The sequence below is a fragment of the Miniopterus natalensis genome, chromosome 2 (genome assembly GCF_054644295.1).
Source record: "Miniopterus natalensis isolate mMinNat1 chromosome 2, mMinNat1.hap1, whole genome shotgun sequence".
In the NCBI taxonomy this organism is placed as follows: Eukaryota; Metazoa; Chordata; class Mammalia; order Chiroptera; family Miniopteridae; genus Miniopterus; species Miniopterus natalensis.
Window position 1 is genome coordinate 164,654,937 of NC_142082.1, and position 254,415 is coordinate 164,909,351.

The window sequence follows — 254,415 nt, forward strand, 5'->3', positions numbered from 1 at the left end:
CTTAAAGGAGTTGAGAAAGGAAATGGTTATATATTTATATATATATTATTTAATTCAATCCCGCTTACAAGCCTGAAGGAGACACTATCCCCATTTTACAGAGGAGAAAACTGAGGTGCAGTGCATTTAAACATCATGCCCAAGATCACACATCTAGTAACTGGTAGGGCTGGATCCACACCCATGTCTCATTCCAAACCTCATGCCTTCATCACTGACATCATAGTGTCTCCACAGCCTCAGTAGCTTTACAGTAATATATCCCCTAGGCTATTGCTAAAAAAAATGGTTCTCAGCTAGGTGTTTTGAGCAGGCCAGAATACAAAACTTACAGAGTACTGACATGGTTTTTGGAAAAAATCACTGGTGGCTAGACTTTCATAGGTAAATTTAGGATAAAGTGACTTGGCTGCTTTTGCCTTTCTCTCTTACAGACATGCATTGTTCTGGTTCAGCAGACATTTCTCGGAAGGAGGAGAGTGGCATCAGAAGCCCTGGCTTGGGTTTGGGTGCTGCTATTCAGTATTTGAGTGGCCTTGGATAAGTCATTGACCTCCTCAGGTTCTCTTTCCTCCTTGCAATGAGGATCATAAGTAACAGGATCAAAACTATCCTGCCTCACCCCAGGGTAGTTTAAGTGTCAAATGTGATGTGTGTAAGCTCTTGGAGAAATCCAGTGTCCCTGAGTTACTAGTAACATTGCTGGAGAAGCTCCCCTTCCTCGGCCCTGTGCCCAGGTAAGGGCGTGTGGCAGCTGGGCAGGATGGGCCTGGTGGCCCCATTGCAGTTCCTGTGCCTCTGGGAGTGTCCCCTAGACCGCCGCTGCCACCGCGCTCCTGGGAGTGTCGGGGCGCTGCCCGGTGCAGCCGCGGCAGCAGAGGCTGCGCGAAATCAATCTGAGATTCTGGGGCATCCTTTCCTCCTCAAGCTGAGAACGGATCCTCAAAAAATGACAAACATTCATCATAAACGCAACTTGTAAAAATCCCCAATACAGTCCGGTCCAATTGTCCCTTTGCTCCGTCCTAGGTGCTGACGCATTTACCTTGGAATTTTATCTGCCAGTTTAGAAATCTTTCGTTCTGGTCTGACTTAATTCTGGGGTCAATCTGTAGTTCTGGGAAGCCAGGAGAAAATAAAAATCTCAGTCTGAGTTGCCGTTTGAACATCCTTCACCAGATCCACGTTTAAAGCTGGTGTTCAGTAGCATTGCCTTCTATTTTCCTTAAAAAAATTAAAAAAATGCTTAAACCAATTTCCAACGCAGAAGATTGAACTCATCACCCGGGGTCGAGATCCGCGTGGCTCCCCGAGCGGGGACCTGCAGCTCCGTCGCCCCCGGCCCGCCGCCCCCATCACCCGGGCCCAGGTGGCAGCCGGCGCGGCCCCGGAGCCCCACCTGGCTCGGCCGGTGGCCGCCGCACAAAGAGCGGAGCAGGCGGCGGCCCGGCCGAGCCGCAGAAAGTAGTCCCGACCAAGCCGGCTCCAATGTTGTTCGACGTCGCTTCACGCCCTCCGCGGGGAGGACCGAAGCCGCCGGCCCGGGAAAGAATCCCATTGGAATGCGCCGCCGGGCGGCCTTTTGCCTCCAGGTCCCCTCCGCGCGCCCGGCAGGTCTCCCGGGGTCTAGAGGCGGAGGCCGTGCGCGCGCCCCCGCTACCTTTCCGACTGCGCAGGGGGCGGCGCCAGGGGAGGGGGTTCGGCCGCGCGCAGGAAGACCTTCGCCGGGATTCGTGGCGGCGGCGGCCGGTGCGTATCCCTGCGCCGCTGCGTGAGAGGAAGAGGCTGAATGAGGAACTGCGCGGGGGAAGCGGGGCGCCGGGGGAGGAGGCGGCGGGATGGAAGCAGGCGCAGGCGTCGCGCGAGCGCCGGCCAGAGCGGCGCGGTAGAGAGGGCGGCGGCGGCGCGCGCGGAGCCTTGACGTGCCCCTTTCTTTCTTCTCTCTCTGGAAAGCTGGAAGCATGAGCGTGCAGACCTGCCGCTGCGGCGGCCGCCCCGGCTCCTCGCCTCCGCCTCTTCTGGCCGCCCCTCGCCGGTGAGAGAAGAGGACGCGAGAAGGGAAGATGGGGGCCGTCCTGAGGAGCCTCCTGGCCTGCAGTTTCTGTGCGCTCCTGAGAGGTGGGAAGAGTGAGGGGGGGAACGGGAAAGTTGGTGGGGTTTGGGGGGGAGGTGGCCTTGTTTTGTGTGTGTCTGGGGGGAGGGGAGAGGGGAGGGAGAAGAAGGGGAGCAGGAGCGAGGAGAGGCCTGGTCATGGGGAAGGAGCGAGAAAGGGGCCCGGGAGCAGGGGCTGTGCGCTCTGTCTGGCCACAATGCAGACCCCTGCCTAGGTTTCCCGACCTTATCTGGGCAAGTGGGAGCCTCAGTCCGGGATGCTGCTCTTAGTGAACCCCCACAGCCCCGTGCTGTCGGAATGACTGAGGGTCTGTGTGTGTCTTTCTGCTTGGAGTCATCAGGGAGAAGGGGCTTTGTATATATTCTGGCTTTTAGAAAATTTGAGCCCAAGATGATTTAACGTTGGTCTCCTCTCCTCGAAGCCCCCACTTTTCTGTGACTCTTCCGTGAACTTTTAGAGCCCTCTTACTATTTTTCCAGGCCTTGTTACAGCTAATAATTGGCTTCCGTTGGGTATATAATGATCCTGGGTGAAGCACAGTTGGAAAGTGACTCGGAGGTTATAGGTCGAGCGATTCGGCACTGGGAATCTTCTGAGCTTCAGTTCATAATAAAATGGAAACGTTGCCCTTGTAATCCTTGGTGTTCAGGACTTGCCCCTATTTTCGGAGCATGCAAGTGTACAGTTGGCACCAACTAGGAAAGTCATCCTTGTGTGAAAAGGAGCCTGCCTTTGGGACCTAAGTTATCATTTGCTGCGCTCCCCAGGGGACTGCTTGGCATTTGGGTAAATAACCTAGGCTCGTCTAGATAATTTGCTCTAGAATCCCCTGCATTCGTTGGTCCTGTGATTTTTTAAATTGGCCTGCAAAGCTGTCACATATGCTGTGACTTTTATTTTGTGACAGTTCACTGGGTTTGACTGGCCCGAAAGATTTCAATAGCTCTTCTCAAACTTAGCAGTGTTGAAGGTGGTGATGAGTCTGGTGCTATTGAGCAGAGGAATTACAGTCCTGATTGATGCAATGGCTTGTGGCTTTGGTATTGTTAAAATTCTCACTTGTGTTCTGGTCATTCTTTTCAGGTATGAGACCTCTTGAGTCTGGAGATTTTTAGCTGTTCATTTAACAAGCTAAACTTTTGTTAAGCCTCCAAAACTTACTGAAGTTTAGAGAACACTATAGTAACTATCTTGTGATATGAATGAGCCAGGTGTGCCATTTCTGTGTGTATGTGTCTAAGTTGGATGAGTGTGAGTGACCTTTTTTTTTTTTAAGAAGAATTCTTTGCAGGATTATTATGTTTCCATGTCATATCTACTTACATTTAATAATTAGGACTCACTAAGCATATTCCAAACTGTTTCCACATGTAAACCCCAGAAAGATAATGCTCATTTAATTTTCTTGGCAGAGGATTTAATGTGGTTTTAGGTATCTGAGAAGTTTAATAAATATATGTTTATTTTAGTATCGTATACTCCCTGTTAAAAGGGGTTTTTGCCATAGCTGTGAGAAACAATTATATTTGAAATCACATATGTATATATTTTAAGACAAAGTTAATAATGTTAATAAATATGGGAGTCAGGTTACAGGGGAAATTTAAATCCATAACCCAGGATGCTTCTGGTTGCCCAGTTGTATTTCTTGGAGGGGAAGGGTGTGATGTAAATCCATTTGTTTAACACCAAGTTAGAGCCTATCGTTACTGGAGTTAAGAGAAGTTGCCCTCGAAGTAATATTTTGAAGTATAGTAGTATTATAATACCAAAGAGTTAGTGGTTTAAATTGCCTTATTTCCACTAGCAAAGTTTCCAGAAGTGGAGTTTTCATTTTAAATGTAGCATAATAATGGTAAAAGATGTCCTCTGAATTTAACAGTAATTTGACTGTGAGCGTACATGAACTGAAACTGTCTTTTGATGTGAAAGATTTTTATTGATAATTTAAGTTCTTTTTGTTCTTTGATAATGTCATCCTCTGTTATAATAGTGATATTAGTTAACCTTAGGCTCCAAGGAGAAAAATGTGATTAATTTGTTGCAGCAAGGTAGTTTTTCTTCACAGAAGAGTTGGAGCATTAACATTGGGAAGATGGAATGATGACAGAGTTGGGAGACCGTTTGTCCCATAGCCCTATTACATCAATAGCTAAAAGTCGGAATAATGCAGTCATCATCTAGGCTGCATTTTCACCCCTATGATTGGAGGTGTAATGCAAAGAATTGGAGATTTCATTTCTAAAATCTTGTGTTTAAACTCCACATTTCACTACTTTGTGTTTCTGGTCTAGTCAGTCAGTTTCTCTGTGCCTCAGTTTCTTTACCTGTAAAATGTAATATCAATCTAATTTGCAGGTTAACTGGGCGTATTGAATGAAAATGAATATGAAGTGACCTGCAAATGTTATTTCTTGTTAAGATTTTTGATTGTGGACATATCCTCAAATGCTGAGGATTTGATATTTAATTTGTGTAAGATTCATGAATTCTTAAAGGTAGAAGAGATATTGATCATTTTGGTCTAACCACTTTATTTGCAAGTGGTGAAGCTCAGATTCAGAGAGATTATAATGTAATCAATGTCCTACAGCTAATTAATGGTAGAGCAAGGATACATTGTTCATTCTTTCAGCAAATACATATGTATGGAATACTTATATGTCTGGCTCTAGTATATTGGTGGGCAAAATAGACATGGTTGCTGCTCTAATGTACCTTACAATCTAGGTTGTCATTTTTACCATTCTCTTAGTTGCATCCAGGTACTGATTAGAAAAGATGATATCTCTGATTTTCTAGAGGAAATATTTTTATAAGAATATATGTTTTGGAGTGTCATTAGTATGTATAATCTGTAAATACCATGTCCCAGCTTACTCTGAGGAGCCTTTTGTAGTTTTATAAAAGTTCTTTGCTACTTACCATTTTTTTTTGTCACTTGCTTTGGTGGGTGGTGGTAAATACTTTTAGGACAAGCCACTGTTGTTTGCCATCTTATATTTATATAAAAGTGACCCTTGGAAGTTCTTTTTAAAAAAAGTCATGTATGATGAAGTCTTAGGGAGATATAATGAATTTTGGAGTGGGAATCAGGAGAATTAGGTTCTAATTTTAAGTTCGCCATTAGCTAGCTGTGTGACCTTGGATAAGTCACTTAATCTCTGTAAACCTTAATATCTTCATTAGGATAATGAATCCTTATGGAGATTCATAATTCATATTTACACATTAAGGGCTCAGACATTCCCAGGTAGAAATGGGTTAACTTTGTTTAACCCACTATTTCTCAAACTTGACACTGAATTTTGTCATAAATTCTTTTAACATTCTGTTGAACCTTTGTTCCAAGCAACAGACTTAAGGGTACCTGGCCTTGGTAACTCTTCAAGCATTGGGTTGATTCATGTGAATTGATATTTGATGAGAGTTTCATATACAGTAGTTGAATCTCATACTTTCATCGCTACTTACTTAGGGTTTGCTCATCTGGCTAGGGAATAAATTTAGTTTTGAAATTTAAGGTTTAAGCTCATTTTTATAACCAGGCCTAAAAGTGATTTCCCGTGGTTTAGTTTTTCTTTTTATTTTTTCTTTTTATTTTTTTTTGCTTTAATGGGAGGTTTCTCCATTTGTTGAACTGAAATGCTGTTTTCATGTAGTTATACATGCTTTGGCCATCAGAAATGACTGTTGCCCAGTCGGGCATGGCTCAGTGGTTGAGCGTTGACCTAGGATCCAGGAGATTGGGGTTAGATTCCTGGTCAGGGCACATGCCCGGGTTGTGGGCTGCAACCGATCAGTGACTCTCTCATCATTGATGTTTCTCTCTCTCTCTCTTCCTCTCCCTGAAATCAATAAAGATATATTTAAAAAAGAAAAAAAGAAAAAAAAGAAATGACTGTCATTTTTAGAGTATCAAGAAAGATTCTGTGAGAGTATATAAATGGAAAATATTTTATGTGAACTTATAATTTGAACATATTGGAAAAACACCACCAGTAATGGTTCTGTTTAGGCCATGGGTAACCATGAGAAAATTTATTTTCATCATGGAAATTTTATTGCAAATTTATATTCAGAGAAGATTATAAAGGAGGGTACCATAGTAGAAAGGTATGGGTTTTGTTGACAAACCAAGTTCAAATCTTCTATCACTTTATGTAGCCTTGGACAAGTTACTTAGCTTTAGTTTCTTCTGTTAGATGGGAATACCTTACAACATTACTGTGGGAACTGATGAGATATTGTTTGTGAACAGATAGTACAGTGCATAGTTGATAGTAGATTTTGAATAATTAGTCGCTGTTATTAACATGGCTAAATTAAAAGAAATATTAATGCTCAGGAAAACATTTAAGTTCCAGATGCTGTTTTAGGTAGTCAATAATTTTAGTTTAGTGGTTTTTAACCTTTTTGAGTCCTCTGATATTTTCTCTTTTGTTTTATAGAAACAAGATGGCCACTATCTACAAAATATTTTACCTTAAAGGATTGCAACTTTAACATTGTTTTAGGTGATTATTATAAATAAGCTAGAGGAGAAACAGTTCAGTTGATTGTGGTACTTACTTACTTATTGAGTTAACAGTGGGCAAAATAATTTTATCAAAACATTCCTAATTGCCCAGCCAGTGTGGTTCAGCAGTTGAGCATCAACCTGTGATCCAGGAGATCGTGGTTCAATTCCTGGTCAGGGCACATGCCAGGTTGCAGCTTGATCCCCAACAGAGGGTGTGCAGAAGGCAGCCGATCAATGGCTCTCTCATCATTGATGTTTCTCTCTCCCTCTCCTTTCCTTTCTCTGAAATTCATAAAAAAATATGTATTTTTTAAAAAGATGACCAGATGCTGATATTTAAAAAACAAAAAACATTTCTAATTGAGAAATTTTATTGTATTTTTTGTTTGCAACAATTAAAATTATTCAGTTGATGAACTTCTCCCTGTAGGATGGGAAAATGCTATACTGTGTTTACCTGCATTGCATATTTCACCATTCTTTGTATCAGAGTCTTTATGTATGTTCTGTAAAATGAACCCATCTTAATGACTAGAACACTGCTCCATGTGAATAACTTTGAAATTTAGTCAAACACATGGACTGGGCAACGTAAGAACAGGATATTTGTCCTTGAAATTATTCATTTTAAATATGATTCATCATGAATACAAGGAAAACAGTGTTACTTCATATTATTAGGATATGCTTTTGTTTCTCGAGCTTGTGTTATCCTCACAAAAGGTGCAAGAAATTCAGATGTGGGACTGGAAAATATTAAAATGTGCCTGGGTTCTATTTGGTGAAAATTACTGGTACTTCAGTGCTGTGATCCTGTTGCTGTAATGTGACTTGATAATTCTTGTTTCTGTGATACCTTGCTTGGATGGGCCAGGAGATTGTTGATGTGAAGTTCAGTGATATTTTCAGGCAAAAAAAAAAATTAAGTGAATTTATCAGTTATTAATTGATACTAGGCCTAAAGTTATTGATTCAATTCTTGGTAAAAATATAAATGCAGAGGTGAATGTGGTCAGTAGTAGTCATATTTTTCAAGAAAATAGTCACTCAGATATTGGAAAACTGTGCCTTTATCAAATAATGTATGATTGACCAGGAGAATATTTACTCTAATGGCCTTGGTTAGTCATCACTTTATCACTCCTGGACCAAAGCCACATCAAGTAAAGGATTTAGGGATAGAAGTCTTCCTCATTTTTGGCCAGCTTTATGGGAGGTGTAATTTAAGTATGTCCATATATCAATTTAAAGATACTATATTTTGCAAGTCTGAGAAAGCTAACAGCTGAACTTCATTAGCATGAACTCTTAGCTACATATTATATGGTATTTATTTGTAATAGTTTCTTGATTTATGCCAGTGAAGACAACAGCCCTTTGTTAGACAAAAAGTGTTTCAAGAATAGATTTTTTTCCCTTCATATGCCACAATATACCAGAGCTTTGCACATACTAGGTATTCTAAATTTTATATTTAAAGCAATATAAAATGATGTGAATTTTCATGATATTTATAGTCTTATTTGGAGTTTCATTTTGTGTTGTGTCTCAGATAATTTATTAGACATGGTTAAATTATAAATTTATAATTACCATAAAGGTTTTTTAAAGCACAAATTAGGAAAATCTAATCATACTAATTAAAAATAAATCAGCATTTTTATAACATGTCAAATTTGAAAGGTGGATTATGTAATGTTTTTTGGTTTTAGGATATAACAATTGCATTGATAATATAATTAATGTGCTCAAGTACTTTTTTAACTATTTAAAAAAAGATATGATTCACATACCATAAAAGCTCATTTTAAAGTGTCCAGTTCAGTGGTTTTTAGTGTATATTCATAAGGTTGTACAACCATTGCCACTGTCTAATCCAGAACGTTTTCATCACCTCAAAAAGAAACCCTATGCCCCTTAGCAGTCACTTCCCATTTCCCCTTCCCCCCCAGTCTCTGGTAATCTCTGGTAATCTCTGGCTACCACTAATCTACTTTCTGTCTCTATGCATTTGCTTATTCTGAACATTTCATATAAATGGAATCATGCCATATGTGGCCTTTTGTATCTGGCTTCTTTCACTTAGCATAATGTTTTCAAGGTTCATCCATGTGGTAGCATGTATCAATACTTCATTCACTTTTATGGCTGAATAATATTCCATTGTATGCATATATGAAGTACTTTCGAATATGAGTATGGGTTTGATCATTGCAATTTTTATCTTGAGAAATTATTTCTGAAATCTGTTTTTGAAGGTACAGAAATAGACTTTTTTCTGTTCCTGTTTTTCTGCTGGAGAAGCACTCAGTAGTTCACTAGCATCATTTCTGTGTATTGATTTATGAATAGCCCTGTCCCAGTTAAACCTTTTTACCAAGTTCATATCTAGGACAGAAGGAATATTAGAAATTACCTGGCCCAACTTCTTCATTTTATAAATTAGAAAGATGAATGTCTAACCTAAGGCCAGATTGCTGGTCTGGACAGTAATTTTATATGCCATGTTTTTTTGTATGTACCTAATTTTACCTGGGCCTTGTGGTTTTGAAAATGATACCAATCACTTTTGATAGAGGAAAATAGTGTAATTTTGGAGTTTGCAAAGAGGTGGTTTATCATAGTACGGTTACATAAAAGCAGTTCTGGATTTAGATAAGGAGAGACTTTTATTCAAAAGGATTATTACAAAGGGAAAATGCTCTTACCGCTAGATCTGCAGGAATCTCAAAATCAAACACAAAAAAATTTCTTTTATAGAGAAGGGTAAGCAGGGCTAGCAGGAATTTTGTAGGCTTGTGGGCCAAGTGGGTGGGGGTGAGCAGATTGCAAGATCAGGGTAGTTTAACTGGAATTTTTTATTTTCTGCGGTCAGCTGATACTTGGAATGAACTGTTAAGGGAAAAAGTTCTATGTCTACTAGCTTAAACTTAGGCAAGCCAAAGTTTAGGGGATTTTGGTAGAGGAGAAAAGCCTGACTAAAGTTTGGTCAAGCCAAGTCAGTGGATAAGTAATGGGTAATTGTGAGCACTTGGTCGGTCTCCCTGTCGTTTAAAACAAACTTTGTCATTATTAGGAATATATTTTAGTCAGTGCAAGCTGCTATAACAAAAATAGTATAGATTGGGTGGCTTATAAAAGAACAGAAATTTATTTCTAATACCTGGAGGCAGGAAGTCCAAGGTCAGGGTGCCAGAATGGTCAGGCTCTGTGAGTATCCACTTCTGTGTTGCAGACTGCTGATCTCTGTATCCTCACAGAGTGGAGAGCAGAGAGAGGAAGCAAGCTCTTTCTTGACTCTTATAAGGGCACTAATCCCATTCACAAGGACTCCACCTTCATGACTTTATCTAATCGTAATTACCTCCCAAAGACCCCACCTCCTAGCCCTATCACATGAGGGGGCGGGGTTTCAACATACCAATTTTGTGGAGGTGGGGGGCACACAAACGTTTAGTCCACAAGGGAATAAAAGAGTCATTGCAAAGTTGGTCTCATTAGATTTGTCCTGATTATTTATGTAGGTTAGGCCTTTACGTTTGCTTTGCTGGAAGTTTTTATAAGGAATCTTGGGTAGGACTTTTAAAAGCCTATTGAGGCCAGAAAGCCAAGTTTAAGAATTCACCATTATGTTTCACTTGCAGTATCTATAGATTTGGGTGAATTCCTTAGGTTCTCAAAGTATCTTATGGTTCCTGGTCCTGCCCAGAAGTGACTTGCTTACTTCACCTGTAAGGCTGGGAGCTCTGTAAGCATTACAGGTGAAGTAAGAAAGGTCACTTCTTGCAAGGCATTTGTCCAGTTTCCCCATGAGTACTGTAAGTAAGCATTGGCTTCGTAAAGTCAGTCATAGCTCCTTAAAAGTGATCATATTTAATTAAATGAACACCACTTTTAAATGTGAGATTCCAGTCAAAGCCTTGGTTGCATAACCAGTGTTTCCCAATTAGGAGGACAGACTCTTCACTGAACCTGTACACATAACTATATTGGCATGAAAATATGAATACTCAATAAGAATCTTTGAATTATGGAGGTGCAGGCAGGGAGGAAAAGATAAATGTTTTATTTTCATTTACAAAAGCATAGTTTGCTTCAATTGTTAATAAGTTATAGATAGTTTAGGAGAAGAGACAGGAGTTCCTTATATCCAAAAAACAGGACACTAAAGCATCAGCAATATTTTAAACAAAACCCATAATCATCCTTCATCAGTTTAAGTTTATTCAGTCCTGTGTAATTCTTGTTCTGCTAGATCTTGGGTTAGCAGTCTCATGAATCCATCTGTTTCTCCACTAGCTTTTTGGAAATAATCTACTTAGTCCACTGATATAGTCTCTAAGTTATTTAAGTGATGCCATCAGAAGCTTGTGCCCAAGAATACCTGGTATAGTCATTTTTCAGTAGTCCTTTTTTTGTTGAAGACAAGCACTTTGGCCTATAACTCACGTGCAAGCACTTTCAGGGAATCATCAGAATAAACCAAAGTATCTGTAGTAGTGACAAAAGACTTAAAATGGTGTTGATTAACTTATTACTGATAATTTTAAAAGCGAAAGGTCTGATGAGAGTTTTTAGTAAAAAAATAATACAGTTGACAAGGAAGTTTGGTTTTTGTGACATACAAACCAAAATCAAGTCAATCCAAAGCAGTTTTAGGCAAACTATGATTAGTCTTGTTTTAAAGAAGAGTAAGTCTGAAGTAAGTCCTAAACATTTGTATGATAAAAGTCCATAAAGTAAGTGATGTGAACCCCCAGTTGAGAACCATTAGCTATCTACAATATATTGTGTTCAAATTACAGAAGTCAGATTGTGACCAAGTTGACATAAAAATATCATTAAAAATATAAAAAGTATAACTGAAATTACGACTTGTGATACTATATTGTTGTCTAATATTAGGCAAAGCAGCCCTGGGACTCCTGAGAAATAGAAACATATCATGGAAGTGAGAATATTGGTAAATTTCTAGGAACTACATAAAATTTCTGAAATAATCATATTAACATTTTACCCATACAGATTTAACCTAGGGGAGGGTAATCTCTTCTGATTTGACAATGCTTCCCGTGCAAATAAAAAAAAACAAACTAATTATTTTTAGCACCTCTCTTTTTAGTAGGTGAAAGAATAAATTCTTGTGAACCTCAAGGGACCATTGGATTTTGAAAAGACAGAGTGTCAAAAGTCAGGAGGTTTGAAATTTTTATTAAATAGGATCATGGGTCAGTGAGAAAAAATACATGGCTATCTGCTTAACCAAAGTCTCAAAAATCTTTATTAAAAGTTTACATAGGGAGGAACATTGTGGTGAAGAACCTTAGCTCTTTCAAAAGTGAGAAGACTTTATTTAAGTACAGTCATGCTCTGCTTAATGATGGAGATAAGGTCTGAGAAATGCGTCATTAGGCGATTTTGTTGTTGTGCGAGCATCATAGAGTGTACTTAACACAAACCTAAATGGTATAGCCCAGCAGTTTTCAAACAGTGTACCTCAAGAATTTTTTTTAATGTTTTCATTGGTTTTTTGTTTTTTTTAAGAAAGAGAGGAAGGGGATGGGGAGAGAATCTTCAGTGTGAGAGAGAAACATTGGCTGCTTCCCGATTGCACCCCGACCACTGGGGATTGAGCCCCCAACCTGGGCATGTGCCCTGAACAGAATTGAACCACGACGCTCACCCAACTGAGTCACACTGGCCAGGGCCTGCAAGAATTTTTAAAACTTACAATACCTTGACTATTTTAGTCAGAGGCACTGACCTCTTTTCTCTTAGATTGTCAAATAAATAAATGACAACAGCCAATACAACAATAGTCATCCAATATAAATGAATAAAAGTTATACCTCTTTTTAAAAATCAGATTGGCAAAAAAATAAATTTTTTGTTGTGTTGCAGACTTTGAGTAATTAGTTTATGTGTGCCATGAGATAAAAAAGGTTGAAAATCACTGGTATAGCCTATTGCTCCTAGCCTATAAACCTTATCTATACAGCATGTTACTGTACAAAACATGAGATTAAATGAAGTATAAGAAGAAATGATGCAATCAAGACACGTAAACATGTATGAGGCTGCTGCTGGTGTAACAGCGTACTGTTTTTGTAATAAGTATAGTCTAAAATAATGATAAAAAGTGGTTCGGTCCCGAGTTTTGGCACCAAAAAAAAGATAAATATAGTATAGTAAATACACCAGCCAGTGACAGTTATTTATCATCATCATGCAGTGTTATGTGTTGTACATAATTGTATGTGCTATACTTTTATATGAATAGCAGTGCAGTAGATTTGTTTATACCAGCATCACCACAAACATGTAAGTAATGCATTGTACCATAATGTTATGACGGCTGTGATATCACTAGGTAGTAGAAATTTTTCATCTCATTATAATCATATGGGACCACTTTCATACAGTCTGTTGTTGACCGAAACATTGTTATGTGGTGCATTACTGCAGTCAAGACATGATAAAGTCAACCTGAGGCACAGGAATTTCTGGTAATACAAAGAATCTTTGCCTTCTAGGGGGATTACTCAGAAGGCAGAGAAAAACCTTTTATAACCTTCATTAAGAGCAGAACAATAACCCAAGAAAATTTTGTCATTTTAATAGAAAACCAAATTTTAATTTTGCATCAGTTCAATATTTGATACTCAGTGCTTTTTGAAAATCTTACAAATAAGCTCATCAAATCCTAACTGGCTGTTACCACAACAAACAAAATTCCTTTTTCATGAACTCTGTAACTTTCTATATCCATTCAGGTTTTGCCCCACATTTTCCTCCTCATCCTGGAGGAATTAGTCATTTTTACTTTAGGACTGTTTTCTTTTTCCTTATTAAAAACACATCCTGTATACCTTGCATGCAGTGTTGTTCTTTTCTGTCACTATTTCTTCTAGTAGTCTCATTAACATGTAAGATTATAACTTCTTATTACAGTATCTACTATTTTCAGAGAAAACCATGAGGTGGGTGACTGTGAACTGTCTGTGATACTCCATTAGTAGACTGGTAGAGCTTCTGAATGTACATCTTACAACTTTCTATAGCCATATACTTCCTGATAGTACAACTTCTCGATGTAGCAAAAATGAGTATGTTCATTAATATACTCAATATATATAGCTTTTTGATACTATAAAAATAAGAAGCAAAAAACTTTTATGAAATTGGAATGCTTATGTTTCAGTTTCTATCCTACTTCGAAATGACCTAGGTATTTAATGAAGCATAAGTGTAAGGTTTTAAGTTACTAAAAGATTTTGGAAACTATCTTCAAGTTTACTTATTACAAAACATAATTACTTTTGAAATAAAGTTTGTCAGAATAATGATTCAGCTTGGCTAAATACAAATTGAGATGTAATGCTAGTTTATTCTAGTAAACCTGTAAAAGTTTGGGAAGAGCATATTGAAGTAGAATAAAAATATATGCTTATTATACTTAATGCTGATAACTCAAAAGACATAGCTGTTTTTATTAAACCAACAATATTGAACTAGTCTCATTTGCTGAAGATTTACTTAAATATATGTTAACTTGGATCTTAAAACATTTGGATTAGATTCTATAAAAATACTTTTGAAAGTGTAAGAACTTTAATTTCCTTAATTTCTGAAAATCCTAGGGATTTTTAATTTATATGAGGTCCCAGTTATCTTCAAGTATATCAGAATAGAACTCATTTAAGGGATTTTGTAATCTAAAGTTATAATTGGTATTACTGTCTGGAGGTAGGGAAATATTTTATATATATAACATACGTACACATAGCATATGAAAACATACAAATAGACACAGGTAGAGAGCTTATAGCTTCAATTTGAAATTTATAACTTACTGGTGGTTTATATAAAAGAGTTAGCTCTTGTCCTTTCTTTTACTTTTACTTTTTTTTTTTTTAAACCATAATTGTGTGGTTTTTTTCTTTTGTTTTTTTCATAATTGTGTTTCTTGCTCAGTCAATATGAGGGCTGCTGAATTGTCCTGATTAGTATTTGTGGAGGAGACCTTTAAGATTTCCTTTGCCCTGATGTGTAGTCTTAGGCAGGTTATGGACTGAATTTTGGGTGAGGGAACGAAAAAAAGACCAAGGGCTGTCTGGGTGTCTCTAAAGCTCATCTGAGTGGATAAAAGATTCAGCCTGTTTCCAATTAGTTTTTTTAGCTTCAGGTTCCTGAGCCCCTCGTGAGTTCCTAGTTGGGAGAAGGGATCCTTAAAGCTCGAGTGACTACAGGGAGATGAAGGGTTGGAATGAGAAGGGAAAGGTCTGACGGGTGGGTGGAGGGAGTGTGGCAGCTGGGGTTTAAAGGATAGATTAAGAATTCACGAGAGCTGAAGGGAAGGCTGGGGGTGGTAAAAAGGATGGAAGGGAGAGCAGGGGGTGATGGGAAAGGTGTGGTTTTAGGTGAGCCAGTTTGGGGAACTCCTATGTTTTCCCAAGGAGGATATTGACGTTCTCAATTGTCTTTAGAAAAAATTTGCCATTTTTTGAAGATACTGAACTTGAAGTAGTTCTGTAATGGTGAAGTGTGCAGTCAGTGGAAGAAGAAGAGGGAGGCTGCCCGTGGAGTGAGCGTTACCTGTGGGATTAGGTAATTAAATCAGACATATGAATTTATAGAGACTGGGAAAGAGTATTCCCCTGTGAGGAGTCAAGGGAAAATAAGAGGCCTCATAGAAGAGCTGGGCATATTCTCACTTGAGTCAGGGTGTGATTCTCTTCAAAGACCCAAAGAAAAATTTTCTTTGCTTGAAAATATCAGAGTAATTCCTTACCCTGTTGCAATAGACAAGATGGAGCACTGTTTTAAGAGTTGAACTCAAGGAAAGATCCCTCCTCTGAACAGGAGAGGAGTTTAAATGACTGATTGACATTATTGAGGTGGGGATGGCAAGGGTCCATAGGTGAAGTCCAATCCTCATCCAAGTCACGTCACCATACGGATGCCAAATAAAAATAAATCTTTACTTAGGAAAGAGACTTCATTCAAAAAGACTATTTCAATAGGGAGAATGCTCTGACCATGAGATACGCAGGTATTTCAAAATCAAACACAAAAAAGCTTTTTCTCTTATAGTAGAAGTGAAGAGTGCCAGCAGGATCTTTGTCGCAGAGTGGGACAAGCAGGTGAGGGGTAGCAGATGACATGACAGGCATTTTAACAGGAGATGTCTTTTTCTGTGGTCAGCTGATGCTCACTCAGAATGAGTCCTTACGAGAAGATTAAGATTCTTCATTTGCACCCTGGCTAGTGTAGCTCAGTTGGTTGAGCATTGTCCTGTGCACGCAAAGCTTGCTGGTTTTAATCCCAGTCAGGGCACATGCCCAGGCTGCGGGTTTCATCTCTGGTTGGGGTGCATGCGGGAGGCAGCCGATTGATGTTTCTCTCTGACATAAATGTTTATCTCTCCTTCTCCTTCTCTCCCTTCCTCTCTCTCTAAAATCAATAAAAACATATTGAAATAATTTAAAGTATTAAAGAGTTCTTCATTGCCTTGTTTAAGCTTAGCACTAGATAAAGTTTAGGGGTCAAGCCAATTTAGTGGGTAAGTAATGGGCATTTGTGAGCATTTGGCAAGTACTTAATGTAAAATCCTTTTGGGTTTATGATAAGTATATTTTTAGATCAGGTTATGGAAAACTTCTTTTAAATATTAGTTAATATGTTTACCATATTACTATTGTGCAGTGAACTGTTCTAGGGATTGGGGATAAAATGAGTTATAAGATATGGCTCCTGTTCCCAAGGGGTAAAGATCCTAGTTAAAATAGGAAGTACACTTTTAAAAATGCTAATACTGCCCTGGCTGGTGTGGTTCAGTTGGTTGGAGCATTGTCCCATACACCAAAAGGTGGCAGGTTTGATTCCTGGTCAGGACACATACCCAGGTTGTAGGTCCCATCCCTGGTTGGGGAACGTGTGGGAGGCAATTGATGTTTCTTTCTCTCACTCCCTCTCCCGTTCTCCCCTTCTGCCTGTCTCCCCATCTACCCCTGTCCCATTCTCTCTCCCTTTCCTTCTCCCTCCCTCTCTCTAAAATCAGTTTTAAAAAATGCTAATATCAAAAAAGTGGCAAAGACCCTGAGGGCTTGAAGAAGGAAAGCTGAGGTACTAGGAAAGATTCTTGGAATAGATAAGATTTGAATCTGGCCTTGACGGACTTGCTTGCTGGGATAATGAGAGAAAAGTATGGAGTGGGCAGGAAAATGAATACATTGTGGTGATGGAATATGATGTGCTCACAGTTGATGTGTTCAAAACCAGTTTGTATGATGCAGAGACTATAATAAGTAAGGTAGAGTCATAGGCACATTCACCTGGTGAAAACCTAAGGTATTGAGGCTTTTTATTTTAGGTAAAGGAAATTAGAAAGCTTTTTAAGTTGGATAAAGTTGAAGTATTAAAAGTAGAAAAGGGAAGGAAGAGTGTTGAGATCACTTCCTATTAGGATAGTTTAGGACATAAAGATCTAGAGTAGGATAGTGGTTCTAAAAAATGGAAGAGGCAGATTTGAGGATAGGTTAAGGAAGAATCAACATGATTCTTGGCAGACTGGGGGGAAGGGAGGTGTCAAAGACTACTCCAAGGCAGGCTAGTAAGATTAGGAAAATTGTGGTACCATTGACTTTTGAAGATTTTTTTGTTTTTCGTTTTTGGCAGGGGTGGGTGGAAAAGGTAAAGAATTTTAATGGCAGGAAGAGATGGCGAACAAAAAGTTATAGGTACAGAAATGAAGGTTAGGCTGGAGATGATAATTTGAAAATCACCTGAATAGAGTTGTTTGTTGACCTGGTGAACTTGAATAATTTTCTATATTCTCTTATTTGGATAACAACAGAGAATCTTGGGGATACCTATATTTGGGAAGTGGGAGGAAGATTTGAAGCCAAAAAGGCAGACAAAGCATGACCAGTAAAACAAGAATAATAGTATAATAAGAGCAGAACACTCTACATAGGTAAGGATATGGTCAACATATCTATATTGAATGCTGCAGAAAGGTCAAGAATAAGGACTGAGAAAAGGCCATTGGATTTGGTTACGAAGAGTTGGAGAAAGCAGTTTCATTTGAGTGGTGGATTGGAAGTTAGACGAAGGGAGTTAATAGCTAATAGATGGTGGTATGAAATGTACACCAATATTTAAGATTTTGTGGTTAGGAGAAATAAAGTTATTTTATTGGTGATAGCAAGGTTAGGGTTATTAAAACAGTTTTTTGATAGCAGGCACCTGGCAGGAGCCATCAAAGATACAAGACATGGCGAACAATTGATAGAGCAAAGTTGCAGAGTGGAGGTAGGGAGGCTGAACCAAAAGTATTGCTTTAACCTTAGTAAGGAGGAAGAGCAACTTGTCATTTGAGACTGAGGACAAGGTAATGGAGAATTGGATGGGGTATAGAGGGATTTTTGAGAAGTTGAAATTAAGATATTGAGGATGTAAGACATTTTCCTTGCTCCCTGCTTCACTGAGATCATATTAGAAGGTGATCTGAGAATGAACAATTCAGAGCATGAAAGTTGTCTTCAGGAGTGCAGAACAAGTTTAGAAAGGCTGCTAGCAAATGTTTGGTCGGAAGTTAATAAAGGAAAGTAAGGATTCCTATGTACCCATGTAGGTTCCACTAAAGAAATGATGGTGGCTATTTGATGGTGGCTATTTGGGTTATCTGGGTATTAGGATCAGAAGGTTACTTCTTTGGAATGGAAGATATTGAGTGCATATATGCTATAACTAGGGACAAGTATGTGTGGATCCAGTATATTTAGTCGATTAAAACAGTATTGCAAATCAAATTATATCTTTTAGATATCCCATTAATATATTGCTGAATAGATATTGGTGACAATATGGTAGAAAGTATTCAAGTATCAGAAGGGTAGTTAGGATGAACTCCGTGATTTCCTTTCAATATGTGTAGGTTTACATACAGTTCTTTAGAAATCCTTAATTATAACCAGTACTGCTAATTTACACACACGCACGCACCATTTTTATTTCTTTTCTTGTACTATGAAGGAGGCCTTAAATGACCAGAAAGTTTCTTTGGATTTTGTAGACAAAGAGTTCAGTAGCAATGTTAATGTTTGACTTGAAAGTCATGAGACATTTAGCTGTCACCTCGTTCCGTACACATACTTGGCACACAGTTTTCCGAGAATAGTGCCATAAAGAAAGGTGCCCAGTAAGTATTAGATTATTACCACTCTTGGATTTTAAGTTGTAAGTGCACTGGGACTATTTCTTAGCCCTATGCAGCATTTAGCATTCTACCCTTAACTCATAGGAACCTTTTTTATGATTTTTATAATTGGCCCATATTATGAGGGGCTGTTCTAAGATAATGCAGTGGACACTGTAGGGATTGATAAATCAGTGTGATGTATGAAAGCCTGAAATGAATTAAAAGTGAATCTGTGAGGGAAATTTACTAATTTGCCAATAGCAGCAGTAAATACACGAAATAAGCAGAAAGAACTCTTATTCACTTTAAAAAAAAGCTATCTGCTCATTTGTTTTTGACTAAGAAGGTTGGATTTAAGCTTAGACGAGAAGTTAATGTTTGTAATTAGTAGACTTCATAGCTCCATTTGGCAGACATAGTCCGTAAATTGGCTTAATTAAACAGCACTTTTTTTAGCACCTTAATTTTTGAAATGAATTTCTTAAAAAAAAGGGAGTGGTTGCTTTTAAATGGTACTTGGTCTTGGCTTTGGATGACACATTTTAAACCTTTAGTAAGTAATTGTGAGAGAAGACCATGTGGATTTTTACATCATGACTGGTCTTATTTTTGCTGCCTCATTTGTGTTTTTCCCCTCAGCCTGTGCTATATGACCACTTGTCTATTTAAATTTTAACAAATTAAGATTAAATAAAATTAAAATTTTTTCTTCGTCACACTAGTCACACTTCAAGTGCTCCCTAGTCACATGTGGCCAGTTGCTGCTGCATTGCATAGTAGAGAGAACACTTGTCTTCACAAAAAGTTCTGTTAGGTAGTGGTGCTCTGGATCTTTAGTTACTTTTGATACTAGGAAAGTAAATGTCTGAAGCTTGGAACAAATACGTTAAAAAAAAACCCAAACCATAAAATTTGTACTACTTCAGTCCTAATAGTAGCTTCAGCTTTCTCAGAGTTAAATACTATTTAGTGTTGGTATTAGGTCTTATTCAGAGGCCATTCTAATAATATAAAAGAGAATAAAATAGTTGTATTAACAACTATCTCTGCCAGACGATTTATTTAACAGTTTTATTGAGGTATAATTGCTATACAATAAATTACACATATGTAAAGTATAAAATTTAATACATTTTGACATGTATACATTTCTGGAACCATCATCATAGTCAAAATAATGTAGCCATCACCCACAAAAGTTTCCTCATGCCCCTTTATAATTCCTGCCTCCCATTCTTCATCTTCTACTCTGACCTCCAGATAACTACTGATCTGCTTTCTGTTACAATAATTTGAATTTTCTAAAATTTTATATAAATGGAGTCATGCAATATATACTTTTCTTTTATCTGACTACTTTTAATTTTTTGAGATTCACCCATATTAGATGTATAAATAGTTCATTACTTTTTATTGTATGAATATATCACAATTTATTCATCCATTCGTTTGTTGATATTTGAGCTGATCCAGATTTAGGTTATTATAAATAAACTGCTATGATCATTTATGTACAGGTTTTGGTATTGACATATGCTTTTATTTCTCTTGAATAAATACCGAGGCAGGGTATGGCTGGATCACACTGAAGGTTGTATGTTTCATCTTTTAAAAAATACATATTTTTATTGATTTCTATAGAGAGAGGAAGGGAGAGGGAGAGAGAGAGAGAGAAACATGGATGTGAGAGCAATACATTGATCAGCTGCCTCCTGCACGCCCTGTACTGGGAATTGAGCCCGCAGTCTAGGCATGTGCCCTGACTGGGAATTGAACCAGCTACCTTTTGGTACACAGGATGACGCCCAACCAACTGAGACACACAGACCAGGGCTGTATGTTTAATCTTTTAAGAAACTTCCAAACTGTTTTTCTGAGATGGATGCACCATTTTACATTCCTTCCAGTAGAGTATGAGCGTTCTACTGGCTCCATATCTTTGCCAGTTCTTGGTATGGTCAAACTGTTTAATTTTATGACAGACTATTTTAACGAGAAAAGACTGTCCTGGTAGGATCAATTCCCTCTCTTCCAACTTTTTGATATTTAGAATGCTGAAAAAATATTTTGTTTGTGAAAAGATTTTAAGACTGTCTTCTATTTTCTTTTCTTTTTTTATAGTATTTATTCACTGATGCTGATTTGAAACTCAATTTATAAGAACAAATACATTTACTTCCATTTACTTACATCTTTTTCTTTTTTTTTTGTTCTAGCGGCCCCTTTGTTGCTTTATGCAAACAGACGGGACTTACGATTGGTTGATGCTACAAATGGCAAAGAGAATGCTACAGTTGTAGTTGGAGGCTTGGAGGATGCAGCTGCGGTGGACTTTGTGTTTGGTCATGGCTTGATATACTGGAGTGATGTCAGCGAAGAAGCCATTAAACAAACAGAGTTTAACAAAACTGAGAGTGAACAGAATGTTGTCGTTTCTGGATTATTATCTCCTGATGGGCTGGCATGTGATTGGCTTGGAGAAAAATTATACTGGACAGATTCTGAAACTAATCGGATTGAAGTTTCCAATCTAGATGGATCTTTACGAAAAGTTTTATTTTGGCAAGAGTTGGATCAACCTAGAGCCATTGCCTTAGATCCTTTAAGTGGGTAAGTTTTATGTAATGTTACAAAGGATATTGCATTTCTTCCTGGTTTCTCTCCACTCGCATAGACCCTTCTCACCCCCAAGAGGAAACAGAGCGCAGAAACCAAATTTTAGATTATTTGGGCTTCTTTGTCAAGTAGACTTGAATGTGGGAATTTATGTTGTGTTCTTAAAGTAAGGCGTTTCAGTAGTTTTGTGTTTCTAATATCACTTATGGCATAGCCATATATATAGTTCTTGGTTTTTCTTCTCCATTTATTTTTTGTAATTATGAGAGGATAAATTAGAAGGCAAAGAAGAAGGAATGAAGACTTAAGAAGAGTAGTATTTGATAGCTCAAGATGATAGAAAAAAATCTTCATCTTACAACTTTTTTTATATACAGTCATTTTGTAATACTAGTGTCTTTTATATTAAACTTTAAAGTATTTAATGGCAGTGTTGAATGAAAAATAAAAATTAAGTTGTTAAACAATTCATTTCTAGTTAGCTAAATATATATTTGCTATAAATGTTTATTTTCACATGAGAAGGGAAACTTAAAGCTATGGGTAAATCCCAGTAGAGAATGTGAATTGTGTTCCCACATGCTTCTTTATTACTGTGCTTCAATCCTGCCCATACACCATTCCTTGACATTTCTCTGTGGAATACATTGTCATACTAGAGTCTGTCATGGTCTCAACGTGAACCTGAAGTGAGTTGTTAATAACTGATTAAAATGTAAAGATAACCAGTAAATAACTTACAATATTTTGGTTTTTTTTACTTTCAAATATTTGAAATGCTTTGACTCATTTATAAAAGAGAGTTTATTAATATTATGTAATAAAATAAAACTTGGGGAAATGAAAGAAAGGTTTATAAGTGCTCCTTTGTCTTGATATCAGGCCTTATTTGGTGACAAAGAAGATGCCATATAGGAAAGTGAAAAAATTTGTTTGACTATGAAAGAAAACATGGGCAATAGTGTAGTGAAATTTTAGGATGAGGGACTCTGGAAAACACAAATATATATTATATGTGCTTTATATAATATAAAAATTATATATTTTTCTAGAGGGGCATTAAGATACATGCTACAGTCAGATGGTCATTTAATAAGGCATCAAAAAAGATGATAGTGACTCTTGTGGTAGGGAAAAGAGTTGAGTGTCCCAAGGAGGTGGTCACAGCTGTTGGATGTGCAGTGAGTTGTACTGATTGACAAATTTGGTTGAGAACTTGCAAGATAGTTTTGAGGAATGGTATCTGTTTTTTGCCAGCAAAGTTTGTAAGTCTCAAGTAGTATTGAAATGTTTTTGAGGTTACTGCTTTGTACGACACACAGAGTTTTGGTGGTCATTGGGGAGTAATATTTTGATGAAAAGATAAATAGTTCTTTTTTCTTTTTTGACATATTTAGTCATAACTGTAATGGTGATGATGGAAATTCACCTAAATATCTGTTAAATGGTTAATATGTTCAGAGCTCTGCTTTTTGTATTCCTGTTGGAGAAAGTGGGGTAATAGCTTTAAGGACAGAAAATTTGGGACAGAGAGAACTTTTCCTTCTTTGAAATATGTTTATTTGCATTATGTAGTATGTATATGTAGAGGGGAAGAGTGTTAAAGGAATTAGAGGAGCCACAGAGCTCTTAAGGAAGATGGGTGGATAAAATAGCTCGATTACCACAATTCTGGAGCAGCATTTGATAATTTCTATATGTGATAATGGTTACATGATAGTACATATTCAAGGAAACTGAATTTATAGACAGCTCTTGACTATTCAGGATCTAATAATTTAATTAGGAAATGAATCACTATCATTTTGTTCCCTAAAACTAATAAGCTCTACTTCTGGATGGCAGGTCTGATAAATGTCTTAAGAAGTAAGTTTGCCATATGATTGAAAACACATTAGACTTTCTGTGGCTTTAATTTATCCATGATACTTCCCAGAATTGAAGGCAAGACTTTGCCAGAGACTCAGCTGATGAAGGAACTGGAAGAATCACTAATATGCCGTGAAGGTAGAAAGTAGTAGTATTAAGCTTCTAAGGGATGTCCCTTGAAGAATAACTATGTTTTTGATGCCCGTGGTTAGTGTTGAGTGAGTGAGTGTGTGTGTGTTTGTGTGTGTGTGTGTAAATTCCCCCCACTCCACCAATTCTATTATTATTATTATTATTTTAATTTTTGGGAAGTTATTTTGTGTCATATGGCTATTTTTAAAATTATGCAACTGGAAACAAAATGCAGCCAAATGGTATACATTTGATAATTAGCATGATGAAGTGTATTTAAAATTATATTTTAAACTCATGCATTTAAAAATATATTCTATCAAACAGTCTTTCATGTTGATCTTAGCTTTCTGTTAAGGATTGTGGTTTTAATGGAAAAGTAATTTTAGATTGAGTACATCACTTATCAAACAGAAGAAATGATTTCCAGATTTACTTTTTGGAAAAAATGAAGTTTTCTTTCCCGAGAAAGTACATGAAAACAGTGCTGAGGAAAAATGTAGGCTTTATTAGAGTTCCAGGATCCTGGGTTATGAGGTTCAGAAGAGCTGACTGAGCTTTCTCACAGCAGCTTATGTAAAAGGAAAGCTATTGAATGACTAGTATTGTTTTGAGCCCTGGGAACTAGTGCAGACATCTGTGTGCTTTTGGATGTATGGAGTTCTTTGTATAATCAGTCCACTTAGCCTAGACTGAAGGATGATTTTTATTTCCCTCCCTAAATTTGGCCTCTATTAGTCTGAGATTTTTTTTTTTCTTTTGAGTGACTGGCAGTGTACAATTCAGAATAAGGAACAGGAAAATGTGTATATAAATTGTTCCAGAAATGAGCAACCATAGTTACAGAAAGCAGTATCCTTACTTTATTCCTGACATTATGACTGCTCCTAATGATAGAGTTCCTTAGTCTGTTCCACAGTAGTGATCTTAGTGATGTTGAGGACCTGCTGTTTCAGGTACAAATAAAGCAGTCCCAAGGGTTTTTTGTTTTTTAAGGATCTGTTCATATTCCAGATCATTTTGGATATTTTTTTGAGTTCAGTTGTAGTGATTCAGTCAGAAGTGAATTCCCACTAAACAGCTTTGAATGATGTACAGTTGACCCTTGAACAATGCAGGGATTAGGGGTGCAACCCCTCACCCTCATGCAAACAAATATGCACATGTGACTTTTGACTCCCCCAAAACCTAACTACTAATATCCTGCTGTTGATGGGAAGCCTTACTGATAACATAACCAGTCAGTGAACACATTTTATATATTCTGTATTCTTACAATAAAGTAAGCTAGAGAAAAGAAAATGTTAAGAAAATCATAAGGAAGAGAAAATATATTTACAGTATTTATTGAGAAAAACCCTTGTATAAGTGGACTTGTGCAGTTCAAACCCGTATTATTCAAGGGTCAACTGTATATTTTAAAAATACATTTTTATTGTTGTTAGGAATAATATTAACAACACTAGAAGTTCTACTTTAAAAATCCTTGTAGAACTAAAGTAATGGGAAAAGAATGGTTTATAATTTCCCTATCAATTACGTGTATGTTGTGTATAATTGTCATATCTTCAGTATGCTTAAAAGTATTTTCTTTTTTTTAAAAAAACATGTCTTTATTGATTTCAGAGAGAGGAAAGGAGGGGGAGAGAGAGAGAGATAGAAACATCAATGATGAGAGAGTCATTGATTGGCTGCCTAGCCCACAACCTGGGAATGTGCCCTGAACGGGAATCGAACCCCGATCTCCTGGATCCTAGGTTGATGCTCAACCGCTGAGCCATGCCTGGCTGGGCAAAAGTATTTTCTATACTGGTATTTTAGTCACCTGGGATATACCAGTGTAGAAAATACTTTTAGGTGTTTTAGAAAATACATAATAGGTGTTCAATAAATATTTTTTGAGTGACTGGACTTCATATTTTCTTTTATAATCCTATTAGTTTTTATTATTAGGGAAGAAAGCGCTGTCTAAGCAAATGTAAATTTTAGCATGGGCATTTATGATTATAATTGTTTATTTAGAACATAATTAAGATTTTTACTTTTTTCAACAGAAGTTATTAAGATCATATTTTATAAAAATATACTCACTCACTGGAACTTATTTATGTCACATCTAGTTCTGTTTTGAAAGATGTCCTGGTAATTGAGGAACCCTATTTTCTATGCATAAAATCCAGAACTGGTTCAGAATGTTATAGATCTTCTAGTTAAATGCTTTCACTTTTTGACTGAAGAAACTAAGGCCTTTGTCCAAGACAAGATAAGAGAAAGCCAGATAGATTCTTAGTTGAGATTTTCTGATTCCATGTGTGGTGCTTTGTTCTTCATGAAAAGTATCTTGCTGAAGCTATGTTTTGTTTTGTTGTTTTGTTTTTGCAAATATTTTAAAAATGCAACATTGTAGCTTTATTTTAAGGAAGATTTTATAAGTTCTGTGTTTCTAGATTTACTCACTATACTAATTTCTTATTTTGCTATTGCTTTTTGCACTTAATCCATTTGGGTTCAGTTTCCTTCTGCTTGAAGTATATTCTTTAATATTTCTTTCAGCAGATAATGGTAAACCCATGGTCTTCATCTGAAAATGTATTTATTTGCCCTTATTCTTAAAATGATAATTAATAGATTATAGAATTATAGGTGATAGTCATTTTTACTCAGCCCTTTGACGGTATTATGACTTTAATTGTTTTAATAAGTCGGCTATTTTCTAATTATTGTTGCTTTGTAAGGTTTATTTTTGTTTTTGTTTTTTCTCCCTGGTTGTTTAAAAGCAGCCCTTAAGCATTCCTTAACCTGATATTTTTTAGCTTTGCCTACCCTGTGTCTAGATGTGGCTATATTTTAATTTACCGTGCTTATAACTCATGTTTCTAGAAGTCTAATTATTATTGTTATTTGTTAATTCTAGAAATTATTATCCATTATCTCTTACTTTCTCTCATATTTTTTAGTCTCCTTTGGAATGATTGTTTGATGTATGATGGCTTGTCTGATTTTCTGCTCCGAACCTCTTAATCTTGCTTTTATATCATCTATTTATCTCTCTCAGTTACTTTCTGGTTAATTTTTGTACCTGCCTTCCATATAACTATTCTTTCTTTAGCTGTGCCTAATTTTATAATTGATAATGAATCAGTTGAGTTTTTAATATTATTGAGTGTATTTTGCTTCTCTAGAAGTTATTTATGCTCATTTAAAAGATTTATGAGAAAATGTCAACCTACATAAAAATAGAGAATAGTGTATCAGTAATTTTAGACTTATAAAAAAGTTTTAAAAATAATATAAAGTTCTTGTATAACCTTCACCCAGCTTTCCATAGTATTAATATTTTATATAACCATAGAACAGTTATCTAGACCAGAAAATTAATGTTGATAATAATACTACTAATAAATCTGTAGACCATATTTGAATTTTCCAATTTTTCCACTAGTGTCCTTTTTCTGGTCTAGAATCCCATATTGCATTTTGTTACCTCCTTAGTCTTTTCTAATCTGGAATATTTTAGCAGTCTTTGTCTTTATAACCTTGACCTTTTGAAGATTACTGGCCTGTCATTTTGTAGAATGTCCCCCAATTTGGATTTGTCTGATGTTTTCTTATGATTAGATTAAGGTTATACATTTTTGGCAAGAATAGCACAGAAATGATGTTTTGCTCTTCTTAGGGCATATCAGTAGGTACATGATGTGGATACTGGTGAGGTTACATTTCATCACTTGTTTATGGTGTTGTTTACCAGGATTTTTGTTTTCATTTTTTTAACAGCATTTACCATTTTTTTCCTTGTAATAAGTATTCAAAGCTATGCAATTATCCTGTTTCTCATCATGCTTTTACCCACTAATATTAGCATTCTTTGAAGGTTTTTACCTGCAACAGCTGTTAGTGTGGTGTTTGCCAAATGGTGATTTTTCTAGTTCTATTCTTTCTTCCTATATGCATTATTAGTTAGAATTCTGCCTTAAGGAGGAACTGTCCTCTCTCCCCTAAATAAATATTTATTTATTCCATTAATTATGTTAGTGTGTACTCATGGGCATTTACTTTATTCTATAGGTTATAATCCATTACTGTTTCTTGCTCAATGTCCCAGGTGTTGGCCATTGGGAGTGCCTTCAAATTTGTTCCTATATCCTTTTGACAGTCCCTCATTTTACTGTCTGGCAGCACAAGATGTTCCAGACTTATCTGTCCTTTTATTGCCTCACCCTTGGAATCAAGTGGTATTTAGAAACTAAGATCTGGAAGCTAGGTGTGTTTACTGCTGAGTTTTCTTTCCTTTTAAGCCCTCTCAGTGGGCAGTTAGGAAATACACATATATACACATATAGTTATATGTGTTTTTGTCGATATCTGCATGTTAAAAAAACATGAGTTCATCTCAAATCTCTAATTCCAGTCCACCACCACAAACTTCCATTATAGTCTTCTTTCTTTCCTTTTTTGTTATTCCATTCTATGGTAGTGAGAAACTGATTCTTATTATCTACCATATATTTTCTTTCTTTTTTTTTAAATTCTCACCCGCGGATATGTTTTCTTTGATTTTAGAGAGAGAGGAGGGAGGAGGGGAGAGAGAGAGAGAGAAACATTGATGTGAGAGAGAAACATAGACTGGCTGCCTCCTGTACATGCTGCAACCGGGATCGAACCCACAACCTAGGTGTGTGCTCTGACTGGGAATCGATCCCGCAACCTTTTGGTGTACAGGACAACTCTCCAACTAACTGAGCCACCCAGCCAGGGCCACAGTATATTTTCTTTCTTGCTCAATTTTGGGGATTTCAGAATTGCTAACCTATATTCTTGTGAGAAACAAATTTACTGTTTAGAATTCAATAGTATGAAAGTACTTCCAGTAGAGTCAAAATACTGTCTTCTAAATTTATTTAGGTAACTTCTTTTCTTTCCCACTCATTGCAGTGTGGCTGTTGTTATTCTTTTGTAATGCATTTATTACTTAATGTAGTCCATTTTGAATATCCCCCTATGTCCTGGTTGATTTTAATTATCAGTTTATTTTGTGGTTATGAGAAATAACTGCCATATTTCTAAGAGCTAGAAATAAAAACATTATACTCAAGAGTAGTTTACTTCCTTCCCATCTCTTCTACCCTAGTCCCATTTCTCCTTTCTTTCCAGCCTGTTCCCACTTACCTTCTATAGGTATCTTAATTTCATTAATTTTTGGTTTTATCTTGAATTCCTTTTTGCACAAACGAGCTGATACACATATATATTTTCTTGTATTCCCTTTTCCTTACATGAAAAGGTAACATAGTAAAGATGCTCTTTGGCATTTAAATTTTTAATTAACAGTACATCCTGAATATCATTGCATATCATTTTAGAGATCTTTATTCTTTTTTGTGTTTGTGACTACATAGTATTCCATTGTGTGGATGTACCATGGTTTATTTAACCACTCTTGTTTTAGACATTTGGTCTCTTTCATTAGCTGAGGTATTTTAAAGCAAACTACACAGTGACATTTCATTTGTGAATACTTCATTTTGCATCTCTAAAAAAATAGACATTCCCCCCATAACCACAGTACAGTCATCTTCCATACACCCCCAAATGAATAATTCTTTAATAAAAAAAATTACTCAGCACATATTCATATATCTACAGTAGTCTCAGAATTGGCCTTTTATAGTTGGTATGTTTGAATCATTATTTAAAACAAGGATTAGCCCTTTTTAAAAGGGCTAAAGTTGGTAGCTCAGTTGGTTATAGCTCCAAAGTTGCAGCTTTGATCCCTGGTCAGGGCACAAGAATCAGCCAATGAATACATCAATAAATGGAACAACAAATCATTATTTCTCTCTCTCTCTCTCTCTCCCCGTCCCCCTTCGACCCTCCCTTCTCCCCCCCTCCCCAAATCAATTAAAACACACAAACACAAGGTGTACAAGTTGCCTTTGGTTATACCTTTTAAGTGTCTCTAGAACAGTCCCCCTACCTTTTTTTCTTTCTCATCCTTTTGACTTACTGAAAAGATTCTACTTGCCCTATAGAATGTTCTAGATTTTGAATTTTCTAAGAGATCTGTGTGATGTTTGACTTACTTTTATGCTTTTATGTTTCTTGTAGAAGTCTTCCAATACAAGACTTGGTTAGAGACAAATTCAACATTTGGGCATGAATGCTTCATAGGTAGTACTGAGTACTTTGTATTCATCACATCAGAAAGTATGTAATGTCTACTGGTAGTGATGCTCAGGTTGTTCATTAGGTTCAGATAGTGAAAGCTGGTTATCTTTATTATAAAACTGAGCTTTTCCTCTTATATCCTTCAAATAATTTGTGGGATGATTCTTGTACCATGACAATATTTAGTTCCTTGTTTATTGATTGCAATTTTAGCATCCATTGAGGATCATTTCTTATATTATTTCATTAAGGACGTCTGTTCCTGTCTTATGTCTTATCTCATATACTGTATTTCATGTGTTTTTAAAAAATAGGTTCTTACTGATTTTTTTTTTTTCTAGAGAGAAAGGGAGAGGGAGAGAGAGAAACATTGATCGGTTGGCTCCCATATTCTCCCTGACCAAGGACCGAACCCGAAACCTGGGCATGTGCCCTGACTGGTAATTGAACTGGCGACCTTTTGGTTCACAGGACGATGCTCAGCCAACTGAGCCACACTGTCCAAGGATGTATTTCACCTTTTATGTGTTTTAATCATGTTAAATACCCTCTCTATCAGATTGTTCAGTTGTCTGAAGTTCTTAGAAATCCATTTCTGCTATTTGTTATATTTGCTGATTCTTGCTTAAGGCATACTATTTCCTTAGGTGTTTTCTAGTTTTGGATTATGAGCTGATCTTTCAAGGGATTGTCTGTGAGAATCCTGAGTGGCTTCATGGGGGGGGGGGGAATAGTTCTCCAGAAGGATTTTGGTTTGCTTTTGCCACCCATCCTAGAGGTGTTTCTAGGGACCACATTTTTAATTTATAAATTGAAGTGTAATTTATATACAGTAAAATGTGCAGACCTTAAGTGTGAAGTTTTGACAAATGTGTACACGTGTGTTATCACCCTCTTCAAGCAGAGATCACTTTTTATATTTATTTTGGATTTAGGAGTTCATGTACTATGTAGATAGAATAAATTTAAACTCTAAACTTAAGTGGTTACAAAGTCTTCGGTGATTTTCTCCACCTTTTCAGAACCTAGACCAAGGCAGAAAAGCTGCTTTGCCTCCCTCAGCCAGTGGCAGATTTTTCTACTTCCTTGTTCTGTGAAGGTCTGTGCTTTGTGAAAGAATGTTACTTATAACATAGTGCTTTTTACGTGCCAAGGCCTTAACTTCTTCCCTGCTTTACCGCTGAAATAGAAATCCCTCAACTTCTGAGATGTGAAAATCCTATAGGGTTGCTGTAGCATAGGTGTACTGCTTTTTACTTCCTGAGAATTCCCCTACTTTCATGATACCTTAGCTCCACGTTTAAAGGAGTATTTATATATTTTTATTTTGTATATATGTATGTCTTAGTCCACTTGGGCTGCTATAACAAAATTCCACAGCCTGAGTAGCTTATAACAGAAATTAATTGCCCATAGTTTCGGCGTCTGGAAAGTCTGATATCAAGGTGCCACCACTGTCCCCCTTCTGGTGAGGGCCCTCTTTCTGGTTCATAAGTGGTGTCTTATTGTGTCCTCACCTGGTAAAAGGGCCTATGGGTCTCTCTGGAGCCTCTTTTTAAAAGTACTAATCCCATTCATGAGGGCCCTCCTCTTAACTGAGCACCTCCCCAAAGCCCCACATCCTAATGCTGTCATTTCAACATATGAATTTTGAGGAGAGACACTCAGGCCATAGCAATCAAATAAAAAGACTAACCAGTGGTTCTCTAGGTGTTTTGTAAAAGGAGGGGTTTCTGGGTATCTTGTTACCAAATTACCAGAAATAGAAAGTCTAACTTTTATGTTTTTAAATATTACCTTTTCTTATTGGGGATTTATGTGCATGATAGTTGGGTATTATTCATACTTACAAGTTTGTGTATTAATGACTTCTTTAAATTATAGGATTATATAAATAATTTCAAGGATTATTGAGTGATTTATGATTTGGTATAGATTTGGTTGACTTAGTTTTTATGACTCAATTCTAAATGTTGTCTTAATTGGCCACCTTTGTGTCTAATTACATCTTGTAAAGGGTGAAAAGTTATCCCTTCAATTTAGATTTATTGAAACTGAATTTTTCTGAATATTTTTGTTAGGGGAAATTGGATTCAGATTGAGTATACATATTAGATTAGGGGTTTGTGAATATTTTGGAAACTGTTATTTTATTCGTACCTAATTGTAGAAATTAAATGCTTTGGATTATAATAAATTTGCATAAAATGGCTAATATCTAATCTGACTGTCAGTTGAGATATTTTTACTTTTCTGGCATAAGAAATTTTAACATCTTGAAAACTTATTGGTTTTTTTTTAACTTACTTTTAATTCCTAATTAAAATGAGGCCTATCTTCTATTCACTTTATTTAAAAATTATTTTCCAGAAGGCATTGCAAATGGATATCAGGCCAGATACATCAGTAAAATTATATGTATGAAAATTAGTGAACAGCATATAACAATCTGGTTCTGGTTTTCATGATTTTAGATGAAGAGCAGATGTGCATACTATTGTAAAGTAGAGCTGTAACCACATATATTTAATTTTTCAGCATCAAGTAGATATTTTATCTTCTCTTAATTCAAAGTCAAAATAGAACCCATTGAAGCCAAAGTAAATTAGGCTCCAAATAGACTACATAATTGGAGAGTTAGTAATAATTGTTGCTGAAGAGAGATTTCTTTTCTATGATAATCTGTAGCCTGGCTTTTGAGAAGCCATGAAGTTATTTACCAAACACTTGCATTTCCTAAAGGATACTAGAATTGGCTTTTAAAAAAGTATGATGCTGGTAGAAAAAAGAAACCAACTTTGCGGAATATAGTACACAGATAGTTGAATTTAGTCACTTTATTAAGTACTTTTAAGTAACCAAAGTTTCTAAGTTAGGTTAACTGCTCAAACAAAAACAAAACAACTAAGCCAACCAAACCTACTCCTTAATATGTGTGCCCCAATTATCATTATTATTATTATTATTATTATTTTTGGAAAGAGTCCAAAATAAAATGATGTAGTCAAAGAGTTTACCTTAGTCTAATTTTTAGGTAGCTGGGCTATAGGGTGGGGGCAGGGGGTGGGTTTCAAGCCTGTCATTTTAATAATATAAAATGTTTATGTCATATCCTGGCAGAAAATCTAGAGAATTTTTTTCCTCAGGAATTTATTTATTTTTTTTCCATCCTGAAGTCTCTGTTCTGCTAGTAGCAGTTTAATGTTTTCTGTTCTGCTAGTTGATCTTTTAAAAAAAAGTTTATACTTTCTGTCATTGGCTAGTGCCCACACCCCCTTTAAAGATTAACTCTGTCTTAAAAGTAGCAGCCTCTAAATATTGCACCTTATTAAATCTGACACCTTTATGTTATTCAAGCTTTTTTTTTTAAGCAGGTGCACTTTACTGTAGCAACCTGATTTCTTCAGATTTTCTTACCCAGTTTAACAGTTACAGTGAGAGTCTCTATATCTGATATATATATATATGTATGTGATGGAAATGGCCTTTCCTCATCTCTCCAATGTAGATATAACTCTTGATGATTTATTTGACATTGACATGATGCTTTCTGTTGGCAGCTCTACTCTAGTTGTGTAAAGCTGCTGAAAATTTTCAAGTCACAGAATAATTTTGAAAAATGAAAAACAAAAACTCCTAAAGGATCCAGTTTAAAAAATTATGTGTAATAGATTGATGTTAAAAATTGAGAAGTTCAAAAGGTTTACTGGGAATTTTAAAAGCTCTTTTGTAAACTTGGAATTTTTTTAGTTCACATATTCTTTCTGATACATAGAATAAACCTTTAATTTTTTTTAGTACCTAGAGTCTGTCCCATTTATATAGATATTGTATGTTTGTGCCATGTCTGGATTACACATATTTGAGGACAGAGCATGCTAGTCTTGTCTTGCACTGCACTTATACTAAGGGATATAAATTGGTATTCATATGACAGTGTGAAAAGATTGTAACTTACTTTTGTCCCCTTACCTGGCCCAAATAAATTCTTCAGATAATCATAACTCAAGATACAGAATAAATTCTCTGTAGCTACTGTGGATACAGAGGATACTTTGTCTGATTTTGGAGGGTGAATTCCAGTGGATGTTTTCTTTCCTCTCTCCAGGGTTTGTCTTCTCCCCTCATGTTGAATGATGAGTTTGGGTTTTCCAAAACGAAATTCCCAATGAGATCAGCTGCCATAGTTCTCCAGCATCACTTCGCTCCTTTTGGATCAGCTTCAGTGCTGCATCCCTGAATGCCATGAATGTTTTTCTCCTGGCTCTTCACCCTGGAGAAGGACAGAGTCTTGTAAAGCAGATTCTGTGTCTGAAGCCTAGGGAAAAATATACTGTGGTGGCTGCGGAGAAGACCCAAACCCTTCTGCTGTCAGGTTATGGCACTGACTGAGACACTCACTTGTAACATATCAGGATATCATTTATCTTTTTCAGGCTCTGCTTCTCATTCCTTTCTTTGGATACATGATTTAGCTGCTTTTGGGGAAATGTGCCAAGTGAGGATTTTGGTACCAATTTTACTGATCACTAAAAACGAGTGCCAGGCTTTGTAGAATAGCCAACTGAAGCAAAAAAGCCTTTTTTTTTTTTTTTTAATAGACTTTATTTTTTTAGAGCAGTTTTATATTCACAGCAAAATTGAGTGGGGCAAAATATTCTTTATTTTTCCCTTTTGTCCCTTTTATCACTGCTATCATTTGTTTAATTCATATATAAGCTGTTACGAAATACATTGTTGCTATTGTTATTTTAAACAAACTTATCTGTTATATCAATTAAGAATAAGAAAAATAAAAGGTTTTGTTTTGCATTCACTATTCCTTCTCTAATGCTCTTGCTTGCTTTAATGTCGATCTGAGTTTCTTGTTTCATTTTCCTTCACTCTGAATAACATTTTTTCTTGCAAGGAAGGTTTATAGACAATACATTTCCTTCAATTTTTATTCATCTGAGAAGATTTTTATCTCTTGTTCACTTTCAACGGATAATTTTGTAGGGTACAGAATTGTAGGTTGGTAGATTTTTTCCTTCCTTGGAAAGGAAAAAATTTCACTCCCATCTCTTCTTGTATGGTTTCTGAGGAGGAGTTAGATATAATTCTTATCCTTGTTCCTAAGGTGTTTTTTCCTTCTGTGGATTTTTTTTTCCTTCAAGATTTATTTTCTTTATTTTTATTTTCTGGAGTTTGAATGCGATATGCCTACTTGTAGAGTCCCCTCCTCCTCTTTTTTTTTTTTTTTTTTTTTTGTATTTATGTTGCTTGCTGTTCTCTGAGCTTCTTGGATCTGTGGTTTAGTGTGTAACATTATTTTTGGACAAATTCTAAGACATTATTGCTGCAAATATTGCTTTCTCCTTTCCTTCTGGTGCTCCCATTACATACATATATGTTATACCTTTTGTAGTCCCATAGTTCTTGGATATTCTGTTCCATTTTTTCCCTCCTAGTCTTTTTCTCTTTGCTTTTTAGTTTGGAAGTTTCTATGAACGTATCCAGAAGTTTCAAGATTCTTTCCTCAGCTGTATCCCGTCTACTTATGAGCCCATTGAAGGCATCAAATCTGTTAAGCACTTTTTTTTTTAAATATATCTTTATTGATTTCAGAGAGAGGAAAGCAGAGGGAGATAGAGAGACAGAAACACCAATGATGAGAGAGTCATTGATCGGCCGCCTCCTGCATGCCCCCGACTGGGGATCGAGCCGGCAGCCTCAGCATGTGCCCTGACCAGGAATCGAACCCCGATCACCTGGATCCTAGGTCGACGCTCAACCACTGAGCCACGGCTGGACGGGCCTGTTAAGCATTTTTAATCTCTAGCATTTCTTTTTTGTTTTTTCTTAGAATTTCCATCTCTCTGGTTATATTACTGATCTGTTCTTACATGTTTTTCATTAGAGTCCTTGGCACATTAATCGTGGTTGTTTTAAATTTCTGGTCTGTTAATTCCACCATCCCTGACATAGCTGAGTTGGCTCTGATGCTGCTTTGTCTCTTCGAACTTTTTTTTGGTTGTTGTTGTTAATATATTTTTTAATTGATTTTAGTGGGAGCGAAAGGGAGAGGGAGAGAGAGATAGAAACATCAATCAGCTGCCTCCTGCACGCCCCCTGCTGGGGATCAAGCCTGCAACCTGGGCATGTGCCCTGACCAGGAGTTGAACCAGGACCTCCTGGTGCATAGGTTGATGCTCAACACTGGTTGGGCTCTTCAAACTTCTTTTTCCTTTAGTATGTCTTGTAATTTTTTGTTGAAAGCTGGACATGATATATTGGGTAAGAGGAACAGTGGTAAGTAGGCCTTTAGTAATGTGTTGAGGTGTTGGGAGAGCAGAAGCATTCTATAGTTTTATTATAGGTCTTAGTCTCTTAGCCTGTCTGTGCTCCTGGGCTGTGAGGTTCACAAATGCTTCTCAGTTTTTTGTTTTTTTTAATCCTCATGTGAGGATATGTTTATTGATTTTCAGAGAGAAGAAAGGATAGGGGGTGGGGAGACAGAGACATTGATTGGTTTCCTCCTGTACTCCCCCAACCGGGGATCAAACCCACAATCTAGGTATGTGACCTGACTAGGAACCAAATCTCCAACCTTTTTGGTGTTCGGGACAACGTACCAACTGGTGGCTCCAGCCAACTAAGCCACCTGGCCAGGGTTGCTTCTCAGTTCTTTCCACCCCCTTAGGTAGGACAAGATGGCTAGAGGGGGCTGGACTTGGGTATTTCCCTTCCCTCAAGCCTGTTAGGTTCGGGTAAAATAGTTTTGTCTAGGGGGCAGGCCTTGTTAAGAAGAATAGAATACTCTGATGTATTTCAAAATGGTTACCTTTCCATCCCCCTGCTGGAAGCATGAGAGGATTTTTATTTGATCTTCACTTTGAGGATCTGGTAGCATTCCTCGATGTAAAACTCAGAAAAGTGTGAGTGCCCCCTCATGACTAATTCCTTCTAGAGTTTTTATTTTAGCTTTTAGATTTGTCTACATACTAATCCTCCGGCAGTTTGTCAATTACAGTTTAGATTTTCCTACCCTGGTACCGGTTCCTACAGAAGTTTCTGCTTATGGGTTTCTGCTCTGGTAAGTTGTGATTCTCTGTATCTTCCTGTCTGTCTCTCCAATTTTGGGGGGCAGCAATTTGCTCTGTGACCTTATTTCTCTGATGGATCCAAGAATAATTGTTGATTTTTCAGTTTGTTCAGGTTTTTGCTTGTTGTTAGGGTGGAGTGAAGATTTGTAGCTTCTTACATGCCGAACTGGAAATTTGGAAGTCAGGTCTTTGCTTTTTTGCATTGAAGATCTGAATACATGAGAATGGGTAAAGAATCATATGATATTTATTAACTAGAAAGGTCTCAAATAGTATATATAGTCAAGAATCTTAATTTTGATAGATGAGTTCCATGCATATTCAGAGGTTTTAATTTGGATTGAGGCAGGCATCCAGGGAACAGAATCTGTATATTCCTGTATCTTTCTTATATTCCCCAGACTTAGTCTTGTTTCCTGAACCATTGGTATTGGATCTAATAATACTGTTATTTATTATAATAAACTATTTACAGCAAACAGATACTGTTTAGACAAGACTGATTTTGTTTAAAACCCCGTACAGTGAGAGTGAGCTAAGTGAATTGGTATCGTCTCAGTTTATACAAGGGAAGACCAAAGTATAAGTGAAAGCAGTAAAATAAATTCATAACTGTCTTTTAAAGCTTTTATTAGTGTATTAATGATAGAAGTGTAAGTGAAGCTCTTTGAGCTTGGTTGTGAAATAAGGTCTGAAATCTGTTTTTTTTTTACATAACTAACATTTTTCCTTTGAAGCCTAATCTAATAAGACAACTGTTAGTAATCTGAAAGCAAAGTTTTCTAAAATGAGATTGTAAAAAAGTGAACTCTACATGGAGATAAGCCTACAAACATGTAGACTGAAGGAGACTTTGGAAATGCATAGTATTTACCTGAAGAATGAGTGGTAAAATTGTTTGTAAGATGTTTTATATATAGAAGATGAGAAGCATCATTAAAAAAAAAGTAGTGTACATGTGTCAGAATCATCAATGTAACTTTACAGCAGAAAGTGAACCTTAATGTGTGCAAGTTAAAAAAAAAATTAGGGCCCTCGCTGGTGTGGCTCAATTGGTTGGACCATCATTCCATGCACTGAAGGGTTGTAGGTTTGATTCCCAGTCAGGGCAGATACCCAGGCTGTGGGTTCCATCCCTGGTCTGGGGGTTACGGGAGGCAAAAGATTGAAGTTTCTCTCTCACATCGAAATTTCTTTCTCACATCGAAGTTTCTCTCTCACATCGATGTTTCTCTCTCACATCAAAGTTTCTCTTTCCCTCTCTCCTTTCCTTTCTCTAAAAAAATCAATTAAAAAAATTAAGAGATTGGAGGACCCCAAGATGGAATGCAGACTGAGACAGACAGAAAACATTCTAATTGTATTAGAAATGTATGAAAAATCTCATTGAAGAAAGTCGGGAATGAAAAGTGCTGAGCCAAAGTTAACTTTGGAAATGCATGGAACTTATGAGACTAAAGGAAAAGGATCTTCACATAAGCAGTATGCTCTAGTTGATAGTGTTGTTTCCCATAAGTATAGTTAACCATTCTGATTCTATATTAGAATTAAACAGTTAAATAAACAGTAGGTGGTGTGAACCAACTTTCTCACTGTGGAGTAGGAAGTTACAGATAAGCAACTTGTTGTTTGAGGCTAGAATGACCCATGTAATAGTGGTTTAGAATTAGAGATATCAGTATGAACTCACGTTTAATCTAATATAGATACAGTATACAGTTTAAATGAGTTTAGTTCATTAACCTCAAAACAATAAAAAATAAACATTTTAGCCCTGGAATTAATACACAGTTTTTTGTAATAAAGGTAGGGGTAGTAGAAAAGTATATTATAATTAATATTTTCAGCATTTGCTTTAAAAAGTATTATAGAATCTGTCACATCTCACAGAATGGGGAAGAGTCCTAAGCCCAAACCCCTGTGTACTACCAATCCTATTGTTTAATGACGTTTGATATGAGGGAGATTTGTATTGATATAAACAAATATGAATCCTTTGATCATGGAGTAATGCTTATACTTTGCAGTATACTTTGTAATTTTATTTAAATTATTGTTAAATATATGCTCTGTCCTCTCTCATTCCCAAGCTTCGGAATCATAGCAACAGTTTTTCAGCATAGCTAATACTTGTATCTAATTTTCAGTTAAACACTTAGTTTGTGGCAGGACTTGTAGAATGGCCATTTCCAAGTCATTCTGGGAGGCTGAGATTAATGACTATAACATGCATATAAAGGTTTGGGAAAATTCAGATCCTATTTTTTTCTTTGGATGAAATGAAGGGTTTTGATAAAATAATTAGGGAAATATTCTTAAAAACTTGGGAACACCGTTATAATTTTTATTATGCTTAGTGAATGGCTTAAATGCTTACCACACTCTCTGGAAGAATGGTTTAAAGTATTTTATCTTGGTGTTGGATTGTGTCAGCTGTAATTTTGGGTTCAGCAATAGTCACAGTGTAATTGAGATTTAATTGATGGTTTTTCTGAATTAATCTAGGAGCAATTTGCCAAGTGTGTTATAGATTTATCCTAGAAATACTGTTTAGTGTTTTCTAGAGTGTGTATAGTACTTCTGTTACTACGTATTTACTGTGTGTTTTCTGATGTTACAAAGACACATCTATAAGGAAAGATAGTACTTTGGTTTTATTCTCTTGTTACAATGCAGGTTCTAATTTAGTAGTTCTAGGATGGAGCCTGACATTTTGCTGAGGCTGTTGGTTGTCCATGGACCACATTTTGTAGTAAGACTTTAGAGCAAGGGGTGGGCAAATGTTTTCTATAAAGGCCCATACAGTAAATATTTTAATCTTTATGGGCCATGTACAGTCTCTGTTGCATGTTAACTTTTTTCTTTTTCTTTTTAAAAATCTCTTATCACTTTATTTTTTTAATCTTTCTTGTCGAATGTATTACAGATGTCCCACTTTTTTCCCCACTGAGCCCCCTCCCAGGTCTTCACTGCATTATTTTCTGTGTCTGTGGGTTACGCATATATGCATATAAGTTCTTTGGTTAATCTCTTCCCATCCCCATCCCCATCCCCACCCCCACCTCCAACCCAACCCCCACCCCTGCCTTCCCTTTGAGATTAGTCAGTCCGTTCCATGCTTCTGTGTCTCTGTATCTATTTTATCAGTTTATTTTGTTCATTAGAGTCCACATATGAGTGAGATCTTGTGATACTTGTCTTTGACTGGCTTATTTCGCTTAGCATGATACTCTCCAGGCCCCTCCATTCTTTTTCTTTTTTAACTACGCTTTAAAAGTGTCAAAATTGCCAGGCCAGTGTGACTCAGTGGTTGAATGTCGACCCATGAACCTGGAGGTCAGGGCACATGCTCGGGTTTCAGGCTTGATCTCCAGTAGGAGGCTAGCAGGAGGCAGCTGATCAAAGCTGCTCTCTCCTTCCCTTCCTCTCTCTGAAATCCATAAAAATATTTTTAAAAAAATGTAAAAATTATTCTTAACTCATGGAGCCATACGTAAGTCAGACTTGATCCCCTGGCCATTATTTGCATATTACTATTAGAGAAAAGGTGTATGCATTTAGTTGATAGAAACACAATTCTAGAATTGGTTTTAGTCATAACTTTTCAACATTTCAGATGATCTTTTTTTTTATTTTTACCTACTAACGAGGTGAATTATTGCTGATTGTTCAGAAACTTTTTGTTACTGTTTACAAAAGTTTGTTTTTCTTTCTTTGAGGTGTCATCATCTATACCATAAAATTCGCCCTTTTTAGCGTATGGTGTTAATGAATTTTGACAAATGTTGAACCTTAATTTAAATGGTAAGGAAAGATTTTAATCAGTAATATATTACTGCAACATGGAAAAGAGCCCAGTATGAATGGACCTCACTTTGATTTGAATAGAGATGACTCAGTGTTTTAAAGGAGAATGAGGGAATAGGAGGATGAGTGGAGTCAGGGGAGTGATAAATTACAAAAAGCTGGAAAGGGAGATTGGTCCATGTAAAACCATCCAGGTTGGTTAACTGATACTTATGGAAGGCTCCTACCCTCCTGTGGAAACTGGCAGATAGGTAAGTTTATTGACTGTGCGGCATGATGATTATTTACTATTTGTGTGGAAGTGGGTCATCATAAAGGTCTTCACCCTTATCGTCTTCACACTGAGTAGGCTGAGGAGGAGGGGAAGAAGAGGGGGTGGTATTGCTGTTTCAGGGGTAGAAGAGGTGGGAGAGGTAGAAGGGGCAACAGGAGAGGAACGCACACTCCGTATAACCCTACGAAAAGATGTCATAATTTCTGTCTGACATTTTTGCATTTTCTTAAAAATGTTCCTGTACGGTACCAGTCTTTCCACCATTTGCTTTAGTTTCAGTGCCCATGTTATAGAAGGGTCCATTTCAGAAAAGCAGTCAAAAGAAGCAATCTTGAATAATCAGAATCTTTCTGCCAGATTGTCTAATGTCAGTTTGTTTCCTGGCACTGCTGCTTCTACGTTGTCTCTTAATCTGGCACTGGTTTGGAAGCGCTCATCTTCACCAAGTCATCTTCTGTGAATTCCTCTGGTGTGGTGTCTGTTAGCTCTTGAATTTTTCCAAGGTCCAAATCTTGAAACCCTTCACCACCACCACCCACCCACCCTTTTCCCCCCCTTTTTCTCCTTTTTTTTCTTTGCCAGATCCACAGTCTCTTTCATGATTTCCTTGATTTTCTCTGTTGTGAATACTGTGAAGTCATGCACAACATCTGGACACTGTTTTCTCCAGCAGGAATTTATTGTTTCAGGCTTGATGTCTTTCACAGCTTTTTCTATAATAACGATGGCATCTTCAGTGGTGTAATCCTTCCAGACTTGCATGGTGATCTCTCTATCTGGGTTCTCTTCCATAGCGTTGACAACTCTTTCCATAGAGTACTGTGTGAAATGAGCCCTAAAAGCCCTTATGATGTAGAGGTTGAATTGTGTTGGTGGACAAGTAGAGCACTTTGTTGATGCCTTTGGTGTTGAACTCACAGGGTTCTAGGTGGCCAGGGTATTGTCCAGTATCAAAAGAACTTTAAAGCAGTCTTTTACTGTTAAGGTACTTCCTGACTTCAGGGACAAAGCATACATGAAACCAGTCCGGAGCAAGAGTTTTTATTGTCTAAGCCTTCTTGTATAATCAAAAGACTGGCAGCTGGTGTTTATCTGTTTCCTTCAAGGCTCAGAGGTTAGGAACTTTATAGATAAGGGCAGTTGTGGCTATAAACCTGACTGCATTTGCACAAAACAGTATAGTTAGCCTATCCCTTCCGTCTTAAATCCTGGTGCTCGCTTCTCTTTCTTACTAATAAATGTTTTTTGTAGCATCATATCCCCCCCCCTCCCCCCCCCAGTAATAGGGTACTTTTGTCTGCATTAAAAACCTGTTCAGGCAGATATCCTTTCTCCTCAATAATTTTCTTAATGGCATCTAGGAACTTGTCTGCTGCCTCTTGATTGGCAGAAACTGCTTCTTCTGTTATGTTGACATTTTTTAAGCCAAACTTCTTTCTAAAATTATCAAACAAAAAAAATATTATCAAACCATCCTTTGTTGGCATTAAATTCTCCAGCTTTAGATACTTCATCTTCATTTTGCTTTAAGTTGCCATATAATGACTTCACTTTTTCTGCATATTAGAATTTATAGGTATGCTCTTCTTATAGCAACCCTGCACCCAAATAAAAGCTGCATTTTCATTATGAAGTAAAAAGGTATTTCACAAAATGTGCAAGGTTTTCGCACCTGATGGCATGCCTGCAGCAACAAATGTTCTTTTCTTTTTTACAGCAGTTCTTAAGCTGGACTCATTTATCTTGAAATGGTGGGCAACCGCAGCTATAGACCTCAATCTACAGCACACATCAAGCAATTCAAAATTTTCTTGTAATTTGAAGACTTTTCTTTGCTTCTTGGGAACATTTCCAGCATCACTAGTGGCATTTAGTATGGTTCCCATGGTGTTATTCAAGGTTTATAGTATTGCACTAAACATGATGAAAAAGTACTCAAGAACTGTTACCGGGAAACCCTGGTGGGGCTCGGGCTGCCTGTTGCTGTATCCAGTTCAACGGGTGCAGGGTTGAATCATATAAGGCATTTATTGAGAAGGCTGGCCAACCAAGAAGACTGGGAGCATATGAGCACCCACTCTAAAGGAGTGGCCTGAAGGATAGGGTTATATGGGGGAAACTGAGGTTGGGAATGGAATGCAGCTATGTGCAGTCTTGGAAGTCCGCAGATGTCATTCTTTTGATCTTGGTCATCTGGCAATGTCTTGATAAGGTGATATTTTAACCTATTGTTCACACCTGCACCACCTCAACTGCTTCAGTCCAGGATCAAGGGGTGTAGGGTGCAAAGGCCTAAGAGAAAGAAGCTTAAGGAAAAAAAAACTTAAACCCATGCTCACATAAGTATACATGTTCTACAGTTTTATAAGTAATACAATTATACTTCAGATTAATTCAGGTGCTCAATCTTTGGACATTATAAGTGTCCCTATCAGAATCACAAGAGATCACTTTTTACTGTGATACACAGTTCACTGGAGAGATGAACTGCTCACACAGAGATGATACTTAACAGAACACTTGAGTTTACCACAATAGCAACCTGTAGTACAATACTACAGTTAATTTTAAGCACTTACGATTTAGTACCGCATCTTTACATTTATTTACATGTCTCTTGACTATGAATGGTACTGTGTTAAGTTTTGATAAGTTTTAATTGTTTATAATAGATTTGTGCATATTTTATGGCAGTAAATGATAAAATAGACTAGTGTCTACATATATTTTATGTAGTCATGGCATACTTAACATTTTCTTAAGTTTTTCAGTATTTCTTGGTTACGTGGTTTGTGTGTGAGGTTTTCAAATTGTCACAAATCTCTATAAAATATTTTCCTGTATATTTTTTGGAAAAAATTTTAGGCAAGTGAACCTGCTCAGTTCAAACCCATGTTGTTAAAGAGTCAACTGTATACTATTTGTATAGTATACATTTTGATGAAAATTCCTAGGTGATCTAACATAATCCCTCTTTTACCATTTTGGCAACATTTTCTAAACTGCAGACAAAAGATTTCAAAGGGTATTTATAAATATGCTATTTATTCATGCCTCATAAGTAAAATGAGGCTATTGTGTGTGATATATGAAGTGAATTGACAAATTAAAATCATAATTGAGGGTTGCTTCTATGTAAAGTATTGGGTATCAAAAGCTTGAAAAGTTGCAGAAGAAATTTGAAAATTCACTTATATTCTCACAGATCTTTGTATATTTCTACTTAGTAAAATTTAAGCAATAACTGTGAACTTTTAGAATCACATTTGTCAAACTGTAAAATGTTTGAAGAATGTATGGAAGGCTGTTATGTGGGTGGAATTTATTTGGTGCTTCGCTCCCTTACATATAGTTTTCCACAACTTAGGGACTAAGTGGCACCTGGGGCTAATTATTTGTTAATATTTATGGTCAGCTGGTTAATGAGTTAAACACATTAATACTACTTGTACAAAAATTGAGTGCTATGGAGAAATAGGTTCTTGAGAAAGTGAGATTTCTTTTTACTGGTTCTAAACCCTGTCTGAGTGCATTAGAATTCTTTGGGGAGCTTTTAGATAAGATTGATGCCTGGGTCACACCCCAGACCAATTTAATGAGAATCTCTGATAGAAGAACCCAAGTTATTGATATTTTTAGTGAGTTTCTCAGGTCATTCTCAAATGCTGCCAGGGCTGAAAATTTGTGCTTTAGGTATTTCATGCTGCTGCTGTTGCTGTTGGTGGTGGTGGTATTACTACCACTATTGTTGTTGCTGGTATTATTATTATTATTAGTGTATTTGTACGGGGAAGGGTATGCACAATCTAGAAACATTGTGCTAAAGATAACTTGTACTAGTCTATTTGGATTTCTATAACAAAATATTGTAACTGGTGGCTTATAAACAACAGAAATTTATTTCTCACAGTTATGGAGATGGTGAAGTCCAAGATCAAGGCATTGGCAGATTTGCTGTTTGGTGAGGGCCTGCTTCCTAGATAGCCTTTTTTTCCCACTGTAACCTCACATGGTAGAAAGGGCAAGGAAACTTTCTTGGGCCTTTTTAAAAATAAGGGCACTAATTCCATTCATGAGGGATCCACCCTCATGACCTAATCACCCCAGAGGTCACACCTGCTAATACCATCACCTTGGAAGTTAGGATTTTAACACATGAGCTTTGGAGGGGTAAACATTCAGATCATAGCATAAATGTTAATTACGTGTACAATTCTGGTTTCTGAATATTCAAGAACCAGTTATCTCATGGTCATTATGTACTGATGATTATTGAGTTTTGAAGTTATAAAGGTGTAGATAATAAAGCAAACAGTTTCATTGTTTATGATGATATAAGTATCAAGTCTGTCACAAATTGTTCCTTTTATATGTTTTCATCAAGATGGACAGTTTAGGATGTGATTTGCCTGACAGTTCTGTCAGTCATTCTTATGAATGTTGACATTGTCCCTTAATGAGAGAAGTCATAGTAGATTGAGGGAATAGCTGTGAGACTCTTGAAGCATGCCATTTGTAAGAAGATGGGGGTCGGGGGAAGTTCTAAGATACAAGTTGCTGTTGGCATAAGAGTTGAAGTGACTTTGTTTAAACTTTTAAACTAATGCTTTGGGGTGCTGTTGTCAGTCTGAAATTTGTGTTAGTGTTCATAGTTTTAAGCAATAGAAAATCCCTCTAAACAGAAAAAGTATTTTTAAAGCAGATAACTGGGTTACTCATAGAATTTCTTAAATGGTAGAAGAACTAGGAATCTGTAGTCAGGAACAACAATCCAAATCATACCACAAACCTGGGACAGTGAAGGCATCACTGTTAGATGGTATATTCACCACTTTGTACTCTCTCAGTAACTTGAGGCAACAGATACTCCTAAAACTGCTGCCAGTGCTTTCTTGTAAAACTGGATGGATTAAAGGATGAGCTAATTCAGCCTGTATTTTCTTAGCCATTGCTACTGCCCTCAACCTCACCAGAATGGGTAGATTGCTTGTGGTCCTTGTTGCTGGTGTCACCTTTGCTTCGTTTTCTTCCCTCTCTAACCCCCCTCTTGGTTTGTTAGAGTGGCAAAACCCAGATCTTAAAGCCCTTGTTCCGCCCGGCTGGGCGTGGCTCAGCGGTTGAGCATCGACCTAGGATCCAGGCAATCGGGGTTCGATTCCTGGTCAGGGCACATGCCCGGGTTGTGGGCTCCATCAATGACTCTCTCATCATTGATGTTTCTTTCTCTCTGTCTCTCTCCCTCTCCTTTCCTCTCTCTGAAATCAGTAAAGATATATTAAAAAAAAAAAAAAAAAAAAAAAAAAGCCCTTGTTCCAATTGCAGTGGAGGTTTTGAAGGTAAAATACCAGATGTTTTCAATTTCTTTGATTCTGCCTTAAAAGGAGGATTCTTCAAACATAGGAAGGTAGTTTAGATTCTAGATAGCCACCCTAAAATGCCAAATGTCCATGACATTTTGTGAGTGAAGGGCCATAGGATTTGTGGGTATCTTTGCTACGATTTGAATGTTGTTTGTATTTTTTCCCCTTTCTAATATTGAAAGATTGAGTGAGATGTAATGGTGGATATAAAAGAAGACCGTTAATAAGAAATCTAAATTTTGTTACTGGAATGGGCCCTAGGAATAATCTAAGCCAATCTAAAGCATATCAATTATAAGAGCTAATGTTCCTTAGGTAAGTGCCATTTGCTGAGAAATCATCTTGACTCCTGATAATGAAACCAATTTCTACCCTCGTTAGTCTTCATAAAGAAGCTGCTATGTAATGTAATGAACAACACCGTTATAATATCCAGTAACAAATTTCTTTGGCATTTGTCCCTGCAGCATCAGGGCAAAGTGCAGTTCAGTAAAAGCAGGTAAGGCAAGCTGGAGAAGTGAACTGAGAGAATGCTCAAAGGCAAGATTCTTGTCAGAAACTAATTTTGGGAATTCCTGTAGTATATCAGACAGGTAATTGATGTCCTTATAGCATATATGGAGCTGAGCCCTGGCTTGTTGCTTTGCTATTGTTTTTTGTTTGTTTAATGACTTGCCTCAGCTAAACTCTTTTGAATGTGTTTCCCTCTTAATGTCTGCTTCTGAAGTCACTGCTCAACTCCCCCCTCCCCCCCCCAAGTTTGTTAGACTTGGTAAAGGACAGCAAAACACAAAACAAAAATAGTCTGGAGATTCCTTCCCTAACAAGGCTCTAGAAGAGAGAAGGCTATAATTTGGAATTTCAAAAGAAAATATTTGAAGGAAACTTTCCTCTTCTTGGAAGGCTACTGCTTTTTTCTTAATTTTTTTTTTTTTTTTTTTTTTATGCCTGGCTTTCTAGAGGTTGTCCCTGGGCACTATATTTTAGTGGTCTGCTAATGATTGATTAGAGGTTGTTCCTAAATGCCTTGAGCCAGTAAGGGTTTCATCATTTTTCTTTGAATCTGTTTGTGGTTTGGCGAATGTTTTCAAATTTTAGGAAATTTAAAGTTTATCCCACATACGACCAGAGACTAGTGTTCAGTGGTTCTCTGTAGTGTCTCTGGAGCAGGAGCAGGAGCAGGAGCAGGAGCAGGAGCAGGAGCAGGAGCAGGAGCAGGAGCAGGAGCAGGAGCAGGAGCAGGAGCAGGAGCAGGAGCAGGAGCAGGAGCAGGAGCAGGAGCAGGAGCAGGAGCAGGAGCAGGAGCAGGAGCAGGAGCAGGAGCAGGAGCAGGAGCAGGAGCAGGAGCAGGAGCAGGAGCAGGAGCAGGAGCAGGAGCAGGAGCAGGAGCAGGAGCAGGAGCAGGAGCAGGAGCAGGAGCAGGAGCAGGAGCAGGAGCAGGAGCAGGAGCAGGAGCAGGAGCAGGAGCAGGAGCAGGAGCAGGAGCAGGAGCAGGAGCAGGAGCAGGAGCAGGAGCAGGAGCAGGAGCAGGAGCAGGAGCAGGAGCAGGAGCAGGAGCAGGAGCAGGAGCAGGAGCAGGAGCAGGAGCAGGAGCAGGAGCAGGAGCAGGAGCAGCCTTGTGCATGCACACAGCCTTCCTGACTACCAAGGATCTCTCTATTCAGTTTCTGTCTGGGGTGCCATTTTGTTACCTTTCCTGACCAGTATTGCTGGAATTGTTTGCTACTGAGAAGAGACTACCCTTGTTTTTGACAATATTCCTAGGCATAATTTTTCCAAGTGCTCCAAATAAAGTCAGCCCCTCTTTGGCCAATCTTTATGGCCTGTCGTGTCTTCTTGGGGTAGAACTTCTGTGCCATAAACTCAGCATCACCAGGGATGCTGATGCTATAACCTCTAGCTGAAATACCACATTTCTTACTGTGATTTGGTAGATTTTCTTGAATGAATGCTTCTCTTTTTGTTATGTGTCCTTTGATAAATTCTCAGGGACTTTAGTTCTTTTTGATAATCTTTTCCTGTTTTTTTAAATTGATTTTAGGAGAGACAACTTGCTGAGTGCCTCACAGTCATTTTGGGAGCTCTGGCCTTTCTGTTCTTTTTAGCTTTCCTCCGGTCTCTCTTCATATTGCAGCCCCCCCCCCCCCCATCTAGTCATTTCACCTCCAATTTTAAAAGTCTTTAAGTACATTTATATTGCTCTAAGAATAAAAAACAAATTGTAACATGATCTAAAATTGCCTTCTTACATAGTTTTATCTCACATGAATCTAACCATCCCCCCCTTCCTCATTCTGGACATTATCCAATCATTATTAATTTTGGGAGCAGTTTGCCTTTTATCCTTTACAAATCAAGGCTGTGGTGTGTGGCATAAGTGTTGGAATCTGAGGAATACAGATTTGAATTTCTGTTCTGCATTTATTAGCTGTGTGACTTTGAACAGTGTGCTAACTTATCTGAGTTTTTTAAAATCTAAAATAATGGTGATGGAGATAATATTTTATAATGTTGCTATAAGGCTTAAGTGAGATAATGTGTGGAAAGCTGTTAGCACAATACTTTGCAACTAGAAAGTATGTTTATTCCCCACTTGATATTCTCGTCCTATCATTTGAGTAAGCACTTTATGTGAAATAACAGTATACATAAGTGGAATCATTCTAGTATCACCATTCCACCTATTTTTTGAGTAAAAGTTATACCTAAATTTCAGTTACATTTAAACACATTTATTGAGTACTTCATATCTAGTTCATAGCATCTCATTTAACTTAAAAATGCTTTTAATTGCAATATAACATATTCAGAGTTTTACCTTTAAATCAAGGGAAAAAATTTTCCCCCTCTGGAATAAGACTATTAAGATTTCCATTTTTTTTTTTTTTAAAAACGTCACATCTGTAGAAGCAAAAATAGCACAATGAAATTCTGTATACTCTAACCATACAATAATCATGTTTAGGAAATTAACTTTAGTACATTTCTATTATATAATTTGACAATCCATCAGATTTTGATAGGTCTCCCAATAATGTCTTTATAGCATTTTCCCAGCTGATTAGTCTAGAATTATGTGCTTAATGTAGTTACCATGTTTCTTTATTTTCCTCTAATCTTGAGTGGTTCCTCAGCTTTTCTTTTACTTTCATGACATTGATATTTTCAAAGGCTGTTGCTTTTCAGAATGTTTCTCAATTTGCTTCTCTCCATTTCTTCATAAATTTGTTCAGCTGTGCATTTTAGGGCAGGAATACTGTGTAAGGCTCTGTAGAAAAGATGGCATGTACTTCCCAGTGCATTGCATATATGATGCGAGCTTGTGTCCTTAACGATGTTAACTTATATGAAGTGGTTAGGGTGGTGTTCACCAAGCTTATTTTCTCTAAAGCTATCATTTTTCCCTTTGTTATTAGTAAGTAACCTGGGGGGAGATACATTGAGAAAGTGTAAATATCCTTTTTTCCCAGTAAACTTTAATCAGATGTTTTTTTGCATCCTTTTTGATGCTTGCTTGCCTCAATCAGTTATTACCAGGTAGATCATTAAAATTCTGATAATTTCTAGTGTTTTAATTTTAGTGTTTCTGAGTGTGTTTATTAATCTAATAGTGATAATTATGAAATACTTTGCTGTTAACCTGCTTATGTCATGGGTTTATTGTTTATGTGATTTTTAGATTCATATACTGGACAGACTGGGGAGAAGTACCAAAGATAGAACGTGCTGGAATGGATGGTTCAAGTCGCTTCATTATAATAAACACTGACATTTACTGGCCAAATGGACTGACTTTGGACTATGAGGAACGGAAGCTTTATTGGGCAGATGCAAAACTTAATTTCATCCACAAATCAAATCTGGATGGCACAAATCGGTAAGATTGCCTTATAAATTTACTTTTAAACTTTCAGTAAACACCATGAGTCTTGATATAGTAATCAGATTATAAAGCCTAATTTTATTAAGAAATTAGTGTATTTTTTGCTAAGTGTCAAATGGGAAGAAGAATGCACTTCCAGTTTCCTCTTAGAAGGTACCTGTATTTCTCATCTGTTGGTAGCATTTAGAATTTATGAACTATATATTCTCCTCCTTTACTCTGAGCTAATTTACTTCTTCAGTGCTTCTCAACCAGAGATAGTACTTCTCTCTCCAAGAGTGTTTGGAAATGTATGGGGAATTTTGGTTAATGTGAGGACTGGGAGTGTTACTAGCATTGTAGTTCCTAGGGGACCAGGGATGCTAAACATTCTGCAATGTGCTGGACACCCAGTACAACAAAAGGTCATCCTACTCAGAATTACCCGTAGGGCCCTAGGTACTGCTCATGGAAGCTCATTTGGAAGCTCTCTAGATTGGTAGGCTTTTTCTGTAAAGAGCCAAATAGTAAATATTTTAGGTTTTGTGGGTGTATATGATCTTTGTTGCAACTATTTACCTCTGCTATTGTGGTGTGAAGACAGCTATAGATAATACACAAGGGAATGGGCATGGCCGTGTTCCAGTCAGACTCTATTTTCAACATATGTATTGAGCCAGTGGGCTGTAGTTTGCCAACTCCTGGACTAGGAGAAAACCTACTGTATGTATACTACACCTCATAATCAAGGAAGACAATTATAATACATAAACATGGAATTTCTACTCAGATCATGTTCAGATATTTTTTTAAATTTATTTTATTTTTATTTTTGTTTAAAATATTACAGCTGTCCCTTTTTCTCCCCAGTGACCCATTCCACCCCATCCCATCCCCCTCCCCAGTCCCTCTCCCCACCATTGTCCGTGTCCTTGTGTTGTGCATATATGCATATCATGTTCAGATTTTTAAAGACATTTCCTATTTATGTTCTTGTGTTTGATTATTTGGGTTTCTAGTGGTTTTATTCTAAGACTCCAACAGAAATCTAGAGAGCCTTAGGTAATGTTGAAGGAATTTTTCAAAGGGTAAGCACTTGTAAGTTATCTGAATGATGAATCAGGAAGCATTTGAAAACCAGGAAAGATTTAAAGAATTTATTAAAATAAACTTCTTATAGTCATGGAATTTTTTGTCTTGTTTCAAAAAATGAGTGAAATTGACTTATTAAAAACAATTAGAAATGTCAAAAAATAAGTATATGATGAATACAAAAACATAATCGTTGTTCCCTACCCGGTTTGCTCAGTGGTTAGAGCTTCAGCCTGTGGACTGAAGGGTCCCGGGTGTGATTCTAGCCAAGGGCACGTACCTTGGTTGCAGTCTTGGTCCCCAGCCCAGGTCAGGGCACGTGTGGGAGGCAACCAATCGATGTCTCTCTATCACATCTGTGCCCCCCCCCTTCTCTCTCTAAAAAGCAATAGAAAAAAATATCCTCGAGTGAGGATTTAAAACAAACAAAAAAACATAATTGTTGTGTTTGAACTTCAAATTTGGCTTTGAGAGGGACACTAGGAATTGAATATGGCCATGCCATAGTTTTCTTGATTCCCTTGGGATATCCATACAAAACCCAATGTAACTAGATAGAAAATCTAAAAACATATCATAAACTAACCTCAGGCATCCAGAAATAAAAGCAAGTAAGGGCAGACCACCAACAGCTACGAGGCCTCTGTAGTATTACTATCTGTGCAAGAGTAAGGGGGGAAGGGAAGGGAATGAATATGCGGGGTGTTTCATTGAACTTAAATGCAGGAGACCTCCAAAATAGCCTCAACTATTTATTAGACAATGTGGTAGACTATATTAAGAGCAGCAGCTGAAATGAGAGGGTGGGGGTTGCCCACTCCAGTGTCCGGCAACAGTGTGTCCATGGTAAATACAGAAAATGATAGAGCAGTCTTGCTCCAAAGAATTCTTGAATTGTACCTGCTAGAGCTCTCTACCAGGACAGGGTACCACACTGAGTAGAAACAAATTTGAATAGAATAGTATCATCAAAATAAAGAAGAATAGGGAAAATTAAGAGGAACTAAAGGGAAAGGAAAGAGAAGGTTCAGATAAGGATAGACAGAGGAACAGCTGGAAGATCTCAGAAAGGAAGCTATCATTGTTTTTAATATTAATGAAAACAACAGAAGACTGAATTCTGTCAAGTTAGAAAAACTACCTTGAACATCATTTTCTTGTAAGTTCAGGAGAACTATTTTTATGTAGACATGAGAAACAGAAGTATCAAGGTAAAATCCCACTTACCGCTATTGTAAGGAACATTTTCTTTAATAACTTAATTTTGTATACTTAAGCTCTATTTTTACTCTCCCCCCACATTAATGTTTCTGATGTCACAATTTACATCTTTTTACCTTGTGTATTCATTAACACATTGTAGTTATTTTTACTGTTTTGCCTTTTAACCTTTTAGTTATTTTTACTACTTTTGTCTTTTAACACATTTACCCATCACTATTACAACATTAGAGTATTCTGAATTTAACCAGGTATTTGTCTTTACTGGCGAAATTTAAATTTTCATATGTTATCCTGTTACTAATTAGTGTTCTTTTGTTTCAGCTTGAAAAAGCTCCTTTAATGTCCTCTCCTCTCCTCTCCTCTCCTCTCCTCTCCTCTCCTCTCCTCTCCTCTCCTCTCCTCTCCTCTCCTCTCCTCTCCTCTCCTCTCCTCTCCTCTCCTCTCCTCTCCTCTCCTCTCCTCTCCTCTCCTCTCCTCTCCTCTCCTCTCCTCTCCTCTCCTCTCCTCTCCTCTCCTCTCCTCTCCTCTCCTCTCCTCTCCTCTCCTCTCCTCTCCTCTCCTCTCCTCTCTCTCTCCTCTCCTCTCCTCTCCTCTCCTCTCCTCTCCTCTCCTCTCCTCTCCTCTCCTCTCCTCTCCTCTCCTCTCCTCTCCTCTCCTCTCCTCTCCTCTCCTCTCCTCTCCTCTCCTCTCCTCTCCTCTCCTCTCCTCTCCTCTCCTCTCCTCTCCTCTCCTCTCCTCTCCTCTCCTCTCCTCTCTCCTCTCCTCTCCTCTCCTCTCCTCTCCTCTCCTCTCCTCTCCTCTCCTCTCCTCTCCTCTCCTCTCCCTCCCCTCCCCCTCCCCTCCCCTCCCCTCCCCTCCCCTCCCCCTCCCCTCCCCTCCCCTCCCCTCCCCCTCCCCTCCCCTCCCCTCCCCTCCCCTCCCCCCTCCCCCCTCCCCCCTCCCCCCTCCCCTCTCCCCTCTCCCCCTCCCCTCTCCCCCTCCCCCTCCCCCTCCCTCTCTCCCCTCCCTCTGAAATCAATAAAGATATATTTAAAAAAAAAAAAAAAGATTCTCTTTAACTTTTGACAGTTTAATTATAATGTGTCTTGGTGTGTGTCTTTTTGAATTCATCATTTTTGCAACTTTATGGATGTCTGTTTTCTCTTCCCGTTAGGGAAATTTTTAGCCATTTTCTTCCATTAATCTTTCTGCCACTTTTATTCTCTTTATTCTCTCCTTCTGGGACCCTTATCATGTGAGTTTATAGTCTACTTTATGGTGTCCCATAAGGCCCTTAAGCTGTCTCCACTTTTTTTACACTTCTCTGGATGACTTTCACTGCCATGTCTTTGAGTTTGCTGATCTTTCCTTCCAGTTGATCTAGTGTGCTTTTGTACCTTTGGATTGAAGTTTTCAGTTCAGTTATTGTATTCTTCAGCTCTGTGATCTTTCTTTATGATACTTTCTTATTTTTTTGTCTCTGTTGAAATTTTCACTTTATTCATGCATTGTTCTCCTGGCCTCAGTGAGCATCTTTATGACTGTCATTTTGAACTCTCTGTCTAGTAAATCATGTATCTCTGTTTCATTAAGGTCTGTTTCTGGAGTTTTATTTTATTTTTTATTTTTGTTTGAAACATATTTCCTTGTTTCTTCATTTTCCTTGACTCTCTGTGTTGGTAAACACAGCCACCTCTCCCACTCTTGATGGAGTGATCTAGTGTAGGAGATGAACCTTACCAATCAGCCTGGCCTGAGCTCTTGGTTGTCTCTCAAACTTTTGTGATTGTCCAAACTGCCTTTTTTGTTCTTAGTGGCTGGCTGCCAGTAGCTGAGGTTGTACTAATATTTGTCATGTATTTCAAAGTGGAGGATCACAGTGAGCACCTAGATGAAGGCTCATGGGAAGCTGGGCTCCCAGGCAGCAGCCGTGAAAGTATATAGTTAGGGCCCTTCAGGGAGAAATTCGGAGATGGGCTTTTTTTTACCTGCTCCCTCTGTGTTGGACTTAGGTATATTGCTGCAGAAGTAGTTGCCCTGTACCTATTAAGAACTGCTTCATTATTTGCTTCATTCCTGTGGGACTTGTGGATGTAAGTCTTGTTCATTTTCAGAGGCAAGCTATATAGGCAGGGGCCCATCACTTTGGCAGCATGTACAAAAGCTGGGGCACTAGATGTGTGTACAAGCTGAATCAGTGGAGATACTGGAACTTTGGAGTGAGCTAGAGGTAGAGGATGGAGGTTGTGTCTGCTAGCTTCCTTGGTCTCCTGGAGGGATTACAGTCAGCCTCTAGATATCTGCTAAAATAGAAGCCTGACCATTAGACAGCAGTTTTTAAAGTAGGCAGATAGACTTCTTTCAGGAAAAACCTGAGAGATAAGTGATTATGATTGCTCTGTGTGTGCTAATCCCTGCTGGGATAGATTCCTTTTGTAAGTCTCATGGTAATAAAAAACAGAGACCTATTAAAATTCCAATGGTCTTTTTCACAGAAATAGAACAAACAATCTTAAAATCTGTATGGAACCACAAAGTACTCTGAATAATCAGAATAATCTCAGTAAAGAACAACAAAGCTGGAGGTACCATACTTCCTAATTTCAAACTATATTCCAAAGCTGTTATAATCAAAACAGTATTGTATTGGCATAAAAACATAGATCAATGAAATAGAATAGCGAGTTTAGAAATAAACCCATGCATATATGGTCAATTAATTTACAAAAAATAAACCAAGAGCATACAATGGGGAAAGGATATGTTTGGAAAATTGGACAGCCACATGTAAAAGAATGAAACTGGACCCATATTTAATACCATACACAAAAATCATCTTAAATGGGTTAAATACTTAAATTTAAGACCTGTAACCCTAAAACTCTTAAAAGAAAACATAGGGGAAAAGTCTTCTTGACCTTGGTATTGGCAACAATTTTTTGAATTTTACACCAGAAACAAGGCAATAAAAACAAAAATAACAAGTGGGACAATATCAAACTAAAAAGCTTTAGCACAGCAAAGGAAACCAACAAACTGAAAAGGCAACCTGTGGAATGGGAGAAAATATTTGTAAATTGTATGTTTGATAAGGTGCTAATATCCAAAAGATATGAAGAATTCATACAACTCCATAGTAAAAAATAAAAACTATGTCATTTAAAAAATGGGAGGAGGAACTAAGTAGACTTTTTTTTAAAGGAAGACATACATTTGGCCAACAGATAAATGAAAGGGTGCTTAACATCACTAATCATCAGGGAAGTAGGGAAATACAAATCAAAGCCACAGTGAATTATCTCACACCTGTCAGAATTTCCATCATCAAAAAAGACCAGATAAATATTGGTGAGGATGTGGTGAAAGAGAAACCTTTTGCCCTGTTGGTGGGATTGTATATTGGTACATCCAGTATGTAAAATAGTATGGAGGCTCCTCAAAAAAATTAAAAATTTTGCTAACCCTTGATCCAGTAATCCCTCTTCTGGGTATATATCCAAAGAAAGTGAGAACAGGAATTGGAGGAAATATCTGCTCTCCCATGTTCATAACAGCATTATTCACAATAGCCAGTACTACAGAGAAACAATCTAAGTGTCTGTCAGTGGACGAGTCAATAAAGATGTGGTGTATATATGCATTAATGGAATATTATTCAGCCATCAGAAGGAAGGACATCTTGCTGTCTGTGACAACATGAATGGGCCTTGAGCACATTATGCTCAGTGAAATGAGTCAGATAGAGAAAGACATACTATATGGTATCAAGTACAGTGGTACCTCTGTTTTTGAATATCTCTGTTGATGAACATTTCATTTTATGAACACCAAAAACCTGGAAGTAAATGCTTCGGTTTTCGAACACGCCTCGGAAGTCAAACATGCCACATGGATTACATTCGAAAACTGAGGTACCACTGTATATGTGGTATCCTAACAGAAAAAGAAGGGTCAAACTCAATAGTTTCTGTTTTTTCTAACAGAAAACTGCTTGTCAAGGGCTAGGGTGTGGGGGAATAGAGATTGGTAAAAAGGTTTAAACTTTTAGCCATAAGAGCCCTGTGGGTCAGTGGTTAGAGATCAGCCTGGGTTTGATTCTCAGTCAAGGGCATGTAACTGGGTTGCAGGTTTGATCCCCGGCCCCGGTTGGGGTGTGTGCAGGAGGCAACCAATCGATGTGTCTCTCTCTCATCGATGTTTCCCTCCCTCCTTCCCTCCCTCTCTCTAAAAGCAATGGAAAAAATATCCTTGGGTGGGGATTAACAACAAAAAACCCTTTTAGCTATAAGACAAAAAGGGTCTGAGGATTTAATATACAGGGATGGGCATCCCTGGCTTGAGCATTGTCCTGTGCACTGAAGGGTCACTGGTTTGATTCTCAGTCAGGGCACATACCTGGGTTGTGGTTTGGATTCCAGTGGGGGTGCATACGGGGGCAGCCGATCGATGTTTCTCTCTCTCTCTCCCCCTTTCCACTTCCTCTGTCTCTAAAATTAATAAAAACATTCCAAAAATTTCAAAAAAGTCTATACAGGGGTTATATATAATGTAGGTTTACAGTTTTGAGTACACAAAATAGACTTTATTCTTGTATTATTATTTATTAATCATTGTACTATTTATTATTATTAACCTACTTTTGCCCATCCCATATAACACTGTGACTAATTTGATAACTGCATTATATATTGAAGTTTGTTAAGAGAGCCGAACTTAAGTGTTGTCACCAGATACAAAAAAAGTCATTAGATGTGATGTTTAACTAGATGGGGGACTCCTTTCACTATTTATATGTATATCTTGTCATTATATACACCTCAGTGTCTTTCATTTTTATTTGTGAATTATACCTCAGTAGAGCTGAAGAAAAAAATGTTATAAAGGAAAAAAGAAACAATGTAAACAAAACAGTGCCTTGCATAGGAAACTTCCTAGAAAGATATCATAGAACCGATGAAACCTCCATTTTAAAATGCACTACCAGTAATTGAGACACCAATGTTACTTGTCACAAACCAATATAAATTAAAATTAGAAAGCTCAGAAATAAGGTTATAGAATCCAGGAAAATATAAATAAGAGAAAAATCATTTCTGAAAAGTCACACAAAAGTGAATAAAGAGAGAAGATCTTTAAAATACAAGTTGAAAAGGAGGGAAAAGTTAAAGACTAAAAAGAATGTGAAAAGATAAAAAAGATTTGAGAGTGACAAATATTGAAGGTAAGCAAAGAAGAAACTACACAGATAAAAGGCTTTTAGGAAGATAACCGAAGCAAGGGGACAGAACAAATATGAAAAATTGTAATTCAGGAAAAGTCTCTTAAAAGAAGACTTGAAAACTACAGAGAGAAAGAGAACACTGTGTGCCTGAGAATGTAAGCCAGAGCAAAACCACCAAGATATATTCTAGTAAAATTATTTTTTTAGAAAAAGAAAAACTCTAGGCCTCTAAGAATAACATAAATGACTTGAAAATTAGATTAGTATCAGACTTTTTCACAGCAACACTCCCTGCCAGAATTAAATGCAGTAGTACTTTTATGGTACTCAAAGTAAGAAAATGTGAGCCAATGATTTTTATTCAGCAAAACTGACTTTCTCATAATAAGCCTTAGACAACATTATCAACATGCAACAAGTCAAGAAATACTGTTTCCCTGACTCAGTCCTGAAACTGTACTAGTGACTGAGCTTTAGGCAACCAAAATGATGAGTGAGATATCAAAATAATTCTTGGTGAAGAACATTAAACATATAATTATGTGTAGTATGAAAACTAAAGTATGGTTAAGATTGAGTATAGCCTTGCTGGTTTGGCTCAGTGGTTGACCGTCAACGCATGCACCAGGAGGTCAAGGCTCGATTCCTGGTTAGGGCACATGCCCAAGTTTTGGGCTTGATCCCCAGTAGGGGGTGTGCAGGAGGCAGTTGATCGATGATTCTCTCGCATCGTTATCTTTCCCTTCCTCTCTCTGAAATCAATAAAAACATTTAAAAAAAGGTTCCTGCTGAACTTTAAACAAAAATTGAGAGAGTATAATACATAACGAATAAGAGCTACATGCAAAAGTTTTGTTAAATTTTGTAGTAACTATAATGGTATATAGATATTACCATTTATTTTGAGTTTTTTGAGACTATAATGTTGCATCAAGTAAGTGAATAATTATCAGATATATTAATTCTATTGCCCTTGCATATGTTGGGTTGTTGGTGTGGGAGAAAGGAAATATAGATTTGATACCATAGAGATTAAGTAAAAGAAACTGATAATTCTGAGTTTTTATTGAAAATACTGATATGAGCTTATTGGGTATTGTATGTTATAACAATAAATACACACAAATATGTATGTTTATATACTGAAGAGGAGTGGGGGTGGGGGGAAGTACCCAGATTGTAATCTTGAAAAACCGTTCCACCTTAAATCATACCTTTCAGGTGAAATAGCTGATTCCAACTCTCTGGCAAGAAATGTACAAGACAAGCTGGAGCATTGTCATACCAGACAACAAGGAAGCTATTATAGACTACTAGGGTCATTTCAGAAAGCCTGGAGAAATAACTTAAGAAACCTTTCACTGGTCAGAGATTGATAGAAACTCATCAAGTATGTTTAAGCCCTTGAGTTTATAATGAGTTTAAAAAGGAAGTGGTCACTTTCAGAGGATAGGAAACCAGTTCATTACCTTGAATGTTGATAATAAAGACAGAGTCAAGCAATTTATCTTCCCTTTCCTATATGAATCTGGTAGCTAACAAAATAAAACGTATGGGAAAGCTATTCCAGTTAAATGAAAATAAAATGATACAATTAGAATTCAACATGAGTCTGATCAAACTTGCCATTTGCAGTGAGTTTGTAGGTAAAACAGAGGACAGAGAAACATACTGAAGTGTACCATGAGTATGCATCAGTGGCTCTGGGCATATAGGTCAGTTATCCCAGGTCCTTCAACAGGCCAACTGTAAAAAGTGATGAGGTAACCTGCAGATTAAAAAAAGACTCAGTCCTGGCTGGTGTGGCTCAGTTGGTTGAGCATCATCCCATGCATAGGGAGGCCACTGATTCGATTCATGGCCAGGGCACATGCTCGGGAGTGCAGGAGGCAGCTGATCAAAGCTTTTCTCTCTCTCTCTCCCTCCCTCTCTCTCTCTAAAATCAATAAAAACCAATTTTAGGCCCTAGCCTGGTAGCTCAGATGCTTAGAGCGTCATCCCCACATGCCAGGGTTGTGTGTTTGATCCCCGGTCAGGGCACATATAAAAATCAACCAATGAATGCATAAATGAGCGGAGTAACAAGTCAGTGCTTCTCTCTCTCTCTTCCTTCCTCTCTCTTTAAAATCAGTAAATACAAATAAAAAAATAACAACAAATTTTAAAAATAGAGACTGAAAAGGTGGTGGAGGTAGGGATGAATAGACTGAGCACAGGATTTTTAGGGCAGTGAAAATACTCTCTATGATGCTATAATGATGGCTATGTGTATTAAGCATTTGTCCAAGTCCATAGAATGTACAGCACCAAGAGTGATACCTAAGGTACTTATGGACTTCGGGTAACTATGATGGATCATTGTAGGTTCTCCAATTGTAACAAAAGTACCACTCTGTTGAGAATGTTGATAAGGGCAAAGACTGTGCATGTGTGGGAGCAGGGTATATATGGGAAATTTCTTTACCGTCCCCTCAAATTTGCCGTGAAATTAAAAGTGCTCTTTAAAAAAAAGTCTTAAAAAGAGAGACTTAAAAAGCACAGCAAATGAAAAAACAGGTAGTCAGGACTAAACTTTTTCTGTGAATGCACAATTGGGTAATAAAACTATCAAGAAAGGTAAGGTAGTGATTACTATAAAGTCAAAATAATGGTTATTGTTGTGAAGCGGGAGGGATCTGGACAGGGTCTATAAAGGGCCTTCTGTGGTTCTCGGCAAAATTATTTCTTGACCTGGGTTAAGGTTACAGGTTTGCATATAGTAACTCACTAAGTTGTCTTATTTGATTTTTTTTTTTTTCTGTGTCTGTAAGCTTTTCAGCAGCTAGAGTAAAATGAGTTAACAGTAAACACAATTGGAAAGGTGGAAACTTAAGAGTTCTTTGCAAGAGAAGATTTTCGTCATATCAGATTTGAGAAGAATTTATGTGGAATCAGGAGGGCTGTAATGGGTATTGTTTGAATTTGTTTTTGTGTGTGTTAATTTCATATTACTTTTCCATGATGGTCTTTGTTAAAAGTTGGGGGCATAATTCAGTAAAGGTAATTCTACAAATGATTAAGCTAATGTTATTCAAGATGGTAATCTTGAACTTAAAATAAGGATAGACCTTTGTACCCAGAGAAGGTATAAACTCTATATTCCTTAAATGATCTTCCTTTAAACTTCACTATTTTAACTTTTGTGTTTGATAAGTGCAGTAAGCAGAGCACAGTACATAGCACTTACTAGGTGTTTAGTAGATGTGTGTCAAATGGTATTGTTTATTATAGAATAATTGTGTGCTATTATTTATGAATATGCTGCTTTTGATCAGTCAGCAAGGCATGAGCTTCTAGCCGTGCCTTGAGGATACAGACTGGTCTTGGAAGGGGTAAACTGAATATCGGTTGGCCCTTGGGAACAGTATCCATAATCTTCCCTCTGTTAAATTCTCCAAAGAAATCTCACACAAAGGTGAAAAAGAGTCTTCCTATTCAGGTCTGGGGTAAGCTATATATTTGCTGATTCCAAATCTTTTTTTCTTAATTGAAAAACCCACATGAGCTATATAATTTCTGTGATGAACTTCAAAGATTAATTTCTGCTCCACTTCCTTAGAAAAGAAGCAAATGTATGTAGAAAATGTTATACATAATTTTTGACTGCCCTGGGATCATGCTTCTAATCCTATTGTTCAAGGGTCAACTGTATACATATATTAAGGTGTTCAACCTTTTGTCTTTTGATTGGAGTAGTTAATTCACATTTAATGTTATTAATGATATGGTTAGGTTTACATCTGACATTTTGATGGTTGTTTTTTAAATATCTTTTTTGTTCCTTTGGTTCTTCTTTTCTGCCTTTCTGTGTGTTGAGTAGATATTTTCTAGTGTATCATTTTAATTCCTTTGTTGGTTTTTTTAAACTATTTTTGGGGTTAAAAATTGTAGTGATTATATTCTAGGGGTTGCAGTGTGCATTTTGTCAAAATCTACTTTATGGTAATACTAAGTTAATTACTATAAACTATAGAAATTTTACTCTAGTATATCTCCATTCCCTCTTCCCCCTTTGTGCTATTATTGTCATTTATATTACATTTCTATTATAACCAGCACAATATTATAGTTATTGCTTTATACGATCTTAATTTTTAAAAAATATATCTTTATTGATTTCAGAGAGAGGAAGGGACAGAGAGAGATAGAAACATCAATGATGAGAGAGTCATCGATCGGCTGCCTCCTGTATGCCCCCTACTGGGGATCGAGCCTGCAACCTGGACATGTGCCCTGAACTGGAATCGAACAGTGATCTCCTGGATCATAGGTCAATGCTCAACCACTGAGCCACGCTGGCCAGTGTTTTTAAAAAGGTTTAAAAAGGAGAAAACAGTTTTTTTTGTTAACTAACTTACATACTTGCAGTTTCTCATACTCCGATTCTTCATGAGGGTCTGAGTTACTATTTGGTTTTATTTTCTCCTACAGTATAGTTCTGTCCTCTCCGCTTTCCTTTGTGCTTCAGATATTTTATTTTTTTAAAATATTTTTTCCTATTTGTTTTTTTTCTTTAAAGATGTACAACGTGATGACTAGAGTTAACACTGCTCTATGATATATAGGAAAGTTAAGAGAGTTTATCCTAAGAGTTCTCATGACAAGGAGAAAATTTTTTTTCTTTTAATTGTATCTATATGAGAGGATGGTGGTTATTTGTGGTAGTCATTCACAATATGTTGGTCTCCATAGTAGAGATCCATTTTTTAACTTTTGTTGTTGTTGTGGCATACTACTGAAAACCTGGGCTTTGATCTTGCCCGCCGTTTTTGTTCTCAGTACCCATGAACAACTCCGCCTTGAAGTAACTAGCATTTCTAGGGAGAACCAAGAGGTAGGCCTACTTGGTAACCCCAGCCAGAGAGAAGACAGGTGAAGACTATGTACAGTTACCTCCCTTTCAGGAACAAGTCACCATTGACTAGACAAATCAGTAAATGATCAGAATATGACAAGAATGCGCGATAGCCTTCTTAGCTCTGCTTTTTGTTCAGCTCTGTTAATTATATGCTTTATTTAAGAAATGAAGTTTTAAGCATTTCCTGAATGTCTAATAAATCCACCTAATTTATGCACATAGTGTTGTGTGAGATTCTGGGGAATATAAATAAGCCAGAGTCTAGTATTTACTTCATTTCAATAAGTTACTGATTTTAAGAACTGTTTATTGATTTAAAAACTACCACATGAAATGTTCACTTCAGTTTTAAAATGTTACCCCTGTATCAGAAATATTAAAATATTAAAAATGTATATCCTAAAATTGAGGAGTCATTTATGAATTGTTTATTAAGTACCAAGCATAATGCTAAATACTTTTGCATATATTATCATTTAATCTTCACAGTAAATCAGTGAGGTTAGATTATTACCTTCCCTTTACAGATGAGGAAAGCAAAGCTTACAGAAATGATATAAGTAGTAAGTGTCAGAGGGACATTCAAACTCAGCTCTGTTTGATTTCTTATCAATGCAAATGCTTTTTTTAGTATATAACGTGAGTGTATCTTTCAGGGAGGGATTTTGTTTTTCCTGTTTGTTCTCCTGTGTTTAGTTCATGAGAGTGAATTTTAACTTTTTACTTAATAATATACAAATGACTTAGAAGGCTTTTTTCTCCCCAAAGTTTTCCAAAGATCTGATTATGTAATTTGCAATTTTTAAAGATTATTAATGTAGTGCTGAGTAATTTCGTTTTTGCTATTTATTTTTCATTTGTGTTACTTATCTTTCTTGGCAACTTCTCAGAACTCTCTCTTTTTATGTCTTACCATATGAATTTTGGAAGACTTTAGTGTAAAATATGCAGGCCTATTTAAATTTGGACTTAAACTGTGATAACATTCCTGTAAATCTCATAATCACTTCAGTGAACTTAAAGCTGTTCATTTAAAAAGTGGAATAAACCACTTCAGAAATAGTTATGGTGATAGTTCCTTTTGGGGAAATGAGACAGAAAAGTAATTTGCTAAGGAAGAGAGCATTAAGGAAAATGAGAGGAGAAAATTGCAGTGATGTGGGCTGGCACAGTAGATACGAGGTTCTAAAATAGAAGGTTTGTTTGGTAAACTAGTCATGCTAATCTTGTATTCACTTTTTAAAAAATTTGCCCCAAATGTAAAACACCTTAGGCTAGGACCATTTCATGTGCAGTAACAGATGCTAATTCTGCTTAGATAAAAATTATTTTATTGCTCTTGATTTAACTTATTTTATTGGTAGTCTCTTAGATATTACAGATCATCAAGTAACCTCAATGACCTAAAATTGGATTGTCTTCTCTAAAATATGCGATATTCTTTATTAATTTCTCTTCAGTTGCTTATATTCTCCTTCCCTTCTTTCTTTCCTCCCTGGGCTGTTTATGAAAATATTATATTTGATATTGTGAAAATCTCAAAACATTTATTTTTTTTTGAATATTCTTTTGGCTCAAAACATTTTTTGTTTAATTTTCAAGAGTATTTACTAATTCCACCACTTTCCATGACACTCTGCAAAGTTCTGTGCCATTAGTACTAATCAGTCTCTCTACCTTTTCTTTTGTATAGTATAGATTGCTTGTGAGATTTTTAGGTCTGCTTTGTCTCATGAACACATTCTGCCAGTGGCAGAACTTTTTTGCTACATGACTTGTGGAGGTTAAGAAACCATATAGCAGAAAGCCAGCTGAGGTAATCTTTTGCTGGAGCTAGACTGGGGTTTGCAGAGAAAGCTCTACCAGAATGCCTTTTTAGCCTCAGGTATAAGTTTTATACTTCCAGTTATCGAAATCATAAGAAGTGATGGAGGACACACACCTTAGATTCTTTGTTCTTCCACATCAAGAAGGGGAAAAAATCTGTTGCTGATTTAAAACTACTTCCTAGTGCCAATGATAAACCCTAGGATTTTTCTTTTTGCCCACCTTTCTCTTTCTAATGAGATGAATTATGTGGAAGGATGGAAGATGAGAGTCCAGAGATGGGAATAGATAGCAGTGCTAATACTTGGGCCTTCTCTGTATGGTAGCTTTTAGTGAACCTGGGGGCTGCTACCAAGTTTGGGACCATTCTGAAGTACTTGGTTTGGGGTTTTAGACACCATGAAAATATATTTGAATTCACTATGATAAGACTTATTTTTCACAGGTGTATTTGACCTTAAGGTATGTGTTACTCAGGATTTACATGTGTTAATGTGGATTACAGAGCCATTTAATGGGAGAGAGGAAGTTTCGAGAAAAGAATAAACTTGAGAAATGTTTGAGTTTTTCTCTTTTGGTTAATAGGCAAGCAGTGGTTAAAGGTTCCCTTCCACATCCTTTTGCCTTGACGTTATTTGAGGACACATTGTACTGGACTGACTGGAATACACACTCCATTTTGGCTTGCAACAAGTACACTGGCGAGGGTCTGCGTGAAATCCATTCTAACATCTTCTCCCCCATGGATATACATGCCTTCAGCCAACAGAGGCAGCCAAATGGTAAGCGATCTTGATTTTTAAATTGCAAGTTGGAATAGCTTTGTAGCAGTGTGATGTCTGGCGTTCTTGAGAGGCAGGAGGAAGGGGAAGACATGGTAGCAGGGAGGAATTGAAAAATAGGGAAAACATCAAAATGTAATTCAGGTTAAAGAAGCCTAAACTATTTGTAGCTTGATATCTGTCACTACAGATCACCTCAGCCCTTTGTTTGGGTTTAGAGTTATGGAGGTGGAGAAAAGGGAAATAAAACAAGACATTGAGGTAGCTCACACACAAATGTATTTCTTGTTCATGTTGTGTCTCTCTAATGTGTGCTTGATGTTTTATATGAGTATGTTTAAAAACAAACTCATCTTGAATGGAATCTTCTGTTAATCTAACTGGTAAGTTTAAGTACCTCAGGTTGCTGAATAAAATACCTATGTAAATTTTCCTATGCACACCCCCATCACCTTTTTTCTTAGTTTTGCTTTTGTTTGGGCTGTGACTGCCGACAGTAATTACTTACAGAGGGGAATAGAATTAGGTTTAGAAGGAATTTGAGAATGTTAAGTGTCTGGCACTTGTGTGTAAATAAATGTTTGGCATGTGTCTGATTGTATTCCATAGCCAAAAATGAAAAGTTTTTGGATTATACATTGCTTTGTATTAGCTCCTTCCATTTAGGGGGACATAGTCAAATGTTGAATTTGTTATATTGGAATCTTGTGATGATGAGTCCATGAAAATGTTTTAAAATGTATTTGTTATTCTTTTGCAAAAAAGAAAATATTTAGTCACTTGTATGAATTTTTTATTCTCGTGATTAGCCCTCAGGAAAGAATTTCCTTGTTTTTTTTTTAATGGCACTGTTGATCCTTTATGTTTTACTAGTTTGAGAATTTGTAGTTATCTGTGATATTACTTTCTTTTATCTTTCATATTTTGTTGCTCTCTATCTTCTATTGATTTTTTTCTTTGAATATTTTTTAAATCCATTTCTTTTCATAGTTTTCTATAAATTTCCTAATTGATCTCTGCTTTTCAGTTTTCCTTTTTTTAAATCCATATACATATTTTTTCCATGCTCATCTTCCCAAAGTGTGATTTTTCTTTTTTGACATTAGAATTACTTTTCTTGGCTATCAGTGCCTCCACCAGCTTGTTCTCATTCTCTGTGTTCATTCAATTTTAGTTTTTATTTGTCAACAGAAACCTTAGTCTCCAGTTAGACTATTCACCTTATTATCTCTCCCAATGTACAGCCTCCAAGCTTTTATTCATATGGTTTCATCACATTTGAAATGTCCTCTGGTCTTTCCTATCCTTCAAGGCTCCTGTCATGTCCTCCATCCTCCATGAAGCTTCTTTTGTTTTTTTAATCCCTAGTGATTTATTTTCCATTTGACTCTATACTTATTTACACAGTCTGAAATGTGCAAGGTAGGATTCAGTTTCATGGTTTTATATTGTTTTCTAGTTTTATTGTTTGTTAATTTTGGCATACTGACTAGATTGTAAGCTCTTTTAGGGCAGGAAACTCCTGCTTTATTTCCTGTGTATTTCTCTTGGATACTGAATGCTAAGTAAAATCTCACTGATTAATTCCCTTCCTTGCAGATGGTCTAGTAGTCAAGCACCTGGATGACATTTGGTAATAATTTGGTTTATCACAGTTGTTCATGTTATGGTTGTTAACCTTTGTGTACCTAGAGTGAGGGAGGTCATCTATAATCATTGGTATTAATCAGTGTGATTTATATTTGACAGCTACAAATCCATGTGGAATTGATAATGGTGGTTGTTCCCACTTGTGTTTGATGTCTCCAGTCAAGCCTTTTTATCGGTGTGCTTGCCCAACGGGGGTCAAACTCCTGGAGAATGGAAAAACTTGCAATGATGGTAAGAACATGGTCTCCAAGAAGGAAAAATTTTAAATAACAATTGGGATTCTTTATGATTTATTTTATTTCTCTATAATAAGCTCTATAGGTTATAGTGCTTTGAGAGACTTGTTGCTTAATCTCAGTCTTCATAATTGGTTATATAACCAGGAGTGTTTTGTGTTTTTTGGCCTCTTGAAAACTATTTTAAAAATTATTTTTAGTGTTTTTAACATGCAACTTTTGAAAAAAAAAGGTGCTATTTCTTTTCTCTATCAACTCTCATAGTCATTTATATCACAGTTGATTCCTATGGAATTGAGTATTCTAATAAAAAATACATTTTTAACAGTAGATAGCACTTGTACATAAAGAACCTCTTCAAGGGAAAGATGTTTATTAAACTTAACTATAAAGACTGGCATGGGGGTAGATAGTATTTTCTGAAAAATAATTGAATGATATTTTTAATTGCCTTTTTAGCAGAGAAGTGCTTTCAGGAAAAAAAATTTCATATTGTACTGTTTAAAGCACCCTCTATATGTAGCAATTACACTGCCTCTTCTTTTTATTTTCTTAATTATCTATGGCAGCAATTTTTAACTGGTACGCTGCAAGAATTTTTAAAACATGCATTACCTAACTATTTAGTCAGGGGCACTGACTGACCTTTTCCCCCTTAGATTGTCAGATTAAAAAATGACAACAGCCAACACGACAATAGCCATCTGGTGTGAATGAATCAAAATTATACTTTTTTTGGTCAGATCGGCAAAAAATATATTTTTTGGTGTGCTGCAGAATTTTAGTAATTAGTTCATGTTTGCCATGAGATGAAAAAGGTTGAAGATTTCTGCTCTACAGAGAAATGGCATGCTAGAAAGGTATACTGATGAGGACATTTCAAGAAACTTCTGGTTTGGGAGAACACCAGTTCTTCTCTTTTTCTTCTTTATGAGAATGCTATTCTTCATTCTTACCCCAATGGATCACCATCTTGTTCTCTAGCCACCAGCAAGACCTGATAAGAAAATTGTTATAGTTAGCAGTGGCTTCTTTATCTAACTCTGTAAGGCAGAAGCCTTTATTTTCAGAGTGGGTTAGAGAGTTCCTGGCAAGGGGGTCAGGGAGTCAGAGAGATGGAATTGAGCCGGTGTACAGGATATTTGTCAGGACTTGGCATTGATAAATTATCCTCATAGTCAAAGGTGAAGGTGGCTGACTCTTGTCAGATGGTTTCCATGGCAAACAGTAATTTGGTTTCAATTTAAAACAAAAGGTTTTTGTAATGTTGCTTTTTGGTTTAAAAATATGTAGCCTGACTTTCAAACAATTTATTTTAGCAATAGTGATCTGTCTACTCCCTCACAGCGTGCAAAAGTACATGTTTAACTACTATTTTGAAATTCAGATAATATATTTGACATGTAGTAGCCTTAAGTTAACTATTCAGTTTTGATCACCTTGCTCAAATTAACAGCTTCACTTTCTATGACTTCTTTGTTTACAAAGTTTTGGGCTGGCTCCTTTTGATAGTTACAGCAGAGGCAGTGAATTTTGCAGTTATTCCTACTTGGTGCCTGCTGTGGCATTTAGGGCTGTGTTTTGTCCAAGATAGAGTTCATTTACAATTAATTCTGCATTCAAAAAGCTGATGTTGAGAGCTTTACTCTTCTGAGTTTAATGCCAATATTTTCCTTTGCAATTATTGCTTCAATTGGGAATCTTTTTTCACTTTTCAAATGTCAATTTCCTTATTATCTTTTTATAGTTAGATGATTTCTTGCTGGTGATTTACTTGAACAATTACAAATATTCTCAGTCTCAGCTATGTTTTTATTGAATACTAATTTGAGTTTAAAATATTTCATAAATAAATCGGATTTAAAACAGTGAAATAAAAATTCAAAAGTATTTTCTAATGATAATAATATATTGCTAATATTTATTGAGTACTTTTATATTCAGTACATTCCTGAGTCCTCACAGCAACCCTGTGAGATACAGATGAAGCAACTAGGCTTAGAGAGTTTGGGTATTTTGCCTAAGTTTGTATGGCTACTTGAATTCAGTTCTAGCAGATCTACAACTCTTTTAACCACTGTGCTACATTTATCTGATTCCCCCTGTCTACTGCTGCTATTTCTTTCTCCATAGTCTCCTTTGTCCTAATTCAGTCAGGCATCATCTTATAGTTATCTTTGTCACAACAGCTTTGTCTAGATATAATTTACATTTCATAAAATTCAGCCATTTCATGTGTACAAGTCAATGATTTTTAGTAAATTTACAAAGTTGTGCAACCATCGCAATCCAATTTTAGAACATTCTCATCAGTCACATAAAACCCTTGTCCTAGATTTCCTTACCTTTTTAAAAACATGCTTTTAGAACAAAGGACCTATATCCTGTGTCCTTCCTCCTTTAATATTCAGCTACTTGGCTTCTTAGTCATTACTTAATTATTATTCATTACACCTTTAAGTAGCTGTTTTTATTTTCAGAGGCTATCTATAATGAATGAAACCAGAGCTCAGTCATTAAAGAGCTTCACCTCATGGTCAAGCTATTCTTCCTATTTCACTGCATTACTTTCCATTTTGACAAATAGAACCTAGTACCCTTTTATACTCATTTACAATTCAGTTCCTGAAGAATTTCTGCATTCTTTAGGGTGTCTGAATTTTGCCTGTGGGTTTCAGTTTTCCCCCCTCATTTATTTCACTTTGTTCTAGGTGCCACTGAATTACTGCTTTTAGCCCGAAGGACAGACTTGAGACGCATTTCTTTGGATACACCAGACTTCACAGACATTGTTCTACAATTAGAAGATATCCGTCATGCCATTGCTATAGATTATGATCCTGTGGAAGGCTATATCTACTGGACTGATGATGAAGTGAAGGCCATACGCCGCTCATTCTTAGATGGATCTGGTAGTCAGTTTGTGGTCACCGCTCAAGTTGCACATCCTGATGGTATTGCTGTTGACTGGGTTGCCCGAAATCTTTATTGGACAGACACTGGCACTGATCGGATAGAAGTGACAAGGCTCAATGGGACCATGAGGAAGATCTTGATATCAGAGGACTTAGAGGAACCCCGGGCTATTGTGTTAGATCCCAGGGTTGGGTAAGAAGCTCTGCTGATAGAAAATTTTGCCTGGTGTTTTTGTTTTCTATATGTCCCTAAATATATTGAGAAAAACAACATGAAGTATATACGATTTCCAATAAATAGCTCTTTAATGGCTTTCCATTTTTAGAATACAGTGATTGTAAAAAAATCGCAAGTTAAAGAATTGCTACCTTTTTTTCTTGAATGTTTTGAATACTTTATCTTTCTAAATTAAGTCCATGCGTCCTCACTTTGGGTATTGGCTGCAGATTTTGTTGAGGTTGCATCATGACCATGAAAAATGTGGAAAGAAAATGTTTTCTTCCCCATGAAGACTTAATTTTATCCCATTTTCAGTACTTCTAGAATGATATGGTAAAAAATATATCTTATGTTATATAGTTCCAAATATACAAATGACTTGATTTTCAAAACTTTGTCATGCCATGCAGCTTGACTCCCAGTTCTTTTTATTTTTATTTTTTTGCCATAACACCTTGACCATAGTCCAGGGAAACAAATCCTTCTACTTACTCATCAATGTTGTTAGTTAACTAGGAGAATTATTATGAGGGCAAACATAGTGGCAAATCATTACATTTCTGTGTATACTAATGCCTTAGAGCCACTTAAACTCCCAGGAGCCAGACAAATCACTTAGCACCACAGGGAGAGTTGGTTATTTTGGGAATTCAGTTTGTTTATTACTCATTATTACTACTGGGATTACCTTTTTGTGTCAGAAATGACAAGCCAATAAGAAAAAGAGAGGTTGTTCATGGGAAGGAACACAAAATATTTTGAAAAAATGTAACTAAAAATGGAATCTCATTATTGGAAGGCATTTTTATTATCAGTTCTAGAAAACACTGATCTGAAAATTCCCTACAAGCTTATATGCTGCTATTATAAATAAATGTCTTAAACATACTCTTGATATGTTTAAGTGCTCCCCCCCCCTTCTGTGGTGTTAATTGATAATATCAGTGTGATATGAGGGGTGGATCTCACCTTTAGGATATCTGAAAGCTACAGTTTATTGTCTATTTTTAGCTCATTTTCTGTATGCTTTTATAGGTACATGTATTGGACTGACTGGGGAGAAATCCCGAAAATTGAGCGAGCAGCTCTGGATGGTTCTGACCGAGTAGTGTTGGTTAACACTTCTCTTGGTTGGCCAAATGGTTTAGCCTTGGATTATGATGAAGGCAAAATATACTGGGGAGATGCCAAAACAGACAAAATTGAGGTTTGTTTCTTGCTCTTTCATTTTAAAACCAATTTTATAATGGTTTTGAGTTAACGGTAATTTGATGCAAATACTCTTGCCTCTTGTCTGGGGTTCTAGAGGGTTTTTTTTACAGAAATTTTACTCAACCTTCAGGATTCTAGGAATTATATATTTTCTTGCACTTAACCCTAGGATTTCTGAGTTATACTGGCACGAGAAATGGGTATTCATCTCTTTCTAGTCTTAAAAGCTTATGTGAATGATTTTCTACATTAATAGGGAAAAACCACTGCCTGAATTTCCTAGGGGCAGTTTCTGCACAAACCGAATATTATATAAGACCTATACTGGAAAAGCCAGTAGTCATGTCAGGAAAAAAAAGTCCATATGTGTATAGCTTTTTTTGTTGCTGAATTCATTATGAGCTATGTGGGAGAAAGATTAATTAACCAAAGCTTGGGGAAATATTTATCAAATGGTAGAATTAAGTTTTGGCAATCAGTATAGAATTATGGTGGAAGCAACCAGTAGTGAATATTTCATCACAGTGTTTTGTAAATGGTTTTATATCTTTGATATTGAACATGAAGTCTAAATTTCACAGCTTTGAATTAAGCTGTGCTAGAGGTCTTATGGGTTGCATATTTAAAAGAGTTTCGATCACAGTATTCCTTTGGGGGATGCATGACTTTTCATATAAGGAATGACTTTGTATGGCTCTTCAAAGTCACAGCAGGTATCTACTAGTATATAGATAATTTGGGATCTAGAGCAGTTATTTCAGAAAAACATTCCTCAGAGTTTCAGGGACTCTGAGAGAATAATGAATTAAAGGGCCTCCCTTTCAGAATAGAAACTTAGAATAGAAAAAACCCCATCAGTATTCTCACCAGGCTCAAATACTGAAAACTGCATCTCTCATTCTTGCAGGTGGTTTCCATTAATAGAAAATTTTGAGTAGACTTGACTATATAAATTTTCTCCCTGTTGTTAGTGTTTTACTGCCCCCCACCCCCCAATCCAAGTTAGTGTTTGATTCTTTAACAGCTGGAGTGCAGTGCTAATGAGACAAAGGTTATGGGTTCACTTTTCAGACAGGCTATTAGCTTCACTTGGGTTGGCTTGAATACAAATTGCACACCCATTCCCAACCAGTTCACCAGTGTGTATTGTTGATCAGCTGTGGACTATCCATGAGTGTAGAGGTATTACTACTCTTAGAAAAACAGTTTAAAGCTTATGTGTCCAAAAAGAATGTGTACCTAAAGGAAGAGAACATAATTTATAGTAGGGAAGGGCACTTTATTTCTTATTTTGAAGGGGTTTTTAAAATTCCATATTTGGTCTTACTTTTTTTGGCTTACTGTGACTGACTGATTAGACTGTAAATAAAATGTTCGTTTGGTATTTGGAATTTTTCAAGCCCTATTTTTCCCATTTCAGGTCACTTTTAGCAGTTTAGGTATAGAAATTTATTCAGAATCAGAAGTACAGGAGGGATTCACATAGAGAAGTGAGAATTTTTGGAGATTCTGAGTGGATAGTGTTTAAAAATAAAAATTAATACACATTACATAACAATGTCTAATATTGATTAAATGGGGTTTATTTTCTTAATTTGCTGTGAGTCCAGTAGATCTTAAAATAGTATTCATTCTGGCCCCTTTGTTCTGTTTTTCTGTGCTATACATGTGCATACAGTAGTGTTATGAGTGGTCCCTTGCTTTTGAGTGGTACCAGTGTTTTTAAACCTGACTTTCAGATGTTTCTCTTCTTCCAGGTTTGCTGGAACACAGCTGCTGTTTGTCTGTGTCCTCTTTTTGACAGATTATTTGGGGTTAATGGTACATCTATTCCACCAAATTATATACACATATACCTCCTCTTAGTCTTTCCCCTGGAGATTCTGATGAAGTTTCTTTAATTGAACATCAGTGCTTTTGTCATTTTCTTTTCACAGACACATCTGGGAAATAAAGGGCTGGCATTGTTATTTATTCCCTTCTTAATTTATCATGTATAAAATTGCTGATATATGGAAAACTAAGGAAAGAGCACAGCTCTTCATCTAAATTAATCTTACATAATTGGGGGAGAAAAACTGTTTCACTTTCTGAGACTAGTAGTGATTAGAGAAGTAACTGCCACCACTGACTTTTCATATTGCTTTACTGAATAGTAGGTGGATTATAGTGAACTTGAAAACTTCTGGAATGATATATAATTTTTAAAATGCTTCTTTTTCAAAGAAGGTTATTTGCTAGCCTTTTGTTATGTAGTAGCTGATCCAGGTACCGATCTGACCTTAGTCTAGGTCACATGCTCTCCTCAAGACCCATCCTTTTAAGAATGCTTCCCAGCTTTTATCATGCCCAAGAATGAGAGCTGCTTTTTTCCGGGTCTATAAGAAAATATCAATTATGGATTTAATAGCCCTGTTCTTTTCTGAAAGACTTAGAGTTTACTTGAGATCATACTGCCCTATATGTGTTTATAGTACATTTGGGAAGAAAATATAGTTATTTGGTAAATTATTATGTAGTAATATAAGGCATAGTAAATTCTCGTGTTTTGAGTGGACCTCATGGGAAAAGCTCAGAATGTGCATTTGCTATCTGTGCCCTTGATGGATATTCCTTAGGTCAGTTTCCCCCCTTTTTTTTTTTTTTTTGGTAAGGGGTATATAACCAGATGATGTATATATTGGGAGACTGAGTCTGAGGATTAGGGAAACCAGAGAAAAGTAATGAGAAACTCTGGGTTCCAGATTAGATTTTTATTGTACAAAGTTGCAGAAGGAATGAATAGGTTTACCTGAGGTTTATAACCATGTTCTGCAGAGAGGGATGGGGGACACGGAATTGCTAATGATGTCGAACTTTAAAAAAGACAGTCATATTGTTGGCCTGTGCTTGAATATATGAATGCATCTGTGGCCCGGCCGGGCGTGGCTCAGTGGTTGAGCGTCGACCTAGGATCCAGGTGATCGGGGTTCGGTTCCCGGTCAGGGCACATGCCCGGGTTGCGGGCTCGATCAGTGACTCTTTCATCATTGGTGTTTCTGTCTCTCTTCCCCCTCTCCTTTCCTCTCTCTGAAATCAATAAAGATGTATTTAAAAAAAAAAAGAGAGAGAGAATAAGTTTTTTTTAAAAAAAAAGGGAATGCATCTGTGGCTGCTCTGGCCAGCGTGGATCAGTGGTTAGAGCCTTGGCCCTCGTACCAAAGGGTCACGAGTTTGATTCCCCTCCCCCCTTCTACTCTCTAAAAATTGATGGGAAAAAATATCCTCAAGTGAGGATTAACAACAACAACAAAAAAGTGCATCTGTGAGGACATGTCTCATTTCCTTACTTGTCAGCAGTGACCATTTACCTATAGGTGTTAGTTAAAAGGTACATGCTGGTACTTGTTTATGCTGCTGCTTCATTATGTTGATACTTAACCACCTTTTATAAACAAGCTTCTGGTTTACTTGTCTGCACTGGACTCCCCCACCCCTGCCCCACCCAAGTGTTAATATTAGTGTTCTGGGGCAACCTGATAATAAATATTAAAGCATGTTCAGAAATATTCATTTCTATTTTTCTGATGGGGGAACATCAGATAAACTTTATTTCTGCTTTATGAGATCTTGCAGTGGGCAGAAACACATTATGTCTTAACAACATTTTCACTTTTCTTGGTCAGGTTTCACTGCCAAAAACATCTGTTGCACTGAGGGCCTGCAATACTGCTTACCAATAGTAAAGATATACCACTGATAATTTATAAGTTTAAAGCACTTTTTTGCCATTATATAAAGTTAAGAATGTACTGTTAGCTTATATTTTCTTTGGAAAGCTTTTCTCAGTACATCCCAATTTAACTGATTGACAAGATTAATGCGTTTTGAATTACTGGTTTTATTGTAGATAATACTGTCATAGCTAAATTTTTCTTAGAACTTGTTTTCTCATTGTATGCTTTTTATTCTATTTCCCTCCACTTTTATAAACTTAATTTTTTTTTAATTGATTTTTAGAGAGAGAGGAAGGGAGAGAGGGAGAGAGAAGCATTGATCTGCTGCTTCCTGCATGCCCGCTTCTGGGGATTGAGCCTGCACCCTGGGCATGTGCCCTGACTGGGAATTACATGCCCTGATTGGGAATTGAACCTGTGGGAAGATGCTCAACCAACTGAGCCACACCCCCACTTTTGTTTCTGAGCTTTTGCTGACAAGTGCAGCAACACCTAGTGGTTATAGGTTAAAAAAAGAGATTTTTTTTTTTTTTTTTCTTGTCTATCTTAAGGACATGTAGATTTGTTTGGAATCTCTTTCATTGTAAACTTCCTTTAGAGAATACAGTGTCCATAAGTAGTTTTGTCCAAATCTAATTATACTTGGCACAGCTTTGTTGGGAAACAGAAATGGAGATTATTAGAGCCTTGAGTACCAAGAAATTTTGAATAAAGAGAGTATTATTATGTAGGATCTGTGCTAAAAACTTGGCATTTGGTGAATGTTCTATTTCATATTCTAAGGCTGAAATTGCAGGTCTACATTTTCCTCTCATGACAACTTCCTCTATTTTATCAATACCCTAATAAGGAAATTTGTTTCCCAAGTATTCATATTTCTTTTTAAAGTAATTTCTTTGTCTGGCATCTTTAGCCTGTGTATTGTGAAAGTCTATTAAAACACACAAGGACCCATTTATGATGATTTTCCTATTGTTTGTTTCTAAGATTACTTTTTCCTTAAGAATTTACAACAATATAATCATCTGTTGTTGAGATAAAGCTGTTCTGATTATATGACAGGTACCAACAAGTACTTTCTTTTGAATCTTTGCTAATTTATAATTCAGTGTTCTTTAAAATAGATCATATTATACATTCAGTTTCAGATACTCAAGTTAATGAACTTAAATGCCTGAATCTTTGCCCATTCCTACTCCTTTACCGCACTATATGTATGTATGTGAATATATATTTTTTCCTCACATATTCTTGACATACAATAACAGAAGAATGATATTGATAAACTCTATCATTAGATTCCTCAGCTCAATAGAATACCTTGATTTTAGGCCTATATTCATTGAGTTATAAAGATGGTGCTGCCCTATTATATCATGTTGCATCTGTTAGGGGTATATCTTATGATAATGTATTTTTAAACTCCTGTTTGAAAGTTACCTGTTCATGTACAATTCTGGCAACATTATTTAAGTTGTTATAATCTACAGCAGCCAAAGTAGCCCATCATCCAATTATATGCTCTGTTGTCTCATTATCCACTTAACTTTGGCTCTAAAAAAATGATTGCATGTATATGAGAGAACCATCCTGGATGCTGGGTGTAATCATGCTTTCCTGAACTGCCACAGCAGACCCTAGAGCCTCACCAATCAAGATGCTTTGCCTCACTTAGGAGTTAGTAAAGTTTTTATCTATGTAAATTAGGGTAATGTGATGCATGTTGGTACTTAGAAAGCATTTTTAGTGACCAGGTTTGAACTAACTTGCTCTTGGATCATTTTTTTAAATATTCTGCATTTATATTTTTTCTTATGTTTTAGTATAAAACCACTTAATATGTGTGCAGGTATTTTTAGTTTCAATCTGAAATGTTTAAAGCTGTGGTTTGAAGCTTGCCAAACTTGTAGAAGTTTTTTTTTTTTTATTAATAGAGTCCCTGCAAAACATTTTTGAGGAGGTTATTTCTCTATGGGTGGGAAATGATTGTACTTTTAAAGGGGTCTTAGAAATTTAATTGTTTTTATAAGGTTTGGAAAGGGTAGGCAATCAGATAATGGCAAGGACCGCAGTTTTGGGACTTCATGGTAAGGAATTTGCAACACACTGAATAGTTGACAGGTATTTTAACTCTGATTCAATTTAAAATTATCTCTAGCTATTTAAAGATTCTTTGTAATAGTCATTCCTTTAGTTATCCATAATGAACAAAGGATTCTCTTTCCATTTTAAATACAGTTTACAATTTAAAATTTTAGACTTTCTAAGATTCTTATCGTGTAGGCCCTATAGTTTTTTATTTATTTATTTTCTTTTTTTTTTGGTGAACTCTATTAGATTTTTCAAACTTTTAATTCATTGTACTTTAATGTTTTTTTTTGTTTGTTTTTGTCAGATGTGATCTGAAATAACTAAATCTCAGAGAAGGATTAGAATTTCTTTTATTGTACTGAGATTTTCAATACACTGGTGTTTGTTTAGTATTTCATTTATAATTTTGATCTTCTGAAATCTGCCAAGACTTTGTAAGTAGGAATGAAATTAGAGGCTTTATTCTGCAGTTAATCTAGTCTCTAGTCCCTATTTAAAGTTTTTTGGTTTTGTTGTTCATTTATTTTTGATTTTGGATTAACAAATGGCTTGGCTTTATATTTGGTTGAGAATTATAATATTGCTTTTATGTTTTTGTTACAATGTTATTCTTAAAGTATGTCAAAAACTCTCTGTGCCATAATAGATTTTATTAGCCTACAGATCAGTAAGTAAACAATGTTTCATGGGTTTTCAAAGTGGTGGTGTCTGAATAAAATAAAGTTGTTTTCAGATCTTATAAAATTAGCTGTGGTTTCTAGATTGTATCATATACTCATACAAATACTTTTTCTTTCTAGCCAGGCCTCCCTAAAATTCAGCAGTGGTTGGTGCGTTTTGCTTAGTTAGCATCTTTTGTTTGCCCAAAGTCATACAGCTTTCTGTCTAGAAAGAAAGGAATGGAATTCAAGTTTTCTGATTATTGATATAGTACTTTTTGTGTTTTGCTCTGCTGACTCTTTTTTATACTATTAGCTTTGAAATAATTTCAGACTTACAAAAAACTTGCAAGAATAATATCTTTCACCCAGCTTCATTTTATATACTCATGGAACAGTAATCAACATCAGGAAGTTAACAGTGATACCATTTCCATTATTCCTATTATATTTATTAATTGGAATTCTCCTATAAGGAAGGACTGTCCCCTCGCCTCTATTTACTGAATTATTCATATATATTAGTGTGGATTTTTTAATGTCTTTTTATTCTATAGGTTAAATTTGTTGTTGTCATTATATTGTTGTAAAAATTGTCTCAGACTTGTCGCTAGAAACACCTTCAAGTTGATTCCTGGGTCCTTTTCACATGCTTTCATCTTTACTTTTTAAAACTGTGGTAAAAAACATGTAACATAAAACACACCCTCTTAACCATTTTTAAGTATACAGTACAATAGTGTTAAGTATATGCATGTTATCGTATACTAAGATCCCTAGAACTTTTTTCTCTTGCAAAACTGAAGCTATGCCTATTGAACAACTCCCCCCACCCCCTCCTCCAGTCCCTGGCAACCACCATTTTTTCTGTTGCTAAGAGTTTGCTTACTTTAGATACCTCATGTAAGTGGAATCATGCAGTATTGTCTTTCTGTGACTGGCTTATTTCACTCTGCCTAATGTCCTCACGGTTAACCATGTTGTAGCATATAACAGGATTCCCTTCTTTTTTAAGGCAGAGTGATATTCCATTACATCTGTATACCACATTTTTTTAAACCACTCATCTGTCTAGGGATGTTTAGGTTGGTTCCCTCTCTTGGCTATTGTGAATAATGCTACAGTCAACGTGGGTGTGCAAGTATCTCTTGAGATCCTGTTTTCACTTCTTTTGGATGTATACCCAGAAATGGGGTTGCTGGATCACATGGTAATTGTATTTTGAATTTTTAAGGAGCCCTCATCATTTTAAAGCAGTTTCTGAAACAACAGCACATTCCAGCTTTATCTTATTTCCCTTGCCTTAGCCTTACAATCAGCCATTGCTCCGAGGAGTCATGGTTCTTTTCAATGAAAGGATAGTATTTAAAAATCAGTATATGAGCATAAGGCATCCTCATTGGTACTGGAGTAATTTACCTTTCAATACTAAGGTGTTACAATTGTTTTTTTCCTGCTCAGAGGCCAAATGGGATTTATTTTAGTTATACTTGAAAAGAATGAGAGGAAAGGGGTTAGTTTTCCCTTGTTAACATGTTCATGTTTCCCCATTAGGTTTTATTGAAGGCTCCGGGACAGTTGGGCTCTCGGAAATGTCTTGTGAAGCAATTCAGTATAATTGACTAAGGTGGTGTTGCCGTTTTTTATAATGCCTTCTTCTGAAAATCTGTTCTCAATTTTATAGTTTTCCTGAGTATTTCCGGTTTTAGAAAGCTTTGGTTACAATAGCAGTTCTTAGCTCTATCTGTGAAAGAACATGGTGACTGCAAATGTTTAATATTCTAAGCATGATTTCTTGAAAAAAATATAGAATTACCTAGATACTTTCCCTTCCTATTAAAAATGCTTGTATTTACTCAGGCATAGTATGTCTTGAACCAAGTTAAAAGGCTTTAAATACAGCACTGTAATTGCCCTTACTGCTCTCTTATTAAACAGGTGCATGGTATCCCTTTTTACTTCCCCTACTGGGTCCAAAGCATTTCTCTTTACTTGTCACCCCTGTGAGATTCTGCATGACTGAGATGTTATTTCCATGGATATACTATTTTTAAGTGCCATATCTGTGAAGTTATATGTTATGTCCTATGAAGTGTATTAATCAGCCCCCAGTGATATCTATTTGTCTGTCTTCTAATTCACTACTTGTTTGGATATTGCCTGGACCATTAGAAGAGGAGCGGTTCCTTGTAAGCATAATAATTTTAGTTTCTCTTTTAGAACTGCATAGCAGTCCCACTCCAGCTTATTTTATGATAGGTGCCTGGTTGTCCTGTTGTCATCTATTTCTTGAACATGCCTAGTCAAGCAAAGTTGCATAGCAGCAACTTTGGTAGTAGACTGGCTGCATTCCAAGATTTCATGGGTAATCCTCTCTTGACATTTAATGAACTGATGAAACTGCTCCAAAAACCGGATGTGATGTTTATAGAAGGTTTGCTATTACCTCTTCTCTGTGGAGATAACGTTCTGGTTAACCCACATCTGTTTCCTGTTGTAGCCCACATTCTCAGTGTGGTTTGGGAATATTTGAGAATGCCTCAGAATGTTAAATCTATACCACAATGTGGTTGAAGCAGCTGAAACCACTGGAGACTCTGGTTCAGATTTGGAGGAAGATTTTAGAGGTGTAGAAGTGACAGAAGCCTAATTTCAGTTTAACTAATTAAACCACTCTGAGGTAATACAGTGAAGCACGCCCTTAAGAGTTGCCAGAAGATTTAAGTAGTGTTGACTTAACTGTTAAAGCCTAAGGGAATCGCCTAAAATGGTTCACTTGTTCTGGGTTCAGAATGTACAAGCAAGCTTTTATCAGGAATTGTGTTGTTATTTTAAACATAAGGGGTTTAAAACCATATTTACAAATCTATTAACCTGTCCAAAACTGTGACTAGTTGGGTATGAGAATGTAATAGTGATTTTCTTTGAGAAAAGCTGCATCTTCTTGTTTCACTCTGTTGCTTCTGCCCAGTAGGAAGAGATTGTGTGGTTGGTAGAAGAAAAATATTCAGGGGAGAAGCGAATTTTCTAATACAAGTGTGAGCTCTGCACAGATAATTAAAGAAAAAAGGTTTGAGAAAGTAAGCATTGGACTCTGTACAAAGGGAAATAATACAGTTCTTTAGATGTAAGATCTCACAGTCAGATTTTATTTAAGTTGTTGATCCCTTAAATCTCTTCAAGTGATTCTTATAATTGCTTTCCATATCATATCAGCAACAAAAATAATATCATTTATTAATAACAGTTTTTCCCCCTACTCCTCCTTTCTTGACCCTTTCCTCCTTTGAACTTACTACTTATCTTTCCTCCATTCATTTTTTTTTAATTATGGAAAATTTCAGACATATAGTAAAACAATAAAGATTCTCATGAACCACCCACCTTCAACCATTATCAGCACGTGGTCAGTCTAGAATGTTCTAAACGGGAGAACCAAGGACATGACAGATAAGGATTCTCTTATTAATACAATTGTGGTTTTAATACTTCTATTTTGAAGTATTAAAGAAATTAAAGAATTAGGCCTTTGTCCTTGCTCTTATGAACTTCAGCTAGTGCTTTGAATTGTAAACTTGCAAATTTGGTAAAAGATAAAAAAAAGGTGGAGTTTCATTAATTTTTTTCATCAGAAATTGTTTTTTGAAGTAGTTTTAACCCATATTAGAATTAAGTATAGTATAGCTGAGGAGAAAGGGAAGACCAAATGAAAGACATTTGTTGTGGCTCTACTAAGCCTGATGGGTATGGCAATCCTGAAAGTGGCAGGTGTGAGAGGGGACAGATATCTAATCTAGAAAAGGGTAAATTAATTTTGTTGTAGGCTATATAGGCACCACCATGAAATTCTGATCCCGCAAAGTCTGTTATAGTAGCCAGTAGCTGCATATGGCTATGGAACACACAAAATGTGGCTACTTGGAATTGAGATGTTTGAAATGTAAAATGCACACTAAGAAGACCTATTATGAAGAAAAACCCCCATATACAATCTCATGAAAAAATTTAAAATAAAAATGTTGAAATAAAAATACTTTGGATATATTGGGTTTGATAAACTATATTATTAAAATTCATTCTACCTGTTCCTTTTAACTTGTAAAAATTTGGCTACTGGAAAATTTAAAATTACAAACACACGACTCACATTTGTGACTTGAATTATATTTCTCTTGTACAGCACTGTTCCGGACTCAACCCTGTTGTAAAAACTACAAGAATAGGAAGATAGGATGTTAAGGGAAACAATGTGCTTACAAAATTACATTAAAAAAAATCTCTAGTACATTTTAATTATATTGTTTTATTTGAAATAGATGTGATATGTCTAGCTTTAGTGTGTGTTTTATTTATGTCCCCCTCCCCGCAAAAAAAGACTTTTAGATATTTTGCTTTTAAAGTGAGAGAACAGGAATAGCTGGAAGGGACTAATGCTCTAGTGAGTAAAGCTACAAAATCCTTAGTGGTGGCTTTTAGGGAACTGAATTTCAGTTCCTGGCCATTGTGCTATTCTGAAGATCTTAAGACCTTCATTACCATTTGTTTTTCTTCCAGATGTTGCTAAAAACCTTACTAGGTCCTTTGCTCTTTTCTTCTTCCCAGAGACCCTTGCTTGCACTTAGTGCAGCATTAACATTGATCCAAACCCCGGTTTTGTCAAGGGACTGGAGTGAGGATCAGCCAAGTATTTCTAATCTACAGTTATTTTTGTGCAATTCTGAAATCCAGAAAAGCTCTCAAAAACCAAAAGTTATTTTTGTTAGTTGAGTTGGTGGAGAACCTGACCTGAAGCATTGTAAGGCTATTTGTAGTCTTTATTTATCTCCCTTTGTAGAAATATATATATGTTGGCAATGGACTGCGGCCAACGTAGAAATGATACGCTATGTGCATTGTGTTAAATAACCTTTCTAAAAAAAAAAAAAGGATCTGAATTCTGAAATACAGCTGGCCCCAAGACTTTTAGATAAAGGATTTAGGCCTTCTATTACCATCTCACAGGAAGTGAAAATATTTTATTAGCCATAATTCTATATTTAAGATATTTATCTTTAGCACAAACAGTCTCAGCACAGTGACAGAGGTAAATGAGGTCTTCCTGAGTCTGCTGGTGCAGCCTTACCTTTTGTGTTCTTTCTGCCTCAAAGAGTTTCTTTCAAAGTTAGTCAAACAAAACATCCTTAATTCTGTGTCTTAACGTGTTATTTCTCTTATTGTGGAAAATCCTTTTCTCTCTCTTTTCTTCTAATTCTTCAGTAGAATTCCTATTATTTCCTGAACTTTCTCCTGATTAGCTATAGGCCAGAGAAGGGTATATGTATGTGTACAGTTTTATTGTAAGTGTAATTTACCTCTACAACTAGATCTTAACTCCTAAGCTAAAAGAGGTTCTGTTATAAATCTCTTAGCATTCATCATAATGTCTTTTATGGTGATTTGCATTTATTAGATATTAATGTTGTTTGGTTTTGGGGAGGAGTGGAATGAAGGTCTGTTAGAGCAGCAAACGTATGCTCTGATGAAATTGTCAAACTGTTCCTTTTTGTTTATTGTTTTAGTTACTACACACCTAAGTAGCATAAACAAATAGTAGAAATGGGGGTTGGAAATGGGAATAAGGGCCTGTTGTTTTCCACTAGTTGCTATAATATGGAAAGATCTGTGTTGCTTATATTCTTCAGTTTAGCAGTGTGTGGTTGTTTTGGTCTTTTATTTTCATGTATTCCTTTATATTTATGTCTTGAAGCACTGTATTTTATAAACCAATTAAATATAGCCATTTAAATATTGCTATTTACTTTTAAGGACTGAAGCATTTTACTAAAATAATGTTAAAGGACAAGTACCAGCATTTGTCCTAAGTACTGAGCATCTACTACACATCTGATAGTGTGCTATGTATTTCTTGAATCTTTAATAATTCAGTCATATTTTACGTGAGAAACTGGTTAAAGGTTCCCAGTGAGTATAGAGCTTATACTTGAAACCCAAATTTATCTAATTTTGCCAGAATATTGTTTGCTAATCATGAGAGATTTTTTTTAGAGCAGGAGAATGAAGGGTAACTGTTAAATAGAAGATGCTTAATTATGTAAACGGAAAGGATCTTTTGGAATTGTGCTTTTGTTATTTTTCTCACTGTGGTTTTCAGCTTCATTTTTTGCTCATAATCCAAACCATACTTAATCAGATGTCTTTTGTTTAAGTTGTTCATTTATAAAAATGAGACAACAAAAATGTTGCAGGATGACATAGCTAAAAGAGAAGAGTTAGTTGACCTAGAAATATTTTTGAAGTAGAAATTTAAATTTTATTTTTCAAAAGAAGTTCGGTATAAAGCATCTAATTCAGTATTAGGAATTTAGATCAGCAAATTTTAATAGGAGGGTCAATATTTGAGCACAGTAATCAGCAACATTAGTACGTGTTAAATGAAAGATAATGCATATTAATTGATTTAAGGTAATACTGAATGAAACTAAGAATAAAATGAAATCAGGTATGTTTATTTGTACCACAAGCTTGTAAAAAAGTAGTGTTTTAGAGTTTTATAATACGAGATATTTAGTACTCGGTGCTGAATGCTTTTTGATAGGATGATGATCTCCCCCTAATGGAGAACATAGGGCCACTATTGAGTATGTGGCATTTAGATGAGATAGCAGCATATTTTCTGGGAGATAGGAATTCTGCAGTAAAAACTGGTGACACCTTAGACTACAACTTTACATACTTGTAAATTTTCTGCCTGAGATGAGAACAGAAGCCATAAGACTTGATGGATTTTTTGAAGGGTGTTTACAGACAGAGAAGAACTCAAGAAATCTTGGGGAATACCCACCCAGATTTGAAAAAGGGAGGAGGAACCAATGAAATGAAGAGAGAAAAGTAGTCCTGGCTATAGAAAAAGAAGTAAGATCATATTGTGCCATGAAAACCAAGTGCAGAGTTTTAGTGGGTGGTTAAGAATGTCCAATGTTACAAGGCAAGAGAGCCCAAGAACTGAGAAAAGCAAGAAAGTAGTCATTGATTGCTTTTAGTAGAGTTATTTAATCTGAAGCATGGATTGGAAGCCATTTGTCGGGAGTTAAGGGAATAAATGGTAAGAGGTAGAAGCAGCTATTAGAGATCATACTCAAAGAATGTGGCAATTAAAACAGTCATTCAACTTTTAAACAGCATCTTTATAAAATGGGGGAATTTGTGTTGTGTTAAAGGCAGAAAAGAAGGCCCTTATGGAGAAGGAGAAGTTGAAGATCCTGGAAAGGAAGGAAATAGTATTGGGAGAAAGTTCTTGTAAAGGGGGTAGAGGAAGATTAACTAGAGTCAAGAGATGATCTCCGTATTAGGACAGAGAGGCAAAAGTATAGAGCTTTTAAAATAAGCTTTCCCTACTAAAATAGACTTTTCTAAATTATATGTCTAATGAAGGAAAGATTTTTCACCCTGATCAAAGTTTCCAAGCAGTGTTAGAATGGGGCCAGAAATTCTTTCTCGGAGCACTGCCATTAGAAGGGATTGGGAATGTGTCCCTTCTCCAAAAGTAGGCGGTAGAATGCATTTTTGCATGGATTTAAAATTTGAGCAAGAATTCCTTTCATTCATTCAAATGGCTAAGCTGTAGGATCTGAGGATAAGAACTGTTATAGAAATTTTCATTTCCATTTTTAGGAAGGTTTCTTGAGTGTCTAAGGAAATCTATCTCCTTTTAAAAATTATTTTACAAATATTTATTGAGTTCTTTGCCAGGCCCGGTATTTGCTGTGGAAGGCACATAAATGGATGAATTAAGGCTCCTGCTATTCTAGAGCTCATATTTTAGTTAGATTTGTAAAGAAATTGTCTACCCTTTTTCTCTGCTTAGACCTTTTACTCTTAAATACCGATTTAATTTTAAAATATAACATAGACATCATAAAATAAGTCCAGGAATGATCTAGAGCAAGAAAATATAAATGTAAAAAAATGTAAGTTCATGTCTCAAATTGAAGAGAAATTATTAACTATGAACAGTATTTAATGTAGGACTATGTTTATGACTTTTATTTTCTAATCCTTGTCTGAGGATGTGTTTTTATTAACTTGAGAGAGAGAGAGAGAGAGAGAGAGAGAGAGAGAGAGAGAGAGAGAATGAGATTGATGTGAGAGAATCATCAATTGGTTGCCACCTGTATGTGCCCCAACTGGGGATCAAACCTGCAACCTTTTGGTGTATGGGACGATGTTCCAACCAACTGAACCACCTCACCAGGACTATGTATGTGACTTTTAAAAAAACATTTTATTTAAATACAGATTTATACAGTTGGCTTAATAGAAGTTCTGATGTATCTGATATGAACAGATAAACATTCAACTAATACAATTTCTCATTGATCAGATATAAATCAGATATTTATTAATGTTTGCAAGTGAAAAATACAAGGATATAGCACAGTTACTCAATTTTTAAGTACTTTGTAAGGTTTGGCTGTTCTTAGAATGTCAGCAGGTGTTTTGAAACTTTTAGAGAGGAGAGATAAAGAACATCTGGTTGTCATTCCATCTAGGCAGTCACATTATTGGCTTACATGGAATATTTTTTACTAATTTTATGGATAAAAAAATTAATGCTTGCATATAAGATTGTATCTGATATTTTTTGTAGATGGGTTGGTGTGCAGATACTGATTACATGTATATGTTTTTAGTACCAGAATAACATTTCTGAAGGATAATTAGTCTGGCACAAGGTCACTTTAAATAGTAGAAAAGATCTCAGTTAGGGATTTGCAATTTGGTGCTTTAGAAGACTTATTCCATCTTGTAGAACAGAAGATGCTGATGCAGTGTCAGAGACTGAACACCTTGGTCACTACTAGGGAAATTGGTGATGTTTATGAGAGTATCAGAGTGAATTTCATGATGTTAATTTTAGGTAAAAACAATGAAATAGAAAATATTCTAGTGAAGGAGTCCTAAAAAATACTTCAATCCAACTCTGTTTACAAGTTGTGTGACCTGCTATGAATCTCTTTCCTTGGATGTAAAAAAGGCAAAACTCTCAGGGTAAAATATGTTATAAAATAGACATGCAATAAAATGTCTGTGAAGGTACATTATAATTTGAGAACAAACGTACAAGCAAACGTAAGGTGATGATACTGTATTTTTAATTTTTACATAGTCATTTAATAGAAGAGATGTATACTGAAGCTAATATTACCAAAATATTTAGAAGGACAGGTAATAAGAGGTTGGAGAAATAGAGGTAAAATATGAGCCTATATTGAATATTTGAAATCATCCTCATTAAATCAGCATTTTGTCATTTTGTGAAAGCATTGCTATAGGGATAATTAAATAACGATACTTGTGGATTTTTGTGAAGCACAGTTGTATTTGTCATTATTACATACATTTAAAGAGTAGTTATACATCTTTTTTCTTTTCTCTTTACACTTAAAATGAAGTTTATGAATACCGATGGCACTGGGAGACGAGTACTAGTGGAAGACAAAATTCCTCACATTTTTGGGTTTACTTTGTTGGGTGACTATGTTTACTGGACTGACTGGCAGAGGCGGAGCATTGAAAGAGTACACAAACGAAGTGCAGAGAGGGAAATCATCATAGATCAGCTCCCTGACCTCATGGGCCTAAAGGCCACAAATGTTCATCGGATCATTGGTAAGTAATTCCAAAATTCTCTTAGAAGCCAGAAATGAGTTAAGATGGAAAACAGGCAGCAGTTTGTAAAGCAGAATTATGAATTGTTGATGTTTTGAGGAAATATAGAAATCATCTGTTAACCTTACGTTAAAACCAGGGATCAGTCTTTCAGATGTTGGTTTACTACTCTACTCTGGTCACATAGTTTGAATTGAAGGGATACACACACACACACGCACGCACGCGCGCGCACGCACGCACGCGCGCGCGCACACGCACACACGCGCACACACACACACACTCTTTCATCAAAAGAATTCAGCCCTATGTGTGAATAATGTAGCCTATTTTAAGCTTACTGTAGGTACAAAGGGAAGTATTTTGCCATACTTTAATTCCCAATTGACCAGCAAGGGAGTTTTGAACTGCTCCATTTCCAGCATGGGCCAGTTCACCCTTCCTTAAGTCCTCACTCCTGGAAGGTCACCATATTGATGCCAACTTAGTGCAGACACCTGAGTGGCATAGCGTACTACAGCTCAGAACTCCTGTTCTCTAGCAGTTCTCCTGGCTCGGCCTACCAAGTAGCTGGGGCCACAGCTCGCAACACTGCACCCCGCCTTTTGTTCCCTGTCACTGCTCATAGTGCTTGTTTGTGAGATTAGAATTGAAACTCTAGATTTGGGAGCAGATATAATCATAGGTCTTTGTGAACCAAATGCTAAGTCATTTAAAGTAAAAATGTGTTGATTGTGTCAATGTGTGTGTCCTTCTGTGCTTTTTTATAATTAATTTATCTTTTAGGTTCCAACCCCTGCGCTGACGAAAATGGAGGATGTAGCCATCTTTGCCTCTATCGCCCGCAAGGCCTTCGCTGTGCCTGTCCCATTGGCTTTGAACTCATCAGTGACATGAAGACCTGCATTGTCCCAGAGGCTTTCCTTTTGTTTTCTCGGAGAGCAGATATCAGGCGAATTTCTTTGGAAACTAACAATAATAATGTGGCCATTCCACTCACTGGTGTCAAAGAAGCTTCTGCTTTGGATTTTGATGTGACAGACAACCGAATTTACTGGACTGATATATCACTCAAGGTTAGCAAAAGAAGTGGAATATTAAAATGGGGAACTATAAAGGAGAGCTGCTAGAATTTCTGAATCTTCATTCTGTCATCAGCCTCCCTCATTGCTTAACAGGCAGAATTCAGTAAAACCTTAAACTTTTTAAAGGAAGTCAAGGAAAGGCCCATTCAATATTCAGTTAACTGCCTTTTAATACAAGATACCTCACTTGAGCACCTAACTCTGTAAGACATAATCTTCCTCTGCTATGTTCCCTTTGAAGATAATGAGTGACATTTTCTGCACTTAGAGAGTAAGCAATTGTATGCTTCACATTAATGGCTTAGAGACTTGATTCTTAATTTATTCTCAACAAAATTTTGAAGCCTGACTGAGGTAGAAAATGCCAATTCTGAGTTATAGCACAACTTTTCTTTTTCCTGGAATAAACATTGAAAAGCATACTGAGTCAAAAAGGAGTTCTCAGAATCTGGAGAATAATGTTTTCTTCCAGATTGTTTTGGGCTTGTTTCACATAACTTGCGTAAAATTTTGTCTGACATGCCAAAATCATAGAGTATTGGAGCCAGAGTAGGATTCTGATAATGTTCAGTAAAATCTATTAAACGAGTGAATAAATGAAGTAAGTAAATAAATCTTGGCTTTTACTGTGGCCTTCTAAGTTTCCTCATCTTGAAAATAAAGATGAGCCCAGCCGGGCATGGTGCAGCGGTTGAGCGTCGACCTAGGATCCAGGCAACTGGGGTTCGATTCCCAGTCAGGGCACATGCCTGGGTTGCGGGCTCGATCCGTAGTCAGGGGCATGCAGGAGGCAGCCGATCAATCATTGATGTTTCTGTCTCTCTCTCCCTTTCCTTTCCTCTCTCTGAAATCAATAAAGATATATTTAAAAAAGAAAATAGAGATGATCCCTATCTTGTAGGGCTATTGTGAGGATTAATTAGAAAATACATGTACAAAGAATACATAGGATAGTGCTTGACAGGAAGTAGCAGCTGTTACTAATAGCCTGAATTATGATTATTTTAAATTTTAGAGAATTCAAAGCTATAGTAGGAATAATATAATGGCATGCATTTTATTTATTTACTAGTTATTATTATTATTTTCTGATCCTCCCCCGAGGATAGGTTTCCATTGATTTTTAGAGAGGACGATAGAGAAAAAAAAAGAAACATCACTGTGAGAGAGAAAGAAGCATCAATTGGTTGCCTCCCTTACCTGCCCTGGTAAGTGCCTGGATGCTCCAACCAACTGAGCCACCCAGCCAGGGTGGTATTTTGCATTTTATAAGGTGTAAGTTTGCTGAATCTTCTCAAATTGACACAATGGCATGGCAAAGCTTACTACCAGTAAAGAGTCTACAACATTCTGGTCACTTTTTCTTTCACTCGATTAATAAATTTTAAAAGTCATTCCATTGTCTCACTAGAATAAATTTTTTGTCCTTAAGAATTTCAAAAATTTCTCCCTGAATTGGCAATAAAACTTGAGTTCAAGGTTGCTTTTATTAGAGCTTGATATCATTGTTTCCTTATGTTCATAATTGTATCAAGAAACTGTGCCTCCAGCTTTTCTGGATCCTCCCACCCAACAAAACCCAAATCAAACGTTCTTTCTTGATAGTGTTTTGTACTTAAGCCATTTGACTTTGTTAATCTTATTTTTGCAGACCATCAGCAGAGCCTTCATGAATGGCAGTGCACTGGAACATGTGGTAGAATTCGGCTTAGATTATCCAGAAGGCATGGCCGTAGACTGGCTTGGGAAGAACTTGTACTGGGCAGATACAGGAACGAATAGAATTGAGGCATCAAAGTTGGATGGGCAGCATCGACAAGTTTTGGTGTGGAAGGATCTAGACAGTCCCAGAGCTCTTGCGTTGGACCCTGCTGAAGGGTAAACAGCTTTATGTATGCATTCTTTGCAACTACATTGTACATGGCCTAGTTATGGGTTATATTCTTTTTTTTTTTTAAATCCTTACCAGAGAATGTTTCCATAGATTTTAGAGAGAGAGGAAGGGGGGGGGGGAGAGAAACATAGATATGAGAGAGAAACATTGATCATTTGCCTTTCATTCTCACACCCCAACCCAGGATTGAACCTGCAACCTAGGCATGTGCCTCTACCTGGAATTGAACCTGCAAACTTTCTGATGGACAGGATGATGCTCCAACCAACTGAGCCACCTGGCCAGGGCATGGGTTATATTCTTGATGTCTTAATTCTTATTAGGAATCTGACAACTAAACTATATAGATAGTCTTTATTTACTGACATTTCACTGATTTAGAATGAATAATAATGAGCTAAATTTTACTTTTTGTCATTATGAACATTGGATGAAGAACTAGTAGTGAAATAGATTATTAATTAAATACTGCTGCCTTTATTTATATACTGAGTAAGCAGCCTTTACAAAGGCATCATCAAGTTTATATTTCCTTTCACCCTCTCCCAAGTTATACCAGATTCCAAACCTGTTAAAGTAAATCCTCTGAAATAATATTGTGTGCAAAGAAATAACTGCATTTTAAAAACCTCCATTTTTAGAATATGCATTCACTCAAGAGGACAACTATTTTGATCATTATTATAAGCTTGGAGAAACTTTGTTATTAAACAGTTAACTGTTTTTAATAAATGAACAGTAAACTATTTACAAAATGATGTTTTCTGAGAGTAGATGATTCTGCATGATTTAGACAATTTTAAAAAGTCAGCAGCTAAGAGATCTGAAAATTGAAGAGTAGTTTCACTTTTTAAAGCAGAAGTTAACAATGTGAACGTACAGGCATATTTTACCATATATCTAATTAAAAATAGTTTCCCTGAAATCACACTAATTCCATGATTAGCTAGTTAGCCATACACAGCTTCTGTGTGCTGACATGTTGTGGTTGGATTATGGTGATCTTTTACTTTAAGCTTCAGTTACCAGACAGATAAATTTAGTAGTTAGGACTAAGGATTCTAGTTTATGTGGCTGCTGGCAACTGTGAAATTTCTCTCCCAGTTGTTTCTCTCTGACTCTTGTGGTGTGCACGTGTCTGTCAGCTGACAAGTACAGATGCAAACAAAGCCCGAGACCAACTTTACTTTTCAGAAAAGCATTGCTACCAAGTCAGCCATTAGCTGAGAGGCTCATAAGTGAATGTCTCTGTTCAGGTATTTGATGAGAGTTGGCATGTGGAGTGCTTTTCTAGTCCCAGTATTCAGAGGATTTAGAAACTAGCACCTTACTAGTTTTAGTTGAAAGGGCATTTGGCTAAGAAATTGGTTAAAGTTCTAGTTCTGTCATGTGACTGGCTTAAAGACATTAAGCAAATCATTCACATTTCTTTCAGTTCATTGGCCTCCTCATAATCAAAAAGCCTATAGTACTGTAGGGCTTCTCCAAGGGTAATGTGAAAAACTTGGAAAAGTCAAATAAAAGCGAAAGCATATTCTAAAATTTCACAGGGATTATAGTGGTAGTGTTCAGTTCCCAGATGATTCATTGCTCTTATATACATAGTATGTTCCCTTGAACCATTTGGCAAATATATTTTCAAACTTTGCTTTTTTAACTTCAGTTAAAGGCTATTAACTTGTACTTTTGATGCACTCCTGCATCTTGTTTTTGGGGAGATTGATTATACAATTCGAACAGTAAGTTTAAAAATTTAAAAACTCAGATTACTTGTATTCAGAAGTGAGTCAGATTTGGAGACCAGAGCTTTAATCTTTTTCTGTCTTCTTGAATATTAGTTTTATAAATGCAAGTGTTGTAATAAGGAAATCATTGGTTTGTTTCCAATTCCTAGGTTTTGGATGGAATAGATTCATTGGAAAAACTAAGGAAAGCTGACTCACTTCCTTTTTAGGACATAAAAAAAATATTTAGTTGAGGGTGCCAAAATAATTGAAAAATTATAGCCATGATTTTGTTTTACTAGCTTCCTTGATTTAATGTATATTTTCTTTAAAGTTAGTTAACTGTGTATGAATGTGGCCCTTTCTCCCAAATAATCAAAAGTGAAATGTTAAATATCATTGTTTTGAATTTAGATTTATGTATTGGACTGAGTGGGGTGGAAAACCTAAAATAGACAGAGCTGCCATGGACGGAAGTGAACGTACTACTTTAGTTCCAAACGTGGGGCGCGCAAATGGCCTAACTATTGATTATGCTAAAAGAAGGCTCTACTGGACAGACCTGGACACCAACTTAATAGAATCTTCAAATATGCTAGGTAAGTTCTACTTGTCTTTATTCAGACAGATAGTAGTATATAGTATAGTGTTCTTTCTAAGCAAAAATCAGAGAGGTTGCTATTACCATTGGTTAGACTCTTTTAATAGAATTTCACATAAATGTCTAGGTTCTTCCTCTGGATGGCATTGTATTCTGTTTATTGTTACTAATAGTGGGCTAGGTACTTGGATTCACATCTCTTTATTATGTGGAAATTTCATTATTGTTGTGATTGTAATGGAATTTATAACTCCCTAGATATTCCTGAAGTGACTTTTTGTACCAGTAAAATACAATGTATGTATTTCCATCTTGTTATGGAAGGAAGAAGAAAAATTGAACTATAGACCCTTATGGAGAGAAAATAAGAGCACAATCAAAATAGACCATTCATGAGAGTTTAAACAAACTCAATGATTTATAGCAAGAATATAAATTTGAGGCATGGGGTCAGACTGCAGATGGGTTGATTTCAGAGGACTGGTCTGGTTTTAGAATTGGTTTTAAATGAATTGTTCTATTTTAAATTGCTTACAAATGTTTGTTTTATATGTTACAATTTGGGGGAAGGGGCAGCAAGACTCAAATTCTCACAAAATTCATCCCTCTGCTTTTCCCCTTTCTACTGCCTTTCCGAAAATAGGACTCAACCGTGAAGTTATAGCAGATGACTTGCCTCATCCTTTTGGCTTAACTCAGTACCAAGATTATATCTACTGGACGGACTGGAGCCGACGCAGCATTGAGCGTGCCAACAAAACTAGTGGCCAGAACCGCACCATCATCCAGGGCCACTTGGATTACGTGATGGACATCCTCGTGTTTCACTCCTCTCGGCAGGCTGGCTGGAATGAGTGTGCTTCCAGCAATGGGCACTGCTCCCACCTCTGCTTGGCTGTGCCAGTTGGAGGTTTTGTTTGTGGATGCCCTGCCCACTACTCTCTTAATGCTGACAACAGGACTTGTAGTGGTAAGCTGCATTTCTCCAAAGCAAACTAGAAGTAGAGGAGAAAGCAGGACTTTAAAAACACTGTGGTTCATGTTCTTTCTAGAGTAAAAAGTTGTAGAAGTCCAGAAATGGTCATTTGTTTAATAAAAGGGAAGGACTAGAGATAGAAAAATGCATGTTTTAGTTACTCTTTATTTGATGATAGCTAGTTGATATTATGGAATAATAGATGTTATAGAAAAATTAAATCTCTTATCCTTGAGTATTAAATATTTATTGCAAAATTTGCATAGCTTCATTGAGAGAGACAGTCATATGTGCTGTACATAATTCATATTTATTCATTGCCGTGGAAGGGAAGAACAGTACAACAAAAAGGATCTCCAAAATACAACCACCTTATCCTTTGAAGTCCATAGAATAGGCTAAAGATTAAAAATTTAAGTATATTAAAAAGGCCAGGTAGGAAATGCATATGAGTAAATTTAGTCCAGTATGAAACAGCAGTAAGTAGATGGGAAACTAGAGCACATGCTCTATACATAGTGGGCGGTTGCTATGTAATCCCACCTGACCAGATTTTCTTAGTCGTGAATCCAGATTTTATTTTATTTTTTTTACTACAGTATCTCCTGATTTTAAATGTTAACAGGTAGTGCATATTACACACACACACACACACACTGCTAACAGCAACAAAACACAATGCATAACAAAATAGGTTGGCTTAGGGAAACCTAGTTTATGACTCAAGCATTCATGAAAATCCATGTTGGTGGATAGACCAGAACAAATTGCAGATATGATAAAGAAATAGAGAATTAGATCAGAAAGAGTAGATTCATGGGAGAGAAGTAGGATATGGTTCTCTAGGGTAGAGGGTACAAAATTGCTGTAGGATATTGAATGTAATTATTGAAATCACTTTACTCTGTGCCTGGAAGTATAAGACATCACATAGGAAAGGATTTAGTCTCTTCTGACACTAGGCTTCAGTCATGAAAAGGAACATAAGTTTATAGTTTAATGACTTGGGGTCTCTGCCACATTGGTTTTGTGTTTTACTAAAGCAAGTCACACAAATTTTTTGAACCTTAATTTTTCTTATTTGTAAAATGGGAATAATAATAGTAACTACTTGTAGGGTTGCTGTGAAAATTAAATAAGATATAACATGGTTGATTGCGTGGAGAATGGATTTGAGGAGGAAAAGAAGTGGTAAGGAAGTTAATTAGACTGGTGTAATGCCAGCAGACTTGGACTGGGGTGGTGGCATTATGGATGGAGAGAAGCTGATGGATTCAAGGTATGTCTTAAAGGTAGAATGAACAGACTTTGTTAATGGGTTGTATGTTGGGGAAGAAGAGGGAGGAAACAACAGTGACTTCTGGATTCTTGGTTTGATCAGTTAAGTAGATAGTAGATGAGGAAGTATAGAAAGGAAGGTAAGTTTTCAGGAAGAAATAAAAAATTTAACTTTAGGCAGGTTTATATTAATATTTCTATGGGGCATTGCAATAGAAATACTAAATAAGTTGGGTGAAGGAGCTCAGAGGAGAGAGATGAGGTTGGAGATAGAAATTTCGGAATTGCTAGCATGTATTTAAAATGGGGGAGATTACTTAGGGAGACGATACAGATCCGGTTCAGTAAACAATTCCTGTAAAGGGCCAGAGAGTAAGTATTTAGGCTTTGTGAGTGATATAGTTTCTCACATGTACTCAACTCTGTCTATTGTACCTTGACAGCAGTGATAGACAATACATTAAAATGTGACTGATAAACTTTATTACAAAAACAGGCAGCAGGCCAGATTTAGCTTGTGGGCCGTTGTTGCCAACTCCTGGTATAGAGAAAAGAAGGCATCTGGTAACTTAAGGAGCTGTGGTTGAGGAGGGAAAGCTTGTAGTGGACACTGAAGAGCAGCAGCCAGAGAGGTAAGAGGAAAATGAGAAGAGAATAGTGACATAGAAGATGAGACGTAAGATTGTTTCAAAAAAGAACTGTGTTGGATGCTGCTGAGAGACTGAGTAAGATGAGGCATAAAATAGTATCTTTTGGATTTTGGGATAAGGTGGTTTTACTCACCCAGGGAAATAATGGTGAAAGATTGGAGTAGATCAAAAAGGCATTGGAGCAGAAGAATGGGAGGTAGTATACATAGATGTCTTTTTCAAGAAGTTTGACTTTGAATGGAAGGAGAAAATGGTGGTAATAACTGATTGAGGATAGAGACCAGAAGAATATGGAAAGACTTTTTGAGATCATTATCATGACTGCATATTAGTTGGTGAAGGCCATGAGAAGTCAGTGCTCAGTGTCCCTAAAATCTGTGTTTGGCTACCTTTCCAAGAGATATCAGCAGTGCTTCAGGAAGCCTCCTGCTGTGTGCTCTTTTGATAGTGAGTACTTAATATTTGTGTAGAGCTAAGATGTATTAGATTTTAAGGCAGATTACAAGGAAAGTTTAACACAAAGTACTTGCCCTTAAAAAGTTTTCTAACATTGTATAATTTACTCCTTGACCTAGGTTTCAAAAGTTAAATCAGATGGTGGTGTTTCTCTGCTCAAAACCTCACAATGGCTCCTCATTTCACACAGAGTAAAAACCTAATCTTATAATGGCCTACAAGTTCCTACATGATCTCTACCCCACACTTGGCATCTTCCTCTTTTGCTTCTCTAACCTCAGCTTTTACTATTGTGTTTCTTGCTCTCTCCATGAGAGCCGTACTAGCCTTAGGACTGTTGCACTGCTTATTTCCTCTGCTTGGAATGTTCTTCCTGCAAATATGTGCACGGGTATACTTCACCTCCAAGTTTTTGCTTATTGTGACCTTCACCAGGAGACCTGGTCTACCCTATTTAAAATTTGCAAATCATCATTTCACTCTATCTAGCGTTGCCTGTGCCCCTTACCTGTACTTTTTTTCTTTTTCCCATAACACTTAGTCTGTGATACACTATATAACTCACACTATTATTTATATACTAACTTCTTTATGTTTACTGCTATTGCCTATTGGAATATAAACTACACAAAGTCTCCCATGTTTTTTCATTGATATATCTCATGTGCCTAGAATAGTGCTTGGTGAAAAGTAGTCATTCAAGAAATCTTAAATGAAAGAATGCTAAAACAGGACAGGATTTGGAAAAACACATGAACTCTTCCATACAACAGCTTTGTGACCTTGGAAAAATTGCTTAACCTTTTGAGGCTTCCTTTAAAAATTACTTAACCTTTCCAAGTTTGCTCACCTCTAAAACAGAGATGATAATTTCAGGGATTAAGTAATATCTAATATGATGTGTGACATGTTGGAGGTTCTAAATGTTCGTTTGGTTTCCTTCCCAAGTCTCTAAAATAATTTTTTATTTTCTTTCAAAATCATGACTACACAGCTCTTCTTAGTTATCATCATCTAGTGCTTGTTTCTTCGTTTTTTTATTCATTCTTTCAGTGAATATTTACTGAATATGTATGTACATGCTGGGCATTATTTGAGACAGTGGAGAATGTAGCAGTGAACAACATAGACATCAGTCCCTGCTCTCATGGAGCTTTCACTCCACTGGCACAGATGACAAACCAATTAAGTAAACTATATAATGGGTTAGATGGTGATACATGTTATGGAGAAACATTAAGTGCGAGAAAGGGTGGAAAGGATTGCAGTGTTAAATAGGGTGATTAGAGAAGTCACTGCTGAGAAAGTGAAATATTTCATGACCTGAAGGAGGTGAAGAAATGAGATATGTGGATTTCTGGGGGAAGACCTGTCAAGCAAACGGGGGCTGCAAATGCAAAGGTCTGGGGGGAATATACATGTCACATGTTAGAGGAGCATACCTGGGAGGCCAGCGTTGTTGGAACAGAGTGAATAAATAAAGTCAGAGGAAACAGGAAACCAAATTGTGTAATCCCTTGTTCAGTACTGAAGTAGCTTGCTTCTGTGGCACCTTTGTACAAATTGGGAAAAGGTATTTCCTCTGGGCAGATGCAGCTGTTCAGATGCATGGCTTGGGTAATGAAGTATGGATTGGACTTCAGTCCCAACTCCATACCTTTGGTACAGTGCTCATACGGCACAGTCAGACGTGGTGGACTGGGCCTTGGAGATTATGCTGTTTCCACGCAAGTGCAGTGCCTCACTTTAAGCTACAGATGGACACTTGTACCTTCAACAGAGAGCTAAAAAGCTCCCTCCTCCTTACACCTCATCCTCCAGCTTCTGCATGTGGCTCTTCTCATTGTGGGAATGTAAAACTGAAGACAGCCTGGCAGGACAATTTTTAAAGCACTACTCCCCAGGAGATGAGGTGGTTAGAGTTTACATAGTTTAGGATGGATTTAGGCTTACAAAAAAGCATATTCTTTGTTACTTTAAGCACTGAACGATTTGTAAATATGTGAAAACATCAGCTTCCTCTTAGAAATATTAAGCCAATTAATTGTAACTGCTAATGTGATCTATAGACTTTTTGAAACAAGAATTTATTTGGAGCCATGTTTGGCTTTGTCTTAATCTACATTTCTAGAACACCTAGAATTGTAGAATCTTATTGGAGGTTAAAACTTGATTAAAAAAAATAGTACTCAATAAAACATACTAAGAGCCAAGTATATATTTGATATTGCTCCCCAGTCAGGAAAAGTTGGCAACTAAAATTCTGGGATCTTTCTTCTAAGTCTCATTGTATGTGTTTGTATTGGTGGTGCTTATTGCGTTGGAAACTTACCATTTAGAACCTTTTTTTCTTCTTCTTGCTTTACAAGCAAATAGTAATGCTAAAAAACAATTCTTAAAAAAAAAAAAAGGATGGGATACTTGTGAGCTACATTGCTGTGACATGTATTCTTACTACTTAACACATGAGTTCTACTAAAATTGCTAAAAGTTGTTAAATCAATATGTGGTGGACTGCAGATAATGGAGAGCTCCATTGGGATCACTGGAATATTTTGTAAATCTTCCAAGCTAAGTGTGAGCTTTTATGTATTTGTCAAATGCTTCATTGAACTCAAGTCTCTCATGATACCACTGTAAATAATATAGAAAAAAATAGGCGATGTGCATTGAGTAAATTCATAACTGGTTTGGTAACCAGAGTGCTGATTAGTGTCACTTTGAAGAGGGTTTCGGGGGGGGGGGGGCATACCAAAGGGTTTTGTCCTCAGTCTTACCTTGTTCTACTTCTTCAACATCTATGTATGCTTTGTGTGAGATATAGCTACAGGTTGATCAAATCTTTGAGTAATACAGGACTTAGTCTGTGTTTCAGATGTGCTCTTTTCTTTCTTTAAGCTCCAACTACTTTCCTGCTCTTCAGTCAGAAGAGCGCCATCAACCGCATGGTAATTGATGAACAACAGAGCCCCGACATTATCCTTCCTATCCACAGCCTTCGGAACGTCCGGGCTATTGACTATGACCCACTGGACAAGCAACTATATTGGATTGATTCACGACAAAACATGATCCGAAAGGCGCAAGAAGATGGCAGCCAGGTAACTCAAGGCTCAGTGCAAAATCCATTCTTTCTACCTAGTAATTGGACTAACCAGTCATCCTGTTTTATTTAAGTGTTGATTCTGCACATGCGTGCGTGTGTGTGCAAAACTGAAATTCTGGACTGAGCACCTTTTTTCCCTTCTAATCTTTAAGTATACAATTATTTGATAATGCTATTGGAATGAAAATTGTATTTAGATAACTTAGTCTCAGATATTGGTAATGACTTAGTCACTGCCACCCATATTCATTTATATAGATTTTTTTTGTTATGGTTCCATCTACATGGAGTGTTGGAAGCTTCGAAATCAAATAGACCTTGGTTCTGATCTCAGGTCTATTACTCATTAGGATTTTTATGAGCTCTTTAGCTGAATGGAATGTAAAGCACACAGCCCATTACCTATTACATGATAGGGACTTAGTAAAAAATGGTTCTGTTACTAGTTGACTATTACTTAAAAGGGTCAAAGGATAGGAACAATACAACCCCAATAAAATAAAAAACATCTAGGATATGTTACTAATCCAGTGATTAAAAAAAAAAAAAAAAAAAAATTTGGTTACTATGGGATGGGAATGAAAACATTATCAACAGATCTTACCTATGCTTACATACTAGTCATGGTTTACGTACCATTATCCATACTTCTTTGCTTTCTTTTTATGATCAAGCTGTATTGGACTGGGGTTACTGTTAAGAATTATTTGTCATCTTCCTCATAGCAGTGCTGTTAAGCTTGATTTTGAATGTGTTAAAATAAGGGAAATTAGATTACTAATTTTCTATATGTCTTACCTCACACAAAAGAGCAAGGGGATATGATGTATTTAGGGCTGCTGAGGGATCATTTAGGGGTATAGTTGTAGTGGTATATTGCAGATGCACCTTACTCTCTGTAGACCAGAACTAACAGGCTGATAGAAATTACAGCTGTTATTATACAGCCAAAGACACAGCAAATAAATGAGATAGCCTCATAAGAAATATGTTACCTCAGTGATGTTGAGTAAATAAAATATAATTTATTCAGATAGACAAGTGAACAAAGAATCTCTTTTTGCTTGGCTTTGTTAAAAATATTTTTTGGGATGGATTTAAGGATTAGAGACAGACATAATTGATAGATGTGGTTTATAGCCCTAATTGCTGTTGTCTCTAGAGTAGAGTTTGTCGGCTTCAGCACTATTGACATTTTGGGGCTGGATAACTCTTTTTTTGTGGAGGACTGACCTATACATTGTAGGCTGTTTAGCAGCATCACTGGCCTCTACCCACTAGATGCCAATTATACCTCCCATAGGGGTGATAATCAGAAATGTCTCCAAACATTGCCAAATGCCCTGGTTTAGGCATGTGCAAATGCAGAATTGCCCCTTGTTGAGAACCATTGCTTTAGAGGTATTTCGGGTGTGGTTCTAGCCAGGGTTGTCTGTCAGAGAGAGCTGTCTCTTTCTCATGTTTATCTCTAATCAGTGCACTACCAGGTTCTTAGAGTAACTAATGTGGCCTTAGCTCACTCTTCTGCCCTGTGTCATAATAACCAGAGGGAACATTTGAAATGCATGTTAATAAAGAATCATATTACTCATAAAAAATGTATCAGTAAGAAATATCCCTTGAGACTTCCTTAGATGAGTGACCACATAAATGTAAGCATTGTGAGTGATCGCCTCAGGGCTATCTGGTTTGGAGTCTAATTTTCTATGTGTGTGTCTTTTTCTTTCACTAGGGCTTTACTGTGGTTGTGAGCTCAGTTTCGAATCAGAATCTAGAAATACAACCCTATGACCTCAGCATTGATATTTATAGCCGCTACATCTACTGGACTTGTGAGGCCTCCAACGTCATTACTGTAACAAGATTAGATGGGAGATCAATTGGAGTGGTGCTGAAAGGCGAGCAAGACAGACCTCGAGCCATTGTGGTAAACCCAGAGAAAGGGTATGTCACTAAAGTACCATTCATGTGTCTTGGCATCTGAGATCCTCGTCAGCCTTCCTTTTCAGCCCTTAGTTATTTACCTTTCTGTTCCAATGAAAAACGATATTCTCCATCCACCTGCCCCTGCATTTTCTTGCTTTCTCTGATTTTACTGCCTATAATTACCTTTCTTAGTCACTATTTCCTTTTTCTTTTCTTTTTTTTAAAATAGATCTTTATTATTGATTTCAGGGAGAGGGAGAGAGAGAGATAGAAACATCAATGATGAGAGAGTCATTATCGATCTTCTGCCTCCTGCACATCCCTGACTGCGGATCGAGCCCACAACCCTGGGCATGTGCCCTGACCAGGAATTGAACCTCGATCTCTTGGATCCTAGGTCAATGCTCAACCGCTGAGCCACCCCCAGCCAGGCAGTCACTATTTCTTTCATTCTAATTTCTGCCCTTACTTCCTGGACCATTTGAACTGCAACATCATCCATGAAGTTTTCTTTGATCTACTCCACCCCCAGCCAGATGTGATTTTCCCCTTTCCCAGATGCCCAGCACTCTATTATATCTGTGCCTCTCTAGTCATACCTAGTCCTTTCCAACTGACCTTACGACTTCTCTTTTCAGTCTTATATTTCCTACTATAGTGTAGGTTCCTTTATGCCAAGAACTAATGTGTCTTCTTTCATTTAATACAGAGCTTTGCATTTAATAAATAATATGTTTTTGCATCTGAATGAATGATAAGGAATTCAGCAGGGAAAGTAGCTTATTTCAAAAGTTACAGGAAATAGAATATAAATATAAGAAATTATTCTTATGACCTATTTTTACTTATGAAATGGACTAATTAGGGAAGGAATTTAAAATTTTGTGTCCAGGTTTCTGGTTACTGCTCTTTATTTTATTGTAGTATTTCAATAGTATAGGTGCACTTATCTCTAACACTTTGTTTTATTAATCCATGAAAGTTAGCTCCCTCAGAAATTGTGTGTGTCCTTTGTTACTATTACTAAAAGTAATAGTAACACAATGCTTACATTTATGTGGCCTTTTAAAAAATATTCTGAAACATTTCAAAATAAGATTTTAAAATATTCTGCCCTTTTTTTGTTTTAATCAGTAACAGTATTCTCATTTTGTATGGTTTCTTATTTTGGTAAATATTGTTTCCTCCCTTCTCTTCAGGTATATGTATTTCACTAATCTTCAGGAAAGGTCTCCAAAAATTGAACGAGCTGCTTTGGACGGAACAGAACGGGAGGTTCTCTTTTTCAGTGGCTTAAGCAAACCAATTGCTTTAGCCCTTGATAGCAGATTGGGCAAACTCTTTTGGGCGGATTCAGATCTCCGGCGAATTGAAAGCAGTGATCTTTCAGGTACCCAAGAAATATGTTTCCATATTTTGATTTCAGTTAGTGAGATGATTCAGCAGTAGCATTTGTATTTTTCTTCCATTGTATTATTTTTGTATACATTTTTTTTACAGTTTTACTCACCAAGAGTAGTCAGCGTCAAGTTGGTTGGAAAGCATTGTTTTCTTCAACCATCAATGTGATTACTCCCTCTGTTATCTAATAACTTGCCAGTATTTTTCATTTTTGCTGTGTAAGTAATATATTTCTAATGCATCTCTTTTCCTTTCCTAATTCTTCCTCTCTAGTTTATGTTCTTATCATCTCTGTTCTGAATTCTAACCCTGCTGATCTCCCCCCACTGAAAGTTTATACAGTATTCCTAAATTAATTTCCTGAAACATAGTTTCTAATCATGTCACTACTGTATTAAAAAAGAGTCTTCAAGGTAGTCTCATAGCCTGAAGGAAAAGAGTCTAGCTGTGCATTAAGTTGGTATTCACCTTTCATAATCTTGTCAGCACGCTCAAATGATCTTGACATTCCTGGTGTTTTTTGACTAAATAAAATCATTTGTTGGTCTTCAGATGGACTTTTACTTTCTTATTTCGCTGTAGTCCTCTGTCTGCAGTCATAGTTACTTCTCCTCCCCACAAATGTTCTGTATGGCTTTACTAGTGACCATGAAAATGAAATTAAATAATATACTACTTATGCCTATCAGAGTGGCAGAAATATGTTAAAGTTGATTATACCTAACCTTGGCAAGAATAGCAGAAAATGGCATGCTTTCATGCACTTTGGTAGAAGTGGAAATTGGTAGAACCTTTTGGAGGGCAATTTGCCAGTAAATTTTCCATTTAGATAGCTGCTTATAGAAATACAAGGATATTTGATAAGCATTATTTGTAATAGCCTATTACAGAGAAATAAATTCTATATCAAGTGTGTGGAATATTATACTCATTCCAACAAATGAGTCGGATCTGTGTGCAATAACATGGAAGAATGATTTTTAAAAATTAAGTTGTTTATTAAGATATAACTTTGTTGCCCTAGCCGGTGTTGCTCAGTGGTTAGTCACCCCTTGTAATTCCACTACTGTTTTTAGCCATAGAAACTTGTTCAGACATATGCACAAGAATATTCACTGCAGTGTGCTGCTTTTAATGGCAAAAAATTGGAAATAGCAGTACTTCAATTTGACTGGGTTTGCTTTGGATTTATAAGTCAATTTAGGGAGAATTATAATCTTTGTAATATTAGTCTTTCAAACCATGAACGTTAGTATATTCCTCCATTTATTTGGAACTTTAATTTCTGTCAATGTTTATTATTGTTTTCTGTGTAGAGGTCTTCCCCATCTTTTATTAGAGTTATTTTTTGGAATTTGATGCTTTTGAATGCTAGTGGTAAAGAGTATTCTAAATTTTTAAGATTTTACTTTCTGATTATAGGTGGAATATACAAATACAGTTCATCTGTTCCCCTTAGCCCCCACCTCACTATAATGAGCTTATTTCCAGACTCCTTGTTACAGTTTCTTTAGAATTTTCTATATTACAGAATCATTTGTCTACAAATAATGAGTTTTATTTCTTATTTTCCGGTCCTTTTTCCTTGTTGCCTTATTACACTGGCTGGGACCCCCAATACAACGTTGATTGTAATAATAATAGAAGCCTTGGGATTTTTTGCTTTGTTTTCTTGATTTGGGAGAAAGCATTTAATACTTTGTAATTAGGTATTATGTTTGCTAAGGTTTTCTGTTGATACCTTTTTAAAAAAAATCAGATTAAGAAAGTTCCTTTCTGTTCCTAGTTTGCTAGAATAAACCAAATTTGGCATGATACAGTATCTTTATATATATATATGTATATATTGCTAGATTTGATATGCTAATGTTTAAGGTGTTTGCATCTGTGTTCATGAGAAAGATTACCCTATAATTTTTTCTTATAATGTACTTGGAGTTTTGCTATCAAGGTTACATTGCCTCATAAAAATGTTTCCCCTTTTTCTGTTTTCTGAAAAAGGTTGGTGTAATATTGGCAGTTCCTCCTCCCCCCCCCCCCCCCATTCCTTATATAGTCACTGATAATCATATACTTTTATCATAGGGTCTTTTTCTACTTAATAGTTTAGCCTCCCACAGAACTTTTTATACTGGATTGCACTTATACATGCTTTGTTTGTTGAATAAATAAGTATGTCTTTACATTGTTGGCCCCTAGTGTTTTACTTATACTCCTTTTATCTGTCATCAACGTATATCAGGTCCTTATCATGTCTTGGGTCTTGCAGTGACACTGTCTTTTTCTCTCATTGTCCACTTGAGACCATTCTTTTACCACCACCAATTAATCTTTTTAAATAACATTTATAATCACTGTTTTAAATTTAATTTTAATCAAAATAATACATGTAAATATTTATGGAAATAAAATGGTTCTACTTGGCTTACTACAAAAAACAGGTCTGCTCTACTCCTTCCCACTCTCACTCCCACTCTCAGAGGCATTTTCAGTTATCTTAAAATAACTTGCTTAAAACTGCTATTCCTTGGTTTTTCAGTTTTATCCATTGCAAGTTGACTTCCTTTGAAGGAGGGTAAAGACTTTGCTATCTTAAGCCATATAGCCCCCAAACACGCACATAGCTCTCCTCCCATCCTCCCGGCATAGTTATAGCATACATTTTAGGTTTATACGTAATTATTTGTTGTTTATGGCTTTTTTCCTCCCTGAAGTAAATCTTGTCTAATGTAAATATTGTTTCAGTACATACAGATGCATCATACAATCCATCTTTTTTTATTTTTAATTGAAAGCATACTCCCGAATTTCTTTATTATCTTGCTCCAGTCTGGATTTGCTTGCTTTCTAGGCCAACTTCCTTTCACTATTATCCAAGAAATGTAATTGCCAGCTTTCTTGGTGCTGTACCTACTGTTTTCTGGATTCCATTTCTCTGGTTAATTCCTTTTTCTTGATAGAACATATGGGAGTTTAAAATTCTTGTACTGCCCGGCTGGGTGTGGTTCAGCGGTTGAGCATCAACCTAGGATCCGGGCAATCGGGGTTCGATTCCCGGTCAGGGCACATGCCCGGTTGCGGGCTCGATCAATGACCCTCTCATCATTGATGTTTCTCTCTCTCTTTCCCCCTCTCCTTTCCTCTCTCTGAAATCAATAAAAGATATATTTTAAAAAATAAAATAAAATAAAATTCTTGTACTTATTTGTCTTTTTTCCCTCGTCGCACTTGGTTGACATTTTGAGTGTGTGTAGGATTCATGTTTCATTTCTCTTTTCTCTCAGAATTTTGAAGGCAAAACTCCATTGATTTCAAGCATCTCATGTCATTGGGAAGTTTGATATTCTGATTCCTGACTTTATATGTGATCCTTTATTTTCGTCTTCAGAAGCTTTTATTGTTCTCTCTTTCCCTCAGTGTTTTAGAACCTGATGATAATGTGCCTTTGGGTGATGCTTCCCCTGCTCCCCTCTTTTCTTCGTTTTCTTCTTTCATTGAACTGGTTATTAGGTGAGTCCTTTCTATCTGGAGACTTAAGACCTTGAGTTCTGGAGAGTTGGCCTTGGGGACAGGCTCAAGGGGTTTGCCGGGGTGAACTGCCGCTGCCCATCGCTGCCCCGGTTGCAAGCCTCGTGGGGTCCCTTAGAGTTTAGGAGATGCATCGTCTGTGCACTAAGAAGTTGCTGGATCAATTCCCTGCCAGGGCACATACCCTAGTTGCAGGCTCAATCCCCAGTAGGGGGCATGCAGGAGGCAACCAATGGATGTTTCTCTCCCTCTCCCTTATTCTCTCTCTCAAATCAATAAAAAGATACTTTTAAAAAAAAGAGTAGATGTTTTCTTTAAGTATCTGGTGATTATTAGTTTGTTTATATTTAATAGTAGGCACTAAAAATGCTGAGTTTCATGTTGCTGCTGCTTGTGAAGTGGTAGGATTATTAGAGAGACTTGCCTGTTTTCTAATGGGACTCCCAGGTGACACTCTGAGGTTCTTTTATTTTGGATACTTCGGGTTTTTGCTTGGCTGTTGGTGGTGGTTTTTTTCTTCCTGCAGGGAAGCCTTCTAGTCTTCTCCAGGAGGATACAAGCTAGGTGCTCGTGTTTTTCAAGTGTAGTGGGAAAGGGTGTTGTTGGGCAGAGTCTCACCAATTACCAAGTAAACTTGAACAATTCCCAGGTAAAATCCTACATATGGCACAACCTCTTTGTCTTTGCCGGGTATATTAAAGTCTAGTTTAACATCTTTAGGGGGCATATCTTCAGTCTTCTGCTGGAGGAAGGGAGTAGATCCAGGAGCTTCCTTACTTCTCTTTCACCCTTAGCCACATAGTCCTCCCTTTGCTCCATCCAGAAATACCTGGGGCTTCTAGTCCGTGAGCTCACTGATTTTGCTGTCAGCTTCACTAACTGCAGGCATTTAGCTTTCTCTGGGCTACTGTGTTACTATCTCTGGTCTGTCTATTTTCCAACTTCTAAATTTTATGTTACTCTGCTCTTCTGTCTTATTTGTCATTATGGGCTTAATACTTTAAATTTTTACTGCCATTTTAGTAGATTTTTAGGAGGGAGCATAAGTAAACTTATGTTTAACCCACCATCGATCTAAATGTTGACTTAGGCAGTGCATTTTCTTCTCGACTATCTCCCCACTTTTCTCTATTTATTAAAGTTTAGCTTTATGCTTCCTCGTTTTCTGGAACTTTCCCTGATATTTTCAGAGTATAAGCTAATGACTTTTTTATTTCACCTCATCACTTAGGAACCATGAAGATATTCTATAGCTATTTGAAAGACTGTTAGGAGGAAGAGGAAAGGAATGAACATATTTTTTCTTTTTAAGTGAGCGGGAAGCTACAGGGGCGGGGGGGCAGATTTCATCACTCTGTAAGAACTTTCCCACAGTTCAGCAGCAGAATAGGCTGCTTCTTCAGAGTCTGAATGACTCTGTGTTATATGTTCAGAAAGAATTATTCCTGTCCGGCCGGGTGTGGCTCAGCGGTTGAGCATCGACCAAGGATCCAGGCGATCGGGATTCGATTCCTGGTCAGGGCACATGCCCGGGTTGCGGGGTTGATCAGTGACTCTCTCATCATTGATGTTTCTGTCTCTCTCTCCCTCTCCTTTTCTCTCTCTGAGATCAATAAAGATATATTAAAAAAAAAAAAAAAAAGAATTATTTCTCTGAGCTGAGGCTTGGACCGAGGAACCTTTGAGTTGGTCCTTCTTCTGTGTCCTGAGGGGGGAGGGTGAAGTTCACAGGTGCCTAGGTGGCCAAGGGCCAAGGGCCGGGCTCACCACCCCTGCCTCATCCAGGGAAGTACCATTTCGATCTGTTTTTATATGTTAGAGCTTTTCAAAAAATTTAATTTGAAAAATTGACTCAGCTTTAAAAAGCATTTGAAAACTGCTCTAAGTTCTTGTCTACATTTCTATGAATTAGAATATTTACTATGTATCGGGCACTTATCCGCTCTTGATTGCACTTGAATGTCTAGTCTGTTATCTATTTTCTGGTATGTGTATATCTTTTCTTCAAAGAATGATTGAAGTTTTGTGGTAGAGAGTTTATATTTTCCTTTTCAGAACTTTTAGAATCTGATTTTTTCAATAAATAATTGTAGAACATATGACTTGACCCTCATGAATCATTTTCTGGTGAATGTTCTTTCCAAGGTGCCAACCGGATAGTATTAGAAGACTCCAATATCTTGCAGCCTGTGGGACTGACTGTGTTTGAAAATTGGCTCTATTGGATTGATAAGCAGCAGCAAATGATCGAAAAAATTGACATGACAGGTCGAGAGGGAAGAACGAAAGTCCAGGCTCGAATTGCCCAGCTTAGTGACATTCATGCTGTAAAGGAGCTGAACCTTCAGGAATATAGTAAGTGCTGATGGCATGCTGCTAATTGTAGGATTTGTGTTTGTTGTAAGAAGTTAAGAGAAATTTAAAATGTTCTTTTGTGTCTTAACCACTTTATCTTGAACATTTTCATGTACTTTTTAGTTTTGCCTCTTTTTTTTTTTAATTCCATACTTTTAAAGCCTTATGTTAAACTCACCTGGGAGCTTTTTCAGTCTTAATCTTTTCCCCATAAAACAGGAGTGAGGGAAAGGAATTGCTCATTTTCAAAAATTTTCCCAGGTACAACAAAGGCTCTGCTTGTCGTGCCTTCTCTCTATCTTCAGCCCCTTTAAGAATACTGGTATAAAGCATTTATTTCTTTTGTTCCCTGTACACCCATAGTTCAAACAAAAGCAAAAATTACATTTATATAATGATGAGTATAGTTATCATGGAATAACTTTATTCTTGAGCAAAAGCAAAACAAACTAAAAATCAGTATGTAAACTTAAAGAATACTGTGCTTTAATAAGTGTTTGTTTTCCCCCCTCTTGAATATAGTTTTCAGTTTTCATCTTAGAAAAGTAGCCATAAATATTATTTTTATCTTACTGAAAACTTTTGAAAATGGCTGATCATCTTAGCTTAGTTTCTTGTTAATAGGTGTCTATAATCAAAAGTACCCTCATAGCAATAGGTACTATAGGTCTTATGTTAGTACCAGGGATGCTGATGTTACGCGGAGGACTGAAGAGAGAACCGTTGGAACTCCTTCTCAGCGCAGTACTTTTAAATCAAATTGGAATATGAAAGGAGAACAGAGGAATGAGACCACTATTTCTTGTTCAAGTCTTCATTATGTTGTCACTGTTTATGAACTTAGAAGTTAAGTTTAGAGGTATTTAAGAATTAGAAAGTTAGAATTGTTGCCATTCTATGTTTTGACATGTAACTCATGCTGAACATTTAATAGGAATAAGGCAATAATGACACAGTGCCTGAGTTATTTATTCAGTTGATATAAGATCTCAGTTGAGGTTTTCAGAATTTCAGGGAGGGATTTTTTTTTTTAATAATTCAACATTTAAGTATGGTTTTATATTTAGAAAAACATTTTTTCAAATTTCTAATAACATTAAAGAGAATGAGATTTTTGTTTATCAAAAGTGTCATGGAATTAAAGGTTGAGAAACAACGCCTTATAGTTTGTGTATCCTAATCTAATGACTGATATCTATTTTGAGACATGGATGGATGTCATGTAGCACAGTTGCTCATTAGTAGATAGCTGACTCCCTCAATCTCATTAGCACACACCAAGGCAAGACTGATGTGTTAGTGAAAAGTCAGATAATAAATGGGTGTCTACATCAGATGTTGGTATTCTGTGATGACAAATGTCGAGTTGCTTTTAATACAAGCTAAGTAGAAAGTTCATAACAATGATTTCATTAAGTACAACCTGTGGGACAGACTTTGAATAGTTGCCAGATGGTGTATTTATTTAATTTAACCCAAATATGAGGAAATTAAACATTTGTAACATTGCAGGGTATCTTTTTTTTTTTTTTTTCCTCTCAATTGATTTGAGAGAGAAAAAGAAACATCAGTGAGAGAGAGACATTGATCAACTGCCTCCTGCATACCCCCCTACTGGGGATTGAACCGCAACCCTGGCATGTGCTCTGACTGGGAATCAAAACCTTTTGGAACATGGGACAATGCCCAACCAACTGTGCCACGCTGGCCAGGGCACATTGCAGGTTATCTTTTTCAGTGACCTAGTACTTTTGATTGTTTCTGATTGGTTGAGTTCCATGTGAACTTAAGCTTTTTCTTATAACAACTCTAATTTTCAGTGGCTCTTTATTAAAATGTACTCTTTGAGTAAAATCATCTTTTAGAAAGGTGAAATTTCTGAGTTAAAATCTATAGTTTTGAAGAGTTTTTGTATATTAAAAAGAATAATATCCAGGTCTCAGCATTCTCTCTACAATTTTTTTTAGTTTCAATAATCAGCTTTTCTTATTCACAAAATTAACATGAGCTGTATCATTACTTTGCTTAAAATACTTTAACATATTTTATATATAAATATGTAAAGACAGTGTTTTGTGTTTTTAAACCATTGTCCTCATTTTCTTGTAGATTGTGTAGGTATGGAGCAAGGAATTATATATGTGTGGAAATAAAGTCCAAAGTGATTTTACATTTGGTTTTCTTGGTAATTCATAAATGATTGATTTTGATTGGGCTATCCTCCCTCCTTTCCTCTCTTTCTTCTTTCCTTTTTTTATTTTTTATTTTGCAGGACAGCACCCTTGTGCACAGGATAATGGTGGCTGTTCACATATTTGTCTTGTAAAAGGAGATGGTACAACAAGGTGCTCTTGCCCCATGCACTTGGTTCTGCTTCAAGATGAGCTATCATGTGGAGGTAAATATGTTATTGTTTTCCTGTGCAGGTCTAAATGCCAGTTAACATGTTCTGTAACTTAATTCAACTGAAGGAGAAAGACTGTTCTCTACAGTGACAGAAATTTAAAAATACTCAGATTTCTAATGATAGGAAAATTATTAGGTAACTGAATTTATATAGCTATTAAACATTATGATTATAAGCTGATGTAAAAATGTAGCCCCAAAAACTCTGTTTTCTACTATATAAGCTATATAACATACATATTTCTGTGAACAAAGATTGAAAGGGCTTATACACTCAAAAAAAAAAAATCATTGAGAAGATGGTATTAGAATATTCTAACTTTCCTAGTTTTTTAAAAAATGAATAACACGTATTAAGTAGCAGCTGTGAGGCATTCTACTTGCACTGCAAGCAATTTGGAGATCAGCTATATAGTGGAGTGTATCAGTTTTTTCTTTGTTATTTCTTCTTTGATTAGATGAGATGGATTACAAATTTAATCTATTATAAAGTGTTTTGTATATGTTAATTATTAAATGAGCTTCACTCAGGTGTGTTTACCTCTGTGTGACAATTATTTTGTTTTTGTCACTCCCCTCCCCCTTGTTCATTGAAGAACCCCCAACGTGTTCTCCTCAGCAGTTTACTTGTTTCACGGGAGAGATTGACTGTATCCCTGTGGCTTGGCGGTGTGACGGGTTTACTGAGTGTGAAGACCATAGTGATGAGCTCAATTGTCCTGTATGCTCAGAGTCCCAGTTCCAGTGTGCCAGTGGGCAGTGTATTGATGGTGCCCTCAGATGCAACGGAGATGCAAACTGCCAGGATAAATCAGATGAGAAGAACTGTGAAGGTATCTAAAAAGTTTAAGACCCAGTTATATAGTCCTTTTTCCAAGTGATTTGCAATTCAGAGTGGAGTGTCACTTTGGCTCAGTGGTAGATTTGGGGTTTTCAAGAATACATTTGACTTTATTATGTCTAAACATAGTAACATGTTCCAAATTGTTTTAATTCACTTAATATGCATTTTTGTACACATTAATAAGCTTAGCAGAGGAATGAGTCCAAAAGAACATTATATAAGAATAGTACTTGTTCCTGGCGAACTCTGAATTAGTGAATTCATTTATTTCAATGTAAAATAATTTCATTACTCTCTTTCCTCCACTAACCTTTAACATGGTATAAAACAAAAAACAATTAAAAAAAATTTTTTTAGTGTCTAGAAATGCATGTAGAATTCTTTAATACTTAACAGAATTAATAGTGAATGATGAAATTTAACATAAAGAACAACATAGGAAATTTCCTGCTGGATTGCCTTTTCCCTCTACTTGTGAAAATCCCCTGAGAATAATTTTTAAGATATATCTACAAGCCTAATTTGTTTTCATTTACACCCGCAAAAGTACTTTTTGACTTGCTCTAGTATTTGGTTTTACAGTATAGTAAAAAATAAGAAAACTATTTGCCTCTTTTCCCAGTGCTTTGTTTAATTGATCAGTTCCGCTGTGCCAATGGTCAGTGCATTGGGAAACATAAGAAATGTGATCATAATGTGGATTGCAGTGACAAATCAGATGAGCTGGATTGTTGTAAGTAGGACTAAAGCCTGTATATTACTCTTAAGGGAGAATTTTTAAATATGTTTTCCTTTTATTTATGTGTGAGGTTTGCTTATACTCACTATTTCCTTATTCAGAAACAAGTATTAATGGTAAGCTAGGGATTGTTTATGTTTGCTTTGAATAATTCCTTAAAAGACAGCAATCTTTTGCACAAAAATCTTCACAGAAACATTTAGTAAAAGCATCAGAAAAGAATAAATATTGTTTTGCCACAACAAAAGTTAAGAAATTCTGAAACAATTTACAGGCATACCGTGTAGATAGTGTGGGTTCAGTTCCAGATCACTGCAATAGAGCGAATATTGCAGTAAAGAGTCAAACTAATTTTTTGGTTTAGAGTGCATATAAAAGTTTGTTTACACTATAATGTAGTCTATTAAGTGTGCAATAGCATTATGTTTTAAAAAACAATGTACACACCTTAATTAAATAGACTATTGCTAAAAAATGCTAACCATCATCTGAACTTATTGGGAAAATGGCACCAATAGACTTTTTTGTCAGAGGGTTGCAAGAAACCTTCAATTTGTAAAAAACAAAATCTGTGAAGCACAATAAAGTGAAATGTACTAAAACGAGATATGCTTGTAGATGTGGAACTCAATCAGCAGCCTAAACTTAAGAGTTTCTAAACATTAGTTCATGTTTCATATCTCCCATCTTTTTCTTGACATGATTCCACCAGTTTCTCAGTGACTTTAAGCGCTTCCTTGCCCTGGCTGATTAGCTCAGTTAGTTACAGTGTCATCCCGATACACCAAGGTTGTGAATTCAGTCACCCATCAGGGCATGTACAAGTATCAATGAATGAATGAATGCATAAATAAGTGGAACAACAAATCAATGCATCTGTCTCTTTCTCTCTCTCATATCAATAATAATAAAAAAAAGAGTGCCCTGGCCAGTGTTACTCGGTTGGATGTTGTCCTATGTGCCAGGAGGTTGCTGGTTTGATTCCTGGTTAAGTGCACATGTCTGGGTTGTGGGCTTGGTCCATGGTAGGGGCCATGCAGGAGGCAGTTGATTGATGTTGCGCTCTCTCATTGATATTTCTCTCCCTTCCTCTCTCTCTGAAAAGCAATAAAAACCTATTTTTTTTAAAAAGACAGTAAAAATAAAAATAAAAAGAGCTTCCTTAAAATGCAGCCTAAGGACACTTGTGCCAACATATATACCTGTAGGCCTAGAGATCATAGGCTGAATAGACTATAGTTTCTTCAAGTTCATAACTATTGACCAGTGCCCTAACATATAATATATCCCAAACTGGTTAACTTAGTTCTTAATGGAATTCGGCATAAGTCAGGTCTGCCCTGTCAAAACTGGTTTAATGGAATTTAGATAGAACTCATTTTAAAACTCTTTAACCTTAATAAAGACTTTTAAGCTGACATTTTTACAAATTCATATGGGATACTCACTAAGACTTATAGTATCCATTTAGTCATTAAGCATTTCCTGGATACCTGCCATGTGCTGAGGATATAGATAGGATACCTGTACTAAGTTTCTCAAAGTCCTCTATGATTAAGGTAGTAGTAAGATTAGGGCTTTTAAAGCCAGGCAGAGATGGAATTCTAGCTCTACCTCTTACCAGCAGTTTGTTTATTCTTTAAAACCTTAGGTTTCTTTGTCTTTGGAGTGAAGATAATATTTAGCCTGGCGGTTGTGAGAAAATTAAATGATGTAATGTATATAAAACATAGCTTGACTCATAGGAGATACTGTTGATAAAGGAGTGTGATGAGTGATATCAAATATGCTATAATAGAGATCTCTACATGTAGTAGCACAAAGGAGAGAGTGGTCAAATCTTAAGGAATGAAGATGTGGCTCATAAAGGAAGACTTGGAAAAATGGTGCTGAAGATATAGGGTGTTGATCAATTAATAGTGTTAATTATGCAGATAAGTGGAGAGATTGCATTCTAGGCAGAAGAAATACTCTATTCAAAAGCAGAGAGAGCCCGGCCCACCATGGCTCAGCGGTTTAGCAGCGACCTATGATCCAGGAGATCGCCATTCAATTCCTGGTGAGGTTGCAGGCTCGATCCCCAGTCTGGGGCGTGCAGGAGGCAGTTAGTCAGTGACGACTCTCTTTCTCCCTCTCCCTTCCTCTCTCTGAAATCAATAAAGAGATATTTAAAAAAAAAAAAAGTGTGAAACAGGCACCTTTGGGAAACTGCATATAAATAGAAGTGCCAGAATACATGCTGCATCGTGAGGGGTGTCAGCAAGGGAGAGCATACATAGGATAAGATGATAGGGGACTTGGCTTTTCTTCCAAAGAGTATAGACAGTATTCCAGAATAATGGAGAGTCATTGAACAACTTACGTAAAGGACTGGCATGGCTGCGAAGTTGTGGAAGTGCTAAAGCAGATGGAGTGGAAGTGATAAGGTTATAGGCAAGGAAATCTATTAGACTGGCTGCTGTCAGACTTTTTTGACCAAATCAAGAGGATACAAAGACATGGGGGCACACATAAACAAATGTGTCATGCAGTAGTATTTGTCCATACTATATAGAATGCATTCTGACATTTTCTGTTTTAGAATGCTAGTTGCAACTCACTAAATTGTTTTCACCACCTAATAACTTGCAGCCTATTATTTAAAAATGCTTAGGAGACTATTGTAGTTCAGGCAGAAGATAATCTAGATTGAGAGGAGCAGTGGTGGTGGAAAGATAGATTTCAGAGTAATTCTGAAATAAAACAAGGGCTTGGTAATCATTTAAATATAGTTGGTAAGTGTAGGTTGACAAACATACCACATTGAGTGACTGGAGTCATTAGAATATATAACAGGGACTGAAAACTGAAGCACCATTCCATATCTTGGCTGCAGAGGTAATGTTTAGCTGATGGAGGTTTTTTTTTATTACTTTTGTTTTTAATTTAATTTAAATGCCTTTAATTTGCTAAGGGTGCCTCATTTATTTATGATCTGCTTTACCCCTGGCATCTGGGAAACATGACAGATGTTGGTAACAGTGAGTTCAGTGTGAATATGTTGCATTAAAGTTGCCCATGGGCCTGGCCAGGCGTGGCTCAGCGGTTGAGCGTCGACCTAGATCCAGGCCATCAGGGTTCGATTCCCGGTCAGGGCACATGCCCAGGTTGTGGGCTCGATCAATGACTCTCTCATCATTGATGTTTCTGTCTCTCTCCCTCTCCTTTCCTCTCTCGAAAATCAATAAAGATATATTTAAAAAAAAAAAAAAAGTTACCCATGGGATGTTCCATTGAAGCTCATCAGGAAGTTAGCTAAGGGTCTGTTAGCTCAAGAGAGACATTTGGGCTCTTCAGTTTATTAATGAAAATTAAAGTGAAGGCAGTGGATGAAATCTCCCAGCAAGAATTAATTAAGAATTAATGAAGCCAACGAAAGGAAACAGAATAATCAGAGATAGTGAAACTAAGGAGTGGTCTCTTGGAAGGATATTGATCAGACATTTTTGAGGAAAACAAGAGCCAGCAGTATTGAGAGTTCAGAGAGAGCAGTGAGAGGAAGGGTTCATTGAATATGGCAAATAGGAGAATGTTGACCTTTACCAGACTAGTTTCAATGTAGTGTTGAGGGTAGAAGCCTGATTTCAGAGAGTCTCTAGATATGACCCAGAGACTAAGAATTGGAGATAGTGAGCGTAAACTATTCTTTTGTTTAAAAAAAAAAGTCTTTATTGATTTCAGAGAGAGGAAGGGCGCTAGGGAGAGAGAGAAACATCAATGATGAGAGAGTCATTAATGGGCTGCCTCCTGCATGCCTCCCACTGGGGATGGAGCCCACAACCTGGGCGTGTGCCCTGACCAGGAATCGAACCGAGATCTCCTGGATCCTAGGTCAGTGCTCAACTGCTGAGCCACGCCGGCTGGGCAAACTATTCTTCTTGAAGCTGGGCATTAGAAAGGAATGTCAGGGCACCAAAAAGGAATGAGAAAGAGGAGATTGTCGCTCACAGGACAAAGGAGCATCTCTACCGCAGATTCCATAGATGAAATATGTAACTGGCAGCCCCTTTGTATTGTGTAACTCAGTGATGTTATTTTCTCTCATTTCTTTTATTTAATCTACCATAGGGTGAGTCTAGCTATGTGGATGGGAGGTTTGAGGTAAGATGGAGCATAAGGAAGGTTTTTAAAGGATCTGCAATTGTGAGTTATAGTCTGACTATTCAGAATGGAAACATTTTCCTTCTAAATTGAAGAGTAATGCTCTAAATTGGCTGAGCCCTTTTGCTTCTCTCTGCCTCTGATATTGAGGCCCTCTGCTTCTAAAGCCTCAGGTAGATAGGGATCCCGTGAAGGCGGATGCCGTGGGCAGGGTCTTCTCCAATGCTCTCATGCTCTGGCTATCTTTCTGAGTCCTCAGGTACTCAAGTATCAGAGGCCTGTTCCTTGCCTTCAGGCAGTGAGACTCACCCTAAAAGCAGCGGCTTATTGGGCCAGAGAGCCAGCGCCCATCTGTAGCTTCTAATTTCCTTCGACCGGGCTTAGATGTCACTTTTCAAACCTAAAATCAAGCTCAGGGTTGCTTTTGGCTTCGCCATTCCAGGTAGAACATTAAATGTCTTTTCTAGGTTCATCCCTTCTGGCCCTAAAATTTACTCTGAGATTCCAAAATAAGTTTGTTGATTTTATGATATACAGAATGAAGTAGGGTACATTTTATATGTATGTGTATTTAAAACGTATTGTTTTATTTCTGTTTTTCACTTAAGGATATAGTTCCTTTGATTCCTAATGATAACATTTATAAATAATCCATGGGGCCTGGTGTATATGTGTTCATAAAAAAGAAAATGTGTGTAAGTTGTCTTCATTAGCTTCACACTCTGCTCACAAGTCCTCTTTATTTTTAATCCTCACCTGAGGATATTTTCCCCTTGCTTTTCAGAGAGAGTAGAAGGGAGGGAGGGAGACAGAGACACATGGACTGGTTGCCTCCTGCACACGCCACTTCTGGGGGTGGGGAGCGAACCTGCAACTGAGGTACGTATCCTATGACTGGGGATCGAACCTGAGACCCTTCAGTGCACAGGCCAACGCTCTTGCCACTGAGCAACACTGGCCAGGCCAGGGTGCAAGTTCTCTTACTACTACTTTGACTCTATAATTGTTTTTCATTATATAACTGTACTGCTTTTTCATTTTAGATCCAACTGAGGAGCCAGCACCACAGGCCACCAATACAGTCGGTTCAGTTATTGGAGTAATTGTCACTATTTTTGTGTCTGGAACCATATACTTTATCTGCCAGAGGATGTTGTGTCCACGTATGAAGGGAGATGGAGAAACCATGACTAATGACTATGTAGTTCATGGACCAGCTTCTGTGCCCCTTGGTTATGTACCACACCCAAGTTCTTTGTCAGGATCTCTTCCAGGTGAGTTAAGACTGATCCACTGAGAATTAAGTCTTGGATTCTGACAAGACTCCCAAGTTTCCATAATTGAAACAAGATATTGCCCAGAGTCTATTTCAAACTAGACCACTTTGGATTTAAAAAATTGTAAGAACAAATGTTCTTTTTTTACTTTTAGTACCTTCTCTACACAAAAGACCTGAGCTATGGTTGGTAGAAATTGCCAAAAGATAAAAAGCGAGTACATATACAGGCATTGTATATGGCGCATGTACTGCATTTCTGGATGCACTCCGCTGAAAGTGAATCAGCTAGTTATTTGGCGAAAAGTCATAAACCACAGTTCTTTAGGTTTCACTACCAGGTGACCTCAGTACTGCTGAGTCCAGGAACTAAAAGGAGGCCAAAAAATAGACTTAAGATTTCTTTTTGGCAAAGATTTGGAAATAGCTGGGTAATTGCAGGGAGGGATATCATGTCTTATGTTCTCTCCTAACTTTAAGTGATGACAGTGAGACTGGGGTTTATTCAGGCAAAGCCAAGTAGCCAGAAGTTCTAGACTTGGGTAGACCACATTGCTCTAGAGAAGTGCAGCTTTCTTATCAGTGCTTCCTGGCACCCTTAGTGTAAAGAACCTGATTGTTTTAATAAATGTGTAGGAGATTCTAGGCAAAAGCCCTCTGAAAATAAGAACTTACTTACTTGTAACTAAGTAAACAGATATGATTTTTAAACTGTTAATGATTCTGTGTTGCCATACCTGTTTGCAGTTAGTGGAATTTAGGAAGTCACTTGGGAAAAATAGAAATTTCTCTTTAGTGTTGGTGGTTGTGATTATAATATTTGCATCTAGTAGCTAAAGAAATGATCTTTCATACATTGTGTTTATGCCCTTGGCCTTAAAAATGGGTTTAGTTTTGAGCATATCTGTTAGTCTACCCTACTCTACATTCTCCACTCTCCACAGCTCTTTCTTCCTCAAAGCCTTTAAGACAGGGGTAGGGAACCTTTTTTTCTGCCAGGGGCCGTTTGGATATTTATGTCATTAGCAGGCCGTACAAAATTATCAACTTAAAAATTAGCTATGAAAAAAGCTCCTAGATTTATTAAATTTTTAGTCTCGCCTGCAGCTGCCTGGCAGGGCCAGATCAAACGTTCCCTACCCATGCTCTAAGAGCTTGAAAACCTCTATTTTGTCTGATTCTGAAGAGCTCTGTTTCCGTTGGGGGTGGGGAAGTGAGGAATGGGGTGGGGGGCAGACAGGAATGGGAGCTGTTCTTTATTCTTAGCCTTGTTCTAGGCCAGCTCTCAATGGAAGTGTTCACTTTCAGAGAGCTTAATTTCCCTTTTCAATTATTAGAAAAAGAGGGCATGAACTGTACACAAGTCAAACTCTTTGACTGTTCTATAGATCTTAGTCATCTTCAGTATTTGTCTTCCTTTGTTGTAGGAATGTCTCGAGGTAAATCAATGATCAGCTCCCTCAGTATCATGGGAGGAAGCAGTGGACCCCCCTATGACCGAGCTCATGTCACAGGAGCATCATCAAGTAGTTCTTCAAGCACCAAAGGCACTTACTTCCCTGTGGTAAGTAGTCTGGTTTCTTTCATTTCACTTTGAATGCTAAGATACATAGGATCTTAGATTTTTAATTCACTTAAATGTGGGTGATCCGTGATAGTAATGTGAAAAGTTTTTTAGTATAGAATTCAGGCAGAAAAGGTTCCAAGAAGGCTTTACCATAACCATGCAAGCTCTTATAAATCCTTCTTTGTATTTGCTGTGTAGTAACCAGTATATTTGAAAGCATTGGACATTAATTTCTGTTTAGGTAAAAACACCTCCTGAGAGGCTTAGGACCTTCATTTCACGACCTCCCAAAAAGAAGCAGGCGGTATTTCTCCCTGAAGTCAGTACTTTTTCTTTAAACAATTATAATTAAAAAAAATCAAAACCCAGCTATACTGAACTTAAACCAGTGACTTATAGATTTTCTTCTCATCACCTTGTGCTGGTTAGCCATGATGAAATTGTGTCTTAAGGAGTGGAGAGCCACAAACCTAAGGTCACTTCTTTGGAGAGGAAGGATTATGCTAATAATGTAATGGGAACGAAAACGAGCAGAAATGGAAAAAGTTGAAAGAAAGTCTGATAGTCTCTGTCTCAGATAGACCATTGGTTATTTTAATAATTTCATTATTTTTCCTTTTAGATTTTGAATCCCCCACCGTCCCCAGCCACAGAGCGATCACATTACACTATGGAATTTGGTTATTCTTCAAACAGTCCTTCCACTCATAGGTCCTACAGGTAATACACGTCCTCCTCTAATATAAATCAAAGTGTTTATTAGAAGGACCAAGTGTTCTAGTTGTGGGCTTGGTGTTTCCACAAGAGAGTAGATGATGGTCACTGAGAAGAGGAGGCAGCTTGTCTTGGTAATGCTGACATTGTCCCTGCCATTAATTCTTTTCTTTCAGGGCATTATACAGTGTTTAAAAGAGAGTCACAAATACTGGCTTTTAGAATAATAGTATAGCCCTCAATGCTTTGGCAGTAAGGAAAAGTTACCTATCAAAATGACTGATTTCAAAATAGTTTACTGCTCAGGTTAGGTTTGATTGATAGACTGAGGGTGAAGTATTGGAATGAGACTGTGTATGGTTCAGAGAGTTGTGAGCTTTCTAAAACAGCGGTGTTATCAAGAGCACAGAACTTGAGAGAAGCTTCTGTTCAGCCCTTGCTTCTTACATATGTTGTTATGACCTGAAATGAAATATTTCTCATTCGGTTGCATGGGAGAGATCTTGACTCACTAAAATGAATGAAATGTATTTGTAAGTCAAAAGGGGGGAAATGTGCCTGTGTGCTGATCTGTGAATCTGCAGAGCATAGTGAGCAGGGTAAGCACTGGCACTCGTGTGTATTGCCCTTACTCTTCCTTCTTATTTGAAAGGCCAGCAGTCAAGAGTTTGATACTCTGTGTAAACAGTTGTTGCCCAGTATTTGTTGTCATTCCTCAAGTGCCAGGTATCTTCTAAATAAGGTGTTTCCTAGCATTCCAGCCAAATTGCCCTGATGTAACTGCATAGGTGTGTAGAGATCAAGTGGAAACTATTGGTAGTACCTCATTCAGAATTCTCATTTCAGTTTATAGATAAGATTATTTGACATAGGCTTGACTCTGGATGGATTTTTATGTTTTACTGTAAATGCTGCTTTCTCTGCCACAAGTTTATTTTAAAAAGCCAAAATAAAAAAATCAATGGAAAAAATATCCTCCAGTGAGATTAACAAAAAACAAATAAATAGATAAATAAAAAACCAAAATAGAGAGGCAGAAATCTGAAAATTGGGGGGGAAAAGGAAAGACCTAAAATTTTATTTAAAATTTTTAAATTTCTTTAAATTGAATAAAACATTGTTTGATTAAAATGAACATAATTACATAAAAACAGTTCTTATTTAATCATTTCCTACATCTCAAATTAAGCCCAGTTTGTTTCTCCTGAGTTAAACTTACCATTAGTTGAGTTTTTTGTCTAAACTGGAACTTAAAAGAATTTTATTAATTTTGTTCCTTCCCTTCCCTGTTTCTTTCCCATGAAAATGGAAATGTTGGGCCTTTTAAATGTTGAGTCAAGAAATTTTACCAAGGCTTGACATCTGATTAGACAGAAAGATAAGACCTAAAAAATTCCATGATATCATGTTAATATTGGTAGTAAAAAACAAAAACAAAAAAAAAACACTGAAAAAACCTGCTCAGCAGGTTATGTAACAGTTAGTCTTTTGGCAGCCATTCTTTTGAGGCAAGTCCTAATGATATCAAATGATTTGTATTCTGGGATATTATCTGTGGCACTCACTCTCTGTCACTAGGTATTTTATGGAGTATTTCTTCAGTTTTGCACTTGCTCTTGCCCCTCTCTTGCAGTTACTTTGTTTGATGAGAAAGCATATAAGAGTAACTTTACCATATTTAGAACATAAAGGGTATAAGAAGTTGCAGGTAGAAGTAGAAATGATAGGAAAACCAGCACATTGAGTCAGCTCTTATTTTCACTAGTATGATTCTTTCTAGTGCCTTTTTCTTTAGTTAGCCATGCTACAAACTTTATTAACAACTATAGATTAAGATAAACAAGTGAAAGAAATAAGTTACATCAAATACATATTAGAAAGTTCACTGGTCCTATATGGATATTTAGAATTTATCATTTCATGTTCACTTAAAGCTGCTCTTATGACAGTATGCTTGTCTTTACACAGAGAGTCAAAACTTTCTCTGAAACCACAGCAGTTTCCTTTTGCTGATAGTAACAGTAATGGGATAGATGTGCCCCTTAGGCTGTCTACAATATTCATTATGGCTTGTATAGAATTTGATTTTTAAAGAGAGAATGAAGTCTTCAGACATCATTAAATTATTCATCAGGTAAATTATAGAGCAGTTAAAGTATGTGGAGGGAATGTTAACACTTCTGAGTAGCATAAAATGTGTGAAGACCCACCCTGGCCAGTGTGGCTCAGTTGGTTGGGCATTCTCCCATGCACCGAAAGGTTGCATGTTCGATTCCCAGTCAGGGCACCTTCCTGGTAGGAGGCATGCTGGAGGCAGCTGATCCGTGTTTCTTTCTCACATCATTTCTCTCCCTCCCTCCCACGCTCCCTCCCCCTCTTTTTTTCTCTGAAAATCAATAAAAACTATTTTAAAAACAAACCAACCCAACCCAGCGAGTGAACACCCATTCATCTCACAGTCCACAAAGGGGCAGAAATTGGTGAGGTTCACTATATCTAGACTAAATGCTGAATGTATAACTGACAGATTTCCAAAGATTACCATTAAGTACAACTTGGAATAGTTCTTTTTTATTTTGTGGTACAGTTTAAGTTAAAGCTATAAGCACACATCCAGGATCTAGACTGTGCATTTCTATCCTATACATTTTTAATTGCCTCTAAATCACATTTTATTTGCAAATATAAAATGCATGTTATCTTTTACTTCCAATTTGCCATTGAAAATTGTGTCCTGGTCTGTGCAAATTTAAATTGTAGTAGTTTATTATCTTCAGTGTGAAGTTTACATCTAATACCTCTGTATTTTGATAGGGAAAACCACTTTTTGATAAAACTAACTCTTGATTTTCTCCCTATACCAGCTACAGGCCATACAGTTACCGGCACTTTGCACCCCCCACCACACCCTGCAGCACAGATGTTTGTGACAGTGACTATGCTCCCAGCCGGAGAATGACCTCAGTGGCAACAGCCAAGGGCTACACTAGTGACTTGAACTATGACTCAGAGCCTGTGCCCCCACCTCCCACACCCCGAAGCCAATACTTGTCAGCAGAAGAGAACTATGAAAGCTGCCCACCTTCTCCATACACAGAGAGGAGCTACTCTCATCACCTCTACCCCCCGCCGCCCTCTCCCTGCACAGACTCCTCCTGAGGAGGGGCCCTCCTCCTCTGCCTGCCTCCAATGCAAACATGTACATACAGATTTGGTTGAGATCTGGAGGGGGGGAGGGAGATACGAGAGAAGGATGAGGCAGACCATGTACAGTTAAAAATTATAAATGGGGTAGGGAATACTGGAGATATTTGTACAGAAGAAAAGGATATTTATATATTTTCTTAAAACAGCAAATTTGCTGCTTGTGCCATAAAAATTTGTATAAAAATAAATTTGTACTAAAAGTTTTATTTTTGCAAACTAAATACACAAAGCATGCCTTAAACCCAGTGAAGTGACTGAGTACAAGGAAACAGAAATAATGGAGGCATCAGTGACCAGGAATGTCTGGGCTTTGTTACCAAAAATAGAAGAAGAAGAATTATTTAAGTCCATCTCAGCAGCAAACCATTGACACTTGGAAGTAGCCAGAGAGCCCTCATGTTAACTAACATTTGAGGGCCAACAAGTTGAAGAAACCATGAACGAAAAAAGGAATTAATACTAACTTTGGACGTGGGGCTTTGTTTTCTCTAGAAATCCAGCAATTTTAGTGAGGATAAAAATCCATTCTGGGTGTTGCTATTGTAGTTTCGATCAGCTGTCTGGTAAGATGCTGTGGGGCCACGTGTGTGTGCAAGACTTCTGTCCTTACCTTAGAATCCACACACACCTCTTTCAGGGTTTTTTTCTCTAGGTGTTTTCACCTTGCTTGCTCCCCCAGCAGCTTTATAAGCCGTTTTGCCAAGATATCATGACTTATTCAAAGCTTTTTATCTGAGGATTGATTAAATGGAATTTTCTAAATTAAGGTTTTATTTTAATATTTATACTAGCTCCATTCTCATATAGGCTTATCTCCTCAGTTTGACTGCTGTTTTTGCATAATGATCAAAGGGTAGACATATTATCGCTCCTCTTCTAAGATTGTTTTAATGCTCATTAAACTCTCTTCTTACAACACATGTAGGCAGTGTTTTAAGAATTACAAATTTAACCATTATGTTTTTGTTGTAAATTGATCATATATCCTTGCAGTACTTTCAGCATGTAATATCACAATATAAAATCATTTTTATATATATTTTTCCTACTAAAATATTTAAATATGTTCTGGTTAGAGACAATCTGTGTAAAAGGAGAGCTTTTTGTTATCATTAGGTTTTCCCTTTAGTAACTGCTTGTGACATTTTTATGTTCTTTAGGCCAATTTTTCTCAGAATGATGTCACATACATACCTCTTCTAACATGCAACATGAGTTTAATATCTTTCTGTTACCTAATGTGAATGTTTTCAAATTATCCACGAATTATCCTTATAATCACCTTTTATATATATTTATGTGTGTTCTCTCTTATCCCATTATGGATTAAGACGATTTAACAAATTTAACAGTACAGATTAAATGAGAAGGTAAACTGTTAACTTCTCAGCCATCAAAACTCGGGTGGAGGGGATAATGGAAGGCTCTTACGTAACCTGCTGGCCTGTGCAGCACTGGGGCTGCTGCATCTTCAGCTATCAGGGCTGACCTGTGGAATGAGTCTAGCACTGCTCTGCCATCTTGCCAGAAGTTAATTTCCTGCTTTTCACATGTTTCCAGCATTTCTCTGCTAAAATTGAATGTGTTTTTAAACTAATGTATTTTTTTACCTTAACAGATGTTGGTCAGTTAGTTACTGAATGGTTTTTCTAAAAATTCTGTCTTGCTGAGGCTTCTCTGGATTTCAGGGCCCAAGAAAAAAACAATGGAAGGAAGGATTCAGAATATTGGCAAAGGTGAAGTAATTCTTTAAGCAATTAAAAAATACCTAAGTAAACTTTTTAGAGAGAAAAGTGTTTTCAGAATACTGCTTAGATTGTTGGGGACACCTTCTAAGAATCAGGTGCACTTGGTTTTGCATATAAATAAATGGTGATCCAGCAGTGTCTTGCATTTCAGTCAGACTATAGCCGTAACTCTTCCTGTTCATGGAACAAAGTGCCCCCAACCTAACAGAATGGACACAGAAGGCACATTCTGTGACACACATGGGCACTTGATGCTTAAATGAAGACGGAAAGGTTAGCAATAACTGGGTGTCAATTAGAATTTGAGAATTCTATATGTTTACATTTTTTAATGTGCATCTTTATCTGGTGGGCTTCCCATGTGGAAACTTGCACTATAATAAACTAAGAAGAATATTGCCTTGTTGTATCTCAGTCCAAGTGCTTGTACTGCGATGGCAATGGCCTCTTCTTGCAAAATGCTAATTTGTGTGCCAATTTGAAATTATTTGAAGGCAGTTCAGCTTAGTCTTAGAATCCTCTTTCTGGGGTAGTTGAGATGGATTTTTAATATTTGGGGGAGTACCTTTAAAATGAGAGAATTGTCAGAATTCAGGAAAGATTTATCGACCCTCTGGTTACATGGACAGTTAAGCTTAAGTAAACTATCTTAATTATTAAACACAAGAGCTTTAATTAGAAAAACTAAGGATAAAAAATCAAAAAGGGTTTTGAACTCGGTGTATTGCTAGATTCATTATCCATGGGGGAGAGGGGTGAATAAAATTTCATTAGATTTCTTAAATTAAAAAAGTATTTATTTCGAGCATATCTTAAGGTACACCCACTTACTGATACGGTTAGAATTGTCTGAGAAATTAGCTTAAGCAGAGCATACGTTCAGTGCACTGTAGTAAGCTCTCCCGCGTTGGAGTGGTCTTTTAAGAACTGAACTTCGCTAACTTTGACCCTGGCTCCTGCAGAACCCTGGTCCTCTGAACAGGGGCCCAAGGAGCTCTGCTCTGACCGGCGAGGACAGCTATTATAAATGGGTGGTGTGCACTTGGAAATCTAATGGGGGGGAGGGGATAAGTGGGGGTAAGCAGTAAAGTTGTAGATGTTCTTTACTTCCGGTACTAGAGGGGCTTTCCTTAAGCAAGTCAGCTTCTCTGCAGTAGGTGCACTGCTGTTGTTTCCCTGTCTAGTCCTATGCCTAGATGAGATGCTTAGAAACGTAGTTTTAAAATTGTTTTATCTCTTGCAGGAGAAAACATGTCACTCCATTAATTTGCATGCCGTAAGAGCTGCATATTTACCATTTCACATCTAACAAAATTCAGAAACAGAAATCTTGGGCTTTTCAAACCCCAAATATGTTATGCTTTATTAAGTTACATAGTGTGGAGTGTGGATATGAGTATGTAAATACCAGTTGGCTGACAAAGATTTGGACATTTACAAATGAGAATATACACTAGGTGTAGACGCGAACCAAACCATAAAGAAGTTTATAATCAGTGTTGTTTAAAACATGTCCTCAGAATTTTTAAACTCAAGAAATTTAATCTTATTTGGTATTGCTTTTCTTATCCCAAGCCTAAAGTGAGCTAAGAGAAATAACATGATTTTAGAGAGTACTGGTAGTATGTGTGGTTTCTGACTGTGGGGAGGGCATCATTTCATAATAGTCTCAAAATTTAGCCTTTGAAATTCTCAAGGTTTTAGAGGACTTTGGATCTAAAATATACCATTTTACTCTTGGTATTTTAAGTATTTTAAATTATGAGTGTTGTATGTCTGCATACTCAGGATATTTGTCTTCATTCTGTGTATTATTAAACTAAACCTGTACCTGAGTGGAGGGGGGAGGTAGATTTTTAGGGTAATCTAGATGATTTAGAGAGAAATTACTGGCTCTCCTCACCCTTTTTCAGTGCAGTACACTTGACTCTGGTTTTCTTTTTCGTAAGGCATTCTTAAACCATTAAGTTTACTGCTGAAAAAATTATTCATGACTTTACAGATAGAATTATAAACTAAGCAATTTCTTGTACTCAGAAGAGGACTGTAGACCTAACAGAAACTTTTCTCCCCACTGTTACTTAGGGTTTGCCTAAAAGTTAACACCAAAAAATTATAGACAGCTGCTTTTGCTTAACTGTCCATTCTTTTTTAAATAAAATATAATCAGGGTAGGGATGCATATATATGTATGTGAATATATATATATATATATATATGAACATTCCTTTAATACGGATATTAAAAGGAAAATAAAGCGAAGAGAGTGATTAAATGTAACGTTACATGAAATTCAGTATCTGGGATTAGCGAGGAAAATTTAAAAGGAGTAAAGAGGATACCGAGAAGCTTAAGCTGGACTAGCCTGATTTGCAAGTGAAGGATCTGGTGCTGCTTTCAGATGTTTATCCTTTGTGTTTTTAAATTTTTTTCTTAAGCTTTAATCTTTGTTTTGTCTTAAAGTCAGCTGGTGTTTCTTGTCCATGGACTTTGGTACGATGGTGCTTTGCAAGGATGTATTTATATTTTAATGGCCAACATTTGGTCAGCCCTTGTCCACTATTCACTCCCCCTTTTTGTAAAATAAGTGCTTTAATTGTAAACTGTATAAAAATACCTTGTATAAAACCCCCCTTTTGATTATTACAATAAGCTGAGTTGTAACAAATGAAAAGTTGATTTTTATAATAAAACGGTGGAAAATAAAAGTGTCATTTCTTTTCAGCAAGAAATTGAAACCATCTGCTTGTGCTTTGCTGTGATATACAACTATTGTGCTTCAGACACAACAAAACCTACCTTTATTTTTACTTCAAATAAAACACAACCTTGGGAAAACGGCTTTTTATTAAGCAGTGATTGAGCTCAAACATCAGGTGGTTAACGGAAACGAAGCTTTAATATAAATGTCTTTCCTTAGCAGATGCTTTTGCATTGGAGAGCTTACCTTGACTTCTTTGCTGACTGCTCCCATTTTTTATTCTGGAGGGAAAACAGAAGTTACAAAAGTTGTGCCATTTACAGTTGCGTCAGAATAAGGAAAGGCAAAACTATGGATGATTTGCCTGATTTATTTCTAATTAAAAATATTATTTTCAAGTATAGTTGACATTCAATATTAGCTTCAGGTGTACAGCATAGTGGTTAGACATTTATGCAACTTACGAAGTGACACCACCCCCCCATCCCAATAAGTCTAGTATCCACCTGACCACATACATAGTGGTTTGCCTGATTTAAAGGCAGGTACAAGAATGGGAAAAACAGTACAACTGGTTTTGGATAAACTTTCCTCCAGGTAGGTTTTCAGCTAAGTTTATACAGTCTTTTTATTTTTAAAATCCTCACCAGAGGATATTTTTTTCATTGCTTTTCAGAGAGTGAAAGGGAGAGAAACATGGATATGAAAGAAACACGTTGATTGGTTGCCTCCCATACAAACCCGACTAGGGCCAGGGATTGAGCCTGTAACCGAGGTATGTGCCCTTGGCTGGAATTGGAATCGGACCGGGGACCCTTCAGTCCACGGGCTGACACTCCAACCACTGAGCAAAACTAGGCAGGGCTATACAGTCTTTTTAATTTTAATTCTTTACCTTGTATGTGGTTGCACTTCAATTTAGTGATTTTTAAATTTAAATCAAAGGATGACTTGATTTAAATTTGGGTTTAAATTTGTTGATGGAGTTCAGGACACACTACCCCCAAATATGGCACCTTGGCGTTTTGAATATTTTAAGCTGAAGGAATTTGAGAAACTACATGTCCAGGAAGGAGTCTCTGACCTTCCCCTGAAGTAGGTCATAAATTCATGTGAGAGGTGTCCTCCCCATACCAGAGGAAAGGAGCCTCCTTAACATAGAAGCGGAGGGACACAGGAATCTGACTGAGCAAGCCTTGCTAATTTCCCTCCAGTTTACTGCACTTGGCTCATACTATTTGTCCCATCGTGTCTTTCCATCACTTTCCACTCCCGTCAAGCCTAGCATAAAAACACTCAGGTTTAACCATGTCTGTGTGTCTTCATTTCCTTATGAGGGCTCCGTGTCATGTAAAATTTAAATACATTTGTATGTTTTCTCTTGTTAATCTCTTTTGTTACAGGGTCCCAGCTGAGAACTTAGAGAAGATATTTTTGTTTGCACCAACCCTGAAAATTATCTACCTGAGATTTGCGTTGTAAATTCAGATTTAATCACCATATAAAGCCAATCTCCAATAAAGGGGCTAAAAATAAAGGACAGTTTTGGTGACATTGGGTTTGCATTTATTGTGCACCATGTACTGTGTTAACCCATTTTTCCCCTCAGGTTATTCAATGGGTTAATGACCAAGCTTGACAGGAAATGCCAAATTTGCATATGAAAAACTACAGTGCAAAATTTTAATCAGACACAGTTGGCAGTGGGTGGAGGTGTGCTAGGTAGGTAGATATGAGCAGAGCAAGGATGATGGGACAGGTACTGAAGGTCATCAGGGCAGAAAGCCCTGGGGGGCCTAGCAAGGGGCAAAACTGGGGAAACAAGGACCTTTCCTCCCCTAGTATATCACTGGTCATGCAGTTTAGACCCCCTTGAGCATTCATATCGCTGGTCATTCAGCTCAGACCCTCCCCTGACCTTTCCTCCCCTGGCATGTTGCTATTCATGGAAGTTAGACCCCTTTAGAGGGGAAATGAACAAGGGAGCTGGAGAATAGCCCTTAAGCATTAAGCTCCCACAACGATGAGATTCTGACCCGCATAAAATACATCTAGGCCTCAGTTGTGTTTCAGCTCCAGGCCCAGAAAAGCAGCAAAACCAGACAAGAGAAGCCATAGTTGACATCAGGACCAGTTACCATGATTAATGAGCCTCTAACCTGGCACCAAGCCATCAGTGGAGACCAGGACCCTGGTAGGACACACCTGGAAAGCTGAGTGTTTTATTCAGACCCTCCTCTGAGACCTTCCCTAAAATCTCCATCCTTTAAAGCCCTTAGGACAGAAGACCCAGCTTACTCTCCCTCCTACCTGGCCTTTCCCCCTCCCAGCCCCAGGCACATTACTTTTACCTTCACCTTCCTTTCTCCTAAGCTCCAAGGGCCTTTCTTTTGCCTCTGTAACTTGTTTCCTGAGCCCATTTCTTTTATGGATCACTTCTACCTCTATGACTATCTAAATAAACTTTCTCATATAGTTTGAGTCTTGACTCTGAATTTTCTCCTAGACAGAACTCAAGTACCAATGTCGCTGAAGCACAGTCTGGTCTGACTCCACCAGTCTAACACCTGATGGTGGTCTCGCTACCAGCAGAGGGAAAAGAACACTGAATTGAGACTTATATTCTAATCTCTCTTCCATTTTAATTAACTGTCGAGGCATGTCTGAACTCATTCAGTTGTTGGTGTTAGTCTCTATTAGAGTTTTCTGAACCTGACTTGTCTATCAGCCAGTTCCACTATCTGTTCCAGAGAGCTACTTGTACATAAAGCATTCTAGACAATGAACAGTATTACAGGTCTTCTGGAGTCCAAACACCTATGTAGTATCCTGTTCTGTCCAGATACCTCTTCCAAGCCTCCTTCCCCCTTTGCCTCTTCCCTGGTCTTGCTCTGCATAAAGGAATTTATACTCCTCAAAAGGAGAGACAGCCCCATGCCCATGATACAACACAAGCTTTATGGCAGACAAAAGTGATTATCTAGATTATTTTACTTCTGGTGATCCTAGCAAAAGCTCCCCCTTTACCATTACCCAGTGTCATGGCCTTTGAAGACTCTTGTGTTTTGCCCAGTAGAGTCCATTTGGGAGGGGATTCCATGAGAAGGAAGGAAAGAGTTAGGGCCCTCCAGTTCTATGTAGTGCTGTTTCTTTCAATCAATGTATTTATCATTTCCAGTGCTCTTTATTCTGTAGATACAGATTTCTAATTGGTATAGTTTTCCTTCTGTCTAAAAGACTTTAACATTTTTTGTAATTCAGTTCTGCTGGTGAGGAATTCTGTTAGCTTTGTATATCTCAAAAAGTCTTTATTTCACCTTCCTTTTTAAAACATCTTTTTGTTGGGTATAGAATTCTGTGTTGACAGTCTTTTTTCTCTTGATACTTGAAAGATGATACTACATTTTATTCTGTCTTGTATTGTTTCACAAGAAAAATTTGCTATCATTTTTGTTTGTTTCTGAGTATATAATGTGCCTTTTTCTCTGTCTACTTTCAGGATTTTTTGTAATCACTGGTTTTGAGCAACTTATGATGTGCCTTGCTATAGTTTTCTACGTTTTTTGTGGTTGGCATTCATTGAGTTTCCTGGTTCTGTGGGCTGATAGTTTTCATGAGATTTGGAAATTTTTCACTCCAATTACACATATATTGGCCAGTAGAAGTCACCCCACATTTCACTATTGCTCTGTTTTCTTTACCAGTCTTATTTCTCTTGTGTTACTTAGAATCTATTGCTATATCTTTGAGTTTGCTTACATGTTCTCCTGCAATGTGTAGTCTGCTGTTAATCCAGTCCGGTCTATTTTTCATCTCAGAGTTACAGATTTCTTCTCTACAAGTTTGGTTTAAATCATATTTATAATTTCTATGTGGGCTTTAGAGGTTCAGTCTCTCCTTTGGCTTACTGAGCATATGAAATGCAATTATAATAGTTTTAATGTCCTTGTCTAGTAATTCTATCAGCAGTATCATTTCCAAGGCGCCTTTTCTTGATTTTTCTCCTCATTATTGATCTCATTTTTTTTTTTTGCTTATAATTTTTCAATTGGATACCAGACATTGGCAATGTTACCTTGTTAAGTATTGGATATTTTTGTGATCCTGTAAAGATTCTTGAGCTTTGTTCTGGAACACAGCTAAGTTACTTGATAATAGTTTAATCCTTTTGGTTCTTGCTTTTCATCTTTGTTGGGCAGAACCAGAAGTGTGTTTAGTCTAGGGCTAATTTTTTCCCATTACTGAGGCAAAGTTCTTCTATTTTACCTATTGCCATGCACATTTTGAGGTTTTTCCATTTTGGATAGTGGAAATAGGCACTACTCCCAAAACTGCGTGAGCTTTGGAAAGCGATCCCTTAATATTTTCAGGTGTTCTTTTTCGAATCCTTGGGTAATTAGTGTCTTTATATGCATGTGCCGTTCAGTATTCATCTGAAAACTCCAGGGGACCTATCTGCACATGTCTGAAGCTTTTTGTGCCATTCTCTTCCCTCCATTACTTGCCTTACAAACTTCAGCTGCCTTGGCCTTCCCTGGCTCCTAGGCTCTATTTTCTCTGTTCATGGAGACTGCTGAGCCCTACATGGGTTCCCTTCCAGCACAGCCTGAACACTCTTTACCTGCAGTATTCAAGGGCAAGCATAGGGCTCTCTTTGTTTCTCATCTAAAAACTATGCTTGCATATATTTTGTCTATTTTTTTTCCAGTTGTTTTAAGTCAGAGATTAAATTCAGTTACTATTACTTCATCTTAGCTGGAAGCTGCAGATGATATTGGAACATTTGAAGAGCTTGTTAAAATCACACATACCTTAGGCCATACTCCAGTCTTACCTATTTACAGGTTATAGTCGTCCGGCTAGGGTATGATTCTGTAATTGTGCACTGAAAACATGCCAGACATTAGGTATACGAAGTTAAATTAGACATAATACTTGTTTATGAAAACTTTTGCAATCCAGTGTGAAAGACTGGTTGTTGTAGGACAATGTATTAAGTATAACGTCCATATACAGGGTGTTAGAAGCATCCTTATGAGGAAAGGCATCCAAATGTAGCCCCTTGGTGCCCAAGGGAGGATTACAGATGGTTCCTGGAGGAAATGGAGGAGTGAATTTGGAAAGATGGGCTAGAGCTAGTGGAAACTGGGAATAGGGGAAGGAGGAACAGCAGGCAAGAACACTTCAAATGGAGAAAAGATTGCTCTGAAGCCTCTGGACTCCAAGCTCTCATAATGCACAGGGAGGACTGCAGATGTTTGAAATGGTTGGATGAAAGTGGGAGAAGAGGTCTCCAGGGTCTCCAGCTGGGAAAGGAGACTCCTGTATTGCTAACATTGCTGCCTTTCAGTGTGGGGGAAGGAAGGAAGGAAGGAAGGAAGGAAGGAAGGAAGGAAGGAAGGAAGGAAGGAAGGAAGGAAGGAAGGAAGGAAGGAAGGAAGGAAGGAAGGAAGGAAGGAAGGAAGGAAGGAAGGAAGAGTAATTTTAATTGAGGTGGGTTGGGTAGTGAAGCATGTGTGATAATAGATAGGTCCACTTTTCTCTTGAGGTTGAAAGTATGTCTGAACAACTCGTTCATTTATTTGTTCATCAGAGGTTTATTAAATACCTATTTTATGTCAGGTTCTGTGTTGGGTGCTAGAGATCCAGAAATTTGTGAGGCCCTATCATTTGAACGTGTTTTTAAACATTGTTGTGTGTCTTAAATACTATGGAACATATTTCACTTACTAAAAGACCTCATTCTGAAGAGTATCCATTTCAGGAAAACAATCAGTGACTGCTTCGAGAGGAGAGGAAGTTTCCAGCTTAGCTCTGGGCAGCACATAGCAGGGAACATGAGTGAACACTTGGCTCTAAATTCCATCTTGGTTCTGAGCACTTTATTTAAATTAACTCATTTGATCCTGACAGAAATTTTTGTACTATTACTTATTGCTTATTTTAACCACAAGATACTCTTATGACAGTGGTCTTTCCACATATTTATTTTACCAGCTACTAATCATCACCCCCCCGCAAAAAATAACAAAGAAAGTCCCAACGACCTTGAGACAGAGACGGGGTCACTGAGAGTTGAGGGCAGTAGGAGTAATTGTTTTCTGCCAAATGAAATTTTTTCAAACCGCCCAAGAATTCTCCCAGAGAAGTGAGTCAAAAAGGCAGATATGGAAGCGTTTCCCCAAATGAGTGGACAGCAGTAAACTCGAGGCTCTCTGAGCTACGTCTACTAACATGAACAGCAACATCCTAAAGGTGGGCTCGAAACAATGTCATTAGGCCGTCCCAAGTGTGGTTTAAAAATAAACAGTACTGGAAACCAAAGAGTAGGCACATGCAGTTTATCGTTTTGCTCTCCCTAAGGTGGCCACCAGAGGCAGGGGGACGGTTTCTGTTCTGAATGTTTGAGAAGAAAATTACCACTTGTTTTTCTAGATTTCCTCACACTCAATGGGGGGCCTGCAACACATGAGTGTCGAGGCCACACTAACACAGTCTATGAGCTGGGCACGAATGACGCCTCTCGGATGCTCTTGGTTCACAGTAATGATGGGTTTGAAAACTCCAATGCTCCATCTGCCTTGTGCACTTCTATTTTCTCCTGGAGTCTGTGCTGAGGCCGAGGTACACAGGACCACGGTTGACCCATGAGTATTCCAGATTACACACCTCCTGATGTTTCAGTCTACTTCTTCAAGTGATATCCCAAGTACTTTTGCCTAGAGGGGAAAAAGAGAAATAGATTCTTAAAATTCCATGTGTGATTTACTGTTGAAGTGAAAACATGTGCCTGTTAACTCCGCTCTCTTATCCCAGGCATGGCCCGGGGGCTCAGAGACTAAGTTTAGGGCTGGGGGAGGGTTTGGAAAGGTGACTGGCATCCACACATCCGGGGCTCACAGGCTAGATGGGAAAAGGCTTTGATGCTGTTACTTAACATTCAAAAGAGTAGGTGTGGGAGGGCTGGTGACTTTCCTTTTACTAACCTTTCAGAGGGCTGTAGAGTGTATGAGGTGATCAGGATCTCGGGGTAACGTGAGAATGAGGAAAAGGGGCCAAGGAGTAAGTTAAAATCTCATAGTAGAGCCCTAATGGGGTAGCTCAGTTGGTTAGAGCATCGTCCAGATACCCCAAGGTTCTGGGTTCGATACCCGATCAGGGCACAGTTAAGAATCAAGCAATGAATGCATAAATAAGTGGAACAACAAATCGATGTTTTTCCCTCTCTCTCTCTCTCTCCCTCCCCCCAAATCAACCAATAAAATAAAACCTCACTGTAGCTTGTTTAGCAAGCTTTATAAACAGTTACTATACAGTCATTCATTCGATTGGTTGATTCACTCTCCAAGTATTGGCTGAGCATCTCTGATGTATATAAAAGTGATGGGAGCTAGGCGGGATAAAAAGAGACATAAAATACATAATCTTTCCCTTAAAGACCTGCAGTTTGGTTGGGAAGATTAGGGGCGCTTGTATGAAACGGGACTGCTGAGATAGATCGTTCAGAACGAGCCCGAGCTCCTGAAGGCCTAGGAGTCATTTCTTCCTTCCATGACCCTACGAGGACATCCCGGAGAGACCCCGAAATACCTGAGCCGATGGAAGTCCCTGGAGGCTTCCCACCCAGTATCATCTTTTCTTCCTGTTCAGGGAAACTGAGCACAGGTCCCAGTCCACATCTCCTCCATCCTTTTGTAGCTCTGATCAACTCACAGATATTTTTAATCAACATCCTTATGTTTTGCAACTCTTTCTCTGTCACTTTGGGAAAATCAGTCCATTCTCATTCTTTTTTCCTCCCTCCCCTAATTTCCAGCTTCATGCTCCAAACTAAACCGAATGATGGCCAAGCCTTGAAATCAGGATTTATGATGACCTGGATAAGTAAACTCATAAACTCTGAATGGAAACTACAAATGATAAAGAACTAGTGCCATCAAATTCTAATGCCTTTGAAAACTCCCTTTATTATTTCTACTGAAAAATCCATCTATTTTCTCTAATTAGAAGTGTGTTTTTTTCTCTCTAGCACCAGCAGCCAATTAAAAAAAAAAATTAAAAAAATGTTTGCATTTTTTCCTTTTTATTTGCTTACAAGAATTAGAATCACGATTTTTCATAACAGATTTATTGAAATATGATGTAAAATTCATCCTTTTAAAGTATATAATTCATTGGCTTTTAATATATTTAAAGTTGTGCAACCATCACCTCTATCTGATTTTTTGCATCTGAACATTTGCATCTCCACAAAAAGAAACTCCTATTCATTAGCAGTCACTCCCCACTCCCTCTCCCCAAAGCCCCAGGAAGCCACTAATCTCTCTGTGAATGTGCCTATTCTGCACATTTCATACAAATGGGATCATACAATAGATGGCCCTTTTGTCTGACTGCTTTCACTATGGATAATGTTTCCAAGGGTCATCCATCTGTCAGTACCTCATTCCTTTTTGTGGCTGAATAATATTCCATTGTATGAATGTGCCACATTTGGTTTTTCAGGTCATTATTCATTACTGATGAGCATTGGGGTTCTTTCCACTTTTTGGCTTATGAATAATGAATACTGCTATGAACATTCATGTACAAGTTTTTATGGGAACATTCCAGTTTTCTTGGGTATGTACCACAGAGTGGAATTGGTAACTCTATGTTGCACATTTGGGGGAACTGCTGAATCGTTTTCCAAAGAGACTGGATCATTTTAGAATCCAACCAACAATGTATGAGGGTTTGAATTTCTCCTGTCCTCATCAACACTTGTCTTTTATTTTAGCAATACTAGTGGATGTGAGATGGAATCTCACTGTGGTTTGGATTTGCATTTCCTTCATGTTGAAATGAAGGTCAGGCAAGTATCTTTTCATATGTTTATTAGCCACTTGTATATCTTCTTTGGAGAAATGTGTATTCAAATCCTTTGCCCATTTTAAAAATTGGGTTGTCTTTTTATTGTTGAGTTTTAAGAGTTCATTACACATTGTAAATACAAGTCCCTTATCAGGTATACGACTTGCAAATATTTTTTCCCATTACATGGGTTGTCTTTTCACTTTTCTTGATGATGTTCCTTGAAACAGGAATGTTTTTAATTTTGATGTGGTCCAATGTGTTCTTTCTTTTCTTGCTTGTGCATTTGGTGTGGAACCACCATTGTTTATAGAACACTTCTGGCATTTCAGCTACACTAATTAACTAAATAGACTTTCGAGAACTGGCCCGTGAACCCAATTGATACATCTCTCTGGAAAAATATATTAACAGGACCAACAATGATGGTGATTTCCTATGTATAATGCTAGTGCAAACATGAAGTGTTATAAGAGGTTCAGAGGCTGGTGAGGACCTTGAGCTGGAGCTGTCGGGAAAGGCTCTGAGGCAGAGGAGGGACTTGAGGGGGTCCTGGAAGGAAGAACAGTTAAAGCTGAAATAATATCCAGGACTCTGTCCTCTTAGCATGAGTTAAGGCAGCTTGAATTTAGAATAGTTAAGAGCCTTAGTTGTTCAGATCAGCCACTTAAGGGCTATCATATCTGGTGCAAAAGTGGGAAATAGCAAAGAACAGAAGACTGGGGTAGCTCAATGGACATCTGCTGAAGACTGTGGAGGGCACTTCAGTTCCTCAGGCAAGACCAACTGTACTTTCTCTCTGGTTTCCAAGACTAAGCCTGTTTGGAGGCCTTAGGGTCACACTGGCCATGCCTCAAAGAGACTTAACCCTGCTGCTGGCTAGAGCATTCTAGTGGAAAGAGGAATAATGATACTATGGGGCAAAGGCCTAATTTCTGAGATTTAAAGCTCGGGGCAAAGTGTTTTGACAAGGTTGACCTTATGAGGCCATTTAAACATGACAATTTGAAGGAAATCTCAAGGAACGGGAATAACGGATGAGGAAGAGTTGAGGCTGAGGCATGGGGGTGAAGATAGCTGTTTTGTTTGATATCAGGTCATTTAAAACAGATGAAAATTTCACTGTTTGCTTTTTAGTTTGTATCAAAATGTCCCTGTCAAAATTCTGGGTCAAGGCAGCAATGACAAAAATGTCATTGTCACCCTGAATCTCTGCATGAGGATTATCCCCATGCTCTTTGAGCATCTGAAAGTATGAGGCATGCCCTGCCTCTCCTTGACTCACTGCCAGACATCCGCTGCCTGTAAATTTTGTGAACACAGAAATTATATCTATCTAAACATTTAATCTCTCAGCATCTCCTCATTTCCTGTTATATTTGACCAGTCCCTCTCCCCTGACACACATACCCCATGTACCCTTTGGGAGCTCAGTAAATATTTATTGATGATGAAGATAATCACTAAAAATATGTTCCCCTCAATGGGATATATTTTTTGCCACTCAAGTGTCCTAAACCCATGAGAACCGTTTCAAGGATGTGTTCCCTTCATTTAAAAAACAAACAAACCCAAACGTTCCATCCCATCTACTCTGAGATTTGGGAAGATTCATTTTTAAATAGCGTGCACTTACCCATCCACCGTGCTGCTGGACCCAAGGCGAAAAGTTCTCTCTGAGGTACTTGGCTCCAAAGCCTAGTACCCTGTTCATGGGGTGGTTGTCGATGGCAGTGAGCCTGGCCGTGGCGTCTATGGCAAGAGCAGCCTTAAAGCCCCGAACTTTGACCTCTGATTCTCCCCTGGTATCTACACCTCTTAGGAACTGGTCGGTGATGGTCTTGAAAACAGAGTAGGACAGCCCGTCCTGGAAGCTGTTCATCAAAGCCTTGTCTTTCTTCAGCTACATACAAGAGGATAAACATTCAGTAGAGAAGCTTGGCCCAGTGAGACAGGATCCCTAGCTCAACAGGGGGCCACTGAAACACCCAATAAAAAACCCTGGATTCCTGTCTCAACCGCGGCACCATGTCCTACAGAACTGGACCAGATGTGTGCTTGCTCTGTGAATTCATTTCATGGGACAAATCAGTGCATTCATTCCACATTTGAGGAATGTTTCCTGAGCACTTACAATGTGGATGTTTGAGATCCAGGCCCTCATGCAAGGAGCTCACAGTCTAGTGACAATTACAATCCAGGGCCAAGTGCTTTGCTGGAGGTCGTGTCAGGGACTGAACCCAGAGCCTGAAATCACTGTCTTGGCTCAGACCCCTGCTCCAGCTCTTCCTAGCTGTGCAATCTTGGAGAAATTACCCTCTCGGCTTCAGTTTGGTCACCTTTAAACTGGGATGATGACAGTAACTATACTACAGGGTAATTCAGTAAAACACATATTACAGTGCCCCACATGGAGAAGTGCTCTTGGGATGTTAGTAATTTTTCAGGATGCTGTGAGAGCACGGGGGGGGGGGGGGGGTGTCAGGGAAGACTCCCCGAGGACATACATTCACTGAAACACACACACACAAAACCAACCTATCACTGCCTTTCCATCATTCTATTCATTCTATTTTACCTCCCCCAGTATCTAGCCGCTCTTCCTCCTTTGGGCTTCTATAACTTTAACAAAAAGACAAGTATTGCTCTGCTTCTTTTAAAAAACTCAGGGCTTGTGTCATCATGGCAGGTGTCATCCTGATTTAAAGCCATTCCTGCAATGTCTATCAATATGATGCTTGTCATGTGAACACAGAACTGTCTCAGCAGGGGCTAAATGTTTGTTTGAAAATCCCTTAGTTCTGTGCTTGAGGAATGATGAGCTGAGTAGGTTTGAAACAAATACTGTTTATAAGAGAGACAGTATTTAGGGGTGGGTCAGATGTTATGGGAGGATTTTGGTGGAGCAGCATCCTTTTTCTGAGCCCAGCCCACCCCCAATGTCCAGGAGACACAGGGGCCTGTAGGAACTGTAAATCTGAAGCAGGAATGACCAGGGTCCCCCACACCGAGAATGCATCCCCTTAATTAGTGACCCAGCTGAGGAAGCTACACTCAAAGCCTCAGCAGGCATTGGAAGCCTGGACTCTGCCAGATGTTGAAAGAACTGAATGCCAGAAAGAAACACCTTCCACAGAGCACCCTGCTCCCCCCCCCCCTCCTGCCCCCTCTCCTGCCCCTTGCAGTGCAGCTGGCTCTGTGGCATCACAGGGAGATGGGGCATGAGGCTGCACGTGCTCTGGGGATGAGCGGCTTTGCAGACAATCTGTGGCCAGGGCGAGGGCCCTCCCCAGCCAGGGCGGGGCCCCTTCCCACCATCACTGTCCCACTCTGGTGGGAACTCACACCCCCACAGCACAAGTCAGACCTTTCGTGTGTTCGTGCCAGAGTTCTCTACTGAGGAATCACATTTAAAAAAAGAACCACCATGTGTTCTACATAAATAATGCAAAGGATCACCCCAAATCATGGAGAGAGTGTGTCAAACAAAGTGAGGTTTTTTTCAAGTGGGAACTTGTGGGGTGACAGGGAAAAGCATCTCTCCTCCAACCTCCCATCCTTGGCCTCCCTGACCCACTGCAAGTCACTGCCAAGGCATCAGGGAAGGAGGCTGCCGTGAGAGCCACAGAAGCTTCGAGCTGTAAGGAACCCTCGAGGACATGTAATGCATCCCTCCCAGGTCAGGAACTGAACTGCGCCTGGTTGTTGGCATCCGCTTGAGCTCCTACAGGACAATCGTCCCTTCAGAGGCAGCCGCAAGTGCTGGGAAGGTCATTCTTAAAGTGCGGAGAAATCAATCGCCCTGCAACTCCTATCCATTGGTGTTGGTTCTGGAGAAACACAGGGGTGTCCTTAAGTCATGCACCATTTCTATTTTCTGCTTCCTGTGCACTCCCGAACACCTTCAACTTGTGACCCCGAAGTTCACGCACCCCTTCTCTTCAGTCTAAGGTCCCTGGTCTTCTCACTGTTTCTCATTCCGCACCGTCTCTCACGCCCCTCAGCGCCCCGGGCCCCATCTGCTGGGCGCCTGCGACAAGGGGGCTGAGAGAGCAGCCAGAGCTCGCTGTGCCTGGGGCAGTCAGCGCTGCGCCTCCTGCAGAAGCCCCCTGGGCCTGACTTCTTCCCCAGGGATCCCGGCCAGGCAAGGAAGTGGGTCCCAGGCCGCCCCCGGTTGGCAGGCCCTAGAGACTGCCAGGCCGCTGTGGGTGATGGACACCGAGGCGGTGGCGGCGAGAAGCCCTTCTGGGTACACTGGGGGCCTGCTCACCAGCTCCAGCTGAAGGCGCCTCTCACATGTTTCTAATTGGAGTGACGGGCCTCCACTTCTAAACGGCAGGAAATCCAAAGTTCCAAGTAACACTAACTGGCCTCCCCAGCCGAAGTGCGGAGAGAGACCCTGAGCAGAGAAGAGTCCAGCCACTCTGGGGGCAGATTTCAGACGGGGCCCCAGCCCTGGCGCGGCTGTGGGACACAGATATCCCGGCTGCGGGGCCAGCACAAGAGTCTAAACTTCCCTGAGGATCAGTTACATGGGGAGTTAGATTCAGAATTCTATCCAGCAAACTGTAATTTATTGGTGTCTTTTCTTACAATAACAAAGTTACTTTCCTCGTTTCCAAGAATTCCAAGGAGGCTCCAGAAGGTTTAGTTATGTTTTCCAAAGTGATTCATTTTTGAGATGCTGCCAGCATGAAGAATTTTGACTCCAAGGGAAATAAAATTTAGGGCTAAGTGGAAACCAGAACTTGGAAAAGGAATACAACCTGGAGTACAGTTCCATTCTCACGTACCAGTGCATGGGCACCGAAAGGAATCCCGTTAGGTCAAGGAGCTCCCTACCTCTCTTTCCAGCTGATCCCCTGAGTATTTCAGCAGCTCAACGATTTTGGCAATTAGTTGGTCATCTAGGTCTGTCGGGAAAATTCCAGTTATTTCTTTCAAGAAAAAAAAAATTTCTTAAATTTTCCCAGTGCCAATGCTTAGCCTGGTTAGGGACTGAGGAAGACAGGGGCTTTGTAATTCTTAGCAAATTAAATCTTACCTCCCCTCTGCTGAGCAGGCACAAACCATCCCAGACACCCTCTCTTTTCCTTTCTTCTCTCTTCCCTGAGCCCCCAATTCTCACTGTGAAATTCATCACTCTACTTACTGTAACAACGTTGTTGAAGATGTTAGTTCCACTACACATGATCCTATCTGTAAAGATATTTTGGAGACATTTCTCCCTGGTCTTTGGGCTTCCCCTGAACAGATGGTGCTGTTTCCACATGGGCACCATCAGTCCTCGATTTGATCGCACCCCTCCTTGGTGAGGGCTGCTAGACAAGGGAGAGCCAAATTCGTGGCCCCACCTAAGAGGGGGTATAGTCTCCCGGGCCTGCATTTCGAGCACTAAACTCACTTCTAAACCCGCTTTATTTTCTTGCCGCTGTTTCCTTTTTACATTATTTTTCAGATTTATTTTACCATACCAAAGCGTATACTTTGTATGCCGTATCTTTACAACAAGGTGGGGTATAAGTAAATAAGATTAATAAGTTCTCCCACCCTGAAGGCTAAAAGGGCAGATGGATGGAGGGATGGGCTACAGTTGGTGTCTGGTGTGTATGTTGGAATTGGGGAGGTGGAGTAGTCGGACTTTTCTGGTCTCAAACGTGCTAAAAACGACACACGAGGAAAATGGTCGTTGCTACGGCACAGAAGCCAAACAGAGAAGAGCCAGTTACTGAGAGAACGGCATTTTTTTACTTATGGCACAATCTCTGAACTCACGGGGCCCTCATGTTTGTTCCAGAAAAAAGGGAAAGAGAGGCCAAGAAATTAATCTTGCACGTCACGTCCCAAGAAGGTCAAGTGAAGGGCAAGGGAAGTGGGAAGTCTGAGATTCAAGTCACCTGGGAGAAGAGAGAATGCGTGTCTCCGTTGCTCAGGAGTAGTTTTTATCGGATGCTGCTGGCTCTCTTGGGGAAGGTTGCAACAGCGGCCCAAATTTCCCACGTGCACAGAGGATAAGAGCTCTAACGTTAGCTTGGTTTAGGGGTTTTGCTCTACATCGCCCAGGCACACGCCAAATGGCAATAAAGTGGAGACACTTTCTTCTTAGCAGACTGAGAGGTGTCCTCCAGGCCCCTGACTCTAAGCCCCTCTATGGTAAGCTCACCACTCTGCTTCCGTGGTTGGGAGACACTCTTGCCTTGTGCTTTCCTGTGTCGCAGACCCGGGACCCACCTCTGCCCTTCACCACCGCTGGAGTTTGGGGAAGGTCAGCCAGGAGAGAGAGCTGTCATTAGTGAGGGAGCGTAGGACTGAACTTCCCGTCCTGTGGCAGCCACTTGGTCCTGCTCCCCTCAATTCCAGAATTCCTGCAAGTCTGATGGGATCTACAGCCCTAGCTATTGCTGCAGTTTTGATGACAACTGACCCAGTCTGGTGACTACTTCTCAGTTCTGCTTCATGTCTGCACCAGACCTGGTGTCTGACATACCCCCTGCTTTTTCACAGGAGCCAAGGGCAATATTATAAATCCCTGGGCTGCTGCTCCATCCATACTCTCCACGCTCCCATGAGCCAATTGGTCCCTGGCCATTGTTAACACGATTAAATCTAACACTGCATTTCCCCCTGCGGACAAAGCTGATTGCTCGCCTTGTGCTTCCCCCTCTCCCTCACTAGACTTTTCTTTGGACTTAGCAGTGAGCTTGGCATGTGGCTGCAATCTGCTGGCACCCTCCCCTTGGCGTGGGCTGGTCTCTCAAGCTGAAGGTCAGTGCCTCCAGGCTGCTGCTGTCCTGCCCTTGGGCGAGGGCAGCTGAGATTCCTACGTTGCAGAGCCTGAGCCGAATGGTACATGAATGCTTGCACACCTCTGGCTGGAAACGCTCAACCCGACACCCACTCAGAGGGGAGTTTACCTTTCTTAGCACTTGCAGCTGGAGATTGGTTGCTCAGGCCCTCTGAGTAAAAGAGGGCCTGTGGTACAAGGTTCCCTTTAGACTTGATGCTTCCTCCCTGGGTGTGCTCTTCTGGAGGTGGCCAGGAATAAACAATTTCAGCAACGCGGTTGGCAATGGAAGCAACTTTGGGGTCCACAGCTGAAACAAGAGAAAATGGTGCTGAGAGGCCCTTCCCAGAAGAACTTGGTTGAGCTGATTGGTACGCAGGGTTGCCCCAAATGAAAAGAGCAGCCTAGATGAGAGGAAAGGCCTGGGCTGGCCTGGGAGTGTGCGTGTGCATGTGCGTGTGTGTGTGCATGTGCACGCGCCAGGCAGGCCATTCCTCAGAAAGCACTGGCAGTTGCCTGGCAGAGGCTGGGATGGGGGAAGAGCCCACCAAGAAATGATTGCCACCTTGAAATAATGGTCCTTCCCCACCCTCTTTTTGAAGTCTTGCAAAATTAGGGTCCCCTTTCCCCTGTGTGAGGGAAGAAACACAAAGGGAGTGTTTAGCTCTTTGCTTGAGGAAATGCTCATTATGCTTTTATTTTTATTTATGTATTTTTTTTTGCAGGTCTTTTTTGTTTTGGAGAGCTGGCCTTTATGTGCATAAGAGGGCATTCAATAGTTTGACAAGCCTTTGGGGGTTGGTCACTGAGGAAAGATGAATATCCCTGCTCTCAGGCCATATTCATTACTCAGATCCATTATCAAGTAAACACAGAACTCCCCTTGCTTATAAAGTCATGGGTCTCCTCTTGCCTCCAGGTCTGCTGGGAAATGTCCAATTACTGTTGATAGGAAGCAAGAACACATAAAGTGCAACCCACGACCTTTAAGAATTTATAACCCAGGAAAAGAGCATGTCTTGTATTTGCACACATAACTAGAGAATAAAGCATTTTGGGACCTGAAGGTTTAAATGACACTGACTCCCTGAATGTCATAGCCTGTGAAAGACCAGGCAGCTCTTCTCCTGGTAGGGAATGGGGTCGGTGGGGTGGGCAGGTGGTATGGCTGAGTTGTTCTGGAGTAAAATATTCATTGTTGATTCATTACTAAGTTCTTAATTTTTAGAAGCTTGCACAAGTTTTGTCTTTGATGCCATTTGAAGCAATTGTATCGTGTAATGTTTGAAAAATAATGCTATTGAATTCACAGACTTGAAGTAACAGTGCGGTTTTGGCCAGAAGGATGGTGTGCCCTGGAAATCCCTTTACAAATCAGGAGAGGTGAGAGGCAAGACAATCTTCCTGCTAAGGCCACTGGACACAGAATCCATTAATGCTGTTCCCCTCAAAGGTTTAAACTTACTAAAAAGAAAATAAATAAAAGTGAATTTGTAAATAATAATAATAATAATAATAATAATCTTTTATTATATAAGCCATAGTTATCTGAGTTTTCCACTAAACATGTTCTGCTGAGCCTATTCTTAACTGTACCATTTCACATGCAGTGAATCACAGCTGTGGAGAAATGAAAGCTGAACAAGGAAAAGAACCTGGATTGGTAGTTTCTAAAATTGGTATTGACATCCATTTTTCTACATCGTAAGGCCTCTCACTACTAGACTTTGGTCTTGGGACATCACCTCATCGTTCTCAATTAAGCCTGGAGCCTAAGTCCTGGAAATAGCTGCCCAGGCTAAATGGTGACCTTTTGTTAAAAGAACCCAGGTGACACCAACTGCTGAGCTCTGAGTTATATGTGGCAAAATAGAAATGAAATTCGAGGTTCTTCTGGGTCATATCCAACATAAAACCAACTAGCCAACCAACCAATTTACTGAACAAGAAAGCAAGGAGGGGAAAAGGTGAAAAGAGAGGACAACTGTAAAAATGTTTAAAGCTAAGCCTATTTAAGAGGTAAGCATTTCTACTTTTTAGGGATATCTATGAATCTATACAGGGATCTTGAAATTTTAGGAAATAATAAAAGGTCAAATGACACTTGAGTAGTATGGTAATAGAGAATGTCATTCATCTCAGGAAAGCCAGAAGATTAAAGTCTGTAAAATATTTTTCTGTCTCCTGGCAAAGTCCAAAGACCAGGCCAAGCAGAAAAGCCTGTTTAGATGCCTTCAAACTGCTCTGTTTGCTCCAGAGCTCAGCGACCACACCCAGCAGGAGGAGGGTGCGGTACCACTTCGGGGAGGAGGTGCTCCCCAGATAATCCGACCCTCACTTCTGTTCTAAAACTCTGAGTCTAGTGGGAAGTGGAAGTTTCCCTGATCTAAAGCTGTCCACATGTGAGTTGATTCTCCAAGCCAGGGCAAGGACAGTCACAGGATTTAAAAATTGAGACATTACTGCCACCTGTTGACTAATTATAGATTAGTTACACAGACCCATCAGCCTAGCAGGAGGGTTTTTTGTTCTTGTTTTTTAAAATTTTAAAATCTGGGCATCTGGTACTAGATGTTTTTGAAGGAGTAAAAAAGATTTAATGCTAAGGTTTGAGGATGAAGGTCAACTCTATGATGAAGTCTTTTGTGAAATGTTTTATTCAATACAATGTATTTTTGTCCCGAGGGGAGATTTTGTCAACATGCTTTGAAGTTGTTTTTTTAGAGTGGTTTAGACTTTGTGAAGTACTTTTGTATATAGCTACCTGATCTTTCCATGTCTCCTAAGAGGTAGGGAGGGTGAGGTACCCCAATGTACATCTGGAAACATAGAGGCCCAGAGAGGTGAGTTGACTTACTCAGGAAGAGCAGCAGCCTGAGGCCCTGTCTAGAGCACTTCCCCTTAGACTGGTCTCTGACACAGAGGTTTAGGGACATGGGCAGTAAGCTTATTCACAGACAGTGGAACCAGAAAACCACTCCCGTCACCTTTCACTGCCACCACTTCCTCTCTGCTCCGTCTTGAGAGAAGTAGGGCAATTATTATTAAATATTAATAATAATATTTAATGTCTTGCCTGAGGCCACATTACCAGCTGGAAAGAGATGAACTACCATGCACACAAGAAGGGAAAGGTTTGGTTGCAGGAGAAAATAATCCCCCCAAAGCCTACCTTCGACCCCTAAGTCCTGTTCCACGTTGGACAGGGACCTAGGCCATCGCTGAGCGGGAGGGCCCTGGAACTCCGCTCTCCTTAGCCCCTGAAGGTGTATCTCCGCAGGTGTGCTCTCGGAACCCTCATCCTTCTCTGCGACTCCAAAGAGCGTCCTCCAGGAGGACTTTTTCTTGGCAAGGCTTACGGGCTTCTCACTAGATCGGGAACTTCTGCAAGGCCATGACACCTGTGTCCATGAATCGTTTGCTGCCCAGCTCTCCAGTCCTTTCTGGGACAAACTTCTTGTCCTCAGCAGCTTTGGGGAGAAGACTGAAGACGCGCTCTTGAAGACATGGTGTTTGGCATAGAACTCCAGGATTTTGAATTCGATGCTGTCTGGGTCGTCATCATCCAGAGGGATCTCCTCCAGGTCACACGTGCTGGTGGTGCACATGGTGGGCCTGCAACGACAAAGTCCACATGGGCCCTCTACCTGTGGGCCACCTGCTCTTTGTGGGTCAGGAGAGACGGGGCTGAAGCTCAATGAACGTTCATTGAGCACCTATTGTTTGTTCTGGGAGGTGGGGGTAGTTGGAGATGGAGAAGTCAGGGTTCTTTTTGAAAGTTCAGTCATACAGAGACAAGGAAGAGAGACATAGACATAGATAACTCCAGGCAGTGAGCGAGGACCGGAGCAGGGATGCAGAGAGCCAGGCGGAAAAGGTGCGGAGGAACGGAGCGCTGCAAAGAGAAGACGAGTGGAGGCTCTTTGAAAGACAGACAGGGCTTAGGCGGGTGGGTGGCTACTGGGACTTAAGAACAGGATGCGCAGAGGAGAGACTATGGGTGAATTTAGGATGTTTGAAGAGTGGTGAGAGAACTGTATGGCATAAGCATGTGCTTTGTGGTTAGCTGGGGCTCACGATATGGAGGGACAGTAAATGAAGTGGCAGTCAGGGCCAGGCTAGGGGGACCTTAGTTAGGCCGAAAGCTTTGCATTGGCTCATGTCGGTCTATCAGGACATTTCAAAAGGAGCCCTAGACTATGGAGGGTGGTTGAAGGTCTTCTTGGGAGAGGGTAGGTGGGCAAAGGAGAAGGCCAGCTCAGGAGAGGGAGCTGTCTGGGGTGTATGGCTCTTCCCACCTTCTCTCCCTTCACCCTTTACCCTCTACTGCAGCTTGTATAGATTTGCTTCTATTTTATTTATTTATTTTAGAGAGACAGGAAGGGAGAGGGAGAGAGAAACATCAATGTGAGATGGAAACCTCAATTGGCTGCCTCCTGCATGCCCTCTACCTGGGATTAAGCCCTTAACCTGGCATGTGCCCTGATCAGGAATTGAACCAGCAACCTTTTGGTGGATGGAACAACACCCAACCAACTGAGCCACACCAGCCAGGGCTGCTTCTGTTTCTTGCCATGTTTGGTGTTCCATGTAATTAAGAGTTCCTCTGAAAAATCCTGCCTTCCTTTTTTTTTTTTCTTTTACAAGTTTTAAGAGTACTGATGGAGGCAATGAAGAACTTTTCAGTTTTGAGTGGGAGAGCGACATGACCACAGACATGTTTTAGAAAGATTGCTACCAAAAAAAAAAAAAAAAAAAAAGACAGGGATGGAAGGATTTCATCTTTATTTTCATACGAATAACCGGATAGATATACAAAACTGATTTTGTTCAATTTAAGCTTTCATGAAATAATTCCTTTCCTGGTTCCCTACCGGGAAAACATTTCTTTTTGTTAATAGTCTGCTTTGTTTTCTTCTATTGTATGTTAAGGCCTACATTGTCTTTTCTGTTCCACACACCAGAAAGCCAGGACCTACCAACTCTCATTGGGTTAAAATTTCACAGGCGGTGGATGTATTGAAAAACAGCTTAAGCTCCTCAAATTAGTAGTCCCGAGTTCAAATCCTGGCCATCGCATTGACTAGCTACTTCACCCCTCTGAACTTGAGTTTCCTATAGGTTAGTTGAGAATAATAGGGGTGTTGTGACGGTCCAAGACAATGCATGAGAAGTCAAAATACAGAAACTGGCTCAAAAATGGCAGCTTCTATTTTTTTCCTAGTACACCTGTCATCATCCCAGACCCTCTGACTCTGTCTTGAGGTGGCTTTTAGTCATGTTCCCTTCTTCCTGAATGGTCCTATTCTAAGACTACCTGTGGGCAGGTAAGCTGGTGTGATAATAAATGAACTGTAGTGATATTAACAGGATCAACAGGCCCATCCTCCCTTTTCTTTCCACTGTACTTTCTTATACCAAGACCAGCTTAGCGAGAGATGGGACAGTGACTGCAGACAGGGTCTGAGGCAGTGTGACATGGTTCAGATGAATTGGACTGGGTGTCTGGAGGCCGGAGTGTCAGGGCTGGCTCAGCTTTCACTTGCAAAGTCCTTAGGCAAGTACTAAGTCCCCTTGGTCCTTGGTTTCCATTCTCTAACTTTCCTCTCCAATTCTACCATCTGTAGATGAAATGTCTCCCCTGCAGGTCAGCCGGATACTTCCCATCTCCATCGTTGTCTCCTCTCCTTTATTTGGAAGAGCCTCACACTGGATGACATGGAAGCTGTTCGTTTGAGGAACTGCTCCTTGGCCAGGTCTCCATAAAGCAGTAACTTTTTCTATTTATAAAGTGCAATTCACATTGTCTAACTTGCCGACCATAGAGGAGGATTACATGACAAACTGAAAATCCTTTATAAACTATACAGCAATTGTGTGTTAGTCTGTACAGAGGAGTAGTTAATTAACATGCTCATCTCTTGATTCAGATAACCTAGTTCAAATCCTGTGTCATCTGCTTACTAACTGTGTAGCTGGGTACATGTCTTAACTTATTTGTGCCTCTATTTTCCCATCTGTAAAATGGGGATTACAAAGACCTTTTTCATCAAGTTGGGATGAAGGTAAAAAGAATTACTGCATACAAAACACTTAAAATTGTGCATAGTAGATGATAAATGCTCAAAAAAGATTAGTGGCATTATTTGTTTAAATTATATTAATATGTTGCCTTTTTCTAAATAAATTTTAATATGTTTATAAAAGCAAGCTCATTAAATGCAGCAATTAAGAAAACTAATGACAGCCCTGGCCAGGTGGCTCAATTGGTTGGAGCATCACCCCATACACTAAAAGGTTGTGGGTTTGATTCCCTATCAGGGCACATACCTAGGTTTCAGGTTCAGTCCCTGGTCAGGGTGCACACTGGAGGCAACTGATTGATGTTTCTCTCTCACACTGATCTCTCTCTCTTGCTCTCCCTTCCTCTCTCTAAAATCAATAAAAAGAGAAGAAAATTAATGACATGCAAATACTAGGTTTAGCACAAAGTCAACACTTCTTATAGTTTCCTATAGTTATATACATATATATGTGTGTCACACACACACACACATATGTGTATATATACTTCCCCAGCACTGAGCACAATGCTTGACACATGGTAAGTCCTCCATAAATATTTGATGAATGAATGAAAAATGATTATAGAGCTGCCAGATAAAATGTGGGACATCAAATCAAATTTGAATTTCAGATGAACAACACATAATTTTTTAGTATGAGTATGTCCCAAATATTGTATGACACACACATATACAGATGCTCCTCAACTTATGATGGGGTTACGTCCAGATAAGTCCATTGTAAGTTGAAAATATCATTAGTCAAAAATGCATTTAATACATCCAACCTACCGAACATCATATGTGCTTTATATGTGCTCAGAACACTTACATTAGCCTACAGTTGGGCAAAAATCATCTAACACAAAATCTATTTTATAATAAAGGATTTGACTCTCTCATGTAATTTATTATGCTTATTGCTTTCACACCATCGTAAGGTTGAAAAACCATAAGTCAAACTATCATTAAGTTGGAGACCATCTGTATTTTAAAAATATATTTGTGGTTTATCTGAAATACAAACTTAACTGGGCACCTTTTATTTTTATGCAGATCTGGCAACCCGATGAGTGAAAGATGTTGCTTAGAAATATTGAGACCTGAGGTAGGTGTGAGCAACTGAAGTGGGCCAAGGGTCGAGGCTGAGTGACCTGAGACACCAAGAGGATGAGTCCGAAAGGACCAGCGGGGAGCAGGCTGTGTGGTCAGAACTCTGGGCAGCGACTGGGTGTGGAAGGGGCTGAGCCCAGGCAAGAGCCCAGAGCTAGAATGTGTCAGGAGAGGATTGATGAGGTTTCTAGTTTGAAGCTTCCTTTTTAAATCCTCACCTGAGGCTATATTTTCATTGTTTTTCAGAGAGAGTGGAAGGGGTGGGGGAGAGAGAGAGAGAGACAGAGACAGAGACAGAGACAGAGACAGAGACATTGATTGGTTGCCTCTTGCATGGGCCCAGACTAGGGCGGGGATCAAGCCTGCAATCAGAGGTACATGCCGTTGACCACAGTCAAACCTGGGACCCTTTGGTCTGCGGGCCGACGCTCTAACCACTGAGCCAACTGCCTAGGGTTGAAACTTCCTTTTCTTTTTTTAAAAAAAATATATCTTTATTGATTTCAGAGAGAGGAAAGGAGAGGGAGAGAGAGAGATAGAAACATCAATGATGAGAGAGTCATTGATCGGCTGCCTAGCCCACAACCCGGGCATGTGCCCTGACCGGGAATCGAACCCCGATGGCCTGGATCCTAGGTCGACGCTCAACCGCTGAGCCACGCCCGGCCGGGCAAAGCTTCCTTTTGAATTGGGCAGCTCAGGACACTGTTGGCAGGAAGTACATTTGGATCCTACAGGAACCATGTACTGGGTAGAAGGGTGAGCCTCTCCTCAAACCATAATACTATGCTTCCGAAGAAACCTCCATGGAAGATTATTTTAAAAACCCTCAAACCTTTCTAATGTAGTGTGAGGACTTTAAGGGTGTGTGTGTGTGCGCACGTGCATGTGTGTGTGCATGTGTGTGGAGAGAGGAAGGGTCAAACTTACTTAAGAAACAAGTTTGCTAAATGCTGATTCAAGAGCAATGTCAGAAAAGAGAGAAAACCACCGAGGCCAAGAAGGACCACACAGTCTCTCCATGTTGTGAAAGGCATTTTTATTGTGCTATAGGGTGGACAGGGAGTACCTGGCCCAAGCAAAGGCAAGGTCAAGGCTGAGAGAGAAGCCGAGCGCACAGCAGTGCTGAGGCGGCGGCCCCGCAATGAACGGGGCACCCCACTGAAGGGTGGGTGTGAGTGGGTGCTGGGACCAGGGCCCGGAAAGCACTTGGCTAAAAGAGAATGCGCGGAGACATGCAAGGATTACCTAAGGCACTGGAAATGCATTTGACAAGTGTGGGTTTGCTTTTCTTTACTAACCCTCCTTGTGAATCAAGGGAGAGCTTTTGTTAAATGTACAGCTACGTCTTAAAGCAGCAGGGAGCTGGGTTATCACACCTTGGATCCCTTCTGCTCTCAGCTCTTCCTGTCGAAGGGAAAAGCCCAACATCTGGATTTTGGAAACTTACACAGTAAGATTGATGCTCATGTTAATGGCAACGAAGCCCTGGGAGGGGCTCCCTGAGCTCTGATTCAGAGCAGGGAGGGAACTTGCTTCTTAATAAGACCTGTGAGACTTGTTCTAATTCAATGAATAACTCAGGGGACTCGATTGTACTCTTATCGCCCTATACTTACATACTCTCTCCTTATCTATAGCAAACTACACAAACCCACTCTCAAAAGCAAGGTTACACAGCTCCTTTTGTTGGCCTCTTTTCCCTCCCAGAAAGTTCCTTTCCCCCAACCCCCTAAATGGTAAAAGCCCTCCTGTCTCCTCTGGCCTTTCCTTTAGGAGCCCTGCAGTGAAGGTGCTGCTGGGTGGGTATAGCTGGGGAGCCCGAAGCTACAGGGAAAGCACCCCTGTGGGTTGCCAGGCACCCTTTCGGGATTTTTCTAGCCCTGGATTTGTTTGTTGGGGTTAGATTTCATTTCCCTGTGGGAGATAATAGATGCATGAAAAGAGGAAGCAGGCTGCCAAGACCAGTGCCCAAGGTAAGCTGGACAGAACTTTGCATTGGCTTCTCCCAGGTATGAGGGGTGTGGAGGCCCCCTGGGCCACAGGCTCAGCGAAAAAGCTGACTTCCATTGCTCTGGACGCAGACGAGGCCAGAGGGTAACTCAGGGGGGGCAGGGGTGGGATGGGGGCGGGGAGAGAGACAGACACTTATCTCTAAAGAAGGCTCCCAGACCAAATGATGAGCTAAACTTGGTCTGGGTGCCTCGAGCCTCCCCTTGAGCACCCTATGCCCCCCCAGTGCCCTTTAGACTCCGCCTGCCCTTTTCCTTCCTTCTCCAAACTTCAGACCTTTGGGTGTCTTCATTCCTTCTCCCCTGTTTGTCATTTCTGAGTATGACATGTTCTTTAGTCCTAAGGGGGACATGAGGAATGTGGTAAAATGCCTTAACCGTCCACAGTAGAAGCTAAACTGAGAAACAGAGCCTTAGGTCTTATGAATGAAACAAAAGGACTAAGGCTCTGATGGTAGGACAGAGGGGGCAGGGCACCAGAGAGGAGGGAGCTTTCTAGAGGGGGGAGAGAGGGATTTCCATGTTATCTCCGCTTGGTACTCAAGAAGTCCCTAAGGGGTCTGCCAAAACTAGACCTTGTGCCCCAGTTCCCACAGGATGCTCAGGACCCTGGGCCCAAAGCCAGGATTCCTGTCCTCAGCCCAACCCTGCTCCAGGGAGGAAGCCAGCGTCTCCATGGGCCACTGACCAGCGGCCATATCACCGCATACCTTGTTATACTCCATGAGAGACATCTGCATTACGTTAAAGAGGATTCAGCCAGTTCCAGGATCTTAACTGAACTACCCCCAACCCTCTGCAGCAAAAGAGAAATGAAAGAGAAACCTAAAGATCTTTTTTCCCTTTCTTTTTAAAAAAGGCTGCTGAGACTTACACGGTTAGAACTTTTTAATAAACTCAGTAAATGTTCCCCCTAGACACATTGCCTCATTAGTAAAACCAGGACTGAAGACCCAGTTGTCCTCCCGGGAAGGCTGAGCACGAAGACTGGTGCCTCCTGGTGTTACCTGGTCTTGAAGCTGTCAGCGGTTTCTCCTGCTTCAGGTAGGTGGCAATAAGGATTTTCCTAGACCTGAATCTCCCTCCAGGAAACTTACGAGGAAACTTTCACCCGGTCTTCTCGGCCTCTCATCAGGGAAGGTTCGTGTGATCTAAGACGGTGGTTCCTCTGGTGTGGCCTCTTCAGCGTTAGGACTCAGGTTGAGGAAGGCAGGCTGGGGGGGGGGGGGATCGGCACTTCCTGGCTAAGCCCTGCCCCCAGCCTTTTAGCTGAAGGAGTGGCTGACCTTTGCCTATGTAATTTGACCCTAAAAAAAGTTCTGCATCTTTTTTTGTGTGTGCAGGTGGCAAGTCCTGGTTCTTGATTTAATTTAATTTTTAAAAATTTGTATTGAATTTATTGGTTATCAAGGATTCTCACTCCCTTCCAGGACAATTATGTGGGTGTTTTCCTGATAGTTTTTTTTAACTTTCTTTCCATTTCATCTGGTCAGCAAATGTTTACTGACCACCTAACACGTGACAGGTATTGTGCAAATACTTAATCTTAACTACACTGAGAGACAGGTGCTATGATTCTCATTTTACAGATGAGCAAACCGAGGCTCTGAGAAGTCAAATGTCTTGCTAGTGGTTCTTATCAGTTGAGCTGAGATCCAAACCCTGGTATTTCTGGCTTCACACCATATCATGTTACCTCTACTATGAGAATCAAAGATTATAGCCAAATGGAACCACTGGAGAAGCTTTAAAAATTGAATCTAACCCTAGCCATTGTAAAATTCACAAAAACTCATTTAAAGATCCTATGCCACAATTTTAGGGATAGAATTCCCTATGTATATAAAAAAGAAACCCTTAAATATAATGTTACACTCTATCCAAATTCTTAACTGAAATAGATATTTATGGCCAGGCTTGTGATCATGAAACCGTGAGAATATTAGGCAAAAAGATCCACATACGAAGAGTGGTTGTGGAAAAGTCAGCTCTTTGGTGACTCAACGTGAATTTTAACCAGCAAACTAATATTTATTCCACATAACATACAGCAGTCTAGTCCACTTAAGGGGTATTAAAGAAATATTAAGAATGGTTTTTTCTTGTTTTAAAAAACAGTCCTTTGGGGGAAGACGAGACATATTCATTTGAAACAATTCAAGAATCAACAAATGCACAAAATCAATAACTAAGTCTCATAGTACAGACTGCAGTTATTACTGGAGTTCAGAGTTACGTAACTTAAGGACACTGGTCACAGAAATCATTTAGAGCCCCACCAGGTCTTGGCAAGGTGAGTATGACACAGGAAGGGGCAGTTGGCACCAGGAGGCAGAGTCACTGAGGACAGAGAATGTCTGTTAATCATTCAGCTTCTCATCTCCCACACCCAACAAGCCATCACGTAATAGAAATGGGATCCCATACATGTTGTATATTAAAAAATCAACCCAAACCCGCTTTCTCCTGATTCTTAAAATATACAAGAAAACTCGCAAAACATAAAGGAGCACACATAAAATAAAGGCTACCATGATCCAGTCGTTCAGTGATAAATATTGTAAAACTTTGGTGTATTTCTTTCCTTCTATGACAATAACTGCTAGCTACCTTTCAGGCGTCTGCCCGGCCCACTGTCTTTTCCCTTCACACTGCCCCAGTAATGTACCTGCTGAGATGAACCCCTGCAGCCGGGTGGACAAAATGACCCCTAATCATATCCAAATGGACAAGAAGTGGACTTGCCTACCGAAGCTGGGCCAATTCAATTCTATATGCCAGAAAGTTGGAATTGAGCTACAGAGAATCTAGCCAGCCTCTGCTGGGCACTTCAACTGGGAGGTCACATTTGGGTTCCATGCAGCAGAGGAGAAAAAGCTGGTGGGCAGAGAAAGAAATGAAGGAACTAGAATTGGAGAGTATGGGGCCCTGGGGGCAGGAGAGAGGACTGCCCTGGTTCCTGAGACCTCTCCACTTGGCCCTGGGACTCAGGAGACTCCTTGTGGCCTTGCTTTTTTTTTTTCTTAAGCTGATTCAAGTGCTTCAACCAGACAGATTCCCTCAATAAATGTGATGTACATGGTTTTCCATAGTCAAGATGTTGTTACGGTTTTGTGACTTGCTTTTTCCACTTAACAGCTTTCATAAATAGGTCTCCATCCCAACAAACATATTTTGTAAATGGAATTTCTAATGGCTGCATAAGTCCAGTGAATGGAAGCACTACAGCAATTCTACCAGGCCACTATTTTTTAATGTTTTGTTTTCAAGTGCTCACTATTACACACAATGTTGCAGAGTATAATTCTGTCATCTTTGCCCATATTTTGTATTGTTTCCTGAGGAATTATTCCCAGGAGTTGCATTACTGAGTATGACTATATTTTTAAATTGTTATATTGATTTTCAAGTTGTCTTAATCTTGGATTCTGGAATTTATTTAAATCATTACTGGGAATATGTCTCAGGGGAAAATCCCTAAGTGTTTGATGTATGGATAAAAAGCTCATCCTCAAGAAAATTGTGGGTTTTTTCGTCCATCTTCATAAATGAGTAAACAAAACAAAAGGCCAGGTGAGAGATTTTAGAATGGACACCACGTTACTCTGGGCCCCGACCCTCATCCTTATGTCAATCTCAGTGATGAAACTTGCTGAGATGGGATCAGAGATGACACGAAGCAATGAAAGACTGTGACTAGTTCAAACGAAATATTTGAAAAGAGGAGCAGAAGGGGAGCTGCCCCATTTGCTACCAAGCATACCTGTGAGTGGTTCGGAGGACGCATCCCAAATGTGCCACTTTGGCATAAGGACGATTTTGAGCCGAAGGCTATTAAGAAGAAGCATACACAAGAACAACTCCCTTCCTTCCACCAGGAAGGGAAGGAGGATCCTTAGCTACTGAAGACAACTCCAGACTCTTATTAGCCTAGAGCTGGCGCCAGGGGAACCTACACAACAGACCTTACTAACCCAACCAGAACCTTCCACTAGTTTCCCCATATACTTACCTTCCCACAATTTGTCACCCCTAAAGCCTAAAGTCCTTTCCTTTGTCTCATCACTTCTCTACAAATTTGTTGTTCTCCCCCCAGCTTTATTGTGGTATAACTGACAAATAAAATTGTAATATATTTAAAGTGTACAACATGATGATTTGTTATACATATACATTATGAAAGGATTTCCACCATCGAGTTAATTAAAATATCCATCACCTTTCATATTTACCTTGTTGGGGGGAAAGGTGAGAACACTTAGGTTCCACTCTCTTAGTAAATTTTTGTATTTTTTAAATACATTTTTATTGATTTCAGAGAGAGGAAGGGAGAGGGATAAAGAGACAGAAATATCAACGAGAGAGAAACATTGATCAGCTGCCTCCTGCACACCCCCTCCTGGGGATCAAGCCTGCAACGCGGGCGTGTGCCCTGACTAGAAATCGAACCAGCAACCTCTGGCGCATGGGCCAACACTCAACCAACTGAGCCACACAGCTGGGCTCTTAGCAAATTTTGATTATACAGTATAGTGTTATCAAGTATAGTCTCCATGTTACACATCCGATCCTCAGACCTTACGCATCTTATAATGGAAAGTTTGTGCCATTTACCAGCCTCTTCCTGCTTCCCCATGCCCCAGCCCCTGGCAACCACCATTGTGATCTCTAACTTGTTTGAGTGAAGACAAAATAATAAAATTGAAGTGATGGTGTTGGAATTGCTCTAACGGGTCCAGCTAGAGGGAAGATGGATGATGCATTTGGTACATGCCCCCCTCCCCCCCCCCCCCCCCCCCCCCGCCCCGGGCACAGAGACAGGATATAATTGCAACAGGAGATTTTAACCACCTGGACTTCCGCTAATCCCTCCTGACATTAGCATACTTGATGCTAATGTCATCTCTTAATCAAAGGAAGCAATGGTGATAAATGTTTTCTACACTTAATCTTACACTTGGTAAAGAGGAACTTGTTGGTCTACTAGAAGCAGTGGGAATCTCAGGAGAAAGAATGAATGTACATTGTACTGTGGAATTGTGGTCATTAAGGTAGAATTCTGGGCCTGGTCAGACATTACCTTATAAAATTAGGCTGCTTTCCTCGTCACAAGCTCCAAAGAGGCAGAACAATAATAGCTATTGTTTTACTGAGCCTTCACCAATCATTAACTCAGTTATGCAGTAGGCACTTGCTGTTATGCCCATCTTATAGATGAAAAAATTGAGGCACAGGGAGGTTAAGTAAAATTGCCCAAGGTAACACCCACCTTCTGTGGCAAAACTGGCATCTGAGGGAACCCAGGCAATCAGTCTTCAGCGTGTGAGAACCTAACCACTTAACCTGACCATTGTAACTCTGTACAAATGTATCCCTGATCACTGCTGCTTTTCATCTTTTTTATTTTCTGGACTCACTTTTACTGCTGTTTGACCTTGGTATAGGGAAAAGCTCGAGGATTTTGAAATCAAGAGATGACTGGATATTCTTTCAATGGACTGCTGGAAGCTTTGGGGATTATTTGATTTTTTAGACACGTCCATCTTTGCTAGTTTTTTATTGGGCTATGTTACAAGGCTGTAGAGACAGAGGTTGACTTATAGGAAACTAATAGTAATGTAAGCAATTCTGTCTATTACAATGCAAATTGTCTCTCAGGGAGTGCACCTGCTTATGGGCCTATGGGTAGAGACCAGTTTTTCCAGTTTTGCCTCCACGTATTTGCAAAATCATTTCAGCATTTCTGATGGGACTATAACAGTGCAGTAGTTTTAGCTGTCCTTTGAACTCATTGTAACATTGTACTGGCTCCACCACTAACTCATGAACATTTGAAACACATTCTTTTATGTTATGTGGGAGATAACAAAGATTCTCTCCTTGACCAACTGTTGCCAGGCTCCTCTGAGCCCTTTCAACTAGGCCTCGACCTTGGCGCATAAAGACATAAACAAAACACTGACAAGGTTTCTAACAGTTCAGGGCTACATCCCTAGGAGAACCCCAGCCTCTCTTAACGTGTCTGCTTGAGAAAAGTCAAAGCTGTGAAAAGAGTTTGCTGTCTGTTCCAGCCAACACCTGAACATGGGACCCCTGTCTGCCAGTTTCCATGGGAGGGTAGGAGCTAACCCAGATGGTTCTACACAGACCAATCCCACTTTCCTGTTTTTAGTAACATCACCCCCCTGACTCTTCTGAATCGCCTCTGCCCAACCCCATTGGACTCTTTTACCTATTGCAATAGTGTATTACTAATTCAAATCTGCCCTTATGACTTCAGCTAGAGCCCGGCTTTGTTTATGTGACAGTCATGATTGTACCTTTAAAAACAGTATCTCCTAACATTGGTTAAGTTACTTAAGTTCTCTGGACCTCATGTCCCCTTCAGACTCTTCTTTGATTGTCTATCTAATAGGCTGAGAGGCAGTTGGATAGAGATCTCAAGGTTCTGGTTTTGGTTATGTTTTAATCAATGGCGTAGTTATTGGCACAATTGGAGATAAGTCATGTATAATGTGGCATCGTAGTTAAAGGCTCAGGACCCACAGACGGTTTGGAGTTGAATTCTGATTCTGCCTCTTACTAGGTGAGAGTGATCTGGACAGGGAAGCTAAGAGAAGACACTTGATTTTGAGGCTCAAAGGAGGTGCTTGGATGGCTCTCACTTTTAAAGTATATACAGAGCCCGGCCCGGCGTGGCTCAGTGGTTGAGTGTTGACCTAGGATCCAGGTGATCGGGATTCGATCCCCTGTCGGGGCACATGCCCGGGTTGCGGGCTCAAGGCAGCCGATCAATGACTCTCTCATCATTGATGTTTCTATCTCTCTCTCTCCCTCTCCTTTCCTCTCTCTGAAATCAATAAAGATATATTTTTTAAAAAAAATAAAAAAAATAAAGTACATACAGAAAAAAATGTTCAAAGGAGGTGTTAAGGAATAAGTTATTCTGTCACTTGTTGAAACACTAAGGTAGACTATTTGCAGGAGTATTGCGATAGGTATAGGGACTACTTTTACTGCAGTGGGGTTTTACAGTAGGGGAAAGGGACTTGGCTTAGCTCTGAATATAACAAGGAAAATTGGGAATTCGTAGCCAAGGAGCAGGGTGGAGGGTCAGTAGATGGAAATAAGAGGAAGCCTCAGGATTAAGGCAGATTTCTGGCTAAACTGACCTGATGGGACTGTTGCTAAGGGCAGGCCATGGTGAGCAGGCAGTGCCTGGCGGTTGGTTGGGATGAAGAATTTGGTCAGATATCAAGGGTGGGAGATTCTGGATAAACTGACTTAGCAAGATTCTTGCTAAAACTGGGCTCTTAGAGAACATGCCCAAGCAAGGGGCTTAGTTGGGCTCAGAGGAGCCTGAATAAAGTTTGGTGAAGGAGAGAGTCTTTGTCAGTGGCTGTGACAAAAAGCAAATACAAGAGTGGAAGAGCCTGGAGTAAGTGTCAGATTGAGTTGAGGTTCTTGAAAATGTTCATGACAAAAGGAGGGGTTTTCCAGATTTATTTACAACAGGAGGTAGAAAGGAAACAAAATCACCTGATTCAACTTCTCTTCACCACCAAGGGCAGGATGGGGAGGAGCTGAAGCTTTAGGAGAAGAGTAGATGGCAGAGGTATGTTTAGCAGCTTTAAGTAAGTCGCAGGCCCAGTGTAGGGTGACACAGGGCCACCCTTCAGTGGTGTCTGAGGACTGGAGGTGACTTGCACTGTTTTTAGGGTGTTGACAGACCTCAAAAAACCTCACACTGATGCTAACTGCTTGAAAAAAATCCTACATTGGATTATTACATGGATGATTTATGAATGAACAGAGAATTCCATGTGCTCACTGAGAGTCAGTCAGGAGACAAACTAATCCCATCTCCCACCCATCGGGGGTGGCTTTGATGAAGTGCACTGCCACTGCTGCGGGACGGTTGAGAAAGACCTCATGAGACGCACGCAAACGAGTGGGAGAATTGCAGTCTAGACGACACTATCATTGCAATACTGTATGCTCAAGGTCAAACAGGGAGTTAAGAACCAAGGTCCTCACGTCTATATCCTGTGCTGTTTCCACGCACCACCTGCCTTCTTCCTGCATCTGCTTGTTGAAGTCTTTCAAACTCTGACTCAAATACCACCTCTTTTTAGAAACCTTTTTGGCTCCCCCAAGTTTAATTTGTCTACTGGTTCCCCATAGCTACATCATAGCAAGTTTTGAATATTTATCATAGTACTTATCAGCCTTCTTTGATTTAGAGTCCATTGTCCATGCTTCTGTCTTCACCTTGTTTGCCTGAAGAGCAAGGAGATAATTTACTCACTTTAGGATCCCACTTAGCACATGCATGGGGCTTTGCATACATTAGGCCATCACACAGTGACCATTGACTTGATTATTAAGGTTGTGTCATGAGGACTATTTACCTTAGAAGAGAGAAATTTAGGGGGAATGGAACTGACTCTCAAGAGGAGGAAGGATTAGATTTGGCTGCTTAGCTCCAGAGAACAGAATGAAGATGAAAGGGGCTGGAGTCACCAGGGGACAGATTTGAACTAGCTGTATGGAGTAAAGTCTTCACAATAACAGTTATTTAATATGGAGATGGGCGCCTCATGAGAAGTCAGTTCCCCCAGTACAGGTGAGCACTGTAGAGTACACACCTGAGATTCCCTGTTTGCTACCTGTATTTCAAAGTCACTAAAGATCTTGGTGCCATTTTGGGGTCCACATGTAGTCACAGACACAGCATATTCCTGGGATGCCTGGTGCACTAACAGGGTGGAGACGGGGCCCAGCACTGCCCAAGTAGACCTGGGTCTCATTCAGGTTCATTCTTGGCTTTCACTAGTTCAGTGTGCAAAAGAGACTGTGCCTCCACAAAAAGCCAGCCCCTTGCCCCATTTCCTCTGTTTCTTGCAAAATCCCTTCCCTCATTCTTCCCCGCCTCCCCACTCATTGCTCTTCTGTGCACCCAAGTCAACTTCATGTTGAACTTGACTACAGGGGAAAGTCGTGGGTGCCTCACAGTTACATCCTGAAACCCCTCAGCTTAGCTTCAGGTTAGAGTGATATTTGAACCTTACCAACCACTCCCCACAAAAGCCCTGGATCCATCTCTTCTAGGCTCTTAGTCTTAGAGCTATACTTCTTGTATTTCTTCTGGCCACTCTATTTCATTTTCAAATGTCGGGTCTAGCTATTTCTTTTCTGTTTGGATCCTGGATATATTCCTGTAAGCTTTCGGTTAAAGCCTTTGTTTTCACAGCTTCCTCACACCAACAAGTAGGTACCCACCTCTCTGGCATTGCCCTCAGCACCCTGTTTTCCCTGTTTCTGAGTCTTCATTCCAAGAGTTCCCAGCCTCTGCAAGCCAAGGCATTGATTGTGATCTGCCATTAACACCTCCCCTCCCCTGGTCTACCTGATTGTCTTTACAACACAGTTTTGCTCCCCTCAAAGCAAAAAGTTTTGCTTTGAGCACCTCTGTCATCTGGCCTCACTCCTCAGGTTCTTGCTCCTAGAGGTCAGGTCAGTAGAATATTTATTATTCACCGTAAGTTTAGTTTTTAGTCTCCAAAGCAGCTTCTCTCACATTAAATTCTAGGTGATATCAAACTTAAGAGGGGCTCTATTTCAAAAGTTCATTTGTAAGAGACTTGCTTAGAACTCACGTTTTTCCCTTGCAATAACGTTCTTCATGGCAGGTAGTTTTGCCAGGCCAGCCCAGGGGAGCCCATTTGACTGGCAGGACTGAGTGTGGCAGCGACACCACAGCCTCTGCGGGAGTAATAATAGTGACACAGAACAGTCACAGTGTGGACGGCGTTTCTATGGGGAGCACCTTCCAGGGTTCTAAGTGGGAATGCTGGGGTTCCTGGAAGTGTCAGCAGTTAGACTGAGCATGCCCCCCACCTCCATATTAAAAGGAAACCCCCACTACAACTTATTAAGGCGTTACTACGCACCAGGCAGTGTGAGCTGCTGATGGGAGTTACACTGCTTCGTCGTCACAGGGTGGTACTGCTCTCGCCCGCCTTTCACAGATGAGTGAATGGAGGTCACAAGAACTGCTCTTGGTGACTTTGGACAGGGATGTTAATAGCATGAAGTCTGGTGAGTGCTGGGAAGGGAATGGGGATTCTAGAAGACTGAGGGAGTGAGAAGGGGATCCCATGGGGCAGCAGATGGAATGAGAATGGGCTCAGGGCTGGGGAAGGTGGACACACGTTGCAGCGGGACAGTCTAGAGGCAGCTTGGCTCAGTGTGGAAGTTTTTAGGCATCATCTACCTATTCTCTTCCCTGTGGCTCGTCTTTGGCAAAGGGATATTTAGATCGTGTTGTCCAGTCTTTGAAACAAGGGAGAATGGCCACCGTCTGCCTATGAGAAAAAGAAGAGTGGTGACTGAGGATGGTGCGGTAGAGTCCACAGCCCCAGCTTTTCACGGCGCCCTGCGCCCACGCTCATGACTTTGTTGTGAATTCCCATCATGAGGAGAATGATCTGCCTCGTCCTTCAATTCCGGGCTCAGTCGTGTGACTCGCTTCAGCTGTCACGATGTGAAAGCCATGACTGCAGCCCAGGGTTGAGGGAGGTTTTGTCCACTGGAACTTGCTGTAGCCATGAGAACACATCCGGGCCTGCCTGCTGAGGATAACAGATACATGGAGCAAAGTCCAGTTCCCCGCTGACTCAGAGGAGCCCAGTTCCACAGCTGAGCCCCACGCACATGAGTGAGGCCAGTCAAAATCAACAGAGCCACCTGGCCTATATCAGCTGAAGCTTGCAGACTGATTAAAAAATACATTTATATTTGTATGCCCTGAGTTTTAAAAAAATTAAGCTTATTTTGAGATAATTGTAGATTTATAAACATCTGTAAGAAATAATAAAGACATCTTGTTTACCCTTTATCCAGTTTTCCTCAATGGTAACATCATGCAAAACTATAGTACAGTGTCACAACCAGGGTATTGACGTTGATAGAGTCATGATACAGAGTATTTTCATCACCATAAAGATCCCTCAGGTTACCATTTTATAGCCACAACTCCTTTCCTCCTGCTCCTATCCCCTCTCATAACTCCTGGCAACTACTAATCTGTCCTCTGTTTCTAAAATTTTGTCATTTCAAGAATGTTATATAAATAAAATCATATAGTTTGTAACATTTAGGGATGGTTTTTTTTTCCCCCCACATAGGATAATTCTCTAGAGATTCAGCTAAGTTACATGTCTATCAGTAGTTCCTTTTTATTGCCGAATAGTATTCTAAGGTGTGGATGTACCACACTTTGTTTGATCATTTACCTGTGAAAGGACAGCTGGATTGTTTTCAGACTGGGCCTTATTATGAATAAAGCTGCTACAAATACTCGGATACAGGTTTTGTGCAAATATCAGTCTTCATGTCTGTGAGAGAAATGCCTCGGAGCTTACTTGCAGGGCATATGGCAGTTGCATGTTTAGTTTTGAAAGGAACTGCCAGATGCAGCCACTCGATATTCCTACTAGCAGTGGGTGAGTGATCCAGTTTCTCTGCATCCTTGTCAGAATTTGCTGGTGTCACTCTTTTCTATTTTAGCCATTCTGGTGGGTAGGTAGTGATTTCTCACAGTGGTTTTAATTTGTATTTCACTAATAGCTAATCAGGTAGGACATCTTCTTGTGTGCTTATTTGTCATCTGTGGATCTTCGTTGATGAAATGTCTCTTCATGTGCTTTGTCCATGTTCTAACTGGATTATTTGCTTTTTTACTGTTGACTTTTGAGAATTCTTTATGTATTCTAGATACTGTTTAGCAGGTATGTGGTTTGCAAATATTTTTCTCCCCCTCTGTAGCTTGTTTTTCATCTTTTTTTAAAAACAGGGTCTCCCACAGACCAAAGTTTTTAATTTTGACCAAGTCCAACTTATAAATTCTTTCTTTTATGGATGGTGCTTTTGATGTCAAGTCTGAGAACTCTTTGCCTGGCTCTAGACTCTAGAGTCTAGAGGGGGAATATTTTCCCCTATGTTTTTTCCTAAATGCTCTATGGTTTTACATTTTACATTTAAGTCTGTGGTCTTTTTTGAATTAATTTTTGTACAAGTGTGAGACTTAGGCTGAGGTTCATTTTCTGGGCATGGATATGCAATTGCTCCAGCTATCTTTCCCTCATTGAGTTGCTCATGAATCTTCTCAAAAATCAGTTTGGCCTATTTGTGTGGGTCTATTTTTGGGTTCTCTCTTCTGTTCCATTAATCCATGTGTCCATTCCTCCATCAATACCATATAATCTTGATTACATCAACTGATTCCTTCCATGTGGTTCTTTGTTTTCAAAATTGTTTTTTGGTATATTAGTTATGCGAAATCTACAACACTGAATTTAGACTTTCAGTTAAGCACGGCAGATTAAACACACATACATCTGAGCTCCATCTTCAATCTCTACTTCTTATCCAGAATTACAGTGAAGGAATAAAAGGTATAAGCCCGTAAGGACAAAGAGAACTGGGGGGCGGGGAGATGAGAGTGGAGGAGACATGTGGTCACATCTGGGAGATGAAGGCGTTTTGAAGGGTGGTCACTGACAGCGGAGCAGAGGTGGCTGAAACTCAAGTGCTTGTGGGAAGAAAGACTGACGAGCAGTGAGAGGTTTGCCCACTGGAGTTCCTTGAGGCCTTCTGGAGTTGAAGACACCAGTGCAGTGGAAGGGGCCAGGATGAGCTGGGGGCTGAGGATAGGGAGAGGGTTTGAGAGCTTTCCTAAGGCTCTGTTATACCTCTGGCCTATACCAAAAAGCAATGACTGCTCCCTAACTCCTGTAGAACACGGTGTTCCTTCTCTGGAGAACCTGGCCAGAGTCCCTGGCTCTGGGGCATGCCAGCTGGGGGCTCCCCTCATCTCCCTGTCCCCACTGTGGCACCAGGCTTGTTACTCAGACCTGGTCCCCCAACTCCATTGAGTTGGAGAAGACTGGAGTGAAAATCAATGGAAAAATTTAAGTTCCTCAGAGAAAATACCCACATATAACAATTGGGGGAGATGGTGGGAGGTTGCCTCTCAGTGACAGAGTGGCTCAGTGTCCCGTCTCTCTGCAGGACAACAGGTGACAATTCTGATCCAATCAAATAGCTTTTCCAAATAACTTCTCAGTATCCTTTAAAGCATAAATCAATGGCCAAGGATGACTGGATTTTTGAGAGACACCATCAAAATAAAAGGCAGATATCAAAGTGTGTGTGTGAGGGGGACTTATCAATTTGAAGGAAAAGGAAATACTGTAAGAAAGAGGCAAAAAGAAAAGAAAAGAAAAATTATAAGTATCCTTGAGAGATGAGAAGGTATTGTAGTCCTGAAACAAGACTGGATGCCATTAACACTAACAAAAGAGGAAATATCAGAAAGCAAGAATGAACTCTTAGAAATTAAAATGATTAGAGCAGAAATAAAAAATTCAACAGAAAATTTGGAAGATGAAATAGAAGAATTCTTGCATAAAGTAGTTTTTTTAAAAAAGACTGGAAACTAGGATACTGGGTTGGTTCATTCCTCCCTTCCAACCCTCCTTCCCTTTTGTCTCCCTCCATTGGAGGTGGGATACTAAAACTTTCTTTCCCAAACTCTCCTATAATTAATTAGATTTGTCTTTTAACACATTTTTGACTATTGAGTCATAAGCTGCAGTCTGCAGGGGATTTGTGGAAAGCCTTTATTTTCCTGATATAGATGCAACCCTTTCTGCTTTCTTCCCCTTCTTCTTTATTCCTGTCTTGGATGTGGATGTGATGGTAGGAGCTGCAGCAGTTGTCTTGTGGCCATAGGTTAGAGGCCAAGAGAGTCCCAGAGAGCATTGCCCTGACACTTGTGAGTCTCTGAAATATGTAGCAGCAGTCCAACTACCCCTTGACTTCTTGTGTGAGAAAAAAAATAACCCCCTAATTTACTTAAACTACTATTTAATTGGGCATTCTTTTACTCCTAGCTGAATCACATTCCCTAATATAGAGGGAAAAGTTAAAAAACTAGAATATCTACTCCAGTGATCCAATATTCAACTATTAGACATTTCAGAAAGAGAGAACAGAGATAATGGGCAGATGAAGATTATCAAAGGAACAATAGAAGAAAACACCCGAGAACTGAGCTTTCATATCTTGGAACAACACATTAGCCCATGTCACTAAAGATCACCAGGCTGCAGAATGGAAGTAGTTCACAGTTTGCTTTCAGATAAATGGACCCGAGGTCAGGAAATTGGCTTCAGTACAGTAAAAGAATGTATAGCAGAAGGAATGAACATTGCATAAGTACCCAAAAGGTTTGTCCATAAATACTACCCCCACCCAAAAGGTACATTTTAAGAAAATGGGAACTTGGGAAAACATAGTTGTACCCAGGGCGTTCCTTCAACACAGTGGTTTAAGTTGGGCTGTTGGTTTGTACCTGGAAATTGCCACATTTTATTTTTAAAGTTGGCTGTTTTCAAAGAGGATGTGCTCTGAAATCATAGACGGGGTTCTGATCCAGGGGTGCAGGCAACGTCCTTAACTTCTCTGTGCCTGTTCCCCATCTGCCTGGCTGCGTCAGTGCTTATGGTGGGGACTGACGGGGATCCGCATCTCAAACTCCTGTAAGGATGTTCCCTAAACTGAGATTCTACCTGCGCGTACACACCACAGCCTTCCATTCTTTCCTTGCTATAGTTCATAAGAGCTTGAGTTACCCTCAAGATTAGCCAGTTCTTAACCTGGGATTCCCCAGCCTCTAGGGCCTGAGAAAGTTGTAACTAGGGTCTGTGAGTTGGTTTCAATGTTCTAAAAGCCTACGGAAATCACACATGCACTGGGGTTCAGGATAAACGGATCAAGTGTCTGCTTTTGTCTGGTATGTCAACTCATTGGGGTCACTCTGGTGGATTCATGAGGATCAGAAGCTCTGGCTGGTATTTGTACATGATTGCTAAAGAAAGAAAAGTTATTAATTACTGTCTTAGAGGTGCATTTTCATAGGTAACATCATTTAATACCATGGAATTTATGGGAGAAATAGTGAAGAGGGTAACAACTCTGGGGCATTAAGGCCCACAAAGATTAAGTGACAAGCCCAAGGTCACACTGATCTCTCTAGTGGTCAACGTGTCCCACCACCCGCAGTGGCTCTCCAGATCAGCTTTTCTCCTCACCACCCGTGCCCTTCACATCTATCAAATATTGCTTCAGAAACTTGAAACCCGGGGTACTGTAGTGCCAAGGGCACCTCAACTCTCTTATGTGCTAGGACCCCAGGAATCATGGTAAAGGAGGAAGTATCCTTGACAATTTGCTGTGACTTAGAGGGACAGCCAGACATTTCTCTCTTGCTTCCTTTTGTCAACTAGAGAGAAAGTGGTTCTTTAGAAGATTTTAAATGCTTGGTTACTTAAGAGAAAGAGAAAACTCTGTTGCTTGTTTATATTGTGTTTTGTGCCTGTGAAAATACAGGAGGTTTTCAGCCAAGGCTAACATGCCCAGGAGAAAGCAGGCCCGGCCGGGAGCTGAGCGCCTACCTGTCTGGAAACCGCAGCCTTTGATAAACCGAGAGAACTGGGAAGAAAACGGTTTTGATAAACTGTGGTCACCAGGTGGCGCTACACACACACTGTCAAATCCAACCGTTTTTCAAACCTGGGGCATTTTTCCGGATTTACCGAAGCAGGAAAAAAAAAAAAAGATGATAATAATAATAATTATATAGGTAGGGCCAGTACTTCAGCTTGGAACTGTGGAGCTGAAAGAAGGTGATAAAATCCCCAAAGAACTTGACCTCTTTAATTGAGTGGCAGGGAATTGGCTAGTGTTTGGGGCTTCATTGAGTAAATGAGGAGCTGGCCAACTTCTCAAGAGGGTGCAGGCTCGGGAAGTGACCTGCTCCACCAGCAAGAAAGCCCAGAGTTATTCTGAGGGCAAATGACTCCAGCATCAGGGCTCCAGGAGGGGCTGGCCCTCTGTGCACTCCTTTATGTCCGCCGGACCTGCTGACCTTAAGGGGAAAGGCAATTTTCATTTCTGTACAGGATCTCATTTCCTCTGTTGCTTCCTTTATTTTATTTTCCTCCCAGGAACTGTGAATTCCCAGCCCAGCTGGGGCCTGGAGGGAGAGGTGGGCAGAGCAGTGAACCAGCAGAGAGCCCTTTCTCCCTTCCCACTCCCCAAGGAATACCCTCCGGCACCCTAACCTACCCCTTTCCTCCAAAGGAAAATGCTTGTGGTATATCCATGCCCATTGACAATCACGGATTTCCCTGCCAGTCCTGATTTAAAATATCTTGAAAATTTCCTTTCAAGGGCACTTTGTATTAAAGGGAGAAAATAAAACCCCATACCTCCCTACCCTAAAGCCTTTTCTCCCCAAACAACCAGGCTTTCTTCTCTCTGGCACCTTCAGTTCCAGGCCGATGTGATGGCACCCAGGCCAGCTCCCCTGCTGATTAAGAGGCGAGGCCAGCAGGTGCCGGTGCAGCCACATGTGGACTCCACTTGGCTGCAGTTTTGGGGGAATCTGTGTCCCAGAACAGTGGTTCTCACTCTCTCACAGGCATCAGAATCACCTGGGGGGCTTGTTGAGACACAGATTGCTGAGCCCCACTTCCAGAGTTTCTGGTTTGGGGTAAATCTGGAAAATTTTATTTTTAACAAGTTGTCCTGTGAAGCCGATGCTCCTGGTCTGGGGACACACACTTAAGAAAGGCTGTTTCAGAGCAAAGAGCAGGTGGGGGAAAGGAGCAGCAGGAAAGAACCTTGGCTGTGGTTCGGCTGGCCTTCTCCCAGGGGCGTGTGCGTGCTGGCACTGCGGGGGCCCCGAGAGGGCCTGACCTCCGGAACGCTGCAATTCCTCATCTCCTCTCTCTAGCCTAGTGGTTCTGAAACTTGGCAGCACATTGGAATCACTTTGGGAGCTTAAAAAAAATCCCGATGACTGGCTCCCAGCCCCAGAGACCCAGGATTTAACAGGTTTCAAAGGTGATTTGGGCATTGGACAATTTAAAAGCTTTTCAGGTATTTCAGATGTGCAACCCAGGTTGAAAGACCACTGTTCTCGGCTCCCCTCTCATTGAGTTCTTGTGTTCAACCCCGCAGTGAGTGAAAATACTAATCACCCTTCCTCAAACACTCCCAGCTCTTTGTCACACTTCCCTACCTCTGCCCACCCTCAGGCTGGAACACTCTTGCATTTCTCTACTAGTGAATTCCTATGTAGCCTTCAAAACCAATTCAGATGTTTCTTCCATGGTGAAGATGGTCCCGGCTTCCCCTGACAGTTAATTGTTTCTTTCTCTGTGTCCTAAAGTATTTAACATATGCACTGGAATGATAATATTTATTTCACCGTATTGTAATTATTTGTGTTCGTATCTTCCCTCCTCACTTGTTAGTGTACAATGCCAAAGGTTCTGGGTAAGAAATTTTATTAATTCTGATTTTGTTCAGCAAACCGAGTACCTACTGTGTGTCCAACTCTGGTGTCTGCTTGGGAAGCAAATCTGAGCGAGCCATGGACCCTGCCCTGGAGAAATTTCTCCTGAAGTTGGGCAAATTCAGAGCTTCCAGAGAGGCCACCTGGAGCACAGAGCCAGCCCTGGGTCTCCCTTACAGACCCTCCATGGCACGCACCATCCACAGGATGGCGTGAGTTTCTTGACATGTCTTTCATGAACTTGCCCTTGTCTGCCTCTCCAGGTGTACAATTCCCCGACGATTTTATGCTTGGACCGTAGTTCCCTGCGCACGCCGAGCTATTGCCAGCTCATGCCTTTCTGTTCCTTGAAATGCTGCCCTTGTTTGCCTGGCTGACAGCCATGCCTGTGGGTCTTCCTTCCCTGGCCCCAGGCTGAGCGCCTTCTCTTTGTACTCTCTTAGCATTTTCTGCATACCTCTATCATTATGTTGAAATAACACTGTTGTGTGTTTTTTTATTTTAATAAACCTGGCACAGAGTATGTTCTTTGAGAGTATTTAGTTGAATCGGCGCTTGCACAGAGATTCTCAAACTTTATTCTGTGTATGCACTGTTCACGTGGGTTTGAAACAGGTGGGCACCCTCTCTTGGAGGATTCTAATGTGTGACAGGTCCCCTGTTCTCAGGTTGAGAGCTGTTGAATTACTAGAGGCCAGGAACTGTGCTGGGGGCTTTTTAAATCATGAGCACAATAATCTTCACAACAATTTGTCTAGCAATTGTTATTATTATCCCCATATTATGGATGAGGAAACTGAGGGCAAGTGATTTGCCTAAGGCCACTGAGCTGGTAAGTAGCAGAAGGATACAAAGACCAAAGTCACACTACATTTTGATTTGTTTCGAAGGCTCTTTCCCTGACTAGAACTGGATATTTCTTGAAGGCAGGGACATGGTCCTAATAATTTTTGTACCTGACACAGATACTCAGTAAATGAGCCCCAACATGAGCTGAATTATACCTAAGACACGGAAGCCCTGCTTTAATTTCTCCTTTAGTTATTAAAAACCTTGTCAAATCCTGATTGTAAAATACCTACTTCCTATGTCACATGTTCAATTTAGGTTTGAAAGCTTGTCTCCTGCCTTCCACATCCATATAGCTCAAACACCAGCACTACACACCAGCTCCGCTCTCCCTCCTGTGGGGGGAGATCCCAAGCCAAGTGCATGTGGTTGTTTTATAACAACATGAATTTAAATGTACCCATGAGCTTGAGCTCCACGCCCCATTGGTGAGCATGGCCCATGGCCCTGTGGCCCAGAATAAGCAGGGTGGGAAGTGGGCCGGCTACTTAGAACCTCTTCTGTTAGTGATCATATCCCCCAGGGTTACTTCCCCACTTCCCTGGTTATCACGCTCCTCCCCTCCATCCTGAAACCCGCTGCCACAACCTCCCATCTGTTAGGAGGACAGCTTTATACCAGAGTTCCTCTTCCACTATTTCATTTCACATCAGATCTGTCCGTTAGGTTGGTCTAATTCTATAGTCCTGCCATTTGTTTTTTATTTGACCTGAACCATATATTCTTTGTCTCTTTCCCCCTCTCTTCTGTCTCCTTTTGGATTAATGAAGTATTTGTTAGTGTTCCATTTTATCTCCTCTATTGTCTTTTTAGCTTCAACTCTTTTTTTTTGTTCATTTGAGTGGTTGCTGAAAATATGCATCTTTAGCTTATCACAGCCTGACTTGAATTAATACGACTTCATGTGAAATTTAATAACCTTACAACAATATGTTTCCATTTGCTCCTCGGCTGTCCTCTGTGATATTATTACATGTTTTACTTCTACATATATTATAAGCCCAGAAACACATGGCCATTATTTTTGCCTTAAACAGTCTACATAAAGAAATTTTTAAACAAAGTGTTTTCTATTTTCCCTTGTATATTTCCCATTTGTGGCACTCTTCTTTGTGTATTGTTGATGTAGGTTTCTGTCTGGTATGTCCCATTGGTCTGAAGAACTTCCTTTAACATTTTTTATTGTGCAGTTCTGTTGGTGGTAAATTCTTTTAGTTTTAATCTGACATGTCTTTATTCTGCCTTCATTTTTGGAAGATTATTTCTACTGGATATAGAATTCTAGGTTAACAGTTTTTTCTTTCAGAGCTTCACAGATTTCATTCCACTATCCTCTGGATTGCACTGATTCTGCTGAGAAGTCAGTGATAACTCTAATTAATGTTCCCCTGCAGAAAGGTTTTGGGTTCTTTTTGTCCTCAGGATGCTTTTAAGATCTCTTTATCTTTGTTTTTCAGCAATTTGACTATGATGTGCTTAGATGTGGTTTTCTTCACGTTTGTTTTGCATAAGAAACATCGAGAGCCTTAAATCTGTGGAAGTTGTTATTTTTTTGAAATATTTTTTCTGTTCCAATTTGTCTTTGCTTTCCTTTGAGTTTTCAGGTATCCATATGTTCAGTTGTTTAATATTGTCCCACGTGTAACTTAAACTCTGTTTGGTTGTTTTTTTAGACCTTTTTTTCTCTAGGTGCTTCAATTTGAATACTTTCTATTATTCTGTCGTCAAGTTTACTTATCTTTTCGTTTGCAGTGTCCAGTCTGCTCTTAAGCCCATCCTGTGAATAATTTCAGTTATTGTATATTTTTGAGTTCTATAGTTTCCATTTGGTTCTATTTCATAGTTTCTATTCTCTGATAAGATTGTCCATCTTGTCATTCCTTGTGTCCTTTCTTTCCCTTTAAAGTCTTGAACATATTTATCTTGTCTTTTTAATGTCCTTGTCTGCTAATTCCTCCTGTATTACCTCTGGGACTCTTTCTATTGACTACTTCGTTTCCTCCTTGTTACATGTCATCATTTTTTTTTATTGCATGTCATACCTAGTGGATACTATTGTCTTTCTTTCAAGAGTGTTGGATTATTTTTGGCTGGCAGCTGGTTATTCATGGGTCAGCTTGAGTGTTGGCCTTTGTTTTTGTTTTGGTGGATCTAGGGCACCCCCCTCTCTAGGGCCAGGTGGCCCAACTCCTGAGATGTAGCCTTTCCTGGATCTCAGTTGATTTTCCAAAGTGTTCATCAAATTCTCTCCCCACTATGGCCACTGAGAACATCAGTGTCTCCCCTACTGTATGACCTCTGGAATCTCTGTTCAGGACACAGCTCTCCGGCACCCTGTCCGTATGCAGCTTCATTTGCAGCCAGACTCAGGTGGTCCCTGTGCAGATTTCTGGATTTCTTCTCTATGTGCCTCCTTTCTCTCTGGTGCCCTGCCCTGCTAATTTCAGTCCCTTGGTCAACCCTCACATTTGGTCTGCTTTTCCTCCTGCCTTAGTTTGGATTCTACTTCCCCATGCTGTGGTTTTGGAAAGCCCCAGGCAGAAGGCCAGAGCAAACATGGATTTCACCTCTTCTGTTTTACTTCTCTCAAGGTTCCCATCTCTGCACCATCTGTAGTAGACTATCTGAAAACAGTTGTTTTATATATTTTGTCCAGTTTTATTGTTGTTTATGGTGGGAGGGTAAATCTGATATCCCTTATTCTGTCATGCCAACACCACAAGTTACTGTGGTGGTTAGACTATTATTAGTCTGTTTTGTAGTTGAGGGACCTGAGGCTCAGAGTTCATAAGCACCTCCTTGCTCAAGATCACATTAGAATCAGCTGAGTAAGGGTGGGGATGCAGATTAGAGCCCAGGTCTGTTGGATCTAGAGCAGGGCTCTCAGCATCACTTCCCCCCTTTGTTTCCCACTTTCCCTTTCCATTTTGTTCCTCTTCAAAAAGACTATATAGCAATCTCTTGTCCCACCTTTGTATCTTCAGTTCTATCATATTTTATATTGTCTCTCATTTTCTTGGTTATGAACTTTGCTCCACCTTATCTGGCAAATTCTGTATTTTAAATACCCTTCTTTCTGCTTCTATTTATGTCACAATACCTAGTCATGTTTCTTATTTATTCTTGTATTTTCTCACTATCAAGCACTATGTTTGGCCCATAGACCATGTTTTTATAAATGTTGACTGAACCAGAGAAGATGTGGGATTCATTTTATTCATCTTTTTATCTTTTTCCCCACGTGCTGTTGAAAACAGGTACTGAAGGAGGCCTGGGGGTGAGGGTGGGGAGCAGGGGAGTGGAAGTCCCTGCGAGTCAGAAGGAGACCCCAGAGTATGGCTTCCTCTACACACAGCTTGGATGTGCTTCTCTTTGGATACGGGTTGCTGGCTGATGATTCATATATTTATTGTTCTTGACATACTGAAATAAGCCCACTGCCTTTTCTCTTCTGTCTATACCTTTCTTCTCTTAGAAACAATTTCATAAAAATCCCCTTTATTGATTATTTCAATCATGCCACTAAAATCTATCCACTTCATTTTACTGTTACTCTTTTTTTCTTATATTTCTAGCACACTCTAGAATTTTGTAGGCAATTTATTTTTGCTGTATCTTTCTCTTTTTCCCCTCTAATTTCCTGCTCTGTACAAACTCCTCTAGGAACCTCTATTTGTTAGTTTAAATTTCATCATTTCTATTCCAATTTCTTTATCCTGGTCCCTCTAATTATTGCTTCTACTTGAGGGACTCTGATTTTTTCTTTAGAACCTTTGATTTCAGGGCCACTTTCCTTGAGCACTTCCTCATATCATTTTCTAACATGCCCGTCACTGCCAGCCTGGGAAGATCAGAAGCTTGGCCTCCCCTTGATCTCTCCTACTTTATTTTTAATCTCATCTAGTTTCATCAGAAGTTCACCCCTTTCTTTATACCTCTGCCAAACTTCTAGTTTTTGAGGAGTGAATTTTGGCTGTTTTCCTCATAAATAAAAATGAGAGCATCATTCATGTTACATGTTGTAATCCGTATTCTTTTTTGTACATAAATAATGTCACTCCTCCATTTTGGTAACTATGTAGCCAGCCATTGGCCTGTGCGTTCAAATAACCACCTTTCAATTCTATGATCTTACAACCTGGGTTATTTGGTTTGCTGGGGGCACTTAGATCTCTCACTTCATTCTTTTCTGAAGAATCAGTGGAAAGCTTCCTTTCCTCCCTCCCATTCATTTTCTTGTGGTGTTTAGAAAATGAGCCATATTTCTTTTGGGGGTTATAAGAATTTTTTTGGGGAGGCATGCATATTCATGAAGTGGGTTGTATTGCTCTTCAATTCACATACATCATTTTGTATCATTAGACCCAGATCCCATACATCTTTGGAAAGTTCCCATGATACACTGCAAATAGAAATCTCACTCTTTTAAAATTTCCTGGTAAGGAAACCGATGGATCCAGTTCTCCATGTTCTTGGTAAATAATCTGCTCGGCACAGGTACTATCCAGACTACTTCTTACACAATCTCATTCCAGTTCATCTTTCCCTGGAGCCCTTCAAGTGGTAACTCTTGCCTTCTCTTTAGTCTTAAATTCATGCTTCTATGTGGAATTATCTTCAGCCTTTTTGTGAATTTAGTCTTTGAAGGCTCCTTTTACATTTTACATTTCTTTTCCTTCTTTTCCAGTTTTCTGCCCATTATTTTAGGACTTGGGATCTATCCACAGTCAGTTGCCCCCCCCCCCTTAACTTTCAGTAGCTATTCCTTCTTCTCTGGTTCCCCTCCATGCACGTCACAGAGCTTTCCCTCCGGAGCCAAGCTTACCCACCTCGGTGAGTTTTCTCCTGAGAAGCCACCTTCTCAGGCACTGGTCACCACACTCTGGCTTCTTTGCCTTCCTTTTACCCTTTCCCACTACCAGCTGGATTCAATCGACTTTATTTCCTCTCTTGCCCCCTGAAGCTCTAAAAGCTCCCTTTCCCTTCCCTGCCAGTCCCAGGCAGCTTCCTTGAGTCCATCTGAATAAGTGTCGCCAACTCTTTCACTCAGCGCCTGTGAAGCCAGCCCGGCTGCTCTGCCCTCCGTGTTCTTACAACCTGCCCTGGGCCAGTCTGCTTATTCTTTTTGCAACAGAGGCCACACACTGGGTAGTTATGGTTTTATTCTCAGCAGCGGAATGTTTGACTTCACATTACACTCAGGTGGTATCTTGAGCTTCACCTTTCGCAGGTCTTTGTCCTACACAAAGAGCCTAGGAAATACCTCAAACTTTTCTGGTAATAGAAAAGTGACCGTCTAAACGCCATTAGGGGTCAACCATTATTACCTCTACCGAGATGGTTAATACCTAACCAAGCGTCATTAACAGATCCATAATGTGTTTGTGAAGAGGGTCTTTGGGTTGGACCTGCCCAGTGGAATCACCAGAAAGTTCCTATAGTATGCTGACCCCTTTTTACTGACAAAGTCTCTAAAATAAATCAAATTTTTCTGGTGGTCTGAACTGACTTCACACGTCTCACTATTCATTTTTAGGAAGGTCTGCAAATCTATATTTTGGGTTCATCCATAACGGATTGAAAATCGGGTTCTCTCTCACAGCTCTCAGGCTGCAGGGAACTTCAGAAGCACTGCACGGTTGCTAGTTCCACAGTCTGGCATTAGAGAACCTCTTACTATGGCCAGTTCAGTATAGTATTTGGATGAAAGTCAAGACTTTGGCATAGAGTTATGTGCCCCCATTTCTGATTTAGAATTCCTCTAAGTTTGAGGGCTTCAACTTTTTCAGTCTCCAGATGCACGGGTTGGGAGCCTTTGTTTACATTTATGATTTTACAGTCAGCAGAACTGGTGACTGTCTCATTGATGCAGGGAGGGACTCCCATACTTCCCACTGGTCCTTTGTACGATTGCAGCACTGTTGGCTGGGATGTTAGGCTCTGGTTTCAACACTGCTGTTAAAAAGCAAATATTCCTGAAGAATCTTATCAGATAATTTCTTAGAGAGGGACCTTGTCATGCCATTGCTCTTGGAGTCTGATGAACAACATGGATTCCCAGTGTGGCTAGTCTATGTAATAGCTGAAGAATGCATAGGCTTTGCACCTCAGTGTCCTCATCTGTAAAAATGCGTATAACATTACCCACTTCATTAGATTGTTCTCATAAGTTACTGAGGGCTTTGGAAGGGTATTGTTACTACAAAATGCTGTGGAAATGGTAATTGATGCTTCCCTTTGCTCCTTCCTCTTGTCTTAACTTGTTGGGGGGAAGGCATCACTGGTACCCAGGGCATACAATTGGCAATGGTAAAGAATGATTATAGAAATTAAAGACTCAGGGAAGGGGAAACAAATCCACCTCAAAGTAGAGAGGGCAGCATAGGACAGAACGGTGAGAACTGTGTGCAGAAGTGAAGGAAATACATATGTCAGATGAGAGAGGTCCCTCTTTCATTACCCTTTTGTGGATGGTGGGTGTCAGCACATGTTTTATTGCAGGAAATGAGGAGGAAATATAATTTACAGAGTTTTGATCCATGTGTTTTCTTTTGGAGGGGCCAGGACAGCATTAAGACAATGAAGAGTGTTAGATTCCAAAAGAATAGGACATGGAAGAGTGGACAGGAGTGTGGAAGGCTCACTGAAGGTAAACCGTGTCCGCTCACCAACCTGGCTTAGGACAGACCCTAGTTTTCTCCTCGGTGTTTGATGGGTTAAACTGGCGAGCCAAAAGGATATGAATGTTAACAAGGAGCTGTGTCCTACCCAGAGGAAGAGCTGGGGGACTCTGATATGAGATCCTAATTTTAACCCTGTTCTTAGGGGTCTGCATGGAGGGGTGGGCATTGGAGGAACGAGCTCAAATCTGGTTGGGTTACTTCTTGTACATGTAACTCAAATGGACAACCTCTCTCTGAGCTTCATTTTCCCAATATTATCTAATATTACTACTTATGTCATATGTTTTTTTGTGGTGATTAAGTGGAAGGAACTTGGCCATTTTTAAGATTCCCATATTTTTCTATAAAATTTGTATGGAACTTTATTATTTTAAAGCCCAAACATATTTATGTAACAGATAAGGAAATGATAGTCTAAAGAGGTTACATGTGTGTTAAGACAATTAGTGGCAGAGATAAGGATGGAACCCGGGCTCCTGTCTCCCAGAGAACGGAGTGAAGGGAGTTTGGAGGATTGTGTGAGTGACTCTGGTCAGGTAAGTAGATTCTGAAAGACCAGGGACCGTAAAGTGGGCAGTTGGGTTCTTCGTGTGTGTCAGACGTTGGGCGAGGCGAGCAGAACACAGAATGAAGTCTTTCATGAGTGAGCTACTGCTTGGCCCTTTTCCCAGAGTGCCTGCTAAGCCGAAACTGCCCAAGGGAAGGGACCTTCGTTCATCTATAGATACTTAGGTTCTCTTTTAACAGACGAGTTGGTGTGGGCTCTAGGGAAATCTAAGGAGTTGGAGGAGGCAAGGTTTTCCTCCCCCAGCCCAGGAGTGTATTCAGTGGGACTTATAGGGAGAGGGCTGCGGAGCAGTGAAAGGGGAGTTGTGGTGGTAGGGGACAGCACAGTTCCATCCTTGGTGCCACCTGGGCCTGGCCAGGTAGACAGAGCAGCCCTCTGTGTTCACGGGACAGATTCCTTGATGTCAGCCACCATCTCTTCTTCCACGTGTTCTAAAAGCAGGACATCTTTTTTCAGGGCTATAGGATGGCTGCTTCTTAATATCCCGTAGTAAGATGTTTCCTGCAAAATGATGGACTGAGACAGGGACACTCTCAGGAAATAGAAAGGGGAGGTGGCTAAATCTCTCACAGTTCTGTATTTTTTTTGGAGGGCCACACAGAGGTTTGGTTCTTCTACAGTTTCTAGCATTTATCCCCACTCCCTCATTCCCTCCTAACTGCATTGGCTGTGGGTGTGTTAGGACCTCTAGTTAGCCAGCCCCTTTTCCTTCCTCCTACCCTCACTAGGGTCCCTCAACTGTGATGTGTTTCACTGGGTTCATTTTGTTAACTGGGCAGACTGTTCTGGTTTCTGCTCTCCCCTTGGGTTCCAAAGGGCTCAGGGCAATGTGTCCCAGGCTGTGAACATTCTGACTTGCAAGAACCAAATGTTAATTTTGATTTTTGTGAGCCAGTGGATAATCACCCTGGCAGCTTGATTGGTGATGTTGGGAGTATTTACACCATGGGCATTGGCAAGTGTTATAAATCAGGCCCTTTTCCCCTGGGTAGCTGGTTATTGAACTTTTACTGGCCCACTGATATCTAAGGGGGATGCAGGATTCTGTGTAGTCCTTAGGAGCAACTTTTATTCAAGGCTCCAGAGTACCCAAGAGCACCCTGAGAAGACCCAGTGACCTAACACCCTAATTCAAGGTGTCCATCCCCTTTGGGTACTGGATACCTGCGGGGAGAGTAGCAGAGGGAACCAATGCTGAGAACTACTCTGGGCTGGTCAGTGACCAGGTTTTTTCTCCAGGCTCCTGGCCACCATTGCCTTGGCATGACTAGAGGGAACTGCTCTGGGGCAGAGTGGTCACATACTTTAATGTGACAGCAGGGACAGGCACAGGGCTCCAAGCCTGCTTGGAACTCCATGCCAGGACTCCCCTTTCCCTTCCTTATCTTTGGATGGCAATCACACAAGATGTCAAACTGTCACTAATTTCCTAACCAAGGCATGTGGTGTTTGGCAGGTCCCCAAGCATCTGACTCTATGACTTTGAGCTACCTTAACCTTTGTATGATCAGACCCTGGAGGGCTCTGCTCCCCCACCACCAAAAAAACCCTTTCTCTCCTGATCCTCCATCTCCAACTCCTTGTTGAAACAAATCACAACACAACAAAACAAAAAATGAAAACACCAACCAAAGATCAACAAAAACCAAATCAAACCCCCTTTAAAAGAGGGAACCCCAAACACCAGTCTCACCCTTCACCCCAGGGAAAGCTACTTGCTGCCTTCCACAAAATGATAGGAGCATGCTATCCAGAAAGTATGAATCATGTATCTTCCCACCACTTCATCTGCACGAAAATAGACACTTCATCTGCTTCCTTTTCTAGTTTTTCTGCCCAGAAGTCATTATCTTTTGGTGACATTAAAACTCTTTGCTACAAGGGATGATTTCTGGTGAGGGTAGTAGGCAGTGCCAACTGGTAGAGTGCCCGGACAGGCCGGTACTGAAATATCCCAGGAGAAGGAAGGGCTGAGGGCTGACCTATGATGTGGGAAGGAAGGACAAGTGACACAAGACACACTCTCAGAGATGACCAAGTTGATTTCCTATGTTTGTACTTTCTGTTAGGGTCCAGAGAGGGCCATTGACCTGGCCTACGTCATCCCATGAATGGGTATGGAAATGGGACTGAGATGGAGCATCATGTCCCAAAGTTCTCCCCCAGATGTGACAGTTGGCAGGGTTTGGGTCAGCTGCTGCTGTTGCAGTAGAGGCACTTGGTGCTCAAGGAAACTGGGGCAGCTGAAGCATCGCTTTGCTAGGGAAAGAGCAAAACAGGAAAATCAAATGCGTGGCTTCTCACCCTATGCGGCCCTGCTGGTCATGTCTCAGCAAGGGCTTGACTAGACCAGGGACTGACCAGCTAAGGCCCAGCAGCTAAATCCAGCCCACTGCCTGCTTTTGTACAGCCAATGAATTAAGAATGGCTTCTACATTTTTAAATGATTGAAAAATAAAAAGAATAACATTTTCATGACATGTTTTATTTTTAAGATTCCACATATAAGTGAAACCATGCAGTGTTTGTCTTTCTCTCTCTTATTTCACTTAGCAGCTGTAGGTCTGTCATGTTGTCACAATGACAAGATTTCATTCTTTTTTATTGTTGTGTAATATTCTGTAGTATGTATATACCACATCTTCTTTATCCATTCATCTACTGATGGACAGCAATCTTCTTTTAATGCAGCCTAACGTTATCTTGTGTTGTTGTTGTCGGGACAAGCACACTATTGGAAGGGCACTAGTAGGTTGGGAGTCAAGACAACTGGGTTCTGCGCATGTCCAGGTTGTAGGTTCGATCCCCAGTCAGGGGCGTACATGAGGCTGCTGATCAATGATGACCCTCTCATCATTGATGTTTCAACTCTCTCTCTCCCTCTTCCTTCCTCCCTGGAATCAATAAAGATAAATTTGAAGAAGAAAAAAGACATCTGGGTTCTTTTCCAGGTCTTTAATAATTTTCCCAAAAAATGTTTATTGAGGCCCTACCTCGTACCAGGCACCAGGGTACATTGGTGAGCAAAACAGATAGCAGCACCCCAGTGAGGGAGCAGTCAGGTGACGCACAAACAGTCAAATGTATGATACAATGCCAAGGAGGAACACAGATTATAAAGAAAAATAAAGCTTGCTAAGGGACTGAAGGAGTTCTGACACTAACTAGCTGTGTAAGCTTGGTGGAGCAAAGAGATTGATTCTGATCTGTTGTCTTCAAACAATTCTCAGAAGAGCCCCAGGAGTTTGGGAAAGTGCCTTAGGGGTCTTCATAAGGTGGGGGTGAGAGACAAATTATGGGTGGGGTGGGAGTGGGGGGTGCTGACTTGCCAGACCATTTGTCTCTACTACACAGAGCAATACCTTTAATTTTTTTTTTAAACTAGGCCTCTGTATAAAATTCTAATTGATGAAAATGTGCTTTTATTATTTAAAAAAAGCTCAAGATCCTCTATATTGGGTAGTCTCTGGATTTTCTTCTAGCTTAAAGACAGTGAGAATTGCTAAACTTTTTTCATAGGAACTGCTGCTAAGCCATACCTCCCTCACAGGACTAGTGCCTAATGCAACTATGAGAGTAGCATTTACACTCATTAGTGTAAATTTTTATCTTCTTAGTTTGGTCTATCGATCTAGTAGGTCAAGACAATTTTGCAACATTACTCCTAACATCCTGCATATTAGTGATACCTCCCAGCTTTGGTCTTTCTGCAAATTTGTCTTATGTGCTTTTTCTATCTTCATCTAGGATGTTTGTAAAAATGTTGGTTAGGATGGGGCCCAGGGCAGAGGCCTTTGGTTCTTCAGTAAAGACTAACAGGTTGTTCTACCAGAATCAATACCTTTGAATTTTATACATTCCAATGGCTCTAGACCCATCTAGGTTTAATAGCACCCAGCCAACAATTTTCCTTCTTATCTCCATACCACCTCATCTTCTATACTTATTTAATGGCTCCTCCCTAGCAAGGTCTGGGATCGACTCCAGGGAAACAAGAAAAATAAGACACAGGGATTCACAGCTGATAGGCAAGGTGGACGTATAAACCAATAATCACATCAGGGCTAAAGAGAGGTGAATCAGGACGCTGGCAGGAAGCGCTGGGAATGTCAAGGAGATTTTCTCAGTCAAGAAGACATTGTGGATGATTTTAGTCAAAAAGGTACCATGAGAAATGTCCAAAGTCACATGAAATCTAGGTAAACGGCATCGATGGCATTCCTCTGATCTAGGTACTCAACAAATGTCTCTTGAATTTAATTTAAAAAGAGGGGAAGCATCTCAAAGTTCAGGAAGCCAATGAAATCTTGGTCAGGGAAGACGGAGGTGTTAGCTGAGGCTCGTGGGAAGCTGAGCTCAGGCAGTCGCAGTGGGAGTGCAGTGCAGGGAAATCAGCAATTGTTGAAAAACGGAGAGTGGGACTGAGGGAGAGCCAGGAATTATTCAGCCCTCTGTGGTTTGCATCCTGGGCACCTGGGGGGGGGGGGGGGGGGGTGCTGACAGTGCTATTAGCCAACGAGGAAAATGGGTGTGTTTCATGGACCTACCAGATATTTGGTGGAGTATATTTCCCCCCACAATCTTTTCCCTTTCAAGCCTGACTTTGATTTCAGACTTCCACTGATGCTGCTGAGTTAGGAGAGGGTGACTTCCAGGCATATGCTGGGAGAGGGGAGACTTTCCAGTCTCTCCAAGGAATGCTTACACTGTGACATGCCCTCTTTAGTTTGACCTGGTTGCACCTAAAGATTTAGCTTCAGTTTTGAAGTAGAACATGTATTTATTTGCCTGACACACACTTGGCTGTTAGGGTAACCAACTCATTCCAGTTTGCCTGGGACTTTCCCAGTTGTAATATTGAAAGTCCAGCTTCTACAAATAAATCCTTTAGTCCCAGGCAAACAGGGACTGTTGGTCACCCTAGACGTACATGAAGTGGCACGCAGAGAGCACCCCAGACGTCACTGGCTAGGAAACGCGATTGCTGAAACCAAGTGTAGCTCGGAAGTCCTATCTGCCCAGACTGAGAGAGGCCACCGGGCCTGGACAGCATGCAGGGAGAGGCCAAGGTAGTTTTGTGTGTTGTTGCCCCCTGGAGGTCACCCCAGAAAGTGCGCAGCAGAATAGAGGGGCCTGGGGCAAAGCCATGGGTGGGTTGCAGTGGGTCCAGCCACCTCTCCGCAGGGCTAAGCCCGACCTCCCTTCATTTACCTTCCTGAGCACTTAAATAACTGAATGGAGAGATTAAAGAAGACATAGCAAAGAATTAGGCTGGGCTGTCCATCCATCAGACCCCGGCTACTCAGATGCCGCAGGTTCTGGGAGCGCTGCCTCTCTCCAGATCCTCCTTGCAGGGCGTTTACCGTCCCAGGGAGCTGGGCAAACAAAGTAGCCAGAGCCACAGTCCTCTATGAAAATGCTGGGTCAGTATCCCCAGAGAGCGGCGGGCAAAGAGGCGGGTGGAGGAGCCTTTACCTCTGCCTCCTCCTGCCCCCCACAGGCCCCCTCACTGGTGAAGGGCCAGTTATGCCCCTTCACCTCCCACATAAAGCATAAGAAAATCTTTGGCAAATCTAATCCTAAATTTATTGCCGAGGCCAAATCCCGCAGCCCCTCATGCCTCCCGGCCCCCAAAAGGTTAAATAGTTCCCACAGGGTGCTAGGAAGGGTTATTGAAAACAGCAGGTTTTTTTTTTTTTTTCCTTAACTTCAGCACTTCTGGTAAATCTCTGATCCAGCATCTAGTGGTTAACCACTGATACAGGAAATGACATTTAACGTTTTTATCACTCAGCCAGAAATGGAAGAACAAAGCAAGTCTGTGTTTAGGGAAGATGGATGGTTGCCCGCCACCTTCATCTTAAAGGCACATGGCCTCTTTTTGGGGTTTCTGCTTCGGGTGTTGGTGGCTCATTGCCCCCCGGCCTGCCTGCTTCATAACGACAATGAAGCAGGAGTGGCAGGGAAACGTTCCCAGCCTCGCTGCTCAGAGTGGGAATACGAGTGTGGTCTGCCATTGGAAGGACCTCAACAGCGTGGCTTCCCCTTTCTCAGCAGCCGTTGCGTGTGGGGACAGGCAGGCAGGAAATGAGTGTGGACCCCCGTGGTCGCAGGCCCTTGGAACCATAGCATCCGCTCCGGGCAGCTGAACTCAGGGCCACCTATTCGGGGTGAGACTTTGAACAGAGCCCCTGTCCTAAGTGGAGGACAGTCCACAGGGGCCATTAACCTGCTTTGAGACAATCAGCAAAGCAAGAGCGTTGAACCCCGCAAATGACAGTGAGAGAAATGACACTCGGTTTCACTTGCAGTTTCCCTTGGCCGCTGGGCCTTCTGAGGTTTTTGTTGTTGTTGCCCTTTTGGGGTGAAGTGTTCTCCATGCAACTGCAAAGTGAATCCCTTGTAAGAACAACAATAACAGCAGCAGCAGCAATAATAATAAACATGAACATGGTTGAGTGGTAAATAGTCTAGATTCATGATCTTTATATGCTCAAGGTCTAGAGCTGGTCAAGGCTATAACCAGCCAGCAATTGAACCCAGGTCTGTCTGTTGCCAAAGTCATCCTGCCTTATGAACATCTAATAGTAAGCAAAGCCCTCGGCTCCATTTCCTTGCTCAACCTTTGTTACACCCACTGGGCAGGGAATCAGGCCTGATGATCCTAATAGTGGGCACCCTGGTGGAGTCGGTGGGCAAAATTCCCCAAGTCCCTCCCTTATTTTAGTAGGAACTAACGTGACCCATTTTTATGAAGAGTCACACAGGTGCTAAATTGTCCTTTTGCTCCAGCTTTGGCCACTTCCTGCATTGATTCCTCCCCTGTAAATGCCTCTCCATCAATACTGGGAGGCAGGGTGGTAGAGTGGGCCAGCTCTGCTCTAGGAGGCAGGACAGTTAGGGTCCAGGTGGGGCTATGTCACCCTGATGAAGCTGACTGCTCTTCAAGAGTCACCTATTGATTTCTGCTCTGCATTGTTCTAGAGCAGATTGCAGTGATGGCCACTCACAAGCTCTTGGAGCCTCGGTTTATCCATCTGTGTACTTGCTCTGAAGAGGTATGAAATCTAAAGAGCTCTGAAAAGTAAATTTTTCCTGCCAAATTTACACCCTCTTCTGTGCAGAGAAATCAGTTGCTGTTTGGCATCAAAGCCTTCCTAAAAGGGCAGAGTTGCTGTGGATGGCTGTTACACCCCAAGAGGCTGTGCCCACACTTCAGCTGTGTGATTTTGCTCCAGAATAAGCTGAAGAGACTGATTCCCACCTCTGCTCACTGAGGGGTGAGAGATAAGTCCTCCCCAGGGCAAAGTTCTCCTCCAGGACCTATCCCTTCTTCTCCATCTTCTCCTATCTTCTCCATGCCTCCTCTGCAGAGCTTTCACCTAGAAGACCAAAGTGGAGTGGCCAGAGATCTGTCCAGGTGACAAATGCTAAGCATTGTTTCCTGTGGAGGGCACTGGAGAGCAAAGACTAATCCAGCAGGTTCTCTGAGCTCAAGAAATTGCATTCTACTCAGCGATGCCCATCACTGGCCACCCACCAGACTTATTTGGGAAACCTACAAAACAGCCATGCCCAGACCCACCATAAAAGCTTTTTCTTTAATTGGCATTCTGATTTTTAAAAATAAGGTCCTTAGACGTGCTGTCAGAAGAGAGAACCAGTGACCTAGATGGAGATACAGATAAGATAAAAAGGCAAACACCAAAACTACAACACAGATCGTTATATGCTCTGACTTTGGCAAATGCAAGTTGCTATAGGAGCACATAGTTAGGACCACTTACCCAGCCTAGAAAGAGTTAGGGAGATTTTGTGATGTAGGAAATATCCCAGCTAAGCTTTCAAGAGCAAGAATGAACCAGATGAATCAGGAGTGAAGGGGTTGGGGATGAAGGGAGGGGAGGTTAAGAGGATTTCCAGGGACAGCAAGAAGCATTTTCTGAGTCCAGGCGTATAGCTGGAACAAGTCAGGTGGGAAGCCCAATGACAACGCTGAGGAAGTGACCAAGAGCCATCTCACAAAGGACATTAAAGGCAATATTTGGAACTTTGGATGTTATCCTGAGGGTGACAGGGGCTAATGAAGAGTGACAGTTAGAGGAGGGACTGTGACCAGTCGTGCAGTGTGAGAACCAGATAGGAAGGGAGCCAGACAGGTCAGGAGGAAGCTAGAACATCTTCGGCGATGGTTTCCTGAACTCCACTAGCGGTGACAGGGGTAGCAAGAGGTGCATGGATTTGAGAGATATTAGGACATAGCATCAGTTCAATGTGGGGAGTGAAGGGAGAGGAAAGCCCAGGGTGACTCCCGGGTTTTGTCAGGGGCTCCGGGTGGATGGAGACGCTGTTCCTGGGCTGGCCGCTGGGGCCTCCGGGGCCGTGAGGAGGCGCGCCCGCCGGGTGCGCGCAGCCAGGGGCTGCGGGACCGCGCCCGCCGGGTGCGCGCAGCCAGGGGCTGCGGGACCGCGCCCGCCGGGTGCGCGCAGCCAGGGGCTGCGGGGCCGACCTCCGGGTGCGCGCAGCCAGGGGCTGCGGGGCCGACCGCCGGGTGCGCGCAGCCAGGGGCTGCGGGACCGCGCCCGCCGGGTGCGCACAGCCTGTCTCCCGCCGCGGGCAGGGCTCAGGGAAGGCGCAGCCCCGGGACCCCGCTAGGGCGTTTCCTTCGTTCTTCGCAGCTCGCGGCCTTTTCAGGTTCTTCTGTACCCTCTTCTCTTGCCCTCCCCTCCCCCACACTCAAGAAGTTCATTCCCGCAATTAGACCGATCCACAGATACTGATGAAATCTCAGACACAGGCAATAATAACTAATTTGCATTTTCCGTGACCATTGCCTAAACTCCATTTTACTCCTCTAAGTAATACACTCTCTTTCCCTCCCTCCTCCCTTCCTTCCTTCCTCCCTTCCTCCCTTCCTCCCTTTCTCCCTCCCTCCCTTCCTCCCTCCCTCCCTTCTTTCCTTCCTCCCTTCCTCCCTTCCTCCCTTCCTCCTCTCCTCCCCCCCTCCCTCCCTCCCTTCTTTCCTTCCTCCCTTCCTCCCTTCCTCCCTCCCTCCCTTCTTTCCTTCCTCCCTTCCTCCCTTCCTCCCTTCCTCCTCTCCTCCCCCCCTCCCTCCCTCCCTTCTTTCCTTCCTCCCTTCTTCCCTTCCTTCCTTCCTTCCCTTCCTCCCTCCACATAGGTTTCAGGTGTACAATTCTATAACACATCATCTGTATATTATATTGTGTATTCACCACAAGATTTCTAAGCAAAACCTTTCAACCCCCATCTATCCATGTATGAAATCTTAATGATACCTAAAAATATCTCTTATGTTCCTGCTGACAAGTTCAGGTCCCTATGGGCTCCCTGTAGACTCTGTCTTCCCTGCCCCGCTCATTTCTTCTCCCACATTGTTCTGTGTCTCCACTCCCTGAACTATTAATGTCAACCTCAAAGATCACTGTCCTCTCTTCCCTGCTTTGTGGGTTGTCTTAGTCACTTCTGCCTACTCTAACAAATTACTGTAGACTGGGTGGTTTAAACAATGAACATTTATTTCTCACAGTCTGGAGGCTGAACGTTGAAGATCAGGGTGCCAGCGTGGTCAGGCTCTGGTGAGGACCTTCTTCCAGATTACAGGTTGCCCGCTGATTTTTTGCTGTGTTCTCACATGGCGAAAAGAGGGCAAGGGTACTAATTCCAGCATTAGCTCCACCCTCATGACTGAATCACCTCTCAAAGGTGAGCCTAGAAACCAGAATGCTCTGGAACTCATTAGGTATATTTAGCAATATCCCAACTCTATGTTCTTCTGGGCATATGGTGGCTTTGAACTTTTCACCATGTTGGAGTTTAGATGTGGTTGGTGAAAGTAAGCAGAGAGGATGTCTATTACTTCCAGGCAGGAGATTAAAGTCTGGTGCTTGCTCTGCCACATTCCCTTTTTCTTTGTCCTAGAATGAGGCCAGTGATGATAGAAGCGGAGCTACAAATGACACAAAGGACCAGCTGACCTACAAGGGACACAGTGGTGAGCAAGACACAGACCTCTGTTGTAAGCCACTGGGGTTGGGGGTCACCTGCTACTGCAACATAACTTAGTTCATCCTGGCTGATACAGGGGTCTGTCAAGACTATGAAAAATATAAAACCAAGATATTATATTGCAAGGAAGCTAACAGCTAAGTTGCCAGAGTTATGTGGATGCTGGAAGAAGACACGAGATACCTGAGTCAGAGATCAAGGATTTTATTTCTCATAGCAAGAATCATGAGCTTCGTTGTTACAGTGGTTTCCCTTGCCCCCCCCCGCCCAAGTCCCACTGTGACTGTGTAGAATGGCCTTGATCAATGCTGTGCCCAGTGGGTTTGCACCACAGCTGAGGAACCCCAAGCTTAGTAATCCCCAATTTTTTATAATGGACTGTAGCCAACCTGTCCCCTTTGTCCTGGAGGGAATATTGTCTTTATTATGCTGGAAAGCAAACAAACTTTCCCTACACTCTGGAAGAAGTCCTTATCTCTACTTTCCAAAGCTTCTTGCTGCACAGACATTCTTGAAAAGACACTTTGGAACAAGATTTGTCAGTGCCTCTGTGTGCAAGAAGTGCAGAAATGCAAGAGACTCATGGAGAATTGTCTTCCAACAATCTCGTTAGGTCAGTGGAGGGGAATGAAAAGTGAAAGGCATTTGGAGCCTGACTAGGGAGGATTTTGGGGGCTATGTCAAGGAGACTAGATTTCATCTAGTAGGCAATGGGGAGCCATCAAAGGTTCTAAAATGTGGTATGGAGAATAGAGGATGGATTGAAGAAAGAGAATACTAGAGCTGGGAAGAGGTTAGGGTTAAACATGTAGGTTGGGGAATTTGAACATCTGAAGGGAGCCCAAACCACTGGATTGATCTCTACTTGGATAAATTCTATAACCTTCAAAGCTCAGATCAAAGGGCATCTTGTTTGGTAGTTTTAAAAAAATAATTTTCCAAAAAGCAGAAGCTTTTCATCAAAGAAGAATAATGCAGACTTGCAACCAAGAAAACAGATGGGAGGAGACAAACTGGTTGACACAATAACCGGAGCTCTGGAGCCCTGGACCTCAGCTCCCCCTGTCCCAGCAGACATTCGGAGGTTTCTCCCTTGGGAGCCACAGACCACACTTGAAATCTACTTATTTTTCCCCATTGGCCCAGGCAGAATTATCTACTCCTTGCTCTCTGTTCTCTCAAAAGTTTGATCTTATCAGGAGAGCAGCATTTATCACCTTGACACATTTGTAGAAAGCATCCTTAATCTTCATCTCTGTATTTTCCAGTGCCCACCACCGTGCCTACCTCCCTTGAATGCTCCCAACCAGTTTGCTGAATTGAATTGATGTGAAAAACACATCAATGAAATAATGATAGGATTACTTTTTTTGGTAAAGCTTTGCATTTTAAGTTTAATGAAATATGACACAATTCCTGAGACCTAAGTATAGGCAAGTAAGAATCAAGAAAATAATGAAATCAAAAGATAATTTCTATAGTGAAAGTTTTAGTTTTAGCTTGTTTTAATTTGCCTAATGTTCCAACAAATGCTTATTCAAGACACAAAGAGCTTTTTCTTAGAAAGGAGACCACAGTCCAAATAAATAACATCCCCCAAATTAGAAAGAGAAGATTGCCAGGCCTTCCTCAAGTATTTCAATCCATTCAGTCACCTGTGTTTTCATCAGGCAGGGAAGGAAACTCTGTGTTTACTCTGCCAACTGATGCCAGCAGGATATTTATTTTAGAAAAAACTAAATAATAATAAAAAAGAAGTTGAGCATGTTCTGTCTAGCTGTTATAGCCGAGTGGAGTCCGTAGGCTATTTGGTGAAAACAACAGTTCCTGGTATCTCTTAGGGCTCTGCATTTTCATGAGGCTTTATACTTGTTTGGATATGAATCTGGGAATGAATTCTGTGGTGGGTAGAGTTTCTTTTCATCCTGCTTTAGTTTTGTCCTGGCCACTGTCTGTCTGTCTGAAAGAGGGTCAGCCCTGAATTAGAGTGGGGAAGGAGGGAGGGAAGGAGAGAGGGACAAACCCAAGATCCCATTGTGAAGATGATCCAGGCTTTGTAGAGCTGGAACTTAGACAATGTTGAATCTCTCTCTAAGTAGAAGAATGCAAAATTAGGTACGAAAAGTGAGTATTTATTTAGACCGAGAACAGAAGTCATAGCAATAATATTTTTATTAACTAACTACTGGACATACCGGTATAATATTATTTTAAAAGTTATTACAGCCTGGTGGCTCAGTTGGTTGGAGCATGCACCAAAAAGTGGCGGGTTTGATTCCACGTCAGGACACACCCCCATGCTGTAGGTCTGATCCCTGGTTGGGGAGCGTTCGGGAGGCAACTGACTAATGTTTCTCTCCCTCTCTTTCTCTTCCCCTCTTCTTCCTCTCTCTCTCAAATCAATACAAAAACAAAACAAAAAAAACAAACAAAAGCACAACCTGTCCTCAGATAAGGATTTAAAAATAGTTATTTTAACTATATACTCTTTGCGTTTTCATATGACAGCAATTTTGTGGTCTGAGAATGCAATGCTTTGTGAAAGCGAAGGGAGGTGGGTCCCTAAAGAAAAATTTGGGGCTGTTGGCAGAAGGGGGAATGACTGTTAAGAAGGCAAATGACAATTGTCTGCTCTGTAGGTGAACCCAGTAGTCACCAGTTCTAGGCCCTTGTGCTCTGGGATCCTCCGACTTTCTTGGCTGGGAGAAGTGCAGAACACACAGGATAGAAGAGTTCACACAGGGCCCTTTCCTGAAGGCTGGTTGGCAGCTGGGCTAACTCCAAACTCTGCTCCTCTCTTCAGCAGACACTGCCTGGAGGAAAACGTTGGCATAAACAGCAAATTTTTTTTAGGTATATCTTTATTGATTTCAGAGAGAAGAAAGGAGAGAGAGAGAGAGAGAGAGAGAGAGAGAGAAACATCAGTGATGAGAGAGTCATTGATCAGCTGCCTCCTGCACACGCCTGACCGGGAATCGAACCTCGATCCCTTGGATCCTAGGTCAACGCTCAACCTCTGAGCCATGCCCGGCCGGGCTAAACAGCAATTTTGTATGTGTTGCTGAAGTGCAGAGAGAAATATGGGCCCAAGGATCATCCTGAACTATCAGGCATATACGAAAAATTAGTGTTCAAATGATCTTTGCCTCCCTGCCGGTGGTTGGAGGCCCATCAGAGGCCCCCATTTTAGCTTCTGACCATTCCCAGACCAGTAAAGGTCTGTGCCCTTTCTTTCCTTCCAACCTCTGTACCCAGATGTCTGGTGAATGACTGGGGAATTAATCTGGCAATGGCTCCACTTCCTGGTTGGCTACTAAGAAAGTTCAGGCCATTTGATTTGATTTAGATACTGAAAAGCAGAGAAAAGTGATTTTTGCTCTTTATTCCTGGGAAAGGAAAACATAAAGAATATCACTGTTTTTCTCCAGGATTCCATAGTTTTCAGAGAGGTTTGACCACAGGTAGGCCCACACATTTTTTCCTATGAACTGAGCAGACTTCAACTAGAGTCTCTCTCTCTCCATCTCTGTCATTCAGGGAAGACCTATGATGAAGCCAGGTATTACTGATGTTCTCCAGAGCAGGCCTTAGTTGGGAAAAGAGGGAATCACAGGAAGCTACTATAACTGGTCACTTGTTTTAGAAATGTGTAGCCTGTAACGATTCCTCTACTTGACTTTTATCTTACGCAGTATTTTTAGTGTGTATTTTATTTCTTTGCTTTGAGTGCAGGTATAGAGTGTTTTGCAGTACAGTGGTTTATAATTATTTTGTGAAAATGTGTTTGACCTTTGAAGACATAATTTATGTACATCAATGGCCGTAATTTAAATATTTTATATACCAATTATTAACCAGTCTAATATTTTTCTCTAGGCCAGAGACCAGAGCTAAAATAAAAATGTAATGACTCAGTTGCAACTTTTACATTATCACAGCATTAGTTGCTTCTAATTTGACAACTAGAGGTTCTGTTGATTGAAAATCTCTTAATTAGGTTCTTGATGCCAAGTTCCACTGCATGGTTATGGCAGCTGTAAGGGCTTTTCTCACTAATGGGCATATGGCTGCTATTGGCATCTTCAGAAGAGCTATGGGGAAGCACAATAAACATTAGGGACACTTTAAATCCTTATTAATTGTACAGTTATCTGACCTAACTGAAACACAGTGGTGGCTAATGCAAACAAGGGGAATGGTGCTAGAATGGGAGGAACCAGAACCTTATTTGAATGGTTCTCAAATCTTCATCCCATGTTTACTCTTTGGAACATCCCCTCTTCTTGCCAAGGATGGACAATTCCTCCTCAAGGAACCATAACACACCCTTCCTGGGATTATTGGGATGCATGGGATGGCATGGCAGGATTTAGACAGAGATGCCATGTCCAGTTAGTCTCATGATGGAATGACGACACTATACCCTTTTTCAAGAAATAAAAGTGTAAGAATATTCATATATCAGAAGATCAGCCAGAGAATCAGGCTGCCTGAGGAAACTCAAGAGCTGTAAATCATCCTAGCGGGAGATGAATTCATTCTCTCATCTGGGGGGAGAACAAATCTTGAGTTTGTGTCATTCCAGAAAGATAAAGATGCATGGCACATAGTCTTCCATTTTCAAAATCTATTAAATTCAATTTAAAATTATAGGATTCACATATGTTCTGTATAACTAGTAAAATAACATGAAGAAAGAAGGGAGAAAATTAAAATTAAGCATCTTTCTTATCATCTCTGCTCCTCTAAAGTAACCAATTATAGTGATCCATTATGTATCTTTTTACATCTTTTCCAAGTTAATACAAATAGATATTATTTTGACTTTTTAAAATTGGGATCGCACTGTATACAGTTTTATGCTTTTTTTTTTTTTTTTTTTTTTTTTTACATAACAATTTGCTATGACTATCCCTTCAGAACAAAATGGCAAAGTCATTCTTTTTAATAGCTTTAAACAATTCATGGTATAGATGTAGCAAAATTCATTTAATCTCCATTTGATGGATATTTAGGAAATTTCCAGGTTTTCACCTTTGGAAATAATGCTGCAATAAATATTCTTTTAAATTGATCATTATGAACTAGTACTTTTTTTCCTCCATAAGATCTATTCTTAGGGGTGGGATTGCTGAGTTAAAGGTTATATGTATTTGAATTTTTAGTAGCTATGGTCAACTCACTTTCCAAAACAAAGTGTAGCAATTTTCATTTCAATAGCAATGTGGGAGGGTGCTTGCTAGCTTTGAATGCTATAGGCTTTTAATTTTTTAAAAAAATGTTTAAATTTTTTTTGTCATTCTGATGGGCAGGAAAAAATGGCATCTCTTTATTTTGCATTTCCCTACCTACCAGTGAAGATGAGCATTTTTTCCTATGTTTAATGGCCATTTGGATTTCCTCTTGTGTGAATTACCTGTTCTATTGTATTGAGTTGGATACTATTCATTACGTGTTGCAGATATTTTTTCCCAGCTATCATTTGATTTTGACTTTGTTAGCCTTTGTCTTTTGTCAAAACATGTTTTAAAAATTATGTACTAGGTTTCTCTCTTGTAAATACTTTTAAATTACTCAGGTAATATTATTATTTTTATACAAAATCATTAAACATAATGAACCGAAAGAAGAAAATAAAAATCACCCATTAACATACCACTTGTAGATAACCACCCAGAGATAACTATTTATATTTTGGGGGATATCCTCCTGTCTTCTGCACACATTTCACTCTTCTCCACTGTTTAATTTTTTAAAAAAAGACAAAAAACATCACCACTGAAGGAGAGAACTGTGAATGGGTATAGTTATTAGAAGAGAATGGAGACTGGAAATGTGGGATCCTTTTCATAGCTATATAAGGCATTTAGAAAGATACAGATAATAGATGGTGAGTGATGGGTAGTGCTGATCAGGAGGGAAATTGATTGTTCACACCATGACAATTATAAAAGGCACTTTTTTTTCTCATCTTAATCTCTCTGAAATCAGGAAGAAGCTTATAAGCAATGGTGTCTTACAAACATTGTTGGCCAGGCAGCAGTAAGAATGTAGTCATTGTTGTCTGCACATGTGAACTTCTTCATAGCTTTTCACAATGTCTGCATTTCACTTGAGTTACGCTCCGTTTGTAGTACAAATATTGAATTTAATTGTTGTTTGAAATGTCTTCAGAAAGATCACACTATGATTATATTATTATGTGCTAAACAATACAACTTAATGCAGGAGAAACAGACAAATCTTAGATTTCAAAATGACAAGAGGCTGTGTGACTAGTTTATGTATTGCACATGATCAATACATTATCTGCATGTCGTGGTACTAAAATAATGGTGCAACTTATAACTGATGATGTCTTAAATTTAATGTATACAGTACTAAATTGTTTGGTTAAGTAATATATATGGGAAATGTATTTTTTCAAGAGGTTCTACAATGCGGCTGTGCTTATTTGGGAATATTTCATATATTATGTTTTTGAACAAATAAAATATAATGAGTGAAATTAGATAAGCATGAGCTGATTAATAATAACATCCAACAAGATGCTTGGAGAGGCAGAGGTGATAAAAAAGGAAAAGATTGCATAGTTTTGACATGCTTGTGACCCAAGAGAAAGGCAAACACTAGATGGACTTTGGGAGGAGTTTTCTATTGAAGTCAGTGACATAGATTGCATGGTCAAGTGTTTAGGTTATGGAGAAGAGGAGATGTTGCATTCATCTTGCAAACTCAAGAGTTTCTTGGACATGGTGTATGTGGTTATTTCTCCTGTTAATGTGGATGAAGCAGCATAAACAATCCGTATTCATGGTCCATCCGTCCTGCCTGCCAGCATGGCAGCGTGGAAGCAGTCCTGGGCTAGGAGATGGTAGTAATCATTCTCCTGGGGGTTTGTTTAGTCACTAGCTTTTATGAGTAGAAACTTGTTGCTTTGTTAGCTCTTCCTGCCCCTCAGTTCAATCAAAGATGGTCGAACCTGCCCAGAGTGGATGGGAGTGGTTTGGTAGTAGAGGTGGTTAGGAGTCAGCATGAACAGCCATCCTTTGTAACCTAACTTAGCAGCTAACAGCACAGCTCATGGTCATCTAATGGGACTTGGACCTTTCCTTAAGAAAAACAGGACATGAGCAGGAGTATCCTCATATGAAAACAGTTTCTGTCCACTCTCATTTTAACCTCTGACTCTAGTTTCTTATTAAGACTCTTGTGTTTTCATCAGGAACTTGCCAGGACAAATTTTCCTAAAGTGGCCAACTGAGTTAGGGCTTAGGACTTCTCTTAGCTTCAACTTGCCAGAAAAAAGAATGGAGGCAAAGCATTTAGAAACATTTCCTTTCTGGTAAACCCAAGTTAGTTTGTGCAGTGTTGCCCTAGCCACATATTCTTTCCATTCCCACAATCCTGAGAGTGTTTTTAAGCCCACTGAATAAGTTTTTAATTTCAGATACTATATATTTATTTCTAGAATTTTCACTTGGTTCCTTTTAAAAGAATTTTATTTTTCCAACCATTCACTCTTATTGTCCAACTTTCCTGCCATATACTTTAATATGTTTACAATATGTTATATTATAGCAGAGTTATTATTTAATAATTATTTAATTATTATAATATAATATGATTTATAATATAATTTTTTGAGGTCCAGATCTGACATTTCCAACATCTGGGCCATCTCTGGGTCTATTTCTATTACTATTTCCTCTCTTGACTATGGGTCACATTTTCTCACTTCTTCACAGCAAGATGCACAGAGTCTCTTTCAAGTGCAAGGCAGCAGCCTGCCAAAGGCGGAGAGCACGTGGGCTGAAGAGCTGGAAGAAATTCCTCCTGAGGTTGAAGACAGAGTAACAAACTATCAGCTAGGATTAGCTTTGCCTGTGTGTGAGAAAAAAATGCAGAGTAACAGTGGTGTAAACATGATAGCAGGTTATTTGTCCTTCAGACCTAAAAGTCTTAGTCAAGGACACTCCTTGATGTCAGGGACCCAGAACCTCCTTACCTTATTATTTAGCTATGTTTGACTTTGAGCTCATGGTCTAAGAAGGTGGCACTCATATTCTAGGAAAAAGAGTAGAAGAAATGTGAAGAAACTGGGCAAAGGGTGCAGGTATCTTGTCATTTAGGGAAGGTTCTCAAAGACTGTCCAATGCATTCCTACTCATTCCATTAACTAGGACTTTTTCACACGGCAACATTGAGCTGCTTAAGAGACTGAAAAACATGGCCTTTATCGTAGGCAGCTTTTGTCCAGCTAAAAAATCAGAGGAAGAAGAGAATGTATTATGGGGGGGGGGCAACTAGCAGTCTTGGTCACCAATCAGCTTTCTGGGAAAGAACACTAGAGTGTTCCAAGTTAGTCCTGAACCTCGAAACCATTTTGGGGGAGAGAGCACTGAATATGCCAATAACATCCATTCCAATAGCTGCTGTGTGGGTCTCTAGAACCAGAACAGTGATATGTTCCGAGTATAGCACCCAAGACAACAAAGACACTAAAAAAATCCTGCCACATATAAAACAGCTGAAGAAAACGAAGATCTTCAGCTGAGAGGAAAGAAGAGTTGGTGGTGACACAGTGGTTTTTTACACATTTGAAGGGCTATGTAGTGAAAGGTCTGGGTGAACCAGAAGGCAGAATCCAGCCAGTGGGTAGAAGTTATAGGGAGAGTAATATGAGTTCCAAATACACAGGGAAATTCTAATAATAAGAATTGTCTCAGAAGGTAAGGAGCATATATTTATTCCTATCTTCTTATCACTGATAAGTGTTGAGGACAAAATAGAAGCAAAGAAGGTGTGGTTCCTGCCCAGATGGCACCTACAGTCTAGTGAGGAAGACAGAAATTGGTCCAATAATCACACACATATAAATTCAAATCATAAAGCATAGCAAGTAGCTCTTAGGCTGTTGACTGTGGGAGAAGCAACAGGGGACAGTGAACCATGTGTTCACCTCGTACGGAGAGGATTGGTGCTCATACAGGGTCTCAACTAAATGATTTATGGTCTTTCCTGGATCATTGCTGGAAATGTGCTTCAGGTAGTGCTGTAGTGAGAAGGGTAGAAGAGATTTACCCTTGAGGGCAAAGTGACCTCCGACATTGTGGGGCTTCTAAACTGGACTTTCTAAAGTCCCACAACTGGTCACCATAGCTAACAAGGTTATGCTAATCTCTTGCCTGGATAGAGGAGGTCGGTTGAACTCATGTGAATTCATAGACCTGAGAACTTGAAGACTTGAAATAATTGGTTTGTGAGAAGTAAAGCCCTCTAAAATCTGTACATACTCTGAAAAGTTTCTAAAAATTCTGGAAAGTTTTCTTACTAAGGACTTTAAAAAAACACACACAAAAACTCCCTTTGGCCCAAGAAAACTGCCAGGAAAGAAATCATAAAAACTCTCTTTTCAGTTCTTCCAATGTCTAAATATATCAATATACAAAACATGGTAATTTTATGAGTGCAATAAGTTATGCATAATGCATTCTTACGTTACTAAACGAACAGCATGACTTTATATCTGTAAAGGGCACTAAAAATAAGCTTTGCATGTATTTCAGTCCCCTCCCCAAATTTTCTTTGAAGAAATTTTTTTTTGTTCTTCTGTAGCTTAAAATTTCTGAAAAATCAATGTATCTAGTCTGTTCCTTTGTTCCCGCTGGCTTTTAACTTGTGTCCTATTCCTGCCAAGTTTATGGGTATGACATTAACTGTTCTTTTAGCCTAACAGATACATAAAGTTTAACTCTATATAATACCTCATATTTATTTGCTAGTATGTCTAGAGAGCTAAGGATTGGGGATGAGTGTTCTGTCAATGGTTTTAGCCAAGGAGAGCTGCTTCATTTCTTCCCAGCTTTAGTTTCCATGGGGGCCTGCCAGGTGCACTGATATGCAGCAAGTTTATCCAAAGGACACAAGAACCATACAGCTAGAGAGTAATTTGTCTTCATTGCATCCCCAAGAGGCATTCAGGCAAAAATGCTGTAACCACTGTGGGGCTTTGGCAAGAGGATCAGCTTGGAGTCTGGAGAGAGTGGTTGGGGACCAAGAGTCTTGGGTCTGCCACCAACTCTATGAGACCATGGGCAGGTCACTCACTCTCTCTGACCTCCCTTTTCTCACTGAAGGTTGAGAACATTGGACAAAAAGCTCCACGGTCCTCAGAGGTTCTAACATTCTATGAATCTATTATCCTGTTCCCACATTCCAAAATAAGAAGGTCAAAGGATTGATCTAAGGTTATAAAATGGACTAATGGTAGAGCTGAGCTTTCTTGTTTCTGAATGACACTGCAGTCTTTTGGATAAACATGTTTATCTATGTAAACATACCGGACAATCTTGGTTTACTGTGGGAAGGAGTTAAAATTAACCTGGGGGAAAGCAGGATTGAGGGAAGAGCATAAATTCTTTGGTGCCAGAATGACTTTGTGTCACAGCACTAATAATTTCAACACCTACTTTAGGCTGTGTCACCTTGATATCCCTTGGGGAGGGTATTGGAGAAGGAATGGTCCTTCAGTTTCTGGAGCTGTTTCTGTGGGGGCTTATATCCTTCAAAAGCCTTCCCTTGAATGCCTGGCTTAGTTTGTAATTACCCAGCTTGATACTGGCTTCGAGTTATTCCCAACCAATGTAATGATGACTGGCTACTGTCCCTTGCTATGGTGATGGAGGTGGGCTGAGGATCTGGGTGACATTTCTGTCCTAGTGGCACAGGACTCCTTGGGACTCCTTTGCCCTTCCAGAAATGACTCTGAGGGCAGGATTGCCAAGAGGCTGCCAGGGAGTCTGGCCTTATTTTGTTTCCAGACTGGTTGGCAGACCCGAGAGGCTGAGATGAACATCTGAATTTAGGAGTGCTGAATGCTGATTCAAAACTTAAGCTGCGTTCTGGAACTACCCTGCATCTACAAACTTTCAAGTGGATTGCAATCAATATGTAAAATGTGCATATGTGCTCTTTCAGAAATGACTAATCTCTACCCAGCCACACTATTTCCTTTCTTGCTGCCCACGTTCTAACACCATAAGGGTGGTTCTATTTATTGTCAATAATGGCACTTCTTAGATTTCTTAGATCTGAAAATGAAAATAAGTGCCTTAGTTTGTATATGAAGTGACGTGGGTTATTATGCATGTAGAAGTAATTCTGAAAAATTGGAAATAACCTAAACTTCCATCAGTGTAGCATTGGTTAAATAATTTATGGTAATTTATAAATGAAATACAAGGCAGCATTTAAAATGAATACACGTACATATATATTAATAAGGAAAATTATTCTAGTATGTGAAACAAGTAGGTTAAAACCAACTGTAATAGATTATCTCATTTTTGCAAAAAAAATTCAAATACTATAAGCACTGAAAAATGTCTATAAGAGAGGGCTTATATAGGCACCTGTAGTTGAGGGAGGAAAAGAAGAATTTCTGGTGTTCAAATGTTTTCTTTGCAACATTATATTTTTACTATATTGTTTAGATACTGTCGCCTTGATTTCTGAGGACTTGTAGTTGCCCATGCATAAAATTTTAGACAGTCACTAACTATGGGTGATGGGATTATGGATAATTGTGTTCTGCTCCCCAGATTGAATTTTTTCCGCAATAAACCTTTTTTTTTTTTTTTTTTTTTTTGCCTTTGTGATAAAATAGCAGGAAAAAAACCAAAAAGAAAGAAATTCAGGAGAATGTTCTTTGCTTGGGACGTTTTGGTTGAAATGAATTTCAACTTTATTTCTAGTTCAAACAGCTGTTATCTACATCCTCCCCTAACTTCTTTTTGGCTCTAAGTTCTTTATACTTTATTATTTTGCATAATCATGTCCGTTTCCAAACAATGGAGAGGTCTTGACATGTGGTAGGTTGGGCAAAACCTTCCAAAAGAAAAGTGGTTCTTTCTCCATTTGGTTGGTAGCACTGACCTCTTGGCAGTTGGGCTCACCTGTGGGGGAGCAAACATTGGGAAACCAGAGGAGAGAACCGAGAGTCTCCAGAGGAGGGAGGACTGGTTGATATGTGGAGACTTAATCACCAATGTGGAAAATTGAATTACTGTTCTCAGTTCTTCACAGCATTCAAAGAGAATTATTCATCAGCACCCTTGCTATGGCCTCATGGTGGGTAGAGCATACTTTTTGCCCCTTAACTTTGGGTTTGGCTAAAGAGAATAGTAGTAGGTGGGACACGACAGAGGCCTGAAGAAAGCCTGCCATCAGGCTGTTCTTTTGGACATCAGTGATCCACCGTGAGAAGAACTTCCTCCAGGCGACTGTTGCCCAGTCAGCGTGAGCCTCAGAATAAACACAAATGCTGACAACCCAGCCTACAGTTTGGAGCCAACTATAGCTGACCTGCAGCCCGAACCAGAGCTCTCCAGCCTAGCCCACCTACGCCAGCCAAACCACAGTCCATCTTGCACACTCATGAGTGTGAGACTAAATCCTTGGTTTAAGCCACAATGTCTTGGGGTGGTTTATTACGTAGTCTTATTGAGGCAATAGCTGACTGATACACTGGTGTGTCTGCTAAACAGACCCTTCTGAGTCCCTCCTGGATTAAAAAGGGATTTCTGGCTGCACAAGAGGTTTGTAAAAACTCCAGAGATGTTATGATGATAACCTGGGAAGGAAAAGAATATGGTGAACCTGACTTCCCATCTTTGCTAATCAACTGCTATTCATTTTTCATTCAGGGCAAATGTAGCCTTCCCTACCTGCTTGTGCATACATTCCAGCATCATTTGAGCTCTTTAAATGAAGGACTGCATGGCTAACCATCTAGTTCTAGGTCCACAATCGTTCAATTTGCTGTCAGTGCTGACCAGTCAGTGAGTCATTATGAACAGTTTACAAGCCAGGAAGCCCAGACTGTACCGCCGGCTCTGGATTTTGTCAGTCCCATTGTTTTTCATATGACCTCTTTCCTTCCAGTTTAGCTTTGCTCTTAGTGGGAAAGCAGCAGGCTGCTGGACAAGTCAGAGGCCTTGGAAGAGAACAGTAGTGGGAAACTCAGGCATGGTGGCAGGGACGTTAGATGTATTTTGCTTTCTGCCCAGGGACTTTGCAATCTGGGAGGTTTCCTTGAAGCCAGGATTGTGTATAGATTCCCAAGTGCAAGCAGATCCAGATTCACCTTCTCCTTCTGTGCTTGGCAAGAAATGTAGAACTCTTGGATGCTTGCCTCGTGTGCAGTGAATTGTTACTGCTCATTAGATGGCTGCAGCACAGTCCCGGGGTGGTGCTCTCGAGGAACAGAGACTCGGGGACATTAGTGCATAGAGGTCATCTGGAAGCTTCTTGGAACAATGAGGAAATGAGGTCCTCAACACAGAGCAGAGCACACCTAGAAGCGATATGACTGGAGCTGGAAGCCTGGGCAGCAAGACGTCCCTCCCACTGGCTTTCAGTGGTACCCATAGGTTTCCATCTGCCCTATCTTTCCAATGCAGGATACTCACTGACAGCAAATTTACTCATGGGGCTAATTTTTAAAATCAACGAACTTTAAAAAACCATAAAAGTAATAAATTGTCAGTGTGAGTAGTTTGAAAAATACAAACAAGATTGAAAAGTACAAACAAGAAAACAAAATCACCTGCGACTCTACAACCCGGATGTCATCACCGCTGTGTTACCTGCCCTCACAAGCGATTTGGTATTTGGCATAACAGGTCATTTAATTTAAGAATTTTGGAGAAATTATTTTTCCTTGTCATTTCATATTCTTTGAAAACACTCAAACTTAATTGCTGAACATTAATCCATCATGATCTATTTAACTTTTCGGTTACTGATGGGGTGAGTTCTTTTTCTTCAATTTTTGCTATCATAAACATTGCTGTAATGAGAATTTTTTTTCTTAAGAGTTCTCTCCTAGAAGGGAAATGAGAATTACTTTTAAAAGTCCTTATATTGTCTAGTGAGATATCAGGCACTGCTGTTAGTAGATAAATTAATGTTAAATTTTTGATAAGCACTATGGTGATTAAATGGTTTATACTTTTTGACTGTAATATTTAAATTCCAAGGAAATAATTTGAAAGCTCACCACAAATCTATGCTCAAAATTTTCTTTGCAACATTTTATTTTTAATAATAGTGAAAGATTATAAAGAGAAATTCGCCATATCAGGAAATTAGTTAACTAAATGATAGTATAGTCTTCTGTGAAAATCATACTCATGAGAATTTTAAATAATCAAAAATGTTGATTGTAAATGTAAAACAAGGATACCAAGTTGTATGCATTGTATGAGCTTGACTGTAAAAAAACATTCACTCTACCTAATATCAGGGCAAGACTGAGTGATAGTTTTCCCTCTTCTCTGTACTTTTTATACCAATTTAAATATATTACTTTTATAATCAAGACAAAGAGTGTGTTGTTGTTCTTTATACTCACGTATTAGACATGAGGTCACTTCCAGGGAAGGAAGTAGGACTGGCCTGTTTGGGTTCCATTTCCTTCCTACAAGAAGCATTGAGAGCATGGTCACAGCCATGTCCCAGAGCTCTTACCCTTTTAAACAAGACAAAGGCCCTATTTTGCCTGGCTTCCCATCATCTCACCTCTAGTTTGATTTTCCAGAGTGTTTTTCCCAAATGGAATTTTTCTAGCTTTCAGACATTTTGATGCTTTCTTAGGAATGAATAAAAGCCCATATATTGGGTCTAACCCACCCCTCCACCCCCATTTTTTCTGTCAGTTTTTTGTTTCAAATCTCAGGTAAAGTAATTTTTCAAGTTAGGCGTATATATTTATATATCTATATATATAAATACCACATACACACATACCAACTTTGTTAAAATATAATTTACACATTGTACAATTCACCCATTTAAAACATACAATTCAGCCCTAGCCGGTTTGGCTCAGTAGTTAGAGCATCGGCTCTCGGACTGAAGGGTCTCTGGCTCTATTCCTGCCAAGGGCACGTCCCTGGGTTGTGGGCTCTCTCCCTGGCCCTGGTCCGGGCACAGGCATGGGGCAACCAATCAATGTGTCTCTCTCATTGATGTTTCTCTCCCTCTCTCTCCCCCCCTTCCACTCTCTCTCAAAAAGCAATGGGAAAAAATACTGTGGGTGAAGATTAAAAAAAGTATGTTTTCTTAGTATATTCTCAGAACTGTGCAACCATTATGACATTCAATTTTAGAATATGTCATCGCCTCAAGAAGAAACCCTGTACCCTGTAGTAGTCACTCCCCATTTTCTCCAATGCACTCACCCCACCCCACCCCACCCCACCCTCAGTAACTCACTCATCTATTTTCTGTCTCTATAGATATGCTTATTCTGGACATTTCATATAAGTTAAATAATATAATATGTAGCTTTTGTGACTGGCTTCTTTGACTCAGCATGTTTTCAAGGTTCATCATGCTGTGGCATGTATTAGTACTTCATTCCTTTTTATTACCACATAATATTCTATTGTATAGATTTACATTTTATTTATCTATTCATCAGTTGACAAACATTTACACTGTTTCCACTTTTTGGCTATTATGAACAATGCTGCTATGAACATTATGTACTTGTTTTTATGTGAACATATGTTTTCATTTCTGTGGGGTCTACTCCTAGGAATAAAATTGCTGGTTCATATGACAACTCTTATGTTTAACCTTTTGAAGAACCGCTGGACTGTTTTCCAAAGTAAATGCACCATTTTATATTCCTACCGGTAATGTATGAAGGTTCTGATTTCTCCACATTGTTGCCAATGCTTTTTATCAATCTGTTTTATTATAATCACCCTAGTGGTTGTGCGATGGTATCTCATTGTGATTTTGAGTTGCATTTTTTTCTAATGGAAATCAATAATTATGAACATTTTTTGTGTGCTTGTGGGCCACTTCTATATATTCTTTGGAAAAATGTCTATTCGGGTCCTTTGCCTATGCTTTAATTGGATTATTTGTCTTTTTATTTTTTGAGTTGTACAACTTCTTTATATTTCTAGTTACAAATCCTTTATCAGGTATATGGTTTAAAAATATTCTCTATCATTCTGTGGGTTGTCTTTTCATTTTCTTAATGATGTCCATTGTACCAAAGTTTTAACTTTTGATGAAGTCCAATCTATCTATCTTTTTGGTCACTTGTGCTTGTAGTGCCATTTCTAAGAAGTCTTTACCTAATCCAAGATCATGAAAATTTGCTCCTATATTTTCTTCTGAAAGTTTTATAGCTTTGCTCATATAGTTAGGTCTCTGATCCATTTTGAGTTAATTTTTGTGTGTGGTATGAGGAAGGGGTTGTTATCAACTGAATTGTGAACCAAAATTCATATGTTAAAGCCCTAACCCCCAATGTGACTATATCTGGAGATAGGGTATTTAGGAGGTAATTAAGGTTAAATGAGTTCATAAGGGTGGGTCCCTAATCTGAAAGGACTGTGGCCTTATTAGGAGAGGATGAGAGAAATGTCTCCCTTCGTTGTGTGAGGACACAGTGAGAAGACAGCCATCTGCAAATCAGAGAGAGAGATCTTATCAGAATCTGCATACTAGCACCCTGATCTTGAACTTCCAGCTTCTAGAACAAAAAACAGATTCCTACTGTTTAATCCATCTACTCTATGTCATTGTGTTATGGTGGCCTGAGCTGACTAATATGGGGGTCCAGCTTCATTCTTCTGCATGTGGATATCCAGTTGTCCCAGTACCATTTAGTGAAAGGGCTATCCTTCCACACTGATTGTCTTGGTTACAGTTACTCTTAAACTAGCTCAGGACTAAGACCAGAATCTACCCAAATCATCTATTAGCAGAAGAGAAACAGTGAAATAAATAATACTATTTTATGCCTCAATTTCTAAGTAAATCAGGACATTCTAGAATTTTGACCTGAAGCTTTATCCATGCTAAGCATGAGCTTCTGAATCTCCCCTTCTTTGCCAGCATTTGATAGCACCTCAGTCCTTGCATCTGTTTCTGTTGGCAGGATAATCAAGCGACGTCAGGCACCTAAGACTTCAGCACTGTAATAAAGGCTGTCCCAGTGTGCTGGAACTCAGCTGGTGCTACTGTGAGGAATAAGCCGGGGAAACAGGAAGGAGGATCCTATAAGTGAACACGTATTTAGTAGCAATTTTAGTTATGGACTTACAGATTTTTCCAAAAATCTAAATCTCAACCAAAGAAAGAAAAGCTTTGTCTATCTAGTTCTTTTTCCTCATAGTCCATGGCCAAGTTTAATTCCTGCCCCAAACCAACACTGAAAGAGAAAAAAAAGCAACAACAACAAAACCCCTTTTGCTCCCTGAAGCACACAATGGATTCATTGATCTGAGAACAAGTTAGTTCAATTGCTTGCTTTACCTCGCTGCTGGGAAAAAAACAAAAACCTCCTATAAAAACATAGCTTGTGGGAAAGGTGGGATTACTCTTAAAAGCTTTTCTTTGTTTCTGTGGACACGCTACTCTACAGAGCTTGAGCTGTGTAGCAAGCCGTACTCCTGCTAAAAGTCAGGCCTTGCAGGTTGAGCATGGCTAAGCTACTGATCCAGCCTGTGGTTTGGGCATAACCAGAAGACTTCTTAAATTACCCATAGGAGAAATGGAGACAAGCACAGTGATTTATTCCTCTGTAAGGACACACCCTTGGATTTCTACTCTTCTGCTTTCAAGTATACCACTGTGACCCTTGGAGACACAGAAGAGGAGCCTTTCCTCTCCCCAGTTCTCTGCTCTTTGGACTGAATAAAGAACTGAAAACTGGGAGCAGTGAGGCTGACCTCCTGTGCATGCCTCAGTTGACAATGTGCCAAAGTGTCCCCAAATAGAAGGGTAATTCTGGGGTGGATTTTCTGTTCACATGTTCAAAGGTGTGATAAAGTTTGCACAGACCTTCTTTTCCAAGGTATGAAATGCCATGGCCATGTTGTAGACTTTCAGATTCGACATGCATTGTTATCTTCAAGACTAGATACAAGGAAAGTGACTGAGGCAGCCCTGATGGAATGTGTTGCCTCTTCTTGGGGTTGAGGGGCAATCCTGGCTAAATTGACACTTACTCAGCTCCTTCCCCATGTTTTCAGAGCTACAAGAATTACCTTTTAGTAGGAGTTAGTAGACCTGGGTGGGTTGGTTATTTTTCCTTCTTCTTTATTAAATTATTTATAACTAGGTGTTAAATTAAACTCTTCTTGTTGCTTAGGAGGTGGGCACAGTCCCCTAAAGTCTGAGGATATTACAATAGGTGCTAAGTTACTCCTTTTTATTGCCACATTCTAAAAGAATATAAAGTTGGACCATTATTCAACACATGCTAAGAAATGGTAAAATGAGATCTGTTAGCATTATAGTCACCACCTACAACCCTCAAAAAGAGCTGAAATGAAGAGCCAGGGGATGAAGATACCTTTGGAAGCAGCTGCTAGAGTGCTTGTATACTCCCTCCATAGGGGAGAGCATGAAGCAATTCTCTCTTTCTTTAAGTCAAGTGAGAGGAGCTTCAGGGTAGCTTCCATATACCCTCTGGAGTGGGAAGAGTGTAAGGACTGATGGGGAAAGAGACAGTCAGGCCTGAGGCAGGAGAGAAATGAAAAAAGGGAGAGAAAGGGAGACTGAGCTGCAGTACATTCCAGGTGTACTTTCTTAAGACAATGGTGAAGAAAGGGGTCCATTTCCATGGATACCAGATGTGAGTCGTGAGGGAGGTGAGCCAGCCTGGAGCTTTCTTGAAAGAACTTTGTCCACAAGGACTACCTGGAGGGGTGAACTCACCAGCAGGAGTGGATTACTGGGAGCTTGCAGGTCCGGGGGAAGTTGAAACTTGGACTCCATGAGGAGGTCTCGCCTGTGTTCAGTAGTGGCTATATGACTTGTCATCTAAATGAGGACACTTTTGAGAAAGAAAGGAATGCGATGAACAAATGTGCAGCGGCAACAGGCTTAAACTGGAACTGTCCCTGCCAACAGGACTTATGGCCAGAAAGCTACTAGACCCATCTGAAATCTCAACTAGTGCCAGAGAAAGAAACTGCTTACAGAATGGATTGGAAGATAAAGTTGCTTTATGATGGCAACCTATTGAATCTATTTCATTCATTAAAATTGTGACTAAAAGAGGACATGAGAATCTCATCTATCTTCCTCTCAAGCAACTATTACACAAATCTAGTGCGAGGCTTTGAGAAGTTCTCCAAGATGCTGAACATACCTTTTCTCATGCCCTGGGATGTATCAGGGGTGTAAAATTGATCATCAGGATAAAGTTATTCTTTTTTTAAGTTTCTTTATCTTTATTGTTGAAAATATTACAGATGTCCCCTTCTTATCCCCATTGAATTGATCCCCTCCACCCGGCATCCATCCCACCTCCAGGCTTTCCCCATACCAATGTCTGTGTCCATGGGTTATGGTTATAAACATGTAAGTTCTTTGATTAATCTCTCCCCATCTACTCCCCCATCCCCACCTTTTCTCTGAGATCCCTCAGCCTGTTTCATGCTTCTATGTCTCTGGATCCATTTTGTTCATCAGTTTATTTTGTTCATTATATTCCACATATAAGTGAGATCATGTGGTATTTGTCTTTCTCTGACTGGCTTATTTCACTTAGCATAATGCTTTCTAGTTCCCTCCATGCTGTGCCAAAGGATAAAAGATCCTTCTTTTTTATAGCTGCATAGTATTCCATGGTGTAAATGGGCCACAGCTTTTTTATCCACTCGTCTACTGATGGGCACTTGGGCTGTTTCCAGATCTTAGCTATTGTAAACTGTGCTGCTACGAACATAGGGGTGCATAAGTTCTTTGTGATTGGTGTTTTGGGTTCCTTAGGATCAATTCCTAGAAGTGGGATCACTGGGTCAAATGGCAGGTCAGTTTTTAATCTTTTGAGGAAACTCCATACTGCTTTCCATAGTGGCTACACCAGTCTGCATTCCCACCAGCAGTGTACTAAGGTGCCCTTTTCTCCACACCCTCGCCAGCGCTTGTAGTTTGTGGATTTGTTGATGGTACCATTCTGACAGGTGTGAAGTGATACCTCATTGTGGTTTTAATTTGCATGTCTCTGATGATTAGTGACATTGAGCATTCTTTCATATGTCTCTTGGCCATCTGTATGTCCTCTTTGTAAAAGTGTCTATTTAGGTCCTTTGCCCATTTTTTAATTGGATAGTATGTCTTCCTTTTGTTAAGTTGTATGAGTTCCTTATATATTTTGGATATTAACCCTTTATCCGATGTGTCATTGGCAAATATGTTCTCCCATACAGTGGGCTCCCTTTTCGTTTTGTTGATGGTTTCTTTTGCTGTGCAGAACCTTTTTATTTTGATGCAATCCCATTTGTTTATTTTCTCCTCAGTTTCTCTTGCCTTAGGAGATGCATCAGCAAACATAGTGCTACGAGAGATGTCTGAGATTTTGCTGCCTATGTTTTCCTCTAGGATTTTTATGGTTTCATGTCTTACATTTAAGTCTTTTATCCATTTTGAATTTACTTTTGTGTATGGTGTAAGTTGGTGGTGTAGTTTCACTTTTTTGCATGTATCTGTCCAATTTTCCCAACACCATTTATTGAAGAGACTGTCTTTACTCCATTGTATGTTCTTGCCTCCTTAATCAAATATTAATTGACCATAATGGCATGGGTCAATTTCTGGGTTCTCTGTTCTGTTCCACTGATCTATATGTCTGTTCTTGTGCCAGTACCAGGCTGTTTTGATTACAGTGGCTTTGTAGTACAACTTGATATTTGGTATTGTGATCCCTCCAACTTTGTTTTTTCTCAAGATTGCCATGGCTATTCAGGGTGTTTTTTGGTTCCATATAAATTTTCAAAGTGTTTGTTTTAGATCTGTGAAATATGCTGTTGGTATTTTAATAGGGATTGAATTGAATTTATAGATTGCTTTGGGTAGTATGGACATTTTAATGATATTAATTCTTCTAATCCATGAACATGGTATATTTTTCCATTTGTTGATATCTTCCTCTATTTCTTTTTTCAGTGTCCTGTAGTTTTTCAAGTAAAGGTCTTTTACATGTTTGGTTAAGTTTATTCCTAGGTATCTTATTTTTTTAGTTGCATTGGTATATGGGATTGTTTTTTAAGTTTCTCTTTCTAGGAGTTCATTATTGGTGTATAAAAATGCCATCAATTTCTGGGTGTTAATTTTGTATTCTGCTACTTTGCTGAATTCATGTATTAAATCTAGTAGTTTTTTGGTGGAATCTTTAGGATTCTCTGCGTGCAATGTCATGTCATCTGCAAATAATGACAGTTTTGTTTCCTCCTTTCCAATTTGGATGCCTTTTATGTTTTATTCTTGTCTGATCTCTGTGGCCAGGACTTCCAGTACTATGTTGAATAAGAGTGGTGAAAGTGGACACACCTGTCTTGTTCCTGTTCTTAGGGAAAATGGTTTTAGTTTTTGCCCATCGAGAATGATGTTGGCTCTAGATTTGTCATAAGTGGCCTTTATTATGTTGAGGAATGATCCTTCTATTCCCATTTTGCTGAGAGTTTATCATAAACGGGTGTTGGATTTTATCGAATGCTTTTTCTGCATCTATTGATATGATCATGTGATTTTTGTCTTTCAATTTGTTTATGTGCTATATCACATTTATTGATTTGTGAATATTGTACCAGCCTTGCATCCCTGGAATAAATCCCATTTGGTCATGGTATATGATCTTTTTAATATATTGCTGGATCCGATTTGCTAATATTTTGTTGAGGATTTTAGCATCTATGTTCATCAGGGATATTGGCCTGTAATTCTCTTTCTTTGTAGTGTCTTTATCTGGTTTTGGAATTAGGCTAATGCTGGCCTCGTAAAAAGTTTGAAGTGTTCCTTCCTCTTGGATTTTTTGAAATAGTTTGAGGAAGGTAGGTGTTAATTCTTCTTTGAATGTTTGGTAAAACTCCCCTGTGAAGCCATCTGGACCAGGGCTTTTGTGTGCTGGGAGCCCTTTGATTACTGCTTCAACTTCATCAGCATTTATTGGCCTATTTAGGCTTTCTGACTCTTCCTGATTGAGTTTTTGAAGGTAGTATCTATGAATTTTGTTTATTCATTTGTTTTGTTTTTGGTCTTTTAGATTACACATATAAGTGAAATCATATGGTATTTGTCTTTCTCTGACTTACTTCACTTAGCATAATACCCTCTAGGTCCATCCATATTTTCGCAAATGGTAATATTTCATTCTTTTTTATGGCTGAGTAATATTTCAGTAATAATATATATGTACCTCATTTTTATCCATTCATCTATCAATGGACAGTTAGGCTGCCTCCATATCATGGCTACTGTAAATAAATGCATTACCTTACTCAATACTTAAAACAACCCTAGAAGGTTCAAGGTCCAAAGACCCATTCTTCAGTTTATAGAATTACCATTCGAATCCAGATTTATTTTTTTCTCTTCTTGTTGCCATTGAAGAAGTTGCTAAAATTCATCTTAAAGAACAAAGAGAAGAAGATATACTTTACTAATTTTGCAGCTGAGTATGGTGGTCAAGAATAGGGACTTTGGAAACAGATGGCCTGTATTCAAACCCTGTCTCTAAGCCTTACCAACTGTGGCCTTGAGAAAGATAGTCAACCTTTCTGCACCTTATAAAGGGGAATGATAATAATGGTATCTATTTCATAAAGCTGTTGTGAAGTTTAAATTAGTTAATACATGCAAAAGGCTTAAGAAGTTTCTAGTACATGTTTTAAAATGTTATTATTAATATACATTGAGGATCATATTCTCTAAATGCTTAGAGCACAGAACTCTCTAGGGCCCATGGGATTAGTGAACACTACATCCTGATACTGCAGGACTGTAATCAGCTCCTGCCAGCCCTATTTTGTGGTGCTCTCTCTGGTTGGCCAGGACCCCTCACTGCTCCTCAAAGGAAGTCAGGCTCATCTTGTCTTGAGTCTTTGCTCCTGCAGCACCCCTGCCTGCCCCTCCTATCTCCCCTCTGTGTGTGCACCTTTTAAGTGTAGGTTCTTTCCAGTGTATTTTATCCCAGAGATTAGATCTTCATCTGTGATGACCAATCTTTTGTCTCATTGCTTCTCTCTCTTTTCATGTTTTATGCTTTTCTTAACAAAGGAAACTTAAAACTTCAGTTCAATTTCCTTTAGCAAAATTTTCCCCAAAGATAAAGTTCTTCTCAGAAGGCTACTTGGAACAGGAATCTGGGAGCTTCCTTTTTCCTTTTGTTTGTGGGCAGAGTTTCCTGTTTGCCTATAAAGTTGAGCTGGCCTGTCCCCCAATCATTCTGGGAGGAAAGGACCTTCCAGGAGGCCTCTCCCCAACTTTTGTTAGAGATGGCTTACCATGAACTCTGATTAGCCAAGCCTGAGAAGCTACCCTCACTCCTCTCCCTGCAGTCCTCATGTTTACATTTTCAGTTTCTGTCATCAGACTCAGCATTGGTTCCACTATTGGGCTAGAGATCACAAGCAAAGAAAGAGCCTCTTCCCTGATTCTTAGCTGTCTCCTTAGCGTTCCCTACTCTGTGGTAGACAAAGTCTATATTAAGGATGCTAAATGTGAGAGTGGCTTCAAGAGAGCTGGCATCAACATGGGCCAAGAGTCCCTCATTCGGCAGCCAGACAGCAGGCTACAGTGTTTGAAGTTGTACCAAGTGTCTGGTCAAAGCAAAGATGGTAAGATTAAAAAAAAGAAAACTTGCCTTAGACGCTTGGAATGGGCAGATACTAGAATGTATTCCATGCTGAGTAGCACATAGAGGTTCAGCTGGTCTGAAGGAAGGAGAAATGACTAGGGGGTGAGAGGCTAGTGAGCAGGAAGCAGTTCCAGATGGACTGTAACCCAGGTGGGGAGGGTGAGGAAAGACAGCATGGAAAGTGGTGCCAGGGAAGATTCTGGAAGAGCAGGAAACTGGATCCACCACACAGCTGCACAGAAGTCTCTCAACCTGAAACACAGAGGTTGGACCTGAAGTATATGAAGAAAGAGGACGGACTTATTCAAGAAAGCCTACACCAGGCAGTAAAGCATGGTGGACAAAAACTGAGTTTGAGTCTCAACAATTTGTGATCTTAGTTCAGTTACTTAATCTTTCTGCACCTCAGCTTCCTCATTTTTGAAATGGAGCTGATAATAGTACCTACCTCCTAGGCTGCTGTAAGAATGCACCCCAAGTGCCTAGCGGAGGATCTGACACAGACAGAGCATTCGATCGGTAAACGTTGACTACAGCAGGAGTCAGTGGGTAGTGCTGACAATGAGCTGTTAGTCTGCATGAGGGTAGGGTTGTGCTGACAAAGAGAACTTAATACCAAGTTGCATTCAATAGCTAAGCTAAGATTTCCTTCTTCATGGGTGGCTAGTGTCCTGGAATTCCTCACAGGATGGGAAATCATATTTCCACTATCAACAATTGACTGATTGATGTGGGGTAGCCAACTGAGATGGGAGTCAAGTTTACAGTCTAGAGTGAAGAGTCATCTTGAATTTCTTGGGAGCATCTAAGTGGAGAAGTAAAAACAACCTATTTTTCTGGGTGACTCCCTCCCACTGTGATTTTTTTGCATATGGATAGCAAGAAAGTGGAGATACACAATATAGCAGAGGTTAAGGATTATGCTTTAAGTCTTTGGTGTTCAGTAGAATCACCTCAAGGGCTTGCTAGAACACAGATTTACCTGACCCCCCACAGAACTGGATTTGCTAGGTCTCTGATGAGCTCTCGGGGGATGCTTCTGGTCCAGGGACTACACTTTGAGAACCACAGCTATAGAGTCAGATGAACTTGGTTTTAAATTTCCATCACTAACTACTTTTATAAACTTAGACAAGTTATACAGCCTTTGTGAGCTTCAGTTTTCTCATCTGTAAACAGAATAATAATACCACCTGAACTTGTTTTGGATATCAATTTTAAAAAACATATGAAAAGTGCCTACCACTTAAAAAGGAATTATTGATAAGTAGATGTTAGGGACTTAGCAGGAGTAGGAGACTTAAAGATGTGGAAAAACTGGCATTAAAAAAGGCACTAAGAAGCAGGGCAGAGAGGTGACCTGTTTTCCTTTTTGGCTCCTTCCTGTTTATGCCATTGGCCACTAACGTGGGAAGGGATGGAAGCTGGTGTGGGGCAGAGGCATCAAAGGTAGCTGTAGAGAACTGGGTGTAAGGGAGGGGGACTTGTCTATTTTTAGCAAAATAGGTATTTTTGGCTGTTTTTTCAGCTTTGTAACTCAAGGGAGAAACTACATTTCAGAAGTATTTTGAGAGCAGAGAGGAAACTTCACTGAGGTGTGGACCCCTCTACCCAGAGCTCCTAGGGTTGTACTTGGCCTCTCAGGTGAAGACTATGTGTCCAGGTCTTTGGGCCAGGGCTCAGGCCATCTCCTCTGTTGAGAATAGTCTTCTCCTCCAGCCCCATCTGTGGACATTGTCATGATCCTTTGATCTGTGAAGCTAGTCGCCCCTCACAGGCTGATTTCATTTTTAACTCATCTCTTTTTTTGTTTTTGTTGTTTCAAGATTGTGAGCACCTTAAAAGCATGACCTATAACTTATCTTTATATACCTTTCGTGTTCTCTAGCAAAGGACTGGAGCAATAAATGTTTGGTAAACTAGGCAGGAAGGAAAAAAGGAAGGGAGAGAGGAAGGATTTGCATTTTTAAATTAAATATCTAGAAGGCAGGATCAATACCCTACTCTTTAATTCTATCTTCCACCCTTAGCTCAGCACCTTGAACACATCAGGCATTCAGTAAATACTTTACAGGTAAACTTTCCTGCCTTCAATGAGGATTTGCACCATCTGAGTTTGGGTTTAAAGAGTACTTAGCACCTTCTAACTTCTTTCAGTTTTCTCCTTTCCTTCTATGAATGCTTTTTTCTTTACTCTTTCACCTGTTCAAGGCTTAATTTCACTCCTTTCTTTTCCAAGAATAAATTAATATACAGGGTGGGGCAAAAGTAGGTTTATGGTTTTGAGTATGCAAAACAGAGTTTATTCTTGTATTATTATTTGGTGATAATTGTATTATTTTCCCTACAAACAACTGTAAACCTCCTTTTGTCCCACCCTGTATTAAACATGTAACTACGGGTATAATAAATAACTCCCCATTTAAATTTTGCTCTATTCTACATTCTTATATTTTACTTAATCACAGCATTGAATTATTGTAAGGATCCAGCTACAGTGGGGAACTCTCTCCCCACACTCTGCCTCCACCCATAAAAGAAGAAGCTGCCACTCACACTCACTCTCCTGGGAGCTGAGATGCCTTGTGTACCTGTCAGCTTGGGCTGCATAACAAAATACCACAGACTGGGGGCTTCAACAACAGAAATTTATTTTCTCACAGTTCTGAAGGCTCGAAGTCCTCGATCAAGGTGCCCTCAGGTTCAGTTCCTGGTGGGAATTTTCTTCTTTCTTGTTGTGGCCTTTCTTCTGTAGTTGATGGCCAGGGAGAGAGCTCTGTGTCTCTTCCTCTTCTTATAAGGACAGCATTTCTCTTAGATTAGGGCCCCAGTCTTATGACCTTATTTAACTTTACCTCCATAAAGGCCTTATCTGCAAATATAGTCACACTGGGGGTTGGAGCTTCAACATACGTGTTTTAGGGGCCCACCTTCGTTGCTTCTCTCTATAAGAGGAGGAGGAGTTAACTGAGTGGCTGAGAGCCCGAAATACTCATTGAGCTGATTTTTAGGAGCTGGAGCATGATGTAAACATGGGGGTCCTTGTGCCCCACCTCCTGCTCCGCTGGCCTTCTCCCTTGAGGCTCAGAAGGTTGGCCTTGTGCTTCTGGGCCACATGCAGTGAGCAGGACAGTGAGCGGACACACTTGGGCTGTCCCAGCCAGACCCCTGCTGGTTCTTTTCCTGCTTTCCAGCCTGCTGCTGAGTTTGAGAAAAGAATATTCTAACAATAAGAGCTGGCCAGGGATGGACCGACAAGGATACCACGTGGTCTCTGCTCTGAGCTTGATCCAGTGGAGGCTGGGTGACCATCTGTTAGGACGGCTGCAGGAGGGAGATCGATTTAGACAACTTCTGAGTCTCTTTCCAACTGTAAGATCTTATGAAAACTTGACAAGTAGTCCTGTGGGAAAGGAATTAAAATTGTTCTTTGTAGCTCTGTTCAATAGAGTAGCATTTCTCAGGCATTTCCATCTAGAACTCCCCAATGTCAAAGACAAGTGAATGGATACTCCTGGGAAGCCTGGGGCAGAGCTGCCAGAAGCAAAATTTTGGGTCAGATTTGAAAAAGAAATTATTTGAACTTCATATTATACATGAAAATATGCTTGTTTTCATGAAAAGTATATTACGTTAGAAAATCTTTTAAAAAGCAAAAAGTTTTTAATGCAAAGCTTAAATTCCACCCCTCACCCGATCAATCTTCCTTTCAGTTTGGTTCATCAGGAAACATGCCATATTTATTTTATGGGCTCACACATCCCCACCGCACATCAAATCTCCCAGGGGGAACATTTATCTTAGCATGAGAAGTAAAGCAGTAGTGTTAAGATCAATAGTAAGACGTTTCAGAGAGGCAGGCCAGATTTTATCCCAATGCAATAGGGATCTTTCCAAGAGTTGCAGTTGTCTAGCAGTGGAAGGAACTCTCTAAAAAACTAGGAAGTAAGCAGCCACTGAAAAGTTTCTAAGTAGGGATGGGTCGTGGGCCTGGGGAAGTTAACAGAGGACTCTGCTTCCAGAGTGCTAGTGTCAGAGCAAATTCACGGCCATGATGAAAGGTGTAGGTGAAGCCCATGCTGCACCTCTCAAAGACAGCTTGTAGAGAAGGCATTATGAGAGTAACAACAATTAACACAGCCTTTAACATGTGCCAGGCCCTAACCCCTAAGCTTAGTGTATCATTCAGTTCTTAGAGTGACCCATATTCTCATCAACCCCATTTTCTAGATGAAGAAATAGAGGCACAGGGAAACTAAGTAAGTGGAACACAACATCTCACAGCTGCTGAGATGCAGGGCTGGATTTTGCACCCAGACTATTGGAGTTAGGGCTGGAACTGGCCCTCTTGGTGCACTCCCTGCACTTTCTGCTTGTCCCCCACTACATAATGCCCTCTCCTTGGTTCCCAGCTCTGACCTAGAAGGGATCTTGTCCTGGGGAAGGAGGGCTGGTAGTGAGTGATCAGGACACCTGGACTTTGGTCCACACTCCGCCACTAGCCAGGTGAGCTTGGGAGGGTCACTTACCTTTTCTGTTTTTTCACATGCTAGCTCACTTTCTGAGTCTGCCATGGAGGCCGTGATTTTTTTAAACATGTCTTTTACTATAAGGAAGTTGTACCACATCATGTAGGAGTTCCATTCTGCAAAACTGAACTACAGTAAAACAAAATAAAGCAAACTAAGCAACAACAACAAAAGCAAAAGACTTACTGGAAGTGCCTCTCTCCCCCTTGGATTTACTTTTCCCGCAGGTGGAAGTTTGTGCCCTGTGGGCTGTAGACTGTCTAGGAAGTGTGTCTTTCACTGGACCAGGGAATTTCTATTAAGGGGTGTTCTTCCTGGCTCCCAGCACCAGCATTATAACAGGGTTTTACTGGACTCCTCTTAGTCATTGTGTATTTACAACTTCACAAAGATATGGCTAGATTGTGTCCAGATGACTGTATGGGTTCCAGTTTAATGGCCACATGATGTATTGATATAGGACAGTGGCTTGAGCTGTGAGTCATTTCTGGGTTCCTTCCTGCTACAGTGAGATCATGAGGAATCTTCAGGGTCTCCCAGGAAATCTCTGCTCTAATAGTCTCCCCTCCAACACCAATGGGTACAGGAGGGTCTCCTGATATGGAGCCACATGGGTTATTGAAAGCTTTATCTTATAGCCTAGGATGGGTGAGGCAGGTGCGACATAGTTCTTTCCAGGGTGCCTTGTAAATCACTAGAGGATCTCACAGAGAAATTGGGCCACCAGAGGAATCTCACCCCTCATCTCCATTTTATCTGCAGAAGAGACTCATCTCCACATGAGAGTCAAATGCTCTCAGGCTTGGTGTTTTTAATCTGGAAAATTTGTCCAAGTGACCTGAGCATCTTACACACTTTTATGTTTTGCAGGTGGTGAAAGAAGGCAGCATTGATCTTCCCTGGAAGTTCTTCCAAGTGGCCTAGTGAGACTGCAGCAGCTCGGAAGAAATAGTTCATTCATTCATTCATTCATTCATTCATTCATTCCACAAGCATGCCTTGAATACCTACTAGGTGGGAATATATAGATTAATACTTGTAGTTATCTATATATAGTCTATCTGTCTACTTACCTACCTATCTCTAGATCTGTATACAGGTATATAGCTTACAATATGGCTAAGAAGTATATTACATAAGCAAAACTTGGCAATACAGTGAGACAAGTGCAATATCAGAGGTGGGTTCAAAGAGCTATGGAGTGAGGGACTGATTGTCTTGAGTTGGTGCTGGGGTTTGGAGAGGAGAGTCATAGTGTCTGTTCTGTTTTTCCACCACATTTCCTGAGCAGAACACTGGGACTTGTGCATATCATCCATATCACAGAATAAACAGATGCAAAATAGTAAAAAAGGAAGAAGAAAAATAAGGAAATGCCTTGTGACCACCACGAGTCTGACTTGTACATCTGTGAGACGTATCAGTGTAGTCAGGCTCCTGAGTGTATGAGTCCATCTTTCATGAGTGCGGTGGGAAGAGAAGGCTGTGGTAGCCTATGCAGGGGTGACAAAGGTGTCCTTTCACAGGTGAGATGGTCTGATAATGTATCCTTGCTCCTTCTTGAGCTCTGAGCCCTTTCCCTAATGGGGATCTAAGCCCTCATTTATAAGCCCTTACTACAAATGCCAACAAAGTGTGTTTTTAGGAGTGGGAGGGGTGGGCTAAAAAGCCATTCTTGGGCACACTGTGGTGCCTCTACCCTACCAGCTGCCAGGGACTTCTGTTTGTGAGCTGGTGGAAACCAAGAGCCATCAAAGGTAGGGGGTCCTGGAGAGAGGCTTTTTGCCCTTCTCTCATATGGCAGTGTTCACAAGGGAAGAAAAATTCACGGGTGTTTATGCATTTCCTTAGAAGTTGTAGAAAGGACTTCTAGATCAGGCATCTCCACATGTGCATTGTTCTTAGGAAGATCCTATAGCAGAGGCAGAAGAATTGCCATCACTTCTAGAGGTGGGTCAGTCTGCGAGGTGCTTGGCCCCAGTTCCTAAAGTTCAGGACAGATAAGCTGAGGAACGTGCTCTAAAGTAGTGGGGGTGCCACAGGAACCACCACCAAGAACTGAGGCATGAGGCAATGCAGGCATCCTGGAGAGGCAGGGTTTTTGGCTCTCACACCAAAGTCCTTTGCTAGTGGAGTCAAAGGGGCCTAACTGGGATGGATTGAGAGAGTTGGGAGAAGCTTAGAGATAGTGAGTACAGACAAAACTTTCAGGGAATTGCATTGCCTAAAAGGGTAAAGAGAGCAAAGGAGAGATCAGTAAATGGCTGGCAAAACCAATGGAAGTTTTATTTTTAAGATTGGAGAAATAATAATAGTTGGGAGATATGACTCACAGTTGCATGTATCATTCTGGATATATCTCAAAAACATAATGTTGAGTCAAAAAAGCAAGTGCAGAATAAGCATTCCGCATGACTTAATTTTATTAAAAATATAAAATTAAAAAATCTCTTTATTTTTAAATATATATGTATCTTTATTGATTTCAGAGAGAGGAAGGGAGAGAGAGAGAGAGAAACATCAATGGTGAGAGAGTCATTGATTGGCTGCTTCCTACACGCCCCCAACTGGGGATTGAGCCTGCAACCCGGGCATGTGCACTGACTGGGAATTGAACTATGATTTCCTGGATCCTAGGTTGATGCTCAGTCACTGAGCCACACCTGGCTGGGCTCTCATTATTTCTTTATGAGCATATATGTAGTAAATATTTTTTAAAGACTTCATGGGACTGACAACATTAGTCTCAGGCCAGTGGTTACCTATTGGAATGGAGGAGAGTGAATAGGATTGGGGAGGAGCACTCACACAGCACTGCGTGTATCTAACTGCTTTATTTATTTATTTTTTTAATAAGAAACTTAACAAAATATTATAAATTGTTAATAGTGTTAAAGCTAGATAGATGGTGGACACACAAATATTTGTTTTTATTATATATAGTTCCCCTTTACATTGAAATACTTTATGATGTAAAACAAGCAAACACAAAAATATCATCATCTTTAATCATTGACAATAATAAAGGAATTCTCTCCCACTTGGAAGGTTTCAAATATAGATCTACCGGAATATGTGGGGTATGATTATAACTTCTTAAAGTCTTCTTTTCCTAGCCCCTTAATGCCATGAAAAGAAAAGGTTTACTCAATGCACGTGTGTTGAGTGAAAGACTGTGTTAACTCAGTAATGCTTGGCTCTCCACTATCTCCCTTCCCATCTCAGGGGAGTGCTCTGGGGGTGATGGTGAGAAGAAGACGGAGTGATTTTCTGATGATGGTTTATGTAGCTAGAGTATACCTGTACCTTTTATTTAGAGCAATGTGGACACATTTGCGCAAATAATTTTGGAAAGAAGTTAAAGCTATGGGCCAATGCCTGGCTTGAGACATGACTGAAAAACATAAAGTTTATCATTGTGGGTTTTATTTTGTCCCTAATAAGCATTGAGAAGCAACCATAAGCCCGGCCGGGCATGGCTCAGCGGTTGAGAGTCGACCTAGGATCCAGGTGATCAGGGTTCGATTCCCGGTCAGGGCACATGCCTGGGTTGCAGGCTCGATCATCATTGATGTTTCTATCTCTCTCTCTCCCTCTCCTTTCCTCTCTCTGAAATCAATAAAGATATATTTAAAAAAAGAAAAGAGAAGCAGCCACGACTGTCTTCTTTTTTCTTTTTTCTTTTTCTTTTTCTTTTTCTTTTTTTTTTTTAAAAAAACAAGCATTTATTGAGTTTTTCCTTCATTCCTGACTTTCCTTCTGGTTCTTCTTTTTTCTTTTTTTCTTTTTAATTTATCTTTATTGTTGAAAGTATTACAGGTGTCCCATTTTCCCCCGCAATTGACCTCCTCCACCTTGCTCCCCCACCCCCTCCCCAGGCCTTCATCCCATTATTGTCTGTGTCCATGGGTTATGCAAATATGCATATAACTTCTTTGGTTAATCTCTTCCCACCCTCCACCCCCCTTTCCTCTTCCCTCTGAAATATGATCGTCTGTTGCATGTGTCAATGTCTCTGAATCTCCTTCGTTTATCAGATTCTTTTGTTCATTAGCTTCTTCTGAAAGAAGACCCTTCAACATTTCATGTAGTACTGGTCTGATGGTGATGAACTACTTTAGCTTTTCTTTGTCTGAGAAGCTCTTTATCTGACCTTCAATTCTAAATGATAGCTTTGCTGGGTAGAGTAATCTTGGTTGTAGGTTCTTGTTTTTCATCACTTTGAATATTTCTTGCCACTCCCTATGGCCTGCAAGGTTTCTGTTGAGAAATCAGCTGACAGTCCTATGGGTGCTCCCTTGTAGGTAACTAACTGCTTTTTTCTTCCTGCTTTTAAGATTCTCTCTTTGTCTTTAACCTTTGGCATTTTCATTATAGTGTCTTGCTGTGGGCCTCTTTGGGTTCCTCTTGCTTGGGACTCTCTGTGCTTTCTGGACTTGTAAATCCATTTCTTTCTCCAGGCAGGGGAAGTTTTCTGTCATTATTTTTTCAAATAGGTTTTCAATTTCTTGCTCTCTTTCTTCTCCTTCTGGCACTCCAATAATACAAATGTTGGGCTGTTTGAAATTGTCCCAGAGGCTCCTTATACTATCTTCATATTTCTGGATTCTTTTTTCTTTTTGCTATTCTGGTTGGGTGTTTTTTGTTTCCTCATGTTCCAAATTTCTGATTTGATTCTCAGGTTCCTCTACTCTCCTGTTGATTCCCTGTAAATTATTCTTTATTTCAGTTCATGTAGACTTCCTTTTTGATAGGTACTTTATTATGTCATTGATGGTCTCACTTGTTTTTGTAGTAATCTTACTAATATCCTTGAGCATCCTTATAACCATAATTCTGAACTCTGTATCTAGTAGCTTTCTTGGATCTATTTCACTTAGTTCCTTTTCTGGAGATTTCTTCTGTTCTTTCCTTTGTGACATGTTTCTTTGCCTCCACATTTTGGCTGCTTCCGGGTGTTTGTTCCCATGTATTAGGTAGAACTGCTATGTCTCCTGGAATTTGTAGAGTGGCTTTGTGTAGTAGGTGTCCTGTAGGGTCCAGTGGTTCAGCCTCCCCAGTCACCTGAGCTGGGCCCTCTAGGTGCTCCCCTGTGTGGGCTGTGTGCACTGTCCTTTTGCAGTTGAACCTTGGTTGCTGTTGGCATCACTGGGAGGAACTTACCCCCAGGCCAATTGGCTGTGAGGACCAGCTTCAACTATAGCCTAAGAGCTGCTGTGCTGGAGACACCCCTATGGATCAAGATATACTTCAGTGGAGCTTTAGTGTTCACAAGTACGCCTCTTGAGTGTGTCACTCGTGGATGTGGTAGGGTTGTAATCCAGTGTGGTTGAGTCTGACCACCAGGTGCACTGTCTCTGGGGCCTCCCAGGAGGTACAAAGTCAGCCTGTGCCAGTGCTTTGCCCAGGGCCACCCAGCATGAGCTACACAGCAAACCATAGTTGCTACTTGTGCTGGGCTTGGAGGTGTCCAGGAGAGGCCAAACTATGAGCCAATGCAGCTGCCGCTAGGGCCAGGCCTGGGGCCGCTTATCAAGCCCTATGGGACATGCTGCTGCTTGTTTTAGAGATTTTAGGAAAGTCCTAAGCATGAGGCTGGAGTGGCCACTTGCATAGAAAAGCCACTGGAAGTGGCCTGGATGAGCTGCAGGTGGGGCGGGGCGGGGCCTCCGGGAATCACGGGGCGGGGCCGAAGGTGCGAGTCAGGTGCTGGCGATTCAAATATGGCACCTGCCTGCCGGCTGTGTTCAGGGAGGACTCGCTGAAGAAGCAATGGCCTCTGCCTGGGAGGAAGCTGCCCCTCCACCTCTTGCCCTGATTTTAGGCAGGTTAGTTCCTCCCCGAGTGTCCCGGGTCCTTTCAAGCTGCTGCCCGGCGCTGGGCTCAGAGGGAGCATGGCTGAGTCCGTGCGCGGGCCCTTTAAGATGAGCTGCTGGGGTTCCCGCAGCCTCTGCGACCCTCAGAGACAGTCCCCGCTGGTTTCACAGCCTGGAGTTGTGGGGACATCTCTTCCCGGTCTGGGGCCCTGGGCTGGGGACCCGATGTGGGGCTGGGACCCCTCGCTCCTCCGGGAAACCTCCGCCGCTGAGATTCCCTTCCGGGTTTACCCCGCCGCACCAGGTGTGGGCCCGCGGCCGCATCTCTGCGATTCAGCCCCCCCGCCTGCGTCTCCGCCCCTCCTCCTGGTCTCGGTGCTTCTTCAGCTCCCTGGTTGTGGGGCTTCTGTGCAGCAAGATCTCAGGAGGCTCTGAGTGATGGTGGTTCTGTATTTTAGTTGTAATTTTGATGTGGTTACCTACGCGCCATCTTGTTTCTCCAACTGTCGTCTTCTTGATGTTCACAATGACTTATGTTGGCCTTTGCCTTGAATTTGTGTAGTATGCGTGTGCTAGATACTGAGAGGATTGGACAGTTTGGTGATATCTAGGACAGAGGAGGGGGTGCAGGAACAGGGGTACACTAGAGAAAGCCTTTGATAATTGATCAAGATATGAATCTGAGTACCTGCCTTTTAAAAAGGTTCAGAAAACAAGCTAAAATACCTCTTTGGGGATAGATTAGGAGGGAGATCTAGAAGGGAGAGCAGAGGCATCTGCTTCTCTTTTGGCCACTCAGTTTCTGAAGGTGTGATACAAATGTGGTACTTTAACAGACCAGTGGAAGGATATTCTAGAGAAGCTGGTTTCATTTCAATATAAAGGACTTTTTTCAAAAAATTGAATGTGTATCAGGTCACAGGGCTGCCTCATACAGTGGACTCTGAGGAAGTTTAGGCAAATTAAGCTGGGAGGCTCCTGTTGGTGGTGTCCTGGGTGGTTTCAGGTTGACCCTTGGGAGAAAGGTTATATGAGGAGGTCCAGCTCCAAGGGTAGGCTGATTCTCTCTCTCCCTTGTTCTCACAGAACTGTCTCATCTCCCTACCATTCCATTGGCACCAGGGTGGGAGGGTGGAGAACATGAATACTATAGTCCCCTCAGCATGATACTATAGGGACACTGTGCATCTGCAGATGAGCCAATCACAAATGTTCTTGAATTTTAGAAGAAGACACCAGATTCAGTGAAATGTTATTGGATATTCATCCCTGGATTCCAGTGGGCAAATTGCCTATAGTCCTCTTATAAACAATTTGAAATAGCCAAGAAGTAAAGGACAAGTCACAGTGAATATAATGCTTATACAACACCCCAAGTTGACCTTTAAGGGTTTGGCTCTGTCTCTTTCTGATAGGTACAGAGTTTAGAGCTGGGCAAATGAATTTGACTGCTCATCTGTCACATTCGATCTGGCTGTTAGAAGGACTGAGATACCAGCCAACTATTCATGACTTGTCTCATCAGGAGCTCAGCAGCTGGCTGCTCACAGTCAAGCACACAGTCCTGGCCCGAGTCCACAGTGGAAGGTTGGAGCATTTCGCTTGAGGATTGCTCAGGATGGAGGCCTTTGGAAGGACACCAGCCAGATGTCCAGGCCTGTTCAGATGGTGGGACAGCAGCTGCTTTGTTATTCTGAGATGAGGCAGCGTTCCCAGCCTGTGGAGCTTGGTGGTCAGGGCACAGTCATTCAGACACTGAGCCAGGGCAGCGACACAGGAAGGATGGCAGCAACCACTGTGTCAGGGGAGCTCCAGTGCAGCTTCAGCACTTCTAGCAAAAGTTTTAGAAATTCCTTCTCTTCCCACCTGGCTCTTTGTTCATTGAAACTACCCACACTTCTAGCATGTACTACATAGATCTGTGCCCAAGAAGAGATGGAAAACAGGAACTGGGAAGATGCCTGGCACTCATCTTCCTTTGTGGCCCTTTGCCTTCTGCATCACAGCTCCCCATCAAGGCCAGAACCTTCATGCACCAGAGGAGCAGTCTGAAATATTCAGAGGTCACCATGGTTGATGGAGCCTCATGAAGTGATGAAAACACAAACTATCCTGAGCTTGAGTAGCAGAAACATAAAGGGGTAATAAAAGCTAACTTTATGTAATACTATCTTCAAGGCACTTTTAGAGAAGGTCTCACTAACACCTCTCTCGTCAACAATAGCCCCATTTACAAACAAAGAAACTGACTTGATGGTTGAGGGAGGTTCACTACATGGTCACAGGTCTATGAATGGTGAAGGCAGAACTAGACCCAGGATTACTCCTTTAAATCCCTGTTCTGTTCATTTCCACTCCAGCCTGCGTTCCATCATGTTTCTGTAAGCTTAAGTGTGGTGAGGGATGCTTCGGTGGTAGCTGCATCCATGGACTTCCAATGGCAAGAATGTAAGGGGATTCACCACCAAGAGCTAGCGAGGGGTCTTGCTAGACCTCCAGCACTGGGGCTACACCACACATGTGGCGTTGACTGCATAGTCATTGCCAAGAACATGGCTTCATCTCTCTCATTTATCTGTGGCTCTCCAACATTTTGAAGAAAGGTGCTCAACAAATACTGAATTGATTTGTCACAGTATCACCTCTCTTACTAGATTATAAGAGAAAGAGATCTTGTTGTGATCAAAGTTGTATCCTCATATAAACTATGTAGGGGAATAGTATTGTGAATGTTTTGATGGCTTTTTAGAGATAAATAAGCTTCAACTTCTGGCTCTATGCATCAGTAGCCTTGAGACATTGTGTCAGTTTTTAAGCCCCTCGCATCCTAAATTTCATTCTAAGTAAAATGGGGAACACAGGAATGCTGTGCAGATTAAAGGAGATAATGTATGATGGATGCTCAACCTTAACACACTTAACATTTTTGGTTCTCTTCAGGAACTTGAATAAAATGGCCTTCAGGGCTGGTCATTGCCTCTACTCTATATTATCCTTCCATATTTGGGGAGTCAGGGCAATCCTGGCATTTATGCCTCAGGTAGGTCAAAGTTTATTGCACAACACATGCTCTCAAAAATAGTCCCTCCTGGAAGGTGGGGGTGGGTGGGTGGGTGGAGAGAGATTAACCAGAGAATTTATATGCTTATATGCATAATCCATGGACATGGACAATAGTGTGGTGAAGGCCTGAGAGTGGTGGAAGGGGGAAGTGGGAGAAATAAGGGGACATCTGTAATACTTTCAACAATAAAGATAAATAAAAAAAAATAGTTCCTCCTGCCCATAGGCATTTCCCATAGTGTCATTATTTATTGGTGGATATATAAATCCTACAGGCACTCACTCATTAAAAGTACTAGCATTTAGCAGTCCTCTTTTTAGTGGACTGCCGTGTTGTCAAACCAGAGAAAGATAAAACTCTAGTTAATAACTAAAGGGATATTTATTTATCTCATACAATGTATTTAAGTTGAACCCTATAAAATTCCATTGGTAATTTCATATCCAACCCAAATACCACTGATTTTCTTTTCCATTATTTCTAAATCCAAATTACTCATCCTATCCCAAGGTTTATGTTGTTTCCACACAGTTATTGGCTGGTTTTTTAGTTGTAATTACTTGCATTTGCTATTCATCTTTATAATTACCCAATACTCTCACTAACACCATCTTGTTTAATCCTTAGGACAACACATGATTAAGTTTTATCCCATTTTATAGATCCAGAAAGGGAGCTTTGTAGAGGTTTAGTGAGTTAGCTGGAGGTCACAGCCAAGAAGCAGCCAAGCCATTGAACTAGGGATGTTCGGGCTCCTGGGATCAGCATTTTTCCCTTCGTACTCCAGCTATGCCCTTTCCATCATCATCAAAGTCATCATCATCACTATGGTACAAGTCAAACCTCAGTTCTTGAATGTCTCCCATCTTGAACAACTTGGTTCTCGACCAAGAGAACCATTTTTCTTGGTTCACAGAAAAATGTCTCAGTTGTTGAACAAAACTTCAGTTCTCAACTGACAACCATTTCATGCTGATAAACAAAGGAGACAAAGGAGAGAATGCATGTGTATGAGTTAGTTTACCATTAAACCTCATGTTAACATCTCAGGAAATTGTGCTTTGAGTATTTTTGTGGCTTTGTTTTGTTTTGTTTTTTACTTTTGTTGCTGCTTATTGTTATTAAATGCGTACAGTAAGTTACTACAGGTCCTAAGAAGGTTAGTGATAGCAAAGTGAAAAGGAAAGTTGTGAGGACAATGATAGAGCTTAAAAAAGAAATAATTGTAAAGTATGATAGAGGTGTTTGCATGTCTGATCCAGCTATTGAGTATGGTATGGCAAAATCAATGATTAGCACAATTTTAAAACATAAAGAGGCCATCAAGAGTGCTGATGCTACTCAGGAAACAATGATCACAGGTAATCGAGAAAGGTTAAAACAGAATCATTTAGGGGTCTGGAACAGATTAGTTCAATTTACATAATTTCTAATGGGAAAGAATGAATCGTTTTTTGAACAAATCACTTCTTGAACAGCCTTCTGGAATGAATTAAATTTGAGAACTGAGATTCTACTTGTATCAGGATATTTGCATAACTGAGTTATTGCCTCTTTATCTGTTGCCTCCTGATTTTCACTTCTAGTTTTCCTTAGCTATTTCATCTATTTGCATTCCCAAGTCTCCTGTTCCTGCTGATTTATCCTATTACATCCTGAAAAGGAGTATAAAGGAAAGGACCTTGGTATTTGGGTCTGCTCCACCTATAACTTTTCCAAGTATCTCCAGCTTTCTGCCTAGCCATCGTAGCCACGATAATTATGATTATTTCAGAACTTGGAAGGTATTATTTTGTTACCTGCATTTCCCTGGCACAGCTGACAGACCATCCATGTAGGCATAGTGCTTTCCTCCACAACTGTATTAAATTTTTAAAAAAATATATATCTTTATTGATTTCAGAGAGGAAGGGAGAGAGAGAAACAACAGTGATGGGAGGGTCATTCATTGGCTGCCTCCTGCACACCCCCTACTGGGGATCGAGCCCAAACCAGGGCATGTGACCGAACCAGGAATTGAACCTCGATCTCCTGAATCATAGGTCGATGCTCAACTGCTGAGCCACGCCCGGCCGGGCTGTATTAAAATGTTTAATTATTCATTAGTACAGTAGCTGTTAGACAAATGCCCAATTCTTATTCATCCATAGCTAAGTAACCTCTTGCTCTTTCTTTTTTTTTTTGGAACTGTGACAAACACAGTCCTTCCAAAACTGGCAGAGGGCTCAGATCGAAGAGTGCTTTGTGTCTTGCTTTAACCAGGAAATGAAGGGAAAGCCAGTGCTCCCTGCTTGTGCCTGGGCCTCCTCCCTCACTGCCCCTAATGCAACTTGGGCCTGGGAGCCTGGAGTTGGGAAAGCTGGGGGAGAGGAAACCGTGAGTCCTGCAGCCATCAGGCCAGCAGCTGTGAGACATCTTGCATGGTCCCCTGTTTCACCTGGCAAAGGCTCCCTGGGCCCAACAGCTGCATAGGGCCTTTTGCCAGTGGAGCAAATGAATTGCAAATGCAAATTTCAAAATGGAGAGTGGTTCCTGATTAGATCTGTTTTGTGGCTTATTCTCCTTCATGCTCTGTGGCCTCCTCCCTGCACGTCCCCTGCAGGTCCAGGTCACAGGGAGGGCGAAGCCAGGAAGCAGGAAGCGTCCCAGGCTACAGCCCTTTTACTCCCTCCGTTTCCCCAGATCCCAGGCGGCGGAGGCTTTTCCTGGGCTCACAGCTTTCCAGGTTTCCTTTCTTTCTTTCTTTTTTTCTTTTTAGCTTTTTCCCTCAAAACTGACTACAAGACAGATGTTGGCCAGGAAGTCTCTTGCACTCTGCCTGGGGTCCAGTGTACCATTCTGCACATTTGGGACATGTCCCAGCTTCCTCATGCCCCCCTCCCCCCACGTCCTGAAACTTCTCCTGTCTTCCCCCTTATGCCACCTCTGCAGACCCCAGAAACTCTCCCTATGCTCGGACACCTGCCTCCCTCCTGCCTCAAAGCATCGTGGTCCAGTGCCACCTCTCACTCCTTTAACCTTGGATTTCCAAGGCATCCTCCCTCTTCTGTCCTTTCTCTCACCCCATCGTGGCCTTGCTGCTCTGCCTCCCTCATCCTGGCCTCCCCACCCACCTCATTCCACTGTTCCCTGGGAACCCTCACCTCTTGGTGTGGGGTCCTCAAACACTCTTCTTCCACCCTGTCCTCCCTGCGCCAGCCTTATCTCCAAGGAACACCACATGTGTGACTTTCTTCACTGTAAGTTTTCTATTCTCCCATTTCTAGATCATGTCACTTCTTTCTCCATTAATCTATAGTGGCTTTCCACCTCACTCAGAGCAAATGCTGAAGTCCTTACAATGTTCCTGCATGATCTGCCCCATGCTATACGCCAGCAACAACAAAGCCTGCCACTTTCCTCCTCTCCCCTCCCTCCTCTCTAGTTTCTCAGGTCAAACGTGATCCTGCCTCAGTGTCTTTGCACTTTCTGCTCTCTCAGGCTATAACACTCTTCTACCAGGTGTTTGATGTCTCGGTCCCTCTTCTTCCATATCCACAGTGATGGCCTGGCTCTCCCTCACCCCACCAACCTAATTTTTTTAAAGCACTTATTGCCCTAATATATTATATATACTTACATTTTTTGTTTATTGTCTGTCTCCCTCCGTTAGAATACAAGCTCCATGAGAATGAGGATTTTGTTTTGTTCACAAACAGTGGAGTGCTAAGGGCTGAGTTGTGTTTCCCCACAAAGTCATATGTTAAAGCCCTAACCCCAATATGATGGTATTTGGAGATGGGGTCTTTGGGAGCTGATTAGGGTTTGATGAAGTCATGAGGGTGAGGCCCTCATGATGCAATTAGTGCCCTTGTCAGAACAGATACCAGAGAGCTTGCCCTCTCTCTCTGCCATGCGAGGACACAGGGAGAAGGCGGTCATCTTAAAGCCAAGAAGAGGGCCCTCTCCCAGACCTTATTGTGCCGGCACCTTGATCTTGGATCTCCAACCTCCAGAACTGTGAGAAGTGAATTTCTGTTGTTTAAGCCATGCAGTCTGTGGTATTTTGTTACGGCCGCCTGAGCTAAGATATGGAGGTTCACTAACAATTTGCTTAAATGGATACAGCAGTGTCCCAAGTAGCAAGAGGCCAGGAGTGATAAAATGGGGTTTTGTGGTTATTTACTCCAAGCTGTGACCTCCCCTTGGCATAAAATCCTTCCTGCTCTGAGGACAAGTCCTTCCTTGTCCTCCCGGTGGCTGTCACCCACTGTCTCTCTGTAACTCAAGCAGACTTTGGGATCTGGCTCCCTTCTTCCTCTTCCTCCAACTCAAGTTGTAACATTCACGTAGGTGATTTGTCTCTCAAACTGCTTCCTCAATTTCCAGGTTACTCCTCTGCACATGACCTTCCCGCAGGCACTTGTTACTCCCCCAGAACTGGCAGGTACCTGGTTGCATGCTGTGACTATAAAACTTGTCCCTCTGGCTCCCCATAGTCTCCTTCCCACTGCACATGCCCTTTGACTTTATGGAGATTTTTTGGCCTTTGATCCCTCTGTTTATTCCCAGTCAGTAAGCTCCAAATTATCACAATCTGTTATGCCTTTTGCATACAGCACAGATTCTGCCACCCGGGGAGGCAGGTGGGGGCTGAAACTCAACCAGCACTTTGCTTGGTAAGCTGTGCACTGGGCAGGATGGTGATCTGGAAGAAGGAGCATCTTTTTCTTCTTATAGAGGACAAACATGTCCAGCCGTGGGCCCACAGGATTGCATGTGCCTAGTGGGGCATTTTTAAAAATGTTCAGCCCTGGTCAGGTAGCTCAGTGGGTTAGAGCATTGTCCCAATACAACAAGGTTGTGGGTTCAATCCTGGGTCAGGGCACATACAAGAAGCAACCAATGAATGCATAAGTAAGTGGAACAACAAATTGATGTTTCTCTCTCTCCCTCTAAAAACAAATCAATCAATCCATCAGTCAATCAATCAGTCAAAATGTTTGCAGAGGCAGTGCCGAGGCTGCCGCAGCTTTGATGGACTGTGTAGTGGATGGCTGCCCCAAACTCTGGAACTCTTCCTGCATGTCTTAAACATTTTCTTCACAGTGCAAATACCAATCTCCTAACTGGGCTGAGGAGGGGAAGGGAGACAGAACATGCACACAGTTAAGTTCTCAGCCTCGGTTGCTCCCTTGCTTCTATGAGCAGACATGCGATTTACACCCCACCAACCTGATGCACCTACAAGAGACAGGCACTCAAAACTGAGTTATATAGAGAAGGCAGAGCAAGGGTGTCTTTTCCTGAGAGCATGGTGGCCGAGCGGGTTTGGTTCTGTAGCTGGCAGCGGTGGGCTGGCCTGGGAGCTAAAGCTTCGTGATTATGGCAGAGGCCTAGCTCCTCTGCTGGGTCAGTCCCCCAGTGTGTGTGTGTGTGTGTGTGTGTGTGTGTGTGTGTGTGTGTGTGTGTGTGTGTGTGTGTGTGTGTAGGGATCGGAGTGGGGAGGGAGTCATTCCTGGACACTCAGCCAGTCAATTACAGTTTATATTGAATATTATATTGTGTTAGTTTCAGGTGTACAGCATAGTGGTTAGACAATCATATACTTTCCAAAGTGTTCCCCCTGATATTTCCAGTACCCACCTGGCCCCATACATAGTTATTACAGTATTATTGACTATATTTCCCATGCTGTACTTTGCATCCCCGTGACTATTTTGTAACTACCGACCTGTACTTCTCAATCCCTTCACATTTTCACCCAGTCCCCCAACCATCTGGCAACTCTCAGTCTGTTCTCTGTATCTATACGTTTGTTTCTGGTTTTTGTTGGTTTGTTTATATTGTTCTTTAGATTCCACATATGAGTGAAGTCATATGGCATTTGTCTTTCTCTAACTGACTTACATCACTTAGCGTCATACCCTCTTGGTCCATCCATACATGGCCTCTTCACTCTCAGCAGACAGCCCTTTTCCTTCCTGTTTTACTCACCCCGCACCCTCCGCACTTCATCCACCCCTTCCCTGCCAATCTTAGGCACCTTCCCCACATTTCCTTCTTGAAGGCGACTTCATCACAGTACCTCTGACCCTTCCTCCTCCCAACTTCTTCGGACTTTGTTTACTCCTGCATCTTCTCCCTTTCTTTTTATTCTCAAAAAAATAAATAAATAACTCAAAACATTTAGTTAGTTTGCATGCTAATTGATTATTTTGTATGCAAATTGTTTCCTCATGTGTGAGGGAATCTATCCTTAAGCTGGGGTAAGGATTTATGGGTAAGAGTAGGGGGTGAGGAAACACTGTGGACAGCCTGGACCCAGTAAATCTTGTCTGCACTTTTTTGGAGGGTAAATTGATTAGCTGGCAGCCAGCAAAGATGGCCAGTCTGGGTCATCGTGAATAGGTCACAAAGGGAAGTCAGTTGTCTATGGATTCTTGAGAAAACCAGGAGAGTCTGGCTGAGGAGCCCAGGTCCCGGCTCTCTCTGTGTGATGTCTCCTCCTGCCTTTCCATCAGCTTCCTACCCCCATTAGCACTTCTCACTCCCTACTCGATCTTTCCCCTGAACCCCTCTTCACACTCAAATAATTCCCATCTTGAAAAAAAGTCTTCTTCCTTGGTTGTCCTCTGCTAGCATACTCATACTTTCCTGAAGACTCGCCTCTCCCCTCAGTCTCTGCTTCCTCACCTTTCACTTCTCATTCCTGGTGGGTTGCTCTTCCAAAACCACACCACTCTCCCAAACCCATTCACAACCTACGTACCACACACAGCAACAGTGTTCAGTTGTCTTCTTCCTGGATTTCCCGCTGCTTCTGACCCTTTGGGATTCCCAGGGTTGTTGTGGTTTTTTTTTGGCCAGTCCCTTCCCTCTGGACTCTATGTATTATCTGCTGTCATTTTTTACAGCTGATGACCATGTGCTGGTGACTTCCAAAGCTGCCAAGAACTGCTAGAGCATGATACAGAAGAAAATTACAGTCAGAGGAAAGAGGAGAGTTTGTTTTATCCTGAGACAGAAATATTAACACTTCACTGAACTTTTGCCATTTACGACCCACCTTTCACTGGGGAGTTACTCCCATGTTAAGGGGAGGTGATCAGGTTTGCTAAGGTGAGGGCAGAGCACCACTTTCCCCGAATCATTCCTCCTTTCCTGCAGCAGAGACCTCAAAATGAAGACTGGGAAGTGGCCGCCTTTTGCTTCATTCTATCCATCTACTTTCCCTTGAGTTCCTCTGTAAATATTGACACTCGTTAGGTCCATTGTAGGCATGGGGAATATTCTCTGCCCCTGGAGAGCTGCCATCACTCAGATGGATGGCTGGGCCTTGGGCATGGCAGCTACGCCTATGTCCACAGTCTACCAGCCTGGTCAGGCCACCCATGGGCCATTTGTCTGCTATTGACGCATAATCAGGGTGCCCCATTGTGCAGCATTAGATAAAGAGACTCCCTTGAGGAGCTGTTGTTGCCATTTTCAGTTGTTTGTACCTGCATTTGTCCAGAAGCGGCTAGAGGGATCTGATGTTTTAAGAAGATCTTCTCCCCAAGCTTCCATCTCCCAGCACAAATCATCTTTGCTACACACGTGGGCACTCAGTCACCATTTGGTTCGCTGTGTGCTTGTCCCCTACCACCTTGTGCGGGTAACTTTCTCCTTAAAGGCAGAGGTCATGGGGCTTACACATGACATATATGACATGTTTCCAGTGTGGAAAGATACAGAAGAGCGAGCCTAGACCATGAGACAGAAAGAAGATGAACTCTGAGCTGGGCAAACCCGTGTGTGAGTCCTGCTCAGTTGTTTACACGTCGTGTGACCTCGGGGTAATTATTTATCTGAGACTGCACTTGGTTAACTATAACATAGCATTAATAATGTACTTTATCACATGGTGGTTGCAAAAATGAAATGATAGAGTATAGGTAAAGCACGGCAGTTATTAAATGCCCCCAAAGGGTAGCCGTTAGCAGTATCATTAGTAGATTCTTAATAAACATTTCTTGCTCCTATTGCTTCTCCTTTCTCCCTGGAGAATTTGCTCAGTCCTGTAATTCATCTATCACATCTACCTAGTGGACAATTCCTCTTCTCTGTTCTCTACTGGCTACATCACACACCTGGACATTTGTCATTGCTGATGAGTATTGATGTGTATATTTCTATGTTTACGGTTTGTACCACAAACTCTGGTGCAAGGTTCTTGAACTATGGACTCAGCTTCATAGCTTTGACTCCCTACTGGCTTGCATAGTGTCTCAAAAGATGCTCAGTAAGTCTGGTGACTCAGATAAAAATCATTTCACTGTAGAATGGAATTAAACATATGCTGGGGTGAAAATCCTCCCTGACTCTTCAGTCTACAGTCTATTCCACCCCTGCCCCCGACATTCCCTCAAACAGCTCTAATCCCACCCGAGCCAGGGCCTACTGTGCTGGCCTCGGCTGGAACAGATTGCTGTGCAAGTACTTGGCAAAGTAATAATCTATTTGTGGATAAGCAGAGATTGGCTGTATTCTCAGTAGAGTTATGAACTGTCACTATTAACACCCATGAGTCACTAACATCATGGAGGGCTGAGGGATTTTTTCTGCAGGCATATAGCGAATATGATACTAAAAATATCACTGTCCATCTGTCTAATTAGTGTCTGTTCCGTTGATGTCACAGGTATTTAAATGAGCTACTTTCTTCAGGCCCAGTACATGGGGCCTCTGTGTGAGTGTGGTGCGATGAGAGACGTTAAGGAGGAAAATAAACAACTTCTGTGCCACTCCTGAAGCCCCGTCACTGGCCTCACGTCCCATAGATGGAAGCCGTGAGGACTAGATGGAGGAACAGATGGGTTGCATGGCCCTGAACCCAGTAGCCTTTCAGCCCCAGAAAACTTTACTTTATTGACTCTGCTGCTTCATGCCTACCTTCTAAATCACTCAAAAGTTCTCGTGCGATCAGCCCTACTCCAGGACATCAGGGAAGGGGATTCTGGGAAATGTGGTTCCGGCTTAGCTAAGCTGATGCAGTACAAACCCACCACAGACAGTAAGCTTGCTTAGCATCCTAGAAAAAGAAAATCTTAGGAAAGAAATAGAGACAATGTTAATCATATTTCTCAATTACAAAAGTAACTTCCTCCCTTTGTAATTAGTAAGCAATCTGTGGGTAATACTTTGAGGTGGTATGAATATCCTGATGCCCAAGAAAGTTTACCCAGGGGTTTCAGTATCTATTGGTGATCCCTGTCTGAACCAATTTTTATTGTCAGTGGGAGCCCCTTCGGGCAAGGCCCTGAGACCTTTTAACATGACTCTTGGTCTTTGTGTACTTTCTCATTTAGGGCACAACAAGAGAGCCAAGGTTCAACTTGTATTATTCTGGCCCTAGACATGGGAACAGATAGTTTCTCCAAAGAACCCTGGTCCTTTTCAGTAGAGAATATATTTGGACACCAAGATCTGGTTTCGAAGTGCGCTCGTTGCCATTGGTGTGTTATTGAACTTAGGCCCTTTTCAATGGAAGTGCATGGGATGACGCCCAACCAACTGAGTCACAAGGGCCAGGGCAGGCCCTTATTTCTTTTTTCTCTTTTAAACATATATTTATTCATTTCAAAGAGAGGAAGGGAGAGGGAGAGAGAGATAGAAACATCAATGATGAATCATCGATCAGCTGCCTCCTGCAGGCCCCCTACTGGGAATCAAGTCTGAAACAGAGGCATGTGCCCTGACCAGGAATCGAACCATGACCTCCTGGTTCACGTGTCAATGCTCAACCACTGAGCCACACCAGCTGGGGAGGCCTTTATTTCTTGACTAAACTATTGCAGTGGTCTCCTGACTGGTTTCCTTCTTTGTTCTCTTTTAATTTCCTAAAAATCCCACTAGGAAATTCTTTCTATCAAAAGCAATCTAATACGAAGCACTCTTGGTAAAAGTCATTCAATCATGTAATGGTTTGTAGGAAAAATTTAAGCTTTTAGCATGGCTTACTAGATCCTTAAAGACCAGTTCTCTCTCTGCCTTGATTCTAGTCTCTCATCCCTCTGTACCCTTGCTCCACGCATTCCAAATGTATCTTTTTCCTTTTCCTGCTATGTTCTTTTATGTCTCTAAGCCTTTATGTTTTCCATTCCTCCTTCTTGGAATTCCCTTCCCCATCTTCACCAGAAAACTCCTGCTTATACTTCAAAGCCCAGCTCAAATATCATCTGCTTGATAAAGTCTTTCTTAACTCCCTCAGTAGAGCTACTCATTTCTGTGTTCCTACTGAACATTGCAGTACAGATGTCTACAACGGAATTCATCAGATTGTGCTATAATTGTTTATTTTTTAGTTTATCTCCACTACTCTTTGGGCAGAGGAATTTATGTTATGTATCTGTCTCCCATTTCAAGCTCTGTGCTTAAACAGTTGTCTAGTGAGTGCTATATAAATGAATGCTTGCTTAATGAGAAAGTAAATTACGAGTAGAATCTCATCCTTCTTGGTTTCTGCTGATATGGCTTGATATTTTCTCTTTCTCTCCTCTGGGCTTTTCCTTTTTTAGGATGCTAATATATAGATTTAGCAGCTCAGTAAGTATGACCAAGTTTATGAGAGTTTCACAGCTTACCACCACCCAATCTTCTAATCTAATTTCCTTCAGCAAACGATGAGTCACCCAATTGTTAAATCTTGGAGCTGGAAGGGGTGTTGAAGAATCATTAGATCCTTCCTTCTCCTCAAGGCAGGGCTTCAGCTTCTGCCCTATGGTAAATAGGAGAGAAGGCTGTATAATTACAGATTTTACCATCAACAGAGTGCACACCTCTCCTTTCAAATATGTATCCAATAGTGCTTGAAATAAGTCCCCATGATTTTGGACAGGATGGGTTATAGAGGGACATGGATTGAACTTTATGGTAACAAAGCAGATCTTTTTTCCAGGTCAGAAAACTGCAAACAGCTGTTACCAACACTAACCTAATTACCTGTAGATCTTTTTGATGAAAATATGGTTTATATATAACTAAAATGTGGAGAACACAGATGAAGGTATTCTGTCTACCTACTCCTTTTCATCATCTGATTTCATGCTCTCTTGTATTATTACTATTTTAATAGTCATCATAATTATTAAGTATTAAGGTGTTACATCACCCATACTAATGTGATTCAAATGAAAATTGGTTTTTGACTTCCACTTTCCAAAGGCCATCAAGATAGGGGTTCCTTCTTATTATCTAAGATTTACTGAGCCATTAAAAAAATAGCACTCCCCCACCCCCAATCAATGTGTCTGTGTGTTTTTCCTGTTCTCTGCTCCCTCCAATACAAATAGATAAGCTGTTACAAGAGCCCCATAAGGAAGATGTCTTAGAAGTTTGGAAAGGGGCTGATGTTGGGTCACACGTAAGGGAGCATCTGTTGTCATACATCTTTCATCGTTAAGCAAGTTGACTGTGCTTACCCTGAAGAACAGCATAACCTGGAAAATTGCCCAGAGAGGTGCAAATTGAGATTTGCATTCAGTTTAGGATATAATTTATTCAAACAGGTACTGTGCTAGATACTAGAGGCAGGGAAAGGTCCTTGCCTTCATGGACCTAATTTTCTACTGAGGGAGCAAAAATAAAGCAAATGAATGAATAAAAAATAAAACAATTTAAACATGTTATAAAGGAAGCAAGTAAAAGGATGGGTTAGAGAGAGTAACCAGGCGACTTCCTTTTTATAGGCTGGTTGGAGAAGGTGAGACTTACCTGAGACTTGAAGGCCAGGAAGGGACCAGCCAGGTGAAGAACAGGACAAAAACGTTCCACGGATATGCAAGAGCATGTGTAAAGGCCTGAAGCATCTAAGATACTGGCTTTTTAAAAGAAATTGAAGAAAAGGGAAACAGTGAGGCTGGAGCTTAATGAACAAGTAGAGAGTGGAACAAAACAAGGTGTAGTTGAAGAGGCAGGCTAGGGTCAGATCAAGTAGAACCTTGGGGGTTACTGCTGAAGTTTGTATTCCATTGTGGGGGTAATGGGAAGACACTGTAGGGCTTTATGTGACCTGACTGACCTTTTAAGAAGATCAGTTTTAGTGCCCCTAGGAGAATCAATCAGAGGATTGGGAAGGAGACCAGTAAGGGGTTGTGTATATCTGGGAAGAGGTGTTAGTGGCTTGTTTGAGGATATTAGTGGCAAAGATGAAACGAGCTGTGAAGTATGTAGGTGGGTGTAAGATTTGGGGCTCTGAAAAGAATTCTTATTTGGAGAGATAAGTCTGAAGTCCTCAGCACTGGGAGGTCTTTAAGGCCCTGGAAATAAATGCTATCGTTCGGGAAAGAGGTAAGATCAGGGCACAGGACCCAGTTCTGGGGAGCTCTAGCTGGACAGCGGGGAGCCTGCAGGCCAGGAAGGAAAGAGTCGGGCAAGGGAAGGGCATCCATTCTCTGAGACGAGAAGAGGGAGAAGGCCTACTGCACACTGTTTGAAAAAAACTGGTAGCTGAGAACACAAGTGTCCATTGACAGATGAATGGATAAACCAAATGTGGTATGTACAAACAAAGGAATGTTATTCAGCCTTGAAGAAGAAATAAATTCTGACATACACTACAACATGAATGAACTCGAAGACATTTTGCTAAGTGAAATAATTAGACACAAAAAGCCATTTGCATGAAATAACTAGCCTAGTCAAATTCATAGAGACTAAAAATAGAAATGAGAGTTGCCAGGGGCTGGGGGTGAGGAATGCACAGTTGGTGTTTAATGGGCATAGAGTTTCAGTTGGGGAAGATAAAAAAGTTCTGGAGGTGAATGGCGGTGATGGTTGCCCAAAATGTCAGTGTATTGAACACTTTGAAATGGTTAAAATGGTAAATTTCATGTTATGTATATTTTGCCTTAATAAAAAAGAAGGAAATTAGAAGTATCAGCTAATGCTAAGACCAATGATGAAAAAAACAAAGCAGAGTGATATTTTTAAAAAAACCCCAAGCTGGTAGCTGAGACAAGGTAGCAGTGCCCTGTAAATCTGTTTGCTGGTTTAGGTTAGGCTGGTCCACCCTCTGTCCTTCCCTGCCTCACACGCCCTTACTGGGGTTTCTGTCTAGTCCTTACCGGGGTGGGGGTGGCGTGGGAGAAAAGGAGAGAGTAGAGAGAGCTGGAGAGGAAGTAAGTTAAAGAATAAACTTCTGGGAAGGGTGGGGGAAGAGAAGGCAGAATAACAGTTGAAGAGGGACAAAGAGACAGGGGGAAAAGCTTCTTCTAAACTTGTGACAGCCAGCCAAGAGGACAAAGGCAGGCCAGCCCCACACTGTTTGGGGCTTGCTTCACAACCGTATGACAAGGACTCAGGATGTAGGTCTCACAGAGTGATGCCACACAGCTGGATAAGGTCCAGGTAAATCCATTAACACAGTGTCTCTCTGTGCCTGCAGAATCTGCTTCTGCCAAGTGAACATGCTACAGATGAAAAAAAATATATATATATATATTTAAATAAATGTGTTTTTTTTAATATATATTTTTTCTAATATATGTTTATTGATTTCAGAGAGAGGAAAGGAGAGGGAGAGAGAGAGAGATAGAAACATCAATGATGAGAGAATCATTGATCGGCTGCCTCTTGCACGCCCCCGACTGGGATGGAGCCTGCAACCCTGGCATGTGCCCCGACCAGGAATCAAACCCCGATTGCCTGGATCACAGGTCGACACTCAACTGCTGAGCCATGCCTGGCTGGGCTAAATAAATGTTTTTATTGATTTCAGAGAGAGGAAGGGAGAGAAAGAGTTGAAACATCAATGATGAGAAAGTTGTCATTGATCGGCTCCTTTCTGCATGCCCCCTGCTGGGGGGTCGAGCCCACAACCCGAGCATGTGCCCTGACCAGGAATCGAACCGTGATCTCCTGGATGATAGGTTGATGCCCAACTGCTGAGCTGCTCCCGGCTGGGCTGAAATCTTTTTATATGATGTGTTGTGTGTAGAGAGATTTCATGAAAAATACATATGGCTATATCTCTGAACTCTGTCACTACTTCAAACTCACAAGGTAAATGAATGGGAAACATGATTTTGCTGTACTCCACAGAAGAGAACCTTAAGAGAGATCCATGATTTTTCTAAAACGCTTATTTTATAGCACAGGAAGTAGTTGCTTATTTAGAGAAATTAGAAAATAAAGGGAAGCTAAAAGAGGAAAATTAAAATCTCCCCCAATGCCACACCCCAGAGATAACTATTGTTATGAAATGGATGTTCTATAATTTCTATTTCTGTACTCCTTGAAAGTGAGCAGACTTGTCTGCTTCAGCCAGTAGAGGATGGTGACATGCTGCTGTGTGATTCTGGAGGCTTGTTATACAGGCCATGCAGCATCTATTCTACCATGCTTGTTGGAACAACTGCTCTTGGAGCTCTGAGTGGCCACATAGGAGATCTGACTACTCTGAGGTTGCCATGCTGTGAGGAAGACCCAGTCACATGGAATGGTCAAGTGTAGGCACACTGGTTAACAATGCCAGCTGAGTCCCCAGAGCCTAGGTGCTAGACAGGGGAGTGAGGAAGCCTCCAGATGTTTCTAGCTCCAGCATTTAAGTCATGTGCTGCCAATTGATTCTTCACAGTGCAGTTCTAGATGTCCATGAGCAGAGATAAATCATCCCACTCTGTGCCCTGGCCAAATTCCTGATCCATAGGACCTGTGACTATGATAAAATTAATGTGGTTTTATGCCACTAAGCTTTAGGGTGGTTTACTATGCAGTTATTGATAACTGAAACACCCAGCTGTTCAGTTCCCCTTCTTAGAGGTAACCACCATTGCCAGTTTCTTGTGTATTCTAAGTATTTTATGAGCTTGCAATCACATGTTTTTCCTTTAAATGTATTTTTAAAACAAATGGTTGCATACATTGTTTTGCACTTTGATTTTTTCATTTAACAACAGATCTTGAAGATTCTTCAACCACATGTATAAAGCTTTTTAATTTTTTTAATGGATGCATAATATTTTATTATACAGTCATGCTCAGCCAAGTGACAGGAATACATTCTGAGAAACGATCTTGTCATCTTGCAAACATCAGAGTGCACTTACAGAAACCGAGGTGGGATAGCCTACTACATTCCTAGGCTGTCTGGTGTAGCCCATTGCTCCTAGGCTACAAGCCTGTATAGCATGTTACTGTACTGAATACTATAGGCAATGCAACACAATGGTAAGTATTTGTGCAGCTAAACTTATCTAAACATAAGAAAGGTACAGCAAACATATGGCATTAAGACACAAAATGGTATCCCTGCATAGGGCACTTACCATGAATGGAGCTTGCAGGACTGGAAGTAGCTCTGGGTAAGTCAGTGAGTGCGTGGTGAGTGAATGAAGGCCTAGGACATTACTGTATGCTCCTGTGGACTTTATAAATACTATACACTTAGGCTACACTAAACTTATAAAACAACATGATATTAAATCAAGCACAAGAGTAAATGATAAATCAAGTGACATGATAAACACAAGATGTATGAGGCTGCTGCTAGCATAACAAGGCATGCTGTTTTCCTGCCAATTTTTTTAAAATAAGTAGAAATAGAACACTCTAAAATAACAATAAAAAGTGTAGTATAGTAAACACATAAACCAGAAACAGTCATTTATTATCATTATCAAGTGTTATGTACTGTACATAATTGTATGTGCTGTGCTTTTATACGACTGGCAGCACAGTAGGTTTGTTCACATCAGCATCACCATAAACACACGGATAATGCAGTGCTATGATGTCTACACCATCACTAGGTGATAGGAATTTCTCAGCTCCATTATAATCTTAGGGGACCTGATATTGATTGAAACATTATTATGTGGCATAACTGTATAAATATTTCATAATTTAAAAATCAAGCCCTATATTAATGAACATTTAGCTTATGTTCACACAACTGCAAGAAACCAAAAGTCTAAACACAGTGGCTCGCCCTGGCCGGGTAGCTCAGTTGGTTGGAGCATCATTCCTATACACCAAGGTTGCGGGTTCTATCCCCAGTCAGGGCACATACAAGAATCAACCAATGAATACATAAATAAGTGGAACAACAAATTGATGTTTTTCTCTCTTCCTTCCTCTCTGTCTAAAATCAATTTTAAAGAAGGTTTTTTAAAAATTAAAGAAAGAAACACAGTGGCTCAAGTAAATAGGATTTTTTGTCTCAGTGAGAAGTCTAAGGGTAGGTGGTTGCTAGCATTGATTCAGCTGTTCAACAATGTTAAGGCTAATATCTCTTATTCTACTCTTTTGGATTTTCCCTTTTGGTTCCAAGATGATTTCTATAGGACTAGTTTTTCAAAGAAAATAAGGTGCCAATGTGTTTGTACATTTATCTAGGAAAGCAATAAAATTTCCCAGCAGATTCCCACGTAAGTTTCATTGACCAAAACCAAGTCACATAGCAACCATAGCTGCAAGAGAGGCTGGGAAAGTGGAGAACAAGACTGCCATCATGACTCTTGTTTTGGGGTTCGGCCTATTGCCACCCTAAACAGAATTGGGTTTTATTTAGCTGGGAAAAGTGGGGAAGAGGAGAGGAGAATAGATGTAACAGATAGACAACTCACAGTATTTGGCACATTAAAAGGGGATTTCCCCACTATAAGATTATAAAGACAATTTCCCCGTGTTTTTTTCCAATACTTTAATGCTTTAATTTTCCACATTTCAATCTGATTCACTTGGTTTTTATATTATTTTTAATTTTGGAATACAGATATAATTTTTTTCTGAGATGATAATCCTGTTATCTTCATACTATTTATTAAATAATTCACCTTGTCCTCACTGATATAAAACTCCACCTTTATCTTATACAAAATTCCTGTATAATTTTGAGCCAATTTCTTGATTTTTCTTGACTATTCTATTGATGTATTTATGAACCAGTACCATATGTTTTAATTAGCTACAGTTTGGTAGATTTCTTTCTTATCACACACCCCCTGAATTATTCTGTCAATTCTTACATGTTTATTTTTGAAATAAACTTTAGAATTACTTTGTCAAGTTAAAAAAAACACCAGTTGATATTATATAGGGATGACACACATGTTAGGTTAATTTAGGAAGAATTAACATCTTTATGATGTTTAGTATTCTTGTCTAAGAACACACGCTATTTTTCATTTATTTAAGATTTTGGGGGAACTTTATCTGTAGCATTTTACAATTTTCTTGTGTATTTTTTTGAGTTACACCTGTGTGTTTTATCCCTTGTTCCTATTACAAATGGGATATTTTCTTCCATGATAAATTCTAAGCAGGTGTTGCTCATAGACATTAAGACTGTTGATTTTTAAATATTAATTTTGTGTCTAGATAATTTCAATTTCTTATTATTTGTATTAATTTTAGTGGATTTTTGAGGTTTCTAGAGGCAAATATAGTACCACCAAATGCTACATTATTCATTTTTTCTTCTTGTCTAACTGATTTGAGTAATACAGAATAATGTTAAACAGAAACAGAAATGATGATAGTTGACAGCCTTGTTTACTTATGGTTTAGCAGAGTATATGTATATGTATATGTATATGTATATGTATATGTATATGTATATGTATATGTATATGTATATGTATATGTATATGTATGTATGAGTGTTCCTATCTAATGTTCTAAAGGAACTATTCATTCATGTCCATTATAAGAGTTTTTAACTGATGCATTTTTAGAAACTTTATTCTTAAAACTAAAATAAAGATATAAGCTCTTAAATTTTAGATTTATTGGCCAGAGAGGAGATATTCCAAGCAGTACAAAGGAGAGGTTAGTGAGAAAAAGATATCTATCCAGACGATTATTAGGTTTATAAGTAGTGAAATTATTAGGTTTAGTAGTGCAATTAAGAGGGTCAGGGGAAAGTTTTTAGAACGGAGCATATTACAGTAAAACACATTTTTATTTACTGGCAAATAGGGTCCATTTCTGTATTGCCCAGATACTGAATCATCAGACTGAACTGCTGCTCATAATCGAAGGTTAAACCCAACATAGTATATTTTGAAATGACCTCATGTTCTTCCACATACCTGCACTGCTCAGATCTTCTTGGAAATAGATACATTTTAAAAAAGTGTTTCTATTCATATTTGCTTTTTTTGTTAGCATCCTTAGAATCTGTAGAACATTTAGTTAAACCTCCTTTTGATGTGAAAGATAATGAAGCTCTCGATTTGGAGTTAAAAAAGAAAAAAATGTAGAGAGAAAAAGTTATTGTGTTGTTTTTTTTTTTTTTTCCAGGGAAGGTTAGTGCAGGCACACTAATGACCAAGGCCTCGTTTGATGGTTTTACGTTTGCGGAATCAATGTATACTGTCGTTACTTTAGTATTTGCAAAGAGGCTGAATTCATTCTAAACCCCCCATGTTGTGTTTTGCCACTCAGAAGACTGGCACAGGTTATGTGAATTTTTACTTCCTGGAGTGAGCTTTTAATGGACTTGAAACAAACAGCATCAGCAAAGAATGAATGAACCAGGTCGAGTGACTGTCACAGGTGACAAAGATGGGAGAGGAGGACCCAAGAGAGTTAGTGTTGATAAGGATCCCACATGCTTTACTGTCACTCAAGCTCTCCAGGGAGTTCAAAGGATGTTAGAGCATGGTCTGATTACCTCTCCCAGCAGCTCTGGACCACAGGTAATAAGTAGAAAGGAAGCTCTCATCTGTGGTAGTTAAAGGCTGGATGGGGAACAATGAAAGCCCTGTTTTTCTAGCATCCCCCAGACACTGTACAATGGAAGCCCCAGTCTCCTCTGCATTCCCTCTCCAGACGAGGTGACACTGGCCAGGACTCCTCTTGCCCTCCTCTTAGTTGAATCAGCTTTGGTTTCCCCCTTGTGCTAGAGAAAGTGAATCCCACACTCCTTTTAATCACAATCGACAATACTGGCTTTGTGGGTTCAGCTGTCTCTCCAGTGCCTGCTCTTCATGAAGGGTGAAAAGTGATAAGTTAGAAACTAGACCCACTGAGCTGGCTTGGCCGCAAGTCAATGACCCCAAGCAAACAAGTCTTATCAACTTTCATTAGAGCAGTTCTAATGCCCGCGCTGTGTCATTTTTCCCGGGCTGCAGTCCTTCCCATATCTCTGGATACACAGAAACATTGAAAAGTAACCTGCAGGTGTCTGAGTGAGGAATTTGGGGAGGAATGTGTCACTGATAGATGCAGGTTTTGGTGACAGCTAAGAGAGACATCTGTTATATAGTTTTCAAGGTTCTCAAAGAGTTCAAGTTGCTTATTTTTGTAAAAATGAAGTGAAGGAAGAGAGAAAGGAAGGGGAACAATTCCCAGAAATTGACTTTTTGAAAAAGAAAGATAGTTAATATTTACCTGCTAATTACAGTTGTTATTCTAGTGATATCGTAACAGAGCCTCACACCTTGAGATAGGACTTTGCATAGCGTGGCTGCCCAGACCATGCCTCTAAGGCTCTGAGAGACAGTGGATTGCTCCACAGAAGAAACACATAAAGCTCTTCTCAGGAACTCTTAGGCCATGTATCTTAAAATTGAGTGTAAAACATAGTTCCTCTGGAAACCTCAGTTTATTCCCACTTTATTAGATGGCTCTGGGTATGAAGGAGAAAGGCTGGCAGGGAACTGAAGGAATGAGGAGGGGAGAGAAGAGGTTATAGGAACAGCGGAATCACTGAAGTATAATTAATACATTCTGGAGTCATCTTGTATGGGGTAAAAAACAATACACAGGTTTCTGAGTCAGCAAAATATTAAAATATATAAATACTATATGTTTAATAAGCCACGGAATTATAACAGTGGTAAAGCAGCTATTTAAAAAGATTCTAATAAATTTTAAAAAGTCCTTCAGTCAATACAATATTGAAGAAGAACAAAGTTGAAGCACTGACACTATCCAACTTTTAGACTTATTATAAAGCTACAACAATCAAGACAGTGTGGTATTGACAAAAGAATAAACAAATGGATGAATGGAACAGAACAGAGCCCAGAAATATACCCACCTGATATAGTCAACTGATCTTTACAAAGGAGAAAAGGCAATATAGCAGAGCAAAGATAATCTTTTCAACAAACGGTGGTGCAACAATTGGATATCCATATGCCAAAAAAAAAAAAAAAGGCATCTACACACAAACCTTACAAGCTTCACAAAAACTAACTGAAAATGGATCATAGACCTAAGTGTAAAATGCAAAACTCTAAAACTTTTAGAAGCTAACACAGGAGGAAATCTGACACAGGATGACCCTTGGTTTGGATATAACACCAAAGGCACAATCCATGAAAGAAGAATTGATAAGGCAGACTTCATTAAAATAAAAAATTTCTGCTCTATGAAAGACACTGTCAACAGAACAAAGAGAGGAGACACACACTAGGAAAAAATATTTGCAAAAAGATATAGTTGATAGAGGCTTGTTTTCCAAAACATTCAAAGAACTCTTAAAACTCAACAGTAAGAAAACAACTCAATTAGAAAGTTAGCCAAAGACAATAATAGTCACGCCTCACCAAAGAAAATATACAAAAGGCAAATAAACATATGAAAAGATGCTTTCCATCAGATGTCACCAGGGAAATGCAAATTAAAATAGTGAGATACCACAACACGCCTATTGGAATGGTCAAAATCCAGAAAACTAACACCACCAGTTGCTGGTGGGGATATAGAGTAACAGGAACTATCAGTCATTGCTAACAATGACTGCAAAATGGAATTTTGCAAGGAATGCAAAATGGAACTTTGTATGACAACTTGTCAGTTTCTTACAAAACTAAACATAGTCTTAATGTATGATCCAGCAATCATGCTTGATGGTATCTACCTGAAGAAATTGAAAACTTTATGTCTACACAAAAACCGGCGTACATGTGTTTATAGAAACTTTACGTATTTCCCAAAAGTTGGTAGCAGTCAAGATGTTCTTCAGTAGATGAATGGATACCTAAATGGTGGTACATCCAGACAATCAAATTTTATTCAGCACTGAAAAGAAATGATCTATTAAGCCATGAAAAGACATGGAGAAAATTTAAATACATATTGCTAAGTGAAAGAGGCCAATCTGAAAAGGTTACATATTGAATGATTCCAACTACATGACATTCTGGAAAATGCATAACAATGAAGACAGAGATCAGTGGTTGCCAGGGATTAGGGATAGCTGAGCACAGAGATTTTTAGGGCAGTGCAACTACTCTGTGTGATACTATAATGGTGGATACATGTTACCAGTCTGACTCCGAACTTTGAACCCCCAAGATGGCAAGTGTTAGATGGCTTTGATATGGACTTAATGGTACGCACTTAGTTGGACTTACAAATGGCAGAGATGTACTTTGAAAGCAATATGTTTACATTTGATTCATTCAATCAAATAAATATTTGTTAAGTCATTAAGAGAAGGTCTGGGGTTTAATGAGATCCTGTGTTAAGATATGAACAGCTAAGATTTTTTTAAAAAAGATTGTTTATAGGTTAGAAAAAGGAAAGGGCTGACCAAAGGCAATTTAAACTCTATTTGGAAACAAATAAAATCAAGTTCTTGACTGATGCCCTTCCTCAAAGTATGCTTCAGATTGTGTTTGATTTACCACTCTACATGTAACTCATTGAGACTTTGTATCAGGGGCTATATTTCCCACCATCTCTCTCTGTGCTCTTGAAGCACCAGCAACCTTAGAACACAGAGCAAAACCTTTCATTCTATGAGCAGAAAAAAATGATTGAATTCCTGCTATTTTCCAAGTGTTGCAGTAGACGTCAACTATACAGTATTTCATTAGTCATTACACAACACAATCCCCATTTTACAGAGAGCTTACACATATAGTAAAATGACCAACCCCAGCCCCAGAGCCTTTTCCCAAAGGGAAATGTAGTAGGACCATTCGAGGTGAGATTGTGGGCTCAGGGTAGGGAAAGAAACAGAGTAGATTTCAAAGGCAAATTTTATCTACTTAAAAATTTGCATGGGGCCAGTTCTGTCCTGCAATATAAAATCTGGAAGCTGAGTGTCTCCAGGATCATAAGTGATGCTCACTATAAATTTGTTTACATCTCAGTCAGGTGCAAATTTTCCAGTGTTATGAAAAGTAGCAATAAATTGTTTATTCCAGTTTTCAAAATGTGACGCTTTGGGCTATTTTGTAATACCTCCCAAGGCCTACATAAAGTGTTATTATTTTATTACTTGCTGGATTTGGGATTTTTATATCTACTTGGTGAGTGAGATTGTCCCATAATTTCCACTTTTGTATTGTCCTTATATGGCTTTGGTATCAAAGTAATGTTAGTCTTTGAGTTATAAAATTCACTTTTTTTTTTTTTGTACTTTATGGACAATTTTATGTAAGATTGGATTTTATGTTCCTTGAAGCTTTGGTAGAACTGTCTCATAAGAGTTAGTCCCTGTCTCCCTTTCTCTGGGCTCTAGCAGCTCTGACTTAGTTCCTTAAAAACTCTGGAGCTCTCTCCTCATGTGCCTTTGGATACACTGTTGCCCTGCCCTCCCTAGCCCCCTTGTGCAGGCTTTCCCTAAATGTCACCTCCTCTGAAACCCTTCTCTGATCACCCCATCTCAGGCAGGTTCCCCCTCTCATTTGTTATTCTTTATCTCAGCATCATGAGTGCTTTCTTGATAATAATTATTACAATTTATAGCTGTTTTGGTGACTTGTTGGTTTACTTATTTGTTTTATTTAGGAGGGTAGGGGCTATGTTTACAGTATTTATAGAATGCTTAGCCTAGTGTCTGGCACATAGTGAAAACTCAATACAGATTTGTTAAATACATTCCTCATTCATTTAAGTTAAACATAAGCTGGAGAGTCCACACAGCTCAGTATTCTCAAGTTTTTCTCCTAGTTCAAGAGTATTTTCTTTTAAAAATTTACCTTTTATATTTCTCAGTAAGAACTCAGGAAGTTAAGTGTGCTTGAACCAAGTGGCCTTAAACTATCTTCAAGATAAACTTGAGGGAATTTGGAGAAATGGATTTAAAACTAAGTCTTGGCCTCCCTTTGACTTTGTTGACTTTTTTGGTTCTATAATCAACAAACTAATGCCTATTGCCAGAGACTCCCATTTTGTTTATTTCTAGTAATACTTTCTGCCTTGAAGTCTTCTTTGTCTAGTATTAATATAGTTGCTCCAGTCTTCTTATCCTTGCCTTTTGCATGGCATCTTTTTTTATTCATTCATTTTTTAACCTATTTTTGTCCTTATATTTAAAGTGTGTCTCTTATATGCAGCATATACCTGGGTCTTGCTATTTTATCCATTCCGACAATCTCTGTCTTTTATTTGGAGTCCTTGGTCCTTTTATATTTAATGTAATTATTAATTTGATTGCATTTAAGACTACATTTTATTTTTTGTTTTCTATTTGTCTCAACTGTTCATTTTCTCTATTACTCCTTTCCTGTGTTTTTTTGTTTTTGTTTTTGTGGTGTTTTTTTTTGGGGGGGGGGGATTAATTGAATATTTTTTTGCAATTCCATTTAAATTGATCTATTAGCCTTTTTACATTTTAAAGTTATTGCTTAGAATTACAATATATCTATGCCTAACTTTTCAGAGTCTTAGAGTTAATATTGTACTACTTCATGGAAAATGTAAGAGGAACCTGGAAAACATATATCCATTTATTGCCTTTTGCACTGTCATTTATGCCTTAGTTGTCATATGTATTACATTTCTGTATGTTAAACACCCCACACTATAACTTTTGCTGTAATCTCGTTTCTTTTAAAGTTTTGTGATTTTAGATGCTAATCTACCTAATAGTTTCTGGGACAAGAGTGAAAACCAAAGCCTAGTTTATAGCCTCAGTGGACTCCTTGTTTCTGAATCTGTTCATGTGTATTTATAAATTGCTTAGAAGCCTACAGGAAGCCTCGTTATTGGAACACCCAATTGCAGACTTTCACTCAATAAACTAGGTTTATTCATCCTCCTTTAAAATTTAAATTGCAGTGAGCATCCAAGCCTTCTTCCTCTCATACAAACCAGTTCCTTGTATTTCTTCATACAAAATCAAATATTTATGACATGCACTTTATTATAACTTTTTGGCATCACACTGCCCATAAAATTAAAATTAATGTGTGTGTGTGTGTGTTTGCATTTCCTTCTGAGACAGTATCTTATGCCTTTTCTGCTTTCAGGATCTGTTTTTCCTAAGATTAAATTGTCTTCTCATGTGTGGTGCTTTCTGTATCTGAACTTGTGCTTTCCAGAATATTTTCCTCTCTCCTTTTTACCTTCATGTTTATACTGTTAGTTGGTAGCTTTTGAGGACTGTTTTTTTATTCTTTGACACTGATTTCTTCCTGAGGTGTTTTCCTGACTCTGCCCCAAAGCCAATGAACCATACACTGGGTAGCTGTGTGACTTTAGGTCAATCGCTCAATTCTTTTGAGCTCCAATGTACATGAAGTGATCGAAGGTCCCTTCTGGTTCTAATATTCTGAGATTCTATGACTTGAACTGTACTTTTGGCAACACACAAACACTGCCCAGCAGGGGGTGGGGTTGGAGCTGCTATAGTCATATTACCACTTTTTCACACACAAGTACATACAAACACACACACACAGCTCTCCTCGCTCATTACCCTCTGACACTTCTGGTTTTGAGCATCCTCAGTCTTCGAGGCCGCTTCTTTCTATCTCCTGAGTTTTACCCCGTGTCTGGCTGCCTGTTCCTTGCTCTGTCAATACCCTCAGTGTTTATACTCTTGAATCTGGATTTTACCCATTTCAGCTACCTGAGAATCCTCACAGCTCTGCTCCTGGATTTGCAGGCCACCTCTGACTGCTGAATTCACCAGAGTTTTACTCCTTAATCCCTTCACTAGGCCCTGGCCTTCCAGATTGCCCCACCTAGGATGGAGGACTTCCATTCTGCCATGTCCAAGGCCCTTCCCAGTGTGTGAATGAACTGGGCTATGTTCTCCTGGGTGTCAGGGTTCCTGGGAAAAGGCCATGGAAAAAGTCAGAAACATTGATGAAATCTGTATAGTAAAGAAGAGAGGTGGGATTGGCCCAAGGTGAGGTTATAACTTGGAGGAAGTTTATTTTCAGTATTCTCTCATTTCTTTTTCAGATATGTTTCCTTCCTTTGGTACCCCACATTTCTGGTGCTGTCATACTACTCCTTGATGCTTAGAACACACGAGCAGCACCCTCACCTAGTTCTTAGGACTCCAAGTTCTAGATGATGGCCGCGTTCAACCCCTCCTTCTCACCAGATTCACTTGTCCTGTGTTCACTCTGTAAGAGCCCTATTCTCTACCAGCCAAATCAAGAAACATTGGTGTCAAAGGCTGACATTGGTGTGAAAAGCATTCTTTTCTGGTTAACATGACAGAATATGAAAGAAGAAATTGGGAGATCTTGGTTTGAAACCAAGCTCTCCCTCTCCTGCTTCCTATCTATGTGAACTTGACCAAGTAGCTTACCCTCTCTTGAGCCTCAGTTTCCTTTCACTAAAATGAGAGAGAAAATGTTTTTTTGTGGGGTTACTGGATTTTTAGATATCATGTATGCAAGCAATCTTTGTAAGCACTGTGCAAGCATAAAGATTTTTACTCAGGATTTTAAAATGCTTCTCAGCTTCACCCTATACATTACTAATTGGGAAAGAAGTTGGTTCATTTAGAAAAAGATAAATCTAGAATAGTCCCTTTGGTGAAGTTGTTTGTTTAAATACCCCCCCCCCCCAAATAAAGAAGGGGAAAAAGAACAAAATACAAAGAGAGAAACTAGGTGAGATTTGGTGAGTGAAAGATAAAATTTTTGGACAGAAGATTCTGTGTCTACCTATCCATCTATTTTCTGAAGAAAGGACCCATCCAGTTTAATAACAATATGTACTATTTGTTGAATATCTACAATCACCATACACTTTACATACATTATCTCTACTTTTCACAGAAATGCTTCAGAACTGTAGAGAAGGGAATGGGTATTCAAAGATGAGTAAGTTTTAGCCCTAACCAGTTTGGCTCAGTGGTCATAGCTTCAGTCTGTGGACTGAAGGGTCTCAGGTTTGATTCCAGTCAAGGGCGCACACCTTGGTTGCAAGCTTGATCTCTGGCCCAGGTTGGGGCGAGTATGGGAGGCAACCAATGGATGTCTCTCTCACATTGATGTTTCCCTCTCCCTCTTTCTCTCTCTCTCCCCCTTCCACTGAAAAGCAATGGAAAAAATATCCAGGCAAGGTTTAAAAAAACAAACAAAACAAAGATGTGTAAGTTTTATAAGTTTGCATTGCTGCAGTGGGTACAGACAGGTTCCAAACTCAGCTCTGTTTGATCCCAAAGCCTGAGCTCTTTCTACCAGACCACCCTGATCTTACTTCCCTGAGGAAGCTCACTGATCCTCCTCAGAAGCTACACAGCACCTGGGGCACCTGGATCACCTTCAAAATATGTTCAAAAAACAAAGAGCAGGGGTATTTCACAATAATTGGGAGTTGACTGGCCTAAAGGCCCATGGGCTAGACCTGTTAGAACTGTGCTGTGGCCTGGGCAGTCTCCCCAGAACAGGGTCCTCTATGGAGCACCCAGTAGGGAACATGCTTTGTCAAGTCTGAGCCCATCCAAAGGTTGGCACTCAAAATTATAAAGCGAGGGAGACGAAAGGAGCAGCTATATCATGACACTGTATAATTATTTTACAGTGGTGTAATACCTGCTTGGCTGCTGGTTAACCCACTGTACATGTCTGAAATGGAAGAATCCTTTGTAGGTGAGTGTAGGCCTGAATGGGGCATTCTTCATGGCAGTGTCTCAGCTGAGTGGCCTGGTCCGGGGGTCCCTGAAGTCACCACCACTTATGTTGAATTTGATTTCCACCCTTGATGGGAAAGGGCTCACTGGTCCTTAAGAGTGGCTTTCCCTTGCACGTGGCCAGGTGCCATCCCATCATTGGCACTAAGGCAGTATGTATTTGAAGATGATCATGGTGGTGAATGCTGGGAGCAGAGGGAGGAAACAAAGCGTCCCCTAGCAAGGGAGCTTTACTTGAGTGTCTAAAGCCCTGATTATACTTCAGCAGGCTAAACAAATACCCCAATTTCCCCTTCAATAGAAAATCTCTGGTTTAGGGATAAAGCCATCTCTGGAGTTTTCCATGTTCTCCTGGGTGTTCCTCAGGAGGGAACAGGTATTAGGGGTTACAATGGAAAGGTAAGAGCTCCAGATGAAACGGGGCAGATTTCAAATTCCTTGGAGAATTTGCATTCATCTACTGATTTGACTAACCAGCTCCAAGCTGATGCAAATGACATGCAGGCTTTTATTAGGAGGAAGAGGCTGTGGGTGGGGAGGGGCTTGCAGACTTCTAACCTAGAGGGAGCTTCCTCCTGTGGGAGGCGGCAGGGGATAGATGGTCTGACTTCCCAGGTTGTGTTGAAAGGCATTCGACCTTATTTTGGTCAAAGTCTTGACTAAGGGCCACAGGTGTACTGAGGAAGTAAAGTGGCAATTCAGTTGATTTGAAACCAAAGGTCTAATATCCCTCAGCGGTTGTCAGTGGGTGATTTTTTTCACTTGGAATTCTATAGAATGGGAAGGATAGAAATCGAGGGCTGGAAGGGCAGTGAATGTGGGTTGTGGGGAAGGCTTGGCAGGCAGGAAAGACGGAAGGGAACTAACATGTATGTGTTTGGATTGTTACGTGTTTTCTTCATTGAATCATTTCAACTGTGCTTTGAGGAAAGTAATTCTCCATGAAACTGAGGCCCAAACCTACAGTGCATTGTTGGAGATATGGTTAGATGGGACTAGAACCCAAGATGGCCACTGCTGCTCCTGTTGCTCTGGACAAAGATTCATCTGGACTGGAAAGAGGAGACTCTCAACCTGGTCACGTGTACTTTTCCCTTTTCTAAAGGAAGCAGGAGTCCAGCGTGAGCAAGATGGTCAGGAAGTGCCACTGCTGGACCTCTCGGTGTCCGAAACAGCCACGTTTGTAGGGCTTTAGGATGTGGCTTCCTCTAATGTCCCAGGCCCCATTCTAATGTCCCAGCCCTCAAACTGAACCCAAATCACATTGTTTTGTGCACACATGAGCTGAACCAGGATTTCCTAAACAGGAAGCAAAAAACAAAAATCAAGGAACCTTGCAAACCAATTTTAAATAGAACAAAACCTGCACATTTCCTGAAGCAATTGAACTGGAGCTAGGCCAGGTGAAAATATTCTTGGTGAACCTGAATCAAACCAATATTTCCCTTGGGTTGAGTCCACTGCCACAGGTAAATGTCACCGAGTGCTCAGGGGCCCGTGAGGCTGAGACTTGGCCTGGAGGACACCAGACTGGGGGCCCTGCCTCAGGCAGCTGTGGGGCGCTGGAGGGCTCAGGTAGCCCTCACCTGGCCGGGCCTCTGACTCCTCATCTGTAACGTGCTGGGGTTGCGCTCTTTCCACGGTGTTTGAACTACAACAAAATAAAACAGAAGCAGCGGAAACGTTTTTTAGAAGGTAGCTCTGGGTGAAGCAGCTGTTCGTGGCTCAGCAGATCCAGAGTAAAATATAAAAATACTGTAATAAAAGGTAATATTTACTGTGCCGTGTACTTTTCTAAGCCCTTTCTCTGTAATAACTCAGTAATCCTCACAACCATCCCTCTGAAATAGGAACTATTATTATCATTATCCTAATTTTACATTTAAGGAAACAGGCACAGAAAGGTTAAGTGCATTGCCTGAGGCCACATAGCTAGTGAGAGGAAGGGTGGATTCGGATCCAGGCGTCCTGACTTGGATAGTACCGGTTTCACCACTCTGCTCTGCTGCTCTCCTAGGCTGGCCAGCCAGGTGTGTGGGCCCCAGTCCATGAGAGAGACATGAAATCAGAACGGAATAAATCAGAAACTTGGTACCAAGTGGACTCAGGTGTCTACCGGGGATTCCTGATGTGAGCGGCAAAATGAAAGGTGGCCGCCGAAGCCCACCTAGACAGAACACTCAGGTGGGCAAAACCCACATCCTTGTTAGTGCTGCTCTATCTCTGTGACAGCTTTGTCCCGGACACAACAGGTCACACCTTGATATTGCAGGCTGCTGCTCCTGTCCTGAGGCCCACTGCCTAAAAATGTTGCTTTGCCCATAGCTGCAGCAGGCTGAAGTTCTGAGGCCAAATGATGCAGCGTGTAGTGCTGTTTATCAGAAATGAGTTATTTTATTATCTAAAAACCTTTTAATATGCCTCCC

At 39.8% G+C, this 254,415-nt stretch overlaps 2 protein-coding genes across 2 annotated transcripts; one reads left to right on the top strand and one right to left on the bottom strand.

The window, feature by feature from the left end:
• Window positions 1-1,843: 1,843 nt before the first annotated feature.
• Window positions 1,844-127,729, top strand: LRP6 (LDL receptor related protein 6). The gene is made up of 23 exons (XM_016197462.2): window positions 1,844-2,118; window positions 21,054-21,447; window positions 49,828-50,025; window positions 64,836-65,032; window positions 66,782-66,913; window positions 69,630-70,026; window positions 71,089-71,260; window positions 87,184-87,400; window positions 88,187-88,476; window positions 90,137-90,363; window positions 92,518-92,702; window positions 93,348-93,674; window positions 98,963-99,165; window positions 100,903-101,114; window positions 102,296-102,486; window positions 108,171-108,380; window positions 110,653-110,778; window positions 111,383-111,619; window positions 112,253-112,363; window positions 117,553-117,783; window positions 119,213-119,349; window positions 119,975-120,072; window positions 122,931-127,729. The coding sequence occupies exons 1-23, from the start codon at window positions 2,064-2,066 to the stop codon at window positions 123,223-123,225; spliced, it is 4,842 nt and encodes a 1,613-aa protein (XP_016052948.1). The 5' UTR covers window positions 1,844-2,063; the 3' UTR covers window positions 123,226-127,729.
• A 6,576-nt stretch (window positions 127,730-134,305) lies between these two features.
• BCL2L14 (BCL2 like 14) lies at window positions 134,306-146,967 on the bottom strand. Its single transcript, XM_016197512.2, has 5 exons — window positions 146,532-146,967; window positions 143,490-143,669; window positions 141,418-141,488; window positions 138,212-138,478; window positions 134,306-134,441 (listed from the first exon to the last, which is right to left on the bottom strand). Exons 1-5 carry the CDS (start codon window positions 146,965-146,967, stop codon window positions 134,403-134,405), a joined length of 993 nt encoding a protein of 330 aa, XP_016052998.2. The 3' UTR covers window positions 134,306-134,402.
• Between the last annotated feature and the right edge of the window lie 107,448 nt (window positions 146,968-254,415).

What these genes read in the sequence shown, in the direction of transcription:
- LRP6 (XM_016197462.2), top strand. Translation starts at nt 2,064, where the DNA reads ATGGGGGCCGTCCTGAGGAGCCTCCTGGCCTGCAGTTTCTGTGCGCTC. An exon ending in AGAATCTTCAAATATGCTAG is followed by an intron (nt 92,703 to 93,347) that starts GTAAGTTCTACT and finishes TTCCGAAAATAG; the next exon opens with GACTCAACCGTGAAGTTATA. An exon ending in CGCAAGAAGATGGCAGCCAG is followed by an intron (nt 99,166 to 100,902) that starts GTAACTCAAGGC and finishes TTCTTTCACTAG; the next exon opens with GGCTTTACTGTGGTTGTGAG.
- BCL2L14 (XM_016197512.2), bottom strand. Translation starts at nt 146,967, where the DNA reads ATGTGCACCACCAGCACGTGTGACCTGGAGGAGATCCCTCTGGATGAT. An exon ending in ACAGGACTTAGGGGTCGAAG is followed by an intron (nt 143,670 to 146,531) that starts GTAGGCTTTGGG and finishes CTCTTGTTTCAG; the next exon opens with CTGTGGACCCCAAAGTTGCT. An exon ending in AGCTGCAAGTGCTAAGAAAG is followed by an intron (nt 141,489 to 143,489) that starts GTAAACTCCCCT and finishes TTTTCCCGACAG; the next exon opens with ACCTAGATGACCAACTAATT.